This window comes from Pleurodeles waltl, chromosome 5, assembly GCF_031143425.1.
Source record: "Pleurodeles waltl isolate 20211129_DDA chromosome 5, aPleWal1.hap1.20221129, whole genome shotgun sequence".
Taxonomy (NCBI): Eukaryota; Metazoa; Chordata; class Amphibia; order Caudata; family Salamandridae; genus Pleurodeles; species Pleurodeles waltl.
In genome coordinates, this window is record NC_090444.1 from 465,829,178 (window position 1) to 466,117,535 (window position 288,358).

The window sequence follows — 288,358 nt, forward strand, 5'->3', positions numbered from 1 at the left end:
GATAGAAGGTTTTCGCTGTCATGATTCTTGTTACACACTTCTGAGAAGGTTTGTGTAAAATTTTGCCAACTGTAATTCTGTAAGTTTTTTGATTTTGTAACTGCATGATGGTTGTCAGTTTTACACACTTCAGTAGGCTTATGTTAGTTAGAACGTCATGCCAAAGGACTTATCTGCTCAGTGGAAAACATTTTGTCAGAGTCAGTAGAAGCTATCTGTTTATAATGATGCTATGACATAGCAGGTAGGCTTACCTTAATGTGAAAAAAAAAATGTCAGGGCAATAGGCTTTTCGGGATGAATTGTTATTAGGCTGTGCTAAAGCCTTTAGGTAGGCATTTTGTTATGCTGAATGTCACAGGTTACAGTAGTGGGCAAGGTTTTTTTGGTGAGACATCCAAACAACCCATAGGGTTGGAAGATTTGTACTTTGGTAATCCTTAAAAGACTCTATTAGCATGGCCTGTTTTGACAGCTGTATTTTGTACACATTTCTAATGTTATTTCCACATACTTGATGGTTGCCTTGTAGGAAAGCTTATGCCTAATGCTGTAGTTCTGAATTGGTTGTGGTGATAAGCCAATGATAAAGGTTATAGACATGATTGTTTATTATGAAAAGTTACAACAAAGTTAGTAGGCCTGACATTGACTGTGAAAAGCATATGTTAAAGTCAGTATGCATTTAAGAGTGAATTGTTATTACTCTGTGTTAAAACCTACCAATAGGCATTTTGATATGTAGATACTCACAGATTATCATACCAGGCAAAGGTTTTGGTGTTGGTTACCCCCTCTAACAAACTGTAGGCATTTAAGATTTGCACTGTGAGAATCTTTAAACACTTTAAGGAGAGATAGGCCCTCATCGAGACATTGACGGTAAGTGATAAAGTGGCGGAAATACCACCAACAGGCCGGCAGCAATTACCGCCAAATTATGACCATTGCGGTGAAAACTCCCATAGACAGCCAATGTACCACACCATCCGCCAGGGCGTTAATACCATGCACGTCGGCAGTCAATATCAACAGCCAGGCAGAAGACAAAGTACCGCCCACCATATTATGACACAGCAAACCACCAGGATTTCTGGGGTGGTACCAACACCATCAAAAGCCTGGCGGAAACAGAAGACAGAAAACGAAAGACTCACCAACAAGTACACAGAGGACTCCACCGCTGCCATGGAACCGGAACTTCAAATCTTACCGATGCTCTTCTACGCCATGCTCCACCTGGAACACCAACGCCGACGAAGACGATGACGGTGAGTACAGCTGCCTAGCACACAAGGGAAGGAGGGAGGAAAACGAGAGTGACACACACACGCACAACACACACCATTCACACACACACCATACACACAACCAGCTGCAGACATAAATCAATGGCACATGGCACAATAAAACAAGGACCAGATTTTGGAAGTAGTGAACATGTATTAGCAAGGGAAAAGCCACCACATGAACCAGATATGTACAATTGTCCACAAAGGGCCAATGCCCAGTACAAAGTACAAAGGGCCCACATGGCCACAGGGCACAGTCCAAGGCCCAACTTGCCTCCTGACATCAACTGCACAGAACTCTGCAGGGGCATCATTTAGCAAGTGAGCAGGCACCTCAGTGGGCTGGGGGGGGCACCTCAGCCGAATTCAGGAAGTTTCCCACTGGTTCTGGAGGGGGCTCCATGCCCATTTCTCTGTGCTGGGGAGTGTAAGGCCACAGTCTCTCAGGTGGGTGGCTTGCTCACTGGTTCTGGAGGGGGCTCCTTGTACAGCAGGCCCAGGAGGGTAGCCTACATGCCCTCTGCTGGAGGTGGGGGCTGCACTGTCTCATCTGGAGGTGAGGGCTGCACTATGTCAGCAGGTGAAGGTGCCTCCTGGGTAGCCCCTGCTGGAGGTGAGGGCTGCACTGTCTTAGCATGTGATGGTGCAGCCTCTGCAGGAGGAGTGGGCTTCACTGCCTCAGCTGACGGTGAGGGCTCCAGGACCACTGGTGGTGGTGATGGTGTCACCCTGCCAACCTCTGCTGGAGGTGAGGGCTGCACTGTCTCAGCAGGTGAAGGTGCAGCCTCTGCAGGAGGAGTGGGCTGCACTGCCTCAGCTGGAGGTGAGGGCTCTGTGACCACTGGTGGTGGTGTCATCCTGCCAGCCTCTGCTGGAGTTGAGGGCTTCTTCCCCTCCATGGCAGGAGTCAAGGGCTTCTTCCCTTTCATTGCAGGAGGTGCGGCCTTCTTCCCCTTCATGGCAGGAGGTGCTGGTGTACGGGCACTGTACTGATGTGAGGTGGATGGCTGTTGGGTGTCTGAGTGCTTGCGTTTGTGACCTTTAGGGTGGGGACAGGCAGGGTTGGAGAGGACACAGGGGATGCATGCATGGATGTTGTGGATGTGTCTGCTAATGAGGAGTGTGTGCTGCTTGGTGTGGTGATGCTGGTGGTGGATGTTGAATCAGTACATGCAGGTGTGAGTGTGGATGTGACTGTCTGGGAGGTAGAGGAAGTTGAGGACGGAGAGACAAAGGATGTGGTTGTGTCTGCAACTGTCATACGTTTGTGTGAGTGCTTGTGTGTTGAAGTGTGGTGCCTGTGTTTGACTGTGCCACTCTTGTGTGTTGTCTTGTGTGCATGCTTGTCTGTATGTGTGCATGGGATGGGTTGGGGTTGAGGAGACTGGGATTGGGAAGTGGTAGTTGGAGGGGGGGACGGGAGGGACAGGGACAATGGCTGCCATCAGAGAGGAGGCCAGAGCCTGAATCAATCTCTGTTGGGCCGCCAATCCACTGTGGATGCCCTCCAGGAATGCATTGCATAGCGGCATCTGGGATGACAGCCCCTGGATGGCATTCACAATGGTTGACTGCCCTACAGAGATGGATCGCAAGAGGTTAATAGCCTCCTCACTCACAGCAACAGGGCTCACTGGGGCAGGGCCTGAGGTGCCTGGGGGAAAGGAGATGCCCACCCCCCTGGGTGAGCAGGTACGGGCAACTCGCTGAGGAGCTACTGGGAGGGCAGTGCTGGTACAGGGGCGGAGGCTGTACCTGCAGCTGGGGTGGTCACAGATGTGTCCACCACCACCAGGGAGCTTCCATCGGAGGAGGTATCTGAGTCTGTGTTGTCACCTCCTGTCTCCGGCGTGGTGCTCCCCTCGTCCTCCGTCCCACTGCTTCCCTCGGCATCGGGTCCTCTGGGATGCAGCTCCCTCTTTCGCCTGTGCCCCTGCTCCTCCGCCAGATGATGCTAATGCACACATGGACAGGATGACAGAAGATAAAAGAAAGAGAGAGAGGGAAAGGGAACACTTGGTCAATTACTGCACCAACACCATAGTTGGCCTATACAGCACCGTCACACACAGGGATCAGGATTGAGCACTATGCATTGCACTGCCATTGATTTGGGTAGTTGCCACAGCAAGATGAAGGCCAAACACCACCAACTGCACACCTCCTGGAACCCTCACAGGCCTGTCTGACATGGAATGCAACATCACTAGGTTACCTTGTTTTCCCTTTCAACCATTACCCTGGAGCTGGATCACGCTGCATTATCTGGCCTGGCATTAAGGGGCACCCAGTAACTGACACACACCACCCGGATCTCATGCCACCTACAAATTATTGTTGTAATGGCCACTGTACTCACCCCCTTGTGGCTGCTGTATGCCCTCAAGCGCCCATCCAGCTATGGGTAGGCTACCACCAGTATGCGGGCCATCGGGGGGGTCAGGTTCCGACGGACACCCCTTCCTCGTTGGGGGACCATCCGCAGCTGGGCCTCTGCGGTCTTCCATGCCCAGCGTCTCAGGTCCTCTCACCGTTTCTGACAGTGGGTGCTTCACCTGCCATAGACCCCTAGGGTCCGCAGGTCCTTGGCAATGGCACGCCATAATCCCTTCTTTTGATGGGCGCTGACCTGCAGAGGCGATACAGACGGGACGATACCATTACAAATACAATCCATCCTGTCACACATATGCCCACCATTCCTGTTTCCTTCACCATTGGCACGCACATTGCCCGGCGCACACCATGTACACCACCACATGACATCACCCTCGCCGATGATATGATGTTTGCACAACAACTCCATGCATCGTTCCCACATGCATCGTGCCCAAGGTATACACACCTGATGGTCTGGAGGCCCATACAACAATCCGTACTGGCGTAGGACCCCATCCATCAATTGCTCCAACTCCACCGAAGTGAAGGCAGGGGCCCTTTCACTGGTCACACGGGCCATGGTAGGTTTCAGACACAGATCACAGCAGCACACAAAGTGTAGGTGTTCTCCTGGTGAAGGTCAGGAAACAAGTGAGGAATCAGATAGAAAATGGCGGCCACATCCGCGGCGGTGTACACCATCACCACCGGCGCAGATCCCCATTGGCCACTGCACTCCATAGAGCCCCATATTATCCAATGAGGAATTGCACGGCGGTCAAGACTGCCTTCCGCCACGACGCCCAACGTCAGCGGAGTTACTTCACTTCCACCTGTCCCTACATACAGGACAGGTGGTCGCCATGTCATGGTGATGGACAACCATCAGATTAACCTTTCCTGCGTCACTGCCTAGATTTACACATACATTGCCATTCCCACTGTCTCATCACATAAATGCAACATGTACACTTAGGTTGTGGTTCCATTGTTCAAATTGTTACAGCCTACTCACTCTTGTGTCTCTTAGATACCTGCCGCTGCGGATGAATGGGAGGAGAAGATGAACCCCCGTGTACAGACCTCTTGTAGACTTGGCTACACTGGAGGACATGCACATTATACTGACTTATAGACTGGACAGTGCCTCAATCACAGAGCTGTATGCCCAATTTGAGCCTGACCTGATACCAGCTATCCATCATCCCACTGGAATCCCCCTCTTGTGCAAGTACTATCAGTGCTCCCTTTCCTGGCAATTGTTTCTTTCCAAGTGACAGTGGGCTTGGCAGCTGTAATGTCACAGACAATGTTTTCTATCGTGCTGGCAAGGGCCTTGCTGCCCTGGTGAAACACATGTGCAGCTACATTGTTTTGCCCGAGGTGGAAGATTTGGCCACTGTGAAGGCAAGATTCTATGCAATGGGCCATACCCCCAATATAATTGGAGCGACTGACTGTACACATATTGCGTAAGTCCCCCCGCCAGAATGAACAGGTGTTCAGGAATTGTAAGAGTTTCCACTCACTGAATGTGCAAATAGTGTGTCTGGCAGACCAGTACATCTTCCATGTCACTGCCAAGTATCCTGGGTCGGTGCATGACACCTTCATCCTGAGGAATGGCAGCAACCCAAATGTTATGGCCCAACTACAGAGGCACAGGGTGAGGCTAATAGGTGGGCCTGATACCCCACCCACTGTATGTCAGTGTATGCCTTCAGGTGTTCTCCCCATAGGATTGTGTATGGCTAAATGTTGTCCCTCAATACTTGCAGGTGTCTCTGGCTACCCAAACCTATAGTGGTTGCTCACCCCCTTTGAAGAATGCCAGGACAGGGGCTGAGGACTGCTATAATGAGGCAAATGAGTGAACCAGAAGAATAATAGAGTGGACCTTCAGCCTCCTGAAGGCCAGCTTCAGGTGCCTCCATCTGACAGGTGTATCCCTGTGCTACTCACCTGGAAAGGTCTGCCAGATAGTAGTGGCATGTTGCATGTTGCACAACCTGGCCCTCAGATGACATGTGCCTTTTCTGCAGGAGGAGGGGACTGGAGATGCCCCTGTGGCAGCAGTGTACCCTGAGGACAGTGAGGATGAGGAGGCAGAGGATGAGGATGAGGACAACAGAACATCAGTTATACGACAATACTTCCAATGACACACAGGTGAGACAGTGGAACTGACCATTACTCTGACTATTGATTTCTCTGTGTGCCTGTAGCATGATGGCATTCACTTCCTTTGCATCTCAACTTACTGTCAGCTATGGCTTCTCATTTTCCAGATGTTTTTGATATGACAATATTCTCCTGATGTGATCACTACAGACAGTGACAGCTCCTTATTTGTTAGCTATCACAGTGTTCAGATCATTTGCACTCGATGTGACAGTTTTCACAAATGCACATTTAAGACACATAAAACAGTGTTACTCAAATTGTGTACAAGGGTGTTTACTGTAGTGCTATAAAATTGAGGGTAAAGTGCAATGGAATGGGGTGATGGTGGAGGAAAGTCCAGGGTATTGTTCCAGACTGTTTGTAGCACACGTCCAGTGTCCAAGGGGCAATAGGGAGGGGAGCAAAGGCAGTTTAAAGTGGACAGGGTGGGAAACAAGGGGGACAATCAGGAGAGTCTCATTTCCTGACGGTGGTCTTGGTCTTGGCAAGTGTCTCTGGCTTCTGTCTGGTTTGCAGGGAAGGTCTGCAGGGTAATTCACCTTCTGCAGGGGCAGGGGTGCAGGTGGCCTGTGGGTCCTGTGGCTGGGCCTCCTGTCCACTAGCTGCAGCAGATGTGGTGGGCTGGTCAATAGACTGGCTAGTGGTAGGGGCCCGCTTTTGTGCAGTCCATTTCCTCATGATGTTGGCCATGTCTGCCATCACCCCTGCTATGGAGATCATGGTGGTGTTGAGGGCTTGCAAGTCGATCCCCTGATGGTGTTCTTCCTGCAACTGCTTGTTCTCCTGCATGTTGTTCAGGATCTGGCCATCGTGTCCTCTGATTATTGGTAGGCACCCAGGATATTGGTGAGTGCCTCTTGGAGAGTCAGTTCCTTGGGCCTGTCCTCCCCCTGGTGTATAGTGGTCCTCCCAGTGTCCCTGTTGCCCTGTGCCCCTGTCCCCTGAACGGTGTGCCCACTGCCACTGACTCCAGGTCCCTGATTGTCTTAGGTATGAGGTGTGGACTCGGGTCCCTGTACAGGTGGACACACTGCTGATTGATGTGTCCTAGAAACAGAGGTGTGGGGACGCTGGGTGGGTGCTGTGGTGTTGGTAACTGATGGAGGAGGCTCTGTGGTGGACTGGGAGTGGGCTGGTTTGACCGACTGACCAGAGGTCCCTTATGGGCCAGGTTGTTGATCCAGATCCTGGAGTCCAGAGTTACTGTCATCACTGGGGGCATCTTCTGTTGGGGGACTGGATAGTCATGGCACCTCCTCTCCACTGAGATTGGCTGGGGCACCTGTGGGGATGTAAGTGATGAATTATGCTTCATGCCTGTGACATGTTGAACATCCCTACCTTCCCCTCTATCATTGCTGTTGCCCTGCCACCTTTGTTTGTGCATGGTAGTGTATGTGTGCTTGTTAGTTCTCCATACTGTGTATTCTTTGGTAACAGGTGTCCATGCAGGGCTGAGAGGGCTGACCATGCATTGGTATGGGTTGCAGGGCTTGGCATTGGGGTTAGTCATATGTGTAGGTGCAGTGTGTGAGATGGAGTGGAGTGATGGGGTGAGGGTGAGGGTGTGAGATGGCATGCAGGTATCAGGGGTGATAAGTGGTAAATGTTGACTTACCAGTGTCCAGTCCTCCGGCTACTCCAGCGAGTCCCTCAGGATGCAGTAATGCCAAAACTTGCTCCTCCCATTCTGTGAGTTGTAGGGGAGGAGGTGGGGGTCCACTGCCAGTCCACTGTATGGCGAGCTGGTGCCTTGCTGCCACGGAACATACCTTCCCCTGTAAGTGGTTCCACCTCTTCCTGATGTCGTTCCTTTTTCTTGGATGCTGTCCCATGGCGTTCACCCTGTCCACGATTCTCCATCGTAGCTCCATCTTTCATGCAATGGATATCTGCTGTACCTGTGCTCCAAACAGCTGTGGCTCTACCCTGACTATTTCCTCCACCATGACACGCATCTCCTCATCTGTGAAACTGGGTGCCTTTGTGGGGCCAGGGGTGTTGACTGGGAATAGAGTGAGGCACTACTTATCTCCCGTGTAACCAGTGGCTATAGTGGACCTCCCCGTCCGCTGGACATATTCCCACCTCAAGTATCTGGGTATCTACATTAACAAAGGCCTGGATCACATACGTGCGGACAACCTTGATCCCTTGATCACGTGCACGCAACAGGACTTTGACAAATGGTCACAATTAGGCCTCTCTCTTTGGGGGAGAGTGCAAGCAGTATGCATGGTGACGCTACAACGCTTTACATATGTCCTCAGCATGTTACCCTTGCCGACCCCCTCCCTATCCTATGCTCCACTGATAAAAGTATCCTCTCCTTCGTAGGGGGGTCCTCCCGCCCACCTGGCCAGTGCCAAACTGATGACTCACCACTCCTGTGGTGGCCTAGGCCTCCCTTCAGTAGAGAACTATGTACTGTCCCTACACCTTTAACAGCTCACTTACATTCTCCCTGGGATGAGCGACCCCCGCAAGGTGTCCAAGCAGAATGAACTCTGCTGCACTGCTCTTAGGGATTGAGCCCAGTCTACGGTAATGGAGATTCCAAGACATGACCTACCAACCCAATGGTGCAAACCATGGTGAAACCCTGGCGACGAGCCCACCGCCTGCTCTGAGTAGACACCCACCTTCACAAACATGCTCCACTGTGGGGCATTACTAGACAACAGATAGGAGGAAAAATGCTAGAATGGAGAGAATGGTGCGCCGATGGCATCACCCACTTGGGCCAGGTAATTGCAGACGGAACCCTCAAACCTTTCGCAGTACTTCGCAATGAGTATGATCTCCCCCCACAACAGGCCTGGAGGCACACACAACTCTAACATTGCCTGGCCCACAGTATGGGACCATGTCCATGGTCCTACAATCCTCTACAGTGGGTTCCTACCTCAGAACCTGGGGTCACTTCTGTGGTGTAATGTCTGGCCTTCACACCCTCATGGTCTGCCAACTATTCTCCCTACTCCTCCTGAAAAACCACCACACATCTCCTGGCAATTAAAACTACAAGTAGAATTCAAAATGGAAGACTGGGCAGATCTCCTAGAAGCCCGTGACTGTGGAGCAAGGGAGGCCTGGATGAAAATTTGCCTTTTTAAAGCACTCCGTGACTGGTACCGGTACTGGACAGCTGCTAAACTGAGGGCGGCGGGCCTCTTACCCCACACAAATTGCTGGCATTATCCTCATTACAACATCTTGCATATCCTATGTGACTGCCCATTCATTACGTCCTATTGGGGTGCAGTGGGAAGAGCACTACGAGAGACCCTGCTTGTCCAAAATCCATTTCCTTGTCTGTTGTTCTTCTCACATGATACAGCAGGATCTCCTGACTTGACATGCACACAAACATGCCTCCTCCACACAGCGCTTGCCACAGCCAAACTCTGCATACTTCGACATTGCCATTTCTCCACACCCCCTCCCACAATTAATGGCTCACAGCCATGTACCAGACAGCGTCATATGAGCACATCATTTACAACTTGCAAGACAAAGCTGAAATTTTTCTTCAAACTAGAGCACCCTTCCTTCGGGCAGAAGCTTACCAACCCTAAAACCCCAATCTCTATAACACTCCCTAACCCCCAGTCCCTGCACCTTTTTATTTTTTCCCCTCGGTCACCTACCACTATCTGCCTCCCCCCACTTCTCTTTTCACTTCATTCCACTGCACACTTCTCGCAACACATTTTACCCATTCCAACTCATGCACTATATTTCCCAACCTACACCTCACAATCCACATTCCCCACACACTCCACATCCTTGCACTTCTCCACCCCACAAACCCCCTTAACTCTCACTCAACCTAACCCCACAACCATTCATCCTACTAAACATATCCTATTGCTTCTACACTGTGATACTTGAACACATTGTAGCTGTAAAATTTTACTATTTGTTCACCTCATTGTCTCACTACCCTACTACCCTTCTGGCTCCACACCTGACCGCCTTACTGCCGTTTCACCCCAGAGTGTAGTTCCATTCCTCACTTCCTCAGCCTTGCCTCCCTTTAAAACCCCCACATCACACCCCCCCTAGCTGTGAAGAATGAATGAACATCCAAAGAGGTCCAGTGTTTTCCCGACCTCTCACCGTTCAACGGCTCCTGCACATTAGCAGGACACCCAATGCACGCAACCAATACCACCTATAGATCGGTCCAGGATCCCCTCCCCTATCTCCCTCCCAAATGGCCTTTTCCCTCCTGGTCATGATATAATTAACACCTCACTTAGGACTCTGATCCCACCCCCCATCAAAGCACAAACCCTGTGACATTTACAGTGTATGTCTAAGCCATGAACATGTAACCTTCGGTTTCTCCCATGTAACCACGACTCCCCCCACCCCCATGCTGTATCTTGTGGTTTGAATTTAAACCTAATAAAAAATTGCAAAACAAAAACAAAAGAGTAATATGTTTAGAATGACAACTAAGGAAGTGAGCCTCAATGACTTGTTGTGAAGAGCAATTATCAATGGCAGTAGGCCTTCAAAGGTGCATTGATGTTAGGCTGTTCTGAAGCCTGTGGATAGGTATTTTGTTTGGGTGTGAGAAATTTGTGTAATTTGCTTTTGAGTAATTATGAGAAATTTCAGAAAAATTATGCACAATTGCATGTATTTTGTTACAGAGAATCTTGCAGATTATCGGAGTCGGCAAGGGTTTTGCTGACCCACCAGAGCAAAACCATGGGTAGGAAGATTTGTACTATGGTAATCCCTATGAGGTTGTATTACTAGGGATTTTATAAGGTTTTGACAATCGTAATTTTGTACATATTTGTAATTTTGTTACAGTGTACCTCATGGATGCCTTGTGGGAAAATATATTATTAGCACAGTAGGTATGAGGTGTTTATGGTTACAAGCCATTGATAAAGGCCCTAGGCTTGATTGTTTTAAATGAAAAGTTGTGATAAAGATAGAAGGCCTGACATATTGATTATGAAAAGCATACGTTTGAAGAGACACTATCCACCCTCTTTCTTACCTGCCCAACACGAAGGCAGCTTCCCCTTTCCATCCACTGAGCACCTTCAGTGCCGATACCTGAAAGAAAAGAGGACAAACAGTTAGAGGAAAAACGACAGACAGGGAACACCCAGCACAAAACACTGAAGATGGACTTCTCCTTGCAAGAGGAGGGGATTGGTGAGGGGTTGCAGTGTAGAAAAAGGAGGCGGATTGGCTTTGCAGGGTGCCACAGACTTTCGGGTTCCCTTCTGAGAACAGCATGCCAATGGACAGACAGAGCCGGACAGCCAAAGGAACGAGGTGGAGGAGAAGGAGGACGCAGAGAAAAGTCCCGACCAGGAGGCAGAGTGGTTTGGAGGAGACAGCGTGACTAAAGGGTCCCCAGACACCTTGTACGAAGAGTGGTGGACGGCAGTAGATGGGACACAGCAGCCTTCCGCAACTCAGGAGAGTTGTGGCCAGTGCGGTAAGTGAGCGGGGACAGAGACGCATTGCAGAGGAAAGGAAGGGGCCCAAGTGCTTACTGTACAGAATCCTTTGGCATCCCGCAAGGTCCATAACATTTTGTTTTTGTTGTTGATTTTTTTTGTTGGTTGTTTGTTTCCCTTTTTTTTCCTCCTTCCCACTCAGTATGTAGTTGCCAAGCTCATACTCCCCTACATTGCGAGACACTTCCTGGGGAGGAGGTGACCAATAGCCATAATTATACTATGGAAAAAGTATTTAAAATACTCTGATATATAAATATAGGCCTTGCGATAAAATCTCCGTTTATATAAATTACTGACTCCTTCCCTCACAGTGCAATTTTGATAATTTTTTGCTTATCATGTTAGGTGTAGGTGTTCTCTTTCTCTTGATATTTCCAATTAAGTTAGCAAAACCTCGGGCTGGAGGATGGGAAAAGAGAAACCACTTGTTTGGTGACACATGGGTGCTTAGGTGACAGAAAGGTGGCGTTAGTAAGAAGCACACGACTTACTGCATTGTGCATATTCCAACGGAGGATGCTAAAATCGGCTGCCATCTTCTGAGCCCTGAAAGAAAAGAAGCAGAAGTACATCACTGCACCCATCAAGTTGTTAAAGATGATCACCCAGTTGTACCCCTGAACTCTCATATTTTTTCCAATTCATCGCATAATACCCAGTCTAACATCAAGAGACTCAATAAAAAGCAACAACTCACAAAATTACCAAGCCTCTGAAGTCATATTTCCACCATTCTCGCACAAAATGTAAATTCATTATGCATTTAAGAGCTTAAGGGACCCTCTATTAAAGCCTCAAGATAGGAATTTTGTTACATGAAATCTCACAGTTTACCTTTGCAGGGCAGGATTCCGGTGTCGGTTACCCCCTCTGGCAAACCATAGGGTTCAAAGATTTCCACTGTTGTAATTCATGCTAGAACCTCTTCAGAAGGCCTGGATTGCATAGATGTCTGCCAAGATCGTGTAGTAAAAATTCAAATAATACATACATCAATTTATATAAAAATATATCAATATAGATAATTAGAGGGCTTTGCATTAGCCTTCCCCAATGGTCTGTCTTAGTTCCATTTATACTCTATTTCCATCCATGACAACCACAGCATAAGGTAATGATTAAGTCCACATCTGTCATTGCTTCTCTTTCCCTGTCAATAATGGCAAGTTCTGATCACATGCACATCTACCTGAAAATTAGTGTGATTCAGTGTCGTTGCTGGTTGGCAAGTCCTTTAGTTTCAATTATCTGTGTCCATAGTTCTTCTTTCATTTCTTTGATTCTCATCTTTTTATTTTAATTGTGCGAACGTGTCCCTTTCTAGTTAATTTATTCACTCTGGGACTCGTTTTAGGCTGATGAATCTTTTGACCCTGATTGAAGACACCTTAGGACGAGATAACTGATCAACATGTCAATCAATATGTCAATAACGTCATCAATATTCACCATAACAAGACAATTCAGATTAATCAATGACATTAATAAGACTCAGAAACCACCATGACCTTTCAGTCATGAATAACCACACCAGTTTGGTAAGATTTGCGATATTTATTCCCTATTGGTTACAATTCTAATAGCAAGTTTATTAGTCTCAATAACAAAAAGCTCATCAACATTGTCATAATTTGGCAACTCGAATAAGGTTTCATCAAAGCAAGAATTATAAACACTAAAACATAGCACGACGTCAGCATGGATTAACCCCAGCAGAGTATCATTAGCGCGTTATTCAACAAAGCATAAATTCAGTCATTTGTCTATTTGCGTCTGTGTAGTGAACTCCTTAACTAACTTCGAATTAGCATTGGCATGTTGGGCTTCATGCAAAACGATTTGGCAACATCAATTTGGAAAAACTTCTCACTAAGGTCTCTGTCAAAAGAAGCAGTTGGTACCTAAAAAGGGAAAGCAAACAGACAATTTCATTTTGTCATTATGGGGGTTATTCTAACTTTGGAGGAGGTGTTAATCCGTCCCAAAAGTGACGGAAAAGTGACGGATTTACCACCAGACGTATTACGAGTCCATTATATCCTATGGAACTCGTAATACGGCTGGTGGTATATCCGTCACTTTACCGTCACTTTTGGGACGGATTAACACTCCTCCAAAGTTAGAATAACCCCCTATGTAGTTACCCTCCGTAATGGGTCAGCATACAGAGTCAATGTTCGTCCTCAGGACATCAGTTGATTCGCCATCAGCCAAGAAACACAGCAAAGTTCTGGCAAGAAGGGACACTTCCCTCTTAAAGAGGAAAAGTGTAGAATCTGGCAAGGTAAGGGCGAGGATGGTTTGAAGAACCAAACAACAAAGGTGGTCATTCTGACCTCGGCGGTAAAAGGCGCCTACCGCCGGTCAGAAATCCTCCATAATTCCGCCGCGGTCGCGGTAACCCGCCACGGTCATTCTGACCCGCAGCAGCCAAACCTCCGAAAATCCGACAGCCACAACAGACCGCCAGACCAGCGGTCGGCGGAAAAGTGGAGGTGACCAAACCTCCACCGTCACGCCAACAGAAATACGCCCATGCCATTACGACCCACGAATCCACGCGGCGGTCTTTCAAACGCGGTTTTCCATTGGCGGTACACACCGCCGCGGTCAGAATACACACAAACGAACAAAACTCAGCCACATTGGCCGATTTGAATTCCACACACCTGATACACATACACACACCACTCCCACACACACAATACAATATAAAACACACACCCACATCACCCACAAACCCCTACGACCAAAAATTCAGAAAGAAGCACTGAGAGACACATCAGCGATCACAGAATACCATCACACAGAGGCACACTACACCATCACCCACACAATATCCACACACAAAACAACACACACCACCACACTCAACACACTTAACTACACATACTCCACCCCACACATCATACACACCACTCCATGGCACCCCAAAGACACCCCCGCTTCTCAGACGAAGAACTCAGGGTCATGGTGGAGGAAATCGTTCGGGTAGAGCCCCAGCTCTTCGGCACACAGGTCCAATACACCAGCATTGCCCGGAGGACGGAGCTATGGCAGAGGATTGTCGACAGGGTCAACGCTGTGGGACAGCACCCCAGCAATCGGGAAGACATCAGGAAGCGATGGAACGACCTACGGGGGAAGGTGCGTTCCATGGTATCCAGGCACAACATCGCCGTGCAGAAGACTGGCGGAGGACCCCCACCTCAACCCCCACAATTTACAACATGGGAGGAGGAAGTCTTGAACATCCTGCATCCTGACGGCCTCGCAGGAGTCGGCGGAGGAATGGATACTGGTAAGTTGAAGCTTCACTACTGCTTCCCCCCCACCTGCATGCCAAATCATACCCCAACCCTCACCCCCATCCTCAAACCCCACCCTCACCCCCACCCCCATCCTCACCCCCACCCTCACCCCCACCACCATCCTCACCCCCACCACCATCCTCACCCCCACCCCCAGCACACCTATTCCCTGCCAATGTCTCACCATCACAACCCACACATCCCAAAACCTAGGCCTGCATGCGTCCACTAAGCATGGACACCCATCACCAAAGCATGCCCAATGCATATACACATCCCCCCCACAAGCCACCCTCACCAAAGCCCCCACACACGAATGCCAGCACTTGGGGACACGGGAACCCACAGATACACCCATATGCCACACATTGAAACTATAACCATACCTCTATACCCCTGCAGGACCCGACCGTCAACACACCGCCACGGAGGGCCCAGAATTCTCCACACCCCCCACCCAAGAGGCCGTCAGCGATGACAGCAGCTCTGTTGACCTGGACACTGATGACCAGCCCGGACCATCGGGGACCTCTGGACAGTCGGTTCCCCTCACACAGGCACAGGCCACTACAGACCCAAACCCCTCTGGGAACACCAGCACAGCTCCCACCCAGCGGGCCCATACCTCCGTACCCAGGACACGTCAATCAGCTGTGTGTCTACCACTACAGGGCACCCAGGATAACCCACCACCCCAACAACAACAGGGACCTGGGGGCAGTGGTAGTGGGCACACCGGCCAGGGGACGGAAGCACAGGAACACAGGGCAACTCGGAGGGCTGCTGTGCGACAGGGGGGGACGGGCCCAGGGAACCCACTCTCCATGAGGCCCTCACCACCATCATGGGAGCATACAACCGCTCCCAGGAGACGATGGCGACGGTCCTGGCCAAGTTTCAGGAGACCCAGCGCATGCAGGACGAACTGTATTTGGGGTTCAGGGAGGAGCTCAGAACCATCAGCTCTGCCCTCGGCACCATCGTAGGGGTGCTGAAGGACATACAGAAGACCATGAGGGACACCGTGGCACTCCAAGGGGCCCCTGACACTAGCCTGGATGATGAACTTCCCACCACCTCCGCCGGTGCTAGTGGACAGGACGCCCCGCCTCAGGACCACCACACCAGCACCCCACCCCCTGCAGACGGAGAACCACCCCGCAAGCGGTCCCTGAGATCCAGGAACAGGACAGAGCAAGATGGCAAGACCCCGCCAGGAAATGAGACCACCCTGATTGTCATCCCACTGTCCCACTTTGTTACCCTGTCCAGATTGGAACTGTTCCAGCTCCACTTCCTATGCCCATATGGGCAATCCACCTGTGAGACTAATTGACTGGACGCTGCTGTGGACATTCCTCCACCATCACCCATCACCATATTGCCACCCCCTCCAATAATTAGCACTTCAATAAACACCCTTGAACCACAAAACAATCTGGAGTCAGTCTGTGATTATGAAAATGTGTATTAACTATGACAATGGCCAAATCCGTTCGAAAATGTAATGTCAACATACCTATGTCACACATCACAAGTCCATGAAGGATGCAAGCAGATGACACACTTTGGTAACCACACCTGTGAAACCGTAATGGAAATGTACCACTCAGTTAGCAAATAGTGCTTCAAATTCACAGACAGGATAGAGGTAGAAGTGTGAAAGTAACTGTAATAGTAAAACAATTGTTCTCACCTGTGTGTCACTGGAAATATTGCTGTATGACAGAGTCCCTGTTATCAATGTCTTCTTCCTTTGCTTCCTCCTCATCACTGTCCACAGGCTCCACAGCTGGCACAACACTGTCATCTGGACCATCCTCCTGCAGAAAAGGCACCTGGCGTCGCAAAGCAAGATTGTGAAGCATAGAGCAGGCGATGATTATCTGGCACACCTTCCTTGGTGAGTAGAATAGGGAACCACCTGTCATACGGAGGCACCTGAACCTGGCCTTCAGGAGGCCGAAGGTGCGTTCGATCACCCTCCTAGTCCGCCCATGGGTCTCATTGTAGCATTCCTCTGCCCTGGTCCTGGGATTCCTCACTGGGGTCAGTAGCCATGACAGGTTGGGGTAACCAGAGTCCCCTAATAGCCACACACGGTGCCTCTGTAGTTGACCCATCACATTAGGAATGCTGCTATTCCACAGGATGTAGGCGTCATGCACTGAGCCAGGGAACATAGCATTTACCTGCGAGATGTACTGGTCTGCCAAACATACCATCTGTACATTCATGGAATGATAACTCTTCCGGTTCCCGTACACCTGTTCACTCCTGTGGGGGGGGACCAAAGCCACATGGGTCCCATCAATGGCACCTATGATGTTGGGGATGTGTCCAAGGGCATAGAAGTCGCCTTTCACTGTGGCCAAATTCTCCACCTGAGGGAAAACGATGTAGCTTCTCACGTGTTTCAGCATGGCAGACAACACTCTGGACAATATGTTAGAAAACATAGGCTGGGACATCCCTGATGCCATGGCCACTGTTGTCTGAAATGACTCACTTGCAAGGAAATGGAGTACTGACAGCACCTGCACTTGAGGGGGGATACCTGTGTGATGGCGGATTGGTGACATCAGATCTGGCTCCAGCTGGGTACACAGTTCCTGGATTGTGGCACGGTCAAACCTGTAGGTGATGATTAAATGTCGCTCCTCCATTGTCAACAGGTCCGCCAGCGGTCGGTACACCGGAGGATTCCGCCATCTCCTCAGATGTCCCAGCTGACGGTGCCTAGGAAGGACAACAGCGACCACAGAGTCAACCAATTCAGAGGTATGTACCCACAGCTACACAGAACACGGCACAAAATACAAAAATCTTCCTGTATGTGTGTTGAGTCCAGGCCTAGGTATGTGTGACGCAGTTGTAAATTAAGCCATGTGGGTCCCTGAAATGGTGGATGCCTGACCTCTAAAGTGGGACAATGGGATGTGAGGTAACTGGGCTGGCGTTGTACACTGTCGCGGTAGGCAGTCTAAGACCGCGGTGCAATGCTGCATTGGTTAACATTGGACCCTATGGGTCCCAGGAGCCAATGACGAAGTGCACCGGCGGTGATGATACGCACCGCCGCGGACGTCACCGCCGCGGACGTCACCGCCATTTTCTATCTGTTCAATCACTCGATACCTGATCTTCGACAGGAGAGGACCTACACTGCAAGTGCTGCTGCGACCTCGGTCTGGAAGAGACAATGGCACGTGCGTCTGGGGAAAGGGCCCCTGCCTTCACTGCACAGGAGTTGGAGAAGCTCGTGGACGGGGTCCTCCCCCAGAACACGCTACTCTACGGTCCTCCAGACCAACAGGTGAGTACATTGTGTGCAAGTTGTATGGGCTATGCCTGGTTGGAGAGGGCTGGATGTAAGTAGGAAGGGGGCAGAGTAATGCAAGCATGAAGGACTGTGAATGCATGTGCCACATGGCAAGGGTAGGGATGTGGGCCACTCACTTTGACGGTGCAGCTGTTAATGACTTCTCTTCTTCCCCTGTACATTTCATGTAGGTCAGCGCACACCAGAAGAAGGATATTTTGCGTGCCATCGCCAAGGAAGTCCAGACCCTGGGGGTCCACCAGAGACAGAGCACCCACTGCCGTAAAAGATGGGAGGACGTTCGCCGCTGGAGTAAGAAGACAGCGGAGGCTCAGCTGGGGATGGCCTCCCAACGTGGGAGGGGTGCCCGTCGCACCATGACCCCCTGATGTTCCGGATCCTGGCGGTGGCCTACCCTGAGTTGGATGGGCGCATGAGGACATCACAGCAGACAGAAGGGGGTGAGTACACTCACAATTTCATGACTTTGCGTGCAGTGGAGGGGTCTAGGTGGGGGAGGAGGGCTGTGGGTTTCACCAGGCCAGGGCGAGTTCCGTAGGCTAGGCCTCTCCTTAATGCAGGCAATGTGCCACTCCACCCCACCTCTGTAGAGTGCCAAAAACAGGTATACATGCCCCTGTGTCATCTATGTGTGCAGATGTCACTCATAGGCAAGTAGGCCATATCCCAGGAACTGCATCTGTAGAGGCCAAGAGCGCGGCGTAGTGCAATGGGGCTGCTGTGTCTGTATTGTCCGCCAACGGTAGCGGTAAGCCATGCACTCAACCTGTCCTTCTTCTGTTTCCCCACCCCTTTTTGTGGTCTCCCTGTTCTTTTGTGCATCAGCATCATCAGGCGGAGGTACAGGGGCACCGGAGTACGAGGGGGCTGCGTCCCACATGGCCATGGAGGGCCACACCACGGACTCCGAATACACCAGTGGGACGGAGGGCGAGGGGAGCTTCACGGCGGTCAGCGGATCAGCAAACAGCGACACAAACTCGTCCTCTGATGGGAGCTCCCTTGTGGTGACGGCACCATCTGTGCCCCCCACTTCTACAGGTACAGCCGCCACCCCCTCTACCAGCACCGCCCTCCCAGCAGCCCCTCAGCCTTCGCCCCGTGCCTGCTCATCCAGGAGGGTGGGCATCACCTTCGCCCCAGGCACCTCAGCCCCTGTCCCAGTCACCCCTGCTGCCCTCAGTGAGGAGGCCATTGACCTCCTCAGGTCACTCACTGTTGGGCAGTCTACCATTGTGAATGCCATCCAGGGTGTAGAAAGGGAGTTGCAACACCCCAATGCATTCTTGGAGGGCATTCATTCTGGTCAGGCTGCCCATCATTGAACCCTGCAATCTCTGGCCTCAGCACTGATGGCAGCCATTTTCCCTGTGTCTAGCCTCCCCCCTCCAACTTCCTCCACCCAGACCCAATCCCCTGTACCCCAGCCTATCCTAGGCACACCATCAGACCAGCCTGCACACACCTCAACACACAAGGGCAGCACCGGCAAACATAGGCACCACACATCCCACAGGCACTCACACAAGCATCACCCACATACAGACACAGGAACATCCACTGCCTCCACTGTGTCCCCCTCCTCGTCATCTCCCTCCTCCCTCCCAGTCTCATCTACACTTTCACTTGCATGCACTACCACAACAGCCACTAGGACTTGCACCAGAACACCCAGCACCACACCCCGCTCACCTGCACTCACCACCCCCACTACCATTTACACGTCCCCTGTGTCCTCTCCCAGTGTGTCTGTGACGCCCCCTCCCAAAGTACACAAACGCGGGCACACACACACCCAACATCCATCCACCTCACCACAGCCTCCAGCACATGCACCCAAATCACCAAAAGTTACACCTCCTACAACCACCTCCTCTTCCTCCACTCCCAGACCCCCTCCAGCTGCCTATCCCAGTGTTCGTCAGAAAAGTTTCCTGAGCAACCTTGACCTCTGTTCCATCACCCCCCCTCCAATTCATAGGTCCCGTAGTAGCACCTCAGCCAAAAAGATTCTGGTACCAGTGGTGCCTGTTTGAGGTATGTGGAGTGCACCGGGCACCAGGGCAGCCAGTGTGACACAGAGCCAAAGCACTGCCAGTCCACCCCCTGTGAAGCACCAGAAGTTGGACAGTGCCCGACGGGAGAGGGGGAAGACACTTGCCGGCAAAGCCGCCCACAAGGGTCCCAGGGGGAGTGTTGAGTCAGCTGTGACTCCTCCCAAGGTGGTGAAGGGGCAGAAGAAGTCTCCAAAGTCTAGGAAGAGCAGCACGGCGGAGAAGGCCGCCATCCTCCCCGCTGCCCAAGATGACACCGCCAGCCCCATCGTCACTGGTCAGGAGACCACCGCCGGAGTCAGTGCCCAGGAGGGCAGCACCATCGTCACTGGTCAGGAGACCACCGCCAGAGTCAGTGCCCAGGAGGGCAGCACTATCGTCACTGCTCAGGAGACCACCGCCAGAGTCAGTGCCCAGGAGGGCAGCACTATCAGTGCCCAGGAGGGCAGCACTATCGTCACTGGTCAGGAGACCACCGCCAGAGTCAGTGCCCAGGAGGGCAGCACTATTGTCACTGGTCAGGAGACCACCGCCAGAGTCAGTGCCCAGGAGGGCAGCACTATCGTCACTGGTCAGGAGACCACCGCCAGAGTCAGTGCCCAGGAGGGCAGCACTATCAGTGCCCAGGAGGGCAGCACTATCGTCACTGGTCAGGAGACCACCGCCAGAGTCAGTGCCCAGGAGGGCAGCACTATCGTCACTGGTCAGGAGACCACCGCCGGAGTCAGTGCCCAGGAGGGCCCCGGCAGCTACAGCCCCGCTGGGCAATGAGGTACCGCCATGGCACACACCGCAGCACAGGTCAGAGACAGCAAAGTCAAGCACCGCTGAACAGGGCAAAGACCGCCATGGCAAGCACTGCTAAACAGGTCAGAGACAGCAAAGGCAAGCACTGCTGAAAAGGGCAAAGACCGCCATGGCAAGCACCGCTGAACAGGGCAAGCACCGCCAACTCAAGCACCGCTAGCCCATGAGCGGCAGGGGCAGTGACGCAACAGGGACCGTCACGGGGTGAGTGATGCACTCTGGGCACCAGTCCCCCTCCAGAACCAGTGGAGACATGCATTCACTCCATCTATCCTTCACAGGATGAAGCACTCTGGGCACCAGTCCCCCTCCAGAACCAGTGGAGACATGCATCCACTCCATCTATCCTTGGCAGAATGAAGCACTCTTGGCACCAGTCCCCCTCCAGAACCAGTGGAGACATGCATCCACTCCATCTATCCTTCACAGGATGAAGCACTCTGGGCACCAGTCCCCCTCCAGAACCAGTGGAGACATGCATCCACTCCATCTATCCTTCACAGGATGAAGCACTCTGGGCACCAGTCCCCCTCCAGAACCAGTGGAGACATGCATCCACTCCATCTATCCTTGGCAGGATGAAGCACTTTGGGCACCAGTCCCCCTCCAGAACCAGTGGAGACTGTTATCCACTTGAGAGACTTTGGCTTTGCACTCCCCAGGATGGTACAGTGGGCAACCCACCCACTGTAGAGACTTGTGAGACTGTGGCTTTGCACTCTCCAGGATGGTACAGTGGGCAACCCATCCACTGTAGAGACTTGTGAGACTGTGGCTTTGCACTCCCCAGGATGGTACAGTGGGCAACCCACCCACTGTAGAGACTTGTGAGACTGTGGCTTTGCACTCCCCAGGATGGTACAGTGGGCAAACCACCCACTGTAGAGACTTGTGAGACTGTGGCTTTGCACTCCCCAGGATAGTACAGTGGGCAACCCACCCACTGTAGAGACTTGTGAGACTGTGGCATTGCACTCCCCAGGATACATCAATGGGCATGGAGCCCCGTCGTGGATCTGGCGTGGTGCAGTCATCCGGCTGAGGTGCCCCCCCTTCCCTTCCCCCTGAGGTGCCTGTTGTATTTCTATCTGATGCCCCTGCAGTGTTCTCTCCGTTCCAGGACAGGTATCGTGTGTGGGCCTCGCCCATGAATTTGGGGCCCAGTGGTCCACGGACATTGAAATGTGCATACCTGTACTACTAATCGTGATGTATATATTTGGAATGTGTATATATTGATGTATATATGAGCTAACTGTTTTTTGATGCATTACAATGGTTGAACTCATTTTCTTTTGTCTTAGCATTCTTCCGGGGGGGTTGGAGGTTGTTACTGTGATGTTTGAAAATGCATTGGTGTGTGTGTTGTAGTGGGTGAGGGTCGGGTTGGGGGTGGGGGTGTTGCATGTGTGTGTCCGTGACTTTTGCCTCCCCCCTCCCCTATGTCGTAGGTGCAGTACTCACTGTTGTCTTCGGCGACACTGTTGCTGATGTTCGTAGAGGAGCAGGAAGACAAGCGCAGGGAGTATTTGGAGTTCTGGCTCCATGGTGCCCTCCTTCCTCATGGAGTTTGTTCAGGTGAGCGTTTTCCCTTTGAAATGGCTGTTTCCGCCGTGTTTTGATCCACGGTGAATCCGCCCCGGAAAAGTTGGCGGATTGTCCTGTTGTAATACTGTGGCCGGTACTTTGTCTTCCGCCTGTCTGTTGGCGCTGACCGCCGCGCTGCTTGTCTGTGCCGCCGTGGCGGTCGGAGTGTTAAAGTGGCTGTCTATGTTGGCGGTTTCCGCCACGGTCATAATTCCCTTTTTTTTCCGCCGGCCTATTTGCGGTATTACCGCCGCTTTAACACCGTCTGCCAGGGTTGTAATAACCCCCTTAATCTGAAACCGGGCAGCTAGGCCTCGATTAATGCTAACTAAGGCCTAATGATTTATTAGCAGATCTTTAACGTATATCCCTTAATATTAGTGCAAAACCATACATTAACACATTAATTCCACGTCATTAATTAATTATTAATTAATTTCATTAATCATCGTATACATTGGCGTCCACTCCCCGTGGGAACATTTCAAGTGCACGTTTAGCAAAAATACATTAATACATTTTCTATGCGGCATTATTATGCATTAGTTCATAAACATTTCATGTTAATTTTGAGTATGAGAGCTACACTCCCTCAATTGTTTATAAGAGGATTCTACAGCAGTGCCTAGGGCAGCTTACTTTTCACCCACTTCATCTGTAGTGTGCTGCATTCCATGTGGCCACTTCCTCTAAACCAACATTATAGAATGCTGTTGTCAGCAGTGTCTCATTGTTCTTCCATTACAAAATGGCCAGCACACTGGTTCTAAACGTGACGGGCTTGCCGGAACTTTAAAACAATGATAGACTATGTACAATTCTTATACAAGGTGGACACCCACTGTTATGTTTGTTTTGTTATTGCAAGCATATGCCTGACCTGTTCAGATGGTAGCATGTTTTCTTTTTTCTAACTGTATTATTTTAATTTATCTTGCCTATGTTGAGTATGTGTTGTTTTTAATAGGGTGAATGCAAGAATGAGTTAGTGAATGGATGAGTTGTTTCATGAGTGCAAAGATGCGTGATAGGTTATGGTGACTTACTGAGCGACTAAACCCATCAATGATATAAAAGGTACTTTCATTCACAAGCCAGACCTATTGGAATGGCAATTGTTTGTTTCAGTTCAAAATTGATAATGTTTTTAATCATTCTATATTATGGAAGCCACAAAGCCAGTCACTGGTATGGATTCCTCCTGTTTCCAACTCCTCGCATCTTTGGCATCCTTACAATGAGCTTTTTCCTAAATAAACTCAAGATCAACAAATCTCTCTCCACTTGACCCTCACCTGCTAGTGTTCGCAGGTACTAGTGTCCTCCACAGAGTGCAGTGTGCAGTTATTCTCTTGCAAAGGCTCTCGTTCCACCAGCAGGCTGTATGAGTCTTTCTCCTGAAAAAGTCTAATGCAGACACAATAGTTTGCCCAAGTACAGCCCTACATCTTTCTTGATGGACCCTGCTACAAACATCAACAGTGTGCCCCATTTCAGCTTTCATTCTTTCTTTGAACTGAATTATGTCTGTACCTGGAGACGCAAACCAGGCTAGTGTCAGAAAAAAACACAAAACTCAATCCGTTGTGGTGGCAATGATGCATGATCTGCACATGATTTTTTCAGAAGATCTGAATATATACTCTTAGTAGAGTTCTCTGTCGCTTTCCACACAATTCCCATCTCCATTCTCCTCGATCAGCGCTTGAAAAGTGGAATAAAGATATGGCCTTTTCCATACAGTATACACTTCACCCTTCAGTTCTTCATTCAATAATTTGACTTGTGGAGTCCTGTAAGGTTCATTACTTAGCCCTACTCTTTTGATGTATTTATTTATTTAGTAAGTGATTAGTTTAAGTGAGCAGAAGTGCTAAAGCATAGTGGCAACGGAAATAAAACCAAGAATACAATGTGATTTATTCATATTATCCAGAAATGTCCCCAAAGCTAGAGCTAGTTCTGTACATTCCATAGGCCAATGAAGTAGGGGGAAGATAAAAACAACATCAATTTAAAAATATTGGACAGTCAATAATAAGATACAGTAAGGACATTTTGCAATACAGAAAGCATTAACAAACTTGTTTGCTTCATCAGATTGTTTCCCCAAACCATTGAGTCACAAACCCTGGTTGAATTCCAACCACTACCATCCTGGACTCAAGTAATCCCTGATCGAGACTACAAAAGGTTTAGCCAATGAATAACATAATCACCATTACATCTTTCAACTCACACTCTTTTAGATAACAAATGTTTTGTGTAAATTACAGATACACTTGAGGGCAATATGACCCTGTCCGATGTGCTCTTCATGAACCAAACCCAGGCCCATATAATGAAAAGTTTGCCCCGCCTTTGCGTCATTTTGTAGGACACAAAAGAAGTGCTCCATATTTATATTATAACGCTAGATCCGTCTAGGGTAAAAATATTGTAGTTAGCGCCATTTTTAGGAAGCGCCAACCTACCTTGCATCTCACTACGACAATGAAATGCAAGGTAGGCGTTCCCTTTCTAAAAATGACACTAGGGCCCTCATTACAACCCTGGCGGTCAGTGTTAAAGCAGCGGTAATACCGCCAACGGGCCAGCGGAAAAAAAAATGGAATCATGACCATGGCGGAAACCGCCAACATAGATAGCCACTTTAACACTCCGACCGCCACTGCGTTAGAAACAAACACCGCGGCGGTAACCGCAAACAGACAGGCGGAACACAAGGTTCTGCCCACTGTATTACAACACGGCTATCTGCCACCTTTTCCGGGGCGGTATCAACGCCATCAAAAGCACGACGGAAAAAGGACTTGGAACGGAAACCACTCACCTTTCGACACTTTACGAACAGCCAGGATGCCATGGAGCCCGAACTACAGGTCCTGCCCATGCTGGTCTACCTCCTGTTGTATCAGGAGCAGCAAAGACACCGGCGACGACTACGATGAGTACTGCACCTAGCACACAGGGGAGGGGGAAGGGAAAAGAGAGTGACACGCACGCAACACGCAACTCCCCCACCCCCCACCCACAACCCCATACACACAAATACATGCAGCAACATTACATATACACCCCATCACCCCCTGGAAGAACGCAAGGACAAAAGGAAATGATTGTAACAAGTGTAATCAATAAAAATCAGATAGGCCAAATAAAAAAATCTGTATATACAAATATATACACCAACTACACAAGTCCGTATATTAATTAAATTATTGTCCGTGGATCAGTGTCCCAAAATGCATGGGCGAAGCCCACACAAGATACCTAACTCGAAACGGAGAGAACACTGCAGGGGCATCAGATGGAAAATAAACATGCACCTCAGTGGGGAGGGGGAGGAGGAGGGGGGCACCTCAGCCAGATGAACGGACGACACCACTGCTCCATGAGGGGGCTCCATGCCCACTGATTGGTCCTGGGTAGTGCAAAGCCACAGTCTCTCAAGTCTTTCCAGTGGGTGGTTTGCCCACTGCTTTATCCTAGGGAGTGCAAAGCCACAGCCTCTCAAGTCTCTCCAGTTTGTGGTTTGCCCACTGCTTTATCCTGGGGAGTGCAAAGCCACAGTCTCTCAAGTCTCTCCAGTGGGTGGTTTGCCCACTGCTTGGTCCTGGGGAGTGCAAAGCCAGTCTCTCAAGTCTCTGCAGTGGGTGGTTTGCCCACTGCTTGGTCCTGGGGAGTGCAAAGCCAGTCTCTCAAGCCTCTCCAGTGGGTGGTTTGCCCACTGCTTTATCCTGGGGAGTGCAAAGCCACAGTCTCTCAAGTGGATAACAGTCTCCACTGGTTCTGGAGGGGGCATTGTGCCCAGAGTGCTTCATCCTGCCAAGGACTGAGATGGTGGATGTGAATCTCCACTGTTTTCTGGAGGGGGCATTGTGCCCAGAGTGCTTAATCCTGCCAAGGACTGAGGTAGTGCATGTGAATCTCCACTGGTTCTGGAGGGGGCTTTGTGCCCAGAGTGGCAGGTCCCATTCTCTCACCTAGGTGTGTGTGCCACAAGATTGCCTGGGAACAGGTAGCATGATACTCCATGGAGGCAGAGACACACTCCACCCTGCTGTGACTTCGCCTGGCACCTGCTGGTACAAACAGTGCTGTGAGTGTTGCCTCCTGTACGCTGGGCAGGGTCCAGGACGTCTCCTGCAGCCTCGGATGGCTGGCCACTGGGGATGATAGCCATGTCAGCTGTGGTGGCACTGTCTGAGCTCGTTGCGGGGCTGGTGTCGGTGGTTGCAGCGTGTCTGTGGCAGAGGTGCTGGCGGTGGTGCATGTGTTTGCGCCTGTTGAGGGACACAGCAGGACGTCTCCCGCAGCCTCGGACAGCTGTCCACTGGGGATGATGCTGGGGACTGTTGGTGAGGCAGCAGACTTACTGGTGGCGGTGCAGGTGGTGGTGCAGGTGGCGGTGTCCACCGCCATACAGGTTGATGTTGTGGTTGACAGAAGGGGTGACTCTGCTCCCCCAGCCGGAGCCTCCGTGCCCTGTCCTGACCTGCTTTTCGGCTTGTGTCCCTTCCCCACCTTTGATGTCGCTGCTGGTGCCTTGCCACTGTCCCCTTTTGGCTTGGAGGAGCCCTTGCTTGCTGGTAGGTGCGGCTTTTCCCTCCGGCATGTGGGCACTTTTTTCACCTTGGCAGGTGGCGGAATGGCCTGCTCCTTGGCCTTGCTAGGTGGCACACTGGCAGCCCTGATGGGTGGCGCCTGCGATGTGACCGGACTTGCTCAGACCATTGTGCTGGAGGATTTGGTGGCTGAGGTGCTGGGCTGGGACCTGGACAGCCTGGCCCTAGGGGAAGAATGGGGGGAGGTGTAGGGAAGAGGTCAATGTTAGCCAGGAAAAGTTTCTTAGACACACTAGGACGGGAAGATGGAGGGGGTTTGGGAGTGGAGGAAGAGGTATTGGTTGTAGGAGGTGTACGTTTGCTGAATTTGGGTGAAGGTGCATGGGCCAGAGGCTGTTGTGAGGTGGATGGCTGTTGGGTGGGTGTGTGCCTGCGTTTGTGTATTTTTGGAGGAGGGCTCACAGACACACCGGGAGAGGACACAGGGAAAGTGTGCATGGAAGTGGGGGTAGTGAGTGCACGTGAGCGGTGTGTGCTGATGGGTGTGCTGGTGATGGAGGTAGTGGATGAAGATGTAGTGCATGCAGGTGTGAGTGGAGACGAGACAGGGAGGGAGGGAGGAGGAGGACGTGGAGGAGGGGGACACAGAGGAGGCAGTGGATGTTGGTGTGTCTGCATGGGGATGGTGCTTGTGTGAGTGATGGTGGGATGTGTGGTGCTTATGTTTGCCATGTCCACTCTTGTGTGTTGATGAGTGTGCATGATGGTCTGATGGTGTTCTTGGGATAGGCTGAGGTACAAGCGATTCGTTCTGGGTGGAGGAAGTTGGAGGGGGAGGCTGGACACAAGGACAATGGCTGCCATCAGTGCTGAGCCCAGAGCCTGAAATGCTCTCTGTTGGGCCGCCTGGCCAGAATGAATGCCCTCCAGGTATGCATTTGTTTGCTGCAAATGCCTCTCAACACCCTGGATGGCATTCAAAATGGTAGATTACCCAACAGTGAGGGATCACAGGAGGTCAATAGCCTCCTCACTGAGGGCAGCAGGGCAGACTGGGGCAGGGGCTGAGGTGCCTGGGGCGAAGGAGATGCCCACCCTCCTGGGTGAACGGGCATGGGAAACTCAATGTGGGGCTGCTGGGAGGGAGGTGCTGGTAGGGGGGGTGGTGGCTGTACCTGTTGATGCGGTGGGCACATAGGTGGACAGGGTGACAAAGTGGGACAGAAGGGTGACATTCAGGAGGGTCTTATTTCCTGGCGAGGGTCTTGGCAATGTTCTCAGTCTTGTTCCTGGATCTCAGGGATGGTTCTCCTTCTGCAGGGGGTGGGGTGCTGGTGGCCTGTTGGTCCTGTGGCGGTGCCTCCTGTCCACTAGCGCCGGCGGAGGTAGAGGGCTGTTCATTGTCCAGGCTAGTGTCAGGGGCCCGTTTGTGTCCCATTGTGTCCCTCCTGGTGTTGACAAGGTCTGCCAGCACCCCTGCAATGGTGACCAGGGTGGTGTTAATGGACTTCAAGCCCTCCCTGATCCCCAGGTAGTGTTCCTCCTGCAGACGCTGGGTCTCCTGAAACTTGGCCAGTAACGTGCCCATGGTCTCCTGGGAATGGTGATATGCTCCCATGATGTTGGAGAGTGCCTCATGGAGTGTCGGTTCCCTGGGCCTGTCCTCCCCCTGTCGCACAGCAGTCCTCCCAGCTTCCCTTTTATCCTGTGCCTCTGTCCCCTGAACCGTGTGCCCACTGCCACTGACCCCAGGTCCCTGATTTTCTTGGGTTGGTGGGTTTGCCTGGGTTCCCTGTAGTGGTGGACACACTGCTGATTGACGTGTCCTGGGGACAGAGGGATGGGCCCATTGGGTGGGTGCTGTGGAGGTGATTCCTGAGGGGGGAGGGTCTGTGGTGGCTTGTGACAGTGGCAGGGGAACCGACTGTCCAGAGGTCCCTGATGGGCCGGGCTGGTCATCTTGATCCAGGCGTGCAGAGCTGCTGTCATCACTGTGGGCCTCTTCTGTGGGGGGACTGGATATGTCTGGCACCTCCTGTCCGGTGATGTTGGGTATGAGTCCTGTTGAGATGTAAATGCATAGTTTTAGTATCTGTGTGTGCCATTTTGTGCATTGGGTGAGGTGCCCTCTACTTCTGTGCTTGCATAATTGTGTTTGCCCTTTTGTGATAGTTGGTTTGGGGTCTGTGTGTGTATCTGTACTGGACATGCTTTGGTGACAGTGGTCCATGCATAGGTGTTGCATGCAGGGCCTTGGTATTGAGATGTATGGGTTGTGATAGTGGGACATATGTGAGATGATGGAGTGATGGGAGTGAGGGTAAGGGGGGTATGTGATGGCATGCAGGTGGGGTGGGGGGATATGGTAATAAAGATATGACTTACCAGAGTCCAGTCCTCCTGCTACTCCTGCGAGGCCCTCAGGATGCAGTATTGACAAGACTTGCTCCTCCCATGTTGTTAGTTGTGGGGGAGGAGGTGGGGGTCCATCGCCAGTCCTCTGTACAGCAATCTAGTGTCTTGATACCACAGAACGCACCTTCCCCCGTAGGTCGTTCCACCTCTTCCTGATGTCATCCTGTGTTCTTGGATGCTGTCCCACTGCGTTGACCCTGTTGACAATTCTGCGCCATAGCTCCATCTTCCTAGCAATGGAGGTGTGCTGCACCTGTGATCCGAAAAGCTGCGGCTCTACCTGGATGATTTCCTCCACCATGACCCTCAGCTCCTCCTCTGAAAACCTGGGGTGTCTTTGAGGTGCCATGATGTGGTGTGGGTGATGTTTGAGGTGCTGTCTGTTGTGATGTGTGGGAGAATGTGTTGGTGTGTGTTGTTTGAGGTGCGTGGATATTGTATGGGTGATGGTGTTGTGTGTCTCTGGATGCTGGTGTTGTGTTTGCTAATCTCACTCTCTGGGCGTCTTTCAAAAAAGTCGTTGTAAGGGTTTGTGGGTGTGTGTTTTATAGTGGTGTGTGTGTGTGTATCAGGTGTGTGTATTTTGAATTGTACAATGTAGTTGTGTTTTGTAAGTGTGTGTGTATTTTGAGCACGGCGGTGTGTACCGCCAATGGATTACCGCAGTTGAAAGACCACCGCGTTGATTCGTGGGTTGTGATAGTGTGGGCGTATTCTTGTTGCCGTGACGGTGTAGGTTTTGGTATCGCTAGTTTATCACTGACCTTTGGTGGGGCGGACTTGTGTGGGTGTCTGTATTGTAGCGGATTCCGAGATGTGGGTCATGCTACCTGTAGCGGAATTCTGCCGCCGCAACGGTATGTTGGCGGTTTTCAGCACGGTAGAAAGTGGGATTTACCACCAGGGTTGTAATGAGGGCCTAGGTCTCCAGCACCATATTTACCTCCTGACGCAAAAACAATGCATACCAAGGAAGCAGGATCGCAAAATGGCACTAAGTTCGATTAGCATACATTTTTTATTCATGGTGAGACCAGATATTAAAAAGAGGCCCGCACACCACCACTCAAGGAAAACAGACAGAAGGATCATTTGCAACCTCCAGGACAACATGAAAGTGGTACTGCTCCAGCTTGGCACACGCCGCAGACGTCAGCAAAGGAAGCAAGTCCCTCCACCACCACCGCAGCAACCCCAAACACCACCAGAGCAGCCACAAAGGCAGCGCAGAAGGCGGGGCGGATTTTCAGACAGTGGACAACAATCCTTGACCTCAGGGAACAAGATGTGATCAGGATGTACTGCCTGAACTGGGTGTCCATTGTACTCCTGCTGCACCACATTGTGCCACACATCACAGCAAGGGTGCAAACTCCCACTATGATTACACCAATGACAAAACTCCTTGCTGTCCTTCATATGTTGGTGTCTCGATTTTTTCAGATAACATGGGTAACATGATGCCTACCCAGTCCTAGTCCACTGCACACTCTGAGTACAAATTGTCATGGTTATCACATGCCTTACAATTTGTTGGACATAGGCCATCATATATTTTGGGTTGTTGGTATGTGCACATTTGTATATCAGATATAACAATGTAGTACTCCCACAAATCAGTATTCAAACACATATGTACACTCATATTACACAAGTGCCAACATGTATGTGGATACAGTGTAGCTACACATGCGCAAATGCACAAGGTATGAGTAATTGCATGCAGCAGACTCATAAACAAACCCATAGATTCAACATACCAATGTCACCGTTATGACATGACTGGATAGTTACATACATGTAGCCATACCATATGTACAACATTGTTGCATAGCCCATGTGACATGGTATGTGAATCTGGGTGCACTCAAGGCCAACATTACAAAATTTCACATATTCCCATCATGCGTGAAAAAAATGACACAAACGCCTAAAATTGGGAAACACCCAGAACCACTACTCCGGAACAACGAAGTTGTGAATAATGCAAGCGGAACAACACTTGCGTTAACAAAGACTTTGTTTTTGTGTGCCTTAACCACGCATGTGCAGAACAACGCACATGCGTGGTTAAGGCAGAGAGAAAGGGAGTCAGCACCGGGAGAGGACGTGGTCAGGTAAGTGGGGCTGGGGCAGGGCTGGGGGCTAGTTTTTAGGGGTGGGGGTAGTTTCGTTTTTAGGGGTGGGGTGGGGGTTGGGGTAGTTCTGGTTTTTAAGGGTCAGGTGGGGGATAGGGTAGTTCTAGTTTTTAGGGGGCGGGGTGGGAGGATGGGGTAGGTTTGTTTTTAGGAGTGGGGTTCAGGTTAGTTTTAGTTTTAGGGGTGGGAGTCGGGGTAGTTTTAGGGGTGGGGTGCGGGTAGTGTTAGTATTAGGGGCAGGGTGGCGGGTCAGGGTAGTTTTGTTTTAAGCGGCGAGGTGGGGGGGTCAGGGTAGTTTTGTTTTTAGGGGTGGGGTTTGTTTAAGTACTGGGGTGGGGGGTCGGGGTTGTTTTAGTTTTTAGGGGCAGGGGTGGGGGCTCGGGTAGTTTTCGTTTTTAGGGATGGGGGCCAGAGTAGATTTAGTTTTTAAGAGGGAGGTGGGGGGGTTGGGTCTGTAGTTTTAGGTTTATGGGTGGGGGGTCGGGTAGTTTTAGTTTTTAGGGGCGGGAGTGGGGGGTTGGGTAGTTTTAATATTAGGGGTGGAGTAGGGGGGTGGGGTAGTTTTGTTTTTAGGGGTGGGGTAGTTTTGTTTTTAGGAGCAGGGGTGGGGGGTAGTGGCAGTTTTGTTTTTAGGGATGGGGGTCAGGGTTGTTTTAGTATTAGGGGTGGGGGTAGTTTTGGTTTTAGGGGTGGGGGGTCAGGGTAGTTTTCGGTGCGGGGTGGGGTTTGTGGTAATTTTAGTATTAAGGGAAGGGGTGGGGGGTCGGGATAGTTTTAGTATTAGGGGCGAGGGGGCTGGGTCAGGGTAGTTTTAGTATTAGCTGTGGGATACTTCTGGACGTTAGGGCAGGTGGGGGGTCACATCCTGGAAACATGCATGCCATCCCACACATGCCTTTAGTAGACATGCCTTTACAATGAAAAATCATTATTACGGCATGCGTGGTAAAGGCATTTGTGGTAACAACGCGGTCGTTGTTCCGACCACGTTGTTCAGGCATGCGTGGTTCCAGGATTCATTGTTCCATCATACATCCCCTCAAATCTACACTCTGCAGTGTCAGTAAAATAACACCTGGCCCCTAAGCGTCTATCACATGTTCAAAGGCCTTTTCATTACTCATGGTGCAAAATCGACAGATGACCGTGATGCGTCAAAAATATAGATGCAAACACCTAAACCTCATACTTTTCTCCACAGGTAAAAAGACGCCTGGACCCTGAGCGTCTATTGCACGTTCACAGGCCTTTTCATGCACAATGTGGAAAAATACGACACATGACCATCATGCATCAAAAAAACGACGCATGACTGGAAACGTGATGCACAGGCCCAGGAAACGATAAAACAGGACATCTTGCCTGCAAAAATGGTACAGTGAGTCCACTTTGACTTTCATTTCACAGTCTTATTGTCTCTGTCATTTAATGTGCCTTTAGTATTGTGAGTGTTCTGTTTCTGTATTGTGGGGTGTTTGTCTGGTGTAGTATTGTTGTTTGGATATTTGGGGTAGTCATAGGGAAATCTTTTTTTTGGGGGGTGTCAACTGCATTTGCAGTCGATTATTTCAGAGAAAGGGAGGAGGTCCAGGATGTCGGCCTATGAACTGGGGGGTTTGATATGGCTGGTACAGCACTACCTCCACATGATGCTGGTACTGGTTGGCCATGTCATACAAGACTACCCCACAGTGGCCAGGAAGCTGCGGTGGGGCAAGGTGCTACACCACCTGACAAGAGTGTTTGCCACAGGAAGAAATAACCACCAATTGAAGCACCTTTGGGCTGACCTCATAACAAGGGAACAAGATCTGCTGGATCACCTAGATATCGAGACTGATGGAGCAGTTGGTAAGTATCCCATTTCCTTACAAAGTCCATTATTTGCATGTGCATGACAATTGCAGATATGGTTGAGTGCTGCATGTCAGGGGTATGGATATGGACATGTTGTGTGCTGCCTGTATGAAGAGCCCTAGTGCCACCGTAGGCCTGCCATTCCAATGTACAATAATGAAGCCGAGGCAGGGCAGAAGTACCATTTTCCCTGCACAACCATTACAAAGTGATGTGATGCATGCATAGGGCAACTTGGTTTTGAGCAGCACAACATGAGGCCAGCACCATGCATCATTTATGGGTGGGGGGGCAAAACCTGTTTGGGGGAGTAAATAGATAAGCCCCATGTACTCAGGAGAAGTTGTGATGATCTGTTGTGCTGCAGCTCCTGCTGAGTACATCATTTTCCTACACATAAGTAGATGCAGTTATACCCTACCTGCATCATGCTGTGTCTTAATTCTCATTAGGCGCACAGATGGTGGGGGTAAGGGGTGCCCTGAGGGCCACAAGGACTGTAGTGATGAACTTGGTGCTGCACCACTGTCGTTCAGTCTGCCCCTTTGTGTCATTGGCCAAGGCCATGTAAGGGAGCTTGACTATGCACTGGGTCCAGACTACTAGCACTTTCCTCTTCCTGTACATTGTGTGTCACATACACCCGAAACTATGTCTATTACCACACACACATGAGCTGATTTAGTTCCACGGGCCTGCCGCATCTTACTGACAGTATGGGGCTGCCCTGCTTCTGCTCCATCACTGGCACATTACTCAGTAACCTGCACCAACAAATGCATCCTTGGACCACAGAGCAAGTGTGTCTGTGATGAGGTATATGTCTATGCCCATGTTCTTATCCCTTCCTGGACAAATAATGGTATACCATGCCAACAATGGCTGGCCACACATTATTGGCAATACATCCATAATTTCAATCAGTCAATGTGCAGGTAGGTACAACTACTTCCACATGAGTAAACTCCCACTGCATTATTGCTCGTGTGTGTGCCTTGTGATGGCACACACATATTACTTACTTCATACAAGGATGTATCACGGCATTCCACAACACTTTGGAATACCAACACAACCCATGGGCAGTTGTTTGTCAGTTTGCTGTGACAATGACGTAGATGTCTACAACATCTGGGGCATGCTCAAATGTAATGGGTGTCACAATGGGATAGCCACTGCAACAACCATCGCATCTCCCTGGAAGGAATTCCTTGGCACTGATATGGCCTACCGTCATGGTTTTCGTGGCGTTACGAACGCCACAGAAACCATGGCGGTAGGCGAGGTCATAATCCCGCAGGCGGAACAATGACGGTGTTGGGCTCAGCCAACCCGCCAATGTCATAATATGGCGTTAAGTATCACCAGCCTGTTGGTGGTACTTACTGCAATATTAACGCCGACCGCCGGGATAGTAATGACCCCCATAGTGTCATGCAGTCCCATATGGTCATGGAGGTGTAGAGCTAGCAAACACCTGCATGACAATGCCATGTTTAATTGGTGCAGTGAAAAGCACCACAGGAGTGTTTGGGACAGAGATGGTTTGTAGGTGCATGGGTCTAAATTATCTAAGACTCTGCGTGATTGACTGATCATAGATGTTTGTCAGTTGCTCTGATCTACCACTAGGATGACTTGCTCAGTCAGCATTACAAGTTGATAGTGAATAATGTCTTCCATTAACTGATATTTACACATTTCACTAATCAATGTTTTCCATTCATGTCTTGCAGGTGGACCACCATCCTACACCATTGGTAAAGTGGCCCAATTTGAAGACCCCGATGCAGCCAGTAAGTGTCATCTTGTGTGTCATGTGTGCCAATCCAGGGTTCGTTGTGAGTCAGTCTGAAGTGTGGAATGCTGTGAATAAAGGTTTTGTCTGACCAATTATTGATATAATTGGAGTGTGGATGGAAACATCATGGGGGTCATTGTAACTCTGGCGGGCGGCGGAGGCCGCCCGCCAGAGTTCCCCCCTCCGAAATACCGCACCGCGGTCAGTAGACCGCGGAGGGTATTCTAAGTTTTTCCCTGGGCTGGCGGGCGGTCGCCAAAAGACCGCCCGCCAGCCCAGGGAAAAACTCCCTTCCCACGAGGATGCCGGCTCGTAATCGAGCCGGCGGAGTGGGAAGGTGCGACGGGTGCTGTTGCACCCGTCGCGTATTTCACTGTCTGCCAAGCAGACAGTGAAATACTTGTAGGGGCCCTCTTACGGGGGCCCCTGCAGTGCCCATGCCAGTGGCATGGGCACTGCAGGGGCCCCCAGGGGCCCCGTGACCCCCCCTACCGCCATCCGGTTCCCGGCGGGCGGACCGCCGGGAACTGGATGGCGGTAGGGGGGGTCGGAATCCCCTCGGCGGCGCAGCTAGCTGCGCCGCCTTGGAGGATTCCAAAGGGCGGCGGTACACTGGCGGGAGACCGCCAGTGTTGCCGGTCCGACCGCGGCTTTACCGCCGCGGTCGGAATGCCCTTGGGAGCACCGCCGGCCTGTCGGCGGTGCTCCCGCCGACCCTGGCCCCGGCGGTCTTAGACCGGGGTCAGAATGACCCCCCATGTCTGTTGGAATGTTGTGCAATGAGAATGGCTTGCTTGTAGCACAAGGAGCAATGTGTGCTGACATGGAATTGTGTGTATTATGAATTGGAATAGCTGGCAACATATTTATTGATGTCTACCATGATAGGTGTCAGGTCAGCTGTCTATGTACATAGCATGCCTGTTGACAACTACTTTGTCACAGCACTATTGACAGCACTGTGTGCCACACATAGCTTACACTTATACACAAGACGGTACAGATGTGGGTTATATCTTTAGAGGTCTCTAGAGGCCTTATGTAGGAGACAGATGCACCACAGGTGCTTCACTATCTTTCAGATATATATTGAGGCTGTAGTACTGCAAGGACCCATATTGTGCTGGACAGCAGTCAGTAGTGTACACAATTAGTAGACAACTCAACTCCAGATGGTTGTGGGAAAAGTCTATGATTCTTCCCAAGCCAGATCTCAGCAGTTTTCACAACATGGTCCTGCCAACATGATATTTGTGAGTGATGTAGGCCACATCACATATGCATATGATGTGAATGCTGTTTGCGTACCTGGTACTTTGATGATGTCTAACATGCATGTGCAAATGATGTTCAATATATCAGGATACTGTTGCAGCACCCAGTGTAGTGCCAAACTCAGTGTGGTCACCCATACAGCCACCTATATTGTTTTACACATGTAGCACAACATAGCACAGGGTAGGGGGCTTTAGTTATGTAATGTGTAGACAACTTTGATGTGCAGGTCAGGCTTTGGCCAAAATTTCTGGGAACATTGCATCAGTTGTACATGTGGGCACCTCATGGGCAATGGTGTGCCCCCTTGTAACATATGGTCAGCATAGATGTTACACCAGGATACATGAATGATGATTTATCAAACCTTAGAATAGCCGGTGGGAAGTTTCCAGACCCCCATCAAATGGCCTCCACTTTGCATCCATGATGGCTGGGCAAGCCTTGATGTTTCACCAAGGGTGTCGAGGTGGTGGATTGCATGCACACCATGGTTTATGCAAAGGGACACAGGAAATCCAGACTTGTAGGGGCATGTGATCCTCACAAGTTTGATGACACAAATGTTGATCTTGGACAATTTAGTCCACTCACCTCTGGGCCCTGATGGTCAACAATGGATAGCTGTCATCCTGGTGACATGTACATGATATCGTAGATGGCTGGTAGGAAATAGTCATAGATGAGGAATAAGTCATTTTTGAGGAATGTGTGGAGGACTGTATGTGTTATTTGCAGTTTCAGTGTACATAATGGGGGTCATTCTGACCCTGGCGGCCGGTGGCCGCCAGGGCCACCGACCACGGGAGCACCGCCAACAGGCTGGCGGTGCTCCCACGAGCATTCTGACTGCGGCGGTTCAGCCGCGGTCAGAAGCGGAAAGTCGGCGACTTTCCGCTGCTCGGGGGAATCCTCCATGGCGGCGGAGCGCGCTCCGCCGCCATGGGGATTCTGACACCCCCTACCGCCATCCTGTTCATGGCGGGAAACCCGCCATGAACAGGATGGCGGTAGGGGGTGCCGCGGGGCCCCTGGGGGCCCATGCGGTGCCCATGTCAATGGCATGGGCACTGCAGGGGCCCCCGTAAGAGGGCCCCGCAAAGTATTTCAGTGTCTGCTTTGCAGACACTGAAATACGCGACGGGTGCAACTGCACCCGTCGCACCCCTGCAACTACGCCGGCTCAATTCTGAGCCGGCGTCCTCGTTGCAGGGGCATTTCCTCTGGGCCGGCGGGCGCTCTTTTGGAGAGCGCCCGCCGGCCCAGAGGAAATGTCTGAATGGCCGCCGCGGTCTTCTGACCGCGGTGCGGTCATTTGGCGGCGGTACCTTGGCGGACGGCGGAGGTCATAATCAGGGCCAATATGTCTGTTCAACCTCCACCCAATGCTGAATCTGATGCTTGATTTTCTTCATTTTTCAGCTGCCAATATGACACCAGACCTAAGGCACGCATTCCACAAGAGGGCAGAACGGTACTGGCACATTATGGAGGTGGATGCAGGATCTTGCCCAACAGGAAGGAGATTCCGCAGGGAAAAGGCATCTGGGGAATGGTGTGCGTTTGCACATGGGGGACCTCCACAGCAGCCACAGCCAAACAAGGACATTTTTGGGAAGACATCAGGGGAGCAGGGGGCCTCTGCAGGTCCAAGCCCCTCCACGTCAGCTGCACCTGTCAGGAGTCAGGCACCTGTTCAGCCATCGGCTGCAGTAGTAAGAAACCAATTTGAACAAGACATGAAACGGGACATGGCCATGATTTTAGCCAGACTGAAAAAATTGGAGGAGAGTGCAGACAACAGGAGGGTGTTGCGGAACATTAAGAAAAAACTCAAGAAAATGAAAAAATTTACTTATCTTGTCCAACAGCCTCTCAGTTCCTTCCCCTCCCTTTTACTGTAGTACATAGTTTTAGGTTGGATTTTAGATGGGTAGAATTAGGTTAGTGTAGGGTAGGCATAGGTTAGTTTAAGTATAGTGCAGGGGTGGGTTTTTTGTACATTTTTTTATTGGTGGGGGGTTGGGTGGGAGGTCATGCTCGGGTATTTGTGGAAAAAAATATAAAACAATACCAAATATATATATATATTTGTTTAGGCCATCGGTTAGTACATGTGTAGTCATAGTTTATGTTGTCCTACTTGTATCTTGTCTCTTAAGAGGTTTGGGGGGGACAATGTTTAGAGTGTAGTGTTACATGTGTAAGACAAGTTTAGAAGAGGTTAGATAGGTGTAGTTGTTAGTTAAGTTAGTATAGGTTAGTTTAGCACGGGGTAGTTTTTAAGTTAGTTATAGGTATATGGTTTTACAATAAATCCTGTTTTCCTTTGACTAATTTTTTGTAAGTTGATTGAGTGTCTGGGGGTTCTCATAAGTGCACTGGCCAAGTTGGGGGAATGGCCTAGGGTATGCTTACTGTCTTGATTTACAAGGATTACCATGTGCGTTCCCTTATGACCAAGGAGCTGTCAGATTGGCTGCTATATAATATCAACTAGTCCATACATTTGCCATGCACTGTTCCAGCCATTCATAATGTGTATGTATACTTTATCTTGGACAGATAAGTATGGTACTTCACCTGTGATTGGTGGGGTCCTGCAATTTCATTGCTGGCAAGTGTGGCACATCTGACAACAGGCAAAATTGGAACTGTATCCTGCAACACTGATAGGTGCCCATAACTGTTAAAGTTAGCTTCTCCTGTACCACACAAATAAGTTGTACTGGTACTCCCATCTGGGTAAATAACCATTGACTTGGTTCATAGCCCTACATGTATACGTCAACTTCAAAAAATATCTGTTCAATATTTATATAGAATACTCAGTAAGTTGGTTGTAGCCGACAAAACCATCATTCACCTTTCTCATGTTAGGATCCCAGTGTGTGGCTTTGTGTCTGACAGTCATGCACTCATGCACTGATATTCTGTACACATGGACATGGATTCACACAATGCAATCATTTAGCTGAGTAGATGGATCACAGTAAACACAGAAATGGTACATGTGTACAAGGTGCTTCATTTACAGGTGCAAGTGTATTTGTGAACTCTCTACAATATCCATTTCACAGAACATTAGCCATATGTAGCACAATCAGAGTCCAGTGTTGAGGGACATGTCATGAGACATGGTTAGGATTAGTGTGTTTTGGCAAGGAGTTAAAAAATTGCCAATTGGTATGAAAGAGGCTATAAAGGTACATAGCAGACAAATCAACAGGGGTTGAGTGAAGAGGGCACATTTCCTACTGTCACAACACTGGCATGATCGTAAGCCCAGAACTACGGAGAAACTGTCCATGTGGCACAGATTGGTGCTATCAGGTGCTTTTTCTTGTGAATGTTATTCCTTCCACATCTTCATCCTCTGATGTGTGTGGTGCCTCCTGTGTGTGCCATGGCTGGTGCTATTGTAGAGAAAGAGGGGCCACACACACTTTAGGGGATAGAGATGTGGAGTCTAAGGTCCCTGCAGCTGCTATTTGTGGGAACACAAAAGGCATCACTGCAGAAAGGAGGAACTGCTGATTTTTCAATACCGCAGCAACATCGCGGTGGTAAGCAGCCATGTTTTCCCTGAGGGAGGCCACTTTCCACTGTCTGGACTCTAGGGTGATCTGCATAGCCCCCAGCCTGTGGTCTGTTATGCTGCTGCCAGTTTGGGAGGGCAATGGTTGTAGCCTCTGCTTCATGACATCAGCTATGTCGGCTATGTCGGCTATGATAGAGACTGCTGGAGTCCACGTAGTGGGAGTGGGTGCCTCTGATGGCAGCTTAGTTGCCCTTATTTGAACTGAGGCACGTCCGCACTCCCTCTAGGCTGCCTGCCATCCATGGTCCCCATCCCCACCCGTACTTGCTTGTCCAGCTCCCACTGGACTCCTACCAATGTCCTCTGAAAGCTGATCTCTGGGTCCTCTGAGTCCAGGGCGGAGTGAGTACTGGCTGGTGGCGGGTGTTGGTAGCTGGGTGGGTCATGTGGAGACCCACAACGCTGTGTGTCTTCCCTGCGACTGGAGGTGGTGTCTGGAGAGTCTGTTCATTGATGGTTGGCAACTGGTCATCCGTGTCATCTGCAAAATCCAGGACAGGCAGCTCAGCAGGAGGTAAACGATCATCCTCTGCAATGAGATAGTGTTAAATCAATATTAGATTGTTTTAGCTGTTGACATGGGACATCATTTATTTGCCACTGGAGGCTCCGTGACATGTCACTGACCGAAGGTTGTAGTTGTACTTACGTGTAGCATTGTGCATCACACATGGGTCAAGCTCACTAGGTATTTTGGGGCATATGTAGTATGCCCCGAGCGCCACCTGAGTGTCACTTTTGGTGCGGCTCAGGTGGCGCGATGCTCTGCACCATATTTAGAAGGTGGCATGAAGCTACTTTTTGTGCCTTAACGCTACCTTGTATATATGGCCCCTTCACATGCAGCACTTTGCATGGAAGGTGTGTGCAACGGGTGCTGCTGCGGGCATGCCGCAGCAACACCCATTGCGTTTTGATACTGCCTCAGATTCACAACTTTTTGTAAACCGGAAGCTGCGCCAAAATCTAACGCCAGCCCAGGGGTGGCGTTAGCATGGCAAAACTAGGAGTAATGCTTACATTTCTACTAGATTTTTTTGCTTTTTCTATGTTTATATTAAGAGCAAATTGCCCTTTAAGTTTGTTGATGTGCAGGAAGGTGTCCCTTCCTGCATGTAAAAATCTCCCCCGCAACGCAGCTATCCTTGGGGTGTCTGCGTTGACACACAACAGCTAATATACCACTTGCGCAAGGGGGTACACATTGGTGTGCAGTATTCTTATGAATATGGCGCATCCCTGCATTTTGAAAATGAGGGTACATAATGCTGCCTAATTTGGCACAGCAGCATGCACCATAATTTTTTTTTGATCTGGCACTCTATCTTGTCAGATGGTGACATTGCAGCTACGTACAACTGCACACATTATGTTCACAGACATGCTCCATGTGTTCTATGTGTTTTATTTTGTGGCCATTCCCATATGACGCATATGGTGTTGTGGGTTCACCCTGTATGGGTTGTGTTCCACATGTTGCAAGCCTTAGGGCAGATGTTTCTCAAGTGGCACGGCTCAGGCCAGCTACAATATGTATTGCACTACACCGCACCAGTTTAGATATGAAAGGGTGTGCCATGTTTACTTGTATACGGTACAGCCTTGCAATTTCCCCTGCACCTGCACAGATTTGTTTTCCCTGCACCAACACAGGCGTTGTTGCTGCATGATGAAGGGGTGCCTGCCTTGAAGGGATGATTTGTTCATGTGCAGGGATGTGCCTCTTCCTGCACATGTACAAGCTATTTTTGCTAAGGTGGCATTTCAATGTGTGCTGCAAGATGCAGCACACATGAGTAAAGGCAATTCGACAAGGAGGAAGGGAAGCATTTTGGCCAGAGACACCACACTGACAGCACCCCTGGTGTGGTATTGACTTCCATCCTAATCTCTGCTGTCTACCTTGTGTTGGTACAGGGGCTTTGACTATATGCATGGGTGTTGTAATGGCACAGACACACTATTTGCATGTGCCTTCCAGGCAATGTGCTGCATATTTACATGGTGGAGTAAAGCAATAGTAAGTGGCCTATCTTGACGCTGTGTATGTGTTGGAGTGCATAGCACAACCAAAGCGTCAGTACATGTGTGGCTTGGGTGGGTATGGCGCATCTTGATTCAGGGCCTATGTGCCCTGATGCAACCCTTTATCATGCAATGAGTGTGTCCTATTTGCCTCCCCCTTCTGCCATTTGTGGAATTCCAGATATTCCCCTCCTGCAACTTACCTTGCATTTGTGGTGGTTCTTGGTAGTCTGCTCTGTCCTGCGATTCCAATGACCAGCTCCTCTGGATGACTGCTAAAACCATCTCCTCCAGCTCATCCAGGTCCTCCTGTGGTGCTGGACTTCCACCTCCAGTCTGCAGTGCTGCCTTTCGGTTCCTGACGAGTTTCTCCTGCACTTGCAATCATGCCAGCACTTCTTGCACTCGGTGACAGTCCTCTTCACCTCTGCGACGCTGTTGACTTTGTCTACTATTTGGTGCCATTTTGTGTCTCTCCTACCAACTGGCAATTTGGAGGTGATGAAGATCTGGTGTTGGTTCTCCGTCACCACTCTGACCAGGATGACATGCTCTTCCTCGCTAAAGCGACACTTGTCCTTTCTTTTTTCCTGGGACTTTTCTGGACCCTCCTGGCTGGTACTTGGGTGATTGGGGTCTCCCTGGGGTCTCTCCTGGCCTGAAAAATCCATCTTCTCTTGAAGTTGCACATTTTCGTGCTTGTTTTGATGCTACTGCGGTTAAAAAAAATGGAGCTAACCGTTTTGCGACTTCTTTACTTGCCGCAAGACAGCCTAGGACCACTTTTGCAGCATTAGTGTAATTTTTCCTTACGGCATGTCACAATGGTTAACGTCATTTTTTTTGGCATTAACCATTCCTTAGCGCCATCGCACGTAATTTCTTAAATATGGCGCATGAATGGCGCTAAGGAATGATGCTAGTTTGCGTTAAAAAAATGAAGCACAACTGCGCTGGCGCAGTTGTGCGGCATTTTTCTTAATTATGGACCCAATTTCTGGAGAAATATTAAGGAAAAAACAAATGTCCTTTAAGCTAAATAGGGACATCCTTTCTTTGGTAGATCCTTTAATAACTAAAATAAAATATACCCAAGCTTTAACCTAATCAGGCATTAGGAAGAGCTAGGACCTTCTTCAACATTCAGTTTCCCAGTTGTGAGAATATCTGCTGCCAATTAAGATACCGAAATACACAGCCACAAAGGTGGTAATTACAACCCTGGCGGACGGTGTTAAAGCGGCGGTAAGACCGCGAACAGGCCGGTGGTAAAACAATTGGAATTACGACCGTGGCGGAAACCGCCAACAAAGACAGCCACTTTAACACTCCGACCGCCACGGCGGTACAGACAAACAGCTTGGCGGTCACCGCCAACAGACAGGCGGAAGTCAATGTACTGCCCACAGTATCACAACCTACCAATCTGCCACCTTTTCCGGGGCAGATTCACCGCGGACAAAAACACGGCGGAAACAGGACTTCGAAGGGAAAACGCTCACCTCTACACACCTCACGAGGAATCCGGACGCCATGGAACCAGAGCTGCACATATTTCCAGCCCTCATCTTTTTGCTCCTCTACCAGGAGCACGAACGCCGGCGGCGAAGACAACGGTGAGTACTGCACCTACGACACGGGGGAGGGTGGAGGGAAAAAACAGGGACACACACACGCATCACGCAACACCCCCACCCTCACCCACGACAACACACACACTAATACATATTTATACATTATAGTTACACCCGCCAACCCCCCCGGAAGAATGCAAAGACAAAAGGAAATGAGTGTAATCATTGTAATCTATTAAAATCAGGTACGCAGAAATATATATATATATCCCATAAACAAAAAATACACCAATCTTAGTAGTCCAGGTAGTGCTCCAATGAAGTCCGTGAAACACTGGGCCCACACCGTATGGGCGAGGCCCACACAAGATCCCCGACCATGACGGAGAGAACACTGCAGGGGGGTCAGAGAGCAAGAAAACAGGCACCTCAAGAGGAGGGAGAGGGGGGGCACCTCAGCAGGTTGAGTGAACGACACCAAATCCACGAGGGGGCCACATGCCCACTGTTCCATCCTGGGAAGTGCAAAGCCACAGTCTCTCAAGTCTCTGCAGTGGGTGGCTTGCCCACTGTTCCATCCTGGGGAGTGCAAAGCCACAGTCTCTCAAGTCTCTACAGTGGGTGGTTTGCCCACTGTTCCATCCTGGGGAGTGCAAAGCCACAGTCTCTCAAGTCTCTACAGTGGGTGGGTTGCCCACTGTTCCACTGTTCCATCCTGGGGAGTGCAAAGCCACAGTCTCTCAAGTCTCTACAGTGGGTGGGTTGCCCACTGCTGCATCCTGGGGAGTGCAATGCCACAGTCTCTCAAGTCTCTACAGTGGGTGGGTTGCCCACTGCTGCATCCTGGGGAGTGCAAAGCCACAGTCTCTCAAATGGATAACAGTCTCCACTGGTTCTGGAGGGGGCCTGGTGCCCAGAGTACTTCATCCTGCTAAGGACAGAGGTAGTGGATGTGATACTCCACTGGTTCTGGAGGGGGCCTGGTGCCCAGAGTGCTTCATCCTGCTAAGGACAGAGGTAGTGGATGACAGTCTCTACTGGTTCTGGAGGGGGCCTGGTGCCCAGAGTGCTTCATCCTGCTAAGGACAGAGGTAGTGGATGTGATGCTCCACTGGTTCCTGAGGGGGGCCTGGTGCCCAGAGTGTTTCATACTGCTAAGGACAGAGGTAGTGGATGACAGTCTCCACTGGTTCTGGAGGGGGCCTGGTGCCCAGAGTGCTTCATCCTGCTAAGGACAGAGGTATTGGATGTGATACTCCACTGGTTCTGGAGGGGGTATTGTGCCCAGAGTGCTTCATCCTGCTAAAGACAGAGGTAGTGGAGGTGATACTCCACTTGTTCTGGAGGGGGCCTGGTGCCCAGAGTGCTTCATCTTGATCGTGACTGACTCAGTAGCGTCAGTGCCCTTGGCGCTCATGGGCCAGCGGTGCTTGGAGCAGCAGTGCCCTGTTCAGCGGTGCTTGGAGCGGCGGTGCCCTGTTCAGCGGTGCTTGGAGCGGCGGTGCCCTGTTCAGTGGTGCTTGAGGTGGCGGTCCCCTGTTCAGCGGTGCTTGAGTAGGCGGGCTCCTTTGCAGCGACTCAGCTGCTGGTGTCCTCTCTGTCCCAGCGGGGCTTGTGCTGGCGGTCCTCTCTAGCCCAGCGGGCTTGTGCTGGCGGTCCTCTCTGTCCCAGCGGGGCTTGTGCTGGCGGTCCTCTCTGTCCCAGCGGGGCTTGTGCTGGCCGTCCTCACTGTCCCAGCGGGGCTTGTGCTGGCGGTCCTCTCTAGCCCAGCGGGGCTTGTGCTGGCGGTCCTCTCTGTCCCAGCGGGGATGATGGCAGTGGCCTCCTGGGCAGCGGGGATGATGGCGGTCTCCTCTGCCGTGCTGCTCTTCCCAGACTTGCCGGGTTTCTTGTGGCCCTTCCCCACCTTTGAAGGTGTTGTAGCTGACTCCACACTCCCACCGGGACCCCTGGGAGCGGCTTTGGTGGCTGGAGTCTTCCCCATCTCCCACCGGGCACTGGCCAACTTCTGATGCTTGACAGGTGGGGGACTGTCCGTGCTGTGGCTCCGTGCCACAATGGCTGCCCTGGTGGCCGGTGCACTCCAGATTCCGGTGACTACAGGCACCACTGGTCACGGAGATGTTGTGGCTGAGGTGCTAGGTTGGGACCTGGAGAGTCGTGACCTAGGAGACGGACGGGGTGGGGGAGGTGTGGGAAAGAGGTCAAGGTTGGACAGGAAACGTTTTTTGGAGACACTGGGACGGGTAGCTGGAGGGGATTTGGGAGTGGAGGAAGAGGTTGTGGTTGTAGGAGGTGTTCGTTTGCTGACTTTGGGGGAAGGTGCATGCGCTGGAGGCTGTCGTGAGGTGGATGGCTGTTGGGTGGGTGTGTGCCTGCGTTTGTGTATCTTGGGAGGTGGCGTCACAGACACACTGGGAGAGGACACAGGGGACGTGTGGATGGTAGTGGGGGTGGTGACTGCCCGTGAGCGGGGTGTGGTGGTGTGTGTGCTGGTGATGGCAGTAGTGGCAGTAGATGTAGTGCATGCAGGTGTGAGTGGAGACGAGAATGGGAGGGAGACGAGGAGGAAGGGGACACAGTGGAGGCAGTGGATGTTGGTGTGTCTGCATGTGTGTGATGCTTGCGTGAGTGCCTGTGGGATGTGTGGTGCTTATGTTTGCCAGAGCTTCCCTTGTGTGTTGACGTGTGTGCATGCTGGTCTGAAGGTGTGCTTGGGATAGGCTGGGGTACAGGGGATTGGGTCTCGGTGGAGGAAGATGGAGGGGGGAGGCTAGAGACGGGGACAATGGCTGCCATCAGTGCTGAGGCCAGAGTCTGAAAAGCTCGCTGAAGGGCCGCCTGACCAGAATGAATGCCCTCCAGGAATGCATTTGTTTGTTGTAACTGACTTTCTACACCCTGGATGGCATTCAAATGGTAGACTGCCCAACAGTGAGGGACCTGAGGAGGTAAATGGCCTCCTCACTGAGGGCAGCAGGGGTGACTGGGGAAGGGCCTGAAGTGCCTGGGGCGAAGGTGATGCCCACCCTCCTGGGTGAGCGGGCATAGGGCAAAGGCTGAGGGGCTGCTGGGAGGGCGGTGCTGGTACGGGGGGTGGCGGCTGTACCTGTAGATGCGGGGGCACTGATGTTGCCGCCACCACAAGGGAGCTCCCATCAGAGGACGAGTCTGTGTCGCTGGTGTCAGCTCCTGTCCCCGCCGTGGAGCTCCCCTCACCCTCTGTCCCACTGGTGAACTCCGAGTCTGTAGTTTCACCTTCCATGGACATGTGGGATGCAGCTCCGTCGTGCTCCGGTGCCACTGCTCCTCCGCCTGATGATGCTAATGCACACAAGAACAGGGAGACCACAAAAAGGGGGGGGACGACAGAAGAAAGACATGTTGAGTGCATGCAATTACGCTACCGTTGGCGGACATGACAGACACAGAAGCCCCCTGCACCACGCCGCACTCTTGGGCTCCACTGTTCAATCCCTGGGACATGGCCTACTAGGCTATGGACGACATCTGCACACATGGATGACACAGGGGCATGACTAGGTGTACTTGGCACTCTACAGAGGTGGGGTGGGGTGCCACATGGCCTGCCTTACGGAGGGACCTTGCCTACTAAACTCGCCCTGGCCTAGGGAAACCCAAAGCCCACCTCCCCCACCCAGACACCTCCACTGCGCACTATAACAGCAGGATGAGAGTGTACTTACCCCCTTGTGGCTGCTGTGATGCCCTCAAGCGCTCATCCAACTCTGGGTACGCCACCGCCAGGATCCTAAACATCAGTGGGGTCATGGTGCGACGGGCACCCCTCCCACATTGGGAGGCCATCCCCAGCTGAGCCTCCGCCGTCTTCTTGCTCCAGCGGCGAATGCCCTCCCATCTTTTACGGCAGTGGGAGCTCTGTCTGTGGTAGACCCCCAGGGTCCGGACGTCCTTGGCGATGGCACGCCAAATATATTTTTTCTGGTGGGCGCTGACCTACATGATTTGTACAGGGGGAAGAGAAACTTATTACCAACTGCACCGTCACAGTCATTGGCCCCCATCCCTACCCTTGGCATGTGGCACATGCACTCACTGTCGTTTCATGCACGCCGCACTCTCCCCCCTTCCTTCTTACATCCACCCCTCTCCACACAGGCATAGCCCATACAGCATGCTCCCAGTGTACTTACCTGTTTGTCTGGAGGACCGTAGAGTAGCGTGTACTGGGGGAGGACCCCATCCACGAGTTTCTCCAACTCCTCCCCAGACACTCGAGCCATTGTCTCTTCCAGACCGAGGTCACAGCAGCACTTGCAGTGTAGGTCCTCTCATGTCAAACATCAGGTATCGAGTGATTGAACAGATAGAAAATGGCAGTCACGTCCGCGGCGGTGCGTACCGTCACCACCGGCGTACATCGTCATTGGCTCCTGGGACCCATAGGGTCCAATGTTAATCAATGCAGCATTGCGCCTCGGTCTTCGACCGCCTACCGCAACGGTGTACAACGCCAGCGCAGTTACCTCACATCCCATTGTCCCACTTTAAAGGTCAGGCAGCTGCCATTTCAGGAGCCCACATGGCTTTCTTTGTAACTGCGTCACACATACCTAGGCCTAGACTCAACATACATACAGGCCACTTTTTGGATTATGATTCGTGTTCTGTGTAAGCTGTGGGTACGTACCTCTGAGTTGGTTGACTGTACTCGCTGTTGTCCTTCATAGGCACCGTCCGCTGGGACATGTGAGGAGATGGTGGCATCCTTCGGTGTACAGACCGCTGGTGGACCTATCAACAATGGAGGAAAGACATGTGATCATCACATACAGGCTTGACCGTGCCACAATCCATGAACTGTGTACCCAGCTGGAGCCAGACCTGATGTCAGCTATCCGCCATCCCACAGGAATCCCCCCTCAAGTGCAGGTGCTGTCAGTGCTCCATTTCCTTGCAAGTGGGTCATTTCAAACAACAGTGGCCATAGCATTAGGGATGTCCCAGCCTATGTTTTCCAACGTGTTGTCCAGAGTGTTGTCTGCCCTATTAAACACATGCGGAGCTACATCGTTTTCCCTCAGGTGGAGGATTTGCCTACAGTGAAAGGTGATTTCTATGCCCTGGGATATATCCCCAACATCATAGGTGCCATTGATGGGACACATGTGGCTTTGGTCCCCCCGCAGGGGTGAACAGGTGTACAGAAACCGGAAGAGTTATCATTCCATGAATGTGCAGATGGTATGTTTGGCAGACCGGTACATCTCCCATGTTAATGCCAAGTTCCCTGGCTCAGTGCATGACGCCTACATCCTGCGGCATAGCAGCATCCCTTATGTGATGGGGCAACTCCAGAGGCACCGTGTGTGGCTATTAGGTGAGCACCTGGAAGCAAGTCAGTGGGAATGGTAGTCTAGGTCTGGGGATATCCCTACAGGTTAGTGTGTGTCTAACAGTTGTCCCTCGCCATTTGCAGGTGACTCTGGCTACCCCAACCTGTCATGGCTACTGACCCCAGTGAGGAATCCCAGGACAAGGGCAGAGGAACGCTACAATGAGGCGCATGGGCGAACACGGTGGATAATCGAGCGGACCTTCGGCCTCCTGAAGGCCAGGTTCCGGTGCCTCCATATGACAGGTGGATCCCTATTCTACTCACCAAAGAAGGTGTGCCAGATCATCGTGGCCTGCTGTATGCTTCACAACTTAGCTTTGCGACGATAGGTGCCTTTTCTACAGGAGGATGGTCCAGATGGCGGTGTTGTTGCAGCTGTGGAGCCTGTGGACAGTGAAGACGAGGAAGCAGAAGAAGAGGACATCAACAACAGGGACTCAGTGATCCTGCAATATTTCCAGTGAGACACAGGTAAGAATACAAACCTGCCTACTACATGTACCTTAACATTACTAACTCTCTACTGTCTGTCGTTTTCACCCAGTGTGTGGTCACTAAGTTGCCACTTTCCCTTACGATTTCACAGATGTGGGTCCCACTGTGTGACATCTGATTTGATTCCTCATGGACTAGAGCTGTGTGACATAGGTATGTTGACATTACAATTGTAAGAGCATATTGCCACATTAATTGTTAATACACTAATTGGATATTACAGTCTGACTCCATATTATTTTGTGCTTCAAGGGTGTTTATTTAAGTGCTCAATATTGGAGGGGGTTGCAAAATGGGGAGGGGTGATGGTGGAGGTATGTCCATGGCAGAGTCCAGTCTATTAGTCTCACAGGTGCATTGTCCAAATGGGCATAGGAAGTGGAGCTGGAGCAGTTTGAGGATGGACAGGGTGACAAAGTGGGAAAGAAAGATGACATTCAGGGTGGTCTCATTTCTTGGCACAGGTCTTGGCATCGTTCTCTGTCTTTGTCCTGGATCTCAGGGACCGTTTGCGGGGTGGTTCTCCCTCTTCAGGGGGTGGAGTGCTGGTGTGGTGGTCCTGTGGCGGTGCCTCCTGTCCACTAGCGCCGGCGGAGGTGGTGGGCAGTTCATCGTCCAGGCTAGTGTCAGGGGCCCCTTGTTGTTCCACAGTGTCCCTCCAGGTGTTGAGTACTTCCTTCAGCACCCCTACGATGGTGCCCAGGGTGGAATTGATGGCTCTGAGTTCCTCCCTGAAGCCCAAATACTGTTCCTCCTGCAGGCGCTGGGTCTCCTGAAACTTGGCCAGTACCGTTGCCATAGTCTCCTGGGAGTGGTGGTAGGCTCCCATGATGTTGGAGAGGGCCTCGTGGAGAGTGGGTTCCCTTGGCCTGTCCTCCCCCTGTTGCACAGCAGCCCTCCCAGTTCCCCTGTGTTCCTGTGCCTCTGTCCCCTGAACGGTGTGCCCACTGCCACTGCCCCCAGGTCCCTGTTGTTGTTGGGGTGGTGGGTTAGCCTGGGTTCCCTGTAGTGGTGGACACACTGCTGCTTGACGTGTCCTGAGGACAGAGGTATGGGCCCCCTGGGTGGGTGCTGTGCTGGTGTTTCCAGTGGGGTGAAGCTCTGTAGTGGCCAGTGACTGTGTGATGGGAACCGACTGTCCCGAGGTCCCCGATGGGCCGGGCTGGTCATCTAGATCCAGTTGGACAGAGCTGCTGTCATCACTGTGGGCCTCTTCTGTTGGTGGTGTGGACATGTCTGGACCCTCCTGTGCGGTGACGTTGGGTAGGGGTCCTGCAGGGGTGTAAAAGCATGATTATTGCATCTGTGTGTGCCATGGTGTGCAATGGGTGGTTGACCGTGTACCCCAGTGCTTGCATTCCTGTGTGGGACCTTGTGTGAGGATGGTTTAGGGGGTTGTATGGGTATGTGCAGTGGCCATGCTTTAGTGATGGGTGTCCATGCTTTGTTGTTGCACGCAGGGCTTGGTGTTGGGATATGTGGTTTGTAATATTGGGACATTTGTGAGGAGTTGGAGTGATGGGGGTGAGGGTGAGGGTGGGGGTATGTGATGGCATGCAGGTTGGGTGGGGGATGGTATAGTTAAGATTTGACTTACCAGAGTCCATTCCTCCTGCTACTCCTGCGAGGCCCTCAGGAAGCAGAATCGCCAAGACCTGCTCCTCCCATGTTGTTAGTTGTGGGGGAGGGGGCGGGGGTCCGCCACCAGTCCACTGAACCGCAAGGTGGTGTCTTGAGACCACAGAGCACACCTTCCCCGTAGGTTGTTCCACCTCTTCCTGATGTCATCCCTATTTCTTGGGTGCTGTCCCACTGCGTTGACCCTGTCCACTATTCTTCGCCATAGCTCCATCTTCCTAGCAATGGAGGTGTGCTGCACCTGTGATCGGAATAGCTGTGGCTCTACCCGGACGATTTCCTCCACCATGACCCTGAGCTCGTCCTCCGAGAACCTGGGGTGTCTTTGCCGTGCCATGGGGTGGTGTGGGTGATGTGTGGGGTGGTGTGTGTGGTGATAAGTGTACTGATATGTAGTGGTGTGTTGTGTGAGGTGCGTGGAAGTTATGTGGGTGATGGTGTTGTGTGCCTGTGGATGCCAGTTTGTTGATGGTGGTGTCTCTCTCTGGCCTGCTCTCTGTGATTTTGGTCGTAGGGGTTTGTGGGTGATGTGAGTGTGTGTTTTATATAGTATTGGGTGTGTGGGAGTGGTGAGTGTATGTGTATCAGGTGTGTGTATTTCGATTTGTCCAATGTGGCTGTGTTTTGTAGATGTGTGTGTATTTTGAGCGCGGGGTGTGTACCGCCAATGGAATACCGCGGTTGAAAGACCGCCGCGTGGATTCGTGGGTCGTGATAATGTGGGCGTATTGCTGTTGGCGTGACAGTGGAGGTTTTGTTTTCGCCAGTTCATCACTGACCTTTGGTGTGGTGGACTTGTGTGGATGTCTGAATTTTGGCGGATTCCGTGCTGTGGGTCATCATAGATGTGGCGGATTTCTGCAGGCGCGGCAGTGTGTTGGCGGTGTTCTGCACAGGCAGTAAGCGGCTTTTACCGCAAATGTTGTAATGATCGCCAAAGTAACATAGTCATTATTTTATCAAAGATGGCCTTAGGCTGTGGTACAACAGAAAAACTGGAAAAGTTGCAACAGAGCTGTTCACTTTGGATTTTATTTTACACCAGTGGTCTTCTCAAGCTTCTTGACACAGTCATAGCTATATATTAGTAATGATCAAAACTTCTGAGATAATGCAGCTTAGCCATTACCAAACAGCTTACTACCATAGACGCTACCAATGACACTTCCACTACCATTTTAGTGAAGGAGTTCAATTACGCAGAGCAACCCAAGATGAATGTTCCACCACTTGAGCTGCTTCTTTTTGCTGTGATTTTGCGACTTAAGGCCCTTAGTGCTAACACTGGCTTAGATGCAGGCACTAACTTAAAGGTCCCAAATGTTTGAATGTTATTTTGAAAGACGTGGCACAGAATGCCACTCCCTTACACCATGGGCCCAGACTTAAAGGGTCATTACGAGTTTGGCGGTCGGAATCATCCGACTGCCAAACTCCCGATGAGGAGACGGCCATGGTGTCGGCGGTCTCCCCACTGGTCCCATTATCACTTTCCCACTGAACTGATGGGCAGCAACCAAGGTTCCCGCCCGCCAGCCCAGTGGCAAAGGTGCAGCAGCATTGTTCCTGGCTCATAATTGAGGTGGTGGCAATGCTGCCTCACACAGGGTGCACCAGCACTAATGAAATGTGCAATGTCTGCGTAGCAGACACTGCGCATTTTAAGGATGCTGGGCAGGGGGATCCCTGCACTTGTTCTCTGCCAGCCTTTTCATGGCAGTCAGACTGCCATGAAAAGGCTGGCGGAGAACAAAGTTGTAATCAGAAGGGCGACGCTGAATTTTTTGCCGCCCTGGCTGATCACAACCAAGATCGTCGTGATCCCATTGGGATCAGAGTTCCTGGCGGTGATGGCGGTCGAACCTCCAGGGAAGTAATGTGGCAGTCCTACCACCACAGCTGTGGCCGTCTGACCGCCACCACGCATCTGTCAGTTGTGAGACCACCAGACTCGTAATCAGACCTATAGTGACTTGGGAGGCCCTTTATGAAGCTGTCTCATGCTCCACAAATGCTCCAACTCTTTTACAGTTTCCCTCCAGAGGTGACCAATGACAAAGATGAGTAGAACCTTTGCAAGGCCAGTTAAAGCTGTCTCCTTCTCGATAGCCGTGCACTCGCTCTTACTCACAAAGCCATGGAAATGTTCAACGGCCAGATACAGAATTACCAGAAGGCTCCATGTTATCAAAGCAATTTTTTTCTGCAGTAAATTGATGCATTCTGGAATAGTAATTACTATTTCTGTTCAGTTCAGTTACACAAATCAGAATAAAAATACCTGGAAACAATGATTTGTAAAAAGCAAGAATCAGAACTAGAAATGTATCCTAGTGGCATACAGCCATCTCATATTTAGAGCGATTTTAGTAAAATAGAAACAATTGCTTACGGCCACTTATGAAGTGACGAACACAGTATAATTGAGAAGCTTAATTCCAGTCTCATGACAAAAAAAACTATGGGCCTGATTAGAGTTTTGAGGATGGAGGTAACTGTCAGGATAGCGGAAGATAATATCTCTGCTATTTTGAGGGACCTTCACCTGCCAAATATTGAGTGGTCCGCGGGCCCTATGACTAACTTTCTACATTGGCAGGAACTGCGGTCATGGTGGTTCCTGTCTATGTATGAAACATTGGAAGGACAGTACCGTCAGATATGATGGCCACCCCTAAACATTTAAAAAACCTTTTGTTTTTCAAAAACAAACTCTGAAATGGGGAGTATTTTTTGGAAAAACAAAAAAGCTAATGGTCCCACACGCTGGGTGTTTTCTCCCAGGGTGAATGGGTCATTATTATATCATGTCCCTTACAGCCAGGTTTTATTCTTCATAGGGTAGACAATATAAAGTCCTTCCTGCAATTGCCGCTACTCTGTCAGGCTATCAGAGAAAGTATTTTGTGGAGGAGTCACAAGCAAAGGAACGCGACTATAATTAATTGAACTGAATATAATTGGAATATGAATGCATTTCCCAGTAAATTAGGGAAAGACATATAGGCATCAAAGACACAGAAGAAAAGAAACCCACTGAGAATTGTATTCATTGACTTCATTAAAAATACTGTAAGAAAAAAGGGCCAGGTGTATCATTATTAGAAATAGCGATTACTTAATTGCAATTCTCTGCAAATCACAATTCCTAATGATAATCCTAACTCGCTATTCCTAATGTATGAAACCTCATAGGGTTTCATTTAGCAATTCCTAGTGGGTTGCAAACTGACCTACCTCATTAATATTAATGAGGAAGGTCGCAATTTGCAATTCGAAAGGAAATGTTAAAAATCACAGAGATGGTGGCTTGCTGGGTTTAGCAGACCATCATGTCTGTGATTGCTTTTATATAAAGCACTCTTTTTTTAAATTAAGCTTGTTTTCCTTAAAGGAAAATGGGATTCATTTAAAAATAAACAATGAAAAGGTTTCTTTTAATCTTTTAGGAGTAGGCTTAGCTACGTGGGACCACTGCCTGCACTTACAAAATATTTCACAACCATTCACAAAGGTGAAGGGGGCCATTGGGGACCTCTTCGAAGGGACCTCTTCCTACCTAATTTCTTCCACCCTCTTGGTCCTTCTTAACATGATCTCTGTGGTTTTGGCCCTTCTATGTCTGATCCTTCTTTCCATTTGTCTTTTGGTACTGGTCCTCTGTGATCTATCTACCTGGGTTTGCTCCTCCTTGCCCTGGTCATTCTCATCCCTCTGGTCCTGGTTGGTACTCTCAGGCCCTTCTGGACCTCCTTTCTGTTATGGTCCAGGAACAGGAGGACCAGGAGGTCCTTCTTGTCTTCCTACTCCTGGTTCTTCTTTTCTTTCAGGCCCTTGTACACAGGGTCCAGAAAACCCCTGTTCCACACCCTCTTGGTCCTCCTGATCCTATTCTTCTCATCCTGGTTCCTGTAACCCTAGTCCTGTTTTTCCTTGCCCTTTCCCTCCTCATCTATTTGTTCCTGGTCCCCTCTGGCATTGGTAATCCTGGTCTTCGTGGCTTAGGGCTCCCTGAGCTTGGTTCTTTTTGTTCTGCTCCTTGTGGCTCTGATTGTCCTAGCCCTCCTGATAGTCCATCTTCTGGCACTTATTCTGCTACTGGTCATCCTTCCTCAGATTCCTCCACAAAGTCTTTAGTCAGGTAGCGTCTTCAAACTTGCCACTAAGATTTTTTTTTTTGGACCCCAGATTTCTTTAACTGAAACAGCACTGTCAAGGTCAGAAATTATGGCTTAGTGGAGACATAACCCTGCACACTTAAAAAACAGCTTAGCATGTTAAAAATTTAAATTACCATTCCCAAAACATATTGTGCCAGTACTAAAATGCCAGTGTGGCTGAATGGCCACTCATGACATAGGATCAATAAGCATTTAGGTTTGAAACCCATGAAAAAGTGTGGGTATTCAGCAGGCAGCTGAGGAACTACTCAGATGCATTGTTTACCTGTCTTATGCTATTTCTTCCCCATTCCACAGAATTCCCATTACTGTGCCTTACAAAATTTCCCCCCTGCATGTGTACCAAAACACTGTGCCCCGAGCACTAAAATATCAAATGTCCCCCTGTGTCCCAGATACAATCTATATTATTGTATTCCCTTTTCACTCTTGCTTGTCGACTGCTGCTGTGTTGCCAGGTCTGAAATACCAAGCAAGCACAATTCCCCTTAAAAAAAAGCCGAAAGCTAGCAAGTCCTTCCAATAGGAGCCCAAAACAGACAAGCCCTCAAAAATCCTCAAGAGGAGGATCACGTACCTTAAAAACCGAAGTACTTGCAAGAGTGAATACAAAGGTTATGTAACATGCTTTAAAAGCATACTCATTATTTGTTACAGTCAGCCAAATACACCTAGAATGCAGAGGAAACTATCTGTATCCTGAAGCTCTTAAAACAGAAGTTTGATTCCTGCATTTCTTATTTGAATATTAAAATAGCATAAATGTTTATATTCAAAATTGATTTTACTGTTTTTGATCTATAAATATCTTAGTTTAATCAATTAACTTACTTTGTACAAAATACTGTACATTTGTATATGAACTTACTTTCAATGCTTCATACAAATTGCATCTAGATCACAAGATGGTCTCCACCCTGTCATTGTCTGCAGTCCCTTTTTTCTTCATGGCCGCCTAAACGAAGACCTGCTTCACATTATTTATCTGGCCACCAGCTAAACTATACATCATCTCTCCTATTTGGCCTGTGGCCAACTAAATAGCAGAGATAGCAGAGATTATATACTATTTTGCTGGCCACTCGGTAAATAGTAGAGATTATGTAGTATATGGCCGGCTGCCATTGTAAATAGCCACTTCCTAATTAAATACGCTCTTGAGGTTACACTCCGGACACAGGAGTTGCAGAATTTTGGAACATAGAAGCAGAGGGTGCTTGAGGAAGGGAATATTATTAGAAAGTTATTTGCCTGGCAACCTAAGGTCCAACAAGCAGATAATTAACTACATCAATTCAAATATCCAGTTGCTTTGCAGATTAAGGTCCTAACTACATTAGGGTGACCAGATTTTGAGAACCAAAGACTGGGACTTACCATAAACATAGAAGTAAGACTAGAATTGTGTATTGGCGGGATAGGAGGAGATGGGGGATATAAAGGATATGACGGAGGCACAGAATGACTTATTTGACAGAAATATACAATAAGGCACTAAGAGGAATTAAATGCAATTTTTATACATCATATGATTTGTGTTGTCTTAAATTGCTTTCTGTTTGTGGCTGCTAATTCTTCAGTAGATTACATGAAAACGCTCCTCCGCGTTCATTTGACCACCTCTGAAAACTAGGACATGAGCTAAATTTACTGAAATTTGCTGAGACAAATGGTGAAAAACCAAAAGTGTCCCAGCAATTCCAGAATGCCTGGCCACTCTACATGAGGATCACATTTAGATTATATAACAAGCATTTACACTGAACATTTGAATTTAGAAAAGGGGGCAGACAAGCTTTCCTGGCAAGACTACCAAACTTGGGTAAGCATTGCCGCAATTTGCAGTCATTAGTCACATAGGCCCTCATTACAACATTGGCGGTAAATCCCGCTTACCGCTGTGCAGAAGACCGCCAACACACCGCTGCGGTGGCAGAATTCCGCTACAGCTATTACGACCCACAGCTCTGAATCCACCAAAATCTAGACACCCACACAAGTCCGCCACACCAAAGGTCAGTGATAAACTGGTGATAACAAAACCTCCACCGTCACGCCAACAGGAATACGCCCACACTATCACAACCCACGAATCCACTCAGCGGTCTTTCAACCGCGGTATTCCATTGGCGGTACTCACCACCGCGCTCAAAATACACACACATTTACAAAATACAACCACATTGGACAAATCGAAATACACACATCTGATACACATACACACACCACACCCACACACCCAATACAATATAAAACACACACCCACATCACCCACAAACCCCAACAACAAAAATTTAGAACGAAGCACAGAGAGAGACACCACCATCAACAAACTAGCATCCACAGGCAAACAACACCATCACTCACACAACATCCACGCACCTCACACAACACACTCAAACACATCCTCTCACACATCACAACACACACCACCTCACACATCACCCACACCACCCCATGGCACCACAAAGACACCCCAGGTTCTCTGGGGAGGAGCTCAGGGTCATGGTGGAGGAAATCATCCGGGTAGAGCCACAGCTATTCGGATCACAGGTGCAGCACACCTCAATTGCTAGGAAGATGGAGCTATGGCGCAGAATCGTGGACAGGGTCAATGCAGTGGGACAGCATCCAAGAACTAGTGATGACATCAGGAAGAGGTGGAACAACCTATGGGGGAAGGTGCGTTCTGTGTTCTCCAGACACCAGATTGCAGTTCAGAGGACTGGATGTGGACCTCCCACCTCCTCCCCCACAACTAATAACATGGGAGGAGCAGGTCTTGGCTATACTGCATCCTGAGGGCCTCGCAGGAGTAGCTGGAGGAATGGACTCTGGTAAGTCAAATCTTAACTATTACAACCCCCACCCTACCTGCATGCTATCACATACCCCCATCCTCGCCCTCACCCCCATCATGCCAACACCTCACATATGTCCCACTATCACAAACCACCCATCCCAACACCAAGCCCTGCATGCAACACCAAAGCATGGACATCCATCACCAAAGCATGTCCACTACAGATACCCACACAAATCCCCAAACCGAATGTAAGCACTGGGGTACAGGGTCACCCCCCCATTGCACACAATGGCACACACAGATGCAATAATCATACCTTTACACCCCTGCAGGACCCCTACCCAACGTCACCGGACAGGAGGTTCCAGACATGTCCACCCCCCCCACAGAAGAGGCCCACAGTAATGACAGCAGCTCTGTCCAACTGGATCTAGATGACCAGCCCGGCCCATCTACGACCTCGGGACAGTCGGTTCCCCACACACTGGCACATGCCATCACAGAGCCTCCCCCTCAGGAAACTCTAGCACAGCACCCACCCAGCGGGCCCATCCTCTGTCCCCAGGACACGTCAAGCAGCAGTGTGTCCACCACTACAGGGAACCCAGGCAAACCAACTAACCCAAGAACATGAGGGACCTGGGGGCAGTGGCAGTGGGCACACGGTTCAGGGGACAGAGGCACAGGAAAACAGGGGAACTGGGAGGACTGCTGTGCGACAGGGGGAGGACAGGCCCAGGGAACCCACTCTCTACGAGGCCCTCTCCAGCATCATGGGAGCGTACCATCATTGCCAGGAGACAATGGCAAGGGTACTGGCCAAGTTTCAGGAGACCCAGCAGCTGCAGGAGGAACAGTATTTGGTGATCAGGGAGGAACTCAAGTCCATCAACACCACCCTGGTCACCATTGTAGGGGTGCTGAAGGACCTTATGAACACCAGGAGGGACACTGTGGCACAACAAGGGGCCCCTGACACTAGCCTCGATGATGAACTGCCCACCACCTCCGCCGGCGCTTGTGGACAGGAGGCACCGCCACAGGACCACGACACCAGCAACCCACCCCCTGCCGATGGAGAATCACCCCGCAAACGGTCCATGAGATCCAGGACAAAGACAGAGAACAATGCCAAGACCACTGCCAAGAAATGAGACCACCCTGAATGTCATCCTTCTGTCCCACTTCGTCACCCTGTCCCTCCTTAAACTGCCCTAGCTCCACTTCCTATGCCCCTTTGGACAATGCACCTGTGAAACAAATAACTTGGCTCTGCCATGGACATTCCTCCACCATCACCCCTGACCATTTTACAACCCCCTCCACTAATTTGCACTTAAATAAATACCCTTGAATCACAAAACAATCTGGAGTCAGTCTGTGCTTTCACAAATGTGTATTTGCAATAACTGAGGAAAATAGCAATGTCCATTGTATTGTCAACATACCTATGTCACACAGCTCTAGTCCATGAGGTAACATAGCAGAGGTCACACAGTGGGACCCAAATGGAAAGGCAAAGTGACAGGTCAGGGTCCATACACTGGTTGAAAGTGACAGACATATGATAGGTCTAACAATTGTATGAGATGTAGGAGGCAGTGATGTCTTCTTACCTGTGTCACACTGGAAGTATTGCTGGATCAAGTTGTTTCTGTTATCGATATCCTCTTCTTCTGCCTCCTCTTCTTCACTGTCAACCGGCTCCACAGCTGCCACAAGACCTCCTTCTGGACCATCCTCCTGCAGAAAAGGCACCTGTTGTCGCAAAGCCAAGTTGTGCAGCATACAGCAGGCCACGATGATCTGGCACACCTTCTTTGGTGAGTGCTACAGAGAACCACCTGTCATATGGAGGCACCGGAACCTGGCCTTCAGGAGGCCAAAGGTTCTTTCTATAATCCTCCTAGTTCACCCATGTGCCTCATTGTAGCATTCCTCTGCCCTTGTCCTGGGATTTCTCACTGGGGTCAGTAGCCATGACAGGTTGGGGTACCCTGAGACACCTACAAATGTCGACGGACAACTGTTAGACACACACTAACCCGTAGGGACAAGCCCAGACCCAGACAACTATTCAAAGGGTATAGGGTCCTTGTCCTCACCTATTAGCCACACACGGTGCCTGTGGAGTTGCCCCATCACATAAGGGATGCTGCTATTCCTCAGAATGTAAGCGTCATGCACTGAGCCAGGAAACTTGGGGGGTGATTCTGACCCCGGCGTTCACTACCGCCGGGGCCAGGGTCGGCGGGAGCACCGCCAACAGGCTGGCGGTGCCCCGCAGGGCATTCTGACCGCAGCGGTTTGGCCGCGGTCAGAAAGGGAAAACCGGCGGTCTCCCGCCGGTTTTCCGCTGCCCTGGGAATCCCCCATGGGGGATTCTGACAGCCCATACCACCATCCTGTTCCTGGCGGTTCTCCCGCCAGGAACAGGATGGCGGTATGGGTTGTCGTGGGGCCCCTGGGGGCCCCTGCAGTGCCCATTGGCACTGCAGGGGCCCCCGTAAGAGGGCCCCACATTGTATTTCAGTGTCTGCATTGCAGACACTGAAATACTCGACGGGTGCCACTGCACCCGTCGCACCTTCCCACTCCGCCGGCTCAATTCTGAGCCGGCGTCCTCGTGGGAAGGCTCTTTTGCACTGGGCTGGCGGGCGGCCTTTTGGCGGCCGCCCGCCAGCCCAGTGCAAAAGCCAGAATCACCGCAGCGGTCTTATGACCGCGGAGCGGTGTTCTGGAGGGGGGAACTCTGGCGGGCGGCCTCCGCCGCCCGTCAGGGTCAGAATGACCCCCTTGGTGTTCACATGGGAGATCTACTGGTCAGCCAAACACACCTTCTGCACATTCATTGAATGATAGCTCTTCCGGTTTCTGTACACCTGTTCACTCCTGCGGGGGGGTACCAAGGCCACATGTGTCCCATCAATGGCACCTATGATGTTGGGGATATGTCCCAGGGCATAGAAGTCACCTTTCACTGTGGGCAAATCCTCCACCTGAGGGAAAACGATGTAGCTCCGCATGTGTTTCAGCAGGGCAGACAGCACTCTGGACAACACTTTTGAGAACACAGGCTGGGACATCCCTGATGCAATGGCCACTGTTGTTTGAAAAGACCCACTTGCCAGGAAATGGAGTACTAACAGGACATGCACTAGAGGGGGGATTCCTGTGGGATGGCGGATAGCTGACATCAAGTCTGGCTCCAACTGGGCACACAGTTCCTGGATTGTGGCACGATAAAGTCTGTAGGTGACTATTACATGTCTCTCTTCCATTGTCGACAGGTCCACCAGCGGTCTGTACACCAGAGGATGCCGCCATCTCCACATCTGCCCCAGCGGACGTGCCCTGTGGACGAGAACAACGAGCACAGAGTCAGCCCACACTGAGGTAGTTAAAAAATAATTTATTGCACACATTTGTCAATCTGCTATGTGCCTGTCACTGTGTGCATGCAAGGCCTAGATATGTGTGACGCATTTAAAAATAATGCCATGTGGCCCCCTGAAATAGTGGCTGCCTGACCTGCAATGTGGGACAAGGGGATATGCGGTAACTGCGCTGGCGTTGTACACCGTCGCGGTAGGCGGTCAAAGACCGCCGCGCAATCCTGCATTGGTTAACATTGGGCCCTATGGGTCCCAGGAGCCAATGACGATGTACGCCGGTGGTGACGGTACACACCGCCGCGGACATGACTGCCATTTTCTATCTGTTTACTTACTTGATACCTGACCTTCGACAGGAGTGGACCTACACTGCAAGGGCTGCTGTGACCTGTGTCTGGAAGCGACGATGGCTCATGTGTCTGGGGAAAGGGCCCCTGCCTTCACTTCGGAGGAGCTGGAGAAGTTAGTGGATGGGGTCCTCCCCCAGTACACGCTACTCTACGGTCCTCCAGACAAACAGGTGAGCATGCTGTATGGGCAATGCCTGTTTGGAGTGGTGTGGATGGAAGATACGGGGGGACTGAGGCCTGCATGAGCGGACGGTGAGTGTATGGGCATCAGGGCAAGGGTGGGAACGTGGGACAATGACTGTGACGGTCCGACGGTTAAAGTTTTTCCTTTTCCCCTGTACTATTCCTCTAGGTCAGCACCCACCAGAAGAAGGATATTTGGCGTGCCATCGCAAAGGAGGTCTGGACCCTGGGGGTCCACCACAGACGGAGCACCCACTGCCGTAAAAGATGGGAGTACATTCGCCGCTGGAGCAAGAAGACGGCGGAGGCCCAGCTGGAGATGGCCTCCCAACGTGGGAGAGGTGCCTGTCGCGCCATGACCCCCCTGATGTTCCAGATCCTGGCGGTGGCGTATCCGGAGTTGGATGGGCGCTTGAGGGCATCACAGCAGCCACAAGGTACAGTCACATCCATCTGACTCTGCATGCATTACGAGGTGTCTGGGTGGGGGAGGTGGGCAGTGGGTTACCCTAGGCCAGGGCGAGCTTTGTAGGCAAGGACCCTTTGTGAGGCAGGCTATGTGGCACCCCAACCCCACCAGTGGCAAGAGCCACCTACACCTAATCAGGCTCCTGTGACTTCCATGTGTGCAGCAATCGGGCATAGGCCTTGTACTCCATGTCCCTGTGATTAATTAGGGAACTCTAAGTACATGGCGTAGTGCAGAGGGCTGCTGTGTCTGTAGTGTCCACCAACGGTAGCGGTATTGCATGCACTGAACATGTCTTTCTTCTTTCTCCCCCCCCCTTTTTGTGGTCTCCCTGTTCTTGTGTGCATTAGCATCCTCAGGTGGAGGAGCAGTGCCACCGGAGCAGGAGGGAGCTGCATCCCACATGGCCCTGGAGGGCGAGACAACGGAGTCTGAAGTCACCAGTGGGACGGAGGGCGAGGGGAGCTCCACAGCGGCGACAGGAGCAGAGACCAGCGACACCGACTCCTCCTCTGATGGGAGCTCCCTTGCGGTGGCGGCCCCTCTGTGCCCACCACACCTACAGGTACAGCCTCCACCCACCCTACCAGCACTGCCCTCCTAGTAGCCCCTCAGCATGTGTCCCGTGGCCGGTCACCCAGGAGGGTGGGCATCTCCTTTGCCCCAGGCACTTCAGGCCCTGCCCCAGTCAGCCCTGCAAGGAGGCCATTGACCTCCTGAGATCCCTCACTGTTGGGTAACCTACCATTTTGAATGCCATCCAGGGTGTAGAGAGGCAGTTTCAACAAACAAATGCATACCTGGAGGGCATTCATTCTGTCCAGGCAGCCCAACAGCGAGCATTTCAGGCTCTGGCCTCTGCGCTGAAGGCAGCCATTGTCCCTGTAACCAGCCTCCCCCCTCCAGCTTCCTCCACCCAGACCCAATCCCCGTACCTCAGCCTATCCCAAGCACACATCAGACCAGCATACACACACATCAACACACAAGGGTGGCTCAGGCAAACATAAGCACCACACATCCCACAGGCACTCACACAAGCATCATACCCATGCACACATACCAACATCCACTGCCTCCACTGTGTCCCCCTCCTCCACGTCTCCCTCCTCCCTCCCTGTCATGTCTCCACTCACACCTGCATGCACAAAATCTTCAGCCACTACCTCCATCACCAGCACGCCCATCACCACACACCGCTCACGTGCACTCACCACCCCACTACCATTCACACATCCCCTGTGTCTTCTACCAGTGTGTCTGTGAGCCCTCCTCCCAAAGTACACAAATGCAGTCATACACCCACCCAACAGCCATCCACTTCACAACAGCCTACAGCCCATGCACCTTCACCCAAAATCACCCCAAAAAAAACTCCTACAACCACTACCTCTTCCTCCACTCCCATACCCCCTCCATCTACCCGTCCCAGTGTGTCTAAAAAGCTTTTCCTATCTAATGTTGACCTCTTCCCTACACCTCCCCCCCTGTCTGTCCCCTAGGGCCCACCTTTCCAGGTCCCAACTCAGCACCTCAGCCACCACATCACTGGGCACAATGGTGCCAGCAATGGTGGGATTTTGGAGTGCGCCAAGCAACAGGGCTGCCAGTGTCCCAAGGAGCGAGGGCAAAGACATTCTGCCACCTCCAAATCTGAAAAAGTTGCCTACACCCCAGAGGGAGAAGGCGAAAACACCTGCCACCAAGGGGTCAGGCAAGACAAAAGTTGAAAGTGGCAAGACAGCTGTGCTACCATCCAAGATGGGGAAGGGCCTGAAAATCCAAAGGCAGGTCCACGTCGACGCCAACCTGCACGGCGGACAAGATCACCACCTGCACCGCTGCCACAGACACCGCCGCCAGCATCCCAGACACTGGGCCCTTCACCAGCACCGCAGACACTGTGCCCTTCACCAGCACCACAGTCAGTGAGCCCAGCACCGCCGCTACTGACACCGCCGCCAGCACCATAGTCAGTGAGCCCGCAACCAGCACCGCCGCAACTGACACCGCCACCAGCACCGCTGTCAGTGAGCCCGCCACCAGCCCCGCCGCTACTGACACCGCTGCCAGCAACGCAGTCAGTGAGCCCGCCTAAGGCACCGCCGCTACTGACACCGTTGCCAGCACTGCAGCTAGTGAGCCCGCCACCAGCACCGCCGCTACTGATACCGCCGCCACCAACGCAGTCAGTGAGCCCGCCGCAAGCACCGCCGCTGCTGACACCGCCGCCAGCACCACAGTCAGTGAGCCCGCCACCAGCACGCAGTCAGTGAGGCCGCCACCAGTATCGCTGCCACAAAGACCGCCACCAGCACCGATGCCACAGAGCCAGTGGCCCGCAACATCCTGAGCCAGAGGCACCACTGTAGACATGGCTGCCATCCCCAGTGGTCAGTCATACAAGGGTGGTGGTCAGTTCCAGGAGCCTCGGCAGCTTGCATGTTGCACCACCGTCAGTGGAGTGTCACATCCACTACCTCAGTCCTTGGCAGGATGAAGCACTCTGGGCACAAAGCCCCCTCCAGAACCAGTGTAGTATCACATCCACTACCTCAGTCCTTGGCAGGATGAAGCACTCTGGGCACAAAGCCCCCTCCAGAACCAGTGGAGAGATACATCCACTACCTCAGTCCTTGGCAGGATGAAGCACTCGGGGCACAAAGTCCCCTCCAGCACCAGTTGAGAAAGGCATCCCCTACCCCAGTCCTTGGCAGGATGTAGCACTGTGGGCACAAAGCCCCCTCCAGAACCAGTGGAGTATCACATCTACTACCTCAGTCCTTGGCAGGATGAAGCACTCTGGGCACAAAGCCCCCTCCAGAACCAGTGGAGAGATACATCCACTACCTCAGTTCTTGGCAGGATGAAGCACTCCGGGCACAAAGCCCCCTCCAGAACCAGTGGAGAGATACATCCACTACCTCAGTCCTTGGCAGGATGAAGCACTCTGGGCCCAAAGCCCCCTCCAGAACCAGTGGAGTATCACATCCACTACCTCAGTCCTTGGCAGGATGAAGCACTCTGGGCACAAAGCCCCCTCCAGAACCAGTGGAGAGATACATCCACTGCCTCAGTCCTTGGCAGTATGAATCACTCTGGGCACAAAGCCCCCTCCAGAACCAGTGGAGACTGTTATCCACTTGAGAGACTGTGGCTTTGGACTCCCCAGGATAAAGCAGTGGGCAACCCACCCACTGAAAAGACTTGAGAGACTGTGGCTTTGCACTCCCCAGGATAAAGCAGTGGGCAATCCACCCACTGAAAAGACTTGAAAGACTGTGGCTTTGCACTCCCCAGGATAAAGCAGTGGGCAACCCACCCACTGAAAAGACTTGAGAGACTGTGGCTTTGCATTCCCCAGGATAAATCAATGGGCATGGAGCCCCATTGTGGAGCTGGCATTGTGCACTTATCCGGCTGAGGTGCCCCATTTCCCTTCCCCCTGAGGTGCCTGTTTCATTTTGATCTGATGCCCCAGCAGTGTTCTCTCTGTTTGGAGTCTGGTATCGAGTGTGGGCCTCGCCCATGCATTTTGGGCCCAGTGGTCCACGGACTATAAATGGTGCACTACCAGGACTTGAATAGTTGGTGTACATAATTGTTTATACTGTATTTAAAGTTTTGACTAATGGATTTTTATTGATTACAATCGTTACAATCATTTCCTTTTGTCATTGCGTTCTTCAAGGGGGGGTTGGAGGGTGTAAATGTGCGTGTCACTCTCTTTTCCCTCCCCCCTCCCCCCTCCCCTGTGTTGTAGGTGCAGTACTCACCGTGGTCGTTGCCGCCGTCTTTCGTGCTCCTGGTAGAGGAGCAGGAATACTATCGCAGGGAGTATTTGGAGTTCTGGCTCAATGGCGTCGTGGTTCCTCGTGGGTTGTGTAGAGGTGAGTGTTTCCCCTTACAAGTCCTGTTTCCGCCATGTTTTTGTTTGCGTTGAATCTGCCCCGGAAAAGGTGGGGGATTGGCCTCTCATAATAGTGTGGGCGGTACATTGTCTTCCGCCTGTCTGTTGGGGGTGACCGGCATGCTGTTTGTTTGTACCGCCGTGGCGGTCGAGTGTTAAAGTGGCTGTCTATGTTGGCGGTTTCCACCATGGTCGTGATTCCATTTTTTTTACCCCTGGCCTGTTGGCGGTCTTACCGCCACTTTAGCACCGACCGCCAGGGTTGTAATGAGGGCCATAGTATTTTATCCATATCGTAGTCACTGCTCACTTCACTTGTGTGTCACCTGCTCGTTTTGATATGTGCTTGTCATGCTCCTCTGCACTTACACGGATATGCATGTTTTTCACTGTGGCATAAATTATTTTTCTAGTTGTATTCATTATAGGTGTGACTATTGAACACCTGCATTGTACTTTTAACACATACCTACTGTACTGGTGTAATTTTCTTTGTTTTTTTCCTATGCTTTTTCTAGGTCAGGTTTTAGACATCCCCGGGTATACGTTACTGTGAGGATTTGGATTTGTGTGATTGGAGTACTTCTTGCTAAGGCTACAACTATTTTCTACAATCACAAGTAGATTAGGTTTTAGTTTTTCTGTCCTGAAGGATTGTCCAGATATATAACAAAACTGGAGGCCAGAAATATGTTGAATTTTACACATGCTGATTTATGAGCTGGATGGGACCATTACTTTCACATTCAGCCACCCACTTCTTTTTCATTATAACAAGAGAACCTGCTCATTAAATGAAATTGAGTATCTCTTAGCTATTTTTAATCCACAATTCACATTACACTAATCTACATCTAGAGCACCTCCACCCTTCACCTCACTTCGGCATCTCGTGCTCAAATGACCTCTGGTAAAGAGCCCCCTTGAGGGGCCCACTGGGCAGAGCAGGGCTGACCCAATGAGGAGCTGCCCAATTATTAAGCATAAACAACCACCTGGGAGTGTGAGGGCTCTTGCTACTGAGCAATCAGATGCCCCAGTTTGTTACCTCAGTTCCCCTGGCCTATATTTTCTTTCCCTTTTCTTTTACTTCCTCTTCCACTGCTCCCTTCCTAGGAACTGCATACCTATTGTATTAGTTAACCCTAGTTGTACCCGCATTTGATTCCAGAAAAACAATTGTTACTTTTAGCAGAAGTAACTCCTGCCGAATTATCTATAGCTATTCTTTTCTTGGCAGTCATGTAGTTGCTGAGCTATAATGGTATTTGCGTAGAATGGTATACAACTTGCAGTAACATCATTATCTCCAATCGTACTGGCCTCTTTATTGTCATCCTATTAGAGAGACAGTCCCCAACACCTTAAGAAAGACAAATGGATAATATTTAAAAGCCAGGAACACATCCACTACAGTAAATGTTCAGATCAGATACCTTGGAGTAAGATTTTCCACTAAAATGTCCAAGCTATATGACTTGAATTATAATATCTCCAACACATAAAACTAAGCACAGTTTCAGACATGGGAAAAGTCCTACTCAATCTTATCGGGCGATATACATCTATGCTTTTTATTTTTGCTTGAACCTGCTCCATGTTTTCTCAACAGGAGTTTTTTGGAGCTACAAGTTGTTATGGATACAGATTTTATTTAGGCTGGTAGAGGACGTTGATATCAGTAGAAAGGCTTTACATATCAGAGGAAGCCACAAGAAGTTGAAGGATGGTTGTTACTAATTTTATGTTGATGTTATCTCACAGTAGAAGTAGAAGTTGAAGGATGGTTGTTACTGATTTTATGTTGATGTTATCTCACAGTAGCCTCCAACTTCAAAAAAGTCTTCCAGTCGAATGTAGTATCAAGATGCAATACTACAGTACTCATAGACAGGTCTGAACTGTATCATTTTGGAGGCTTTCTCTTTTAATCTCAACACCTGAGAGTTCTTGTACCTGGTAGGTTGGTAGATAATGCAAGTTACCTGGTAGGGTGGTAGATAATGCAAGAGCGCAGGGAATTCTTTACTCACATCTATCAATCAGTGCTTCGCGTACAGGTTGATGGATCTTTGATCTCCACAGAGAAGTAGGGAGCTGAAGTCATTAGACAATATAATCAAATAACATCTCTTTTACTTAGTCAATAAAGAGATTTGATGTGAGTTATAGGGTTTTATTTTAGTCTCTCAGTTAATTATTATATCAAATCTTTTATTATTCAAAGTTCACCATCGATTGATAATATAATCAATCAATCGATATCTGATAGTTAGGTAAGTCAGTAAAGTTATCAATGCGACAAACAATACGATAACAATGCAACAAGTGTGTTCCATTAAGAAACTTCATATTCTAAATAAACAAGGATTATGGTCCTCATTAAAACCCTGGTGGACGACGGTAAAATGGAAAAAAGCACTGCCAACAGGCTGGCGGTATGTTTCCCCATAATATGACATTGGCGGTTTGGCTCAAGTCAAACCGCAATGTACCTCACCGTCTGCCACGGCAGTAACGACCGCCGGGCTGGAGACTGCAGTCTCCAAACAGGCGGCCGTCACAAGCCCGTCTGCGGGATTATGACCCTGTCTGCCACCATGGTTTTCATGGCTTCCTTACTCCCACGAAAACCACGGCAGTCCCTTCCCCGTCACTGATAGGGGTCTTACCAGCCCTCTCCCCCTCCCCTGGTTTCCCGCCCACCTCCCCTCCCACTCCAGACCCCCCCACGACATACACACACCATTTAACGCACGCATATACACACTAATACCCACAGTCATCCACACATGCATTCATCAATTCACACACACATCCACACACATACATACATGCACATAAGCATGCACACAACACAACATACACGCAATCACACATCCATACACGCACACACAGACAACACGCATCTCACACCTGCATACACACACACACACACCCACACACACACAACACCCCCCTCCCCTGTCAGAGCACCCGACTTACCTGATTGCAGTGGGTCCTCCGGCAGAAGACGGGATGGGGTGCTGCTGCCAGCAGCAGCGTCTGCCAGCAGAACACTGCCAGGCCGTATCATTTGTCATGATACGGTCTGCGGTGTTCTACTGCCGTGATGCTGCTGCTGGCAGCAGCACCACCTTACCGCCATCCGCCACCATGGCCGCAGCCGGAATTCTGTCATCCTTCTGGGGGAATTCCAGCTACGGTCATAGGCCCTCATTACAACGCTGGTGGTTGGTGAGAAAGTGGCAGTTATACCGCCAACAGGCTGGCGGTAACTTCCCCCAAATTATGACCATGGCGGTGAGAACTCAGATAGATAGCCACTTTACCACACCAACCGCCAGGGTGGAAACAACAGCCACCACAACGGTGGCCGCCTACAGCCAGGCAGAAGTCAATGTTCCGCCCACTATATTATGAGACAGGAAACCGTCACCTTTTCCGGGGCGGTACCGACATCAAAAGCCTGGCGGAAACAGAGCACAGAATTCAAAGGACTCACCTTTGGAGACACAGGGAAGAACCACACCGCCATGGAGCCCAAGCCGCAAATATTTCCAATGATTTTCTACGTCCTGCTCCACCACGAACACCAACGACGGCGAAGACAAGCACAGTGAGTACATCCGCCTAGCACACAGGGGGGGAGGAAAAAGAGAGTGACACACGCAACACCCCCCCCCCAGCCCCACCCCCAACACCATACACTCAATCAGCTGCAGTACTAAAACATATTTACCCCGTACCCCTGATAAATAATGCAAGGACAAAAGGAATGTGCTAAAGTGAGTGTAATAATATCAACAAAGTAGAAATACGAAAATGCAATGTAACTGGTATATACATGCGTACAGTTCAAGGGACATTGCCCAGTCCTCATTGTGCGTGGGCCATAGGGGCACAGGCCAAAGTCCAAGGTCACCTGCACCAACACGGAGAGAACACTGCAGGGGCATCAGTTGGAAAATAGGCAGGCACTTAAGGGGGACGGGGAACGGGAGGCACCTGAGCCGGCAGATGGAACAGGACTGCTGGTTCTGGAGGGGGCAACATGCCCTGTGCTTGGTCCTGGGGAGTGCAAGGCCACAGTCTCTCAAGTGGGTGACTTGCCCACATGCTCTGGAGGGGGCAACATGGCGTGTGCTCGGTCCTGGGGAGTGCAAGGCCACAGTCTTTCAAGTGGGCGACTTGCCCACATACTCTGGATGGGGCAAAATGTTCTGTGCTCTGTCCTGGGGAGTGCAAGGCCACAGTCTCTCAAGTGGGTGACTTGCCCACATACTCTGGAGGGGGCACTATGCCCTGTGCTCTGTCCTGGGGTGTGCAAGGCCACAGTCTCTCAAGTGGGTGACTTGCCCACATGCTCTGGAGGGGGCATCGTGCCCTGTGCTCTTGATCCTGGGAAGACTCGAGTTGGTGGGTGTCTTACTCACTGGTTCTGGAAAGGAATCGTGCCCTGTGCTCTTGATCCTGGGAGGCTGGGGTTGGTGGGTATCTTACCCACTGGTTCTGGAGGGGGCATCGTGCCCCGTGCTCTTGATCCTGGGGAGTGCAAGGTCACAGTCTCACAGGTGGGTGTCATACCCACTGGAATTGCAGGGGCCAGGCCGCACAGCAGCTCATGCAGGCAGGACTACATACCGTCTGCCGGCGGTGACGGCTGCTCAGTGGTGGTAGTGGTGTTGCTGCTGCTGGTAGTGGGGGGAAACTCCAGCCCATCCCCTGCAGCCTCGGATGGCTGCCCACTGGTGGTGGTGCTGCTGCTGCTGGTGGTGGTGGGGGGAAACTCGGGCCCATCCCCTGCAGCCTCGGACGGCTGCACAACCATGGTTGGTGGTGGGGGCTCAGTTTGAGTCCCTGCACCAGGCCCCTTGTCCTTCCTGCCTGCTGGTGCTGGCTCCTTGCCCTTCCTGGCAGCAGCTGGGGCAGGCTCCCTGCCCTTCCCAGCAGCAGCTGGGGCAGGCTCCTTGGTCTTCCGGCCCACAGCTGGGGCAGGCCCCCTTTCCTCGAGGCTGCCTGGGGCAGGCTCCTTCAACCTCTGGACATATGCCCTGAATCCTTTCCCACCATGAGTGAGTGTGGAGACTACTGGGCCCTTGGACTGGGTGGATGAGGTGCTTGCCTGGGTTTTTGCCACCCTGGCCAGATGTGAAGGACGGGGGGAGGGGTACAGAAGAGGTCAATGGTGGAGAGGAAAAACTTCTTAGGAACATTGGGGCGGGGAGAGGGAGAAGGTTTGGGAGTGGAGGAAGAGGGAGTGGTTGTAGGAGGTGTCTGTCACCCACGCTCACAAAGCACTGCACAACACCGGACCAGAATACCTCAACAGACGACTCTCCTTCTACACTCTGACCTGGCATCTCCGCTCCGCCGACCTCACCCTCGCAACTGTCCCACGCGTCCACAGAACTACAACAGGTGGTAGATCATTCTTGCACCTCGCCGCCAAAACGTGGAACACTCGTCCCACCCACCTGTGCCAGACCAAAGACCTCCTTACCTTCAGGAAAATTCTCAAGACCTGGCTGTTCGGCAGTGCCAGCACTCCCCTCCCACTGTCTCCCCCTCCCTTCCTCGGCACCTTTAGACCGTCACGGGTGAATAGTGTGCTTTACAAATCCCTTATTGATTGTCTACTGTGTTTGGGTGCAGGTGCATGGGCTGGATGCTGTTGTGAGGTGGATGACTGTTGGGTGTCTGAGTGCTTGCATTTGTGTACCTTGGGGAGGGGGTGACAGACACAGTGGGAGAGGCGACAGGCGCATGGCTATTGTGGAGGTGTCTGCCAGTGAGGTGTGTGTTCTGCTAGGTGTGTTGGTGATGCTGGTAGTGGATGAGGATGTAGTGCATGCAGGAGTGAGTGTAGACGGAACTGGAAGGGAGGTGGAGAAGGAGGAGGAGGAGGGGGAGGCAGTGGAAACTGTGGATGTTGTTATGTCTGCATCTGGATGAGTTTGTGTGAGTGCCTGTGGGATGATGTGTGGTGCTTGTGTTTGCCTGTGCCACTCTTGTGTGTTGTCTTGTGTGCATGCTCGTCTGCCTGTGTACTTGGGATAGGTTGGGGTTGAGGGGAATGGGATTGGGAAAAGGAAGTTGCAGGGGGTAGGGTGGAAACAGGGACAATGGCTGCCATCAGAGAGGAGACCAGAGCCTGGATCGATCTCTGTTGGGCCACCAAGCCAGTGCAAATGCCCTCCAGGAATGCATTATTCTGTTGCATCTGGGCTGCCAGCCCCTGGATGGCATTCACAATGATTGACTGCCCTACAGAGATGGATCTAAGGAGGTCAGTAGCCTCCTCACTCAGGGCAGCAGGGCTAACTGGGGCAGGGCCTGAGGTGCCTGGGGCGAAGGAGATGCCCACCCTCTTGGGTGAGCGGGCACGGGCAACTCACTGAGGGGCTGCTGGGAGGGCAGTGCTGGTACGGGGTGGCGGCTGTACCTGTAGCTGGGGTGGTCACAGAGGTGTCCACCACCACCAGGGAGCTTCCATCGGAGGAGGTATCTGTGTCCGAACTGCCCCTCCAGTCTCCGGCGTGGTCCTCCGCTCACCCTCTGTCCCACTGGTGCCCTCAGCGTCGGTGGACTATGCCTCCTGGGTCCTGTGGGATGCAGCTCCCTCCGTCGCCGGTGCCTCTGTCCCTCCGCCAGATGATGCTAATGCACATAAGGACAGGGTGACAAAACAAAAAGGGGGGGAAGAGACAAAGGATACAGTGGGTCAATGGCTGCACCAACACCACTATTGGCGTACACACTACCCTCACACAAAGGGAACAGCCCTACCCACTAAGCATTGCACTATCAGTTATAATGCTAGCCACCAAGTCATGGGGAGGGGCACACACCGCCAATTACAGCACACCTGGGACCACACAGCCCTGACCAGTTGAGGAGGCCTACGAGCTAGGTAGCAGGATTATCACTTGAGAACCCTGGCCAACATGGGACCTACTCCGCAATGTCAGGCCTGGCCTAAGGGCACCCTCTGACACACATCCCCCACCTGGGTACCCCCCTACCATGCGTAAGTTGTAATAATGGGCTCTGTACTCACCCCCTTGTGGCTGCCACTATGCGGGCTAACGGGGGGTCAGAGTTCGACGGGCACCCCTTCCTTGTTGGGAGGCCATCCCCAGGTGGCCTCCGCCGTCTTCCGTGCCCAGCATCTCAGGTCCTCCCACCGTTTCTGACAGTGGGTGCTCCGCCTGCCGTAGTCCCCCAGGGTCCACACGTCCTTGGTGATTGCACGCCATATACCCTTCTTTTGATGGGCGCTGACCTGCAGAGGAAATACACACAGAAAATCAGTCAGACCGTCCTTCCTGTTATACTTATGGCCCAGCATACCCCTTCCCATCACCATTTAAACACACGTGGCCCAGCACACAAGCTGTACGCTGCCCAGGGGACATCTACCCACCCCCCCTACACGAGGCCTTCACACACACCACTCCATGCATTCATGCCACATGCATCGTGCCTACGGTGTACTCACCTGTTGATCTGGAGGCCCATACAGCAGTCTGTACTGGGCTAGGACCCCATCCACCAGTCACTCCAACTCCGCCGAGGTGAAGGCAGGAGCCCTTTCCCCAGTCACACGGGCCATGGTAGGTTCCAGACACAGGTCACAGCAGCACATGCAGTGTAGGTCCTCTCCTGCTGAAGGTCAGGTAGCAAGTGAGTGATCAGATAGGAAATGGCGGTCATGTCCGCGGCGGTGCATACTGTCACCGCCGGCGTACATCACCATTGGCCATTGTACCCCATAGGGCCCAGTGTTAACCAATGAGGAGTTGCACGGCGGTTCCCGACCGCCTACTGCAACAGTGCACAACATCAGCGGAATTACCTCACTTCCACCTGTCCCTCCACACAGGACAGGCGGATGCCATTTCAAGGGTGGGGCAGGCCCTGGATAGTAACTGCGTCACAGTTAAAAATAGGACATACAAGACAAATCCCACTTAACCATACAAATGAACACCATGCATTGTACTGTTGTGGCTCCAATGTTCAGTTTGTGACCGGCACCTCACTCTTTTGTCCCTTAGACTGCAACTGCTGTGGATGAATAGGAGATGGTGACATACCCCCGTGTACAGACCCCTGGTGGACTTGGCAACAATGGAGGACAGGCACATTATCCTCACCTACAGACTTGATGGGGCCACAATCACAGAGCTGTGTGCCCAACTGGAGCCTGACCTGATATCTGCTATCCGTCACCCCACTGGGATCCCCCCTCTTGTGCAAGTCCTATCTGCGCTCCATGTCTTGGCAACTGGTTCTTTCCGAATGATAGAGGGGTTGGCAGCAGGAATGTCACAGTCAATGTTCTCAATAGTGCTGATAAGAGTGTTGTCTGCCCTGATTAAACACATGTGCAGCTACATTGTTTTCTCCCAGGTGGAAGATTTGGCCACAAAGGAGGCTGAATTCTATGCAATGGGACATATCCCCAACATAATTGGAGCGATTGATGGAACTCTTATTGCATTTGTCCCCCCCCAGGCAAAATGAACAGGTGTTCTGAAATTCTATGCAATGGGACATATCCCCAACATAATTGGAGCGATTGATGGAACTCTTATTGCATTTGTCCCCCCCCAGGCAAAATGAACAGGTGCTCTGAAATTGTAAGAGTTTCCACTCCATGAATGTACAGATGGTGTGCTTGGCGGATCAGTACATCTCCCATGTCAATGCTAAGTATCTAGGGTCGGTGCATGATGCCTTTGTCCTGAGGAATAGCAGCATCCCAAATGTGATGGCCCAAACAGAGGCACTGGGTGTGGCTAATAGGTGAGCCCTGGTTCCCACCGAGTATATGTTGGTGTATGGGTATGGTGTGGGCCATATAGGATAGTGTGTGCCTAAATGTTGTCCCTCAATATTTGCAGGTGGCTCAGGTTACCCCAACATATCATGGCTACTGACCCCTGTGAGGAATGCCAGGACAAGGGCAGAAGAACGTTACAATGAGGCAAATGGGTGAACAAGAAGGATAATCGAACGGACCTTTGGCCTCCTGAAGGCCTGGTTCAGGTGCCTCCATCTAACTAGGGGATCCCTGTGCTACTCACCCAAGAAGGTCTGACAGATAATCGTGGCATGCTGCATGTTGCACAAGCATGCCTTGAGATGCCATGTGCCTTTTCTGCAGGAGGAAGAGGCTGGAGATGGCCGTGTGACAGCAGTGGAACCTGTGGACAGTGAGGATGAGGAGGCAGAGGATGAGGATGAGGACAACAGAACAGCAGTGATGCGACAATGCTTCCAATGACACACAGGTAAAACAGTGTTACTTCACATTTCATTGTCATTATTTAGATTATCTTTGGCACTGGTATGCTGTTATTTCCCACTCCTATGCCCACTCACTGTACCCTTTGGCAATTCATTTTGCAGATGTTGGTGCCCCACTATCGCTCCTGGTGTGATCACTGCACCCAACTACAGGTATGTGAACTTTACTGTACAGTTGAATTGCAATGTTTGAACCTGGTTAAACGAATACATACTTTAAAAAATTGACATACTCCATAATTGTATGTTTTCAAAGGGCTTTTATTGAAGTGCTAGGAAGAAGAGGGGCAAGTGCATTGGGATGGGGTGATGATGGAGGAAAGTCTATGGTATTGTTCCAGTCTATTTGGTGCACAGATGCATTGTCCAAGGGGACATAGGAAGGGGAGCAATGGCAGTTCAAGGTGGACAGGGTGACAGAGTGGGACACAAGGGGGACAATCAGGAGAGTCTCATTTCCTGGTGGGGGTCTTGGCAATAGTCTCTGGCTTCTGCCTGGATAGCAGGGAACGTTTGTGGGGTGGTTCCCCTTCTGCAGGGGGAAGGGTGCTATTAGCCTGTTGGTTCTGTGGCGGGGCCTCCTGTCCACTAACAGCAGCGGAGGTGGAAGGCAGTTGAGATGTCTAGCTAGTGGCAGGGGCCCGCTGTTGTAAAACTGCCTCCCTCATAATGTTGGCCATGTCTGCCAGCACCCCTGCTATGGAGACCACGGTGGTGTTGATGGCCTGCAAGTCCTCCCTGATCCCGTGGTACTGTCCCTCCTGCAGCCGCCTGTTCTCCTGCACGTTGTCCAGGATCTGGCCCAGCGTATCCTGGGAATGTTGGTAGGCTCCCAGGATCTCTGCAAGTGCCTCCTGGAGAGTCGGTTCCCTGGGCCTGTCCTCCCCTTGGTGCACAGCAGTCCTCCCAGTTTCCCTATTGTCCTGTGCCTCTGTCCCCTGAACCATGTGCCCACTGCCAATGACCCCAGGTTCCTGATTGTCTTGGGTATGAGATGTGCCCTGGGGTCCCTGTAGTGGTGGACACACTGCTGATTGACTTGTCCTGGGAACAGAGGGGTACACTGGGTTGGTGCTGTGGTGGTGTTTCCAGGTGGGGGCGGCTTTGTGGTGGTGTGTGACTGGGCCTGGGTAACCGACTGTCCACAGGTCCCTGATGGGCCAGGTTGGTCACCCAGATCCAGGTGACCAGAGCTGCTTACATCACTGTGGGCTTCTTCAGTTGGGGGACTGGATAGTGCTGGCACCTTTTCTCCGCTGACATTGGCTAGGATACCTGTGGGAATGTAAATCCTGTGTTATTGTTTCTGTGTGTGACATATTGTATATCGTTTTTTTGCCCTCTTTGTTTGTATTTGCCCTGGCATCTTTCACTTGTGTACGTTGGTGTATGGTGGGATGATTAGTTCTCTATAGTGTGCATGCTGTAGTGATGAGTGTCCATGAAGGGCTGTGAGTGGTGTCCATGCATTGGTATGGCATGCATGGCTTGGCATTGGGATGAGTGAGATGTGATGGTAGGGGGGTGGGAGGTGGTGGAGTGATGGGAGTGAGGTTGAGGGTGGGGGTATGTGATGGCATGCATGTAGGGAGATAGTAGTAGTATAGAGTTGACTTACCAGAGTCCAGTCCTCCTCCTACTCCAGCCAGGCTCTAAGGATGAATGATTGCAAAGACTTGCTCCTCCAATGTTGCTAGTTGTAGGGGAGGAGGTGGGGGTCCACCGCCAGTCCTCTGTACAGCGAGTTGGTGTCTTGCTGCAATGGAACACACCTTCCCCTGCAGGTCGTTCCACCTCTTCCTGATGTCTTCCCTTGTTGTGGGGTGCTGTCCCACGGCGTTGTCCCTGTCCACAATTCTCTGCCATAGCTCCATCTTCCTAGCAATGGATATCTGCTACACCTGTGCTCCAAATAGCTGAGGCTCTACACTGATGATTTCCTCCACCATGACCCTTAGCTCCTCCTCTGAGAATCTGGGGTGTCTTTGTGGTGCCATGGGTGTTGTGTGAGTTGTGTAGGTGAGGGTGGGTAGGGTGATCTGTTGGGGCGTGTGATGTGGGGTGCGTGGGTGATGTATAGGTGTAGGTGGTGTGTGGCTCTGGTTTTGTCTTTAGTCGTGGTGTCTGTCTCGTGCCAATGATTTGTATTCGTTAAGGGTTGTAGGTAATGTGGGTGCGTGTTTTATAGTGGTGTGGGTGTGTAGGTGTGGTGTGTGTATGGGTGCCAGGTGAGTGTTGTTTGAATTGTCCAATGTGGTGTTGTTTTGTCTGTGGGTGTCCATTTTGAGCACAGCGGTATGTACTGCCAATGGTTTGCCACCGTGGTGATTCGTGGGTCATAATGTGGTGGGCATTGTTCTGTTGGCATAACGTTGTGGGTTTTGATACCGCCAATTTATCATTGACCTTTGGTGTGGCGGACTTGTGCCTGTGGCTGAATAGTGACGGATTGGTGTGTGTGTGTGTCATATCATGGTGAACGGATATCCGCGGCGGCAGTGGTATGTTGGCGGCAGTCAGCATAGCGGTAAGTGGGATTTACCACCAATGTCATAATGAGGGCCATAACTTGGTGGACGGCTGGTCCCGGTGGCGACGGTCTTTTGGCGGACGTCGCCGCACAGGTAGGCGGTATATACTGCCAATGTTGTAATGAGGGCCCATGTGTGAGAAGCAATAAAAGGTGTCAGTTCAGATACCCTTAAAGAGTTCTGATGAGAGAAAATAGGGCATAAACATGAAGCTTTAGCAAACTAGCTGGTCAGTAGTCTTAGCTAAATAAAAGCAGACAAAATAAGCTAACACTTCCCGTAAAGAGATGTCTGGAAACTCAATACTCAATAAAGAGTCTCCTCTCAGTGAGTCAAGGAATCGGGGTCAAAGAAAGGGTCTCTCTCAGTGAAAGCATAAGGATCTGGCATCCTGGGTCTGGCTAGGTCTCGGGCTCTCAGAGTGCTAGTTTAGGAACACGCACTGATATAAATACACAAATTCTATCTTGCAACGTTAATGCTCTTTGTTCTTACTATTCACTAACTAATTAAACATAAGCTTCTGGAAAAGGCAACATATGCAGTAAAGAGAAATAATATTTTGCATATCGAATACAAAATCAAAAACATGCCTTATTTTATTATTTGCTTTCTTTATTCTATGACACACAATCAGTGAAATCAGTTTAAAAATATATTATTCATTTCTGTGTCAGAGGTCTTTTAAATATTCACAATTTATTAATTAAGATGACTGCATCAGTTAGGCTAAAGTTAAAGAAAACATTTCTCCTTCATTATAAACCGAAAATTCTTAAGTATTATTGCCTACTGCAATTTCCACATTTAAAACAATTTATTTTAAAAGTAAGCGTCACGTCATTTTATAACAGGGTTTTGTCAAAAGCTACATTTGTGTTGTCAATAAGAAGGAAAATAAGAAGAAAGTATTGGTAAACTTAGTATCATCTGTAAGGTACTAAACAGTGGAGAGGCTGTCAGAGGTCACAAGGCAGCAAGGAAAATAGGAATTGTAAGCTAAAACTACTCCCCCCGTCTTCTCCCTGTCAAGATGTAAGATGCAGAATTGAGGTGGTCAGTTGAGATCCCTTACAATTTTCTGGAACCGTTGTGAGATCCAGGTTGATGTCAGCAATGGAGTTAACAGTCTCTAAACCCTTTACGAAATGACCTCCAAAATGCCCACACAGTGATCCATTCACAATTGAGACCATCCAGTACAAAAGGTTGATGCGTTTCAGCCTCTATTAGTGTTGGACCTCCTCAGGACCCGTAAGCGAGAGAAGTACCTAATAAGCAAATAAGAAGTGAATATCCATAAGGTTTGTTTTAAATTTATAACGTATTCGCAAGTTACTCAATCTCGTAGAAACCCCTTGTGTTTCAAAACAAAAGACCAGAAAGATGACCCCAAATAGACAAACATACTTGTCAGCATAATAGTCTCTAAGCCATAGATCTCCCCTGGAACAGCCCTAAAGATCGATGGTGTTTTGTGAAGGAAGTAGGAACACACTGAGAACAAGTTCAACCCCCCCCCCTCCACCCAGAGTGCGCCAACACACAGAGAAGGCCGGTGGAACCCGAAAGGAAGCAAAAAAGGAGAAAGAGAACGATTAAAAACCCACTACGGGAAAACTGATACTTCGCTAACGACGTAGGCACCGGGAGAAAACGCTTAGCAAACAATACAAACAGCATGTGGCTGCAACTGCTTGTTTCCACTTTAGAGTGGGTCTAATCCAAAAAGATAACCTGAAAAAATGCACATGGATCAAACAATAACTCAAGAAAACTAGATAAAGAGAGAGGGGGAGTGTGCGGTCTCCTGAGGCCTGTATAAGGTGAAAACAAACTGAAACATGACTTACCCTACTCACGGCACCGGAGAAAGTGCTCGGAGCCAATCATCACAGCCAAAGTCGCCTAGACGAAAGGGGAAAAGTCCTCTTTCTAGGCTGCTAGTGCGAAGGGAATAAGTCCTCTGTCAGTGCGAGCAGTGCTGGTGTTGGAGTGTGACCTTTATAATCAATAGTAACATGAAAAGCTTGCAAAATAATGTATAAATGATGCTGCATAGAAAACGTGGTAGAATAAATATTAATGCACGCGTTTGAAATGTGCCCACGGGGAGTGGCCACCAATGTATACGATGACTAATGAAACTGACTAATAATGAATTAATAACGTACTCATGTATGATTCTGTATTAGCACTATGAACTATGTATTAAGGTTTTGCTAAATTAATCACTAGGCCTTAGTAGCGAGGGTCTGGGCCTAGCCGCCTGGTCTCATATTAAATGTGTTTTTCCAACGTGCAATGTGCTGTCTTCCTGAAGGACATGAAGCTGTACTTTTCCAGAAGCTAGAGATGTGTGTGTAACCGTAGTAAATTCTTTCTCATGAGACCCGACTTGCTCAAGGAGACATTCTTGCCGAATGCAACAGTGTAAATTCGCAGCATGTACAAGGTCGCCTAAACCAAGGGAAGACAGTGGAACTACTGACTGGAATGACTAGTGTAACTTTTCCTATCTGACATTCTACCCGTTGAAGACGTCAATCACGGGAGCCAATAAACTGCATGAGAACTGTCTTAGATGAAAATTCTAGTAAGGTGAGCAACAGATTATTGGACAGAGATAACGATGCACCGTATATTGCCAAATTGGGAATTAGAGACTTGTCCGGCAACTTTAATATAATGACGTGACACAAGGAGAAATCAGCCATTTTTGAGCCATTACTCGCCTTTACCTTGCCACTCTTGAAGCCGTTATTCTTCTTAGCTATCCAGAGAGACTTTGGTGGTCATTACAACCCTGGCGGTCGGTGTTAAAGTGGTGGTAAGACCGCCAACAGGCCGGTGGTAAAAAAATTGCAATTACGACCGTGGCGGAAACCACCAACAAAGACAGCCACTTTAACACTCCGACTGCCACGGCGGTACAAACAAATAGCGCGGCGGTCACCGCCAACAGACAGGCGGGAGACAATGTACCGCCCACACTATTATGACAGGCCAATCCGCCACATTTTCCGGGGCGGATTCACCGCGGATAAAAACATGGCGGAAACAGGAATCCCGAAGGAAAAACGCTCACCTCTACACACCCCACGAGGAACGAGGATGCCATGGACCCGGAACTCAAAATTCTCCCTGCAATAGTCTTCCTGCTCCTCTACCAGGAGCACGAACGCCGGCGGCGAAGACCACGGTGAGTGCTGCACCTACGACACAGGGGAGGAGGGAGGCAAAAAACAGGGACACACACACGCAACACCCCCACCCCCACCCTCACCCACTACACCACACACACTAATGCCTATCAATACATCACAGTTACACCCCCCAAACCCCCCGGAAGAATGCAAAGACAACAGAAAATAAGTGTAACCCTTGTATTATATTAAAAGCAAGTAGGCACAAATATATATATACACCATGTACAAAATATATACCAAGCATAGTAGTCCAGGTAGTGCCCTAAGAAAGTCCGTGGAACACTGGGACCACACAGTATGGACGAGCCCCACACAAGATCCCCGACCATGACGGAGAGAACACTGCAGGGGCATCAGCGAGCAACTAAACAGGCACCTCAGGGTGAGGGAAAGGGGGGGCAGTTCAGCCGCTTGAGTTCACGACGCCAAATCCACGAGGGGGCCACATGCCCACTGTTCAATCCTGGGGAGTGCAAAGCCACAGTCTCTCAAGTCTCTACAATGGGTGGGTTGCCCACTGTCCAATCCTGGGGAGTGCAAAGCCACAGTCTCTCAAGTGTCTACAGTGGTGGGTTGTCCACTGTTCAATCCTGGGGAGTGCAAAGCCACAGTCTCTCAAGTCTCTACAGTGGGTGGGTTGCCCACTGTCCAATCCTGGAGAGTGCAAAGCCACAGTCTCTCAAGTCCCTACAGTGGGTGGGTTGTCCACTGTTCAATCTTGGGGAGTGCAAAGCCACAGTCTCTCAAGTCTCTACAGTGGGTGGGTTGCCCACTGTTACATCCTGGGGAGTGCAAAGCCACAGTCTCACAAGTCTCTACAGTGGGTGGGTTGCTCACTGTTCAATCCTGGGGAGTGCAAAGCTACAGTCTCACAAGTCTCTACAGTGGGTGGGTTGCCCACTGTTCAATCCTGGGGAGTGCAAAGCCACAGTCTCACAAGTCTCTACAGTTGGTGGGTCGCCCACTGTTCAATCCTGGGGAGTTGAAAGCCACAGATCTCCACTGGTTCTGGAGGGGGCATGGTGCCCAGAGTGCTTCATCCTGCTAAGGACAGAGGTAGTGGATGGATCTCTTCACTGGTTCTGGAGGGGGCATGGTGCCCAGAGTGCTTCATCCTGCTAAGGACAGAGGTAGTGGATGGATCTCTCTAATGGTTCTGGAGGGCGCATGGTGCCCAGAGTGCTTCATCCTGCTAAGGACAGGGGTAGTGGATGGATCTCTCCACTGGTTCTGGAGAGGGCATGGTGCCCACAGTGCTTCATCCTGCTAAGGACAGAGGTAGTGGATGGATCTCTCCACTGGTTCTGGAGGGAGCATGGTGCCCAGCGTGCTTCATCCTGCTAAGGACAGAGGTAGTGGATGACAGTTTCCACTGGTTCTGGAGGGGGCATGGTGCCCAGAGTGCATCATTCACCCCGTGACGGACTCAGTTGTGTCAGTGCCCCTGCCGCTCATGGGCTAGCGGTGCTTGAGATGGCGGTGCCCTGTTCAGCGGTGCTTGAGACGGCAGTGCCCTGTGCAGCGGTGCTTGAGACGGCGGTGCCCTGTGCAGCGGTGCTTGAGACGGCGGTGCCCTGTGCAGCGGTGCTTGAGACGGCGGTGCCATGTGCAGCAGTGCTTGAGACGGCATTGCCCTGTTCAGCGGTGCTTGAGACGGCGGTGCCCTGTGCAGCGGTGCTTGAGACGGCGGTGCCCTGTTCAGCGGTGCTTGAGTTGGCGGTGCCCTGTTCAGCGGTGCTTGAGATGGCAGTGCCCTGTGCAGCGGTGCTTGAGACGGCGGTGCCCTGTTCAGCGGTGCTTGAGTTGGCAGTGCCCTGTTCATCGGTGCTTGAGACGGCGGTGCCCTGTTCAGCTGTGCTTGAGTTGGCGGTGCCCTGTTCAGTGGTGCCCTGTTCAGCGGTGCTTGAGATGGTGGTGCCCTGTTCAGCGGTGCTTGAGACGGCGGTGCCCTGTTCAGCGGTGCTGGGAGGGCGGTGCTGGTAGCGGGGGTGGCGGCTGTACCTGTAGATGCAGGGGGCACAGATGTGTTAGGGTTTGTGCACAGCAAAGAGCATGTCCCCTCTCACTGCACTAGTGGGTTCTGTAATAGCTCCCTTTTAAACTTACTATTGAAAGCCTTTCTTGTTATCTCACCTTCCCCCCCCCCCCTTAGGCTTCTGTGTATGTTGTTTAATGTGCTGTTTTGTTTACACATTGGGTTTTGCTTTTACCAAGGCTTCTTTAAAACACTCCTCTCTAGGCCATGTGTTAATTTAACTCATTTGCATAATAACTGAAACTCTGCACACCTTTCAAGAACATGTGCAGCATGTGAGGACCACACCCAGCTCTTCAAACCACACCCAGCTCTGCACACCTTTCAAGAACATGTGCAGCATGTGAGGACCACACCCAGCCCTGTCTATAAAAGGCAGCCCCCGAGCCTCACCCAGTGCTTGTGCTCGTCTACCTCCCGCTTACCTGAGGACAGATCCCTCGGCGCTGGCACTCCTGCTCTCTACAGACTTTCATTGGCTTCAATGGGCGCAGCTGCTGGCTCTTCCTTCTTCCGGTTTCCGGTTCCTCCTTGCCTCAGCCTCTCTCCTACAAGCAACCTGCAAAAGAGAAAGAAGACAAGGTTAGACTGATCAGTATCTCTTGCCAGCAACAAGTAAGTGCAAAACTTTTATTACCTGAAAGAACTTCGACAACAATTTCTGGATTCGTGTATAGACAATTTGAAACAAGATACCTTCCACGAACATTGTGATTCAAACTCTTTGTTACAAGAATACTTTGCGGAACTTTGTGAGGCAAACAGTAAATCAAGGACTTGCACAAATTACATGCTGTATTTTGACGTAAAAGTACAGTATTTGTTTTATAAAAGATTCTGGAAATATGGGAAAAGTGAGTCTGCTATTGGGAATTTAGGCTTTAGTTATATTAAGATGAATGTTTGATATTGGTAATTCTGATAACGGTATTTGTTTAATGTTTTAGAAGCTTTAGAGTAATAGAAAGCACATCCCAGAGCAGTAACACATTCCAAACCTGGAAACTAGAGACCAGGATCCAAGAGGTACTTTTAGAAGAAATCTTTTAATAAATAAAGGGATAGTCAGGAACCCAGTTAGGAATAGGTTGTACTTATCTGTTCTTTGTTTATGTTTCATTAGGCACTAGTTTCTACAGAAGTCAGAGAGGGCTGCAGATTTGTGCAGCACTTCAACAGTGGAAACGCAAGAACGGTGTTGTCTCTTTATTTTATTTTATCCACTTCCCCCCTTCCCTTGAGCTTCTGTTCTTAGTGCACTGTTTTAAAAACTAGTGTGCTGGAACAAGCAGTTTCAGGGTGGGGTCGGATTGTCTTCAACCTCCATCAGAACTGAACAAGGACTCAGGTGAGCTGGGCTTTGACATAGACTTAGACAATACTAAGCATCTGAAGAGGAGCTACAGGTTAGACTTTGAGCTGAAGGATTTTGATCACATGAGGCCTAGTGGGATGAAGGCACACCTCATAGAGATACTGCAGAGCGTCCAAGTTTGGGGAGGATTAGAAAAGTGGGAAGGCAGATGGGCAAAGAAAAGAGATAAAAAAAGAGTGATTGCTTGGAGCAGCAGAAGACGAAATCAGTGCTTGACACTGGTACAATGAAGGCGTACCCCATGAGAGAGACAGCTGGAGGGGTTCTTGTCCAAGTACTGTGGTCCAGGGGTGACATTTTGTCATTTACAAATTACTTTCCCAGGTTGAGAGAGAAACCAATAGAGTGGTATCAGCAGACAGATAGGTTTGTAAAGCTTGCGAAGTGTCTTTGGGAAGACCTGAATACCCTGTTTGAGATTATTGTTCCAGCTGATTTGTGGATTGAATGCAAGAGAAGTGCTGATTGGCCGACAGCGGAACTGGCAAGGGACAAAGCCACAGGAGCACCGTCTTCTGATGTAATGAGTTACTACTATAAGGTGATTGAGTTTTCAAAGCAGAAGGTGTCGCTGCAGAATATTGATTGGCAAAAGATTGAGCGAACGGCACAGGAAGCTAAAGAGTCGATACATGCCTACTATGAGAGGTTGTTGAAAGCGTACAAGCATTACAGCAGTACAGAGGTTATAGAGGCAAAGGACATGAATCACCTTGTGTTCAGGTTCGATGAGGGGCTGAGGCCAGAGATTAGCCAGATTATTAAGAATCATTTGATCTGTTGGCAAGTGAAGCCGATTGATGAGGTGTTGCAGTATGCGAAATACTGTAGTGATGAGATTGAGTTGAAGCAGAGAAAGTTGAAGGAGAAAGTGATGGTGATGCAAATTAAGGCAGCACAAGCAGGGATGCAGGGAAATGGAGTACAGCAGATGGTGCAACAGCCACAAGGAAACGGAATGTTTCAGACACAAGTAAGAGGCAAAGGTTGAGGAGGGTTTGCAAACCGTGGTCTAGATTTGAATACCGTTGCAGTTCAAAATGATGTGCAAGGGATGAAGAAGGTGTTACCATGTCATGCCTCCGGGGGCGTCGGATACTGGAAGTGGGAATGCCCGATGATGGTGCAGGAGAGTGTTGCTCAACAAAGCAATGATGTCAATACATTCCAAAATGTTAAAGGACCACGAATGAAGGGTCCAAATCAGAACTTTCAGAATAACATGGTTCAGATGCAGGGTCTTCAACCCATGCAACAGGTACAGATGCCACGTGTACAACCAGTACTGATGCAGCAAATGCAACAGCAGATTCCTGTGGTGCCTAGACAGCAAATGCAGTTGCCCTTAGCACCAATGGGACAGCAACAGATGATGCTTCCTCAACAGGTCACAGGTCAAGGAATGAGTCAAAACAATGCAGTACAACAGTTCCCTTTGTGTGGTGAGAATGGAATAAACGATGAATGGTCGGATGACAGTTCAGATAGTGAAGAGTGTAGACTGGCAGCGTCCCTAGAAGTAGATCAGAGAGGGCCCTATGTGCAAGGGAAAGTGATGGGTCACAAGGTCTCATTTTTGGTTGACACAGGAGCTACACGCTCTACGGTCAGAAGTACAGAGGTTCTGAAATTGCCCCTTTCGGGACGTACAATAAAGGTAGTAGGAGTAGCAAACCAGCTCCTGACTAAACCGATCAAAGATCTGGTTCAGGTTGAGATTGGTACCTTCCAGGGATTGCACAGATTTGTGGTTTGCGATTCAAGTCCGGTGTCCCTACTGGGAAGAGACTTAGGCGGTCATTACAACATTGGCGGTAAAAGCCGCCTACCGCCGTGCAGAAGACCGCCAACACACTGCCGCGGAATTCCGCCACAGCTATTATGACCCACAGCACGGAATCTGCCAATATTCAGACACCCACACAAGTCCGCCACGCCAAAGGTCAATGATAAACTGGCGAAAACAAAACCTCCACTGTCATGCCAACAGAAATACGCCCACACTATCACGACACACGAATCCACGCGGCGGTCTTTCAACTGCGGTATTCCATTGGCGGTATACACCACCGCGCTCAAAATACACACACACTTACAAAACACAGCCACATTGGACAATTTGAAATACACACACCTGATACACATACACACACCACTTCCACACACCCAATACAATATAAAACACACACCCACATCACCCACAAACCCCTACGACCACAATTGAGAAAGAAGCACAGAGAGAGACACCACCATCAACAATACTAGCATCCACAGGCACACAACACCATCACCCAAATAACTTCCACGCACCTCACACAACACCCCACTACATATCAGCACACTTACCACCACACACACCACCCCACACATCATCCACACCACACCATGGCACGGCAAAGACACCCCAGGTTCTCGGAGGACGAGCTCAGGGTCATGGTGAAGGAAATCGTCCGGGTAGAGCCACAGCTATTCGGAGCACAGGTGCAGCACACCTCCATTGCAAGGAAGATGGAGCTATGGCGAAGAATAGTGGACAGGGTCAATGCAGTGGGACAGCACCCAAGAAATCGGGATGACATCAGGAAGAGGTGGAACGACCTACGGGGGAAGGTGCGTTCTGTGGTCTCAAGACACCTCCTTGCGGTTCAGCGGACTGGCGGCGGACCCCCACCTCCTCCCCCACAACTAACAACATGGGAGGAGCAGGTCTTGGCGATTCTGCATCCTAAGGGCCTCGCAGGAGGAGCTGGAGGAATGGACTCTGGTAAGTCAAATCTTAACTATTACATCCCCCACCCTACCTGCATGCCATCACATACCCTCACCCCCATCACTCTAACTCCTCACAAATGTCCCAACATCACAAACCACACATCCCAACACCAAGCCCTGCATGCAACAACAAAGCATGGACACCCATCACTAAAGCATGTCCACTGCACATACCCATACACCCCCCTAAACCATCATCACACAAGGTCCTACACAGGAATGCAAGCACTGGGGTACACGGTCACCCACCCATTGCACACCATGCCACACACAGATGTAATAAACATCCTTTTATACCCCTGCAGGATCCCTACCCAACGTCACCAGACAGGTGGATCAAGACATGTCCACACCACCAACAGAAGAGGCCCACAGTGATGACAGCACCTCTGTCCAATTGGATCTAGATGACCAGCCCAGCCCATCGGGGACCTCGGGACAGTCGGTTCCCATCACACAGTCACAGGCCACTACAGAGCTTCCCCCCTCTGGAAACACCAGCACAGCCCCCACCCAGCGGGCCCATACCTCTGTCCCCAGGACACATCAATCAGCAGTGTGTCCACCACTATAGGGAACCCAGGCTAACCCACCACCCCAACAACAACAGGGGCCTGGGGGCAGTGGCAGTGGGCACACGGTTCAGGGGACAGAGGCCCAGGAACACAGGGGAACTGGGAGGGCTGCTGTACGACAGGGGGAGGACAGGCCAAAGGAACCCACTCTCCAGGAGGCCTTCTCCAACATCATGGGAGCCTACCACCACTCCCAGGAGACGATGGCAACAGTACTGGCCAAGTTTCAGGAGACCCAGCGCCTGCAGGAGGAACAGTATTTGGGCTTCAGGGAGGAACTCAGAGCCATCAGGTCCACCCTGGGCACCATCGTAGGGGTGCTGAAGGAAGTACTCAACACCAGGAGGGACACTGTGGCACTACAAGAGGCCCCTGACACTAGCCTGGGCGATGAACTGCCCACCACCTCTGCTGGCGCTAGTGGACAGGAGGCACCGCCACAGGACCACCACACCAGCACCCCACCCCCTGCAGAGGGAGAACAACCTCGCAAACGGTCCCTGAGATCCAGGACAAAGACAGAGAACGATGTCAAGACCCCCGCCAAGAAATGAGACCACCCTGAATGTCATCCTTCTGTCCCACTTTGTCACCCTGTCCATCCTTAAACTGCCCCAGCTCCACTTCCTATGCCCATTTGGGCAATGCACCTGTGAGACTAATAGACTGGACTCTGCCATGGACATTCCTCCGCCATCACCATCGCCATTACCATTTTGCTACCCCCTCCAATATTGAGCACTTAAATAAACACCCTTAAAGCACAAAACAATCTGGAGTCAGTCTGTGATTTCGGAATAGTGTATTAGCAATTACAGTGTCAAAAAGCTCTTTCATTTCTAATGTCAACATACCTATGTCACACAGCTGTAGTCCATGAGGAATCAAAACAGATGTCACACTGTGGGACCCACATCTGTGAAATCATAAGGGAAAGTGACAACTCAGTGACCATACACTGGGTGAAAACGACAGACAGTAGAGAGGTAGTAGTGTTAAAGTACATGTAGTAGGCAGGTTTGTATTCTTAACTGTGTTTCACTGGAAATATTGCTCGATCACTAAGTCCCTGTTGTCCATGTCTTCTTCTTCTGCTTCCTCGTCTTAACTGTCCACAGCTGCAACAACACCGCCATCTGGAACATTCTCCTGCAGAAAAGGCACCTGTCGTCGCAAAGCTAAGGTGTGAAGCATACAGCAGGTCACGATGATCTGGCACACCTTCTTTGGTGAGTAGAATAGGGATCCACCTGTTATATGGAGGCACCTAAACCTGGCCTTCAGGAGGATGAAGGTCCGCTAGATTATCCGCCGTGTACACCCATGGGCCTCATTGTAGCATTCCTCTGCCCTTGTCCTGGGATTCCTCACTGGGTTCAGTAGCCATGACATGTTGGGGTAACCAGAGTCGCCTGCAAATGGCGAGGGACAACTGTTAGACACACACTAACCTGTAGGGATATTCCCAGACAACCATTCCCACTGTCTTGCTTCCACGTGCTCACCTAATAGCCACACACGGTGCCTCTGGAGTTGACCCATCACATGAGGGATGCTGCTATTCCGCAGGATGTAGGCGTCATGCACTGAGCCCGGGAACTTGGCATTCACATGGGAGATGTACTGGTCGGCCAAACACACCATCTGTACATTCATGGAATGGTAACTCTTCCGGTTTCTGTACACCTGTTCACTCCTGCGGGGGGGACCAAAGCCACATGGGTCCCACCTATTCTGTTGGGGATGTGTCTCAGGGCATAGAAATCACCTTTCACTGTAGGCAAATCCTCCACCTCAGGGAAAACGATGTAGCTCCGCATGTGTTTCAGCAGGGCAGACAACACTCTGGACAACACGTTGGAAAACATAGGCTGGGACATCCCTGATGCCAGGAAATGGAGTACTGACAGGACATGCACTAGAGGGGGGATTCCTGTGGGAGGGCGGATAGCTGACATCAGGTCTGGCTCCAACTGGGCACACAGTTCCTGGATTGTGGCTCGATCAAGTCTGTAGGTGACTATTACATGTCTCTCTTCCATTGTCGACAGGTCCACCAGCGGTCTGTACACCGGAGGATGCCGCCATCTCCTCACATGCGGGGCAGGTGAGAGGTGCCCTATGGATGACAACAGCGAGCACAGAGTCAGCCAACACTGAGGTAGTCAAAAAATAATTTATTGCACACATTTGTCAATCTGCTATGTGCCTGTCACTGTGTGCATGCAAGGCCTAGATATGTGTGACACATTTAAAAATAATGCCATGTGGCCCCCGGAAATGGCGGCTGCCTGACCTGTAATGTGGGACAAGGGGATATGAGGTAACTGCGCTGGCGTTGTACACCGTCGCGGTAGGCGGTCGAAGACCGTGGCGCAACCCTGCATTGGTTAACATTGGGCCCTATCGGTCCCAGGAGCCAATGGTGATGTACGCCGGCGGTGACGGAACGCACCGCCGCGGACGTGACCGCCATTTTCTATCTGTTCAATCACTAGATACCTGATCTTCGACCTACACTGCAAGTGCTGCTGTGACCTCGGTCTGGAAGAGACAATGGCTCAAGTGTCTGGCTCCTCCCCCAGTACACACTACTCTACGGTCCTCCAGACAAACAGGTAAGTATACTGGGAGCATGCTGTATGGGCTATGCCTGTGTGGAGTGGGGTGGATGTAAGAAGGGGGGGAGATTGCGGCGTGCATGAAACAACGGTGAGTGCATGTGCCACATGGCAAGGGTAGGGATGGGGGCCAATGACTGTGACGGTGCAGTTGGTAATAACTGTTCCTTTCCCCTTGTACAATTCAGCGCCCACCAGAAAAAAGATATTTGGCATGCCATCGTCAAGGACGTCTGACCCTTGGGGTCTACCACAGACAGAGCACCCACTGCCAGAAAAGATGGGAGGACGTTCGCCGCTGGAGTAAGAAGACTGCGGAGGCTCAGCTGGGGATGGCCTCCCAACGTGGGAGGGGTGCCCGTCGCACCCTGATGTCCAGGATCCTGGCGGTGGCATACCCAGAGTTGGATGGGCGCTTGAGGGCATCACAGCAGCCACAAGAGGGTGAGTACACTCTCATCCTGCTGATTTAGCACGCAGTGTAGGTGTCTGGGTGGGGGAGGTGGGCTGTGGGTTTCCCTAGGCCAGGGCGAGTTTCGTAGGCAAGGTCCCTCCGTAGGCAGGCCATGTGGCACCCCACCCAACCTCTGTAGAGTGCCAAGTACACCTAGTCATGCCCCTGTGTCATCCATGTGTGCAGATGTCATCCATAGACTAGTAGGCTATTTCCCAGGGATTGAACAGTGGAGCCCAAGAGTGCGGCGTAGTGCAGGGGGCTTCTGTGTCAGTCATGTCCGGCAACGGTAGCGGTAATGCATGCACTCAACATGTCTTTCTTCTATCGTCCCCCCCTTTTTGTGGTCTCCCTGTTCTTGTGTGCATTGGCATCATCAGGCGGAGGAGCAGTGGCACCGGAGAACAAGGGGGCTGCATCCCACATGGCCATAGAGGGCCACACTACGGACTCGGACTTCACCAGTGGGACGGAGGGCGAGGGGAGCTCCACTGCGGGGACAGGAGCTGAGACCAGCGACATGGACTCGTCCTCTGATGGGAGCTCCCTTGTGGTGGCGGCAACATCTGTGCCCCCCCATCTACAGGTACAGCTGCCACCCCCCCTACCAGCACCGCCCTCCCAGCAGCCCCTCAGCCTTTGCCCCGTGCCCCCTCACCCGGGAGGGTGGACATCACCTTCGCCCCAGGCACCTCAGGCCCTGCCCCTGTCACCCCTGCTGCCCTCAGTGAGGAGGCCATTGACCTCCTCAGGTCCCTCACTGTTGGGCAGTCTACCATTTTGAATGCCATCCAGGGTGTAGAAAGGCTGTTGCAACAAACAAATGCATTCCTGGAGGGCATTCATTCTGGTCAGGCGGCCCTTCAGCGAGCTTTCCAGACTCTGGTCTCAGCACTGATGGCAGCCATTGTCCCCGTCTCTAGCCTCCCCCTCCAACTTCCTCCACCTAGACCCAATCCCCTGTACCCCAGCTTATCACAAGCACACCTACAGACCAGCATGCACACACGTCAACACACAAGGGAAGCTCTGGCAAACATAAGCACCACACATCCCACAGGCACTCAAGCAAACATCACACACATGCAGACATTCCAACATCCACTGCCTCCACGGTGTCCCCCTGCTCCTCATCTCCCTCCTCCCTCCCAGTCTCGTCTACACTCACACCTGCATGCACTACATCTACAGCCACTACTGGCATCACCAGCACACCCACCACCACACCCCGCTCACGTGCAGTCACCACCCCCACTACCATTCACACGGCCCCTGTGTCCTCTCCCAGTGTGTCTGTGACGCCACCTCCCAAGATACACAAACGCAGGCACACAAACACCCAACAGCCATCCACCTCACGACAGCCTCTAGCCCATGCACCTTCACCCAAAGTCAGCAAACGAACACCTCCTGCAAACACAACCTCTTCCTCCACTCCCAAACCCCGCCAGCTACCCGTCCAAGTGTCTCCCAAAAACTTTTCCTGTCCAATCTTGACCTCTTTCTGACACCTCCCCACCACGTCCGTCTCCTAGGTCCAGAACTAGCACCTCAGCCACAACATCTCTGGGACCAGTGGTGCCTGTAGTCATCGGAATTTGGAGTGCACCGGCCACCAGGGCAGCCAGTGTGGCACGGAGCCACAGCACGGACAGTCCCCCACCTGTGAAGCATCAAAAGTTGGCCAGTGCCCGGCGGGAGAGGGGGAAGACTCCAGCCACCAAAGCCGCTCCCAGGGGTCCCGGTGGGAGTGTGGAGTCAGCTGCGACACCTTCCAAGATGGGGAAGGGCCACAAGAAACCAGGAAAGTCTGGGAAGAGCAGCACAGCGGAAGAGACTGCCATCATCCCCGCTGCCCAGGAGGCCACCGCCATCATCCCCGCTGCCCAGGAGGCCACCACCAACATCCCCGCTGGCCAGGAGGCCACCACCAACATCCCCGCTGGGACAGAGAGGACCACCAGCACAAGCCCCGCTGGGACAGAGAGGACCGCCAGCACAAGCCCCGCTGGAACAGAGAGGACTGCCAGCACAAGCCTCGCTGGGCTAGAGAGGACCGCCAGCACAAGCCCCGCTGGGACAGAGAGGACCGCCAGCACAAGCCCCGCTGGGCTAGAGAGGACCGCCAGCACAAGCCCCGCTGGGACAGAGAGGACCGCCAGCACAAGCCCCGCTGGGACAGAGAGGACCGCCAGCACAAGCCCCGCTGGGACAGAGAGGACCACCAGGACATGCCCCGCTGGGACAGAGAGGACCGCCAGCAGCTGAGTCACTGCAAAGGAGCCCGCCGCTAATGGGGGAAGTATGCATTGTAAATATTTGGGTGTTGCTTTGGGTGTTGTATGTGTAATATTCATTATAGCTTTGTTTGTGGAAATGCGATTGGTGGATGAGAATGAATCTAACAATGCTACAAACCCTCAGACTGCTACACTAACACCTTGGGAGAGGTTTGAGCAAGATACAAAGTATTTGCATGAAGGCATTAACACGAAAGGAGAACTGTCTACTAATGTTTTCTATCGCTTGCTGAGTGAGTATGTTGATACCATGGATGCGAAAGCTTGTTATGTGTGTACACAAATTCCTGTTTCAGTGCAAGAGGGAGTTACCTATCATAGTCTACCTTTAACTTATGGGATAAGCTGTAGTTTGTTACTAACCCGGTTCTATAACCAGGAAGAGATACAATATTTCTATTCTAACCACGACCTTGTGTTCTCTTTTGTGCCTATCATAGAAGAATTGAATAGCGTGGCGAAGTATTATGCCATAAAGTTAGTCAAGGGGTTCTTTGAAACATTGTTAACAATTAGTACATCTTATGCACACTGCAATAATTTGATTTGCTTGCTTACACCTGTAGAGAAAAACTTTCTAGATCACACTGAAGATAGAAGGAGAGTTTTGAAGGGGAAACTAGAGAAAGGCTTGCAGCAACGATCCTCTATTAATAGTGGGAGTTATAGTGTGGCTGGGAACAAGGGAAATTAGCTTTAGATGCACTACATGTAGGTAAGCTTTGCATAACATGACCTAAATCATATTATGACAATGTGTTTGTGGGAACGAGTAAGTGTAAGCATGTGTTTTTGTTTCAGAATAAGTGGACGTTCATGTTAAAAGGACAGGATCCAGCGATCCCTGAGGTCTATTATATTTGTGGACTTAATGCTTATTACCGTCTCCCAAAGGGATGGTATGGGACATGTTATTTGGGGATAGTTTTCCCAAAGATATCTCAGCTAGAGGACTTGAAGAAGCTTCCGAGGTTGTCTGAATTACATCATACTAGACAAAAGAGAGAGACTGCTGCTGGTGTAGTAGGAGACATATTTGGAGCAATAATTCCTTCAGTGGGAGTTATCTTGAACTCCATAAAGATTCAAAAGTTGTCTACTATTGTGGATAACATGCTGACAAATTTTACAGGAGCTATACTCCTGATGGATACTGCACTTGCTGCAGAGAGGACTATGACTCTTCAAAACAGGCTTGCTTTAGACATTCTTTTAGCGAAAAATGGCGGTGTCTGTAAGATGCTTAATGAGCGTCACTGCTGTGCCTACATACCTGACAATAGTAATGAGATTAGAAGTATGCTTACTAACCTAACAAGAGATAGTACTGATTTGAAGGAATTGAAAGAACCAGGTGTTTGGGAAAAGGTTGGAAAGGGACTTGCTCATGTGGGAAGCTGGTTTAGTAATATTTGGCATGGGATATTGGCAAAAATAATACAGGGAATATTGATTGTTTTGGCTTGTTTATTTGGATTATGGTTATCATGCAAAATTAGTAAAAGAATTAGGGCAAAATTGGCAAAACATAATGAGAGGAGGGAAAAAAAAGGGAACAAATGTTCAGAGCAAAATATGAAAAGGCGAAATCAAGGGAAGAAATTGAGATGAAGGAACTCAGAAGATGAATAAATTGTGAAAAAAGGATTTTTGTGATGACAAGAGTCATCAGAGGAGGGATTGCTGAAGTGTGACCTTTATAATCAATATTAACATGAAAAGCTTGCAAAATAATGTATAAATGATGCTGCATAGAAAACGTGGTAAAATAAATCTTAATGCATGCGTTTAAAATGTGCCCACGGGAAGTGGCCACCAATGTATGCGATGACTAATGAAACTAACTAATAATGGATTAATAACGTACTCATGTATGGTTCTGTATTAGCACTATGAATTATGTATTAAGGTTTTGCTAAATTAATCACTAGGCCTTAGTAGCGAGGGTCTGGGCCTAGCTGCCTGGTCTCATATTAAATGTGTTTTCCTAACGTGCAATGTGCTGTCTTCCTGAAGGACATGAAGCTGTACTTTTCCAGAAGCTAGAGATGTGTGTGTAACCGTAGAAAATTCTTTCTCATGAGAACCGACTTGCTCAAGGAGACATTCTTGCCGAATGCAACAGTGTAAATCACAACAGGTACAAGGTCGCCCAAACCAAAGGAAGGCAATGGAACTACTGACTGGAATGACTAGTGTAACTTTTCCTACCTGACATTCTACCCGTTGAAGACGTCAATCACGGGAGCCAATAAACTGCATGAGAACTGTCTTAGATGAAAATTCTAGTAAGGTGAGCAATGGATTATTGGACAGAGATAACGATGCACCAAATATTGCCCAATTGGAAATCAGAGATTTGTCCGGCAACTTTAATATAATGATGTGACACAAGGAGAAATCAGCCATTTTTTAGCCATTACTCGCCTTTACCCTGCCACTCTTGAAGCCGTTATTCTTCTTAGCTATCCTGAGAGACTTGGGTGGTCATTACAACCCTGGCGGTCGGTGTTAAAGCGGCGGTAAAACCGCCAACAGGCCGGCAGAAAAAAAATGGAATCACGACCGTGGCGGAAACCTCCAACATAGACAGCCACTTTAATACTCCGACCGCCACGGCGGTACAAACAAACACCGCGGCGGTAACCGCCAACAGACAGGCGGAGGACAATGTACCGCCCACACTATTACAACTCACCAATCCGCCACCTTTTCCGGGGCGGATTCACCACGAACAAAAACACGGCGGAAACAGGACTTCGAAGGAAAATGCTCACCTCTACACACCCCACGAGGAATCAGGACGCCATGGAACCTGAGCTCGAGATTCTGCCAGCCTTTATCTTCCTGCTCCTCTACCAGGAGCATGAACGCGGGTGGCGAAGACCACAGTGAGTACTGCACCTACGACACAGGGGGGAGGGAAAAACAGTGACACACACACGCAACACCCCCACCCACACCCCCACCCTCACCCACTACAACAAACACGCTAATACATATTGATACATAACAGTTACACCCCCAAACGCCCCCTGAAAGAATGCAAGGACAAAAGGAAATGAGTCGAATAATTGTGATATATTCAATTACATACATCAAAAATATTTACAAATATATACCTTTATACTATATACAATTATATACACCAAGAACATAAGTCCAAGAGATTCCACCATCATAGTCCGTGGATCACTGGGCCCAAAAGGCATGGGCGAGGCCCACACTCAATACCCGAACAAGACAGAGAGAACACTGCAGGGGCATCAGATAGAAATAAAACAGGCACCTCAGGGGGAAGGGAAGGGGGGCACCTCAGCCGGTTGAGTGCACGACGCCAGATCCACGAGGGGGCACCATGCCCACAGTTCAATCTTGGGGAGTGCAAAGCCAAGGTCACACAAGTCTCTATAGTGGGTGGTTTGCCCACTGTTCAATCCTGGGGGGTGCAAAGCCACAGTCTCTCAAGTCTCTCCAGTGGGTGGTTTGCCCACTGCTTTATCCTGGGGAGTGCAAAGCCACAGTCTCTCAAGTCTCTCCAGTGGGTGGTTTGCCCACTGCATTATCCTGGGGAGTGCAAAGCCACAGTCTCTCAAGTCTCTCCAGTGGGTGGTTTGCCCACTGCTTTATCCTGAGGAGTGCAAAGCCACAGTCTCTCAAGTCTCTCCAGTGCGTGGTTTGCCCACTGCTTTATCCTGGGGAGCGCAAAGCCACAGTCTCTCAAGTCTCTACACTGGGTGGGTTGTCCACTGCTTTATCCTTGGGAGTGCAAAGCCACAGTCTCTCAGGTCTCTACAGTGGGTGGGTTGCCCACTGTTCAATCCTGGGGAGTGCAAAGCCACAGTCTCTCAAGTGGATAACATTCTCCACTGGTTTCTGGAGGGGGCTTTGTGCCCAGAGTGCTTCATCCTGGCAAGGACTGAGGTAGTGGATGTCGTTCTCCACTGGTTCTGGAGGGGGCTTTGTGCCCAGAGTGCTTCATCCTGCCAAGGTCTGAGGTAGTGGATGCCTTTCTCCACTGGTTCTGGAGAGGGCTTTGTGCCCAGAGTGCTTCATCCTGCCAAGGACTGAGGTAGTGGATGTCTTTCTCCACTGGTTCTGGAGGGGGCTTTGTGCCCAGAGTGCTTCATCATGCCAAGGACTGAGGTAGTGGATGTCTTTCTCCACTGGTTCTGGAGGGGGCTTTGTGCCCAGAGTGCTTCATCCTGCCAAGGACTGAGGTAGTGGATGCCTTTCTCCACTGGTTCTGGAGGGGTCTTTGTGCCCAGAGTGCTTCATCCTGCCAAGGACTGAGGTAGTGGATGTATCTTGCCACTAGTTCTGGAGGGGGCTTTGTGCCCAGAGTGCTTCATCCTGCCCATGGCAGACTCAGTAGCGTCGGAATCATTGGCGCTCACTGGCCTGCGGTGCTGCTGGCGGCGGTGTCCTGGGCAGCGGTTCAGCTGGTGGCGGTCTTGTCCTGGCCTGCGGTGCTGCTGGCGGCGGTGTCCTGGGCAGCGGTCAGCCGGTGGCGGTCTTCTCCTGGCTTGCGGTTCAGCTGGTGGCGGTGTCCTGGGCAGCGGTTTAGCTGCTGGCGGTTCTGTCTTTGGCAGCGGGGCTGCTGGCGGGCGTCTCCTGGGCAGCAGGGCTGCTGCTGGCGGTCTTCTCTTTGGCAGCGGGGCTGCTGGCGGTCGTCTCCTGGGCAGCGGGGCTGCTGCTGGCGGGCTTGTCTTTGGCAGTGGGGCTGCTTGCGGTCTTGTCCGCCTTGCTGATCTTCCTAGACTTGCCGGTTTTACTGTGCCCCTTCCCCACCTTGGATGGTGTCGCAGCTGTCTCCACGCTCCCAACTGTACCTCTGGGAGCGGCTTTGGTGGCTGATTTCTTTCCCCTCTCCCGCCTGGCACTAGCCAACTTTTTATGCTTGACAGGTGGGGGACTGTCTGTGCTGTGGCTCCTTGCCACACTGGCTGCCCTGCTGCCTGGTGCACTCCATAATCCGGTGACTACTGGCACCACTGGTCCCACCGATGTTGTGGCTGAGGTGCTAGGTTGGGACCGGGAGAGTCGGCCCTAGGAGACTGAAGGGTTGGGGGAGGTGAGGGAAAGAGGTCAAGGCTGGCCAGGAAAAGTTTCTTACGAACACTGGGATGTGTAGCTGGAGGGGATTTGGGAGTGGAGGAAGAGGTTGTGGTTGTAGGAGGTGTACGTTTGCTGACTTTGGGTGAAGGTGCATGGGCTGGAGGCTGTCGTGAGATGGATGGCTGTTGGGTGGGTGTGTGGCTGTGTTTGTGTACCTTGGGAGGTGGCCTCACAGACACACTGGGAGAAGACACAGGGGATGTGTGAATGGTAGTGGGGGTGGTGACTGCATGTGAGCGGGGTGTGGTGGTGTGTGTGCTGGTGGTGGACGTAGTGGCTGAGGATGTAGTGCATGCAGGTGTGAGTGGAGATGAGACAGGGAGGGAGGAGGGAGACGAGGAGGAAGGGGACACAGTGGAGGCAGTGGATGTTGTTGTGTCTGCATGTGTGTGATGCTTGCGTGAGTGCCTGTGGGATGTGTGGTGCTTATGTTTGCCAGAGCTTCCCTGTGTGTTGAGGTGTGTGCATGCTGGTCTGATGGTGTGCTTGGGATAGGCTGAGGTACAGGGGTGTGGGTTTGGGTGAGGAAGTTGGAGGGGGGAGGCTAGAGACAGGGACAATGGCTGCTATCAGTGCTGAGACCAGAGTCTGAAAAGCTTGCTGAAGGGCTGCCTGAACAGAGTGAATGCCCTACAGCTATGCATTGGTTTGTTGCAACTGCCTCTCAACACCCTGGATGGCATTCAAAATGGTAGACTGCCCAACAGTGAGGGACCTGAGGAGGTCAATGGCCTCCTCACTGAGGGCAGCAGGGGTGACTGGGGCAGGGGCTGAGGTGCCTGGGGTGAAGGTGATGCCCACCCTCCTGGGTGAACGGGTACGGGGCAAAGGCTGAGGGGCTGCTGGGAGGGCGGTGCAGGTGGGGGGGTGGTGGCTGTACCTGTAGATGCGGGGGGCACAGATGGGGCCACCACCGCAAGGGAGCTCCCATCAGAAGAGGAGTCTGTATCGCTGGTGTGAGCTCCTGTCCCCGATGTGGAGCTCCCCTCGCCCTCCGTCCCACTGGTGAATTCGGAGTCCGTAGTCTCGCCCTCCAGGGCCATGTGGGATGGAGCTCCCTCCTGCTCCGGTGCCACTGCTCCTCCGCCTGATGATGCTAATGCACACAAGAACAGGGAGACCACAAAAAGGTGGGGGGAAGACAGAAGAAAGACATGTTCAGTGCATGCAATACCGCTACCGTTGGCAGACACGACAGACACAGAAGCCCCCTGCACTACGGGGCGCACTTGGGGTCCACTATTCAATCCCTGGGACATGGCTTACAAGGCTATGGCCGATTTCTGCACACATGGATGTCACAGGAGCCTGACTAGGTATAGTTGGCACTGTACACAGGTGGGGTGGGGTGCCACAGGGCCTGCCTGAAGAAGGGAACTTAACTTTCAAACTCGCCCTGGCCTAGGGGAACCCACAGCTCACCTCCCCCATCCAGACACCTACAATGCACGCTGAATCAGCAGAATGAGAGTGTACTCACCCCTTGGTGCTGCTGTGATGCCCTCAAGCGCCCATCCAACTCCGGGTACACCACTGTCAGGATCCTGAACATCAGGGGATCATGGTGCGACGGGCACCCCTCCCACATTGGGAGGCCATCCCCAGCTGGGCCTCCGCCGTCTTCTTGCTCTAGTGGCGAATGTCCTCCCATCTTTTTCGGCAGCGGGTGCTCCGTCTGTGGTAGACCCCCAGGGTCCGGACTTCCTTGGCGATGGCACGCCAGATGTCCTTCTTCTGGTGGGTGCTGACCTACAGGAATTGTACAGGGGAAAAAGAGAAGTAATTACCAACTGCACCGGCACAGTCATTGGCCCGCATCCCTACCCTTGCCATGACGCACATGCACTCACCGTTGTTTCATGCACGCCTCATTCTCACCGCCCCTATCTTTCATCCACCCCACTCCACACAGGCATTGCCCATGCAGCATGCTCACAGTGTACTTACCTGTTTGTCTGGAGGACCGTAGAGTAGCGTGTACTGGGGGGGACCCCATCCACGAGTTTCTCCAACTCCTCCATGCTGAAGGCAGGGGCCCTTTCCCCAGACACATGAGCCATTGTCTCTTCTAGACTGAGGTCACAGCAGCACTTGCAGTGTAGGTCCTCTCCTGTTGAAGTTCACGTATCGAGTGATTGAACAGAGAGAAAATAACGGTCACATCTGCGGCGTTGCGTACCGTCACCACCAGCGTACATCGTCATTGGCTCCTGGGACCCATAGGGCCCAATGTTAACCAATGCAGAATTGCGCCGCGGACTTCGACGGCCTACCGCGACGGCATACAACGCCAGCGCAGTTACCTCATATCCCCTTGTCCCACCTTATAGGTCAGGCAGCCGCCATTTCAGGGGCCCACATGGCTTTATTTTTGACTGCGTCATACATACCTAGGCCTTGCCTAAACACTCATACAGGCAAATTTCAATTTATGAATATTTTCAGAGTAAGCTGTGTTTACGTACCTCAGAGTTGGTTGACTCTGTGCTCGCTGTTCTCCTCCATAGGCACCGTCCGCTGGGGCATGTGAGGAGATGGCGGCATCCTCCGGTGTACTGACCGCTGGTGGACCTGTTGACAATGGAGGAAAGACATGTGATCATCACCTACAGGCTTGATCGTGCCACAATCCAGGAACTGTATGCCCAGTTGGAGCCAGACCTGATGTCAGCTATCCGCCATCCCACAGGAATCCCCCCTCAAGTGCTGGTGCTGTCAGTACTCCATTTCCTAGCAAGTGGTGTCTTTTCAAACAACAGTGGCCATAGCATCAGGGATGTCCCAGCCTATGTTTTCCAACGTGTTGTCCAGAGTGTTGTCTGCCCTGCTGAAACACATGCAGAGCTACATCATTTTCCCTCAGGTGGAGGATTTGCCTACAGTGAAAGGTGATTTCTATGCCTTGGGACATATCCCCAACATCATAGGTGCCATTGATGGGACACATGTGGCCTTGGTCCCCCCACGCAGGAGTGAACAGGTGTACAGAAACCGGAGGAGTTACCATTCCATGGATGTGCAGATGGTGTGTTTGGCAGACCAGTACATCTCCCGTGTTAATGCAAAATTCCCTGGCTCAGTGCATGACGCTTACATCCTGCAGAATAGCAGCATCACTTATGTGATGGGGCAACTAGAGAGGCACCGGGTGTGACTATTAGGTGAGCACATGGACCCAATGCAGTGGGAATAGTTGTCTGGGTCTGTGGATGTCCCTATGAGTTAGTGTGTGTCTAACAGTTGTCCCTCGCCATTTGCAGGTGACTCTGGTTACCCCAACCTGTCATGGCTACTGACCCCAGTGAGGAATCCCAGGACAAGGGCAGAGGAACGCTACAATGAGGCCGGAGGGTGAACTAGGAGGATTATAGAGCGGACCTTCGGCCTCCTGAAAGCCAGGTTCCGGTGCCTCCATATGACAGGTGGTTCCCTATTCTACTCACCAAAGAAATATGCCAGATCACCGTGGCCTGCTGTATGCTTCACAACTTGGCTTTGCGATGACATGTGTCTTTTCTGCAGGAGGATGGTCCAGATGGAGGTGGTGTGGCAGCTGTGGAGCCTGTGGACAGTGAAGACGAGGAAGCAGAAGAAGAGGACATCGGCAACAGGAACACGGAGATCCTGCAATACTTCCAGTGAGACACAGGAAAGAAGACAACACTGCCTGCTACATCTAATTTAAATCTACTACCTCTCTACTGTCTGTCATTTTCACCAAGTGTATGGTCACTGAGTTGTCACTTTCCCTTACGATTTCACAGATGTGGGTCCCACTGTGAGACATCTGCTTTGGTTCCTCATGGACTAGAGCTGTGTGACATAGGAATGTTGACATTACATTTGAAAGAGCATTTTGGCACTGTAATTGCTAATACACTATTTCCATATCACAGACAGACTCCAGATTGTTTTGTGCTTTCAGGAAGTTTATTTAAGTGCTCAATATTGGAGGGGGTTGTAAAATGGTGAGGGGTGATGGTGGAGGAATGTCCATGGCAGAGTCCAGTCTATTAGTCTCACAGGTGCATTGTCCAAAGGGGCATAGAAAGTGGAGCTGGGGCAGTTTAAGGATGGACAGGGTGACAAGGTGGGACAAATGGATGACAATCAGGGCGGTCTCATTTCTTGGCAGGGGTCTTGGCATCGTTCTCTGTGTTTGTCCTGGATCGCAGGGACCGCTTGCGGGGTGGTTCTCCCTCTGCAGGGTGTGGGGTGCTGGTGTGGTGGTCCTGTGGGGTGTCTCCTATCCAGTAGCGCCGGCGGAGGTGGTGGGCAGTTTATCATCCAGGCTAGTGTCAGGGGCCCCTTGTTGTGCCACAGTGTCCCTCCTGGTGTTGCCAAGTTCCTTCAGCACCCCTACAATGGTGCCCAGGGTGGAATTGATGGATTTGAGTTCCTCCCTGAAGCCCAAATACTGTTCCTCCTGCAGCCGCTGGGTCTTCTGAAACTTGGCCAGTAACGTTGCCATCGTCTCCTGGGAATGGTGGTATGCTCCCATGATGTTGGAGAGGGCCTCGTGGAGAGTGGGTTACCTGGGCCTGTCCTCCCCCTGTCGCACAGCAGCCCTCCCAGTTCCCCTGTGTTCCTGGGCCTCTGTCCCCTGAACTGTGTGCCCACTGCCACTACCCCCAGGTCCCTATTGTTGTTGGGGTGGTGGGTTAGCCTGGGTTCCCTGTAGTGGTGGACACACTGATGCTTGACGTGTCCTGGGGACAGAGATATGGGCCCGCTGGGTGGGTGCTTTGCTGGTGTTTCCAGAGGGGGGAAGCCCTCTAGTGGCTTGTGCCAGTGTAAGGGGAACAGACTGTCCCGAGGTCCCAGATGGGCCGGGCTGGTCATCTAGATCCAGTTGGACAGAGCTGCTGTCATCACTGTGGGCCTCTTCTGTGGGTGGAGTGGGCATGTCTGGACCCTCCTGTCCAGTGACGTTGGGTAGGGGTCTTGCAGGGGTGTAAAAGCATGATTATTGCATCTTTGTGTGCCATGGTGTGCAATGGGTGGGTGACCGTGTACCCCAGTGCTTACATTCCTGTGTAGGACCTTGTGTGATGATGGTTTAGGGGGGTGTATAGGTATGTGCAGTGGCCGTGCTTTGGTGATGGGTGTCCATGCTTTGGTGTTGCATGCAGGGCTTGGCTTTGGGATGTTTGGTTTGTGATATTGGGACATGTGTGAGGAGTAGGAGTGATGGGGGTGAGGGCGAGGGTGGGGGTATGTGATGACATGCAGGTAGGGTGGGGGATATAATAGTAAAGATTTGACTTACCAGAGTCCATTCCTCCAGCTACTCCTGCGAGGCCCTCAGGATGCAGAATAGCCAAGACCCATGTTGTTAGTTGTGGGGGAGGAGGTGGGGGTCCGCCGCCAGTCCTCTGTACCGCAATGTGGTGTCTGGAGACCATGGAACGCACCTTTCCCCGTAGGTCGTTCCACCTCTTCCTGATGTCATCCCTATTTCTTGGGTGCTGTCCCACTGCGTTGACCCTGTCCACGATTCTTCGCCATAGCTCCATCTTCCTAGCTATGGAGGTGTGCTGCACCTGTGATCCGAATAGCTGTGGCTCTACCCGGATGATTTCTTCCACTATGACCCTGAGCTCCTCCTCAGAGAACCTGGGGTGTCTTTGCCGTGCCATTGGGTGGTGTGGGTGATGTGTGGGGTGGTGTGTGTTGTGATGTGTGGGGTGATATTTAGTGGTGTGTTGTGTGAGGTGCGTGGATGTTATGTGAGTGATGGTGTTGAGTGCCTGTGGATGCTCGTTTGTAGATGGTGGTGTGTCTCTCTGGCCTTCAGTCGCAATTGTTGTTGTAGGGGTTTGTGGGTGTGTGTTTTAGATTGTATTGGGTGTGTGGGAGTGGTGTGTGTATGTGTATCAGGTGTGTGTATTTGGAATTGTCCAATATGGTAGTGTTTTGTATACGTGTGTGTATTTTGAGCGCGGCGGTGTGTACCGCCAATGGAATACCGCAGTTGAAAGACCGCCGCATGGATTCTTGGGTCGTGATAGTGTGGGCGTATTCCTGTTGGCGTGACGGTGGAGGATTTATCATCGCCAGTTTATCACTGACCTTCGGTGTGGCGGACTTGTGTGGGTGTTTTGGATTTTGGCGGATTCCGGCCTTTGGGTCATAATGACCGTGGTGGAATTCCACAGCCGCTGCGGTGTGTTGGCGGTCTTCTGCACGGCGGTAAGCGGCTTTTACCGCCAATGTTGTTATGACCCCCTTTGTCTTTAGCTGTTAGATGCCCTAAACCATCCTCGCCTTACCCCTTGCCTGATTTTCCTTCTCCACCTTATGAAGGAAGAGCCGTTTGCTATGCCCTGCTGAGCCTTACTTGCTTATCCTGTCTGATGGCGAATCGATTGCTGTCCCGAGGACAAAGACTGTCACTGTATGCCACCCCATCTGGATGCGTAACTATCTGATGATCAATTTAAATTGTCTGTTTGCCTTTTCTTTCTAGGTACCAAGTGCTCTTTTGACAGAGGCCATAGTTAGGTGTTTTCTAAATTCATGTTACTAAATTGTTTTGCATGAAGCCCAACATGCTGATGCTAATTCGAGGTTAGTTAAGGAATTCACTAAATCGGGTGCAAATAGACAAATGACTGAATCTTTGCTTCGTTGAATACTGTACTAATGATACTCTGCTAAAGTTGATTCATGTTGACGTCGTGCTTTGTTCTGATGTTCCTGATTTTTGCTTTGATAAAGTCTTATTCAAGTTGCCATATTAAAATGCTTTTAATGTGCTTATTGATATTGAGACTAATAAACATGACCTTAGAATTGTAACTAATAGGGAATAAATATCTTAACCTTTACTAGATTTGTGTGATCATTTATTGGTTGGAAGGTCATGGTGTTTCATCCTTATTGGAGGGTATTGATAAGTAGAATTGATTAGTTACTGTGAATATTGATTAAGTGATTGAGCTATTGATTGAAATGCCAAATAGCTATCTCGTCCTAAGGAGTCCCCAATCAAGGTCAAAAGGTTCATTGACCTAAAACGAGTCCCCGTATAAGTAAAATTAGCTAGGTCGGACGCGTTATCACTGGTAGGATCAGGCATCTGCTATCATTGAAGATCGGGCAATGGGTCCCAGTCACCAGTGGACACACACATACGTTCAACCCATCACGTGACTTCAAAAGAGGCAAAAAGGATCCGCAAAAATCGAGGTCATCTTAAAAGGGACCTAGCCCATTCTCATAAAAAATAGAACTTGTTCACAACAAAATCCAAAGCCTTCTCAGGCCCAAAAAGTCCTTGGGGACGGGGGCGTAAACAAGTGCATACCCCCTGGCAACAAGCAGTATAAAGCGTGAGCAGAAAGGACAGAGGAGAGACGGTCCTCTTAGTAAAACGGACTCCTAAGGGCCGCAGAACATGACCGCTCGAAACATTTATAAGAAGGGATGCAGCAGGCAGGCTAACTAGAAAGGAGAAAAGGCTCAGGGCAATCACACATGACAAAAAATAGGCAAATAAATGTGCATTTGTACATCACCATTATGTAATTTCAAGTGGTAATGTCTGACTAAATGGCCTCCAAAGGGGGAAGAGTATACAAACATTGGACCATCCAACTAAGAAAAAGAAGAGGCACAACATCGGAACAAACAATTGAATGCACATTTATATAATCTCATGATATAGTAACATTGGTATAACATCAGTATATCATTTAATGTCTAACTATTTGGCCCCCATAGGGGAAATGCGATACAGGCATAGAGACATATATATCATCACGTCAACAAAGGTTTTTGCCTTACACAGTCCGTAACTGCTTATAAATAGTATAGTTTAGCAAAATAATAAACAGACCCATATGGGGAAATAAAATAGATTACCAATCTAGAGAGTCTCATATGTGACATAAAATGCCATGTAGGGCAAAAAATGATAGGTAATCATATACCACAGCATAGCTATTGTGGGAAGTGTCATTTCATATGAAACAAAACAAGGGCAAAAAACAGTGTATATCACAAAGTGTGCATCCGGAAAGAGTTAGATCAGGGCCCACATTTCACCAAAGTCATTGAGCCTGTGACACACTGTACCATATCTCTCAATCAGTCTTGCCTAAATCTTATCTAAGGTGACAGACACAGGTTGCCCTCTTTGTTTCATCTGTGCTAAATGAAGAACTGACCACCATATATCATCTGGCATATGATTGAATTCAGTCAAGTGCTCCGCTAGGGGTGCGCCACGTACTGCTCTTCTGATCCTTGATCTATGTTGGAATATGCGGTATTTAACAGGCTGTGATGTTTACCCTGTGTATATCAATCTGCAAGGACACCTCACACAGTATATCACATTTGAAAATGCTAATTGGTGGTGCGTGTTACCTTTCAGAATGACTTCTTTGGTTTCACTAGTGCGCTGACTATTGCATTTGTAGTGGCCATTCAAGCATGGTAACTCAATCATTTCCCTGAGGCCCATCTTCTTTTCTGTACGGAATGCTGCTTTAACCAAATGTTCTTGCAAATTCCATGCCTTCTTAAATGCAAACAATGGTTTCTGGATGCCAAGTGGAGTAAGGATTTTCTAATTCCTTTCAATAATTGAACTAACTTTGTTGGCTTTGGGGTTATATGTTGTCAAACATGTCAAAGGGGTCTCCTTGGGTTGGTTTCTGGGAACTATTAGCATGTCTCAAGGTGCAAACCATGCTCTCTTGGAGGCTGCTTTAACAAGTTTCTTTCTGTTTCCTCTGCTAACCAATCTCTGAATTAATTCAGTGGCATTTTCAAAACAATCATCCCTGTTACTACAATTCTTTCTAATGCGAAGGAATTGTCCATAGGGCACCCTTAGTCGTAGGGTGACCACTAGAAAAATGCAACAAAGTACTGCGATCTATAGCTTTCTTGTATAAGCTCACTTCTAGAGTTCCCTCATTGGCCAGTATCCAAAGATCTAAGAAGTTGATTTTCTTACTATCACAATGCATGGTAAATTTTAGATCAGATGTGCGTTGGTTTAACCACTCGCGAAAAGCTGACAGCCTAGCTTTCACGCCTTCCCAAATCATAAAAATGTCATTGATGTAGCAAAACCACTGCACAATATTTGTTTTAAAGGGATTCGAGTTGCAATAAATCCATCTCTTTTCAACGTAATCCATGACCAAATTGGCCACCTCCGGTGCAAAGCTGCATCCCATAGCCACCCCTTCCTGTGATCTGCAAATACATATTATCTTTAAACATAAAGAAGTTATTTTTCAAACAAAGGGTGGCCAAACTTACTAAGAAATCTGTGGGGATGTTATGTGGAGGAAGTCTAGCCGCTAGAGTTGCCCAAAGCACCTCTATGGCCTCATCTTGCGGGATATTAGTATACAGGACTTCTATGTTGAATGTCACCAGATGTTGGTTTTGTTAATTAAATAGTAGGCCTTCAACTATATTATTATTATGCAGAGATAATGGGCCTCCCTGGAGGGTACTTCAAGTCTTTATGAACTTTGGGAAGTATATATATGAGTGGCATCCTGCCTTCACTACTGTTTAAGAATTCTGATTCTTTTTTACAAATCCATCCTTTCTCAATGGCCTCCGTACTGCTCTCATAGATTCTGCTGCGCAGGTCCCGAAGGGGGTTCTCACTAATCAACCGGTAATGGACATAATTGTCAAGCTGTCTCATCATTTCTTGATCATATTTGATCTTATCCCAAATAACTATTCCACCTCCTTTGTGTGCAGGCTTTATGATGATGGGTTTATTATTGGCCAAACCCTGGATGGGTGCAACTTCAGTTCTCGTACAATTCTGTCTGTACCAACCTGTTTTCCATTGCACCAGGTGACCACATTAACTGCGGGTGGACAGTCGAAGCTCTGGTCTTATCTATCCACGCGAGAGGGCTCATGAGACCTGTGAAGTGCAGCGTTTACACTGGATTCTGGCCACGCTGGATGGACGCCCTGACCTCTAGGTGCTCGCGGTGTGACAGGGACACAATGATGAAGAACAAGGGCCAGAAGCTGATGCAAACTAATAAAATTCTTAACTACACACCGGCAATACTGTCCCCAATAGTGGACATGCGGCCTTCAGGGGACAGCCCCCCCAGTGGCATCGGGGGTGAAGGGCCTCCCATCCCCTCCATGGCTGACCTTATGGCGGTGATACAGGGCTCCAAGGCTGAGGTGGTACATAAAATTGATGTGGTGGCCATTGAGGTCAATCTACTTAATGCGGATCTGCGCAAGGTGACGGAGGGTCTGGTGCAGACAGAAAAAAATATGAAGACTCTGCAGCAAGAGGTGGGGGTCCTGCCCTCTACGGTGCTGGACATGCAAAAGCTGCCAGCATGCCTGGGTGACAGGGTGGAGGATGCTGAGGGTCGTTCCCCTGGAACAACCTTTGCTTTGTGGGGTTCCCTGAGAAAGCAGAGGGCCTCTCCATGGAATTTTTTCTGGAAGAATGAATAACAACATCGCTCAAGCCCAAGAAACTGTTGAGTTTCTTCACCATTGAGAGGGCTCATAGGGCGTGGACCCCACCGCCCAGGCCGGGGGGCCCCTCCTAGAGCGATCATTGCTCATCTTTTCAATTTTCGTGACAGAGACGCGATCCTCCAATGGGTGAGGGCCTGCGGTCCTCAGCTGTTTCAGGGGAGGCAGATATCTATCTTCCTAGACTACAACCAGCTGGTTCAGGACCACCATAAATCCTTTTTTGCTGTTAAACAACAGATGAGTGCTATGAACCTGAAATATAGTCTGTTGTTTCCTGCCAAGCTACGTGTCCAGCATGAAGGGATGGTACATTTCTTCTATAGCTCCTTGGAGGTGTGCGAGTGGCTAGACTCACTGCCACATCTGTCAGACCAAGACCAGCTACGGCAGGGCAGGGATTCCGCCTCGGCCTTACAGAGGCGGCCCTGCCTGGGCCATCAACAGCCTCGGGGGAGGGGGGCGGTGGGTGTCCACTCCTCTAATATGATTAAGGTGTGCCCAGATGGTACTTTGCGGCAGTCGAGGGATCGGGGGAGCCTGGGTGACTCATCCCAGCAATGCTCTAATGCTCCTGGATCATCCTATGGCAGTTGTGGTGGAGATTGATTATGATTACTGATTTTATTTGACATATATTCCCATTGCAGGCTCTGGCTTTGCAGATAGACTGATGCCCAGTGCAGATCCTGAACGCTTGCTTATTTCTATTAGACTGACAAGTGGGGAGCTCACCTCCAAATAATGATTCATGCTATCTCTTCATTCTGAATTTGCTTTGAGTGGGATCGGGGGTTACATTTGATGGGACTGTTGTAAATGATGCTATTGCCTATGTTTGCCTCTCCTTTTCTCTATCATATGTCCCTTTAGAGACGGGAGTTTCAATCTATGAGCGGGAAGATACGGAGAATGAGCTTGAGCGCGACTGCGCTGCATCCCCCCGGGATCCTCCCCTCTAGCTTTGCAAGCAAGGTTGACATTACTCTTTATGTACAGTTGTATTTTCGGTTTTTAGTTGATTCTACATAATCAGGGTAATGGGGCGGCTCCTCCTGGTTCACTATTGGCCTCAGGGTAGGTGGGTGTACTTAGTAGGGCTACCCAGTGGGTGGGGGGATTTGGGTATTACAGGTTTGGATGGGGAATTGGTTCTGGGATACATGTTCATATTCTCTACATTGGTAGCGGTCACGTTCCTCGACATCCGGTTCATTTTTCTGTCACTCGTGGTGAAATGAGGGGAATGGAAGCAGAGAATGAGAGACATACACATACCATTTCACCACAACATGTATCCCCATACTAAATTTATAACATGGAATGTCTGGGGTATCGCTCAATTGGAGAAGCATAGTCAGATTTCTGCCTATTTAAAACGTTATAGATCTTCCATTGCCTTTTTGCAGGAGACACATATTTGCTGAGAATGCATCTGGTCCCTTAATAAAAGATGGAGGGAACAACTGTACACAACGTCCTATTGGGGCTTTGCCAGGGGGTTATTGATTTGGGTGCCCTGAGTGTTCTCTATGTACATCGGAATCATATTGTAGATCCCGAGGGCCACTTCGTGATTGTGTACGGTTTGCTTAATGGTCATGAAATCTGTTTAATTAATGTGTACGCCCCCAATCTGGATTGTCCCACCTTTTTAATGTCTGTAGCACAGGCAGCCGCTCCCTTTCTCCATGCTGAAGTGGTATTGGGGGGGTTTGCAGTAGTGTCCTTAACAGAGATCTGGACCTCTCACCATCCAGACCTCTTACTAAACTACATATGACTGTTGACCTCTGTTCCTTGTTGAGGGAAATGAGACTCTGTGATGTGTGGAGAGTTCACAACCTTGCCACATTACAGTTCTCCTGTTATACTCCCGCAGCGGGCACTCACAGTCGTCTGGGTTACTTTTTCACTTTGGAGAGTTTAACCCCTGCAGTGGATAACATAGTGTATCTTCTGAGGTTCCTATTGGACCATTCTCCGGTCCTTTTGACATTGGGGCACCCCCACAGGCATCCACCTATACCTCTGTGACGCATGCGCGCAGAAGCCCTTGCTGACCGTCCCTTTGAACAGACGATTGCGCAGTCATTAGCCCTTTACTTACAGGAAAACTGGGATACCTTGGGACTAGAGCCACAGACTGGGATGCGATGAAATCTGTCCTTCGTGAGGTGTGTCTTAAGACATCTTATGGAGTTTAGCAACAATTTTAGAAGGATATACAAACCCAAGAGAAAAACGTGGGTAGAATCGAACATGAGCTCCTTACCAGACCTGATCGTCTGGGGGAATGGAATAAAACCCACAAGCTGCTACTAGATGCATGGGCCGTTTGGAAAAACATCTTTACATTGCACATCACCAGCGTCTTCATGCTGAAGGCGTTAAGACCGGGCGAAGTTGGCTAGGTTGGTAAGGCAAGAAAATTCTCACAATCCTATCCTTTCCATAACTGACACCAGTGGTCAAATGATCTACTCCCAAGGGGCTATCAATGATGGGATTCGCTCACACCCTTAGTGCCTGTTATGCCCCTCTACCCTCTATACATATAAGGGACATTGATGAATACTTGACACGGGTGACTCTCCCAGTGCTGATGCGGAGGCCCATGAGAACCTTGCTCTCCCTATTAATAAGGAGGAGTTAGTTACAGTAATCCGTTCGCTTAAAACCTCGAAGACTCCTGGTAATGACGGCTTCCCAGCGTAGTTTTATCATAAATACACCAATATTTTTGTGGCTAAACTTCTTGAAGTCTTTGGGGAATCCTTGAATCATGGCCGACTTCCTCCCACAATGCGCGAGGCGCTTATAATTATGGTTCATAAACAGAACAAGGACCCCTCTTTCCCGTCGGCATATCAACCAATATCCCTACTGAACATTGACGCTAAAGTGCTGAGTGGCGCATTAGCCCTCCGCCTCCTACCCTATGTCTCCTCCCTGGTGCACTTGGACCAATCCGGTTTATTTCTAAACGCAGCACTCGACATAATGTACGTCGGCTAGCCCATGTCTACCATTTCACACAATCTCACCCGGAGGAATTGGCCTTAGCCTTTCTAGATTTAGCACAGGCCTTCGATTCTTTGCATTGGCAAGATTTATGACAGGTGTTGTATAAACCTGGGTTTGGACCAGCCTATATACGATGGGTCCAACTCCTCTACACGAACCCATGCGCTCGGGGGAAAACTGGGACGACTGTCTTGTCAATTTTTACTCTTGGCAGGGGGACGAGGCAGGGATGCACTCTTTCACCATTACTCTTTGCGTTGGCTACGGAGCTATTAGTGGCACATCTTCGACAAGTATTATACCCATGGGGCATCCCAACTGGTGTGACTATACATGAAGTCTCCCTATATGCTAATGACGCCTTGGTATATTTGCGCGACCCATCAGTATCAGTGCCCACATCATGCTGCTGCTGCAGGAATTTGACAGAGTTTCAGCTCTGAGATTCACCCCTCCAAATCTAAATTATTCCTTTACGCACATTGGGAGGCCGGACCCTCGAGACCATTCCACAGTTGGAGATGCCATGGGTGACCACAGATGTGCAATATTTGGGAATCTGGCTGATGCACACAGCACAATCTTTTCATGAACTTAATATAGGGAGAGTGCCTCTGTAAAATTCTGGCGGGGACTGCCTATGTCGCTCATGGGAAGAATCGCTATAACGAAAATGATCATACTTCCTTATTGCTTTTTACCTTACAAGGGTCAATCTATATGATCCCCAGAGAGTACTTCCGGAAAATAGACAGTATTATTGTTGATTTGCTGTGGGCAGACAAGCGTAAAAGGGTCCGACTTTCTACCTTTCAGCGCACTTGGGAGAAAGGGGGTTGGAGGTCACGAATATTGAATTGTACTACATGGCGGCTCACCTGCAACACACAATATATTGTCTCTCACTGGATGCTTCCTGGGAGAAACAAATGCTGGAAGGCTCCTGCGAGACAGAAGAGCTGAAATCCCTCCTAATGAGGGGAACCAGATTACCCCTGAACACCCCATATGTGGTTCGACAAGTAGCTAGTATTTGGGAGAATGCAGTCACCAGGGTAGTTAGTCGCACGCCCTATGCTCCTGATATGCCTCTGTGGTCCCTACAACCATTCCGCAAAATTGTAGAGTCATTGTCGGTTCACTGCTGGAGGGAGGGAGGTTGCACCACCCTAGAAGATCTTTACCCAGAGGGACGTTTTATTTCCATGGCAGAAGCATTTGGCACCTTTTGTTTAGGGCCAGGTCAATTCTTACAGTAGTTTAAAATCTCAGCGACGGCCAGGGAAATATGGCCCACATTTACGGATACCTCCCACCCCGTTGTCTGCTACACTCTCCACGCTCCTATGAATGGCAGGGGAGCAGTGCCTGGTATCTCAGATATATCGAGCACTACAGTATGATCTGCCTAACGCCCCCTGTGGGTTCAGACCCGATGGGAGGAGGTGGTGCTGGAACCTCTGTCCGAGGGGGACTGGCTAAAGATTTTCACTGGAGTGAGACTGGCCAGTTCCAATGCCTGATTCAAGTTAACCAATATAATTTTTTACATCAAACATGCCTTACTCCACTGAAATTACATGCAATCTATAATACCCGACCCGATGCCTGCCCTCAGTGTGGAACCCCTTGGGGCCACTTTCCTACATATGGTATGGGATTGTGAGAAATTGTTCCCTTATTGGGAGTGGATTTTGGAAGACATTAATAGAGCCTCTGGGTGGCACATCCAGTTAACTATAAGACAAGTTATATTGGGGCTCATACCTAACCCGGCCAAGAGACAACTTAGTAGAAAATGTATCCTCCTCTCTCTTATATTAGCGAAACATTGCTTAGCTATTTGTTGGCTCTCTCCGGAGCCCCCTAACCATACAGCTTGGATTAGAGATGTGAATGAGTTGGGGCTAGCAGAGGAAATCCCTATGAAACGTGTGCGTACAGACAAAGAATTAGACGAGGATCTTTGAGCATGGGATACCACGCTATAAGTCAACAAATGGAAGGTCCCCCTACTAGCCCGACTTCCGTTGATTAATGATTACACTGTAGTATTCCATGAGGGCCTTGCTGGCTGTCCTCCTCAATGCTTAGCCTCCTACAACACACAAGTTGATATAGGATTACATGTACACATAATCAGTACCACGGATGCACAGATGGGATGGAGAAGTGAGTGGGATAGGGTGTTTTGTGTTATGAGTATTTCTCCATATCATGATGCGAGCTGTGCATAACAACCTACATACATTGAGATGTATTATATATGAGAGTCTCTGCTGTTAAACCAGGAATATATGACATATGGAGTTGGTCCTCTGAAAATTCAATACAAATGTTTTTTTTTAAAAAGATAAAAATCACTGGTACATTTTTAACTTGCAAACCAAGTGGAATTGTGTTATTCTTAAGATGCTCCAATAATAACTGTGCATGAGGTTGGGTTCCTATGTTTTTCTTTTAAAGCTGTTTCAACCTCTCTATCTTGTCTAAATTGGATGGCACCGAGACAACTTGGTTGCCGCTTAGCAAGGGCGGATGCTCTAGCAATTTTGTGATCTGGGCATCTGTATAGCTAACCATACGGAGTTCTGACATATCTGGTCTGTATGATATTGTTTATGGTCACGACTAATATGCACCAATAATACTTTATATTTTATATCTCAGTAATGAATACTCCATGTGCAAAATATGCCCCACGCACCTACCAAGGTGCAGACAAAGTATATAAAGAGAAAAGGGGGGTTACCCTAGTGTAGGAAAGTGGCCTGTTTCTAGCATGGTTACCCCCATTTGAGGCCTGTTTGTCAGAGTGTTTGACATATTCGAATCATACCCCCAATGCTTTTGCAAGCATTGGTTGTATGATTCCATGCACTCTGGGGGCTCCTTAGAGGACCCCCAGTATTGCCCTGACAGCCTTCTGAGGTTTTCCAGACAACCCCAGCTGCTGCTACCTCTCAGACAGGTTTCTGCCCTCCTGTTGCTTGAGCAGCTCCAGCCCAGGAAGGCAGAACAAAGGATTTCCTTTGGGAGATGAGTGTTACACCCTCTTGCTTTAGAAATATGTGTTACAGGCTTGGGAGGGGTAGCCTCCCCAAGCCTCTGAACATACTTTGAAGGGTACAGATGGTGCCCTCCTTGCATAATCCAATCTACACCAGTTCAGGGACCCCCAGTCCCTGCTATGGCGCGAAACTGGACAAAGGAAAGGGGAGTGAACACTCCCCTGTCCATCACCACCCCAGGGTTGGTGCTCAGAGCTCCTCCAGAGGGTCCCTGGGTTTTGCCATCTTGGATTCAAGTTGGCAAGGCACTCTGGAAGCATGTGAGTGGCCAGTGCCAGCAGGTGATGTCAGAGACCTCCTCTTAGAGGTGCCTACCTGTTTAGCTGACCAATCCCCCTTTCAGGGCTATTTAGGGTCTCTCTCTTGGGTGATTCTTCAGATTTGGATTACAAGACTCCAGCAGGAATCCTCTGCATCCTTTACTTCACCTTCTTACCAAAGAAACTGCATCTGGACCCTCCAGGAACTCTATAAACTGCAAAAACGACTTGTGCAACATTGCATCTTCAGCTCCTACCAGCAACTACAACTGTTTCCCGGTCGTGCATCCTCAGAGGACAGCCTGTCTTCAGCCTGCACCAGACAAACAAAGGAATCTCCCTTGGAGTGAAGGAGTCACTCCCCTGCTTCAGCAGGCACCTCTCTGCAACGACGACTGGTTGTGTGGGACCACTCTCCTGACAACCTGCCTGAATCCTGCATCATGGGTGGTGGACCGAAGTGGTCCTGACGGTCCTGCTGTCCAACTGTCTAACTTTGGTGGAGGTAAGAATTGCCTTCCCACGCAAGTCAGTACCCCCATGAACTGTGTGTTTTGCAGCTGCCAAGGCTTGTTGGCATCCTTCCACGAAGTTCTTCATGCACCCTGCAGCTCCGGCCCCCAGCACTCCTTCCTGCGACACACAGCTTCCTGTGTGGTTCTCGGTGGCGTGGGAACCTTTGTTGTAGTGCTGCTTGGGCCTCCTTTTGCACCTTCTTTGCCCCCATGCTGTGGGAGTCCTGTGCGCACTGCCTGATCTTCTGAAGGCTCTCTGAGTTGCTGAGAGTTGCCCTCTGACTCCCCCTCCTGGGTAGAGTCCACCAGGTCCCTCCTAGTCCCGAGCAGCGCCATTTTCTGCTAACCGCAAGCTTTGCGTGTGCCAAGGCTTGTTGGCGGAGTCCAGTGACACAAACCAGACTGCAATCATCTATCCGGCGTGGGACTACATTTGCACCAACCAGGAACCTGCTTCCGTCTTCTTGGGTGCAGTACTGGCTGTTGTTCTTCACCAGTGGTTCTTCTTTTGCACCTTCATCTGGGTTAGCAGAGGCTCCTGTTCTCCCTGGACTCTTCTGTACTTCTTGGACTTGGTCCTTTTCTTCCACAGGTCTTCAGGTCCAGGAATCCACTGTTGGTGTCTTGCAGTCTCTTCTGGTTCTTGCATTATCTTCTTTCTCGTGTTCTTGTGTGTTCTAGGAAAGTTACTGTGATTTACTCCTGCTTTCCTGGGCTCTAGGGTGGGTTCTATTATTTACCTTTGGTGTTGTCTAATACTCCCAGATCCCCTCAACACACTACACATGCCTAGGGGGGAAACCGACATTCGGGATTTCTAACTATTGCGATTTCCACTATTTGCACTGTTTTCTAATTGTTTTACAGCTATTTCTGCATGCCAGTGTATATAACTTGTGTATTACGTACCTCCTAAGGGAGTATAATCTCAATGGTATTTTTGGCATTTGTGTCACTAAAATTAAGTACCTTTATTTTTGTAACACTGAGTATTTTCTTCCATGTGTGGGAGTACTCTGTGACTACAGTGGTATTGCACGAGCTTTTCATGTCTCCTAGATAAGCCTTGGCTGCTCAGCTACAGCTACCCCTAGAGAGCCTGGCTTCTAGACACTGCCTACATTTCACTAATAAGGGATACCTGGACCTGGTATAAGCTGTAAGTACCTTAGATACCCACTACAAACCAGGCCAGCCTCCTACATTGGTGGTGCAGTGGTGGGATAAGTACTTGCAATTGCCTCATCACTCCGTCACTGGTGCGGAAAGAATACTCTATACCTAGAGCTATACACATATACCTAGTACAGGGTTCTAGTCTCTTACTTTCCTTTCCAAAAGACTAGAGGTTAGGTTCTCCTACACTATACTATCACACACATCATGTCTACTGCTGGGCCTATCTCTGAGGTCATGGGCACTCCCTATGAGGGCATGATCTTCAAGGAATTGAAAGGGCTTTGCTCAGACAGAAAACTAGATGTGGGGAAGAATCCCAACAAGAATTTTCTTTTGAGCCTCCTCCTTCAGGATGATCAGGAACATGCTGATAGCCAGAAGGAGGTAGAGGGAGATTCTAACCCCTTAGAATGAGAGAATCATCCTTCATGCTCAGGGTAGGGCTCCTCCAAGGATCTTCCACCTAGAAGACCCAATAGTGTAGCTGGTAGTGGTAGTCACATAGGTCGGGCTCCCTTCACACCCAGAGGTCAGGTCAATAGGGTCACAAATGCTAGGGAAAGATCTACCTCTGCCCAATCCCAGATCACCTTAGTGTCTAAGGGATCCCATGGTTCAACTCCAGGTGATGACTCCATAGATAGGGAGCTCAAGAAACCAAGACTGGAAGAGGCCAGGCTGAGGCTGCAGTAGCAACAGGTAACCCTAGATAGGGAGGCCTTGGCTGTGGAAAGGGAAAGGCATAGGTTTTGGTCAGTTCCCCATGGTGGCAGCAGCAGGGAAGACACCATTGACTCTAGAAACTTGCTCAAAATTGTTCCCCCCTACAAGGTGAGGGGTGATCTTTATAAGTGGTTTGCTGCACTTGAAAGGGCCTGAAAAGTTCAGAGGGTCCCTCAAAGACAGTGGGCTGCTATTCTGTCGTTGTCATTTTCTGACAAGGGGAGGGATAGACTTCTTACTGTCAGAGAAGACTCAGACAATTACAGTATTCTCAAGACTGCACTCTTAGATGGTTTTGGCTTAACCACTGAACAGGACAGGATTACGTTCAGAGAAACCAGAAAAGGAGTCCTCACAAAATTGGGTAGACTTTGTGGACTGTTCTGTTAAGGCTTTAGAAAGCTGGTTACATGGCAGCAAAGTGTCTGATTATGAAGGCTCATACAATCTTCTTCTGAGAGAGCATATTTTGAATATTTGTGTGTCTGACTTGTTGCACCAGTACTTGGTAGACTCAGATCTGACCTCTCCCCAAGAATTGGGAAAGAAGGCAGACAAATGTGTCAGAACGAGGGTGCGCTGAAAAGCTCATACAGGGGGTTACAAGGAAAAGAAGAAAGAAGGTGATAAGTCTCAGGACAATGGTGGGGACAAACACAAAAATAAAGACTCCTCATCAGGCCCACAAAACTCCTCTGGGGGTGGGAATAAAACATTTTCCTCTTCTTCATCTTCTGCACACACTAAAAAGCCTTGGTGCTATTTGATTTGTGCAGAGATAAAGGCTATAGGCCAGGGTACAAATCCAGTCCAGGTAAAGCCCCTGAGCCTACCACCACTACTACATCCACTTCCACTTATAGTGCACCTAGTAGTATTAGTGATAGTGGTCGAACTACTGGCAACAGTCAAAGTAAAGGTGTGGTTGGGTTCACGTTTGGGTCCATCATAAAAACTGGGGTAGGTGTAGAAACCCCCAAGACAGTTTCTGTCTCACCTGGTGGCATTGGCCTTGCCACCTTGGCTGCTGTCCCCTTAACATGGGTAAGTACAAGCAGTCAATTCAAATAAATGGTGTTGAGGCCCCGGCCTACAGAGACACAGGTGCCAGTATCACTTTAGGGACTGATACTTGGTGTCACCTGCACAACACCTCCTTGGACAGAAGTACCAAGTTACTGATGTCAACAACTCCACTCAGTCTCTCCCCTTAGCTGTAGTGCAACTTAGTTAAGGTGGATTTACTGGCCCTAAGCAGGTGGTGGTGTCACCTAGCTTACATGTAGACTGTCTCATAGGAAATGACCTAGAGGCCTCAGGCTGGGCTGAAGTAGAGTTTATGACCCATGCATCCATGCAGGGTATACCCAAGGAATTGCTTCCTTTAATCTCAGGTGAGATTAAAAAGCAAAGAAGCCTCAGGATTCTCTTTGCACCACAGTTAAAAAGGGTATCAAAGTATCCCCTCCACACCCTACCACAAAGGATATTGTTCATCTGGTGGGAGACACGCCTCCTAGGGTGGAGCCTGTTTCAAACGAGTCAACAGCTACCACGGCTGGACTCCCACAGGTGGAAGTACCTCTCTGTGGGAAAGCTAACACAGAAAAGCATCACTGCCCTGTCTTAGTAAATTTGGAGCAACCCTCCAGCCCACCCAGAGAAACTTTAGTGCAGCACCCCTGCACTATCTCTAAAACTATAGGACAGCAGCCCTGTCCTTATGCAGATCCCTTGGGACAGCAACCCTGTCCTGCTGTACCCCCAGAGGGACAGCAACACTGTCCTCTCTTAGAGCCATGGAGACAAACATTTTGCCCTGCTCTAGCCTTGCTAAGACAGCAACCCTGTCTGGCATTACAATCCTTAGGCCAGCAACCCTGTCCTGACATAGGGTCCCAGGGACAGTCATGCTGCCCCTGACCCCAATAGTCCTGGGTAAATAGAGTTTTATGAGAGACAAGCAGTTAATAGTAGGGAAAGATAATGTTACCATTCATGCAACAGTAAATTAGTAATTAGACACTGGCAAAGCAATCATTTTCCTAAATTCATTTAATTATGCCTCATACATATAGTGCAGTAGTCTAGATTTAAATATCCAACATATAGATACATTGGTCTGCTTAAAACAATATTGAAAACATAACACACAACCCAGACAAACAAATTTCTTTAGGAATTTCAGTTCATTACAATTGTTCTCCAATCATCCTTATAATCCACAAAGATGTGGTTCTGTTCTTCAGTCTATAAGGACATATGCATAGGAGATAGTTGCAATGTGAAACACATCAGGTAGATGCTTCTGTCCATTTCTATAGCTGATGTGTTCTAAAATTCTTATAGATATTGCTAACAATTCAAGCAACTCCTCCAATACAAAACCTTTCAGCCCCTATTAATTGGGGGCCTCTTCAGGACTGTAGGAGAGAGAAGTACCTAATAAGCAAATAAGAAATGAATATCCATAAGGTTTGTTTTAAAAGGTATTCACAGGTTACTCAAACTTGTAGAAACCCCTTGTGTTTCAAAACAAAAGACCAAAAAGGTGACTCCAAATAGACAAACCGGAAGAAGAAGTGATCACTGCTCTCACTCTTTCCTCTAAATAGGCATTTATACTGATCCTCAATTCAGGACCTAATAGGTGATAAGAATCTTCTCCTAGTTCCTTCCAGTATGGTGTGCATGTTTTTCCTTTCCTTTCCTTGTTGGCAGTATCCACACTCAACATTTCCAGTTCCAGTTTTGCACACCCTTTCCTGCTCCCAGTCTTCACACATGTTCCAGCTCCCAGTGTGCACATACTTGCCAGTGTACTGTTTGCAAAATGTAACAGGTTGCTAGACTCTAAACATTTTGGTTTGCACATTCTTGCCTGTATAGTTGGAGGAATGGTTATGCTAAGAGTTATGTTATGTTGTGTTAAGGAGAATTGTAGAGGACACCATCACCTGAGTCTCCTGGTGCTGAGGAGGTGTGAGTCTAGCTATCAAATGTCTAAGAGAGACTACTCAAAAAACTAGGCTCAGATGTGTAGCAGCAGGTTTTTGCATGCATTAGGAACAATGCCGGATTTGGTTCTCTATATATTTGAGATGTGTACCAGTAGGAGTCTGACTGAGTGGAGATGCCTAGTTGGGTTGTGAAAGAAGATGCGATTGCTGAGGTATGCCGGGCCAAGGTTGTTGGGGTGGGTGGTGTGGAGTGGATGTTGGTCCTATCTCAGTTGGCCATCAGGTAGAGTCCCACGGAGATGCGATGTTGCCGAACATTACGGCGTTGGTCTTGTCTGTGTACAGCTCTAGGCAGTTTATCTTCATCCAGTTGGAAATTTCAGTCATGCATTGTCAGATCTAACCTTGGTTTTCTGTAGGGGCAATAGGATGATCATGAGGTGTGTGCCCAACTTCCCTCATCACCGACAGCCCAACCATGTCAAAGCCAATTCTAGGTAAAGGGGGGAAGAGGAAAGAGAAGAGAAAGAAACACAAGTCCCGCGGAGCCAGTGCAGGTATGTATGTCTTCCTGGGTGAGAAAGAAAAAAGAAGAAATTAGAATCTGCAAATATAGAAAAAAAGAGAAAAATGTGTGCAGAGAAACCTTTTAGCTGCAATTAGAATACCTGAGTAAGTCACCCTTTCTGTTTTGCAGGTATGTGGTTAATGGGTAAGAGATGGAAGGAATCTATAGAAATTAATCAAAACATAGGGTATCAGGGAAGACACTATGGGCCTCATTACAACATTGGCGGGTGGCAACTGCCACCCGCCTAGTTGTAACCGCTGTGCGGTGCCCATTATGACATCCCCGCTGGGCCGCAACATGGGAGCCAGCTCCAAATGGAGCCGGCTGTGTTGCGGCCATGCGTCGGGTGCAGTTGCACCTGTCGTGCTTTTCACTGTCTGCTGTGCAGTCAGTGAAAAGCTGTGTGGGGCTGTGCCAGGGGGCCCCTCCACTGCCCAGGCTTGGGCAGTGCAGGGGCCCCCAGGGGCCCCGCGACTCCCCTTTCCGCCAGCCTTTCCATGGCGGTTCCTACCGCCATGGAAAGGCTGGTGGGAAGGGGACTTGTAATCCCCTGGGCAGCGCAGGTGCTTGATGTGAACCTTTGCTTTTTGCACATGTGACATTTTTGAATGTATTGTCTTATATCTGAAGAAAGTGTGGGCCAGCATAAATGTCTTCTTAGGAGAACAATAGTTTTATTTTCCCCTCGGTGACCTGAGAACAGATGAGAATGGCACCACTCCATAGCCTCTTGTTACAAGGGTATAGTGGAAACAATTAAACCTCCTTGAATGTAAAACAAATCTCGTAACTTGTGTGCATTGTGTTTTTGTGCCATGCACTGTGCCTCTTGGACTTGTTGAGCTTGCAACAACTCTTTAGTGAATTGTTCTTCAGAATATAAAACTCCCAAAATACGTTCCTTAGAATTTATGGGTAGATGTTCAATAGGTGTTTCATATGTGTCATACCCCAGATGTGAGAGAGCATCGGCCTTCCCGTGCTGCTTACCCGCTTGTAACTGGATGACAAAACTAAAGTCATTAAAAAATTGGGTGCAGCGCAACTTTCTCACGGAGAGTGGATGGGCTGACTTCAAAAACTGCAAATTTCTGTGACGTGTGAGGACTGTAACAGTGTGGAAGGTTCCTAATAAATAGTGCTGCCACTCCTCAAAAGCATTTCTTATAGACAGCAGCTCCTTATCCTCAACTGAATAATTCTGTTCTGTAGGGCTCAATTTGTGAGCAGAGAATGCAACAGAATGTAACAAACCAGACTTCCTGTTTCTTTGCGACAACACTCTCCCCACTGCTACCCGAGATGTATCTTCCTCTACAGTGAAAGGCTGGGAGGGGTCTTGGTGTTTGAGTATTGAGGCACTGGTAACAGCAGTCTTAAGTTGTTGAAAAGCTTGTACTGCTTCTGGGGTCCAAGAAAATTTCACTCCCTTATGCAGAAGTTTAGTAACAGGAGAGGACACAGTAGAGAAGTTGTCAATAAATCACCTATAAAAATTAGCAAAACCTAGGAAGCTTTGCACCTCTTTGACTGATTGCGGAGCCCTCCACTGGATGATAATAGATACTTCCTGTGGGTCCTTGCTTACCCCCTCTGTGGTCAACACAAATCCTAAGAAGGAGATGGAAGATACATGAAATTTGCATTTCTCCAACTTCACATAGAGTTTGTTATCCTTTAGTTTCTCTAAGAGGGCCCTGATGTGTCATGTATGTTCGGCTACAGAAGAGGAGTAGATAAGTATATCATTGATATACACAATGGCACAGACATCCACGTATTCCCTTAGAACATCAGCAATGAAGTACTGGAAGGTGGCTGACACATTGCAACGACCAAAGGGCACAACCAAGCACTAATACAATCCAAACTTGGTACAAAAAGCAGTCTTCCATTCACCCCGTTCTTGTACTTGTACCAAACGGTATACCCCTTGTAAATCAAGTTTGGTAAAGATATTGAAATTTTTCACTTGATCGAGTAGGGCATGTATTAAGTGCAAAGGTTAGAGTTTTTTAATTGTACCCTCATTGAAGGCCCTATAATCTATACAAGTATGAAGGTCTGCTTCTTTCTTGGACATAAAAAACAGAGGCGAAGATACAAGTAAGCGAGAGGGCCTAATAAACCTAATACTCAGCATCTCTGCAAGATATTCCCTTAGATATATGTTTTCCTTTTCCGTCAAAGCACATATCCTGCAACACTGAATGTGGGCTTGTGGTACTCAATCAGTTCGATAATCGTAGTGTTGATGAGGGGGGAGGATGGAAGCCTTATTCTTATCGAATACCTCTGCTAAGTCATAATAACATGATGGCAGCATGGGCATAGGATCTTTGATAGCAACCATTATCTCTTTTTGGTTAAGCTTCATCTGCCTACAACGTGTATTAAAAAAGGCAGAGTGAAAGGTAACAGTATGTTTCGTCCAATCAACATATGGATTATGTTTCATAAGCCAAGAGATACCTATTGTTGCTTGGAAATGAGGAGCCTGAATAAGATCAAACTTAACAAATTCCATATGAAACTCCTGCATATTAAGACATAGGTTGGTGGTAGAATGGGTGACAGGACCTGACTTGATGGTACTACCATCAATGGCTTTAATTCGTCTATGCAATCTTTTGGACAGAGAGGAATACCCAAATGCTTAGCTAGCTGCTGATCCACAAAATTTCCGGTATCATCTAACTCTATCATGATATATATGTCTGTACACTCATCCTCCCATTGGATATGGGTATACACAAAGAGGTGATAGGGAGTGGGCTTAGAAGAAATTGAAGCTAAGTTTTGTGAGACTGTGAGACCTGAACTACCTGAAGTGCTCGTCTCAGCAGGCTTTGGGAGCATTAGTTTCCCAAATCATCTCTTTTCTTTGGTTTCACAGGACAAACTTTCAAGAAATGTTTTGCTTTTCCACAATATAATCAGAGTTTTTTTTATCTTTGCGCCTTTGTCTCTCCTCATTACTAAAAGGTCCTTGAACATTTTGAATTTGCATGGGCTCTAGTTCCTCTGTTTCTCAGGTTCAGGGTTTTATTCTTAATACAAGAATACTCAAGTGTCTGAACGTCCTTTCTCTTGGTGTCTTTCACTAAATCTGTAGTCTAGTTTCACCACTAGGGGCCAGATGTAGGTAGGCTTTTGCACCTCGCAAACGGCGAAAAACGCCGTTTGCGAGGTGCAAAAGCCCTCAAGCGATGCAGAAACACATTTTGCGAGTCGGAACCGACTCGCAAAATGTGTTTCCGACTCGCAAATAGGAAGGGGTGTTCCCTTCCTATTTGCGACTCGCACTGCGATTTAAGTTGATTTGTGACCGCGATAGCGGTCGCAAATCAATTCGCAGTTACCATCCACTTGAAGTGGATTGTAACTCATTCGCAAAGGGGAAGGGGTCCCTACGGGACCCCTTCCCCTTTGTGAATCACAAAATTATTTTTTCAGAGCAGGCAGTGGTCCTGTGGACCACTGCCTACTCTGAAAAAAACCGAAACAAAAGGTTTCGGTATTTTTTTCTATTTGCAGCTCGTTTTCCTTTAAGGAAAACGGGCTGCAAAGAGAAAAAAAAAACTGCTTTATTTAAAAGCAGTCACGGAGATGGTGGTCTGCTGTCTCCAGCAGGCCACCATCCCCGTGAGTGCCTAGACTCGCTATGGGGTCGCAAACTGCGACCCACCTCATAAATATTTATGAGGTGGGTCTTTGCGACCCCATAGCGAGTTGCAGAAGGTGTCTGAGACACCTTTCTCCATTCCAAATTGCGACTTGCAATTTGCGAGTCGCAGGGACTCGCAAATTGCAAATCGCAATTTGGAATCTTTCTACATCTGGCCCTAGATCAATAAGATCACTACAAGATTCAGGAGGATCCACAACTTGGGCCAGTAAGTCTTTTATCTGTACTTTCCTTCTTCTATAAAACAAGGCGCTACGTTTAGCTTCTGGCCAACTAGCTTCTGCAATTAGTCTGTTAAAATTAGAAGTATACGTCATGAGATCTTTAGTACTCTGTTTTAAATGTAACAAATTGGTATCCACTAACTGCATGGAAAAAAGTTTATCAAAAGGTCTCCTTAATTCAGTTTTAAAGGCATTATAATCATCTAACAAAGGATCATTGAGTTCCACCAATGGGATAGACTATGTGGCCACCCTACCTCCTAGGTACGACAACACAAAAGCTACTTTTGCTTTTTCAGTAGGTAAACAAAGCTTTGCATAAGAAGTGCAGATGGCACTGGTTAATGAATGTAACAAATTTTGTGGGATCCCCTGTGAACCGTTCAGGGGGGCGCCAAAGGAATGGATGGAGGAATAGTGACATGAACTACTGGAGTTTCAGACCTGGACAGAGTGACTGGAGAAAAAGTATTCCCAGAATCCCCCAGACTAGTTTCAGGAAAATGGTTAGGGGGTTCTTCCTTGTTGTAATGTGTCTACCCTAAGAATAAGTGCTTGTGTCCCTTTTTGCAAATTGCCAGTCATGTTTGCCAGATCAGCTAAAGTAACTGGGAATTATTTACAAGCCCCTAGTACCACCAGAACGTTGCTTTGGTGGCACTGTGCCTCTTTCCATATTTACTAAGTGGTGTTAAGCCACTTTGCATGGCTTAACCCTGCCATGTAAATAGGCCCCCCAATGCACTTTTCTGCAGCAGAGGAGCATGCAATGGGTGTTGCTGTGGGCATTCCACTGCAGCGCCCATTGCATTTTGAAGCTGCTCCAGATTTACAAAGATTCGTAAAACTGAGGCAGTGCCGAAAACTACGTCACCCCAGGGGTAGTGTTAGCATGGCGCAACAAGGAGAAATACTTTTATTTCTCCTCATTTTTGCCTTTCCTATGTGTGCTGCATTCTGTAGCACAAATAGGAAGAGCAAAACACTATTAATGATTGTTTATGTGCAGGAACGTGTCCCTCCCTGCACATAAACAATCATTAAATAATGACGACTTGCTACTCCTGTGTGTGCTGCAAGAGTGCCAGGGGGCTGGGGCACAACAACAGAACAAGGCAGAACAGAACAAGTCTCAGAAACAGAAACAATACAGGCACAGAGACAGAAAAAGATAGGCACAGAAGCAGCACAAGACGGGCACAGAAACAGAAGAAGACAAGTACAGCCAACTGGAATGAACAAGGAGCAGCAGAGGAAGGACAAGACGGGCACAGAAAAACTGGACAAACGAAGATCAGACTAAGGAAGAACAAGACGGGCCCCAGGCGAGGGCTCTGCCGTGGGTGGGTGGGTGCAGGGAGAGCTATGTGCAGGGATTTTCTCAGTGTGGTTGCACAGCGACCCCTGTTTAGTAGGTCCTGGGGGGGTGTGGGGCATTGGCAGGAGGGCAGGTGAGGGAGCAGGGAGGCAAAAAAATGAATAGAAAGTGTAGAGAGCCACCCGGGCTCTCCTATACTTTGTTGCCCTTGCGCGAGGGCGGGCCTCTGGCCGAAGTTATAAAATAAAGCTGGGGCTGCAGAGAGGAGACTCCACGTGCCAACCAACCACTGTGTGCGTGTTGTTTGTACGGCTGGCCGGTGCTGGGGGCCTATTTACACTGGCGATGAGTGGGATTCTAAAAAAAAAATAAGAACAAAGGAAAAGAACACACACGCTGATCGACGCACCAAGAGAGTACGACCGCACATCCTCAGGTGCCCGCTGTGTTTTTTTTCCCCACTGCAAGGCGCGGCGTCCGGTGCGCCCCGTGGCCTCACAATACAAAGACACCACACTGGCAGCAACGGCGGAAGGCGGTGACCTACCATAGAGGAGATGTCTGTGTCCCGGGTGCAGACCTGCTGGACTGCTCGCCAGGTCGGCCGAGGTGCGCAGAGTCTGTTTGGCCGACGCCGACTGTCCTTCCTCGTGTCAGAGAGGAATTCGGCATTGCGGCACGAGGCTGTCATAAAGGAAGGCGAGGGCGCCTGTCACGGTGCCTGCGTTGATCAAACGGCCACGCGCGACCCGGCATATTCCTCCTGGCACCACAAGGAAAAGATTTAGCCGGAGTGACCAATGGCTGGGCCCCATGCTCGTGGAGTAAAAAAAAAAAAGTAAGGTGATCAAGGAAGGGAGGAAGCTGGTCTCTGCAAAAGACACAGTGCCCACTCATACTGCAGACCAGCACACAGACCCTGCATCTGGGACCCCTGCCATACAACCACATTATAAAGAGGGCATCATAAAAAAAAAGAAAAACAAATAAGGAAAGAACGAGGCAGGGTAGCAGCATAGTGCACCTCACTTCACGACAGTGAACAGCAAAATGAGCGCACCAAAGCAGGAGAATGAACAGCATCCAGCGCCTACCACCCCCAGCGCCCACTCATCGGTTGCTGCATTACCCCCATTCAGTCAGCTAATAGACCCCTCCACAGCATCACCACGATGGCGCCTATGGTTAGGTTGTTTGGACAATTACTTTTGCGCCACGAGAGAGACGGATGGGGTGGTGCGCAGGTCCCTGATACTACTGATAGGAGGCGACGAACTCCATGAACTTTTTGACTCCCTCCCTGACATGGGTGACAGAACGGATTATGAAGCTGCTGTGCCCGCACTGAACAAGCATTTTGACCCTAAACTGAACCCGGATTACGAGCGCTTCAGACTGCGCCAGGCCCAGAAAACAGATGTTGAGTCAGTCGACATGTTCTATGCCCGGCTCAGGAAGCTGGCCAGTACGTGTGTAGGCCTGAACCAACACGAGGAGATCAGAGCCCAGATCATACAGTGGTGCCGGTCTAACATGCTCGGGAAGCTGATCATGCGCCAACCAGGTATTTCCCTAGACGAGATACTGATATTGGCACGCTCCCACGAACTATCTGCCGTCCGTGCGGATGCCATAGCTGCAGTGAGGGGGCAGTCCATATCAGCCGCGTCTGCAGCACGCCCAGCCCAGGTGAAGGAGGAACAGTGTGGATGCCATCCAACCTCGCCAACCCTCAGGGCGTCGACCGCCTACCTCAAAGCCAGGGTACAAACATATGTCGGCGAGTGGGTTCCCCGTGAGAGCAAAGTCCGGTGTGGCAAGAACAATCATTTTGCCAAGAAGTGCAGGACAGGCAAAGGCAGACAAGGGGAGTCAAAAGGGAAAGAGGCCAAGGTCAGGATTGTCAGCACAGAAGATAACACATCTAGAGGGCAGGTGACTGCCAGAATGCCAGTCTTTGAAGAGGACGAAGAAGAGGACATTTTTGTCATCTTGTTTACCGGATGGAGGTAGCACAAGAGGCGACCACCCCCCATGAGTACGGTGAGGATCAACGACACCCTTGCAACGGTGCTCATAGACACGGGGGCATCAGTCAACGTGATAGACGATGCCATGTATCGGCAGCTGTCCCCCAAACCACGCCTAACTCCGAGTACCACCAAGATATACACCTATGGTGGACCCGACCCTCTTCCCCTGCAGGGTGCGATTGAGGTATCTGTGACCAACGGGCAGCTCTCTACCAGGGCGAAATTCTACATGGTGGCAGGCGATCGAGGCACTCTGCTGGGATGCCACACGGCGGAAGACCTAGAACTGGTATTCTTTGCGCGTCAGGTGCACGATTCGCATATGGAGTCCCTTTTCACCAAATTCCCACAGCTGTTTGCAGGGTTGGGGGGGCTCAAGGGCTAGAGTGTCAAGCTACACAACGATCTAGAGGTAACGCCGGTGGTGCTGAGACACCGTTGGGTGCCTTTCCATCTACGACCGGCTGTAGAAAAAGAACTGCAGCAGTTGGAAGACCAAGGCATGATAGAAAAGGTGGACAGGCCCACCTCATGGGTTTCGCCCTTGGTGATTGCGCCTAAGCCCAAGCAACCGGGAGCCATACGTCTCTGTGTGGACATGCGTCTACCAAATACAGCCATCCGAAGAGAGCGACACATCACGCCCACCATGGACAACATCATTTCAGACCTCAATGGCGCACAGTGGTTTTCTAAGTTAAATTTTTATTCTGGCTATCACCAGTTAGAGCTCCACCCGGTCAGCAGGAACATCACTACCTTCTCGAGACATGTAGGGCTAAGGCGCTACAAAAGTCTAAACTTTGGGTTGTCCTCAGCAGCGGAGGTGTTCCAGAACACCATCAGAGAAACACTGTCGGGACTGTTGGGGGTAATCAACCTCAGCGATGACATTTTAATCTATTCTAAGACACGTGAGGAGCACCATTAACACCTGAGAATTACCCTGCAGAGGCTTGCAGACGCAGGCCTCACACTTCACAAACGGAAATGTGCGTTCTATCAGACAACCATTGAGTTCTTTGGGTACATATTCTCAAAGGAAGGTATGCTGGTGGACCCGTGCATGGCGGACGCCATTCGCCAAGCCCAGATTCCTCAGAACGCCACAGAAGTCAGAAGCTTCTTGGGGATGGCTACATACTGTGGCAGGTTCATACCCCAACTGGCCACGATGGCAGAGCCCCTCCGACAGCTCACCAAGGTATCTCACCGGTGGAAATGGAGCCCGGCTGCGGATCAGGCATTCCACAATGTGAAGGCAGCGCTACTGGACAAGTCCACCATCGTGTATTTCAACCCCCAAAAATGAACTGAGGTAGTAGTGGATGCCAGCCCGGTAGGTCTGGGAGCAGTTCTTCTGCAGGAGCAGCGTCATCAGGAGTGGGTCCCCGTCGCCTATGCCAGCCGAGTCATATCGGCTGTAGAGACATATTATGCCCAGATCGAAAGGGAGGCGTTGGCGATCCGATGGGTGTGTAAACATTTCCACCTGAACATCTATGGACACAAATTCCAGGTGGTGACACATCACAAACCACTGGTGTCACTGTTAGAAGGGACCGCATGTTTGGCCCCACGAGAATCGAACGCTGGGCTGTTTTGCTCCAACCTTATAGATTTAAAGTCATCTACTGGCCTGGCGTGAATAACCCGGCCTATTATCTGTCCAGACACCCGTTGACAAGTACACAGGAGGAATCCCAAGAAGGGGACGAGGAGAACACAGAGGTATTTGTGAGCATGGTCGTCCAGTATGCCTGCCCGACCGCTTTAACAGTGGGAGACATCGTACAAGCTACAGAAAAGGATACAGTGCTCAATCGAGTCAAGGAAGCGCTCAGCAGCAGGCAGTGGAAACAATTCCTAGGAAGAGCCAAGATGAACGCTCTGGAAGACAAGACAGCCATGCAAGGAATGTGGAGTGTGCGGGGCAAACTATCTGTGGGCAGTGAAGGCTTGGTTCTTAGGGGGAGAAGAATAGTGCTACTTCAGCATCTATGGACTCGAGTGGTGGAACTCGCTCATCAAGGTCATCAAGGAGCTGCCAAGACGAAGGCGCGGCTCAGAGCCAAGGTGTGGTTCCCAGGTATGGATGCTAAAGTTGACGCCATGGTCGGGAGCTGCCACTCATGCATAATCACCTCAGAGGAACCACCTGTTTGTCCAGTAATCACCAGACCTCCTAGCCAGAAGCCATGATCTTAGCTGAGTATGGACTTGGGAAGTTTTCCTGACGGGAGACTGACCGCAGTCATGATGGAGTCCTACTGGAAATTTCCAGTTGTAGAGGTGGTAGTGTCCACCTCTTTTGAAAACGTAAGACCAGTGCTGGACAAGACTTTTGCAATCTTTGGGCTTTCGGACAAAATCAGAACTGACAATGGCCCCCCCTTTCATGGACAAGAGTTCAGATCGTACCTTGACAAGCTTGCGATAGGCCACTGAAAGATCATGCCGTATTGACCTCAGGCAAATGGTGATGTGGAAAGATTTATGAGGACCCTCAACCGCGCATTAAGGATTGGTATCGAACGAAAGGAAGATGGAGAACAATGCCTCCACCAATTCTTAAGAGCTTATCGGCAGACACCCCACAGCACGACTGGCTGCGCCCCAGCGGCCCTGTTGTTCAGGACAGCCCCGCAAGACTGTATTCCGACAGATCCCCACTGGGAATCTCCTGAGCTGGACGTGGAAGCCACCCAACAGTGCCGGCAGCTGATGAACCAAAAGGCCAATGAAAGAAGGTGGACCAGCGGGCGTGGTTTTCGAGTGGGTGATCGTGTGGTGGTGAAGAATCGCCGTTTAGGAGGACATTTTCAGACATCATTTGGGCCTGAAGCATGAGAGGTAGTAGCAGTCCGAGGCTCTATGGTGACCACCTGTCGGGGTAAACGACGAATGACAAGAAATGCGTCGCATTTCAAATGAGCTGGTGTCATAACAACAGCTGAATGCGAGGAAGAAGAAGTGGAGGGCGCGGGTGCACCCGAATGCAGAATAGATGGACCGGCTGGTACCCAGGAGGCACTGCCCCCTAACGAGGCCAACTGATCCGGTGAAATGGACAACGGGGGAGTGGCCAGTAGGAGTGAGAAGTATCATCTCCGACCCAATCGGGCACCGAGTAATCAGTTGAGAGACTTCGTCTGTTGAGAAACGGCTGTTGTACAGCATACCCATCCTGCCCGCATAAAGACATAGAACCACACCACAAGCTGAGTCATGTGGAGGGCGATCACTCCATGGGAGGATGGTCGTAAGGAAAATAATTGTGTTGGAACAATTTTCTTTATCTGTTTAGTTTTTTTTTTTGTTTGTGGTTTTACTGTTTTGTTCTTTCTCATGGAAACATGGGAGGGATATAGAGAGCCACCCGGGCTCTCCTATACTTTGTTGCCCTTGCAGGGCGCAAGGGCGGGCCTCTGGCCGAAGTTATAAAATAAAGCTGGGGCTGCGGAGAGCAGACTCCACGTGCCACCCAACCACTGTGTGCGTCTCGTTTGTCCGGCTGGCCGGTGCTGGGGGCCTATTTACAGATAGTACAGTGCAGAACAGCACAAGGCACATAAAAACAAACAAAACGGGCAAAGAGACAGATCAAGACAGGCACAGAAGCAGTACAAGGCGGTCACAGAAACAGAACAAGATGAGCACAAACAACTGAAACTAAATGAGGAGCAATACAAGGAAGGACAAGACGGGCACAGAAAAAAAGACAAACAAAGAGCAGAATAAGGCAAAAAAAGACGGCCACCAGAGGGCAGCAAAGGGCAGCAGGCAAGGGCGCTGCCATGGGCGGGTGGGAACAGGGAGAGCTAGGTGCAGGACTTGTTTGTTGAAAAGAGCTCTAGTAGTCTAAACAAGTAACCAACTTATAAAGTCCTTTGTACTTCTATCTTTGCAGTTTCAGAGTAAGTAGTAATATATATACTGTTATATATTTGAAGGATTTCTTCTGTTATGCACAAACACATAATAGATCCCAGAGACAGAATGCTGACTTCAGGTAAGTAATTGTGTACAGTAATCATAAATGCACAAAGTGCTTATCCCAGCCAAAATATTGATAGTATAGGAACTTAAATTGTTCTCTATGTTCCTTTCCTTTCTTTGCAGGAATTAAAGTTGAGTGGTAAAACAGGCAGATCCATCTTGAAAGTCCCAGGAGCGAAACACAGCTTAGATAAGTATATGCACCAATATAAATCATGCTAACAGCGCACGTTACCGCTACGTAGATTAGCCGATAGCGATATTTTAAAGTTCTCACTTGTCCATTGCTTTCCTCAGGTTCAGAATCGAAAGAATAGCAGGAGTGACTTCCAAGTAACCAGGATGAAGAAATGAAGACGCCGAAGAGAGTCGACAAAGATGCTCAGAGCTGTGTGTGACTCGGGATCAGGAAAGGTGAGTAAAGCCATCAGCATGAAACTGCAAGCATGGAACCCAAGAATGTCAAGCAGTTTCCTGCCAGATAGAAGTGTGTTTTTTGCCAGCTGTGCTACGCCCCCGATGCAGCCGGCAACCAGTTCACGACAGGCTCAAGATGTATGCAGTATTATTGTTCTGGGTGTAGAATGTCTTGTCTGCGAGGGAGAGAAGAAGTTGTGGATCGTCAGCATGGGAGAGGACGTTGATGTCGTACAAGCTAAAGATGCTGGTCCAATGGATCATGTGAGTGTTGAATAGTGCTGGACTCAGGGAGGATCCCTGTGGGACTCCACAGACGATTTCTCAAGGGTCTGAGGTGAAAGGTGCTAGACTGACTGACTGGATCCTGCCACACATGCTGTGGTTGGGTCTGAATCCAGACTGAGTGGTGTTGAAGAGATGAGGTATTTGGTGAGGCATCTCATGATGACTTTTCCCAGTACCCCAGCTGGGTACAGAAGCAAGAAGATTAGTCTGTAGTTGAGGGTCCGTGGAGTGTTTCTTCAGTGGGGGAGGACCATTGTATCTTTTTTAGTGTCTGGGTAGTTGCTGATGAGATGGAGCAGTCCAGGATGGGTGTAAGCATGGTGCTGATGGGTAGAAGTCCTCTGGAGAAGGAGTGGTGGGGACAAGGGTCCAACAGGGCCCCTGAAAGGGTGGACTTCAGGGAAGCCCCGAAAGGATGGACTTCATGGTAGTGTAATGGTGGTGGTGGCATTTGCAGGGTGATGGCATGCCATGTGGTTAGCATGGATTCTTTGGATGAGATCAGTAGTTGATTTGCAAGATCTATCAAGTTGGGTATAGGGTTGAAGATGGTATATGTGTGGTGGTTTTCTTGCTCAGGAAGAGGGAGAGATAGTGAAGATTCCCTTGCTTCTGTTTGTGCTGGTGTTGTTGAGTTTTACCAATGTGGTATGTTTGATGGTCTGGATCAATTGGTGATAATGATTCTAGGCTGACTCGAATGTGGTCATATCTGCATCCTCCTAGCTCATTTTCAATCTGCTCTTCAGCTGTTTTTAGTGGTGCTTCATCATCCTGTGTTCTTCTCTGTGTTTGATGGGGGCCAGGGTGTTGGAACAAAAGGTGATCAAGTTGTTGACATTTCTGATGTCTTTATGGCGGCTATTGCTGTGTTCTGGTTGGCAGGTGATAAGAGCAGGGTTCGAGTCCTTGTCCTGGATGTTGTTCCAGTTACGGCAGGCGGATTGGGGAGGGGTTCATGTATCTTGGAAAGAGATATGTATGCTAAACTTGACTACTGCAAGGTCTGTCCAGGTGATTATAGTGGATTCTTTAACTCAGACATTGTCAAAAGAGGTGAAAATAGGGTCCAGTAGGTGTCTAGTGGCATGGGTAGGTTCCTTAACCTGTTGAGTAAGGCCTAGGTTTCTAAGACTTTTGAGAAGTGTTTTCGAGTTGGGATCAGCTAGATCTTCCAGGTGGAAGTTGAGGTCTCCAAGGTGAATGTTGATGCAAGTGGCAACAATGAGTGGCGTGACAAAATCTGTGATGGTGTTGGAGAAGTTGGCACATTGGGGGTCATTCCGACTCCCGCCGGCGGCGGTAACCGCACGCCCGGCGGGAGCCGCCGAATGACCGCACCGGCATTCTGGCTTTCCCGCTGGGCCGGCGGGCGACCGCCAGAAGGCCACCCGCTGGCCCAGCGGGAAAGCGCCTTCAACGAGGAAGCCGGCTCCGAATGGAGCCGGCAGAGTTGAAGGTGTGCGACGGGTGCAGTGGCACCCGTCGCGATTTTCAGTGTCTGCTTGGCAGACACTGAAAATCTCAATGGGGCCCTGTTAGGGGGCCCCTGCAGTGCCCATGCTAGTGGCATGGGCACTGCAGGGGCCCCCAGGGGCCCCACGACACCCGCTCCCGCCAGCCTGGTTCTGGGGTCGGAATCCCCATGGCGGCGCTGCTTGCAGCGCCGCCATGGAGGATTCATTTGGCCAGGGGAAAACCGGCGGGAAACCGCTGGTTTCCCTTTTCTGACTGCGGCTTTACCGCCGCGGTCAGAATTGGCCTGGAAGCACCGCCAGCCTGATGGCGGTGCTTCCGTGGTCGTTGGCCCTGGCGGTCAATGACCGCCAGGGTCAGAATGACCCCCATAGTCCAGGTGGCCTGTAGATAGCAGTGCCACTCAGGCTGTAATTGGTGGTGATGTGAAGCTACACTAACAGGTATTCCATGTTAGCGGATGGTGTGCCTATATAGATTGTGCATCTGATGGCTTTCTTGCAGATTATGGCAATTCCCCATCAGGGCTTGTGCAGTCGATCTTGCCTGGAGATCTTTGATCAGGACAGAATGGCTGTGGCAATGTCTTCAGCCGCTCTGGAGTTCAGCCAGGTTTCCATGAGGAATCGTGGATCTTTGGCATGGTTATGCCGCAGGTCCCAGATCACAATGTCATGTTTGGTGAGTGCAGGGTGCAGTGTGGGTGGCGGCTGGTCTGTTAGAGTGTGTGAAAGTGGGGGTATTGGGTGGGGTCAGTGCTGGAGTGGGGAGAGATGGGTGAGTGAATGAGTACTGGCCAGGAGTACAGGAGAAAGGTCCCTTATGGTGGTTTGGTGCACTGTGGCAGAATGGTGGCAAATGTTGGCCTGGGTTTAGGAAGTGGAGGTGTGGAAGTAGGACCTGGATACCTGGTGCTCAGCATGGTTCAGACACAAACAGATGCAGATGGGCTTGCCTTTGACACAGCAGCACCCCATCTGTTTCACATCTGAGCTGCAGCCATCATTAGGTAAGAGGGGTGTAGGAGATGGGAAGCAGAAGAAGCAGGTGAGCGTGGAAAAAAGTAAGGAGTGGTGGTGGAGAAGAAAAGCAGAGGAAAACAAAGGACAGTGGCAATGAGAAATTGCACAAGAGGCAGGGGCAAAGAGATATGGGACAGAGAAAAGGCACAAGAAAGAGGCACAAAACAAAGCAAGGAAGCTCAAAACAAAGGGCACAAAACAGAGCAAAGAGCCACAAAAGAAGAACAAAGAATCACAATACTAGAGGTACAAAACAGTGTGAAGGTGCACAAAAAAGCAATGAAACAAGAGGCACAAAAGAGAACAAAGAGCCACAAAACAAAACTCACAAAATACAAAGAGGCAAAAAGTTAAAAGGCACAAGACAGAGCACTGAGGTTCAAGACAAGAGGGTGCCACAACAGAAAAAAGAGGCTCAAAACAAAGGGCAGAAAACAGAGGAAAGAAGCAAAAAATACAGAACAAAGAAGCACAAAGCAAGGGGTACATGCTAGAAAGATGGTACAAAGCAGAGCAAGCTGAGAGTGAGCGAGTGAAGATGTAGTGGATGCTATTTAGTTTTAATGGGAATCAGAAGTTTAGCTTAGCCTTCTGGCTTGCAAGCCTGTGCCCCTGTCACCTAGTGACTTTTAACCTACTTAGCTTCCTCTGTTATAGCACATTTATTTAATTATTTCTTCTAAGATGGCTGCTATGTTTATAGCTAGGAAGATGTTTTAGTTTCACGTTAACAGTGTCATTCTGTATAGGTGTCACTATCAGCGTCAAAGATAAATGAGATACGTAGGTATTCACATCATGTAATTTCCCACTTTCATGTGACAGTAACATAATGTACCTTTTCAGGGAATTGTTTATATAATTGCCACCCCAGCGTGCCTTCTTATCTATTGTTTGGAAACATACCTGGGGCAGGGGTCCTACAAGATCTGTATAAATACATCTCACACAGACAAGATTATCAGAGGGATTCCTACCAGATGCCATCAACGCTATCTATGCTACAAGTCGCCTCAATGCAGACCCACCTTCAGTGTCACCACGGAGTCTTCTCATGAAAATGGTACTGGCAGATTAGGTTTATCACACCTAGCTCTATTTAGGTTAGAGATTAGGTTCATCATGCTAGGGTATTAGGACATATTTCACGTATATTTCATATTACATGTTATTGCAAGATAGTGGGGGGTCTTTGTATTCATGACACATTTTTTCAATTCTGTTTTTTGCATTGTTCATTATCCTAATTATTGCAGCCCCTGAAATTTACAGTAGATTGCAGTCTTATTAATGAAACCTATTGAAAACTTTACTGCATCTCTTTCATTGCCTGTGTATGACTGACTTATTGCTCATGTGAGAAAAGGGTAATCTCTGTTTAACCACGACTCCCTGAGATGTTGCACTCTTGAGTCCATGCTTAAAGGCTGCCAAAATATACCTTTTACTGTTTGGGTTTTTGATGAGGTACTGCTTTTGAACCGGGAGCATTGGGCGGACAGTTGTGACTTCTTGTACGATTGTGCTGTCATCCTTAAGCCAGCAGTCTTGCCTAGAGCAAGAGTCCAACTACGACAAAGAGAGAAAAGTAACATACCAAGAACACCAAAGCAGGAACAACATGAGGAGGAGCGAGAGAGACAGAGAGATCCAGAGATAGAGCGACCAGAAAAGGAGTGAGACAGAAGTCTTGGGGTGCTGGAGATGGGTCAGAAAGGGCTTGCTTGGATGGAAGTCTGGGCACAGGTGAGTCCTAGGGGGCTAGGAGTTGTAGACGCTAGACCATACTCCCTCTCACCAGCTATAAACTTGTACAACAGAAGATATGTGTACCTAAGAGGTTCTGGGGGCAGAAATTACTCTTCGCAAGCCCAGATGTGACCACATCCACCCTCTGATCCGGCATGTAGAATCACCCACCCTGCCACAGGATATGCAGCAGGTGTCACCATTAATGAAGATGCATAGGAGTTAGCCTGGATGTTAGCACCAAAACCCCTGCAGAGAAGGCAAAGTGTATTGCACGTTTTTTTCCAAGTAAACCTAGTGTGTACCAGTGGCGGCTGACAGTTTTGGGAGGGAGGGGGCCGGTCAGGAAGCACACACACTCAATCTTTCACACACAGACACGCACACGCACATCCATTAACAACACTCATAACATTCAAACATGCACGCATTCACCAAACATTCATTTTAAAAGTTCACACACACTCATTCTTTCACACACACATGCACGCACATCCATTAACAACATTCATAATATTCAAACATGCACGCACGCAGCAAACATTCATTTTAAAACATTACACACACACACACACTCACACACTCATTCTTTCACACACACGCAAGCACGCACATCCATTAACACTCATAACATTCAGACATGCACGCATGCACCAGACATTCATTTTAAAAGATCACACACACACACTCATTCACAGACACATGCACGCACATTCATTAACAACACTCACAACATTCAAACATGCATGCACGCACCAATCATTCATTTTAAGACATCACACACACACGCACACACTTGCCTTCAGCCTCGAGGTCCCAGAAGGGTTGGGACTGCTCGCTTCCCTCATTGGCTGATCTTGGGTCGCCAATGAGGGAAGGCAGCAGTCCCAGCCTCGTCACAGAGTGGGATGGGGTCAGTGAGACTGCTGACCCCACCCCACTCGGTGACGAAGTGTCAATGATTGACAGTCACCATGGACGCTTCAGGGCTTAAACCTGAAGTGCCCAGGTCGAAGTCAATGGGTGATGCTTTCCTCATCATCCAGGGGAGGGCCTTGAGGCACCTTTGCTGAGCCGAGGAGGTCACGCCCATAGGAGCTGTGACCTCCTCAGTCCAGCAAAGTTCAGCTCAGGCAGCCAGGAGTCTGTGCAAATCACACATGTCTCACTCCTGGCTGTATGAGCTAAAAATGAAGAGTGTCTGTCAGGCTGACCTTTGTTCAGCCTGACAGACACTCTTCATGAGGGGCAAAAGGTGGGGGGGGCGTGGGCCCTCCGCCCTAAAGGATGGGACGCGCCTGGTGGGTACCCTGACACTTCTATTGGCCTGACCGCAAAATGATCGCCTCATCTTGCAAGATCCCGGCTCTTACTCAGCTACTCCTTGGTATTACTATAGCTGTGATTCTATTGCTGGCAGGCCACTGCGTACACTTTCAGTGCTCCAAGCAGCTCCCTTGATGCTGATGTATTACGCACCTGGTGGGTGCTTGTTTACAAATCCCAGCTCTCGGCTGGAGCATAATGCGGCAAGCATCATGGGAGCTGCAGTGCTTATTGAAAGTGTATGCAGTGTACTGTCCTCCCACGTGACTCTAAACAGAGTTTCTGACATGACAGCTGTTCACTCATTGGCACTTGGCAGCTCCATTGATGCTGCCATATTGTTGTCCCGCCAGGTGCTTGTGTACAAATCACAGCCCTCGGCTCAGCAGCTCTACTCATGTTTGTTCATTGGTTCTGGCCACTCACGCGGGTCCTTAGTAAGCACAGCTCTCTACTCCCCCATTCACTGTGCCGCCCCTCATTCACCACCATCCATCACCGCCTCCCACACCACCATTACAGTTAATACCCCCACCATCACTACCATCACGATTACTATCCCAACTATTGTTACCATCAATACCATCATTTCCAGCACTATTACTACCACCTTCACCATTACTACAATCAATATGATCACCATTATCACCACCAACATAAAAAAAATCCATTACCACCCCCGTTGCCATTAGCATTGTTACCACTGCATTATCACCACCACCATTATCGCCTGCATCACTAACACCACCACCATTAACACCACTACAGCAGTTGTGAATACTTGTGTTTGCATGCTTTACTACATGAAAGCCAGGCCTACTGTTTTTGCCATTGCTTGTTTTAGATTCCTATTCTGCTGGTTATTTTTTTTTAGGTAGGCCTTGCCACAGATCAAAGCATTGTGGATTGTTCTTGCCAAAGGCACTTATAGTGGTGGTTGCTAGCTATGAGCAAAAAGAGCACTCAGTAGTTGGAATGAGCCTGGAATAATGCATTAGGCTTTACTGATGGCAAAAGCAGTAATCTTTGCCAACACGCTGCACTGTATGTGCGCACGCCTTCTCAGGAATGCAAACATTTGTGGAACCTTTATTATAGCCTTCTGAAAGAAGATACTTGTATCGCAAATTATGTATAGGATAAAGTACCCCCTGCAGTACGTTGTAAGGATATTGCAAGTCACTGAAGAGTTCTGTGACCATATCGAGTGAGAATGCAAGCAGACTTATTCATTTCTTTGTCATAATGCCAGTACTTTATGACCATGACAATGTTCCTGTATGCCCTAGCACGTACTGATAGGTTCCTTGACTAAATTGCCAATTTCTTTTTACTATTAGGCGGAAATACACAGAAACCTTACCATGTCTGTAAAGTTTTACGTATTTCTGAGGCCTAGGGACATTTTGTTCAGTGCTGCACAGTCCACATTTTCTGCACTGCATAGTATGCACGGCCTTGATTTGATAACTGGAATCATGAAGTGTGAATTATAGACAGTAATTAAGACAGTGCTGTCTATATATTATAGATTCTCGTCTTCAAGGAGTTCTCACATTCTTTCTCTTGAGAAGATCCTACTTTCTGCTCATTAGTTAGTTTTGTTCAAAGGAACAGTTTCAATCACATGTTAATACTTCCATTGACTTGTATTGAAAAAACTGCATAAAAGAGAATATAAAATGTTTGGATGGTAGCATTATGCGTTCCAACTGGATTTTGGGTAGTAACTCTGGTCTTTTGAAATGACAAACGCTGTGCATTAATTTGCTAACTTACTGGCTATTTTTGCACTAAGCATTTATTAGACTTTTAGGCTTCCCAAATGTTGTATGCAGGAAACCGTCTACGCTCCATGAACAGGAGAGCGCTGAACTCTACTCCACATGACAATCCCAAGTGACAGAGGTAGGGGAGAAATTTCTCCATGGAGACTAGGGTGGAGCACGGCCCAGAACTGGACCTCGTAAGGCACCCAACCAAAGGTCAGCTTAATACAGGGAGATGTTTGGGTGTGAGTGTATGGTGCCTTTCCTTTTTCCCCTCCATAAGATTAGTTAGAGAAATGACTGAGAGGCCATCCTCTTCCTCTCTGTTTACTTTCAGGTCTTCCTGTATGGGACGAGCGGCAGGCGCCAGGCTGGAAGACCATTTTCATATTTACCCATGTGTGCATGAATCACAACGAAAATTGATGGGGACCAGGAAATCTAAATATAAAGATCCCCCACTGAAATTGACCCTTACACACTCTACGTATCACCAGTGCAGTAATGCATGTGAAAGTATTTAAAAGAGCGGGTGGGATTCACTAACATGGATAGGAAAAAGTCCTCTCCTGAACATGGTACTTTCGATATAGAAAGAGTAGGAAATTTGCAAAAGAATCTAAAGGATTAAAAAAACAAAATAGACACAGAGCAATGGGTATTATTCTTGCAATGGACTGAGGAGGCGCAATAATGAAAGCATGAATCCCAAGTCTGTAGGATGAAAATTATCCAAGAGAAGCAGAAACTGGAGTATCAAATCAATCACTTTAGGGACAGTTACGGCTTGTGATCAGCTACTTCACCTCCTCCCTATCTATTCCCTCAGAACAATGACCCACAAAAAATAGAGTGAGGAACCCAGGGAAGAGGATCTGTAGGACACGTGCCCAATACCGAAAGAACTGGGGTCGCAACTGGACATGCACCTGGATACACAGCAGCGATTTGGGACCCCTAGCACCAAAAGCACAAGAAGGTAATGCAAAAGCGAGTGCTACAATGCGACTAACTGACAGCAAAGCACATGGTAGAAGAGTGCGAGTGACTAGACAAGATGCTGAATCCGCTACTGTGGATCAATTTAGAGCATGAGAGCAATCTTTGCTGCAGGACACTGAGACCCCTGAGTGTGCAGCCCCACTATTACCTAAGAAAGCTCGGGACGGATCAAGACACTTTTCCCCACCCTGCTCTGGTGATGCAGGTGATGAGGCCCCTTCCCCTTGTTTCCTTGACTGACTACCTCATGGCCAAAGGTAGAATTGTGGTCACCTTCCCTGGACCCCATGTGACCTATTGAGTATTAACAAGAAATTTTCCAACAATAGAGAAAACTGTAGTCAGTTCCAAAAGGAGCTGCACAGTATATTTCAGTATATAGACTGAACTGAACAGATGTGAATCAGCTACTTTGATTGGTGGTGCTGAATGAAGTGAGAGACCGATTAGTGAAAAAGTCAGTGTAGCTGAGGAGTGAGCCTGGCAATGGCGCAGCGTTGTACACTGAAAGGCTGCATTGTTGAATGAAGTTGAGGATGTGTGCCCAGTGAAAAATGATTGGAGTAAAGATCTCAAAGTTTGAGCAGATTAAGTGTGAAGTTCCTGCAGATTACTAAAACAGACTTAAGTATGTTTTTGAAAGACATTTGGGCTTAGCTCATCAACTGGAAAGGCTTAGGAAGCTGTAGGTGCAGCTTGTTACTGAATGTGAGAAGCCAGCTAATGGCCATATGTACAAGATGGCAAACGAAGATGTTAGCAGAATTAGTAAACGCTGCCAAACACTTCATAAGAACGAAAAAAAGAAAGTGAGTAATGAATCAAAAGTGATGTTGTTAATGTTGAAGAACATGCAGCAAACAATGAAAGGAAGAGGAAGCGAAGACCCTCAAAGGGGAAAGCAAAGAGCAGAAGGGAAAGGAGTACAGGGAGTAGGAGATGCAGGACGTAGAAAGAGAGGGGCAGAGGGGAAACCCTTGGGGCTGGAGGATCTTGTTTTGCCTGAGGCCAGCTTTGAAATTGGAAGCAAGATTGTCCTAACACATGGGCTAATATGCCAGGTTTCACCAACCAATCCGAGTTTCATGAGGTTAACCACAATTCCTACCATAAATTTTAGATCAGCATAAGAGATTACAACTGTGTCATGAATACCCTAAACCCAATAATCTACAATAGAATAGAAAGTCTAGCCTTATTGATGATAAATACACCACAAGTCTGATTGACACTGGTGCTCTACCCTAAAAACCTCCTAGTTTCCCTAACTCTCTCAGGGTTGTCCATAGACGAGTACCTCATCACATTTCCAAATGTATCTCTGTCTTCCTGGGACCTGTCAATGTCAAATAACTCCTTTTTACTCAGCTCAATGTCTTCTGCTAAATTGTTGGGGGGGGTTATCAAGTGTAAGCTAAATTATACCGGATTCTGTACCCCTGATGAAGTGTATTTGAATATATCACAACAAAGTGAAATTAGGTCCTTGACCTCCCCTCTCAGAACACTAATTGTCAGCCAGGTGAGAATAAAACTGCTATGTCTCCAGATTAAACCGATTTGCTTTCCCAGGTGCCACCCCCATTGTGGTTCACAGGGGAAAATTATGTGGGTTTCACATCATCAATGGATCAAATGGAAACCAAAGTCGGATCCCAGAGACAGCTTCCTAGGATAACTCAGTATCTTTGCAAACACAAAGGAGAGACAGGAATCTGTCCTAAAGTAGCTGATCTGATTAAGGAAGGGCTTTTGTTGCCAATTGTAGGCAAGTGTAGCACCTCGATTTTACTGCTATGCAAAGTGGGTAAAGTGAAGATGGACAGATTTGTGGAAGTTCCGAGGGTGATTAGTAATGCTGAGTTTTGCTGTTGCCCCCAACCCTAATACTATTCTTTGTTTAATTTCCACAAATGCCCAGTGGTTCACTATACTAGGCCTTTTTTCTTGTCTTCTTTTCTATCTCTGTACATAAACAGAATCAGTACCTTTTTCAAATTCTTTGTCTGAGGGTCTCAACTTTCATGACTAAGATCCCCTCAAGGACTTACAGAGTGTCTGTCAATCTTTTTCCAAGCCTTAAATACAAATGTGGACACATTGGTCATCCCTCAAGGTTCTACCTTGGTTCAATATGTGTATAATCTGTTATTGGCATATGTTACTCTAAATCATTTCAAGGTGGGGGTCTACATACCTCATCACCAAATTGGCCAAAAAGGTACACAAGCCTTCAAAACAGAAACTGTAATTTGTCGTTCTCTGCTTGTGGTGCCTCGGTCATGAAATTCCAACTGGAGTGTATCAGTTATGGTCTGACTGATTTGAAGTTGCCCCATCACGACCTGTTTCCAGGCATGTACTTTTTTTAAGTCTGGTTGTTTACTGTAAACAGCGACTCTTGATTATGCCGCAATGGCAAAGCTCTTGTAAGACTATGTCAAAAAAGACACCTCTGAATCCTGGCAATGGTCTAGGAAAGTCAAAAATACATCTGTTCAAATTAAACAAGCAACTGCCTCAGGATTTCCTGGTTATGCTGAATCTTTGACTTTGTACTGCCATGAATGCATGGGTTTTGCCCTTGGGGTTTTGGTCCAGAACCAACGGATTCAGAAACAGCATGTAGCCTATTATTCTGCAGACTTGGATCCAGCCGCACCTGATCTCCCTCCATGTCTATGTTGTTTGGCTGCCATTGCAAATCTGGCTGAGGACTCAAAAAACATTTATTGACTTCCCCTTTAACTGTTGTGGTGCCTCATGCTATGATTGCCCTCCTCCTCACCACAAAGACTCAACACCTCTCTACGGCTCACCTTCCCTGATACAAGATCTTACTATTGTCTGCCTCCAGCATTACCCTTGCCCCACAGTGAACCACACTACTCTAATGATCACCCCCCCCCCCAAGAGGGAATGTACCATGATTGTTTAATTGTTACTGCTCATGTCACCAAGTCATGATGATCTTATTGATGTTCCCATCCCCAACTGTGTATTAATGTATTTTTTTGATGGATTCTGTCTGAGAAACAATGAAGGTCTGGTTGCTGGTTATGGCATTTCTACTGTATACCATATTGTAGAAAGCTGTAATTTACCAAGTTTGAGGCAGAACCAGAGGCTCAGCTTATTGTCCTTACCCCTACTTTCTTCCTATTGAAAGAAAAAAGTTGACTGTGTATACTGACTTGAAGTATGTACTAGCTGACACATGACTTTGGGCTACTTTGGATGCAAAAGTTTTTTTTTTAAGTTGTCTGGACCCCCATTAAAAATGAGCAATATGGCAGTGGAGAACTGCCTGACTCAACAATATCCGCATGATGAGGTGTCCAAGGTTTCAGTTTCATTTTATTATTCCACAATTAATTAAAATCATTGCAAATCATATCACAACAAAACCTACTACAACTACACAAGCCAGCTGCACAAGCCAATAATGTCTAGGGTGGAAAAGGAAGGAGCATAAGCAGAAGACATGGGAGAGAGACTCCATCGCAGATCAACACCTCTGCATAAAACATCCCGCCCACCTGTTAGTTGGTCATATTTATATGCTTTCAGTAGGATCAAGCTAAGCTGGAGTAGTTGTGTCTTGACATGAACTTCTAATGGACACAGTAAATATGACGACAGAGTTAACGGATGGTATAAATCCGGGGTGAGATGAGCATGCATTTTTAAGTGAATGGTTTGTAGATTATCTTGAGCTGACAATAGCCTGGCTTTTTCGACAAAATGTTTTTAATAGCTTTTTTGGTGGTAAAGGAGCTTGAATAAACTCCTTGGCTGCAAGCCGATCGATTGCAGCCTGGTAGAGTTTGTGCATTTCTGAGATTTCATATTGAATGATGCCTCAAAGAAGCTGCTTGATGGAACCCGCCTTCACTACTGCTGAGTGGGCACAAAGAGAAAGAAAACATGAATAGAGCACATAATCTTGATGAGCCAAATTTAACTACAGGCAAATCTGGGCCTGCACTGTGCACGCAGGTAACTGGAATAAACATCTATAACACTGAAAATGTACCAGATCAAACCAGTTTGATAAGCGATTTTTGTAGACAAAAGAGCCTTATGAGACAATAGGCATCACCTTGCTGTTGATAACTTTGAAAATTGCGAAGAGGCCCAGGCCCAAGAGATTTTCAAGGAGGCGCTAGAAGGCAAAAATGAGTGCGCTTGCCATAGATGCCAGTGCCTCAATTTGCACAGATGGACCTCCTCGGTCATTTAGCCATACGCCCAGATATTTGATTTTAGAAAATCTTTTGACTTTCTGGCCATTAAAAAGCCAAGTTCCATATTTGATATTCCTTTTTCCAAAAGCTAGAATCTAAGGCCCAGATTTACAAGAATCTGGTGCATCAGTACCAATGTGCCAGATTTCTTGCACCTCCCTCCACCGCCACCTACAGACACCATGGGTGCACCATATTTACAATACGGCACACCGTGGGGCACGTTAGGTCAGTAGTGTCAATGTGTTTGACGCTATTGTGGCGCTTTCCTGCACTAGAGTCAAAAATGTTGACGCTAGTGAAGCGAAGTGCAAGGAGGCCCATTGACTTCAATGGATGCATCCTTTTGTCAACATGATGCAAAAAATGGGGCAATGAAATCTTGTAGATGTCACTGCACCATTTTTGCAGGCCTCCTGACGCCAGAACACCCCCCCTTGCATACATTATGCCTGACTCAGGCATAATGTGGCGCATGGGGTCGCAAAGTGGAGCAATGAATGCATTGCTCCACTTTCTAAGTATGGCACGGCAATTTTTGCCTCATTGAGCCACATTAGCATAAAAATTATTATGCTAATTTGGCGCAAGGAGGTGCTAGGTCCTTATAAATCTGGCCTTTAGTTTTCGATGCATTGATATTAAACTTATTAACTTTGAATTAGTCTGCCAGGCTAATCAGGGATATTTGTAACCCAATTGCTGTTAAATCCAATAAGATAGTGTTGTCAGCCTATTGCAATAAATACAGACTTCTGCCTGCGATTTTGGAGGAGAATGCTTTAGCTGAGCCTAGGTGGTCATTCAAGTCTGCTAGATACAAGTAAAAAAGAAAGGGGGCCAAAATACAGCCCTGCTTGAGACCTCTATTTGTGTAGATCTTCGCTGATGTAGACCGTTTGATGAATACTCTCCCTTTGGCCAATATGTTTGAATAGAGGCTCATGATGGCAGTCAAGAGGCACGAGGGAATGCCCTAGGTTGATAATTTGGGCCAAAGTAGAACTCTGTCTACTTTATTGAAAGTGGTGGCAAAGTCAATGAATGCTATGAAAAGAGGGCCTGCACCCTTTTGTAACAAACGGTTGATCAGTGCAGTTATTCATAACAAATTGACCTACGATCGATTGCCCTTTTAAAAACCTGTTGGTGTGGCTGGGATAACTTTCTTATCATTTGCCCATTCCTCCAGTTTTTTATTCTGGACTTTGGCAAAACACTTCCGTTCCACATCCAGTAGGGAGATGAGGCGGAGGTTTTTTGGCTTACCAAGGGAGCCCATTTTGTGATGTGGAACTAGGAGGGAACCCCATCAGCTTTCCGGCACCTGATGCTTAGTTAAACAGTCACTAAACAAGGGGGTTAGCCAATTTGACCATTCTAATTTTGCAATCTTAAGGATGCTAGCTGGGAAACTATTTAGGTGAGAACCGCCTCATGAGCACATCGTGGCTCTCGTATTAACAACCATGTCCTCAGTGACTAGACCCAAGGCTCTACAAGGGGAGGAAGCTCTAGTCATGTCTTGGTTGGTCATTAGCACAGGCAGTGTATTAAGAGGGTCAATACATAACGAGGAAATATATGCCGACCATCCAGCTGCTGAGATGTTTGATAATTCTTTTTTAGGCTGACTCACCGACAGATTGTGAACCAACAGCCAAAATCTTTTGGTGTCCTTAATTTTATTGCTTGGAAAACAGCCTTCCCTTTACTGTCATGTACCTGCCTTTTTCCTTCATGCATGCGACGCCCGTAATTTGTTTTTGTGCCGTTTTCAGTTCCTCTTTCAAGGCTGTGTTGGTTGTATCCTTCTGCGCAGCTCTTATACTTCTGTTCGAATGTCTTTTTAGAAGTAAGAGATTGTGTTTTTTTGGAGAGCGTAAGCGATAGGAGGAGTGGGCCTGCGAGTCTGGCAGCATAGGGGGAGTTGTAGTCTTTCATAAACCATTAGTGAATTTTGACCAACCTTCTATTAAATGTTTAAATTATCTTTCTGAGGACAGGAAGTAGGTTTGCATTTGCTCAAACTTATTGACATTTGGGCCACCAGCCTACCGGATCCTTCTAACAATTTCTAGGTCTGATTGGTGTCCTAGCATTGTTTCTTCATGCAAAGGGATAGCATTCACGGGGAAAGAACAAGAAAATATGGCATGAGCACTTATAAGAGTGTGGTTCATTTTCAAATTTAACATACAGTGGAAGTGCTGAGTCATTATCCACAGACAGTAAAGTGTTGCAAATCCATGAGGCGACGTGTGCGTATATGCCATGTCTTGATAAGTGCTACTTCTGCCATTCAATGATCTCAAACCTAAGGCATTCAGGGCAGTTGTTAGAATAGTGCAGGGCTTTGAACTTCTAGTTGGCAAAGTTACATTTAATAGCAGAATTTCCCATAGCTTATCTTCAATATCAAGCTCTTCCTGATCATTTGATATCGTTAGCAGGTTAGAATTGAAGTCATCTGCTAATAACCTTATAGAATTTAAGTTACCAGGTCTTAAGTGGTTCAGGGTGTCAATTAACTACTCTATTGTCTCCCTTTTCTTATCCAGAAAAGGGTTTAGGTGATTTCAGGATCTAATAATGTTTGCTGCCTCGTAGGGCTGAGACGAGGCCTTAGGCAGGGTAAGCAAGAAAAGCAGGGTGGCAATGTGGCGACAAAGTGGCGATGTGAGCAGCAGTATGGAGTATGGAGAGATATGGACCAAATGAGGGGGAGTAAGGCAGGGTGTGGATGCTATCGGCACCGTCTACCTAGCTGGTCGCTTCTACATCCCTGCAGTACTCTACCTCTAGCGTCGGGCCCGCTGATTCCCTTTGTGCCCTTCTTGCTGTGTTTTCTGTACGGTACCACAGCCAGGGCCATGCACTGGGCCCTCTGTGGCCCTCTGTGGCAGCCACTGCAAACTTCTGCCCACCAGCTTCTAACTCCTCGCTTGGCTTGCCAGCCATCACAGCTGCAGCTCTGACTAGAGCTCTGCCTGTGCCCCTGCCACCAGCTTCTGCTCTGTCATAGCAGGAGATGCAACATGCAAAACCTGAAGAGGAAGCACCCTGGCTGATTCAGCCATTAGATAAGCTGTTTTTTCTGAAAATGCCGATGTTGTCATTTATGTAGTAAGAACTGATTTATTCCCTGTCCCTTCTCCAAAATATTTGTTGAGACAAAGTTCGTTGTGTGGTCACACAAAAAATTCTACTCCCTAACCTTACACAGTTGTTTCATGGACCAGCCAGTTTGAATGGGGATGGCATGCTATGTGCAACAGAAACCAACTAGTATGTGCCTTTCTTTCCTTCCTTTTTTAATTTTTTTTTACATTTTAATTGTATTGGACACACAGCGGTATAAGATTTAATCGCAAGTAGAGGCATAATGATCAATACATACTCAAAAATCCATTATTGACATCTATACACCAAGTAAAAAGGTGTTCAAATGAAACAAGCAGGAAAATTCATTAGTAGCCTAGTTTATTTTTTATTTTTATCGATCCACTCTCAGGGCCCTGAAGCCAAGAGCACAATGGTGCCCAAAATTTGAAACCTTTTTTCCTAGCTGCAACACCCTTTATACTATATAAACCGTATTCCAGGTGAAATACAGATAAGAGCCGCATAATCCATTGATGCCACACATCCACGTAATACAGACATTGCCAAGAACAAAAAATATCTTGATTGGTTCTTACAGACAGATTCATCAACCTCTAACAGCACTAGTTGAGGTGTTAAGTTAATATTCTGTTTCAAAACTTTCTTCAAAAATTCAGATATTTCATTAATAAGCCATGACAATTTCCCACAATTAATAAACATATGGCAGAGGTCTGCCTCCAAGCTTCCACAACGCGGACAGGTGTTGCCCACTCTTTTTCCCCAGTTAGCAATCTTGGCCGGTGTATAATATGAGCTATACAAAACCATGTAATGCTGGGCCTGTGGGCCGGCCGACAACATGACATTTTGAGCCATGTCCATAGATTCAAAAACTGCAGACTCATTAGCACCTACCCGCAATTCCCATTTCTTAACAAGCAATGCCAGATCATCCTGTACTAAATCTAAAAGGAGCAGATACAAGTACCTGATAGTACGGCCTCTGGGTTTACCTACAGCCTCCATAAGCTTAATCCTGCCCCCGCATGGGTTGTATTTAAAGATGGTTATCAAAAAGTTCCTAATTTGTAAAAACTTGAAAAAGCCTCTACTATCTAAGGCAAACCCTGCCTTTAAATCCTCAAATGTCTTTATATGACCTCCCTCAAAAAAAAGGTCCCCCACTTTCTGAATCCTGCGACTAGCCCATCCTATACAATACCTATCTTTGAAGATCTCTGGAAACATAGGTGTGTTCCAGAGTGGCGTATAGTGGCAAACCCGCCCCATCCCTATTTTGCGCTTGATCTGCACCCGTACCTTAAACGCAGATCTGATCGTTTTGAATTTAACCTTCTTGTAGTAGCTAGGGTCTAAGATTCGTAGGAAGACAGCCTCTGCCTCCTTACCCAGAATTAGTGTATAGATTGAGGGGAGAAAATCTTGCATAGTTCTATCCATAAAATATAGTGTCTGTGCGTATTGTAATACAGCCGCCAAATAATATAATTTTAAATCAGGGAGCGCCCAACCCCCTCTCTCCCTTGGCAGCGTTAAAAAACGAAAAGCCTGGCGTGCTTTAGAGTAAGACCATATAAAATTACTAGTCAGCCCTTCCATTTGTTTAAACCATTCCTGTCCAATTTCTAATGGTATAGTTCTAAAAAAAATATAGCACTTTAGGTAGAAAGATCATTTTGATCACATTACAGCGTCCCATCAACGAGAGATGTAAATTATTGATAAGGTACAAGTCCTTCTTAGCCTTTGCTAAAACCGGGGCCAGGTTTATTTCTACTATCTCATCAAGGTTAGCCGTCAATTTGACTCCTAGATATTGAACCTCAGTCTTTTTGCGCTCATCCTCAAAAGCTGTCCAGCCATTTACTAATATTTGACATTTAGTTTTATTCAGTAAGTAACCGGACACCATTCCAAACCGTGCAGCCTCATATTCTATTTCCTGCAAAGCGGTCGCGGGATCAGTTGTAACGACCGCGATATCATCTGCATAGGCGAGTACTTTTGTGCTGCCCCCTATCAATTCAACTGGGCTAATCTGCTTATTATTAAGTAGTTTCCTTATCCAGGGATCTATATATATAGGGCAAACAGCAAGGGTGAACACGGGCCACCCTGCTGCGTGCCCCTCTGATTGATAATGGGAGCTGATTTTAACCCTGCTATTTGCATAGTGTCAGTAGGATTATGATAAAGCTGCTGAATCGCCTTAATAAACCCGGGGCCAATATTGTTTTTACGCAGAATTGTCCGTAGGAAAGACCAATGGACCTGGTCAAATGCTTTTTCCGCGTCGAGCGGTATAACTGCCATTGGGAGCTTAGCTACAGCCCTGGCATCCAACAGTGTGATGACACGTCTAATAGGATTGGCTGTGCCTTTTCCAGGGATGAACCCATGCTGCCACTGAGATCCCAGAATAGAAATCACTACGCTTAATCGACTAACCAATATCTTGGCATAAATTTTGGCATCACTGTTAATTAAAGAAATCGGGCGATATGAGCCTGGTAGATGCTGCTCCTTGTCTTTTTTCAAAAACACTATTATCTTGGCTTCTTCCCATGAAGTCGGTTAAGGGGACCCTGACTGTATTTCAAGAAATAGCCTGACTAGTTCCTTCTGTAATTCTAAAAAAACAGTTTTATAGAACTCAAGTGGAATCTGATATACCCCGGTTGCTTTGCCGCTTGCCAGAGCACTGATTGCCATTCCAATTTCCTTGGCTGTCAGAGGGGCTTCTAGCTCGCTCTTATCTCCCTCCTGCAGCTGTCCCAACGGGATATTCCCCATATTTGAGAGCGTCTCCTCCTCCTGAAGTTGCCCTTCTTGTGAATATAGTTTTTGATAAAACCGTCTAAATACTTCTAAAATTTCAGGGCCACTGCTAACTAATTGGCCTTCTTCATTCTCAAGTGTGGTAATGCTGCCATGAGTTAGCTTCTGCCTTATTTTTAAAGCCAGCTGCTTACCAACTTTCTCACTAAATTCATAGCATTCCCGCCGATGTGCCAAAAATTTAGCAGCTGCCATTCCCATATAAATCTTTACGGCCTCTGCTTTTGTAGCGGTTAATTCGTGTAAAATATCTGAGGTCTCTCCCTTACTCCGCATCACCTCCCCCAGTTGTTGTTCAGCTGCAGTCAGCTTTATCTGTATTAGCTTTAATTGTTCAGTGCGCAGTCACTCTTTTCTCACTGTGTACCTCAGTGTTTCTTCTCTAACAGCAGCTTTAAATGTAGCCCATACAATATGGCAAGGGGCAGAACCCCGACTTATCTCGAAAAACTCTGGGATCCAGACTTTTATTTCTTGTACATACACTGGGTCTGCTAGTAGTGCTCTATCGAAAGACCAAGACTTAACTTGTGGCCCTTCCTTCCCTAGATCCACCACCAAAACCAGCGGATTATGATCCGATATAATTCTGGGGTATCTCTCGATCCTTAGTCCCTTTTGCAGAGATGCTGACACAAAAAAATAGTCCAGCCTGACTGCCTTATTATGTGGTAAAGAGAAAAAAGTATGGCCTAGTTCTAATGGCCTGCACCTCTGCCAAACATCAATCAACCATAATTTAATACTAGTGTCTGGAGTGCCAAAAAAACGTTGTTTTTTCTACACTGGTATGTCATTTGCCCTTGAATGGGGACTTCATTATCCAAGTGTATATTGAGGGCCCTGCACATTACAACCGGGGTTGCCCAAGATACAAGTACCGTATTAACTAAGTCCAAAATTTCTGGATCGTCCACATTTGATCCATAAATTGAACAAATTGTAAACTTGGACCCTCTATCAAAACATTCCAGCAAGACCACCCACCTGATTTATCCTTAAACTGTTTTATAACCACTAGGGACATAATTTGTGTAAGTATAGCCACCCCTCTGGTAGTAGTGTTCTGGTTTGTATGTGCCACTAATTTCCATCCAGGAAATTCCATCAAATGCTTCTGCGCGCATATAATATGTGTCTCCTGCATACAAATGATATCAGCCTTAAAGGACTTGAAGGCCCCCCTTACCAGCTGGCGTTTTTTACCATCGTTGGTCCCACAGACATTCACTGTGGCTATACGCATTTTATTTTCCTGACCCATATTTTACCCATCTTCTCTCATACCCTACCTGGGCTGACCGCTTAATCTTTTCAAATTCTACATTAAAGAAACCCCTCACATTATTACCCTCCTTCCCACTGTGTGTCCCTTTACACCCTCTCCCCCTTCCCTGATCGATCCCACCCCCATCCCCTCAAACCCAACCCTCCCCTCCCTATCCCACCCTCCCACCCATAACCCTACAAATAGGATCGCCAGGCCGCTAGGCCTGTAAGATGGAAGTCGTCCACCCCACCAGCCCAGCCCGCTAATAAAACTAACATAATCAAAATTCTTCTCCACCACCACGACAGTTCCCTGCTATCCTTAACATCAATCACAGTGGCAAAAAAGAAAAAGAAAAGCAGCAAACTTGAGAGGAGGGGGGCCTCCCTTTAGACACAAGAAACATAATTCCATAGTACACTTCCAACCCCCCCTTCCTCTAATCACCCTCATCGCCCAGACCCATAGATCAATTTAATTTCCACCGCAGTTGCAGCTTCTTAATTGCTTCTTAATTGCTGCAAGTATAACCCTGCTTTTATTTCAGATACAAAAGTCTGCATTGTTGATTTGTAGATGATTTTTAACCGAGCGGGCTAAGAAGATATGATTCCGCCCCAGCCTCCTGAAAAGGAGCAATCAGCTGCCTCAACCGCCACCGTCTCTCTACCGTGGCATGTGCAAAGTCTGGCCTTGAAAAAAAAGGCACTCCCTCTACATTTGTCTTTAAATTAGGTCAGGTTTTTTCAAACACTATCTGGCGCAGCAACAAATTGCCAAAGTATATAATAAAATGCCCTCGGATAGTTCTGTCCTCCATTAGTATCCGATATTTTTTTTTTTTTTGAACAGTGGAAATCAGTGTGCTCTCTGAATCTCTGTCTACCAATTCCATTCAAGGAGATCTGAGTAAGTTTTTTTAAACAACAACACTATATAGGCCCTGGTGTCCTGCCCCTCCAGGCCCTCTGCTATACCCAAAATCCGAAGATTGTTCTGCCGCTGGCGATTCTCTGCATCCTCTAGTTTCCACTGCAGATCCAAGATCTGCTGTCCCTACGTGGCCATTTGTGTAGCTGTAGCCTTGACCTCCATCTCCAATGCCTCAGTACGAGTCTCCATCGAAATAATACGGGTACTTATATCCTGACAGGACTTTACCACTCTTTTAATTGAAGACTGCAGTTGTCTATTTGCAATTTTGGCCTTTCTGCTCTCCTTCTGAGCTTGTTCATGGTTATGTACCATAGTACGATAAATAAATTCCAGTGAAGGGGCCCTGGCCTGTTCTGAGGGCCCCATTATAGATCCTGTTGGGATATCATTAGAACTGTCAGTCTTTAAAAAAGCCTGCTGGGTGGCCGTGTAGTCCTACCGAAGTTCACCTACGCCTTTTTGATCATTTGGTGGCACTCCCCTAGGCATTACCCCGGGTTGCCCCCAGTGCTAAGCCGTTCAATTGATTTCCTTCTGCAAGTCAATTTGTTCGACCCCAGATACTGGCCGGGGAACTACATTCTGAATCTATATCTGTTAGTGGGATCTCGTCATCCAAGTCCTTTGACTGGTCAGATAGGGAAAGAAAACTCTCTGCGGTGTCCGCTTGTCCACAATCACTTTTAGCCCCCATTCGCTTATCCTCTTTCCCACTCAGTGCTTTAAGTTCAAATATTGGGGGAGTTTTTTGCGCATCCTCGATCTCTTGTAGAGGTGTTTCATTTTTAGTTAAGCCGCAGGTCACTGCAGTGCTACTGGTCCCTCTCAGTTCAGTAACCCCCTCCCTCAGCAACCGAGTGTCTGTCGTATCACCATCCCACGAGGGGCCCCCCTCCCTGCCATTATTTTTTAGGGTCGTACCTGTCTCATCCAGACTGTCCATCCCTCTGGCCACCTTTCCTGTAGCAAGTGTCTGGTTGCCGTTGTCCTCCAAGGGGCCAGCTTGATCGTTGCATAGTTCTTTTTGGGGGGGTGTCCGTTTTGCTTTTCCTATTTGTTTAAACATTGCAGGGACCAGTGCAGCATTCCCCAATGCTTTTTCCATCACCAGCGCACATTGCTGCGCTCCTTTTCCTTGAGCGCTTGTTCGATCCTTCAAAGGGGGTGCAGGCTTTTTATTCTCTCTCCGCCCCACTTTAGTCTCCAGGCTGGATTTCCCCCGTAGAGTCCGGGGAGTCTTAACATTTTTTGGCGCCATTAAGAGCCAGCAGCACAGAGCCGTGCCTCCAGAGTGGGCACAGCAAACCAACAGCAAAAAGCAGGGCGGCGACCGCCCCAGCGTGTCTCGGGCAGCTGCGAGCTGGGCCAAGTGGTACACGCCGCCCCCTGCGACACACCTTGCCGCGCACCGCCCTTACGACAATCGCGCCGTGCACTGCCTGGAAAGCACGGCCGCCGCTCCGAAACTGCTGATAATCATGCCGCGGGTCGTGCACGGCCGAACAGCGAGAGCCGCTGTGGCAGCCGTAAGCAAGCGGGCAGGCTGGAAAGCTGGTCTGAATCAGCTGGTTCTACCGGCCGCCATCTTGGATACCATCAAGTCCTTTCCTTCCATGAACCAAAACAATTGTTACTCCTGTGCCACCTCCCAGTCCCATAATGAAGAGAATGGGTCTGGGAGGTGGCTGGGTACTCACTCTCTCCCTTGATGCTCCTTTGTGCACCTCCATATGAATTGTATCCAGTTGCCGAGGTACACGTCTTAGTCATATGTGCTAGTGACTGTATGCTTGGACTGGGTGAAAACTTACACCATGCAAGAGAAGATGCCTTCACAGTAGCAAAGTATCTACTTATGGATTTTCTTCCCTGATTTGAGATACCAAATCGAATTCTGTATGACCAAGGAACACACTGCATTTCCAATGTATTGACAGTCAGCGTATTTTATGTATTTCCTTTGAATATATTAATGTGCTGTTTTAATTAATTTGCATTAGGCTAAGTGAGGCCTGTTAAGCCCTGAATTCGTGACTGTGCACAAAATGTCTAATCACCATCAGATTTCATTCTCATGAGAACTCTAGCTTGGTAATAGATGTCTATAGTTTTACACATAGCTAGCCTGGGAAATCGTCCTAGAGGAAAAAACATCTCGGACTGTGGACTAACAAATTATATAAATGTTAAAATCTGACATTGAATGGTACAGATGGACAGCGTTCTCATGAGAAACAATGCCAATGTTTTAAGTATATGTTGCATGATCGATTTCTATTGGCTGTTACCCCTTCATCATCATGTGGACTGGTGGACTGACAAATGATCTTACCCCTTGAACTTTAATATACTGTTCCCCAGCTGGACTTGGTTCAGAAGAATCTGGTGCAGAAGATGATTTGCCTCTCTCCAGGCCTCATTGCAGCTGTCTGCCCCACCTCATCCTGTGCCGTTTGCTGAGTCCCTTTTGAAATGTCTTGTTGAGGCGTAGAGATTTTCCCCTTAACCCAAAGAAGAAGATTCCTATTTCTTATCTTTTGCCCACTCTAGTTAGTGACCTGTTGTCCGAGATTATCTTTTTTCAAATTCTTTTTACCCTTTTTGACCTCTTTGTCTTTTACCAGCATATGTTCCACCCAGCACATGCTAGTCCCTAATTAGTTAATTTGTATGGATTTCCCTTACCCAAACTAGCTGAACCTTGATGATTTGACTTGCCTTAATGCTTATCAAAACTGAGCAACTCTTGTTTTCTGTTCATCAGATAATTTTGCTGATGTTCTCTATTGAATTTGTAGAGTGCCTAGTTCTCCTAATGTTAGTTTGCTTGAATTTATTTTATGGCTTTGGTCAACCCTTTGTGATACTGTATCTTTATAACTTTGTTTTCAGAATTGTCTACATGACTTCAAATTTGAGTTTCTAATAAAACCCCTTAACTTTATTCTCGACTGGAGTTTTCCTTGTATGGCCACATTGGTCATACTGTGTAATTGAACTTGTTTATATTGAAATTTGATGACTTGTCTTCCACACCTTGTGATGGGCCCAAAGATTAATTGACCTCGTCGGTTGGTGATTCCTGCAAATGAAGAAAGCGCTTGCAGGCTCCTTATGGCGCTACACTTAAACCCTTCAATCTCAGCTGCAAAGTTAGATTTATAACCAATTAATGATTCAGTTTTACAGTATTGCAGAGAAATTGTACACTTTCAGTTCTCAGGTCCAGGCTGCCTCACCTGATTGTCCAACCTGGGCCTGCCACTCCCTCCAACCCAGAGATTGGCTGTACACTTGAGTACACCAGAGGAAGACTCCTTTGCACCTTCGCTCGCATAGACCATACTGAGTTTTGCTCATCATCAACACAGCTGGTAAAAGCTGTGGTCTATCAATGTGAATCCACTCCTCCAGATGCAAGTGAGCTGCACCACTTAGAGATGACAATACACACTCATCTGCTTCTGATCCTGTTGCAGCTGTACCTCCTGCTATGGGCCAAGTCCCCAGTGCCCACCTTCATCTTCTGCCCCACCACAGCAGCGCAATGCTACATCAATCACCCCTCATTTTTACCCCCTTTGTGTGAGGTAACCAGCCTCCTCTCAGATACTGGATTCCATTATGGGTCTTGCCTGATTTTTTGCCACTGCCCTAAGTGTCTTGTTGGCGGTGGGGTACATCATCACTGTGGAATTAGGATTTATCAAAAGGCCTAACTGTACTGAAACTGTCCTTAAATCGAGCCACTGCTCTGTCTGTGAGAACATCTCCTACATGCCATTGCTTCAGAAGTACAGGCAAACCACTAATCTCTCCTCATGCTGTATCTGCACTCAGATGCCTGGTGACGTAGAAGAAAGTGTGCCTTTGATCGGAATGCCTTTTGAAAAAATTGAAACTTTTCTCGATCTGTTCTACCATGGACACAGATTGCCAGAACATGCTGGCATTTTTCCCTAGTCTTGCCAATGATTGAAAAAGTTCAACCCCCTCTGTCATTACTGATCTGATGTCACTCATCCTGCATAATCAGCACAGGGGATGGTTTGTGATCATCTCAAACCAATCACTCAAAGTGTCTTGTGGGTCAGAGTGAATGCAACACAAGTAGCAGAGACCATGAGCCATGGAACACTGATGTGACTTGCAGTATTATTGTAATGCACCTCAAGGGATACATTGTTCCTTATAATACATGGAAACACCATCATCATTCCTACAAACTGCTTGATTCGTTGGTCTGTTGCTCTTTTATATGAAAGAGATAGGATGTTTGCAGAAATGAAGGATAAAAGTAGAATCTGTAGGGCAAAATGAAACACACCAAAAAACAGATATTTGTTTCAAAATGATACTGTAATAAATGTAATTCAAGTTAGCAGTTTTAAAAAAATGCTGAAGCTCAGAATGTGTACAAATAGGCAGAGAGATTAAATTTCCTATAATTAAAGTGTGCAAAAAACAAAAATGTAATAAAGATCTATTTTGTGCTACACACTGTTCATCTACAAAAGAAAGGAAAAGACGAAAACCCCAGGTCTTGTTTTCACAATTTAAACTACATTTTATTATGCTTCATGTCCTGCCTTCCCTCGTGTCTTCAGCCTCTGGCACCAGGCTTTATGATGTCAGAACTGAACTGTAATAAGTTATTCATTTTGACCAGCTGTGTAATTTCTTGATTAGATATGTCACAATTCGTCTGTAATAAGGAAATGAGTCTCAAACATTTATACACGTCTGAGCTCGAGAGCGCGCGCACACATATATGAAAGTTTCAAGGAAACAAGCAGTCATGGGGCTGGTAGGACAGACAAGAGCGCTAATGATCCACATTGTGTACAGGGACATTGCCTCTTTTCTATGCGTCCTGTCAAATCTCATTTACAAGCTGGCATTTAGGGTTATTGTATATACTATGTTATGACTCAAGAAGCACACAGAAAACAATTAAAGCCTCCTCGGCCTGTCATGTTATTCAGTGCCCTCTCTAAAGTTCATCAAAGAAGCACGTGCCCACATCATTTTCCTTGCGCACGCTTCTCACATTACAGGGGCCTTCAGTTGTTGCGGCCCAGTGTCACTCCATTGTCGAATTCCCGAGCTTGTATTGCAACAAGTGCCTACACAGGCCTCGCCCTCTTATGTCTTTGGTCCCGTCCGCCACATATTCTAGTTTCCCATCCTATTTTTAAATTACGTCTCTCTTGAGAACTGTAGTACGCCTATAATTCGATCAGTAACACAATATGTTCAAGAATGTAAGCAGTCATATTAGGTACTAACACCACTTTCCACAGATATAGCTCCCGGCACACACTGAGTTGTCTGTTGGCACCTGAGTGGTAGCTATTGTAAATCAGCTTAATGGTACGCGATTTATAAATCCGAGAAGGAAAAACAACACCTTAAATAAACCGTGCACGGACTCGACCCGTTTTCCAGATTACAAGCAAATCTGTGCAACAGGCATTCAACCTACCAATATTTCTCTCCAAAGAGTGCTAAAATGCATTCTTAAAAGTAATTGAAATGAAAATGCACTTTGTAAAGAAATGGCTCCCTGTTGCAGTTACCCCCCACTTTTTGCCTGATACTGATGCTGACTTGACTGAGAAGTGTGCTGGGACCCTGCTAACCAGGCCCCAGCACCAGTGTTCCTTCACCTAAAAGGTACCATTGTATCCACAATTGGCACACCCTGGCATTCAGATAAGTCCCTTGTATCTGGTACTTCTAGTACCAAGGGCCCTGATGCCAAGAAAGGTCTCTAAGGGCTGCAGCATGTCTTATGCCACCCTAGAGACCCCTCACTCAGCACAGACACACTGCTTACAAGCCTGTGTGTGCTAGTGAGAACAAAATGAGTAAGACGACATGGCACTCCCCTCAGGGTGCCATGCCAGCCTCTCACTGCCTATGCAGTATAGGTAAGACACCCCTCTAGCAGGCCTTACAGCCCTAAGGCAGGGTGCACTATACCATAGGTGAGGGTACCAGTGCATGAGCACTGTGCCCCTACAGTGTCTAAACAAAACCTTAGACATTGTAAGTGCAGGGTAGCCATAAGAGTATATGGTCTGGGAGTCTGTTTTACACGAACTCCACAGCACCATAATGGCTACACTGAAAACTGGGAAGTTTGGTATCAAACTTCTCAGCACAATAAATGCACACTGATGCCAGTGTACATTTTATTGTAAAATACACCACAGAGGGCACCTTAGAGGTGCCCCCTGAAACTTAACCAACTATCTGTGTAGGCTGACTGGTTCCAGCAGCCTGCCACACTAGAGACATGTTGCTGGCCCCATGGGGAGAGTGCCTTTGTCACTCTGAGGCCAGTAACAAAGCCTGCACTGGGTGGAGATGCTAACACCTCCCCCAGGCAGGAGCTGTGACACCTGGCGGTGAGCCTCAAAGGCTCACCCCTTTGTCACAGCCCAGCAGGGCACTCCAGCTTAGTGGAGTTGCCCGCCCCCTCCGGCCACGGCCCCCACTTTTGGCGGCAAGGCTGGAGGGAACAAAGAAAGCAACAAGGAGGAGTCACTGGCCAGTCAGGACAGCCCCTAAGGTGTCCTGAGCTGAAGTGACTCTAACTTTTAGAAATCCTCCATCTTGCAGATGGAGTATTCCCCCAATAGGGTTAGGATTGTGACCCCCTCCCCTTGGGAGGAGGCACAAAGAGGGTGTACCCACCCTCAGGGCTAGTAGCCATTGGCTACTAACCCCCCAGACCTAAACACGCCCTTAAATTTAGTATTTAAGGGCTACCCTGAACCCTAGAAAATTAGATTCCTGCAACTACAAGAAGAAGGACTGCCCAGCTGAAAACCCCTGCAGCGGAAGACCAGAAGACGACAACTGCCTTGGCTCCAGAAACTCACCGGCCTGTCTCCTGCCTTCCAAAGATCCTGCTCCAGCGACGCCTTCCAAAGGGACCAGCGACCTCGACATCCTCTGAGGACTGCCCCTGCTTCGAAAAGACAAGAAACTCCCGAGGACAGCGGACCTGCTCCAAGAAAGGCTGCAACTTTGTTTCCAGCAGCTTTAAAGAACCCTGCAAGCTCCCCGCAAGAAGTGTGAGACTTGCAACACTGCATCCGGCGACCCCGACTCGGCTGGTGGCGATCCAACACCTCAGGAGGGACCCCAGGACTACTCTGATACTGTGAGTACCAAAACCTGTCCCCCCTGAGCCCCCACAGCGCCGCCTGCAGAGGGAATCCCGAGGCTTCCCCTGACCGCGACTCTTTGAATCCAAAGTCCCGACGCCTGGGAGAGACCCTGCACCCGCAGCCCCCAGGACCTGAAGGACCGGACTTTCACTGGAGAAGTGACCCCCAGGAGTCCCTCTCCCTTGCCCAAGTGGAGGTTTCCCCGAGGAACCCCCCCCCTTGCCTGCCTGCAGCGCTGAAGAGATCCCGAGATCTCTCATAGACTAACATTGAAAACCCGACGCTTGTTTCTACACTGCACCCGGCCGCCCCCGCGCTGCTGAGGGTGAAATTTCTGTGTGGGCTTGTGTCCCCCCCGGTGCCCTACAAAACCCCCCTGGTCTGCCCTCCGAAGACGCGGGTACTTACCTGCAAGCAGACCGAAACCGGGGCACCCCCTTCTCTCCATTCTAGCCTATGTGTTTTGGGCACCACTTTGAACTCTGCACCTGACCGGCCCTGAGCTGCTGGTGTGGTGACTTTGGGGTTGCTCTGAACCCCCAACGGTGGGCTACCTTGGACCAAGAACTAAGCCCTGTAAGTGTCTTACTTACCTGGTTAACCTAACAAATACTTACCTCCCCTAGGAACTGTGAAAATTGCACTGTGTCCACTTTTAAAACAGCTATTTGTGAATAACTTGAAAAGTATACATGCAATTTTGATGATTTGAAGTTCCTAAAGTACTTACCTGCAATACCTTTCGAATGAGATATTACATGTAGAATTTGAACCTGTGGTTCTTAAAATAAACTAAGAAAATATATTTTTCTATACAAAAACCTATTGGCTGGATTTGTCTCTGAGTGTGTGTACCTCATTTATTGTCTATGTGTATGTACAACAAATGCTTAACACTACTCCTTGGATAAGCCTACTGCTCGACCACACTACCACAAAATAGAGCATTAGTATTATCTCTTTTTGCCACTATCTTACCTCTAAGGGGAACCCTTGGACTCTGTGCATGCTATTCCTTACTTTGAAATAGCACATACAGAGCCAACTTCCTACATTGGTGGATCAGCGGTGGGGTACAAGACTTTGCATTTGCTGGACTACTCAGCCAATACCTGATCACACGACAAATTCCAAAATTGTCATTAGAAATTCATTTTTGCAATTTGAAATTTTTCTAAATTCTTAAAAGTCCTGCTAGGGCCTTGTGTGTTAAGTCCCTGTTTAGCATTGTCTTTTAGAGTTTAAAAGTTTGTTAAAGGTTTGAAATTAGATTCTAGAAACAGTTTTAGATTCTTTAAAAAGTCTTCCAACTTTTAGCAAAATAATGTCTGATACAGAGATGAATGTGGTGGAACTCGACACCACACCTTACCTCCATCTTAAGATGAGGGAGCTAAGGTCTCTCTGTAATATCAAAAAAATAACCATTGGCTCCAGACCTACCAAAATTCAGCTCCAGGAGCTGTTGGCAGAGTTTGAAAAAGCCAACCCTTCTGAGGATGACTTCACAGAGGAAGAAATTAGTGACTTGGAGGGCAATTCCCCCCTTCCAGTCCTAAATAGGGAGACCAGGGCCTCTCAAGCCCTGTCTCCAAAAATGATAGTCAGAAATGTTGCTTCCCTCACAGGAGGGTCCAGCATTTCTGAAATCACTGAGGATGCTCTCAGTGAAGATGACCCCCTGTTAGCCAGGATGGTCAAAAGATTGGCTTTGGAAAAGCAGCTCCTAGCCATAGAAAGGGAAAGAAAAGAGATGGGCCTAGGTCCCATCGATGGTGGCAGCAACTTAAATAGGGTCAGAGATTCTCCTGACATCCTAAAAATCCCCAAAGGGATTGTAACAAAATATGAAGCTGGTGATGACATCACCAAATGGTTCACAGCTTTTGAGAGGGCTTGTGTAACCAGAAAAGTGAACAGATCTCACTGGGGTGCTCTCCTTTGGGAAATGTTCACTGGAAAGTGTAGGGATAGACTCCTCACACTCTCTGGAAAAGATGCAGAATCTTATGACCTCATGAAGGGTACCCTGATTGAGGGCTTTGGATTCTCCACTGAGGAGTATAGAATTAGATTCAGGGGGGCTCAAAAATCCTCGAGCCAGACCTGGGTTGATTTTGTAGACTACTCAGTAAAAACACTGGATGGTTGGTTAACTGGAAATGAAGTGTGTGACTATGTTGGGCTTTATAATTTGTTTATGAAAGAACACATTTTAAGTAACTGCTTCAATGAAAAGTTGCATCAGTATCTGGTAGACCTAGGTCCAATTTCTCCCCAAGAATTGGGAAAGAAGGCAGACCACTGGGTCAAGACTAGGGTAACCAAAACTTCCACTGGGGGTGACCAAAAGAAAGGGGTTACAAAAACTCCCCAGGAGAAAGTGGGTGACACTAGAAACAAAGAAAAAGAGTCCTCTGTAGGCCCCCAAAAACCAGAACAGGTGGGTGGGCCCCAAGACACAACCCAAAACAAAGGTGGGTACCAGGGTAAGAACTGGGATGCCACTAAGGCATGGTGCCACAACTGTAAACAGTCTGGGCACCACACCAAGGACACTTCTTGTCCCAAAAACAAACCCCAGAACAAAATTCCAGGGGTAACCAGTGTAGCCATGGGAGATGACTCCTCAGATGAGGAGGTCTTCCTAGCCTTCAACTGGAAACAGGGCCCAACAGGTGAGTTGGAGATTCCAGAGGGAAGTAGACACTTCCACCACCTACTGGTGAATGGAATCCCAACCACTGCCCTGAGAGACACTTGTGCCAGTCACACTATTGTGCATGACAGGCTGGTGCTCTCAAACCAGTACATCCCAGGTGAGACTGCCAGGGTAAGAGTTAGCCTAGACAGGGTCACTAAGAGGCCTGTGGCTTTAGTGCCCATAGAAGTGGGTGGCACTCTTAGCTGGAGAAGGGTAGTAGTCAGTACAGACCTCCCCCTTGATTGTCTCCTTGGAAATGACTACCCAGAGGTTAGTCAGAGCCCAAGAGAGAAACTGGTCCAGTGCCAGTCCTCTCCCAAGGATTCTGGAAGTCCTGCCTCTGCAGTAAATGCAAGCAGGCCCCAGAAGAAGAAGAAAAGAAAACAGAGTAGGAAGGGTGGACAACCTTTAGCCAAGGTTACAGCAAGCCAAGGAGATTCTGCTCCAGTAGGGGAGAACTCCAAAAATGGCCCTGATAAAGTCCAACCTGACCCACAAGAAGTCCTGGCTAGTCAGGCAACTGTTAAACCTGAGTGGGTGGCTCCTCAGCTAACAGAAGAAAGAGTGGAAGAAGGGTGTTTACTACAAGATGTGGTAACCCCCCACTCCAATACAGCAGACAGGCAACCTGAACCCAAAGAAGCCTGTAACTTAGCCCCTTCCCTTTTAGGTGAAGAGCTAAAGGTGTGGTTCTGGGCACTGACAGCTGTCAGTGGCCTCTGCTGGGTGTTAGCCTTTATGGCTGCACTATCCTTAGCATGGTGGTCTGACCCCATGCCAAATAGCAAGTTAGGCCCCCTGACCCTATTGGTCATGGTGGGGTTACTTCAGCTCTGGGTAACCTCTCTGGGTAAGCTAGGGGTGACCCTGGCCAAGATAAGGTTAGCAGAGGTGGACACCTCTAAGACCAAAATAGAAAGAATGGGTGGAGACATTGAAGAGGCAGACAAGAGGCAATTCAGACTAGGTCCTATTACTGTGGAAGTGGGTCAGTTCCCCAAAGGGAATGACCTGAACAGAAGGATGTAAGGCAGAGTAGGCCCTGCAACTAACCAGCCTATTTCTCCTACTCTTCCTCGCCTGGCAGACTAGGAAGACTCTCCCAGCTTGGGCTGAGTCTCCTGGCCTGTAGGCTGGGGGGGGCTTGTGTAAAGAAATGGCTCCCTGTTGCAGTTACCCCCCACTTTTTGCTTGATACTGATGCTGACTTGACTGAGAAGTGTGCTGGGACCCTGCTAACCAGGCCCCAGCACCAGTGTTCCTTCACCTAAAAGGTACCATTGTATCCACAATTGGCACACCCTGGCATTCAGATAAGTCCCTTGTATCTGGTACTTCTAGTACCAAGGGCCCTGATGCCAAGAAAGGTCTCTAAGGGCTGCAGCATGTCTTATGCCACCCTAGAGACCCCTCACTCAGCACAGACACACTGCTTACAAGCCTGTGTGTGCTAGTGAGAACAAAATGAGTAAGACGACATGGCACTCCCCTCAGGGTGCCATGCCAGCCTCTCACTGCCTATGCAGTATAGGTAAGACACCCCTCTAGCAGGCCTTACAGCCCTAAGGCAGGGTGCACTATACCATAGGTGAGGGTACCAGTGCATGAGCACTGTGCCCCTACAGTGTCTAAACAAAACCTTAGACATTGTAAGTGCAGGGTAGCCATAAGAGTATATGGTCTGGGAGTCTGTTTTACACGAACTCCACAGCACCATAATGGCTACACTGAAAACTGGGAAGTTTGGTATCAAACTTCTCAGCACAATAAATGCACACTGATGCCAGTGTACATTTTATTGTAAAATACACCACAGAGGGCACCTTAGAGGTGCCCCCTGAAACTTAACCAACTATCTGTGTAGGCTGACTGGTTCCAGCAGCCTGCCACACTAGAGACATGTTGCTGGCCCCATGGGGAGAGTGCCTTTGTCACTCTGAGGCCAGTAACAAAGCCTGCACTGGGTGGAGATGCTAACACCTCCCCCAGGCAGGAGCTGTGACACCTGGCGGTGAGCCTCAAAGGCTCACCCCTTTGTCACAGCCCAGCAGGGCACTCCAGCTTAGTGGAGTTGCCCGCCCCCTCCGGCCACGGCCCCCACTTTTGGCGGCAAGGCTGGAGGGAACAAAGAAAGCAACAAGGAGGAGTCACTGGCCAGTCAGGACAGCCCCTAAGGTGTCCTGAGCTGAAGTGACTCTAACTTTTAGAAATCCTCCATCTTGCAGATGGAGTATTCCCCCAATAGGGTTAGGATTGTGACCCCCTCCCCTTGGGAGGAGGCACAAAGAGGGTGTACCCACCCTCAGGGCTAGTAGCCATTGGCTACTAACCCCCCAGACCTAAACACGCCCTTAAATTTAGTATTTAAGGGCTACCCTGAACCCTAGAAAATTAGATTCCTGCAACTACAAGAAGAAGGACTGCCCAGCTGAAAACCCCTGCAGCGGAAGACCAGAAGACGACAACTGCCTTGGCTCCAGAAACTCACCGGCCTGTCTCCTGCCTTCCAAAGATCCTGCTCCAGCGACGCCTTCCAAAGGGACCAGCGACCTCGACATCCTCTGAGGACTGCCCCTGCTTCGAAAAGACAAGAAACTCCCGAGGACAGCGGACCTGCTCCAAGAAAGGCTGCAACTTTGTTTCCAGCAGCTTTAAAGAACCCTGCAAGCTCCCCGCAAGAAGCGTGAGACTTGCAACACTGCACCCGGCGACCCCGACTCGGCTGGTGGCGATCCAACACCTCAGGAGGGACCCCAGGACTACTCTGATACTGTGAGTACCAAAACCTGTCCCCCCTGAGCCCCCACAGCGCCGCCTGCAGAGGGAATCCCGAGGCTTCCCCAGACCGCGACTCTTTGAATCCAAAGTCCCGACGCCTGGGAGAGACCCTGCACCCGCAGCCCCCAGGACCTGAAGGACCGGACTTTCACTGGAGAAGTGACCCCCAGGAGTCCCTCTCCCTTGCCCAAGTGGAGGTTTCCCCGAGGAACCCCCCCTTGCCTGCCTGCAGCGCTGAAGAGATCCCGAGATCTCTCATAGACTAACATTGAAAACCCGACGCTTGTTTCTACACTGCACCCGGCCGCCCCCGCGCTGCTGAGGGTGAAATTTCTGTGTGGGCTTGTGTCCCCCCCGGTGCCCTACAAAACCCCCCTGGTCTGCCCTCCGAAGACGCGGGTACTTACCTGCAAGCAGACCGAAACCGGGGCACCCCCTTCTCTCCATTCTAGCCTATGTGTTTTGGGCACCACTTTGAACTCTGCACCTGACCGGCCCTGAGCTGCTGGTGTGGTGACTTTGGGGTTGCTCTGAACCCCCAACGGTGGGCTACCTTGGACCAAGAACTAAGCCCTGTAAGTGTCTTACTTACCTGGTTAACCTAACAAATACTTACCTCCCCTAGGAACTGTGAAAATTGCAGTGTCCACTTTTAAAACAGCTATTTGTGAATAACTTGAAAAGTATACATGCAATTTTGATGATTTGAAGTTCCTAAAGTACTTACCTGCAATACCTTTCGAATGAGATATTACATGTAGAATTTGAACCTGTGGTTCTTAAAATAAACTAAGAAAAGATATTTTTCTATACAAAAACCTATTGGCTGGATTTGTCTCTGAGTGTGTGTACCTCATTTATTGTCTATGTGTATGTACAACAAATGCTTAACACTACTCCTTGGATAAGCCTACTGCTCGACCACACTACCACAAAATAGAGCATTAGTATTATCTCTTTTTGCCACTATCTTACCTCTAAGGGGAACCCTTGGACTCTGTGCATGCTATTCCTTACTTTGAAATAGCACATACAGAGCCAACTTCCTACACACTTGCTTTGAGAAAAAAGTGTTTTACAATTATCAATGACAGCTTGTTGCGTAACAGGTTAAGACTCTTTAACGTGACATATTTATCTCTGCCTTTTTCCCATAAACCTGGGCAAGATGCAAAAAAAAAAGGCGCCTTGCAGCTTTTGCGATATGTAGTGACTTTCACATTTCCAATATAAATGAAATATACTGTAAACTCCGTCTGTTGCTGCAGCTCGGACGTTTGGTGCAGGCACATAGCACTGCATGTCGGCCTGCGAATACAGTAGTCGAGTATGACCAAGTAAGAATGTGGCCATGGAGCTCATATTACAGAGCATATGTCTTCAACAGCGTTTAACACTTCCCCGCAGGCATGTCACTGGTTGTCTGACTGGTTAAGTCTTCACCTCAACCTTTCCATCACACACCAAGCATACATTCTTCCAGACACTTACCGTCGTCCTCCTACAGTGGCTTCTGCACACGTCCCTTCTCTTTTGGCTATGTTAATGCCGGGTTTCCTTTGTGGGCCATTCACTGGAACGAGTATTATTCTATTAATTAGGGTGTATCACATTTCTTCACAATAACAGGGCCCACATAGATTTTTGCTTGACCACTCATGCTAAATGCGTTGGTTCGAGTGCAGAGCGGCACTGTTGCAAACATATTGCATGATTGTGAAAATTAAGAAAGAAGCAGTGACAAGCATTTGCAAAGGCATTAGGTCTCACGTATGCAGGACCTATATTGGCTTTGCCAATATGTTTAAACCATGTTGTACACCAACTTGACAGCTGTTCAGCCTGGCTAAAGGCTAGTGGTGAAAAGGAGAGTGGTGTAGAGTGTTGTGGAGTAGAGTGGGGTGCTTTGGAGTGGCATAAAGAATTGTTGAGTGATGTGGAGTTGAGTAGCATGGAGTGGAGTAAAGTGAAGTCATGGAGTGGCGTGGAGTGGCATAGAGTGTTGTGGAGTGTCGTGGAGGCAGTAGAGTATCATAGAGTGAAAGGGTGTAGATTGGAGTTGAATGTAGTAGAGTGGAATAAAGTGTTGTGGAGTGGTGTAGAGCAGAGTGGAGGGGAGTAGAGTGTGGTGCATGGAGTGGAGTTGAGTGTTGTAGAGTAGAATGACGTAGAGCGGAGTAGATTCTCATATGGTGGAGTAGCATAGAATGGGGTAGCATAGTAGAATAGAATGGCATGGATTGGCGTAGAGTTTTGTAAAGGGGGTGGCATAGAGTGTCAGAGTGGAGTGGCATAGAATGATGTGGAATGGCGTAGAGTGGAGTACTGGAGTGGTGTAGAGTGGGGTAGTCGAGTGGAATAGGGTGGACTAGTGTGTTGTAGAACAGAGTGGGGTAAAGTGCCATGGAGTGGTGTACAGGGAGTTGCATAGTGGAGTAGTGTCATAGAGTGGAGTAGACTGTTGCATATTGCTGTGGCATAGAGAAGAGTAAAGTTTAATGGAGTAGAGCATCATAGAGTGGAGTGTTGTGGAGTGGAGTAGAGTGGTCTAGAGTGAAGTGGCATAAAATACAGCAGTGCAAAGCAGATTGGCATACAGTGCAGTGGCTTAGGGTACATTGGCTTAGAGTAAAGTAGTGTACAGGGCATTGGCGTAGAGTGCAGTGACACAGAGTAGAGTGGCATAATGTAAAGGGGTCCAGAGTAGAGTGGTGGAGAGTAGAGTGGAGAGGCACAGCGTAGATTGCAGTGTCTTAAAGTGCAATGACGTAGAGTGGAGTGGTGCAGTGTTCAGTGCGTAGAGTGCAGTGGCATAAAGTAGTTTATTTCAGAATAGAGTTATGTGGTGCAAGGTAATGTGGAGTGGTGCAGGATAGAGTGCAGAGGTGTAGAGTAGGGTGGCATTGAGTGCAGTGGCACAGAGATCATGGAGTGTAGTGGTGCAGAGTAGATTAGAGGGGCATTGAGTGTACTGGCGTAGAGTGCTTTGGCATGGAGATGAGTGGTGCAGTGGCATAGAGTGCAGTTGTGCAGAGTTGGTAGAGTTCAGTAGTTGAGAGTGCAGTCTTGCAGAGGAGTGTCAGAGCGAAGTCTTAGAGAGTGTATTGGTGTAGAGTACAGTGCTGTAGAAAGCAGAGGCATACAGTACAGTGGTGCAGAGTAAAGTGGAGTAGAGTGCAGTAACATTGAGCGTAGTGGTGTAGAGTGGCATAGTGTGCATTGGTGTAGAGTGTGGCAGAGTAGACTACAGTGGCGTAGAGTGCAGTGGTGCAGAGTAGTTGGCATAGAGTGCAGTGGCATAGAGTGCATTGCTCTGAGCAAATTGGTGTAGAGTAGAGCACAGTGGCATAGAATAGAGTGGTGCAGAGTAGAGTGGTGTAGAGTAGTGCAGCATAGAGTAGAGTGGCATAGAGTGCAGTAGTATACAGTAGATTGTTTCAGAGTAGAGTGAAATGGCATAGAGTGGAGCGGTGCAGGGTAGAGTGAATGGCATAGAGAAGTGACGTCAAGTGCACTGGCATAGAGTTGAGTGGTGCAGAGTAGAGTGGGGTGGCCTAGACTGGAGTGGTGTGGAGTGCAGTGGTGCATAGTAAAGTAGAGTGCATTGGTATAGAGTAGAGTGGTGCAGTGTAGAGTACAGAGGTGTAGAGTGAAGTGGCGTAGAGTGCTGTGGTGCACAGTAGATCAGAGTGGCGTAGAATGCAGTGGCATAGAGTAGAGTGGCAGAGAGGTCAGTGGTGGAGAGTACAGTGAGGCAGAGTAAAGTGCTGTAGAGTGCAGTGGTGTTGAGTAGAGTGGTACAGAGTAAAGTGGCATAAAGAGCAGCAGAATAGAGTACAGTGGTGCAGGGTAGAATGGAGTGGCTTAGAGTTCAGTGACGTGGAGTGCAGTGGCATAGAGTGCAGTACCGTAGAGTGCAGTGGCGTACCATGCAGCGGCATAGAGTAGAGTGTTGCAGAGTAGAATATAGTGGCATATAGTACAGTCGTGTAGAGTGTATTGTTTTGAGTAAAGTGGTGTACAGTGCAGTGGTGTAAAATGTAGAGGCATAGAGTGGAGTGGTGTGGATGGATTACTTCAGAGTGGAATAACGTATCATAGAGTGCAGTGGCAAAGAGTACATTGTTTCAGAGTGGAGTGAAACGATAAAGAGCGCAGTTGCAAGGAGCAGAGTGCCATAGAGTATAGTGTCATAGAGTGCAGTGTGCAGAGTAGATTAGAGTGGCTTAGAGTTGATTGGAGTGCAGTGGCATAGAGTGGAGTGGTGCAGAGTGGAGTGGTGCAAGGTAGAGTGTAGTGGAGTGTTGCAGAGTAGAGTGGCGTAGAGTGCTGTGGCGTAAAATGCATTGATATAGAGTGCCATAGAGTAGAGTGGTGCAGAGTAGACTGCAGTGGAACACAGTGCAGTGGAATAGAGTAGAGTGGCATATATTTCAGTGGCAGAGGGTACGGTGTTGCAGAGTAGACTGTCCTCAAATGAGGTGGAGTATCATAGAATGGTGTAGAGTGAACTGGCATAGAGTGCAGTAGAGTAGAGTGGTGCTGAGTAGATTGGCGTAGAATGCAGTGGTGTAGAGAGCCTGGCTTTTTAATATAGTGGTGTAGAGTCAGTTGGAGCTCATATTACAGAGCATATGTCTTCAACAGCGTTTAACACTTCCCCGCAGGCATGTCACTTGTTGTCTGACTGGATAAGTCTTCACCTCAGCCTTTCCATCACATACCAAGCATACATTCTTCCAGACACTTACTGTCGTCCTCCTACAGTGGCTTCTGCACACGCCCCTTCTCTTTTGGCTATGTTAATGCCAGGTTTCCTTTGTGGGCCATTCACTGGAACGAGTATTATTCTATTAATTATGGTGTATCACATTTCTTCACACTAAAAGGGCCCACATAGATTTTTGCTGGACTACTCTCACGCTAAATGCGTTGGTTCGAGTGCAGAGCGGCAGTGTCGTAAACCTATTGCATGATTGTGAAAATAAATAAAGAAGCAGTGACAAGCATTTGCAAAGCCATTAGGTCTCACGTATGCAGGAGCTACATTGGCTTTGCCAATATGTTTAAACCATGTTGTACACCAACTTGACAGCTGTTCAGCATGGCGTAGAGTGTTGTGGCGTAGAATGCATTGATATAGAGTGCCATAGAGTAGAGTGGTGCAGAGTAGACTGCAGTGGAACACAGTACAGTGGAATAGAGTAGAGAGGCATATATTTTAGTGGCAGAGGGTGCAGTGTTGCAGAGTAGATGGCCTGAAATGCAGTGGAGTATCATAGAATGGTGTAGAGTGAACTGGCATAGAGTGCAGTGGAGTAGAGTGGTGCTGAGTAGATTGGCATAGAATGCAGTGGTGTAGAGAGCCTGGTTTTTTAATACAGTGGTGTAGAGTCAATTGGCATAGAGTGCAGTGGCATAAAGTAAAGTGGTGTTAAGTAGAGTGGCACAGAGTGGACTGGTGCAACGTAGATTGCAGTGGAGTAGAGTAGAGTGGAGTGGCATAGAGTAGATTGTTTCAGGTTAGAGTGAAGTATCATAGAGTGGAATGGTGCACAGCAGAGTGGAGTCATGCAGAGAAGAGTGTGGTGGAATAAAGTGCAGTGGCAAACCGTGCAGTGATTCAGAGTAGATTAGAGTGGATGGCAAAGAGTGCACTGATGTAGAATGGAGTGGTACATAGTGGAGTGCACAGGCATACATTGCTGTGGCACAGAGTGCAGGGCTGCAGAGTAGAGTGGCATCGAATCAGTGGTTGAAGTGGGCGGGATTGGAGGGGCACAACGTGCCCATGCTTTTATGATTTATGAAACACTGCGGCTCTACTTTTTGTAAAAAGACAACTGTCCCAGGATGGTTAATTCCGGCAGTTTAAATGCCCCATTTGAGGGGTCATTCAGTGAGTCTCCGGTCCGGTGAAACCGAATAGAGCTAAACAAGGCATATGCTTGCATGAAAGGAATGCAAATGTGGGCTGAAAGTTAATTTTTAAATGTAAGGGATGCTTTGGAGCCGGTACTGGCTTTAATTGACCTAATCACTCGAAGATTTGTGATGACAAAGATTTATTCTTTTTGAATGGTAATGCAATTAGTTAACAACTGGGCTGTGAAGTGTGTGCCTGTAATTGTATTTATACCATGCTTACTACACCTGAAGGTGTTGAAAGGGACAGTAATGTAAAAAAATTGCATTACGTACACTCCGTATACCTCTAAAATTCATATTTTGGAAGCAGCATTTTATCTTAAACATTTTGCGCTTTTGGTGCAATCTATCTCATACTGTGCGTAATGCAAGTTTAAAATAATGAATAACATATACACAATACTTTCTGTTACAGGCCATGACCTCTGAGTTCTAAAAATACATGTCACTTCTCCACTGCACCAACCGAGACTTAATTCTGTGGCTCTCTCGAAAAAAACAGACCTCTGCAGTGAATTAACTAATAGAGTTTTCATAATGTACTATAGTTCATTACCCAGTGAGTAACAACTTTTTTAATTTATTTTTCATTTAAGCTGCATGCTATTTTATATGTAGCTACCTGACTGTGAAAGACCAAAAAAAGTGAAAGAATATTTTATTTTTTGAGCCACATCTTTCAGTTCCCATACTTTTTTAAATGCACTTCGACCTCTGCATAGAATGGCGTAAGGTAGAGTGGAGTAGAGTGGAGTGACCTAGAGTACAGTGGTGCATAATAGAGTAGTGTATGGTAGAGTACCTTGGTGTAGAGTGAGGCAGAGTAGAGAGGCGTACAGTTAAGTGGCGTCGAGAGGAGTACAGTTATGCAGTGTGGAATGCGTAGAGTGGAGTAGCGTAATGTGGAGTGCTGCAGAGTAGAGTGCACTGATGTGGAGTGGTGCATGTGGAGAGTGGAGTGGGGTGGGGTAAAGTGGAGTGTGCATGGTGTGATTCACTGCCATTACAGACAACACATCTTCAATTGAACTTATCATTATATTTGCATATACATACAGTTCTACTGATAAAAGTATACAGTGCATAAACTATATTGTGTGGAAATGTCATCACGTAGCGTATTGATTTGTTTTGTTGGTATCAAGAGATTTGTTCCCACCACACTTCAGCATTACCCCTAGTAGCCAGCATAATTGGCACATCAATCCTCTCACTTTGAAGTCAAAGAAAGAACAGTAAAAACTAAGCTCCCTCTGGAAGACAGACTTTGGCATTTGACCTCTATCTTGGAATTGCCAACAAATGTACAGGATGAGAACAAGTTTTAAAGGCCTGTATACAGAAAGAGAGCACTCGGAAGGATAATGTAAATAAGATTCACGCAAGGGAAGGGACAAACTTAAGCTGGGCACCCTAAAACAAATAAAGTAAGCAAACAAAAAACAATGAAAATAAATGTGAGTCACTAACCAAAAGCCAATGGTGAGCAATGGGAGGAAGAGGTAAGCAATGAGCAGAATACATTCCCCGGGAAGCTTTCGGAATGTCCACAAGATGTTGGTAGTAAACAGACAGCTGCACTGTCTTGTAGGCTTCAACCTAAAAAGAAGCCCACAAAAAAAGAAGAATGCACAACATCATTGTTTCTATTTTATTTGAGTTAGACAGAATGACAAACCTAAATTAATGAACACCATCATAACGAAAATTAATTCTAAGCTACTAAAGAGAATTCAGTGTTTTAACTATCAATTTTACTTCCACTGTAGCAAAGTTTAGACCGCGCCCCAAATTACAAAAGTGCACTCTCAGATAGAAAATGCACTCTGTTATCAATTTAAATAAAAACGTGACTGTAACAACCTCTTCGACACCTAGAAATCTCCCCTAATCTCCTAACATTAAATATAATTTGTCCTCTCTTTCACTCACATTTGTTCTAACCTTTAGAATTACTGTATCTGGGTCAGAAAACACTCTAAAACTTCCTTTCAACACCCACCCCCATCTCACCTCCCACAACCTCTCTTTTATATCTTAAACTCTTCCTTCAATGGGCAAATTCTTGTTAGTCAGAGTATTCATTTGTTGACCCACTGCATGAAAGAGGACAAAAACATTGGCATTAAACAGAGAAAACAAACAAAAATGTATTTCCAGTGGGAGGCTATGAAAGACATATCTTAATTCAGGTTCAAAGCCAATAACTTTTCTACAGCAGAAAACACCTTTGGGTAACATGAAAGATAAACTAATATAATCCACATTTATGCGAACCTCTTTGTTTTGGTTTTTACAAACATGAGCAATGTTTTTAAAAGGCACTTTGTGCTTTAATTTCACAAAATTCAAATAACTAACCCTTACAGCTCTTTTATGTATCATTGGGAATCTTTAGATCACTTTGGGTGCTGGCCCATATTGAATCATTTTGCGGTATTCACTGTCATTCTCATTAGAACATAAATTGTACATGAAAAAATATTCTAAAGATTAACCCATATTAACAGGTTTCATCCAAAATGTCAATGTTTTACGTGCCCTAAAATGCTGTACACTCAAAACAAATATTTCTCAATACTAAACTTAACACTAAATGACATTTTTCTTCCAACACATCCCTCTCTATTACTTACATTTAAGTATTGCAGGAACTGGCAGAACCCCGTCAACATAAAAGGTGCTGTCTTTTAGCACGGTCATTAGCTTCACTGAGAATTCTGCTGCCTGTGATATTCAGTGTTCTCATAAAGTTAAGATGGGGTGAAGGGGTGGGGTATGGAAACATACAATCATTGTGAAATCCTCTTTGTTGCAATGCAATACTGCTCAGTTAGTACTAGAAATGTGAATTCATTTCATGCTTATATCCAATCATCAGGGAAGGGTAGTCACACATTTTTGAGGATGAATGTGACTGTGAATTGTTGCTTTAGTCAATTGTGGATTAAGAATAGTACCAACCAGAAAACATGATGCACAACCAATCACTCCATTTAACTCATAAACACACTAATTATTGAAACCATTATACCTGTCAGCTGGAGTCTTAGCCTTAATCTCCTTCCCTTTTAACCATTCCTTCCCTGAGAAAATTTACATTAGTGATTATCCACGTATTTATAAGAAGAAAAGCTCCAAAAAAAGATAAATACTCTTCTCCTTCTAACCATTGTTGAGGGTCACAACTTCCCTTTTCCTGCAAAACCCTTGAATTCACTCACTATTTCTTTTCCATCTACTTAAACCTCTGCAATTTGGTGTTTCTGACTACACGCCACAGAAATTCCCCTCATGCTTATCATCAAATATCTCCATTTGTGAATATTTCAAGCTAGGCATCTATTGATAACCGCCGTACCCTCATACTCATGTTGGAGCATTGTCATCCTTTACAGGAATCAATGCCCTTCGAGGTGGATGGATCTTTGGACCCTGTGACAGGGTATGATAGCATGATTAACACAATTTCAACACAGACTCAATCAACTTACACACATAACCAATGTGGCCATAGAAGGAAAACTCCAGTCACAAATAGAGGTAAGGGATTTATTACAAACTCAAGCTCAAAGTCATGTAGACAATTTGCAAGACCAGGTTATAAAGATACATAATCACCAAGGATTGCCCAAGGCGATGAAATAAGTTCAAGTGGACTAACAGTAACAAAACTAAGCATTCAAGAAGGATAATACATATCATCGACAAGATTATCTGAGTTACAGAAATAACGTTGCTCAGGATTAGCAATCATCAGTCAGTTCAATTTAGTAGAGTCATATTTTAGCTGGGCACACGGAAACCCCTATAGTTGGCCAAATCAAGGAAATACATGTGTGGGGTGGAACACATGCGGGCAAAAGACAAAAAGTACAAAAGGACAAAAATAATTTGGAAAAAGATCATCTCGGGCTGCATGTTACCAGCTAAGATAGGCAAAAGGTAAGTAAAAATGGAAATTGACAGCATCCCAGAAGCTCTATCAAGAGTCTTCCGAAGGGGATTGGAAGAAAAGGGTATTAAGTCTCAAAGGAACATCTCAAAGGGACGAAGCAAGAGAGGAAAATACCTTTTCAAGGGGCACAGCATTCAGGAATCAGGAAAGGGGCTCAGCAACTCATCTTTGGGCGTCTGGATCTGTCTGGGATCTGACAGTATCTGACCAAAGGCCAAATAGCTATCGATACATCAAAGTTCATAAAGAATTCTGATTCGCCACAGGTAGCAGTCCATACTACTTTGAAGAGACATCATCCAATAGAAATCGATCACAAGACTCCAAACTGGAACATCCACATCTTTTCCCATGTCTGTCATAGGAACAACTTCCAGCTGTGTGACTCCCTGCAAGTTGAAACAATTATATACAAAGGCAGTCCATGTTCCACAATGTACCATACTCAAGGACACCTCTACACTTTACCTCTGTATCATAACAATAGGGGCCTATTACCAAAAGCTAGTGTCCTCATGGGAACGAAGTCTGAAAGAAAGCTCACGTTAAAAAAATTAAACCAGCATTTCCTGCGCAGTCATGAAATACAAGCTTAGCAGGCCTCACTTAGGCCAAAGCAAGAGAATTACAGCAATACATTTAGTTAATATGTTTTAAGAAAACACATTTAGTATGCAAACTTATGAACTCAGCAATAATAATACTTCATTAACATGTGTTACATTCAATTTAAATGGTCAAAATAATTTTTACTAATACATTTTAAAATATATAATGGGGAACTACAGTTCTTTCATTTGTGCATGCATATTTAAATCATTAACCATTAGAAATCCAATATCATTTCTATACATTCCATTAGACTATTAGTCTAGAATCTAAATATCAGTTTAACCCTTCTAATATTTGATTTAATTCAAATACCACCTATGTTGAACTCTACAGTGTAAACGAATGTACACTAATAAAGACGTGTTAGTGCAGCTTCTTCGTTCAATCCACTGCTACTTTGATTAACATAAGGCATAATCTGTCACATATTGATGACTTTTGTGACATGAAGGACACTACTAAAATTTAGACTACATCACTCATCACATTCAATATTGACCTCTGCACGTGCTGACCAGTTGATTTGCCTCAGGGTTTGAATAGAGAACCACGCCTCTTTTCCTCCTACACAGCCTCACTTTCCAAAATCATCATTGCTCCCTCATATGACTTGCATGCCAGAGGCACTAAAATATATTTTTCACTTCCCTAACTTTTACTTCCTTTTCCGCACAAGAATCCTTGATTGCACTATTGCTAAATTACTCTGGATGGCCCGCTACTTCTTGAGGGTAAACTCACTGCAACAAGCATAACATACTCTCTAACTTCAGCTGCCTCTTCTTTCCTAGCACCTAGTATAGCCTTTTTAGGGCCATATGTACCAACACATTTTCCCATAGACATAGATTGGGTAAAACCCTTTGATGCATCTGGCCCTTAGTCACTCTGTTCTACAGGCAGGATCTTAGGAGTCTTATTTCACTGGTGCATGTGACTGGAGTCATCAATATTAGTATATTTCACTTTAAAACAACCACAAAAACACATATGGATACAAAAACATTCCATTTAAGATAAAATAGTCCCCTGGTTACAGGATATAAGAAAGGTTTGCTCAACGATGAATTACTCAAAATTGTATGATGTCCCTCCGAACGTTCTTAAATCTGTGAAGTTCTCGCGTAAAAAGAAAGAGTCTGTGAGAGACAATGTACAAGGGAATCTCCTGAGCTGGAGAAAACTGCAGTCAGACCATTCACTGCTGTCAACCCTACATTAGGTAAAGGGTAATTTTTAAAACTGGTGCATGATGTTTACAAGTGGAATTTGCTTACTAGCGACAGGGCAGTTTGCGCTGTGCAAATTCTGCGGCAATTTCTGATTCAACAAGTGCGCTTTGATACATCTTTTGTTTCAACGGAGGCTGATGTAAAATTTCAATATGTATCAATAATGTGGAGTACATTAGGCTTCCAGCATAAAGACAGAGGTAATAAGTTTCAAACCTTGAAGCTGTTTATAAAAATTAGCAAAGTTACAAACTCAGCTCATCAGAATTAATTGTAATTCAACAGTCAATGGATGAATGCATTAATTCTTATTCAATGCAATTCAAATCATAAAAGCAAAGACAAACTGTTATAAGGTTATCTTAAACAGAATAGAGCAACATCAGTTCTCCCATAAATAGATGATCCTATAGTGCTAAGGTAGGTGAAAATCAGGGACGTTTTGAAAGAGGTCAAGATAAAAGGATTCTTCCAGAAAGCCACTGAAAGGCCATTGTAAGCAGCAGGTCATAAACAATGTGAAAGGGAGATGTAATTAAGGAGTTGGGCAAAAGCTTCTGCAAACCAGTGGGATAGTGCATCTGCATCTACATTGTATTAAACTAAATCACTCATTGTCTAGCATTTCCCTACACCTACACATAATTCACATGGAGAGAATCAATCAGTTTAAAGTAGAAACAGATAAAGCAAATTAATTACATTCTTAAGCCAGGGCACAATGAAGTATTTCCAAAAGTCCAAAAGTCCATCAGACTTTAAGTTCACTTTAAAACAATAAAAAACATTTTCAAGTCTGTGCTTTGCAACATCTTGCTAATACATTCCACAGAGATTGCATAAAGGAAACATTTTCACATGCGAACAGAACAATGGATACAGCATTCGAAGTTGCTAATTCAGCTTCTCCTGAAATAAAGTGAGTCATGACAAAAAGCAACATGGCACCTATCAGTGACCTCTTAAAATGTGACCTACATTAGCTATGGTTAACTTACACGTGCTTAACACACCATAAATACATTTGGATGTGCAAATGTTAATGTTGATATTAAAGAAAAGCATTTACTTATAAAGAAATCTCCAACTCTAGATACAGGACTGACTTTGCTCATCAGTTATTATCTTTGACTCAAGGGCGGGCTTCTACTGCTGAATTAAATTTGTGTCCAGTGTGAGAACCCCTCTGTGAAAACTGTGTTGTATTTTATGATTTTCTGAATGTTTTATGACTTCAAAGATAGATTTTAAGATGAACGTATTTTTTGATACTGTAATTGTTTTCACTTTCATCTTAATAGGATGTTTTGTATGTATTTATACATATTTCATAGTGAAATAAACTAAAATTGATGTGACTGGAGTCCTTCATTACTGCTACCTTCGTAGGTTTTGCTTTTTAGCTTCTAGTCTTAGAAAAATCTATCAAAATCTTTCTAATAATCAACTGAATCTTTTAAAAAATGCACTGGTCATTAGTAATCTATACTACCACAATAGCTTGTCAAAAACCAATGTACCTTAAAGAAAACAGGAAACAAATCTACATGTGTAACCTAATATCAATGAAAAGGAATAAGGGGGTGATTACAACATTGGCGGTAAAAGGCGCTTACCGCCGTGCAGAAGACCGCCAATACGCCGCCGCTGCAGCGGAATTCCGCCACAGCTATTATGACACACATCTCGGAATCTGCCGAAATTCAGACACCCACACAAGTCCGCCACACCAAAGGTCAGTGTTAAACTGGCGAAATCAAAACCTCCACCTCCACGCCAACAGAAACATGCCCATGCTATTATGACCCACGAATACATGCGGCGGTCTTTCAACCGCGGTATTCCATTGGCGGTACACACCGCCGCGCTCAAAATACATACACATCTCCAAAACATCGCCACATTGGACAATTCAAAATACACACACCTGATACACATACAAACACCACTCCCACACACCCAATGCAATATAAAACACACACCCACATCACTCACAAACCTCTACGACCACAATTCACGACCGAATCCCAGAGAGACAGAGAGCACAGCAACTGAGAACCCCACCACACAGAGGCACACAACACCATCACCCATACAACATTACACTCACAATACACCACACACCACTACACATCACCACACACATCAACACTGACACCACCCCACACATCACCCACACCACCCCATGTCACGCCAAAGACACCCCCGGTTTTCCGAGGAGGAGGTCTGGGTCATGGTGGAGGAAATCCTACGGGTAGAGCCACAGCTATTTGGCTCACAGGTGCAGCACACATCCATAGCCAGGAAGATGGAGCTATGGCACAGAATAGTGGACAGGGTCAACGCTGTGGGACAGCATCCAAGAAATCGGGAGGACATCAGGAAGAGGTGGAATGACCTACGGGGGAAGGTGCGTTCAGCGGTCTCCAGGCACAACATCGCGGTTCAGCGGACTGGCGGCGGACCCCCACCTCCTCCCCCACAACTAACAACATGGGAGGAGCAAGTCTTGACCATCATGCATCCAGAGGGCCTCGGAGGAGTCGGTGGAGGAATGGACACTGGTAAGTCAAATCTTAACTATCATATCCCCCACCCTACCTGCATGCTATCACACACCACCACCCTCACCCCCTCCCCTATCACTCCAACTCCTCACTAATGTACTAATAACACAAACCACCCATCACGACACCAAGCTCTGCATGACACAACTAAGCATGGTCACCCCTCACCAAAGCATGCTCACTGCACATACCCATAACAACCCCCTAACCATCATCACACAAACCCACAGACAGGAATGCTTGCACTGGGGTACACAAACACCCACCCATTGCACACCATGACACACACACATGCAATAATCATCCTCTCATGCCCCTGCAGGATCACGAAGGACCGTCACCACACCGGAGGGTCCAGACAACTCCACTCCACCCACAGAAGAGGCCCACAGTGACGATAGCAGCTCTGCCCTAATGGATCCTGATGACCAGCCCGGACCATCGTGGGCCTCGGGACAGTCGGTTCCCCTTGCACAGGCACAGCCCAACACTGACCTTCCCTCCTCTGGTAACACCAGCACAGCACCCACCCAGCGGGCCCATACCTCCGTACCCAGGACACGTCAATCAGCGGTGTGTCCACCACTACAGGGAACCCAGGATAACCCACCACCCCACGAAAATCAGGGACCTGGGGGCAGTGGTAGCGGGCACACGGTCCAGGGGACGGAGGCACAGGAACTCAGGGGGACTGGGAGGGCTGCTGTGCGACAGGGGGCGGACAGGCCAAGGGAACCCACTCTCCACAAGGCCCTATCCTCCATCATGGGAGCATACCACCACTCCCAGGAGACGATGGCGACGGTCCTGGACAAGTTTCAGGAGACCCAGCGCCTGCAGGAGGAGCAGTATTTGGGGTTCAGGGAGGAGCTCAGGACCATCAGCTCCGCCCTGGGCACCATCGTAGGGGTGTTACCTGTGAAACCGTAATGGAAAGGTACAACTCAGTGACCAAATACTGCTATGAAATTACACACAGGATAGAGGAAGACGTGTGAAAGTGAATGTAATGGTAAAAATGAAAATGTTCTCACCTGTGTGTCACTGGAAATATTGCTGTATGACTGACTCCCTGTTGTCGATGTCTTCTTCCTCAGCTTCCTCCTCATCACTGTCCACAGGCTCCACAGGCTCCACAGCTGCCACAACACTGTCATCTGGACCATCCTCCTGCAGAAAAGGCACCTGGCGTTGCAAAGCAAGATTGTGAAGCATTGAGCAGGCGATGATGATCTGGCACACCTTCTTCGGTGAGTAGAATAGTGAACCACCTGTCATATGGAGGCACCTGAACCTGGCCTTCAGGAGGCCGAAGGTGCGTTCGATCACCCTCCTAGTCCGCCCATGGGCCTCATTGTAGCGTTCCTCTGCCCTGGTCCCGGGATTCCTCACTGGGGTCAATAGCCAGGACAGGTTGGGGTAACCAGAGTCCCCTAATAGCCACACACGGTGCCTCTGGAGTTGACCCATCATATAAGGGATGCTGCTATTCCGCAGGATGTAGGCATCATGCACCGAGCCAGGGAACATAGCATTTACCTGAGAGATGTACTGGTCTGCCAAACATATCATCTGTACATTCATAGAATGATAACTCTTCCGGTTCCTGTACACCTGTTCACTCCTGTGGGGGGGGACCAGAGCTATATGGGTCCCATCAATAGCACCTATGATGTTGGGGATATGTCCAAGGGCATAGAAGTCACCTTTAACTGTAGCCAAATCTTCCACCTCAGGGAAAATGATGTATCTCCTTACGTGTTTCAGCAGGGCAGCCAACACTCTGGACAACACGCTGGAAAACATAGGCTGGGACATCCCTGATGCCATGGCCACTGTTGTCTGAAAAGACCCACTTGCAAGGAAATGGAGCACTGACAGCACCTGCACGTCAGGGGGGTTTCCAGTGGGATGGCGGATTGGTGACATCAGGTCTGGCTCCAACTGGGTACATAGTTCCTGGATAGTGGCACTGTCAAACCTGTAGGTGACGATTAAATGTCGCTCCTCCATTGTCAACAGGTCCACCAGCGGTCGGTACACCGGAGGATTCCGCCATCTTCTCAATTGTCCCAGCTGACGGTGCCTAGGAAGGACAACAGCGACCACAGAGTCAACTATTTTCCAGGTATGTACCCACAGATACACAGAACACAACACCAAACACAAAACCCTTCCTGTAGGTGTGTTGAGTGTAGGCCTAGCTATGTGTGACGCAGAAGTAAATGAAGCCATGTGGGCCCCTGAAATGGCGGCTGTCTGACCTCTAAACTGGGACAATGGGAATGTGAGGTAACTGCGCTGGCGTTGCACACCGTCGCGGTGGGCGGTCGTAGACTGCGGCGCAATGCTGCCTTGGTTAACATTGGACCCTATGGGTCCCAGGAGCCAATGAACAAGTGCGCCGGCGTTGATGATACGCACCGCCGCAGACGTCACCGACATTTTCTATCTGTTCAATCACTCGATACCTGATCTTCGACAGGAGAGGACCTACACTGCAAGTGCTGCTGTGACCTCGGTCTGGAAGCGACGATGGCTGCTGCGTCTGGGGAAAGGGCCCCTGCCTTCACTGCTCAGGAGTTGGAGAAACTAGTAGACGGAGTCCTCCCCCAGGACACGCTACTCTACGGTCCTCCAGACCAACAGGTAAGTACACAGGGGCCACGTTGTATGGGCTAGGCCTGGGTGGAGAGGGCTGGTTGTAAGAGGGAAGGGGGCAGAGTTCAGGGAACATGAATGAATGTGAATGCATGTGCCACATGGCAAGGGTAGGGATGGGGGACACTCACATCGACGGTGCAGTTCATAATGACTTCTCTTCTTCCCTTGTGCATGTCATGTAGGTCAGCGCCCACCAGAAGAAGGACATTTGGCGTGCCATCGCCAAGGAAGTCCGGACCCTGGGGGTCCACCAGAGACGGGGCACCCACTGCCGGAAAAGATGGGAGGACATTCGCCGCTGGAGCAAGAAGACGGCTGGGGATGGCCTCCCAACATGGGAGGGGTGCCCGTCGCACCATGACCCCCCTGATGTTCCGGATCCTGGCGATGGCCTACCCGGAGTTGGATGGGCGCTTGAGGGCATCACAGCAGACACAAGGGGGTGAGTACAACCTCATTCTGGGGACTTGGCGTGCAGTTGAGGGGCTGGCTGGGGGAGGAGGGCTGTGGGTGTACCTAGGCCAGGCAGAAATACATAGGCTAGGCCCCTCCGTAATGCAGGGCATGTGGCACTCCACCCCACCTCAGTAGTGGGCCAAGTACAGGTATAGATGCCCCTGTTGCATCCATGTGTGCAGATGTCCACCATAGGCATGTAGGCCATATCCCAGGATTTGCTTCTGTAGAGGCCAATAGCACGGTGTGGTGCAGGGGGCTGCTGTGTCTGTATTGTCCGCCAACAGTAGCGGAAAGCCATGCATTCAACCTGTCTTTCTTCTGTCGTCCCCTCCCCCTTTTTCTGCTCTCCCTGTTCTTTTGTGCATCAGCATCATCAGGCGGAGGTACAGTGGCACCGGGGCACGAGGGAGCTGCCTCCCACATGGCCATGGAGGGCCACACCACGGACTCAGAATGCACCAGTGGGACGGAGGGCGAGGGGAGCTACACGTCGGTCACCGGATCAGCAACCAGCGACGCGGACTCGTCCTCCGATGGGAGCTCCCTTGTGGTGGTGGCACCATCTGTGCCCACCACTTCTACAGGTACAGCTGCCACCCCCCCACCAGAACCGCCCTCCCAGCAGCCCCTCAGCCTTCGCCCCGTGCCCGCTCACCCAGGAGGGTGGGTATCACCTTCGCCCCAGGCACCTCAGGCCCTGCCCCAGTCACCCCTGCTGCCCTCAGTGAGGAGGCCATTGACCTCCTCAGGTCACTCACTGTTTAGCAGTCTATCATTGTGAATGTCATCCAGGGTGTAGAAAGGGAGTTGCAACACACTAATGCATTCCTGGAGGGCATTCATTCTGGTCAGGCTGCCCATCATCGAACCCTGCAATCTCTGGCCTCAGCACGGATGGCAGCCATTGTCCCTGTCTCCAGCCTCCCCCTTCCAACTTCCTCCACCCAGACCCAATCCCCTGTACCCCAGCCTGTCCCAAGCACACCATCACACAAGCATGCATACACCTCAACACCCAAAAGTAGCTCAGGCAAACATAGGCACCACACAACCCACAGGCACTCACACAAGCAACACCCACATACAGACACAGCAACATCCACTGCCTCCACTGTGTCCCCCTCGTCGTCGTCTCCCTCCTCCCTCCCAGTCTCGTCTACACTCTCACCTGCATGCACAACATCTACAGGCACCAGGACTCGCACCAGAACACCCAGCACCACACCCTGCTTACCTGCACTCACCACCCCCACTCCCATTTACACGTCCCCTGTGTCCTCTCCCAGTGTGTCTGTGATGCCCCCTCCCAAAGTACACAAACGCGGGCACCCACACACCCAACATCCATCCACCTCACGACAGCCTCCAGTACCTGCACCTGCACCCAAAACACCTAAAGTGACACCTCCTACAACCACCTCCTATTCCTCCACTCCCAGACCCCCTCCAGCTACCCATCCCAGTGTTCGTCAGAAACTGTCCCTCTGCAAAGTTGACCTCTTTGCCCCCACCCCCACTCCTCCAATTCATCAGTCCCGTCGTAGCACCTCAGCCAAAAAGACTCCAGTACCAGTGGTGCGTTTTACAGGTGTGTGGAGTGCACCGGCCACCAGGGTAGGCAGTTTGACACGGAGCCAAGGCACTGCCAGTCCACCCCCTGTAAAGCATCTGAAGTTGGAAAGTGGGCGACGGGACTGGGTGAAGACTCCTGGAGGCAAAACAACTCACAGGGGTCCCAGGGGGATTGCAGAGTCAGCTGTGACTCCTCCAAAGGTGGTGAAAGGCCAGAAGAAGTCTGCACACCCTGGTGTGAGCATCACGGCGGAGAAGGGCGGCATCCTTCCCGGCTGCCGGGACGCCACCGCCAGCACCGTCGTCACTGGTCAGGAGACCACCGCCAGAGTCTTTGGCCAGGAGGGCACAAGTATCGTCACTGGTCAGGAGACCACCGCCGGAGTCATTGCCCAGGAGGGCACAAGTATCGTCACTGGTCAGGAGACCACCGCCAGAGTCATTGCCCAGGAGGGCACAAGTATCGTCACTGGTCAGGAGACCACCGCCAGAGTCTTTGCCCAGGAGGGCACAAGTATCGTCACTGGTCAGGAGACCACCGCCACCGCCGGAGTCATTGCCCAGGAGGGCACAAGTATCGGCACTGGTCAGGAGACCACCGCCACCACCGGAGTCATTGCCCAGGAGGGCACAAGTATCGTCACTGGTCAGGAGACCACCGCCAGAGTCTTTGTCCGGGAGGGCACAAGTATCGTCACTGGTCAGGAGGCCACCGCCACCGCCGGAGACATTGCCCAGGAGGGCACAAGTATCGTCACTGGTCAGGAGACCACCGCCACCGCCGGAGTCATTGCCCAGGAGGGCACAAGTATCGTCACTGGTCAGGAGACCACCGCCACCGCCGGAGTCATTGCCCAGGAGGGCACAAGTATCGTCACTGGTCAGGAGACCACCGCCAGAGTCAGTGCCCAGGAGGCCCCCAGCAGCCACAGCCCCGCTGGGCAATGAGGGACCGTCATGCCACACACCAGTGCACAGGTCAGAGACCGCCATGGCAAAGCACCGCTGAACAGGGCAAGCACCGCTGAACAGGCCAGAGACCGCCATGGCAAAGCACCGCTGAACAGGGCAAGCACCGCTGAACAGTCCAGAGACCGCAATGGCAAAGCACCACTGAACAGGGCATGCATCGCTGAACAGGCCAGAGACCGCCATGGCAAAGCACCGCTGAACAGGGCAAGCACCGCTGAACAGGGCAAGCACAGCTGAACAGTCCAGAGACCGCCATGGCAAAGCACCGCTGAACAGGGCAAGCACCGCTGAACAGTCCAGAAACCGCCATGGCAAAGCACCGCTGAACTGGGCAAGCACCGCTGAACAGTCCAGAGACCACCATGGCAAAGCACCGCTGAACAGGGCATGCACCGCTGAACAGGGCAAGCACCGCTGAACAGTCCAGAGACCGCCATGGCAAAGCACCGCTGAACAGGGCAAGCACCGCTGAACAGGCCAGAGACCGCCATGGCAAAGCACCGCTGAACAGGGCAAGCACCGCTGAACAGTCCAGAGACCGCCATGGCAAAGCACCGCTGAACAGGACATGCACCGCTGAACAGGCCAGAGACCGCCAGGGCAAAGCACCGCTGAACAGGGCAAGCACCGCTGCAGAAGGAAAAGACCGCCACATCAAGCATCGTTATCCCATGTGCAGCTGGGACAGTGACGGGACAGGAACTGTCACGGGGAGACTAATCCAGTCTAGGCACCATTCCCCCTCCAGAACCAGTGGAGAGATCCATCCACTACCTCTGTCCTTCACAGGATGAAGCACTCTGGGCACCAGGCCCCCTCCAGAATCAGTGGAGGCTGTTATCTACTTGAGAGACTGTGGCTTTGCACTCCCCAGGATTGAACAGTGGGCAAGCCACCCACTGTATAGACTTGTGAGACTGTGGCTTTGCACTCCCCAGGATTGAACAGTGGGCAAGCCACCCACTGTATAGACTTGTGAGACTGTGGCTTTGCACTCCCCAGGAGATGGCAGTGGGCAACCCACCCACTGTATAGACTTGTGAGACTGTGGCTTTGCACTCCCCAAGATACATCAATGGGCATGGAGCCCCATCGTGGATAACGCGAGGTGCTGTAATCTGGCTGAGGTGCCCCCCACCTGCCCTTCCCCCTGAGGTGCCTGTTGTATTTCTCTCTGATGCCCCGGCAGTGTTCTCTCCGTTTGTGGACAGGTATCTTGTGTGGGCCTCGCTCATGCATTTTTGGCCCAGTGGTGCACAGACATTGATATGTGCATATCTGCACTACCTCTCGTAATGTATATACTTTTGAATGAGTTTATATATATCTGTATATATTTGACACATGTATTTTGATACATTACAATGTTTGAACTGATTTCGTTTTGTCTTTGCATTCTTCCGGGGGGGTTGTGGGTTGTGACTGTGATGTTTGGAAATGCATTGGTGTGTGTGTTGTAATGTGCGAGGGTGGGCATGTGGGTGGGGGTGTTGCGTGTGTGTGTCCCCTGACTTTTGCCTCCCCCCTCACCTATGTCGTAGGTGCAGTACTCACCGTTGTCTTCGACGCCACCGGCGCTGATCTTCGTAGATGAGTAGGAAGACAAGGGCAGGTAGGATTTGTAATTCCGGCTCCATGGTGTCCTCCTTCCTCTTGGAGTGTGTTAAGGTGAGCGTTTTCCCATTGTAAAAACTGTTTCCGCTGTGTTTTTATCCACGGTGAATCCACCCCGGAAAAGGTGGCGGATTGGCGGGTTGTGATACTATGGGCGGTACATTGTCTTCCGCCTGTCTGTTGGCTGTGACCGCCTCGCTGCTTGTCTGTACCGCCGTGGCGGGTGGAGTGTTAAAGTGGCTGTCTTTGTTGGCGGTTTCCGCCGCGGTCATAATTCCCTTTTTTGGTCCGCCGGCCTTTTTGCGGTATTACCGCACCTTTAACACCGTCCGCCAGGGTTGTAATGAACCCCAAGTGCCAGATGTATCATGCATTTTTGCAATCACAGACGGCCCAATCGGGACGTTTGTGATCACAAAAATGCATTTTGGTATATATTCATTCCAATTTGCTATTCGGTAGCTTGTTACTGAATCACAAATTGGAATTGCGACTACATACTGATTCGGTATTAGGAAGCGGCGTGTCAAGGGCGTCTCTTCCTAATACCGAATCGCAGCGGTATGTAGGAATGTTTTGTGACCGAAATGCGGTCGTAAAACATTTTCATTTTACCACCTACTTCAAGTAGGTTGTAACCCATATGCAAACAGGAAGGGATCACCGACGGACCCCTTCCCCTTTCTGAATGCATGCAAAAACATTTTTTAAGAGCAGGCAGTGGCCCCATGGACCACTGCTCACTCTTAAAAAATGAAAAGAAATCTTTTCATTTTTCTTTTTTAAACACATCCTGTTTTCCTTTAGGTAAAACGGGCTGCATTTAAAAAAAGATTGCTTCATTTAAAAGCAATTGCAGACATGGTGGTCTGCTGAGCACAGCAGGCCTCCATCCCTGTGATTATAGGCATTCACAATGGGTCGCAAATTGCAACCCACCTCATGAATATTAATGAGGTAGGTTGATTTTCGAGCCATTGGGAATCGCTAAATGAAACTCCTGGAGTTTCACACATACAAATAGCGATTACGTAATTACGATTCGCAGATAATCACAATTAGGTAATTGCTATTTGGTAAAATGAGACATCTGGCCCTTAGTATCTACAGTCATAGAGGGCAAAGGCTAAAAATATTGTTAACTGGCTGAGCCCTCACACACCACACAGCGGAATATTTCATCATAGGGCTACACCTCACTTGTGCCATTCATTGCGGCATTGCAACATTTTAAATAGGGCAATGCTTGAGTAACACACTTATGGGGAAGAAAACAATCTCAATGTGTCTTGCCCTTCTAGGAAATTAGGACGTTTTTATTCCACAGGGGAGAAATTGGGTTGTTGGCTGACTAGAGTGTGAGCCCTGATCAAGCAGCAACCACAATCCGTGTCAGGGTGAGGCACAAGTCAACCCTACATTAACTTGTGCTCACTTCTTTGGTAGCTTGGCACGGACAAGGCAGGCTTAACTTTTAGACAATATGTAAAGTATTTGTGCAACACTTCAAACAGTAATAAAGTTAAACCAACACACAGAAAGGATCCCACACCAGAGTAGAAAAATAGAGTCATTTTTATTATATAACACAAGACCAAAGTGACAAGAATACAACCAGAACCAGATATACAGATTTAAAAATTTCAGCAAAGCATAATGCGCCAACTGTGGCTACCTGGTCACGCTGGACCGGGACAAAGTCCCAGGTTCAGGCTGAGCGCAAGCCTGCTACAGGGACCCAGTTAGGCCTGCTGAACAAAGTACCTTAGGTCCTGTGTGTGGGGCATTGCAAGGTTCTGCGCTGAGGATGTGTCACACAGCCAAAGCGATGTGTCGTTCCCAAAATGCTGCGATGTGTGATCCTGCATTGTTGTTGAGTATCCTGTTGATGTAGATATGTGGTACAAAATCTGGCATTGAGGATTTGTCGCACAGTTGGGGCAATGTGTTGGTTCCGAGGTGCAGCAAGGCTATGATGTGGAGGCCAGCATCTCTGTCAAGTCTGCAGTTCAACCAGGGGATGTAAGGGCCTGTGCCAAGGATGTGTCACGCAGCGGTGGTTCCACTAAGGTGCCGGTCTGTGATGTGATTCGGGTCTTTGAGATCGAGGAAACTCATGCAGTGGCTGAGATGCTTTGGTTTTGCCCAGGTTTGCGCCGCACAACAGAGGAGATGCGTTGGTTCCTCTGGATCAACCAAGGCTGGCAGAGCAGCTTAGCCCACTTCCAAGGGGCCAGGACTGGGGTGGCACCACTTGGAAGGGTTGGACTCACAGAGGGCAGAGTACAGGTGCTGAGTTCAAGGTTGTTGGAGCCTTCTATCCCTGAGTTTCTAGTCAAGAGGAAAGCCATCTAGCCCTTGGAGTCACTCTGGGGGTTTGGGTTCAAATGATGCAGGTTTAGTCTTTTTCATCCAGGCAAAAGGGCAGCAGGTCAGCACAATAAGGCAGCAGTCCAAAAGAGTGTCAGTCCTTTCAACAGTAGAGTGGTCCTTCTTCCTGGCAGAGTATCCACAGTTCCAGAAGTGTACTTAAAAGGTGGTGTCTCAGATCCAATACTAATACATGGTACTCTTCATCTGGAAGCTGGGAGGAGCTTGTTGAGGTTTCCTTTGAATTCCGCAGGCATCCTGGCTTCCCTGTCCTGGCTCCAGACTAACTACAGGGGATATGCAGCCTTTCGTGTGGAGACAGAACACATCCTATTCAAGTGTAAGTAGGGTTGTGCACCGCTCTGCCCTCCCATCCTGCCCGTGAGGGCACACCCAAGCTTTAATTGTGTGTGGCTGTCTACAACGAATACACAAAGCTCAACTGTCTGCTACACCTAGTCTTGTGACCCAGAGGCAGGCTACTGGCACTAGCTCGCTAAAGCAGGAAAATGCAAACTTTCTAAAAATGGCATTCAAAATTGTAATTAAAATCCGACTTTACCATAAGAAAGGATTTGTCATTACAATTCCAAAAAACACCAAAACAAAATGGTACCTGCTCCCATTTGGAAATTACAGTGTATTAAATGTAATAAGGTAACTTTAATGTTATCCTACGGGAGAAGTAGGCCTTGCAGTAGTGAAAAACAACTTGAAGAGTTTGAATCCTAGGACATGTAAAACTTAGAATCACATGTCCTACTTTGTAAATACATTGCACTCTGCCCTGGTGACTGTTTAGGGTCTACCCAAGCGGTGACTTATATATATAAAAAAATAATCTTTGGGCCTGGAAAAAAGGTTTATTTTGCTAGGTCAAAGGGGTGCAATGGCAGGCCTGACATATGTTTGAAAGGACTATTTAGGCAGTGTTAACAACCAGTGCTGCAGGCCCACTAGTAGCAGATAATTTACAGGCCCTGTGCACAGGTAGTGCCACTTTACTACGGACTTACAAGTACATTAAATATGCCAATTGGGTGTAAACCAAGTGTGCCATGTTCAGAAGAGAGAACACAAGCACTTTAGCACTGGTTAGCAGTGGTAAAGTGCACAGAGCCCAACGACCAGCAAACACGAATTCAGCAAAATGTTGAGGGTAAAAGGCAAAAGGTTTGGGGATGACCCTGCATGAAGGGCCAATTCTATGTTAGGACCGGAGGCTTCAGATTATGCTTCTCCTTTGTTGCTATTTATTAATACCAATTCGACAGCAGCTAATCAAAACAAACTTTTTTAATAAACTATATTTCCCATAAACCCTAGCATGATATCACGCTCCTGCACCAATCCAAATGTCTCTGCACATATAAATTGCATTGTTGCCATATTTTTCTTTTCTACTTTATCAAAGATAAGTAGAATTTGTTTTTAATCACTGTCTTTATGTGTGGGTTATTTTGATGTGCTTGCTAATTGCTTCAAGCTGTATTTCAGTGACACAAAAGGATGATGGACGGGGTGCTGTAACTTTTTAAACACTCACTTACAGTCACAGATCTGGGATAAATCCATCATTCTTTTGCTCACCATGCCACCCCAGTTTGGACCCAGCCATATGCAAATCAGCCTTGACCCTGTTCCCCATGGGAACAGTCCAGCCCAAACTGCCAGACCAGGTCCTCCCTGGACCAGAAATATGCATCCTGGGACCGGTTTCAGGGTATCACCCTTCATCAGCCAGGTTAGCATGAATCCAGTGGCACAGTGAGCAAGAGACCCATGTCTGAGCGTACCCTTACCTCCTAGGGCAACTTTACCAACCCAAAAGGTTGTTGGACGGAGTGCTGAAACGTTTAACCCCCTCGGTGCCCGAGAAGAGCTGGTCTTGTCCAGCCACATGGTGCTCGTGTGCCCTGGACGAGACCAGCTCGTCCTGCACCCGGCCCACGGGGAGCGCTAGCCCTCCCCCCATGGGCCTCCCACCCACACCCCCAAGTCGATAATGGAAGGGGAATCCCTTCCCCTTCCACCCCGACCCCCCCTCGGCAATCTGATGATGTCAGCGCGCTCACAGCGCACCAACGTCATCAGAAGCTGCCTTATTTGGTAAGTCTCTCTCTTTTGTTTTTTTTTTTGGGAGAGAACAGACACAGGGGGAAAGGAAAGTGTCTTTCCTTTTCCCCTGTGCCTGTTTTCAGTGGATTCCTGGCCCGCGATCGTGGACCAGGAATCCCTGCTAGGCACCAGGGATTTTGTACTTGTTTTATTTTGGGAGCGACACCTTGGGCAAGGGTCGCTCCCCTCGGGGGCCATACATATTCCTATTTTGGCCCCCCTGGAGGCAGATTGGCCATTTTTTCGGCTGATCTGCCTCCAGGGGGGTCGAAAACCACTAGAACACCAGGGATTTTGTTTCTAATGAGTTTGTGGGCAGCGACCCCTTAGGCAAGGGTCGCTGCTCCAGGGGCACTAATTTTTTATATGTTTCAGCCCCCCCGGGCTAGATTGGCCATGTTTTGGGCCGATCTTGCCCCGGGGGGGGGTCGAAACCCACTAGGCGCCAGGGATTATGAGGTATGTGTGTGTGTTTTGTGTGTTTGGGGGCACCCCTTGGGCAAGGGTCGCCCCCCCAAAGGGGGGAAAATTTGTATTGGCCATTTCTGCCCCCCTTGGGGGCAGATGGGCCTATTTTTTTAGGCCCATCTGCCCCCAAGAGGGGCAGAAACCACCAATACGCCAGTAATTTTTATTTTGTTCCCCTTTTTTTGTTTTATGCTGGGGTTGACCCCTTTTGCCCCCTTTGGCAAGGGTCGCCCCCTAAAGGGGGCACAGAGCTATTGGCCATTTCTGCCCCCCTTGGAGGCAGATCAGCCTATTTTTTAGGCCTATCTGCCCCCATGATGGGCAGAATCCACCTAGGCACCAGGGATCTTGTGTGTGTGTTTTGTGTGTGTGGGGGGCGGCCCCTTTGGCAAGCGTCACTCCTCAAAGGGGGGCACATTACTGATGACCATTTCTGCTCCCCTTGGGGGCAGATCGGGCTGTTTGTTTTAGGCCTATCTGCCCCCAAGGGAGCAGAAGCCACCGAGACATGAGGGATTTTTTTTTCTTTTGCTCCCCTTAGTTTTTTTGTGCTGGGGGTGCCCCCTTTTGCCCCTTTTGGCAAGGGTCGCCCCCCCAAACAGGGTACAGAGGTGTTGGCCATTTCTGCCCCCCTGGGGGGCAGATCAGCCTAATTCTTTTAGGCCCATCTGCCCCCAATGGGGCTGAAGCCACTTAGGCACCAGGGACAATTTCTAAGTTCTTGGTGGCGGGGTGTTTGTCAACTGGCGAAGTATTTGTATTTGTGATTCTAACAGTTTATTTCTTCTTTTTGTTCTAGTTAAAAGCTTTTGCTTCCTGTGCTGTGAATCCTTGCGGTTTTGGCAGTACTTGTCCTGCGGTTTGCATAGTTGCATGTTTTAGGTAAGTGAAAGCAATTTACTCCAAAGGAGTATTATTGACATGCATGAATTACATGTTTGTAGGTGGTGTACTCAATGCAGTATTGTGTGTGAAATTGTCCTTAGATTTGAGCACAATGATATTTGTGTTGTCATATGTGTAATTTGCTTTTATATTTTTTATTTTTAGTGGGATATCATTGGTGATTGCTGTGTCTGTGCAGAGTAGTTGCTGCTGAGTAGCTGTTTCAGGCAAGTGAGTGGTATCGTTTTTTAGTACATAACTCTTTATGATAAAGCTACACTTTGTTTATTGCTTATTTTAGTGCTGGTTGTTGTTGGCAGTCCATTTGTTGTTAGAAAGGATCATGGCTAGCCGCAGAGTGACCGCTCAGCAGGTTGTTGGCATGCTTTTTGAGTCGTCTTCAGACCATGATTACGAGACTGACTCTGCATCTGAGGCAGAGGAGGAAGTGAGAGATTCTGGCAGTGAGTTTTCTGTCTGAGAGGATTCTTTTGATGAGGAAGCCACTCTCAGTGCAGATGAAGGGCCTGTTTTAGAGGAGGACATTGATGTGCCAAGAGTGCAGCAGCCTGGGGCCGAAGGGTTTCCCATTAGAAGACCTGACACCTGGATTGCCCCAGACATGGAGCAGCCACAGTTACCTGCATTTACTGGTCTCCCAGGGTGTAGAGTCAATACGGAAAACTTTTTGCCTGTCAATTTCTTTCACTTGTTTATGGACGACGTATTTTTGGAAGAGATTGCGGCGCAGACTAATTTGTATGCAGAGCAATATTTAAGGGACAACGCTGCCAGACTTAGGCCTCAGTCTAGAGCTACTCAGTGGGTTCCCACATATCTGGAAGAGATGAAAAAGTTTTTAGATTTGACTTTTTTGATGGGGTTGATAAGGAAGCCGTCACTGACTTCTTATTGGTCTACTAGTCCCTTGAAGGCAAAGGCTATATTTCCTGCAACTATGACACATAATCACTATCTTCTTCTTCTTCGTATGCTGCATTTTGTAGACAATGCTTAAAGCCTAGCCACGAGATCACCCTGATTGTGACCGTCTTTTTAAGATTAGGCCTGTCCTTGATCATTTTGTAGATCGGTTTTCAGAGGTCTATGTTCCAAGCAAAGAGATAAGTGTGGATGAGTCTTTGGTCCTTTTCAAGGGGTGTTTAGTTTTTAAGCAGTACATTCCTAGTAAGAGGGCACGGTATGGGATTAAATTGTATATGCTGTCAGAAAGCAGTACAGGATACGTGTATAATTTCCAGGTCTACACTGGTAGGGATTCCAGTATTGACCCTCCTGGTTGTCTGGCCACTTTTGGAGTTAGCGAAAGAATTGTGTGGGAACTTGGTAGACGACTGTTTAACAAAGGTCACCACTTGTTCGTAGATAATTTCCATAATGGAGTGCAGTTGTTCAAGGAGTTGTTTAGATTGTACACTGTTGCTTGTGGCACAATCCGTTCTAACCAGAAAAGCTATCCAAGGGAGCTTGTCTGTAAAAGCCTTGAGAGGGGACAGTGCAGTGCCTTGCGGAATAATGAGCTGCTAGCTCTCAAATTTTCCGACAGGAGGGATGTGTCCGTGCTATCTACCATCCATGATGAGAGTACTTCCCCTGTGACTGTTTGGGGTCAGGTTGCCGAAGTGCGCAAACCTGCATGCATTTTGGACTACAATAGGCACATGGGTGGTGTTGATAGAGTAGATCAGAGGTTGGAACCTTATACTGCTCTTCGTAAGTCTTACGTGTGGTATAAAAAGTTGGCCCTACATTTATTTCATTTGGCAACTTTTAATGCTTTTATTGTGTTCAGGGATTGTTCACCTGAGTCAATGATGACATTTGTTAAATTTCAGGAGTTAATGATAGAGAGCCTTATTGTGGTGGAACAGGCAAGAGTTCCTAGAGAAGGATGTGGCTAGATTGAAAGATCGCCACTTTCCAGTGTGACTGCTGTATCAGGTATGTGGGCGTATGTAAGTGATGGGCCCTTCTGTGGCGCTGTCTGTCGATGCAAGTGTTGTAATGTGCTGAGTCCATGGCTGGCGGCGTGAATGGTCTTGTGCATGTCATGTATGAAAGGTGTGTGAATGGACTGTAAAACAGTTGGTGCCTTGACGCGGCTTTACAGCTCACGAGCTGTGAGTCAGTGATTCCGTTTTTTGGCCTTTCAGTTATTAACAGTGCATTTCACTTTTGTGAAATCTCTTGTTAATAAAATTTGATCTACTGAACCATCACTCACCCTCGTGCCAAATCCAACCAGTATGTGTGGTACAAATGACAAAACCTACTCAGCTGTAATCAGGCGTTGCAGCACACTTGTGACCCACTAGGTGTCTCAGGTGGGACCCCGATGATGAAGCATGCCACCAACTTGGATGGTGGGTGAGGGGTCTTTTTCATATAACCTAAGTACATTTCTTTTCACAATTTTAGTGTTTGGCACATCACGGACGTACGTGGACACATCAAAATGATATATTGCAAAACTACCTGTGTTTGGGGGCAGGGAGCACCTATGTTTTTGGTCGTGCGTGCGGCCTTCATCTAGGAAAACCTACCAAACCCAGGCACTTTTTAAAACTAGACACCGCAAGCAGTTCAGGGAGCTGTGGCTTGCGTGGATCCCCCAAAATTTTCTTACCCAGACTCCTCTGCAAACCTCAAAATTTGCTTACAAAAGCATATTTCCCTGACTTTTCTTAGTAGGATCACCGCTCCAGCACAAAATTCCTACTCTTCAGCATTCCCCTCAGTCTCCCAAGTAAAATGACACCTCACTTGTGTGGGTCCCCAAAGAAGAGTCAGCCTAAAGATGTATAAAAGAAGAATATGTCCTTATCAGCTCGCTGTGCTATCCCCTCTATCACTACAAGTTTTTGGCCTTTTTCTGTTGCAGGCACCTGGCCCACCCACACAAGTGAGGTATCATTTTTATCGGGATACTTGGGGAAACGCTGGGTGGAAGGAAATTTGTGGCTCCTCTCAGATTCGAGAACTCACTGTCACCGAAATGTGAGGAAAAAGTGTTTTTTAGCCAAATTTTGAGGTTTGCAAAGGATTCTGGGTAACAGAACCTGGTGAGAGCCCCACAAGTCACCCCTTCTTCGATTCCCCTAGGTGTCTAGTTTTCAAAAATGCACAGGTTTGGTAAGTTTCCCTAGGTGCCGGCTGAGCAAGGGGCCAAAATCGACAGGTAGGCACTTTGCAAAAAACACCTCTGTTTTCTTTGAGAAAATGTGATGTGTCCACTTTGTGTTTTGGGACATTTCCTATTGCAGGCCCTAGGCCTACCCACACAAGTGAAGTACAATTTTTATCGGGAGACTTGGGGGAACGCTGGGTGGAAGGAAATTTGTGGCTCCACTCAGATTCCAGATCTCTCTGTCACTGAAATGTGAGGAAATAGTGTTTTTTTAGCCACATTTTGAGGTTTGCAAAGGATTCTGGGTAACAGACCCTGGTGAGAGCCCCACATGTCACCCTTTCTTGGATTCTACTAGGTCTCTAGTTTTCAATAATGCACAGGTTTGGTAGGTCTCCCTAGGTGCCGGCTGAGCTAGAGGCCAAAATCCACAGGTAGGCACTTTGAAAAAAACACCTCTGTTTTCTTTGGGAAATTGTGATGTGTCCACTTTGTGTTTTGGGGCAATTCCTGTCGCGGGCACTAGGCCTACCCACACAAGTGAGTACCAGTTTTATTGGGAGACTTGGGGAAACTCTGGGTGGAAGGAAATTTGTGGCTGCTCTCAGATTCCAGATCTCTCTGTCACTGAAATGTGAGGAAAAAGTGTTTTTTTAGCCACATTGTGAGGTTCGCAAAGGATTCTGGGTAACAGACCCTGGTGAGAGCCCCACAGGTCTCCCCTTCTTGGATTCCCCTAGGTCTCTAGTTTTCAATAATGCACAGGTTTGGTAGGTTTTCCTAGGTGCCGGCTGAGCTAGAGGCCAAAATCCACAGGTAGGCACTTTGCAAAAAACACCTCTGTTTTCTTTGAGAAAATGTGATGTGTCCACTTTGTGTTTTTGGGGCATTTCCTTTCACGGGCACTAGGCCTACCCACACAAGTGAGGTATCATTTTTATCTGGAGACTTGGGGGAACGCTGGGTGGAAAGTAATTTGTGGCTCCTCTCAGATTCCAGAACTCTCTGTCACCGAAATGTGAGGAAAAAGTGTTTTTTTAGCCAAATATTGAGGTTTGCAAAGGATTCTGGGTAACAAAACCTGGTGAGAGCCCCACAAGTCATCCCTTCTTGGATTCCCCTAGGTCCCTATTTTTAAAAAATGCACAGGTTTGGTAGGTTTCCGTAGGTGCCGGTTGAGCTTGGGGCCAAAATCCACAGGTAGGCACTTTGCAAAAAACACCTCTGTTTTTTTTGAGAAAATTTGATGTGTCCACTTTGTGTTTTGGGGCATTTCCTATTGCGGGCACTAGGCCTACCCACACAAGTGTAGTACCATTTTTATCGGGAGACTTGAGGGAACGCTGGGTGGAAAGAAATTTGTGGCTCCACTCAGATTCCAGATCACTCGGCACAGTGAGCACGGAACCCACGTCTGGGCATACCCTTCCCACTTAGGGCAACTTTAGCAACACAATAGGGGTTAAGAGGCTGGGGTATGCCCAAATGTGGGTCTCTTGCTAGCTGTGCCACTGGATTCAAGATAGCCCGGCTGATGAAAGGTGATACCCTGAAACCGGTCCCAAGATGCTTGTTTCCTGTCCAGGGAGGACCTGGCTTGGCAGTTCGGGCTGGACTGTTCCTATGGGAACAGGGTATAGGCTGTTAAAGGAGGCAATTTTCTTGCCTCACATGATTTCTGCCCCATAGAACACTGTTGGCATTAGCTGAGCCGGCATTACAGAAAGAAGATGGCTAAGTGATGAAGAGAACAGTTTCTGTTTTAGTAGTTTAAACCCACAGGTAATTGACTGAGCTTTAGCCTGAGTAACAACAAGTTGAAGTTTAAAGGTCATTTGCCGGTCCACTATAAATCCCACATACTTATATGAGGGGACTACCTCTACCAGTTGACCTTTAACAAACCAGATGTATGACTTATATTTCGAACCAACCAGCCAAACCACCTTGGTTTTATTCAGGTTTAGCTCAAGACCTTGCTCGTCCATATAATTGGTTAATGCGTTGATACTGCGCTTCAGAACGATTGGAGTTTGACTCAAAAAGACAATGTCATCCACATATTGTAAACAAGCTATCGCTTCCGAGGCCAGAGAGGGCGGGTGGCTATTTTCCAGCGGAAGGATGCCAACTAAGTCTGCAAGATGTAAATTAAACAACATTGGAGCCAAGACACATCCTTGTTTAAGGCTGTTCTCTGTTTTAATTTTATTCATGACTTGGCCACCCTCACCAATTTTGACTTGCGCCCAGGTTCCTGAATGTAATTCAATGATTGCCCTGAATAGGGCACTTAGAAGGCGCCAATGTTCCAGCTTTTGCCACAATCGTGCTCGGGGAATACAATCGAAGGCTGACTTCAGATCTATGTAACAAGCAAATAGCTGAGATTTTCTGGATTTGGCATTTTCAGCTAACAGAGTTAATGCTGTTGAGTTTATTAGTGTCCCCATGCCTGCTATAAATCCTTTAAAATTTTGTGGTATAAGCTGTTTTTCAATTGTCCAAGCTGTTAAATATTGGAGTAGACACACTGTGTAAAACTTTGCTTTAGCGTCAATTAGAGCTATAAGCCTGCAGTTTAGTGGAGAGGCAGGATTTCCACTTTTGTAAATCAAATGAAAGATGTTATCTTTCCATGAATCTGGCAGTCTCTTGGTACAATGAAGATCATTAAAAAGTGGTGCAAAGTAATGAGCCCAGTATGTTACATCTCCTCTGAATAGAGCATTTAGAATTCCATTTGGACTGGCAGCCCCTTCAAATTTTAATTTCTTTAAATTCCCTTCAGCTGTTCGAAATCTATGACAATGAGAAAATGCTCATGATTATTAGATGGCAAGCGGCTATCAGACTTCACCTCAAATCCAAAGTTGGCTGAAGTCAGGCTTGTGTTGCTTTTCAACGAGGGCCAGCGGGTATTCTCCCTTAACCTCAAGTGCTGGCAGTGAGTACATCGTAAGCATGTGTGCTTCCCAGCCAGCTACATCGATCCTTGCTTTGAACTGTCCAGTTTTTCCCAGTGACAGCCTGTTCACCAGTTGGCAGAACTTTTTAGAATTCTGTTCTTTGCTTGACTCAAGGAGCTTATTCCACAGATCCTCTTGGTGCCGATGTTTTTTCTGACCAGCAGGTTTTGTTATATTGCAATTTCAATTTGCGAAACCAGGTTTTATCAGACTTCTTGCCAAGGTTTAGGGCCATATGTATGAACACATTTTCCCATAGACACAGAATGGACAAAACCCTTTGATAAATGTGGCCTTTAGTTCCTTTACCACTTTTCTTGATTCTCATGTAATTTCAGCTTTTAGGTTGCGCAGCTCTCTATCATACCATAGTTGTCGATTGTAACCTCCCCTTTTGTTTGCCCTATTTATTTGAGTTAAGAGTTGTTTATTTGCAGGTAATTGTGTCGATAGAGAGTCATACAGAAGAACCATGCCATTTCCTGCTCTCCTGGTCCATTTAAAATGTTTCCTGCCTTTCTAAATCACTCTTGACAACTTTGATTAATCCAGCACATCCATAGACCTCTTTCATCACTTTCTCTAACCCCAGGCCATGCCATTTTACATTTTTGTGTTGTAGTTTACTGGGGAAGTGATTCTGATGCTTGTTGGACACAACTGCTGAAGTCTGCACTGAATCCGGATGGATTATGAAAATTGGTCGCTCTCAGAGCAGACGAGTATTTAGTAGGAGATGATCTGAAGCAAAGCTGCTTCACTAATCAACGTAAAGTCAATTATTGAATTGTATTTGCCACTTGAGGGGGATGAATCCTCCTTTGCGTGTACTATCCTCCTCTGCTACTGCACTGAAGAGATTTTCATTAGGACCATCAGCAAAGAAGGAGAAGCATAATCGCCTCCGTGTCCTTATTAGAACTGAAAATTCTTGATGTGTTAGCTAGAAACTTTATTTAATCGAACACCATCTTCTGCTTCACACTGCCTTTCAATAGAGGGGCAAACACTGTGACAGTGTTTTCATCCCCATGAGCATATTGCTGTGTCACAGCATCCCTCATTTATAATGGTTGTGGCATGTGTCATGAGTGCCCTTTTGCGTGCAACACAAGTGTAGGTCATTCCTGCTTCCACACTCCAAATCCTACATTGTTGAATGAACAGTCTAGTTCTCAGTTGATGACAGGCCTTCCTTTTGACACAATTCGCATACTTTTTTCAAGAATTGGTAGTCTGAATGAACAGTATTTGATTCCTGTTTCAGGTAGGAGCCGCTCTTGTCTTCTAGCATCCCACACCATAGCTTAATGTTGAGAAAGCCTTTTGAGCAAGCTCTAGTTTTATCTTTCTTGGCATCTTGCCAGCAGCGATGTTGTATTTGCTGAGAGCTGTTCCCACCCCAAGACTTTCAGTTTGGTTCCTTTTGTTTTTGTGAGTCAATACTTGAGATTTAGAATTAACTTTGAACGGCTTTTGTGATCACTTTTGATTACCTATCTTTTGTGTAGCTGTTTTTAGGAGTTTAACAAAGTGAATTTCCTTCTGTTGGGTATGTGTTTGATATTATAGCAAAGTAAGATTTTCTTCTCTCGATTTTAGCTCAAGAGAGATCAATTTTGAGAACAACAGTTGTTTGGAGCCTATTATCCTCACATTCTGAATCGAGGTATTTCAACAGTAAGAAAGCTCAGAAGACGTATGTGCTTGTTCTCGTTTCAACTTCTGTTGTGAGATATTCTGTTAGTATTTTAGAACAGAAGGTGCAAGCACTGAGACACATTTTTAATGTACTTCTCTCACCTAATTTGGGTCCTTATTGGTCCTCATTACGACTTTGGCTGTCTTTTCCGAAGACCGTCGTGCCGGTGGCCATCACAAGACCGCAGTGGTGGCGGTAATCCGCCCTCCGTATTATGACTCACAAAAACCAAATTGCTGGAACACACCCACAAATCTGACACCACCAGGCTGAAGGATGGCGGAGAGAGGCAATCCCACCACTCACACGCCACGCCAAACTAGACTGCCCACCACATTACGATCCGCAAATCAGCACAGCGGTTTTAGTGCAGCGGTAATCCAACAGCGGTGTGAACCGCAGCGGTCAAAATGGAACCTCCACAACAACACCACACCACATTGGCCAATTCAAATACCCCAAACCTGATACACATACACACACCACACTACATTCCCATACACCACCATAAAACACACACTCACACAACCCTTTGCTATAACAAACTATTAAAACACATTTCGCGATCACTCAGAAGAAAGCACTGCAGACATACAACACAGCCACCTGTACACCCCTCACACATTGCACTTCACATAACATTTTTGGACACAAACACACACATCACCATCACCATGTCCCCACAAAAGCACCCTTTTGTCCATACAGAAGACGATTTGCGGACAATGGTGGACAAAATCATCAGGGTAGAGCCACAGCTATTCGGTGCACAGATCCAGCAGATATCCGTTGCAAAGAAGATGGAGTTGTGGCAGAGGATCATCAACAAGGTGAACTCAGTGGGAAGACATCCACACACACAGGACGACATAAGGAAGAGGTAGAACGACCTGAGGGGGAAGGTCTGCTTCATGGCGTCCAGGCACCACATTGCTCTCATGAAAACTGGCAGTGGGCCCCCACCTCCTCCCCTGGAGCTGACATCATGGGAGGAGAAGGTCTTGGCAATCCTGCATCCTGAGGGTCTCAGTGGAATCCCCGGATGACTGGAGGCTGGTTAGTCACCTATATTCTCTTGTATTAAGTATACCTGTACCGCATGAGTCCCCATCTCCTGCATGCCCACCCAACTCCACTAACATCAATCCAAATGTCTGCACTCAGAAATGCACCTAATGCATGTTCAGCAGCGAGCACTATGAATCCCACAATGCATCACTCCTTATCACCCTAACAATGCACACACACCCTCACATAGGTAGCCTTGCATACTGAAGCATGCTAAATAGCACTCACGTAGCAGGCTATGTCAAACACATTAGGTAGATGTGAATAACAATCACTGTTATCCACTGGTACTACTGATACTGTCACCTGTCAGCAGGTGCCACAAAGAGCCAGTCCTCCACCAGAAGAAGACCCCAGTGATGACAGCTCCTCAGTATGTCTGAAACTGGATGAACTCCCTTGCTCATCCGGCACCCCTGGCCAGTCCACCTCCACAACTGTAGCAGCCACAACATCAGTCGCCCAACGCCCCCAAACCAGTGTCTCCAGGCCACAACAATCTATAGTGTGCCCACCTATACAGGGGCCTGAGTCAGCACTCACCACTCAAACCGATGAAGGTCCTGGTGTAAGTGGAAGTGGGCACACTGTACCGGGGACACAGGCACAGGGGGCTATGGCCAGTGGGAGGGCATCTGTGAGCCAAAGGATGGGGCAACCCAGGGAGCCACTTGCCAAGGAGGCCATAGCACAAGTTCTGGGAGCACATCACCAATCCCAGGACATGATGGGCCAGATAATCACTGTGTTGGAGGAGCACCAAGGTCTGCAGAGGGAGTACCACCAGGAGGCCATGCAGCAGTGGCAGGAACACAATGCCACCATGGCCTCCTTGAAAGGGTTAATGCAGGAGTTGATATCCGTCCTACGGGAGTCCTCCACCTACCACCAGCTCCCTTCCACTAGACACAGTCATGACCAGCCCTCTACATCTGCTTCAGCTAGTAGGATGGTGGCCCTAGCTGAAGACTCACAAGCCACTAGTGACCATCCCCCTGTAGCTGAGGAACCCCACGCAAACGTGGATGCAGACCCAGACATCCTGCAGGGACTGAAGCCAAGGCCAACCCCACTGCCAGGAAATGAGCTTCCCCTGACCTGTCTCCCTTGGGTGCCACTAAGACACCTTGCAGACTTACTACTGTCATAGCACCATGTTCCTATCATTCCTGGATACTGGACCTGTAGTACCCACTGCTTGGCCTAACAAAGTGATGATTCCCAACACCAGGATCCCACTCTTTTGCACCAACCCATCCTTTTGTAGTCACAATAAACAGATTTGAACACAACAATTGTTTTTGTGTGTTTAATAGGTGACAATGAACAAACAATAATGTGGTGTAGTAATCAAAGTGTTGTGAGAAAAGTACAAAATGGTAAGCCTTTGTCCATACAGGATGGTGTCAGATGATCACTGTCAATGTCGACACATCTCTGGGTCCACAGGTAGCAGAGAGGGAAGGGAACTAAGCATCCGGCGACTGTGCAAAGTGTAAACAAAAACTCTGTAATGATAGATCACCATAGCAATGTAATACTTCATTCACCTGCAATAGAAAGTGTCAATAAACATATCTAATTGTAACTACACATAGAGGATATTTTGAACAAATCTTAAGTTATCACACGATTTCTGTCTTGGACACATGACACATAACAGAAATAATGTCTCTCCCAATTATCAGTATGCTACCTGCAACTGATAGATCTACAAAACAGAGAAAACAAATTTGGGGAAACTGTACAATGTGGTGATGTATAAGGACAGCTGTGAAGAAGGTACATCACATTGTCACTTCCCAAAAAATCATATATAATTGAGCATATAAGGGATTTGGATAAAAAAAATTGATACAAATTTAAATCAATTCATACAGAATGACAATAGCAGTGGCAGCAGTACTTCAGCCAAATCCTACCTACCTATCAGGTACACTCTACTGATGTACCTAACTGAGACATAACACTGCTCACATCACAGATAGATTACAAACAACACCCATACTGTAGTTCTGCATGATAACTGACATATTGAGAGATAAACCTACCAGAATGTCACTGGAAGTAGTGCTGCATGAGCTGAATCCTTGTGACAACGTCATCCTTGTCCCCATCTTCGTCACTGACCATTGCTCCCTCTTCTGCTACCGGTACGTCCCCTACTCCCTCCTCTTCCAGCAATGGCTCATGCCTCCTTAGTGCCAAATTGTACAGCATGCAGCAGGCCACGACAATCTGGCGCACCTTCTGAGGTAAGTAGAGCAGGGAACCTCTAGAGAGGTGCAGACACCGGAACCTTGCTTTCAGAAGACCAAATGTCCACTCAATGACCCTTCTCATCCTCCCATGAGCCTCATTGTACTGAATCTTCGCCCCGGTCCTTGGATTCTTCACTGGTGTCAGTAACCAGGACAGATTTGTATACCCTGAATCACCTGTGGATAGTGGAAACATCCATTACAGTCCTGCTGTGGTCAGAGTCGAAAGAGTAGGATTGCTGAAGTCACACTAATTATGCACACACTCATCAAACTCTCCAATGAGGTAGCCAATCTCCCTCTGTAGATGTGCCATCATATGTGGGGCACTGCTGTTCCTGAGGATATAGGAATCATGTACAGAACCAGGAAACTTTGCAGTCACCTGGGAGATGTATTGATCTGCTAAACAGACCATCTGCACATTAACTGAATGAAAGTTCTTTCTATTTCTGTACCCTTGCTCATTGTCCCTGGGTGGTACCAATGCAATATGGGTACCACCTATGGCCCCTATTACATGACGAATATGTCCCATTGCATAGAATTCATCCTTCACATTGGCAAAATCTACAGTATGGGGAAATTTGATGTAGTTTTCAACGGTTTCAACAAGGCAGACAAGACATTCCACAACACAATACTGAACATAGGTTGAGACATACCTGCTGCCAATCCCATTGTCCCCGGGAATGATCCAGTGGCCAAAAAGTGCAGGACTGAAAGCACCTGCAGAGTTTGAGGAATGGCTGTAGGTTGGTGTATGGCTGGCAGCAGATCTGACTCCAACTGGGCACACAGTTCCCTGATTGTTGCACGGTTGAGCTGATAGGCGTCTATGATGTGTCTTTCTTCCATGGTGCCAAGTTCAACCAGGGGCCGGTACACGGGTGCATTTCTCAGCCTCAACAGTGGTCCGTATCTAGATATAGCAAACAACACAAGTGTAACTACAATTACACTTCATTTATCCCCTATTGTGACAATATTTCTGCAATATACATCGCACCTGCAACCAAATTCCATACTCAGACCTGATTTTTGCTGAGAGACAGTTCCTACAATATAACAACTCACTGAAATGATCTGAAGTGAATACACCATATTTTTATGGCGTCTCGTGACAGGCATTATAAATGTACAGTCACCCTTTTACCTACTACAAAATCATAGGCTGTTTATGTGTCTGCACAATATTCCTCATAACTTAGACAATACAACTGACAAGACATGATTTACATTGTGCACAACTGTTTCTGCTTGGCATGTACATTGCCTGTACGAGCTGTGATGCACATGAAATATTGTACAATGTACATTGGATGTGTAAAACGGCTGCTGCCTGTCCTGCATGCAGAGGAATGATTACAGTGAGCTCATTCTGCCGGCATATGTCGTCATGGCAGTAGGCGGTCAAAACCACCGTGCAACTCCTCATTAGTTAACATTGATGTCTATGGCAAATGAGGGCCGATGATGATGACCGCCAGCAGTGACGGTGCAGACCGCTGCGACCTCCACTGCGTGTGCTGCTGTGTCCTGTACCTGGATGCCACAGGGGATAGGGCCCCCGCCTTCATAATAGGAGAACTGCAGAAACTTCTGGATGGGGTCCTACCCCTGTGTACAAAGCTGTATGGGGCTCTAGAACAGTAGGTAGGTTGCATATTGGTGTATTACTAGCGACATGGTGATGTGTGGATGATAGTATGTCTATGCTGGATACACTGTGGAGGTTGATGTATCGGACACGCATGCTGGAAAAAAAGTATAAGTATAATGTAATGGATGGATGTGTGATGTATACTGTTTGTAGTCCTATATTATTTATGCTTGATAAGTCTATTGACTGTGCCCGTCTTTCTGTGTCTCCCATCCAGGTCAGCACCCATCAGAATAAAGCATTGTGGAAAGCCATAGGCAAGCAAGTGCGGACCCTTGGGGCCCAGAGCCGGGGAGCACCCACTGCAGGAAACGGTGGGAGGACCTGAGACGCTGGGCCCAGCAGATCGCAGAGGCCCATTTGGGGACGGACTCCCAATGAGCCCTGACCCCCCCATGGCCTGCATGCTGGCGGTGGCTGACCCAGATTTGGATGGGCGCTTGGGGGCAACACAGCAGCCACAAGGGGGTGAGTCACTGAGTGTATTTCTTGTGTTATTATACTCTGAATGGATAGGATGAGTGAGGTATACAATGGTAGATGCCTAGAGTATATATGATAGGGTATGTAGCTAGGATATCCGTGTACAAGATGTGTAGGTATGTAAGATAGGTAAGTGTCTGTAGCTAAGGATGCCAGGCATGTGTTAAGTTGTACAATCTAGGATTGGACCTGACGTAAGTGACTCTCATGTACAGTTTTCTTCAGAAATTGTTGGTTCTGTAAAGGCAGACACAGGTTGGCATGACATTGCAATGTTGTTACTTAGGGATTCCCTTATAATGGCTGTCATCAGTATTTATAGAGGCATGCCAGTGTCGTGGAGATCCAGAGTTGTGCTGTAGAAGGATGATGGTTGTGCTTACTTACTTATGGGTAGCAATTTGGGAGTGTTGAAGAATGTGGTTATGTAGTAGGCGTTGCATACCTGTGATTGCTATGCTAATGGCGAAAACTGTGTTAGTATGTGCTAGATGTGTAGATATTGATCCTATGCTCCCTTTCTTTCTCTCCCACCCTTGCCTCTTCTTTCCTTGTGTGCATTAGCATCAGCAGGCAAAGGAGAAGGGGCACCGGCGAGTGGGGAGGCTGCAGCCCACTTGACCCAGGAGGCAGTGCCCACCGACGCCGAGTGGACCAGTGGGTTGGAGGGTGAGGGAGCACCACGGGGGAGACAGGAACTGCAACATCAGATTCTGATTCTTCCTCAGATGGAAGCTCCCTGGCGGTGGCAGACACTTCTGGGACCAGCCCAGCAACATCCTTGTCTGCCTCTCCTCCTACCAGCACCGCCCTCCCAGTAGCTCCCCGCCCAGTTGTCCATGCCCACTTCGCCGCAGGTGCCTCTGCCCCAGTCAGCCCTGCTTCCCTCAATGCGTAGGTTATTAACCTCCTGAGATCCATCTCTGTGGGGCAGTCAACCATCGTGAATGCCAGCCAGGGTCTAGCGCCCCAGAAGCAGCAGACCAATGCCTACCTGGAAGGCATTCACCATGGCTTGGCTGAACTAGAGAGATTGTTTCGGGCTCTAGCCTCTTCACTGACAGCAGCTAGTGTCCCTACTTCTTCCGCCCTCCCTCCAACTACCTGGGCCCAATCCCAGAGCCCTCTCCCCTCACCCATCCAACCCACACATTCAGACAAGGAGTCACCTAAAGCAACAGAAAAGGCACACAAAGACAAACACAGGCACCACAAGTCACACCACAACCATTCACACACTCAACACTCACAAGCAGACACAACAGCCACTGCCTCCTGCCTTTCAGTCACATCACCACTCACACCTGCCAGCACAGCATCCTCAATCTCAGATCCTATCACCTCTTCTGCTTTGCCCACAGTCACCACACTCAGACATGCACCCCATATACCACATCCGCACTCACCACAACCACCATCACGACCACATGCAGCACACCCACTTTACGTGCAGACACCACCCCAACATACATTCACATGACCTGTTTGTCTTCTCCCAGCCTCTCTTCCCCCTTCCCAAGACACATAAACGCTCCCATTCAGGCACTCAACATTCCTCCACCTCACACGTGCACACTATGCATACACCTGTATCCATGTCCAGCACACCTACACGTCCTACAAGCACTCACTCTACCTCCAAACCTGTATCCAAGTGCATCACACCTGTTACTAAGAAGCTTTTCCTTGCCCACCTTGATCTGTTCCTTGATCCTGTCCCACCTTGTGTTGCCCCTCGCCATCATGGTTCCCTCCCCACACCCAGTCCCTCCATCTCCAAGTCCTCCCAAGACCCCCCTTCTGTTTCCCATGCCCCTCCCCGCCAAAAAGCCTCCCCCGTACTGAAAAAAACACCTGTGCCTAAAACCAAATCAAAACCCCCTCCGCTTTCGAACAAATATAAAGTTGAACTCCACCCCCTCCCAAACCAAAGCCCAAGGCCCCCCTTTCCAAGCCAAAGCCCAAAGACCCCCTCCCAAACCTTGACGCCCGCCACCACCCCGACTCACTGACCCCTGACGTGCCTATCTGCCCCATTGATTTCCCTGCTCTTTGGAGGCCATGAGGCTGTTAGGAGTCAAGCTGGGCCAATCGCCTGGGACAATGTACTTTAGCAGTGTTGGTGACACTTTCAAACATTTGTCAAGCCTTTCTCAGTTCATGGTTTATATAAAAATGTTTTTGGCTGCTGTTTACTTTGCATGTCTATGTATTGTAGCTGCATTGGCTTGATCCATAACTTGGGCAGTGTAAGTATTGTAATGATTGTGGATTGCTATGTTTGTGTATGCTTGGTTGTTGTATTTGTGTGGTTGAGTATCTTCATGTATGGGTGGCGGTGTGAGTGTGTTGTGTGTCCATGATGTGCGTATGTTCCCTTTGCATGGATATCTGACCGTTCCAAATTGGTTGTGTTGTATGTTTCCTATTTCATACAGGTTGTGTGGACATTTTGTTATGCTTGCTGGCCCTGTCTGATACAGCATTAGGGTGCCAGGGTTACTTTTGTGGCCTTTTCAGCATGGATTGCTGTGGGTGGGTGTATGTGAGGTTCCATTGTGATGTTTTGCACCTAGGTGTGTGTGAGATGTGTGTGTTGGGCAGGGTGTGTGTGTTTTGGTTGTGCGTGTGTGCGGTCTGTGTGTGTGTGTCTGTTTTGGTACAGGTGTTGTATTGCTTGTGTGGGCGTTGCAGTCCGTGTCGGGTATGTGTGTTGCGTGTGTGTGTGTGACTCTCCCCTTTCCTCTATTGTGGGCTAAGCAGGTGTTCTTACCGATGGCGTCTTCGCCGGCGTTGCTGGTTCTGTCCGAGGAAGGCGAAGAAGGGCTCTGGGAAGACTTCCAGTGCATGTTCCATGGCATCCGCAAACTTGTCTGTATCCCTGGAGGTGAGTGTCTCTCTTTATACTGGTCATTTCCGCCAGGTTTTTGTGGCGGTTGGACAGCCCCGGAAATTGTGGTGGTCTGCTGACTCGTAATAGGGTCGGCGGTTCACTGCTTGCTGCCGGCCTGGAGTTGGCAACCACCTTTTGTGGCGATCAGACAGCACTGGTGGTACTGCCGGGGCACTGGCTGTGTAACAGTGGGATCACCGCCAGGGACGTAATTTGGCGGTCTGCACCACCAGCCTGGCGGCGGTCCGACTGCCACCACCGGCATGGTGGTACCATGACCACCAAAGTCGTAATAAGGGATTATCTGTTTTTCTCTTTATAGCATGATCACTCAGTTCTACTTTCTATCTTTCGGGAAGAAAGGGAGTTGTATTGCAAAATACAGTGGAATTTCTGTTTGAGTCCACTTAATAAACTGAAGAGGTCAGTGTAATTCTAATTGAAATCATAAATGACTTACTCATTAAAACCTACACACGCAGAGGGTTACCTGCCGGGACTGCTACTTCCCCATCTCTGTGTCTGCCTCGCAGGGAGTTATGTTAATAGTTCAGAGACATCCACACATACTGTGAGGTGTGGTTACCACCTTCCCACAAGTCCATACTTCTGAATTTTCAGATCAGTGTTTTGTTGGTGAATGACAGCTTGAATGAGGCGCAGGCCCTATGGTGAAGCTTGCCACTCTAGCATTGGTGATGGTGAAGCATTTTTTTGTTTTCGTTTCAAATCTTTTTATTGAATTTTGTGAAGAACTTAGATTACAAACTGCAGTAGTTACATCAATAATACCACTGGAACAGTGTTGGACAATCTCAAGCGTACATACAGCTGAGACAAGTAAGCATCTTCCACTGTCTACTAGGTTGGGCAGTGATATAAATTTGACACTTTGTGGAGGGAAACAGACTGAGGGGAAGAGAGTAAGGGGGGCTGTAGGGGGAAGCCTGTAAGCAAAACACCAAAGAACAAATAAGGTAAAGAGAACAGAAGTCAGGACGAGGTCAAGTACGTGACATCTTGGTTGGGGGTCCTTCATATGACAGAGATCGGCTGTGCAAGCCTTATGGGAGAGGTAGTGTGCCAGTAGCGGAGAGGTGTGGGCCCGTGGGAGGTTAAAGAAAAAGTTCTGGGGCTCTCAATTTTGGGGGGTTAAAGTGAACTCTATGCACGAGAGGTAGCTACGCAGGGGCTTCCATGTTTTTTGTAATTTAGTATCTGTACGTTAGGAAAGCTGTTCCATTGCCAAGGTATGTCATAGGCGGGTGAACAATTCTGCCAAGGAGGGCGGTGTTGTATGTTTTCGAGCAAGTGCAATCAGTTGCCTGGCCGTCTTCATCATTTAGCAGTAGGAGTGCGTCATGACTGCATGTGCGCAGGGACGAAGTCCCAAGACTACTGTTAGGCAGTTTGCGGGGAGGGGGTATCCCACTACAGCTTTTATATGGCTTAAGACCTCCTTCCAATCGGTGGTGATAAGGGTACAGGCCCACCAAATGTGTTTAAAATTGCCTCTTTCCTGCCCGATTGGATATCTGCCAGCTATGCAAGTGGGAGTATGGTACCATTGGGACATGAGCTTGTTAGCGGTCTCCTGCAGAGAAAGCTGCAATACATTTTGGGGATTTCGCACCATAGGGTGTCCCACTGTTTGGCTGCAATTTCCTCAGAGGCGTCCCTCTCCCAGATCGTTTGGTAGGGGTGTGTAATGAGCAGGTTGGAATGCTGGAGCGTGTGGTACATATTAGATATGAGCCCTTTTGAGCCATTCTGACCAAGCTTTCAAATGGAGTATATGGGTCTGTCACTTCAGGGTATTACATTTAAATGAGGTAATCAACATTATAGTCAAACTGTTCCCTTTAGGGGTGTGAATGCTGCGAAATCATTAATTATGCCTTATGCTTATTATGCAATTTACCAAGATATCCGTAGATTGGTCCCAAGCCAGATAGTTATCTGCTATACATATGGTTCAACAGAAAATTCCCATCTAGTATCAAGGCCTCCACACTACCTATTTTTGATTTTGGACTCACATACACCAACCACAATTTTATGTACAGTCCACCTCCATATTTTAACAATACCACAACTTCCCAGTGGGCCATCTCTATTTAGATCCTTCACGATCCTTAACTGTTTCCTCTGTAATTCCCTCACAAGCCAAATTTGATTCATTCTTTCTTTTCTGGGTGTACCATAGACCTAAAAACCGATCTTATTGAACTTGACATCCAGGCCTCGTAGTATAAGAGACATCAATCCTGTGTCACAATGATATTTCACCACTTCGCCACAACCCATTTCTGAAATCCTCATGCATCATCCTCTACTTCTATTTAACAACCCAAATTGCAAATGTCCCATTGGTGTGCATGATGCTTTATACAATACATCTGTTTGAGTAGCTACAGATGTGAAATACATAAATAGATAAAATAAATAAAAAGAATATCATAGGTTACAATGACAGTCTTATGTGTTCCACTGGATTGAATATTACTACTCTAAGCACAATTTTGCAAAATAATTCTTCCAAGATAGAAGGAGCAAATCAAGTTTTCTCATGATTGCAAGAATGCAGTCAGATGCAGTAACGGATCATTTTAAAGTAAATAATCCATCATTTTGCATATTTAGTTTAAGATTTATTTTTACAGTATCTGAGAAAAGCACCATTGAGCACAAGGATGCCGTCAACAATTTTCTCGCTTTCTGCTAGCCCATTGCCTCTTTGCCCCTTTGTCATGATCTGCAGCCCATGCACACATGTGTACAATGGGCAGGTACACAGATTCTTCTGAACTTTTGAGGTGCTCGAGTCTTTAGAAGCAGAGGTGGTCAGCTTTGCACACAGAATGTGTGGGTGTTGCTTAGTATGAGACTCACGTATGTGACACTTGCACTATGCAAAACCTACAACGGGAATCAAGACTAACTATATGTCCCAGAGACTCACAAGGTGTACAATAATAACAGCCATCTTGAAATAATTAAGTATAAGTCACTCATGTTTCAAAGTTATATCATCTCAGAATACACTATAAGAAATCCAGAGGTGGCACTGCTTTGTCAGTACAAGGTGCCATGCTCTGGAACTCATCACCAGACAATATTTGAAGCATTCAGGAGCACTTAAACTTACACCTATGAATAGAAGTGAAAACATGTCTATTTTCAACATAACTACATCATCCCATAAGCCTAGGATAAAACCCAGAATAATAATAAATCCCTCAAGTACAGCTGGGCATTATACATGAATGTCAATTTATATATAACACTCCTGGCCCTCACTAATACTAATGCCATAACATTCAGTGGTAAGGCAGGAGATTGTAGTTCAAACAGACTGCATTATAAATCTCTTATACTGCTTGACCCTCTTGCACTCACATTGGGCAAAATCCCTGTACTGTACCAGTCCACAATAATAAACCACCCATTGCCAACTAAAATGGGCTTAATTAACTGAAGAGATCTTCCACATACTGCTAGCCAATGTAGGACTTTAACTTAGTCCACTACTGTAGGTCCCAAGTTGGTATAAACTATAATTCTTGACTTCTCAAAATGGGAATCATATATGGTATGATAGTTGTAAAGTCCATCCTAATGGATCTCGTCACCATCTCTCCCTGTGCAGGGCCATAAAGCTTAAACTAAAAATCTCAGAATGGACAACTCAGTGTGTGCTAACCAGCTGAGTGGACTATGACCTTAACAAAAGACCTGCAGAGGTGGTCAAAGCAGCCAGCCTAATGAAAACCATAAACTCAGTGCCTATCTCTCACGCTTTTTAATCCATCACACTGCTAAGCGCTGCATTTCATAATATGATAATCGACTTTGGTGGTCACCACACACAACAAGAAAACACTACCCATATAGGATCAAAACAAAGACAATACTCTTCCCACCACAAATGCTACCTGGTGTATCATGATACCCATGCAGTCAAGCTCTCCAGTACTCTACACAGAGGTAGTAGGGGACCAATACATTACAGTCTGCATCTGTCATTATTGATAAACCGAAAAACGAATCAGATGTCATACATGTACAACATAGATGTTGAAAAGGATTAGGATAAGTGATGAACCATGTGGGATCCATGTGGAACATTCACAAAGACTGAGCAAAAGGAATTATTGTGAATGGCATGTGTATGGTTATCTAAATAGGAGGCAATTCAGGCCAGAACCTGGCCTAAAACACCTGCTTGATAAATTCACAGAAAGAGAATATTTTGTGCCAATGTATGAAAGACTTCCAAAAGATCTGGTCTAAAATCAGCTAGGAATCTAGGATTGAAATCAGGACAGAATATGTGATAAGTAACAGAAGAAGCCAGATAGAGTAAAATGAGTAGAGCTCGGTCACGTGAAGATGAAGACCAGTAGCTGAGCAAGAATAAACAAATTATGGGACTCACTGGGTTGCTCTTGGTCAATCCATATATTAAAACAACCGGTAATAAGTCGGCGAGAACACCCTCATAAAATAGGAGAAAGACAGTCAGCAAAAGTGTTTGTAAAGCTGGAGGCTGGGTCATGTGGCTCTTACACCAAATTCTCAGAAGAGAACAGGAAGAGGTGATTGAAATTTTAAGGCCTAAGATTTTGGCAAGAGAAAATGGAACTGATATTCAGATATTATGCTGAGGATCTGAAAACGGGAGAATCCGGATGACTGCAACAAGAGTGTTAGTGCATTCATTAATGTTTATTTCTTGGGAATACATCTGGAGGGTTATCTTTTATTTCAGTATTTGTAGTTATTTATAAAGACCTTAAACTCTTGGGCAATGATGTACTTGTGGCAGTCACTAGCATTGCTGCCAATATCTTCCTTCTTCCAATATCTCCCTTCCTCCTCACTTAACAGCCTAACTGTGGTAAATGAACTGAAATGTCTTGGAGTGCAGCACAGCAACTAAAGTTGCATGACAGAAAGCAGGGGAGTGCCATAGCTACAGGGATAAAGTGCTCTCCTGCTCTCTCCTCAGCGCTGGTGCACAGGTTTGGCCCAGAATATTGAAACCACAACATTGAAGGGCACACTATAAAGAACAGAATATTGAAAATGAAGTATCAGCAGGCGAATAAATGTAGATCTTTTATACCTAACTCCACATAATTGGACAACACAATTCGGTAATATTCTGTGGTATACTTTTAGTCATTTGTAGTTTAAGGAATTACTATTGTCATAATAACATTTAACACTAATTGCTATAACTTGGTAGGTATATTTTATATGAGGAAAATGTGTATGATTTATTTTATTTGTAAGTGTCAATAAACAATTATTTATTACATGTTTTCAAAAAGTAATTCATCTGAGCACTGCTCCTTCATAAGAAGGAGGCGGGAACAAATATTGTTATCTTCAATTGACAAGCATACTGGACACTTTTCTCAGTTGTGGCTTAAAATTAACACCATTCCCTTCACTGGGTGAGTTCTCCACTTCTCCTGGTAGATCTTGCGGTAAGTGTTTTTTTGGTGTCCTTCTATATGTTCTTCTGTTTTCTCTCCGCTAAGAGAGTGCTGTTCTTGCATCACAATCAGCACTACGGGAAATCCTCGAGGCCACAACACATGGACATCAATTACGGGTAGAAAAATTTAGGAAATACTAACCCTTGTTTGTTCTTCGGACCTCCCTAGCACTGTCCTTGCCAATCCTCGTCTCAAGAAGGATGTAGACAGTTAAGGAATAGAAAGTAAACCGAGCTTGCTGGTGAATCGATTTCTACTCCACAACAGCTTGTGAAGGGATTTACAGAGGCATAAATAATAGCCAGGACTATGCTTATGGTCCAAGCTAACAACACCTCTACCACCAACCAAAACAAGCCGTCCTCGAGGCGTGAAACAGCACTTGACCGTCATTGTGTTCATAATTCTTTGAGTTCAGCAAAGCTGAGGAAGAAAGTTTTACATTCCAGAAGCTTCTGACAGACTGAACAGTGACAGGAGGCACAAACTGGTCTCGGCATCAGGCAGGCAGAACCAGACATGCCTGTTTGAAATGAATTGGCAGGGTAGCTTGATATTCTGGTTTGAGGGGAACGTATTAAGGCACGGTAAAACAGCTGCGTACAGCTGTATGGTCAGCAAGGGGCTTACATGAGGCGGGGAAGTCCACGTCTAGATTTTTACTCAACCGTGCAGTAGCACATTTCAATATGGATTTGGGAACCTCTGACGGATCAGGAATAGGGTAGGGCTTGCATACATACAAATAAAAAATTGAAATAGCTATTTCAAACTGTTGCATGAGAAGTCTCTCATGAGAACGTATATTTCCTTGAACACAGTCCCTAGAATTGACCCTGACAGCGTGCTGAAGTGCCCAAGATTGGATATGGCATTGGCCTACTTTTTCCAAATATGGTGAGGTTGTTCTTGAATGAGGACCTGTAGTGTCAGCAAAGACATGCCAAAGATGATGATTATCCAATGTCTTTAGTGTAGCAGAGCTCTGAAAGAGCAGCTTGTATAAGGAGCGCAGGAGGTGAAAATCACAACCCTACTATTCAAATACATACAAGCCTGGTTCCATAACAGAACACTCAAAACCCATATCCTCATAGTAAACCATTACATCACATATAGACTGGAGCTAAGGAAATCATATCCACACTAACCACACATCTCTTCCCTTTATGTTTTTTTTATGCCGTTAGGTGTAGAATGCCTAAACATAACAGCAGATAAGCAATACATACAAAATGAATCAAAGCAAAACAATAATAAAAAAATGATTATACAAGTACCTAGGCCCATATTTATACTTTTTTAGCGCCGCATTTGCGCCGCTTTTTAACGCAAAAGCAGCGCAAACTTACAAAATACAATCGCATTTTGTAAGTTTGCGCCGCTTTTGCGTCAAAAAAGTGGCGCAAACGCAGCGCTAAAAAAGTATAAATATGGGCCTTAATGTGTATTTACATATTTTAAAACATTGTAGAAAGTGTAATGATATTAGACCAGATAAATAATTAATTGGTATATCTCTTTGGCTTTATCAATTTGAGAACTCAAACACTTTCTTAATTCATAACTTCCTGAAAAGCTTGAGTAAATGTCTGCTTTGCTCTACATGTCACTCCTTTTTAGCCCATAATTTTCTGGATTTCCCACAACACTCTCATATTTTTCTTTAATGTCATATCTTCCTACCTTGACAACTCTTGATAAGTTCCACCATTGTCCAATGAATACACATACAGCATTACCTCTTACTTCCATCACTCTGACAGGGTCTCTGAATTTGGAAGAACCTTTTCTTAACAGGACAGGACCTTTAATTCATACCACATCACCTACCTCAATTCTCGTTTTCCTGACAGTTATATTTTTATATCTCAGAACTGTTATAGCAATTTCACCCTTCGCAGGAACCAGTGCTCATGAAGATGGATGAATCTTGGGACCCAATAAGTAGTGTGGCAGAACCACTAACGCAGTTTCAATGAAAACCCAATTAATTTAAACATCATGACCAATGTGGCTACAAAAGAAAAACTCGAATAGGAAATAAAGTTAAGAAATTTATTACAAACACTAGCTCAATGTCATGTAGACTATTTGCAATACCAAATTATAAGGATACACAATCACCAAGGGTTGCCCAAGGCGTAGAGGTTGAAGAGATCTAGCATTAGCAAAACTAAGCATTCAAGAACAATGCATAATATTAAGAGATATCTGAGTTACAGAAATCAAGTGTCGTTCAGGGTTAGCAATTTAGGCTGGGCAGTGTGAATCCTACAATCAGGGAAATACATGTGTGGGGAGAAACACATGCAGGCAAAATACAAAAAGGGCAAAAAGAATTTTGAAAAGATTATCTCTGACTATAAGCTAACAACTAATGTAGGCAAAAGATAGATAAAAAGGGAAAGCTTCAGCATATAAGAAGCTCGATCAAAAGTCTTCTGAAGGGAATTAGGTCAAGATTTCTAAGTCTCAAAGAAGCATCTCAAGAGGCACAAGCAGAAAGGAAGATGCCTCTCCAAGGGTCTCAGCATTCAGGGTCTCTTAATCAGCAAAGCATCTGGGATCAGCAAGGTGTCTGCAAGCATAAGGGAACTCTCGGGGATCTCTGAGAACTGATTAAAGTCCAACTGGGCACTGCCATATCAAAAATCATTAAGCATTCTGGTTCCCCAAAAGTATCAGTCTAAGTCAAATTGAAGGGATACCATCCAATAAAAATGGATCATGCAACTCCAAGTTGAAGCATGCTCTTCATTTCCCAATCTTTCCATGAGAACATCTTCCATCTGTGAGACTCCACAGAGTTTGAAACAATTGTATACGATGTCAGTCCATGTTCCACAGTGTACTTTTTTTCAAGGGCACTACACTATATTCTCTCTATGCCTAAACAATAGGGTCTATTCCAAACTTCTAGTCTTCTCATGGAAAAACAGTCTGAAGGAAAACTCACGTTATGAAACTAAATCAGCACTTTCTGCACAGTCATGAAGTACATGCTTCAGTAGACTTCACACATGCTAACACAAGAGGATTACAACAATACATTTAATTCATACGTTTTAATAAGACACATGTAATATGCAACTTATGAATTCAGCATAAATAATATTTCATTAATATGAATAACACATTTCATTTTATTCTAGAAAGCTATATTAATGCCTTTCATTACATATAACAGAGAAATGCATTCCTCTCACTTTTGCACGTATTTTTAATTCATTAATCATTAAAAAGTCAATATTGTTTCTATATACACTGTTAGTCTAGAGTCTAAATTATATTATTATCTCAGTTTTATCCCTGTTGGTCGTTAAATTGATTTTTTTATTAAAGATTTTGTATCCCTCACTAAGTGCTATGTGAGAGTTTCTATGGGCCTATTAAATCAAATTGAAAGTATGCCATTTGACCCAAATGAATGCCTTCTGTGTACACCTGATATAGAATCACTGTACATGAATATCCCCCAAACAGAGAGTATTGAGGTGATTAGACAGACTTTAGAGACCAGGATACTCCCACACCCTACTGATTTCCCTACGTCCCTACTGATTTCATTCTAGAGTTATCACACCTGAATCTTACCAGGAACTTTTTCTTGTTTGAAAAATATTTTTTTCAACAGATTAAGGGAACATTCATGGGAGCAGTCTATACCCTAAATTTTACCATTCTTTGTATGGATAATGTGGAAACAAAGACCATTTTGTCTGAGAAAAATCCTTTTCATGATAACATTATAGTGTGGAAGAGATACACTGATAATATTTTTCTGATTTGGAGAGGTAACCGAATACTTTTTCTGCATTTGTCACAAGGTTACATGCCAACTGTAATGGACTCAGATTCACTTCACAATATAGCAGGGAAGAGATTCCATTTTTGGACCTCATGATTAAGATTTAAGAGGGTGAAGTCTATACTCCTATATACTGCAAATCAACAGAAAGAAATACCTTGTTGCATATTCTAGTCATCGCCCCCAAGCACTACGAGACTCTCTACCCTACACACAATTTCTGCTTCCAGGAATAAAACTTTTTTAGGGAAGCAGAGATATTAAATACCAAGTTGCTTGCAAGAGGGTACCCCCCTAAGCTGGTGACGAGATCTATCAAAAGGGCTTGGTACTGTCCAAGAGAGGCACTTTTGACTTCAAAAAGAAGGGCTGACACAGTAAGAATTGTATGTGTCGCCACGTTTTCCTCAGTTTCTGATCAGGTCAAAAATACTATCTCACACCATTGGCAGGTATTAAATGTGGGGGAATTGTTGCTAGATGGGCCAGTTTTTGTGTTTTGCAAAAGAAAAATATTAAAAATCATCTAGTAAGAGCTTGTCTCCCAGCCCCCAGGAGTAATCATACACTAAATGATATTTGACCCCTGGGGTGGGCCATAAGAAATGTGGAATGTGCAGTGTCTGTACCCACGCAACTGAAACAAAAGGAATGTGAAGATTAAATTGACTCATTTTACAACTGCAACACAGCAAATGTAATTTATGCCATAACCTGCCCTTGTGGCCTTGTGTGTTTTGGCCAGACTACACAGAAGATAAGAATACAAATATGCCAGCACAGAAGCCACTTGAGGTGCAAGGTGACTAATGCACCTCTGGTGAAACACTCCGAGGCATTAGATCACATAGAAAATGGCTTTCGCTGGCAGTTTATTGATGTGGTAAAGTTGCCTGAACGTGGTGGTGACATCTCAGCTCTCCTGCACAAAGAAGAACTAAAGTGCATCCTTAGGACTGACAGCCTCCACAGTGGACTGAATAAGATGGAGGACTGGACATTCCTGGTTTAACCACAACTGATTGGTGGTCACTTGATTGACTTTATGTAAATATGTAATATAGTTTGCAATAACACTGGACCAGTGTTCAATATATGGCCTGGTGCTCAAAATGTATTTATTTCCAATATACAGTTGACTTTCTATTTTTCTGTCTTTATTGATATTTGTTCCACCCCTTTTTTTTACAACTTCGTCTGTGCAATAATATTTGAAAGAATTCTTGAATTTTAGCATGGCTCATTGTAGACTCCTGCATGTACACAGGAAGCCTTATGGACAGTGTATTTATTTAGTAATGTATTTAGCGACACTATCTTTGTGGAGCCTATTATATGAGACACATTGTCATTATAACATGGATATAATACATACGGCACGTTGCTTTAGTATATTGATTGCATTAAGAATTCAGTTGCAATGAAAGTTCCATGATGTTTTACGCCATTTGTTATGTTTATTATTTTATTTTTTTAAATCTTCTTTTCCTATTATGGTTCTTTTCCCTCTATGTTTCCTCATTATGGCCCTCATTATGACATTGCCAGTATTTTCGGAAAACTGCAGTGCTAAATGCCGTCAACATACCACCGCGGAGGCGAGCATCCATCTACCATATTAAGGGTACTGAGGGCTATCCGCCACACTGTGGTCGGAAATCTGTCAGTAGCCATGCTGGTAGGCAGTGGTGCTCTGGGGTTGCTACCACCTACACCGCCCGACAGTAGGACACCGCCCGTCATATTATGGCCCATAATATGGCCTAGCGTTGTCCTGCTGGCGGGGCGATGTCGGCGGTGGAAGCGCCCCTGCCCGTTCTCCACCGGGAGGACTTCTCCCAGGAACAGGTAAGGTGATCGTCCGACAGGGGAGAGGGGTGGGAGGGTGGGGGTGTTGTGTGTATGAGTGTATGGTGACTGAGTGTGTGCATGAATGTGTGAATGCGTGTATGAATGTTGAAGTGAATGCATGTCTGCATGTAAGTGATTATGTGTGTGAGTATGCGTGTTTGGATGCGTGTTTGGATGAGTGTGAATATGCGTGCATGAATACATACATAAAGGAATTCCCTGTGACCGATAGACCTACCGCCATGGTTTTTGTGGCGGTGCTAATTATTGGGGTAGGACACCGTCATGGCCTTTTTATATTGTTGACATTGAAGCAGCTTTTCCCGACAGACTGCAGTTACAGAGGTTAGGCCATGTACTCATGCTGAACCTTTAAGACTCTAGCTGCACTCTGTATTTATTGCCAACAGCCCCGAAGGTATGATTGTATGCATGGGCAATTCTGCTTCACCAGTGTTTGGGCGGAGTCAAAGGGCTGGTTATTGATTCTTTTGTATGTGGACTTTTACCATAACGTCTGCGGCCCAGTATGTGTGGAAGATACACTGCAGCTGAATAAAAGCCTTATGAGTGGCCCGGACGCTGCATTCTACTGTCTTCCCGTTAGTGGGTATTTATTTGGTGTGCTCCTCACTGGTTTCAGATTGATCTCATTATATGTTGCAAATGGCTCAATTTGCCAGGAAATTATTTAGGACCTTTTTCACTTCCTTCGCCTCCTCCAAGCCTAGTCCACCAATGCCACTTTTTCACAGCGATTGTGGTTTGAGTCACCTCATTACTTCACCATGACACCAGCATGGCAGTCTTGTTGCATGGCTCCTCACTGATGCAGACAATATATTCCTTGTGATCCTTAATTTACTATTTTCTTTTTCTCTCCCCCTTCTACTTTCTTCTTTTCTGTTTTTTCGCCATTTAGGTAGTCATATGGTTAATTTACTTTATCATAGTTATGTGGTGTCAGTCATACATTGTTTAGTCCTGATGATGATCCACACATTTTATATGGATCGAAATGTTGTCGACTCTAGCACTCTGACCCCTTTTTTAGGATGTATGTAATGTAATGATGGGTGCACCAGCGCCGTTTACTTAAAAGGAAATTGTGACAATGATTATTATGGTTTTGTCACTTTTCTCATGCCTGTATTTGTTTTGTAACTGTAGAAATGCTCGCTTGTAAGGGCATTACCCTTACGACTAAAAAATTGTTTATATAAATAAATTGCTGCTTTCATATAGTTGACCTAATGTTTCCTGGGTTAGATTTGTTTTCCCAGTACATTTGATACTACTTGTCTTTTGCTTAGGGACCCTTTTTCCTTACAGCAGCTCCAAACAGGTTGAAACATTTGTATACGATCTCAGTCCATGTTCTTGTACTACAAAAATCTTAAGGCCAAATGGGTATAACTTTTCTACAGTAAAACAATGGACTTTTTACAAATGGGAACAAAATCTGAAAGAAGACTTCACTTTAGGCAAAAAAAATAATTCAACACTTTCACATGACTGCAAAATGCAAGCTCTGTAGGCCCCAGTTATGCTAGCACAAGAAAAGTATAAAATGCAATTGATTTAATACTTGTTAAAAAAACACACATAATATGCAAACTTATAAATTCATCTTTAATATTGTATCACCAGCATAAGTAAAAAAAATTGTTTCAATTGGAAAAGCTTTTTATTGCATTGCATTAAGTATAGCTGAGAATTGTATTTTTCTCACATATTTTCAAAGTCATTAGTTTTTCATTAAACACAAGAAATCTAAATTTGTTTCTACATGGGCTACTCATTTAGAGTCTAAATTACATTTTAACATCTACTTTAACCTTCTAGCTTGTAATTAAGTCAAAAAGGCACCTTTGTCGAACTTTGAAATACAAGCAAATTGCACATTTAAAATGCATCAGTCCAGCTTTCTGTGTTAGTTTTTCTCTCATTTATATCTATAAACTAAACTTGTCACAGTCTAACGACTTCAGTGACATGAGGAACAGATCCAAAATTTACACCTTTTCACTTCTTTTATCACTCTCAACCCCGTGTCATGGAGTCCAGTAGGTTGAGACCCCTTTTGAGTATTTTTCTCAGTGAGTGACATCTTTTCAGGGGACTCTGGGTCTCCGTCATTTAAACCTGCTTTCTCAAGCAGATTGGTCAATCTGTTATGCGTTGCTTTTTTTTTCTTCTGAAAGTTGTATTAGCTATTAAAGATGTTGTTTACTGCTGGTTAAACTCCTGAGATGGATGGCCTTCCCCCAGACTTTTACAAATTGACAGCAAGAATCCTGGCCCCCAGGCTGGTAGCAGTATATGCGGAAGCCTATGAGTGGGGCCTTCTCCCTATGACATTGAGGAAGGCGCTGGTGGTACCCCTCCCTAAGACTACGGATCGGCATGCGGGGTTAAAAAACTTCCGGCCCCTCTCCATGCTCAATACTGATTTTAAAATTCTGAGTATATGCAGAACTTGATACACGATAACCAATGCAGGTTTATACCTACCAGAAACACCTCACAAAATCTCCGTAGACTGTACACAGTATTATACAATCCCCCAAACCCAACGGACTCAGGCGCAGTGGTAGTGTCAGTAGATCTGGAAAAAGCTTTTGATACAGTGAAATGGGTCTACTTGGGAGTTACGATGCAGCGGTTGGGACTGGGAGAAGCATGGTTTAGATAGTTCCGGCTGTTGTATGGTTCCATAGCTGCAAAAGTTAGAACCGGGTGGCTGCTCTCTAATGAATATGCCACCCATAGAGGTACCAAAAAGGGGTGTCCCCTGTCCGCGTTGCTTTTCGCATTGGCTATGGATCCCCTGGTGGAGTCGTTCAGACTGGAGGGGCGTGGTAGAGGGATATGGCTGGGAGGAATGGAACATATCATATCCTGTACACCAATGACTTGTTGATTTACCTCAGTGACGGGAAGAGGGATTTGCCCTGGGCACTTGAGACACTGTAGAAATTTGGGACCTACTCAAGGTTACGTCTTAACAGAGGTAAGACATGTATGTTTCCGATAGTCGCTGGCAGTTCCCCGCCTGACACTTACCCAACGGATGTCAAGTGGGCTTCTAACACATTCAAATGTCTTGGGATCCAAATCTACCACGACCTAGTTGATCTGCGGGAGGGCAATCTGGGCAAAGCAATACGGTCCCATGGAACTGGGGTTGGTTCCTGGCATACCCTTAACTTGCCCTTCATGGCATGCATTTCATTATCCAGGATGATTATGCTACCCCGGCTTTTTTATTTCTTTGTTAACCTGCCGGTTACTGTTCTGGTACACTAGCTTAAGGCATTAGACACCCTCCTCAGAGACCTAATATGGAATGCAGGATGCCAAAGGGTTGCATTGACCACCCTCTGCCGCGCCCGAAGGTAGGGGGGCTAGGGCCCCAAACTTTGAGCTTTACTATGTGGCGGCACAGCTGCAGTGGCTGGCCCGGTGGCTAACTGCCCATGGGTTGTCCGAGGTGTATTGAGATGGGGCTGGACAGCGTGCTGACAAACTAATGGCTGGACTATTCCGGTCGAGACTCCTGTCCCTTCGGGATGAGGTTCTCCTGACTGTGGCCTATAGGGCCTGGCGTAGAGCACTTAAGCGCACTGGGGTCCAGACGCTTTACAAGCCTGGAATTCCATTGGTGGGTCTTCCACTTGGTGAACACCCCTTGCTGTTTTACTGAGAGACAGATGTCCCCCTGGACAGAGGCGGGTCTGACCACTGTGGGGGACTGTTATACACATGGTATGTGCCAATCTTTTGCGGAGCTACTGGACTGGACTGAACTCCTGAGGGGTCAGTTCTTGAGATAAGAGGCAGTGTCTCAAGCGGTCCGAGACTCCTGGAAGGAGGGTTTAGAGGAACCACCAACACATGCAGTGCTCCGGACTTTGTTCCAGATGGGCGGAGGACCCCACTTTGTGAACTGGCTGCATAGGGCGCTAACTGAAATGGCAGGCAAGCCACTGCATGCTCTGAAGGCTCTATGGGAGGCAGATGCAGGCAGGGAACTGAGCTGGGTGAGTAGTTGCGTCCGCATATCATGTCTCATGGAACACTCGCCGTAAGCTAATTCAGTTCAAACTCATACACAGGACATATCTTACCCCAAATAGGCTCCAGTCCATTTACGGCGGGGAACCTCGGGCCTGCCCTAGGTTCCGGGCTCGGGAGGCAGACTTCAGGCATATGGTGTGGGGGTGCCCTACCCTGGGAAGCTATTGGGCTGGGGTGGTGGTGCGCCTTAATCTCGCACTAGATAGGTCCCTGCCTGTGGCCCTGCAGGTCTACCTGTTGGGTCTCCTGGTAAGAATACCTCCTAAAAAAGTGGGGAACAGGTTCATAGACCAGGCCCTAATGCTAGTGCGGCATAGGATAGCGTTAACTTGGTGAATGCCCAAGGGACCTCGGCTTACCACATGGGTACACAAAGTCACACTTTGGGCCGGGGAGGAGAAGAGGACTTTAAGGAGAGAGAAATCACAGGGGCTCTGACTCCAGCCTATAGCACATGTCTGGGTGGAGATCATGGAAGAGTGGGAAACAATTGACCTCCCTGATGACACCCATACAGAGTCCGGTGCTGAAGAGGGCCCGGGATAAGGCCCTATCTTTTATGCCACAATGGTGCACTGGAGGTCGCTGGGGCCTCCCGAATAAAAACCTGGGGCTTCCACTCCAGCTTTGACAGACGAGCTGCCATTACCCAAATATTGTTGTAGAATCGTTGGAGGTCACAAGGTACGAGGACACAGTTAATTAGTTGGTAGAGTTATACCTTAATATTCTAATGTGTATATTCTCAATTGGTGTGGTTTGAATGGACATTGGTCTGCTCTGGATAACAAAAAGGGCATCCCCCGGGACATGAGATCTGCCAATAGAGAAACCTAGTGAAAGTTCCATACGCTGCCACAGAACACAAGGACCAGAACCTGGGTAAACTAGACTCATCCGGCAATAACGTTTTTTGCTAAATGTAGCAGAGCAATTATGAATATGATCTACTATATATGCACAAAATGATGCAATTCTGACACTGATGTATAGTATCGTGGCTGCTGTCAAACTTCAAAACACCAATAAAAATATTTTTTGAAAAAGATGTTGTTTACTAAGGCCAGATAGAATGTTGGTTAGGTACTGGTCCACGAGTCTCTAGGAGTCACACCTGCCAATCTTGAAACATGGCCACATCGCCAATGTCAAGGACTGGTCTCAATTAACAAGTTAATCTGGTTATTGTCTTGTCGTGGAAATATGGTCCGCTGTTCCACTTTACCACCTTCTACTTAATTAGGCAAAAACGTGAACCAAAGAGTAAAAAGAGAAAACAAAATCAATACACACTGGTCATGAGAGGAAAAACCACAATGGGGAAATAACCTCCCAGAACAGTCAAACAGCAGTACATATAACAAGTTGGTTAATGCAGCGCATGGCAACACACTCCAACTAACAGAGCGAGCAAAACTCTGTAAACAATCATAAGAAAGTGGCCGCTCTCGGGTCTATTACCTGGAAAAAAGGAAAGAAAAATATTGGAGTGGCGTACTTACAAGAATACTGATGTGAATATTGAAATATTTCTCTTACAATACTTTCAGATAATTACATTATTATTTCTACTTCGTAGTTGCACAAAAGTAATTCATACTATAACCGCAGACCCCAGAAGGACAAAACACTTATGGTGTCCCTCTTTTAGTCATAAACCCCCGAAGTTGCATCATGACTACGTCAAAAAAGCTCAGCACTTGAGTTGAGTGTTACTCATCCCTCCAGATGCAGTGATACTGCTGGAAGGCTCGTATTTGTTTCCACAAGAGATGCACCCCAGGAGAACCAGGCATGCGTTCTAGAGCCCTAAAGCTTGGAGTTTTGCAGCCTACCAGCATGCAAGAGGAACGGCCTTGGCAGCTGAAACCCCGGCAGCTGTCCTCCGTCTTCTGCCAGCTCAATGATATATGCTGCACAGTGAATCCAGAAGGTGGCAATAGAAATCAGGGCAGTGACGAAAACCAGTGAACTTGACTCTCCAGCCCAATGTTTTTTAAAGTTTCAATTTGTATAGGCAATGTAAAAATATATTTTCTTGCTATTCGTTCGGTATTATACATTTGTTGAAAACAGTCACTCTTCAGATTGGATTTAGCTGGAATTAAATTAACAAAACCTTTCAGAACTTGGAAAAGAGGCTCTGGAACAGCTCCAAACACCCCCTACTGAAAGATTGTTTTCCGTTTAAACAGATCAGTCATTTACAAGTATTACAACGTTATCAGGGTTGTAAGAATGATCAGCTATTGTGAACTTTTTTAATTTTTTTATTACCCCTACTCACGTGGTACTATTGACATTCAGTGGTGTAACTTAACATTATCTAGAGGAGTCGCATTCTTTGATGTAACAACCACTTTTACATTGCATTGAATATAACTGATATTTTTGTTTTTAGACTATGCTTGTTTTGCCTGTTTTGCCACTTTTGAAAAAAAGAACGTTAGGTTGAGAAGTGGAGGACATTTGTTCATACTTACGAAGAGGCTGTATGAAGAATTTTTATGAGGCTCTGTTTGCTGGCTATCAAAGATTTGCTTTTACATTGGTATTGGTCAAATTGTCTTTTAAGTTGCCTAGATTTTTTTCATCTTCTACTGTACCTAGGTTGGATACTAGACATCCTTCCTGATTAGCCAATGTTTGTGCAAGTTAAAGCTTCTCATCAGAGATTTGTAGGTCTGGAACCCTTGCCTGTAGCTCCTTAACCATGGCATTATATTTCTGATGATTCCACTGCGGAAGTGTTGGTGTGTGAACAATGTACTGTAGTCATGGTAGCTGTCACTACTGATAGAGCGAACCGTAGTAATAATTTACCTGTGTTCGGACGCTCTTTAGGCCGATGAATCTTTTGACTAAGTGGGAACTCTCCGTACTCTTATATCGATCAGTCGCATCAAATCAATAATCAATAACGAACATAAGCAATACCTTGATCAACATAACACTTAACAATTAATCCAGAATACATTTCGGCGAACCCTGACCTTTCAGTCAGGAATAACCACACCAGTTTATTGCAAAGTTAGTGAATTTATTTCCCTATATTAACAAAGCTAGCACAATATATATGTGTCTCAACACCAAATGATAAACATAAATGAACATTAATAGCTGTCCATAACGGCGAAACAAGTGTAATCTATGTAGCATTTGAATCACAAGGCATTCGATAATGGCAATGCAAATCACTAATACGATAATCTGTAATGAGCTAATTGCGTACATTTAGTCAGCATAACAAGATCTCAAATTGCATCGTGCGACATATGGAATCCTCGTCTAACCTCAAATTAGCATCGGCATGTGGGACGTCATGCAAAAACAATTTAGCAACATAAATTTAGAAAACTCCTAGCTAGGGCTCTTATCAAAATCAGCAGTTGGTTACCTAAAAGAAACACAATGCAATTTTACAATTTTCCTCTCATATTTACCAATTACGATCAGCATACAAGGAAGTCTTCGTCTCACAGGTACCGTTTCTCGATCAGCATGGGTACCGTTTCGATCGACATGGGACGGGGCAAAGGGGCAGGGGTGGACGGGGCAATTGCCTCACGGCGGCAAGGTAAAACTACTATTTCATGCAAAGGGATCAAAGTTAAAGTCTCTAGGGCAAGAATCATTTAAAGTCTCTTTCTCTCGATTAGAGAAAGCATCAAAGTATCTCTCAAAATGGCGTCGCAGCAAGATGGGCCATAATAGCTACGAAATGACGCAATGTCGGGCAATAGCTGGTAATGGCTGATAATAGCTACTTTCCTCTCGTGCACCTGGGTTTTATAGACAACAGTTCGAATCCAGTAGGGTCTTCCATTGGAGGGTTCATAGGTTAGCTTCAAATTGTCCAATCAAAAACGACAGTTCTCAAGCTTTTACTTAAGCATACATTATCCTTGGAGATGGGTACGCACGTTGCAACATTGTATACCAATTAGTTCACTTTCAGAGCCTCCATTGTCCGCACCTGCAAATCGACCTTGGAGTAAAGAGAAAATATGCCAGGCTGGCACGAAACTTTAAGATAAGCATGTGAACGGTCTCAGTGGAAAAGTACAGCTTCAAGCAAAAATACACGTTTAATAGCACATTGGAAAAATACGAGCATCTAAACCGTGAGACCAGGCAACTAGGCCAAAGCCTCCACTAAAGTAATGCTAAGCTAAAGCATTTCAAACAAGCAAATCGTAGCACACGTTTATGATTATGTCGGATTAGTGCAATTCTAATACACCACGTTATATAAAGCGCGCTTATACTGTAAATGTTGGCAAACTACTCTAAGGGCACATTTTGTCCCCGTACAATCTTTATTAGTTCGGTTAAAGTCACACATGATTATTTCACACTACGTTTATGCGTTAATAAATCAAAACCTTCATTTTCTGCTTCATCAATCCCTCCTCTGATGACTACTGGTCATCACACAAATTAAGCCCACAAATTTTATTCCATTAAAATTCTGTCAGTTCTCTTTTCCTTTTAGTTCCCCTAGTTTGCGCTTTGTATTCTTCTGCCATTCTTTTCATAATTTTCTCCTCCTTTCTTCTTTTAATTCTTTCCATAATCATTATTATTCCCCTTTTTATTCCCCAAATTCCAAATACACAATTTATCACTATTAAAATTCCCTCGATTATTTTTAACAATATTCCATTCCAAATTCCCCCAATCCAATGTCCCACTGAAGCAAGTCCTTTTCCAACCTTCTCCCACACTCCTGGTTCTTTCAGTTCCTTCAAATCTGCACTCTCTTTTGTTAGATTAGCAAGCATAGTTTTAATTTTCACACTATTGTCAGGGATATATGTACAACAGTGTCGTGCACCAAGCATTTTGCAAACGCCACCATCCTTTGCTAAAAGAATGTCTAAAGCAAGCCTATTTTGAAGAGTCATAGCTCTTTCCGCTGCAAGTTCAGCATCTATCAGGATTATAGCACCTGAAAACTTTGTCAACATGTTATCCACTATAGTAGACAACTTTCTTATCTTGATGGAATTCAGCACAACTCCCAATGAAGGAATCATGGCTCCAAATATATCTCCTACCACAGCAGCTGCGGTCTCTCTTTTCTGGATACGATGGGATCCAGATGTCTTTTGAATCATCGATAGGTCATCCAGTTGATAAACCTTTGGGAACACTATACCCAAATAACATCTCCCCCACCATCCCTTTGGAAGACGATAATAGGCATTATACCCACAAATGTAATATACACCTGGAATGACAGGGTCAAGTCCATCCATCATGAATGTCCATTTGGCCTTAAAGATAAACGTGTGTTTACACTCACTCGCTCCTACAAAAATGTTGTCATAATAAGATTCACCTCGATATATACAAAACTTCCCTACATGCCAAGCATCTAAAGCAATTTTCCCTTGTGTCTTTATTGCAGCAAAATCATAATTATCTACTGAAGTCCTCTTATGTAACTCCTTTTCTAATTTCGCCTTCATTTGTGCCCTTCTATCATCTGTGCGATCTAAAAAGCTTATCTCTACTGCAGAGAGCGAGCAGGTAAGATTTTCCCTATGAGCGTGAGCCGTTTCAAAAGGTAGCATTGGCTCGAAAAATTCCCTCATTATCTTAGCATCCCAATCTTTAGCAATCTGGCTTAGCTGCGCTATTATAGGAACATAAGCAAAGGTAACATCATAATTTGAGTAAAAATACTGTATGTTAGTTTGACCATAAAACCTAGACATTACTATACTACATGTAATCCCGTATGTAAGAGGCATGTGGTGATATGTCACCCTTTCCTTCACTGATGTTGGTATCTGTGTACACACATAACAATCTTTCGCATCCATTGTCTCAACATATTCTGTTAGCAAGCGATAGAAAACATTATACGAAAGCTCTTTCTTATCGTGCAAGAGTCTCTCATCCAATGCTAGCCTCTTCAATGCGGTTAGTTCAGTGACAGTAACAGGAGCAAAAGTAGAAGCAGCAATTTTCTCATTCTCACCCTTTCCATGCATTCCAAGCACAAATGCCATTATTATTAGTACACATGCAATTACCAAGCCTATACACACATATTTACAATATTTCTTTCTATTGTTTTGCGTCATGATCTGTATAGAATCAGAGAGCTAGAAGCACCTATAAATGAAACTATTTAGCAATTCAGTTACAAAGCTGAACGAGCGCAATGTTCACACAGTTTTCTTCAGGAGGCCAGTCACTTATCGGTTAGCAGCATTTGTCTCAATTCGGCAATAACTCAGTCTTTATCGGTTTAGCAAAGTCTCAGCTGGTTGTTTGTTTCACTTTAGATTGTAGCAAGCAGTATCATTTATCACCCTTTCAATCAACACTGTCCATAAAACTTTTCTTTTCTATTGGTATCTCTTCCTCTTCTTCGTTCTCGATGCTTAGAGATACAAACTCGTCAGTCCAATCGTCATTGACTGCATATGCCCATTCAGGACCGGAATACCTTCTGTTCGGTATCCTTTTCCTTTTCAATTTTGCTTCTCTTTTCGATTCTGCCTCGCTGGTACTTTCCTCTTTTGTCAAGTCTTTTTCTTCACTCGAGGTTGGTACCACGACAGACACTTCCTTTCTTTTCTCTTTCACTTTTGGCCTTTCTCCGTCGTTCAAACCTTCTCCAGTCCTTTGTTTTACTGGTGATATACTTAGTCTCCTCTTTGCACCGTGTCCATTCGATGGACCTGCGACCTTTTCTGTAGAAGTTTGAACTTTTTCGCTCTGTTCTGCCTTGTCCCCTCCCTCTGGGGAATCGATCACGTTCTCTTTTTCTTTTTCTGTATCGTCTGTTTCTGGGAAAGCCCTCCTCTGATCAGGCTCTCCTGCTTTTTCACCTTTTTCAAGCCCTTCTTCACCGTTACTTTCGTCAGGCTCTGTATCACTTTCAGCTGCTTCAGGTTCTTTGTCACCTTCAGCTGCTTCAGGCTTTTTGCTACCCTCAGCTGCTTCAGGCTCTTTGTGACCTTCAGCTTCTTCGTCGCTGTCTGAACTTTCTCCTTGGTCTTCCCCAAGTGAGTCGGACTCTTCGTTCTCCAATAATATCTCTCTCTCTCCTGCTTCTGCCTGTCCGCTTTCAGTTCGGTTTTGTTCTGTCTCAGCACTCGGCACTGTTTTATCAGGCACTGGTAGTTTCAGCACTTCAACTTCCTCATCTGTGGGACACAACACCTTCTTTGTGTGACTGGCGTGAATCCAGTTGGGAACCCCCGCACACTTCACAGCGGTAGTTGTCGTCAGGATCACTTGGAAAGGGCCTTTCCAACGGGGTTCCAGACACGACTTTCTCACGTGCTTCTTTACCACGACCCAGTCACCTGCTTTCAGTGCGTGTCCTGGACCTTGGATCGGTGGCAAGGTGGTCGCTTCCACCTGGTGAGAGAAAGAGCGAACCACGTCAGCCAGTCCTTTGCAGTAGTCTAACACCATATCATCTGTAATATTCAAAAGCGCGTTTGCGGGAACTGCAGGAAGTCTCATAGCCCTGCCCATGAGAATTTTGTGCGGAGACAATACAGTCTTTCTATCAGGGGTATTTCTCATTGACATTAGCACTAAGGGCAATGCGTCAGGCCATTTCAAATTTGTCGATGCACATATTTTCGCCATTCTTGATTTCAGTGTACCATTCATCTGCTCCACCAGTCCTGATGCTTCAGGGCGATAGCTACAATGCAGTTTCTGCTCAATGTTCAGCGCTTCGCAGAGTAACTTTATCACCTCGTTATTGAAGTGACTTCCCCTATCTGATTCTAAAGAGATCGGGAATCCGAAACGTGGTATTAATTCTCTCAACAGTAGCTTTGCAACTGTAAGGCTGTCATTTCTACGTGTGGGGTATGCCTCGATCCAGTGACTAAAAATGCACACAATCACCAACACATACTTTAGACCTCCATGCACAGGCATCTCAATGAAGTCCATCTGCATACGACTAAAAGGCCCGCTTGCCCTACCAATGTGGCTCGCGTTCACAACTGTTCCCTTTCCTGGGTTCATCTGCTGGCAAGTGACACATCGATGGCAAACTGCTTCTGCAGCTTGACGAAATCTGGGGTTAAACCAATCAGTTTTGAACAATCTTATCATGGCATCTCTCCCTAGGTGAGCTTGCCCATGATAGAACCGCGCAAGCTGTGATAAGAGACTGTTTGGCAAAACAAATTTTCCCTCATTTGAAACCCATAACTCGTCTGGTCTCTTTATACACTGTGATTTAATCCAGGAATCTCTTTCATCCTCCCTGACGTTATTCTGCAATGCTTTTAATTCATCTATCGTATCTACGACCTTCAAGGCAAATGCTTCAGCTGGTTCTAGTTCTGGCTCACTTATTGAATTCCATTCATCTCTGAGTAATATACAGTTCAAGGCACAAAATCTTGCGACTTGATCCGCATATGCATTTCCCAGAGAAACATAGTCCTGTCCTTTCGTGTGAGCACTGCACTTTACCACTGCAACTTCAGCTGGCACTTGAATGGCGTGTAACAATTCCCTTATCCTTTCCCCATTCTTCACTGGGGATCCTGAAGAAGTCAGGAAACCTCTCTGTGACCATAGTTGTCCAAAGTCATGCACAATCCCAAACCCGTATTGACTTTCAGTGTAAATGGTGACTTTCATCAATGCAGACAGTTGAGATGCTCTGGTAAGGGCTACAAGTTCTGCTACTTGTGCAGAATAGACTCCTTGAAGCCATCCCGCTTCCAAGACACCTGTTACAGTACATACAGCATATCCTGCTTTCAAAATCCCCATCCCGTCTCTTAGACATGAACCATCAACAAAAAGAATTTGGTCATTTTCATCAAGCTTAGTATCCTTAATGTCCGGTCGGGGTTTTGTGCAAAATTCAGTCACCTGAAGGCAGTCATGCTCGACGTCTTCAGCGTTCTCAATTTCAGCATTTTCTCCAGGAAGCAAGGTTGCTGGATTCAACGTAGTGCACCTTTTCAGCTGCACATTCGGTGAGCCCAGAATAATCGTTTCATACCTTGTGAGTCTTGCTCCAGTCATGTGTTGCGTTCGGGAGCGGGTCAAAAGTATCTCAACTGAGTGAGGGACCATGACTGTTACTGGGTGTCCCATCACTATTCCTTCACTCTGAGTGAGGCTGATACCAACTGCTGCTACGGCGCGCAAACACCCTGGGAGTGCTGCTGCGACCGGATCCCAAGTAGCTGAAAAATACGCTACTGGTCTGTTTACGCCACCATGGGCTTGAGTCAAGACAGACAAAGAACATGCATCACGTTCATGGCAAAACAATGTGAAAGGCTTTGTGTAATCAGGCATACCTAAAGCTGGAGCCCTGCACATGCATTCTTTCAGTTCAACAAAAGCATCCATCTCATCTCCTTTCAGCTCAATTTGATCCAAGGCATCCTTCTGGGTCAGCTTCAGTAAAGGCTTTGCTAGAGTCGAGAAGTTGGGAATCCACTGGCGACAATAGCCCACCATTCCCAAAAACTTCCTCACCTCCTTTCTCGTCTTGGGCGGACTCATTTGAAGTACACTTGTTATTCTTTCCTTCATTATTCTCCGTGACCCCTTCTCTATCTGGTGACCCAAGTATTTCACTTTCTCCTGACAGAACTGCAATTTGGCAGGAGACACCTTGTGTCCATTCCTTCCCAAATGGTTCAACAGAGCAATGGTATCGGCTGTGCAGCCACTTTCTGTCTTTGATGCAACCAGTAAGTCATCAATGTACTGTACTAGGGTTGACTCAAACGGCAATTCCAATGTTTCCAAGTCTTTCTTTAGAATCTGATTGAAGATTGACGGCGACTCAGAAAACCCTTGAGGAATTCGACACCAACTGTACACTCTGTCTAAGAATTTGAAACAAAAGAGGAATTGGCTGTCCTCATGAAGAGGCACAGAAAAGAATGCTTGTGACAAATCGATGACTGAGAACCATTCAGCATCGCAAGGGACTTGAAACATTATCACAGCTGGATTCGGTACTACTGGGCAACACTTTACTATGATGTCATTTATTTTCCTCAAGTCCTGCACAAGTCGGACCTTTCCACTCGGCTTTATTAGTCCCATTATTGGTGAATTACATGGACTGCTTAACACTTCTTTCAGTACTCCCTGCTTTACAAATTCATCAATAAGTTGGGCAACTTTCATGAGGGTATCTTGTGCCATGTGGTATTGTGGGGTCTGGGGAAAGATTGCATTGGGCTTTACAGTCACTTTCACTGGTTCCACTCCTTTCATCAATCCCACCTCTTTCCCTGTCATGTCCCACACTTCCTTTCCGACTGTCTCCCGTAATTCAGCTGGAATATCTTCTTCAGTTATCATCGGGAAAAGGCAAATCAGAGGATACTCTTCATCTACCGTTTCCATCTCATCCCCCTCTACACTGTCCTCTTCTTCCCCCTCACTGCTCGTCTGGATTGTTATTCCTTCGTTCGAACACATGATCGAACATCCCAATTTGCACAATAGGTCTCTCCCTAACAGTGCTATTGGGCTTGAGTCACATATCACAAACTGATGCACCCCTTGATAGTTACCGATGCTGACTGGTACCGGATCTGTTATTGGGTTCGTCAGGTGCCTGTTTGCTACTCCCACCACTTGAACTGTCCTCCCTGAGAGTGGCAAATTCGGTACTTCACTACTCTTAACAGTTGAACGTGTGGCTCCTGTGTCAACCAAGAACGAGACACGATGACCCATTACTCTTCCCTCTACGTACGGACCCTTTTGATCAACTTCCAAGGATGCTGCAAGCACACAATCTCCTTCTTCTTCTGAGCTTTCACTCTCCCATACATTGTTTATTCCACTCTCACTGTGTAATGGGAACTGTTGTACGGTGCCATTTGTACTCATTACCTGACCCGAGACCTGTGGAGGAACCATCACTTGCTGCTGACTCATTGGTGCCAAAGGTATTTGCATTTGCTGATTAGGTACCATGGGTAACTGCTGTTGCATCGGCTGCATTTGCGTCATCTGCATACGGGGCATCTGCATCTGCTGCGGCTGCATAGGTTGTAATCCCTGCAACTGATTTATGGTCTGAAAATTTGGGTTTGGACCTCTCATTTTCGGTCCCCTCATTGTCTGAAATGCATTGACATCATTGTTTTGCTGACCAACACCTACACCTGCACCTGCACCTTCCTGCACCACCATCAGGCACTCGCGTTTCCAATGACCGACAATTCCGCACACGTGACACGGCATCACCTTCTTCATTGCCTGCACACCAGTCACAACAGTGTTCAAATCCGGACCATTATTCACAAAACCTCCTCTGCCTCTGCCTCTGGCCTGTGGCTGAAACGCCATATTTCCCTGCAACTGCGGCTGCGGTTGCGGTACCTGCTGTTGGAACCCTTGCATCCCTTGCAAACCTTGCAGACCTGTCTGAGCTGCCTTAAGTTGCATCATCATCACCTTCTCTTTCAACTTTTTCTGTTTCACTTCAATTTCGTCGCTACAGTATTTCGCGTAATTCAACACCTCATCAATCGGTTTCGACTGCCAGCAAATCAAATGCGACTTTATCATCTGACTTATCTCTGGCCTCAGCCCTTCCACAAATCTGAACACAAAATGAAGCATGTCCTTCGCCTCTATTGTTTCCGTGCCACTGTAGTTCTTGAACGCCTTCAACAACCTCTCATAGTAACTATGAATCGACTCTTTAGCCTCTTGGGCAGTTCGATCAATCTTCTGCCAATCCACATTTTTTGCGGCAACCTTCGTCTTCAAATGCTTAACCACCTTGTAGTACAAGCTCATCACCATAGGTGATGGTGCACCCGTCTCCCTGTCTCTTTCTGGTTCACTTGTCGGCCAACCTACAGCTCTTTTGCAATCCTCCCACAAATCTGCTGGAACCACAATCTCAAAGAGAGTGTTCAGGTCTTTCCAGAGACATTTTGCAAGCTTCACAAACCTATCAGTCTGTTGATACCATTCAATCGGCTTCTCTCTCAGTTTAGGAAAATCATCCGTAAAAGACTGAATATCGCTTCTGTGCCATGGTACATGTATTAATTTTCCCCCTGCTGTCTCCCTCATTGGTAACATGGTTACTGTCTCGCTGCTTTGTGGTCTTTTCTCATTATGCTCTGTAGGACTGTCCCTCCTCTTTTCCTTCCTCTTTACCCTTCTGCTTTCCAACTTGTCTAAGCACCTCCACACTTGTGCACTCTGCAGCAATTCTCTAAGGTGCGCCGTCATGCCTGCTGACCTCATATGTTCAAAATCTGTGGCCCCAAAATCCAACCTATAGCTTCTGCTCAAGTGTTTCATCTTGTCTATGTCAATCCCATTTCTGTCCGCTACTTCCTGCAAGCTTTTATGTACCTTGTTCACTTCTTTCGTAATCTTTGGACATAGGTATCTCAACTCTTCTTCCGTGTAGGACTCTAACCTATTCACACCCATAGTCCCTTCCACCAATTCTTGTGCTTCCATGTTCAGCCTCATCCTATTCAGGTAATCTTCTCCTTTCCCACTGTCTGAACTTTGTGTGGAATTCAAACTGTTGAACCACTGTGTCAGCTGTTGCGCATTTACCCCCATCAGTGTAGCGTTCACATCGACTGCCATTGATGGTTGCGGCAACTTTTCAGTATTCGATGTTAAAGGTATTATCAGTGGGGGGCTCGACCTCACCAGTGTTGACTGAGCACATATGGGACTAAACTCCATCAAGGTCCCAGATCCATTTGGCTGAGCCGCTATCGGAGTTATCCCTGGAGTGTTTTCTATGCACCTCCTTTCTGTCCCATTCTGCAGCATTGATCCCTGACCGCTCATACCTAAATTAGGCTGACTGTACAGGGGTACCGGTGGACCTACAGTAATGGGCAGTGATATCGCATCTGGGTTTTGTCCGTTTCCCATGTTCTGTGGCATGTTCATTCCCACACCATGGGTCATCATTGCCGGCATGCCCATCTGACTCCCCGTCATCTGAGCATGTGCATTTCCCCCCTGCATCTGCTTTTGAGGCATCAAAAACTGGGTTGATTCAGCTTGTGTCATTGTTGGATTGTGACCATTCTGTACTCCCCTTACGGTTGGATCTAGAATCATTCCTGCACCGTTGTCACTGCTGTAGTACCCTGGCATTTGCGGCTGATAATTTTCTGCTGGTTTCAGCATGGGCACATCTGGGTATATTCTCCTAACCTGCGGTATCTGCGGGGTGAACAGTAAACTCGGGTCTTTAGATCCCGATGATGCTCCTGAACTCTGGGTTTCACTGTTCCGTACCGATGCCGGAGGGGCAGAACTGATACTTGGACCTTGTCCATTCTCCGCATAAGGTGGTGGACGGTCGTTCAGCAATTGCATGATTAACTCCTCATCCTCTAACTCCTCTTCTCTTCTCAACTTTTCCTCGTCCTCTCTATCCTTGGAACACTTCCTGTCTGTCTTACAGGTAGCTTTCTTGCCTGTCTCTTCTTCTTCCTTAGTAATTGCGGGAAACAATTTTATTCCCTGCAGTACATCTGACCTCCACACCTTCTGTGCATTATCCCACCTAGCATCCGCTAGTGTCTTTTCTACCTTTCTCATCCTGTTCTCGAACTTATTTTGCTGTTGCTGTCTGGCCATTAGTTCCCAAATCGCTAGAGCCTCAAACTGTGCTGGCCTTGGAGGTACCTTCATGTCGTACATCGTGAATCTCAAATTCTCTAGGATCCTTATATTGAATGTCCCATGTATCGGGAACGCTACGCTCCCATGTTTCTCTGTCAGTTTGTGCCATTGCTTTAGCCAAAGACACGGAGCTACCCCCTTCTCTTCCATTACAATGTAAGCTGGTGTACCCTCGGGCGGCGTCTCCTCTCCTACACTCGCTTTAATGTAAGACTCCCCCTTCATCGCACTCCTGAATGCTTTAAAGAATTTCATTTTCTCGTCTTTTATTTCACAAAGTTTGTAATCAATAGGTGACTTTAATTCCCGGAATACTCTTCGCTTGCCTTTCCCCTTCCAATCGAGCCCCACGGACTGCATCCAATCCGTGCGCGACCCTTCTCTCCAACCAACCTATCCCAGCGCGGCTCCTAGTGACGTCACACTCACACACACTGCGGCTAACAAAGCCTCGCGGCTAGTCTTCCTTCACTCACCTCTTTTCGTAACAACTTCTTGCATATATTGCGAGCTACCAAAAAATAAAACAGATCTGTCGGTTTACTACAGGAAGGGTAACACAGTCGCTTCAGGACCTTAGGGACCTTTCACTAGCCTCGGCCACTATTCCGTCTTTCTCGGTCCCCACGTTCGCAAGCAAATCTGACCCGCAGACCTACTCTCAACTTGTCAATGATCTATTCTAGTGCACTTAGAATCTTGTCAAAGCCCGAAGTCGAAGTTCCTTTCACTCCCTAACACCCGTACCGACTTGTTGACCACGCCCGATCAACCTACGAAACCGCCCAGACCACAACATGTATCAACATACTCCGGAGTCTCTTGACCTCGCAGGGCCCGTCTCAACAACAACAACCACGTGGACCTTTTTATGCACAAAGCGCCACACGCACATGAAGTTCGACGACTTCACTACTCTCACACTCGGAGCCGCACCTCCGCTATTTCTATGAAGTTCGACGACTTCTCTACTTCTACACTCGGAGTCGCACCTCCGCTATCCTCTATAAAGAAAAAAAAAATCCTCGCAACCTTTTCACACACCCTGCGGCAATAAGCTTGTGCAAGCGCAAAACCCTAACTTCACTCATACCATCACTAGTACCGCCAACGCTGTTTCCACACCTCCGTTCTCTCCATTCGCAGGCTCCGAGATCCCGGGAAAGTCGCGGTGGACCTAGCCCATCATCATTCTGTCAATCAGTTTTATTCAAGAAAAATCTAATTCAACTTCTCGAATGGGGTCTCAAAATGCGTAACCGTTAATTCAACACCATGTACTTTAAGAGTACAGGGTCCCAAAAGACGTAACCGTCCTCTGCTACCATCTACTGATAGAGCGAACCGTAGTAATAATTTACCTGTGTTCGGACGCTCTTTAGGCCGATGAATCTTTTGACTAAGTGGGAACTCTCCGTACTCTTATATCGATCAGTCGCATCAAATCAATAATCAATAACGAACATAAGCAATACCTTGATCAACATAACACTTAACAATTAATCCAGAATACATTTCGGCGAACCCTGACCTTTCAGTCAGGAATAACCACACCAGTTTATTGCAAAGTTAGTGAATTTATTTCCCTATATTAACAAAGCTAGCACAATATATATGTGTCTCAACACCAAATGATAAACATAAATGAACATTAATAGCTGTCCATAACGGCAAAACAAGTGTAATCTATGTAGCATTTGAATCACAAGGCATTCGATAATGGCAATGCAAATCACTAATACGATAATCTGTAATGAGCTAATTGCGTACATTTAGTCAGCATAACAAGATCTCAAATTGCATCGTGCGACATATGGAATCCTCGTCTAACCTCAAATTAGCATCGGCATGTGGGACTTCATGCAAAAACAATTTAGCAACATAAATTTAGAAAACTCCTAGCTAGGGCTCTTATCAAAATCAGCAGTTGGTTACCTAAAAGAAACACAATGCAATTTTACAATTTTCCTCTCATATTTACCAATTACGATCAGCATACAAGGAAGTCTTCGTCTCACAGGTACCGTTTCTCGATCAGCATGGGTACCGTTTCGATCGACATGGGACGGGGCAAAGGGGCAGGGGTGGACGGGGCAATTGCCTCACGGCGGCAAGGTAAAACTACTATTTCATGCAAAGGGATCAAAGTTAAAGTCTCTAGGGCAAGAATCATTTAAAGTCTCTTTCTCTCGATTAGAGAAAGCATCAAAGTATCTCTCAAAATGGCGTCGCAGCAAGATGGGCCATAATAGCTACGAAATGACGCAATGTCTGGCAATAGCTGGTAATGGCTGATAATAGCTACTTTCCTCTCGTGCACCTGGGTTTTATAGACAACAGTTCGAATCCAGTAGGGTCTTCCATTGGAGGGTTCATAGGTTAGCTTCAAATTGTCCAATCAAAAACGACAGTTCTCAAGCTTTTACTTAAGCATACATTATCCTTGGAGATGGGTACGCACGTTGCAACATTGTATACCAATTAGTTCACTTTCAGAGCCTCCATTGTCCGCACCTGCAAATCGACCTTGGAGTAAAGAGAAAATATGCCAGGCTGGCACGAAACTTTAAGATAAGCATGTGAACGGTCTCAGTGGAAAAGTACAGCTTCAAGCAAAAATACACGTTTAATAGCACATTGGAAAAATACGAGCATCTAAACCGTGAGACCAGGCAACTAGGCCAAAGCCTCCACTAAAGTAATGCTAAGCTAAAGCATTTCAAACAAGCAAATCGTAGCACACGTTTATGATTATGTCGGATTAGTGCAATTCTAATACACCACGTTATATAAAGCGCGCTTATAAATGTTGGCAAACTACTCTAAGGGCACATTTTGTCCCCGTACAATCTTTATTAGTTCGGTTAAAGTCACACATGATTATTTCACACTACGTTTATGCGTTAATAAATCAAAACCTTCATTTTCTGCTTCATCACTACTTTTTTAAGATGGCTTGTTTGTTGTCTACACAGACACAAGACAGTCTTTTGCCTTCCTGGGGAGAGATGTAAACAACTCCCAGGAACTGACACAATAGTGGCCTGCCATTAGAAAAGGAATTACTTCTTCCTGGCAGGAAGCCAAAACAAGGTATGAGCCAGAAAAGTTGAGCTTCAAAGAGGAAGACGTCTTTGAAGGGCAACTGTTGGACACACATGAGTGGGGCTGATCCTTTGTTCTGGTAGACAGGTTTGTGTCAGGGACAGAGTAGAGGAAACAATTGCCAAGCCAGTTTTCCTGTGATTGCCTCTCAAAGAATTGTTTTTAAAATACAAACCGCTTCCCTAAAGGAAATTGGTTGCATTTAAAAATAATTTTTCTTTTACTAAAACATTTGTTTAAGAATTGGTAGTGGTCCCCTAGACCGCCTCATTTTCATAAACACAAAACACAAAACGAAAGGGTTGCTGGAGATCCCTCCCCTTTTGTGAAAGCACTACCACCCCAACTCGGGAGTTAACCATTTTTCAGTGTTTTGTAGCCGGATTTCAGAAGATACAAAACACTGATGAATGACATATCGATTTGCAGTATTGGAAGGGATACCTACTATATTCCCCATTCCAAATTGCAAATTGGTATCCATTCGCAAAGCTATTATATGAGTCAATAACATTTCATCAGCTCCTAAAATGGCTTTAGTGCATTCAAAGAAGCATTTAAACTTTACAATTGGAGTGTTTGCAACTGTTAAAATGCTTAGCACATCTTTTCACAGTTCCTATTGCTATATTTATTTTTCTTCTAATGTGTGTCGTTCATGCTGTAGATGGCAAAAATTAGTAAAATTCCAAGGACGCTATGAATTATCCTTCTCATCATCACCGAAGTGCCTCTCCTGTTTGGTTTTTTCATGTTGCATACCTTCATGATCCTTGCAGAACAACCTGGCACCTTTTATATATAGCCATTTTTATTGTAGAATGTTTGAAGGATCCAATAACATTTAGTTACATATTCATCCTTTTGCTAAAACATTCCTCAAGTTAGGTCACATTTCTCAAAGCGAGCCTGTATCGCCACTGTAGGAAGCTATGTTCTGCTTGCAGTAAACCCCCCCCCACACACAATTTCTGTCTGATTTTGGATGCAACTTTGACTGAAGTACACTGGGTTCCTGCTAACTTGGTCCCTAGTGCCAGTGTTCCTTACCCAAAACAAGACACTTGGTCACTTGATCTCCAAGTGGCCAGACCCTTTAGCACCTCTGTAAGTACCTAGTAAATGGTTCCCCTGGAACCTAGGGCATGGATACTGAAGAAGGGCCCTAAGAGCTGTAGCGCAACTTGTGCCACTGTAAGGGACCCAGTACCAACCTCATGCAGAGTGCTACTGCAGGCTGCCGGACAAGGTGCTCCCTAAAAGTTAAAACATGACATGACACATAGCATGTTTTACATGTCCCCTAAACACTGCATGTAATATTTGTAAGTCACCACTATAGCAGGCCTTACAGTCCTAAAGCAGAGTGCATTATGTTACGTGTGGAAATCTGCAAGAGCAGATGTGCCCCTACTATGTCTTTGTCGATTCTTAGGCATAGCAAGTGAACAGGGGAACCATTCTAAGTACATGTGCTGGACACTGGTCAATGAAAGTTCCCAGCAACATGATGGCTTCACTGAAAATAGGGTTGTTTGGTATCACACATCTTGTATTATTAACCCTCACTGATTCCAGTGATGGATTTATTAATGTATGCACCCAGAGGGCACCCTGAAAACCTACCAACTACTGGTGACCTCACTGACTAGTTCTAACCAGTCTGTCACCAACAGATGAGAATCTGACCACCAAAGGTGAAAGCCTTTGCTTTCTGGAGGTCAGGAACAAAGACTGCTCTGGTAGAGGTGTTTACACACCCCTTCCAACAGGATGACCTGCAAATCTGCATTCCAATGCAGGAAGCTTCAAAGGAGCCCACCACCTTTTGTATGCAGAACTGGCCTTCTTCAGAGGAAGATGCTGACCTCCCTGCCCCAGGGCCTATCTGGCACCTGTACATGTGGGAAAATTAGCTATGCAGGAAGCGTGTTGCATTTCCAGGCTGGACACACCCCGATGGCGACCAGCCTGAAATGAACACAGCCTCAGGAATTCTACCATCTTGTGTATGGTGGAATTAGGAATTCTGGGACAGAGTGATGCCCACTCCCCTTAACACACCTAAATTGAGTATTTAGGGGATCCCCTGGTACCAGGATCTCAGATCTTCACTGGACACAAAATAATGAGTGGTCAAGAAGCATGCTGAACTGAAGAACCGAGCAGCACAACTGACTTGGCACCAACCCTGCCAGCCTGCCTGCTGCACCCAACCCTCGAGGAGCAACTGACCTGTCCTGCCGCTGCAGTCTCTAAGAACCCAGGAGAGCTGCAGTGCTTTGCAAATCATCAAAAAGAACTCCCTTGGAGCAGAGGAGCTGCTTCCCTGCATCTGCTGGCAACCCCAGAAAGAACTGTGAGAACCCGGACTGCCAAAAATCCAACGCCAGACAGCACAACTGCACTAGAGTCACCTACCCGAGCTGAAGAGGGACAACTTTGCCAGTGTGGTTCCCAGGCCCTTCAGGAAGGAAGCCCACATTGTGCCGGCGACTGTGGACTTCATAACAGTTTCTGCAGCCTGTTTCTGCAGACCCCCCACCAAACGCCAGTAACTCCAGCACCAGATGCAATGCCAAAAGACAACTCTGCATCCGAGCCCCAATGCCCAAGGAGGAGTGGACCAACAGTATGCCCGAGGACCTCAAAGGTTGAGCCCCCCAGTGGTTCCCCCACACTGATTTTCCAGGGCCACCTTGCTGCAACTGTGACTGGACCATTTCCCTTTGAAGTGAATGGGACACCCCAGGCCGTAACACACAGCTCTGCACCCGAACGCCCCTGAGTCCCCCAAGGTGAACTGTTGGTATGGCCCTGGACCTTCCCCACACTCACCTCAAATCCAGAAGAACAGTCCTGTAAATCATTGCTAAGTGCCTGTATGCAGTGTCTGTTTCTTTCCCATAGGATAACATTGGGTACCTGACTCTGAAAAGTACCACAGCACCCGAAAGCCCCAGTGCTTCCCGGAGAGACCTGTTGGTGCTGCCTTGGAGCTTGCCCCATACTTACTTTAAGTCCAGGAGATTTGTCCAGTAAGTAGTTGTGAAGTGCCCAAATGCAATAAATGTTTTTCCTCCTTAGGATAACATTGGGCACCGATGCTGAAAAGCACCTCTGCACCCGGACACCCCAGGGCCTCCCGAAGTGCCCTGTTGGTGCTGTCTTGGACCTTTCCCCATACTTACCTTAAGTCCAGAAGATTGGTCCTGTATGTTGCTGCTAAGTACCAGTATGCATTATATGTTTTCCCCATAGGATAACATTACCCTCCACAAATTGCACTGTCAACTTTTGAAAACTGTAAAAATTCATAACTAAAAAAAGTACCCATCCGATTCTGATGATCTTGATATCAATATTCATATAAAAGTGCGTATTATTTGTAAAAATTGGTGTTGGATTTCTTCCTTGAATGTGTCTCACTTACTGCCTATGTGTGTGCAATATATACTTAGCACTACCCGCAGTGCCTAACTGCTCGCCCACACTACCACAAAAGAGAGCGTTTGGGGTGTCATTTGTGCCTCCGTAATTCCTTTGAGGTTTGCTTAGACTCTTTACACAGTGTGCCTCTTTTTGATCCGCTATATAAAAAGCCAGCTTCCTACAGCCACCTCCAATTGTTGTGCACGTAAAGACAAAGATTGATTTAAAAGAGATTTGTGAGTCTCAGTTTTTTTCAAGGTCATTTTTGGCTTTTGTTGTCCTGTAAAGTACATGCTATGCAGATTTATAAAGTGCATAGCTACCCAAAGGCTCCCCAGGGCTTAGTGAGTTGTGGCATCCACTAGCCAGCTGATGCAGAAAAAGAAGGAAGTGGTGTTATAGTCAGGTTTCAAGCATTTTTTTCTAAAATGTAACTTGTTGATTTCGTATCTCAGGTCAGTGGGCACTGAGTTCCACAGAGTCAGGGTCAGATACGAGAAAGACCTGCCTTCCCACTCTGCCTTTTTAAATTCTGGAGCACCTTTAGTAGTTGCGCATTGAAGGCTCTCAAAGTCCTAAAGGGAATATAAGGTACAAGAAGGTACATGATCAGCTAGGGTTCTTTCCATTTTATTCATCTATGAGCCAAACAAAGAGCAAACCTTTAATGCGCCGGCTCATTCATCCATTTTTTTCATGTTTTGCCATGACGTCCATATATAATGGTGACAGTGGTGGCCCGAAGACTGCAATGACACAAATGGGGTTCTGGCCAGGAGTGGCTTAGAGGCTGTGACCAGGGTCACTCCCTTGGCAGCAGAGAAGCTTTGCACAATCACACACCGGGTTTAACTCCCTTCTTAAGCTCTTGCTGTACTAAGAATGCATGGGCACCAGCACATGCAACATGAAAAATGTCAATAGTTTATTGCCTTTAGATGTTTTTATATTGCTAGGTTTTTAAAATTGTAACAATAAGTACTTCAAAGCATAAAGTTTTTTTCTATTGGGCAAGATTGTAACCTTTTTATTAAGCAATACTCATTAAAAACTCAATAAAGTGACTCAACACTTCACTTTAGAACATTTTAACAATAGGGAGCAGTGCAAAATATGTTTGATGCTGCATTTGGAAGAAGCTAAAAAGAAGTGGATTCAGTCTACTCCCTATGAAGACAGTCAATTGATTGCCAAACCAAATGCATATTGAACGCTGAATAAAACAGCTTGTGAATTGGGACCAGTTGGCCTTCCATATAAGACTACTGTGCATGCATGAATACCTCATCTTCAAGCCACAGGATTCTGGGTAGTTTCACTGGCAAACTTGAAAAATTTAAAATATTATACCAAAGTACAGTAAAGGACGAAACAAATTCCCATTGCACAAGAACAAAAAGGAATCTACCTTAGAACAATATAAGCTGAGAGACGACTTGTGAATGTAATGTGCACAGGAGGCTCTTGTTCGGTAAGGGACCAGGAAAATGCATAGTCCTGGAAAATATTTGCATTTTGAAAATGAATAAGGAAGTATTGACAAAAGTACTATTGGTAAAACCAAACCTATGCAGCGGGATTTTGGATGCTGGTGGGTGTTATGTTGTGGGAGTGTTCTATTCGGGCAGGAGTGATCACACGTCAATAAAGTGCAGGACCCCTAGTGCGTTTGGTCTCTTTGGTTTGCTCCTGACATAAGGAGCCGTGGTAATAAAAGCACTTACGGTTTGGCGCCAAGGGATAATCACAGATTACCCGTGTGTGTGTTTGTTGTTACTGCTTCTGTATAAATACATAACAAACTGACGACGAGGGTCACGGAAAAAGCTCTCGCACCCTGCTGATTCAAGCAGTCTTCCACTGACCTGGGCGTTGCCTGCATCTGGTGTGGCTCTGGTGCACCAGACGGACGGCTTCAGAGGCCATGGGAGCACTCTGAGAAGGGCTGGTTGACGTGCTGGCTGTGCCGCTGTATTCTTTATCAGGTGCTGGCAGGGGTTCTGCTGTGCCCCTTCACGTGGCTGACCGGACTGACTGCTGCACACTGCCACCTGGTGTCAGAGGAGTGACCTTGCTCATTGGTGGAGAGCGCGTCGGGTTGTGCTGGCCTACCTGGAGGTAGCCCCACCCCCTGCCACTCTGAATTGGAAAGAGAAGAAAGGAGAGCTGCCGGTGGAACCATGATCCCCCTGACACAGTGAGTTTGCTCCAGCACCATAGGAAGATTGAAATACAAAAAAGCATTTAAGACAGATAAATAAGAACAAACAAAAGGGACTAATAATACAAAATAAGAAACACTTACCTGAGGGAACACAGCATCACGGTCAGCCCAAACCCTGTGGAATCATCATACACATGCAGTGACTCACGGCAGCACCAGGCACTTATCAGTTGAGCACCATCTGTTTTGCATATTGACGCCAGCATAGGCCCCTCACTGCTGTTACATGCCCTCCATTCCTGCGCTGGAGCCGGTTGTGGTGTTTGGGCCCCCGTCAGCCCAAGCAGCTAGGTGAAAGGTGTGGGTGGAACGTCTTGAAAATTATTTCGCAGCAACGGTGCTAGACCCCGACAGACGACGACCAATGCTTCTACACCTTGGTGGTGCAGCGATCCATAAAATCAGTAAGTCAGTGGTGGGCCCACCTTCTCATACCAAACTCTAAACCATGCCCTCACAGCATACTTTGAACCCCTGGCAAATCTGGACTATGAGCGGTTCGTCCTCAGGCAAGCCAGGCAACTCCCTGAGGAGTCCGTGGATAGTTTCTATGCTAGACTAAGGGATCTAGCCAGCACATGAACCCTGCTAGATCCAGGGGATGAAATACGTGCACAATTCATTCAGGGATGTCACTCCATGAAACTACAGTAAGACATTCTGCAAATTCCGGGCATGTCTATGGCAGACATGCTAACCATGGGTCGATCCAAGGAGCTGTCCCATGTGCGTGCAGCACACATGGAACTGGAGCTGCAGAAACCGGTGAAGACCGAACCTATCAATGCAATCACAGCAGGGGCGGCAGCAAAAAAGAGAGACAAATCAAAATCATCAAGCACGAATCGTACCTGTTACATGTGCGGAGGGGCTTACCCGCACAAAGGCAAGTGCCCAGCAATAGGGAAACAATGCACAAACTGCAAAAAACTCAACCACTTTGCTAAAGTTTGCTGTTCCACACCAATGCCAAAGTCTGATAAAACTAAGACAATGCATGCTGCGCAGGCAATTCCCATCAGGAGGATGACCAAGACATGGATGATGATGACGAACCAGAGGGAACCATGTATGTCATCCATACCACACAGACTGGCAGTTTGTCCCGGAAAAGGATTCTAAAGTGCCATGTTCAAGTCGCAGGTCAAAAGGTGCCAGCTCTCATTGACACAGGTCATAGATCAATATCCTAGCTCATTCAGTGTTCAAACGGATGCTGACTTGCACCTCCCTCTGACCAACCACAGTTCAAGTGTTTGCATTCAGGTCCTCAACACCACTCCTGCTAGCTGGGGTGTTCACAACAGACATCACGCATTATGACATAACCCCCCTGGGCTAAGATATATGTCACGAAATAGGGAACAGGAATGCTACTAAGCTGTTGCACTGCAGAAAAACTCAAACTTGTGGCGTTCGCTTTCAGTGTACATATCGGGGCTCTCGAGGACCTGGAAGAGGAATATTCAGCTCTATTCAAGGGCATTGGATACCTGAAGGAACGACTGGTGAAGTTACACATTGACAACTCCATCCAGCCGGTGGCATTGAAACATCGACGCATAGCGTTCCACCTGCACCCTAAAGTAGAAATTGAACTAAAGAAATTGGAAGAGGCGGATATCATTGAGAGGGTGGTGGGACCAACCCCCTGGGTATCGCCCATTGTTGTGACTCGCAAGCCGAAGCATCCCCGTGAGGTGTGCATCTGTGTTGACATGCGCCTACCCAATGTGGCCACTCGGCGGGAGCGTCATCCAACCCCTACTGTCGATAACATTACGGCTGAAGTCAGCAGATCGCGCTGGTTCTCCAGGATGGATCTCTGAGCAGGGTACCACCAATTGATGCTAGCACCAGGGTCAAGAGCTATAACAACATTCTCCACACACGTGGGTCTCAGACCATATAAGCGCCTCAGCTTTGGAATCACCAGTGCGGCCGAGGTATTCCAGGACACCATAAAAGGGGTGCTGGCTGGACTCGAGGGAGTCATCAACGTGAGTGATGACACACTGGTGCATGCCCCTACTGTTGAGGTGCACCTCCAGAGACTACGTGCCACGCTCCATCGGTTACATCAAAGTGGTCTGATGTTACACCGGGAGAAATGTGAGTTTCTCAAACAGGACATTGCGTTTTTTGACTATAATTTTTCTGAAAAAAGGGTTAGGCCTGATCCTAAGAAGGTAACAGATATACAATTGGCACCCACTTCCACCTCATTCACAGGTGTCCGCAGTTTCTTGGGTACGGTCACCTACAGCAGAAGATTTATTCAAAACTTTACATCCCGCTTACTGCACCTTTAAGAGAACTAACGTAGGCCAAAATCCCTTGGGAGTGGGGTACATCCCAAGAAGCCACATTCCAAGCGACCAAGCAAGCACTGTATGCAGACACCACACTGGTATATTTTGACCCATCCAAAGAGCCAGAGATGTCAGTGGACGCCAGCCCACTGGGACTTAGGGCCGTTCTATCCCTAAGAGGAGACGATGGAGAGTGGGTGCCAGTGGCATTTGCCAGCAGAGCCCTAACAAAAACGGAGCAGCCATACTCCCAAATAGAAAAGGAGGTGACAGCAGTACACTGGGGCTGTCGCCATTTCCACCTTTACATATATGGCCAACTGTTTGTTATACACACAGATCATAAGCCACTTATACCCCTTTTCAACTGATCAGCCTCTCAACCACCACCCCAAATTGAGAAATGGATTCTCCAGTTGCAGGAATACCAGTCATCGGTGGTGTATAGACCTGGAGCACAGACCATCTCTTGAGGCATGCCAGACCAGTCACCACCCAGGAGGAAGCGGATGCGACAGATGTAGAAGAGTACGGGAGGCTGGTGGTGGAGAGGTCGAGACCACTTCTCATATCTCTGGATGAAATTCAAAAAGCTACCTAAGCCGATGAGATCCTGCTGCTTGCCATATCGTGTGTTCGCAAAGGGAAGTGGCACTTATTGAAACAACACTTCTCGCGCAGAACTGTGGAGACGCATGCAACATTATCCTCATTATATCACATTCGACAAGAGTTGGCAGTATCTTCAGAAGGATGCTTGTTGCGAGGCACTCGGCTGGTGGGCCCGGAGTCACTGCGACAAAGGGTAATTGATTTGACTCCCGCCGCTCACCTGGGTGTAGTGAAAACCAAAGCATGACTGCGATGCAAGGTGTGGTTCCCTGGTCTGGATCTCCATGTAGAGCAGACAGTAGAACACTGTCACACCTGTCAAACACTTGGTCCGGCAGATCCTCCTGCGCCTAGCCTCACTGAGCCCATTCCCTCGACTCCGTGGTATTGGGCCAGTGCTGACCTAGGAAGTCTGCCCGATGGTCGACACATGTTTGTTGTCATTGATGACTTTTCAAAATACCCCACGGTGGAGATTCTAGACTCCACCACGACTGAACAGTTTGTTCCCTGCATGGAGAAGATAATGGCCACCCATGGAATCATCCAGGAATTGAGAACGGACAATGGTCCTCCATTTTCGAGTCATGAATTTGCCTCATATCTGGCCTCCCATGGCATCTGTCACAGGAGGATCACCCCGCGTTGGCCTCAAGCCAACGGGGAAGCTGAATGTTTTATGAGGACTATCAATAAAGTTCTCTGAATTGCGGTGGATCAAGGTGAGAATTTGGACTGTGCTCTGTTTGGATTTCTGAAGGAGTATAAGCTAACTCCTCATGTCACCACGGGTGTTAACCCTAGTTCAGTGTGTATGTTAAATGGTGTGAGGGACACCATTCCACATGTGGAAGGATCCACCTGGCTCCATGACCAAGTAGCAACCAGGCTACACCAACATTGTGTCCAAAATTACCTGGTGTCTCAGAGACGGCGAGCCCGCATCACAGAGCCACATGTGTGGGATCTGGTGAAAAACAGGTATCCAGAAAGAAATTTCAAACTTCCTTTTGAGCCACCCAGTGGACTTTAATAAAAGTAGGAGGAACCTTGGTCACTGCCAAAACAGGCAATGAGGCATTGACTCAAAATGTGTTGTTTTTTAAGCGATATCACACACCCCTATTTGAGTCTGTCCCTGCAGTTGTGGATGCCCCTGAGTCAACTGTGGTGGAGGCAGAGTTCACAAGGGCGCCATCTGTGGATGTGGATAAGCCCTCTGTGCAGGTCTGGTCCCGAAGTGACTCTTCGGTGCATTGTGGTGCAACATTGATAGCAGAGGTGAAGGAAATGAAGAACTTTTGACTGACTCCGTACCCTCGGGTGGCGTCGCAAATGCCAACCTGTCTAGGAAGGGTCTGGATAGATATGGCCTGCGTCCTTGCCCCACGGCCACTCTGAAGCTGAGAGACTATGGCCCTCATTCGGACCTTGGCGGGCGGCGGAGGCCGCCCGCCAAAGTCCCGCCGTCAAAATACCGTACCGCGGTCGCAAGACCGCGGCGGGTATTTTGACTTTTCCCCTGGGCTGACGGGCGGCTGCCGAAAGGCCGCCCGCCAGCACAGGGGAAAACGACCTTCCCACCATGAAGCCGGCTCGTAATCGAGCCGGCGGAGTGGGAAGGTGCGACGGGTGCTACTGCACCCGTCGCGTATTTCACTGTCTGCTATGCAGACAGTGAAATACTAGCAGGGCCCTCTTACGGGGGCCCCTCGACACCCCCTACCGCCATCCTGTTCCTGGCGGGCGAACCGCCAGGAACAGGATGGCGGTAGGGGGTGTCAGAATCCCCCATGCTGTGCCGCCATGGGGGATTCAAATGGGCAACGGAAAACCGGCGGGAGACCGCCGGTTTTCCATTTCTGACTGCGGCCAAAGCGCCGTGGTCAGAATGCCCAAGGGAGCACCGCCGGCCTGTCGGCGGTGCTCCCGCCCCCGTTGGCCCTGGCGGTGCAACACCGCCAGGGTCATAATGAGGGCCTATGTGCTGAAGTAGGAGACTAGTTGGAAGCAGATCTGAAGGTGTTTTTTTTCTACGGAACTGAATTCTGTGATAGACGCTTTGCACAAAGTTTATTTTTGTTTTTGTGTTATTTTCTTTAGTTTTGAGGGTTGAGGAGGAATGTTATGTTGTGTGAGTGTTCCATTCAGGAAGGGATGATCACCCGTCAATAAAGTGCTGGACCCCTTGTGGTTTTGGTCTATTTGGTTTGCTCCTGACATAAGGACCCATGGAAATAAAAGCACCCGCGGTTTGGCACCAAGGGATAATCACTGACTTACCCGTGTATGTGTTTGATGTTACTGCGTCCCTATAAATACATAACAGTGGGAAACTCTTATGAGCAACAGGAGCATCTACTCACAGGTACTGACCCGGCAAGGTATCGGCGGGACCTGTGTTGGGGAGCAAAAAGCAGTAGGTATCTCCAGGGGGATTTGTACATTGCGTATAGTTTTGTGAGAAGTGATCTTCCTCCTCCTTGGGACCTCAGTGTAACAGTAGGTTGGGATATGGACGTAGAGGTGTGGCCTAGATGAAAGAGGAGCTGCTCTAAGTAAACAGAACCTTAGCTATACTTGTCATTGGAATCACTCTGCACAACAGTTGCTGGTCATAGGAAGGATCTTGGGTCCCGGCTATCAGAGATTGCAGCTAGGTTGATTCGGGGTCAGAGAGAGAGATATAGGTAAACTGACTAATTTGGATTGACATGTCAACTGATGAAAGTCATGCGATGGGCAGGAATCTAGACCAAATATAATGCAGCCCTGTCTGAAAAGGTAAACATTTAAATTGTTTAGCTTATTTCGTGGCCGTAATTCCGCCCATAAAAATCCTCGAAGTGCAGTCCGCAAATTATTATTAGCAATATTATTGCTGCAAATATTCGTTCTACCACTACTGTCTTGATTACTATTAAATGCAGTAGATAATGTGCTGCTACTGCTCGTAATGTGGCTAGTAGTAGGGATGTTACTGTATTTATTGCTACTTCCTTACTGCTGCTTCTGTCATGAATGTTAAGAGTACTACTACAATTACCACCAATAGTATCACTATTTCTACGGCTGTTCCAGGTACTGCAGCTTCCGGTACACATTAATACTGCTAGTGCTGTGTGTAGTGCTGCATCTATTGGTAACCCTACAACTGCTTATGGTCTTATTACTATACATAATACAATTGTCAATAGTAGTATAGCTGCTGTTTCAACAAGTATTTTCACCGTCTGTAACACTTCTGGTACCACTAACACTGTTATTACCTATAATGATTCTACTGACCTCATCACTATCCTGATAATTGTGCTTTCTCCACTACTACCAGCATTCGTTTTAACTCTTGCCTTCAATAGTGCTACTAGTGGTGGCATTAGTAGTAGTTGTTGGACCTGGCCCTTTTCGCAGGGTCACCCCCAATTTTTTTGCCTCCTTCCTCCTATTTTTTCTGACCAGTTTTTGTTGGCTGTGGGGTGGATGACCCTGCAGTAAGGGCCAGGTCCAACAGTAGTAATTTTTTAAAAACCTTATTCTTATTGGCATTTTCAAAAGTACACATTATCATTTGATATACAATTATAAGCCTTCCTTTCATTTGTATTTTACATCTTTATCAAGTTCTGTCTGACCCCTTGGGGCGTATTACAGCATTCAGCATTGAGTCCCTCAGGTATATAACATTACAGTGCTCCTTCATCTGTACTTTGTGGGTTGTGCTGTCATAAACTGAAGAGTGCGGAAACTTAAACCAAACTATGGGGGTCATTCCTACCCTGGCGGGGTGACGGAGGAAGCACCGCCAACAGGCTGGCGGTGCTTCCGGGGGCATTCTGACCGCGGCGGTAAAGCCGTGGTCAGAAAAGGGAAGCCGGCGGTTTCCCGCCGGCTTCCCGCTGCCCCAGGGAATCCTCCACGGCGGCGCTGCAAGCACCGCCGCCATGGGGATTCCGACCCCCTTCCCGCCAGAACCTGGCTGGTGGGAACGGGTGTCGTGGGGCCACCGGGGGGCCCCTGCAGTGCCCATGCCACTGGCATGGGCACTGCAGGGGCCCCCTAACAGGGCCCCACATAGATTTTCAGTGTCTGCGTGGCAGACACTGAAAATCGCGACGGGTGCAACTGCACCCGTCGCACCCCTTCGACTCCGCCGGCTCCATTCGGAGCCGGCATCCTCGTGGAAGGGGGTTTCCCGCTGGGCGGGCGGGTGGCCTTCTGGCGGTCGCCCGCCAGCCCAGTAAACTCAGAATGACCGCTGCGGTCTTTTGACCGCGGTACGGTCTTCTGGAGGTTCCCGCTTGGTCTAGGAATGACCCCCTATGTGTCGTCCCAGGGGTCTCCTCATTATATCAGGCTATTAGACTCCAAGGCATTACTAATCAGAATCTATAGTCTTCTGCAGTGACTGTTCCCTGATGGGTTGGACCCCAGGGGCACCCTTCCCTGTCATCTCCCACAGATCAGCATAACATAATTGTTGTGTTCTGTGGCTACTGTGATACTAAGTTACTTATGGTGCATTAGCCCTCTCACTGAGCGGTTTGTTCTCAGCACTTATATTGGCCTCTGTGATAGCTTCCCAGTTCTCCCATGCCATCAGCACCTCTGACCACAGTCCCACTGGTGGTCGTCATCATATGCCCTGTGCATCTTCCCTAATCAACGCTCTCTCCTCTGCCTTGGCCCACGTCACCTTGTGCATCCAGACTGGTGCTTTTGGCCCTACTGCTACTTTTCACTGTCTTGTTATGCAGCTACTTGACCAATGCTAATGCTAGATCAATAAATCTATTCCCCACCTTCCTGAGTTTTGGTTTAATGAACAGACCCAGCAAGCATGCCTCCACTGTAAAAGGTAGAAAACGATTCAATGCATTTGAAAGGATGTCTGTCATGGTTGTCGGACTTCAGGACAACTACATACTGTAGGAGGCTGGCCCGCCATGTAGTGTACAAAACTAGGTACTCTGTGTAGGAGTCCAGACAACCACATGTTGGTTTCCAGAGGCAAAAACTAGATCACCTAATGCTCTATTTTTGAGGTAGCTTGTTCCAGCAGTTAGGCTAATCTTGGAGGAGTGCTAAGCATTTGTTGTACTCACAGTATCAATCATGCACCACAAACACTCAAGGAATAACTTGAGACCAATTTTTAAAAAAATACTTCGGATTTTTATATAATTTGTAAGACCTAGATGGTCAAGATACGTTAATTACTTTTTGAGTTATGATTTTTCAAAGTTTTAATATAGTTAGTCTTTCTGTGCATAATTACGCACCATAGGAATCAATGGGCAGTCACTTTTAAAAATGCATTAAAAATCGCACAGTTGGGTTACCACTTTCTTCTTTAGTAGGAGGGTCGAAGCAGTCGGTGGGCACCTTGTGTCAGCTGGAGAGCCTCAGGTGGCTCCCTGTTCTGGCGGGAGCAGCGCAGGAAAGTCTCTTGGCATAGGCACAGGGTCACTTGGAGGGGCCACCTGAAAAAGGAGATGGTTTGCGAACTTAAAGGTGGTACATTGGGGTCCCTTTGGGCTGTCGAGGTCGCAATGGGTTAGGGACCCCTGGAGCACAGCTGGTTCCTTGTTGCAGGGCACAGGGCGGCCGGATGCAGACCGCGTTGGTGATCCAGTAGCTGTGCGCAATGGAACCATTTGGAGCTGGAGGTGAGTGTCTTTGAAGGTAGCTTGCAGGACAACGGTGGCACTCTGTCATGAGGTCCAGAGTGTTCCTGAAATCCCTCGACTGGGGCTTCCTCCTGATCCAGTAGCAGCTCTGGGGGAGCAGTTTTTCCTGGAATCTGACGTGCACTGGCCAGTACTTGGGGTATTGGCACGACTCGACCACTGGAGGGTACAGTGCCACCAAAGGTGGCACACTTGTAGGTTTCATCTGTTCTATTGTCGATGTGTCATTGGGTCTGGCTGCAACTTCCGCAGGCAGAGTCTTGGCTCCTCTTCTGATGCAGCAGGTCCTCAGTTCTATTGCTGTGGTCTTCTTTGGGGCTGTCTTCTTCTTTCAAATCTGATTTCTTGGTCTAGGGATGCCCACTAAATACTGAATTTAGTGGGTGTTTTAGGGGGAACCTGATAGTGTCCAATAGGACACTTACCTTTGGGTGGCTACACCCACTATAGTGACCACTTCCTGTGGGAAGGGTCACTTCCCTAAACCTTATTATCTACTTTCCTCCATTCCAAAATGGACGAAACTGAAAAAGAGGGTCCACCTCGCAGGCAACACCTTAGGGGTGGTGCATGCCAGGTGAGGCTACTCCTCCTATCCTTTGTGTGCTTTCCCGCCTTTGCTCTCTCCAACATGGGGTTTTTCAAAGGGGGAGGCAATATTTTGCTAGGAGCAACCCAACGGGTTGAGTTTCAAGGGTGGTAGCCCTTTAAAGCTCACTGTCAGGGCAGTGCACATTCCTGAGGGAGGGGGTGTTAGCTCCTCCACCCAGGAAGGGCATTGTTTTACAAACCAGAGAGACGGGGCTCTCCCCCAGGGTTTGTGTTTTGGCTGTCTGGATGTGGCAGGCTGGCTGGAACCAGTCAGCAATCATGCCAGGATAGTTAGGTTTTTAATGGGGCACCTCTAAGGTGACCCCTGCGTACAATTTATAATAAATCCAGTAGTAGTACCAGTTTGGATTTATCATTTGGAGTTGTTTGATGCCAAACAACCCAGGGTTCAGAGTAGCCATTATGTAGCTGGGAAACTCGTGTTGACCAGGGCCCAGCACATATTTTAAAATGGCAGCTCTGTTCACTCACTATGTCCCAGGTTTGGCAGGGACACAGCGGGGGCATATTGCTCATGCAGCTATGCCTTCACATGTAATATGGAGCTCCCTGCCTTAGGGCTATAAGGCCTGCTAGTGGAGTGTCTTACCCATAGTAAATGCAGTGTATGGTGGACAGGGCACACAGGTAGTGTGCCAAGTCGAGTTTGTGTGTTAGGTTTGTACCAGGACAGTCAGCCTGCTATGGCAGTGCTGGGTGCATCTAGATGCATGGCCCTAGAGGGTAGCGTAGGGACCTACCCTTAGTACCCCATGCCCTGAGTACCTAAGTACCTTTTACTAGGGACTTACAGTGGTAGTTAAAGGTGTATCTAATTACCTTTACAATGTTTTGGGGAAAGAACACTGGCACTGGGAACCTGGTTAGCAGGATCCAAGTGCACTCCAGTCCAAGATGCATTCAGAAACCAGGCAAAAAGTGTGTGTGTGGGGGGGGAGGAGGTGCTGCAACTGTGCCAGTTTCCCACACATTCCTTATGTCCAAAATCTGCATCTGGGGTCGCACACTTCGGGCAGGTCTGGGATCTCCCCCATAGATGACCTGTCAAGATGGAGCGCCAAGTATGCCATGTGTGTGTAATTAAATTCAATGTATTTCAAACTGGTATTACAGGAAACTCTGTGTAGGTAAGTCAGCATATTCTTCCATTCAGAGAAGTCACACCCCAACAACATCTCCCAATCCTCTCTGATCCTTGTCAGTGGATTTCTGACCACCTCCCACAAGGCCCGGTAGAGACATTTCACTAAGCGTCGGGTGGCCCCTATGGTCATTAAGCTATGAAGTACCTGATGGGTCTCCGGTTCCTGGTCACTAGTGTGTCCCAGTTCACCAAATGTGTTTACCAGCACTTGATAGGTCAAGAATTACCCCAGTGGTAGTTTGTTTGGTCCATCAGTTCTTCCAAGGATAGTAACGCTCCCTGTTGGTAGCAGTCTCTCACTGTCTCCATCCCCATATCAGACCAGGTCGGGAGTTGTCGTCTTGTGAAGTGCATAAGTGGGACCCCATGCAGCAGCCCAACCAGAGCCCATGTGTAAAGTGTCTTCCCAGCTGACCGACAAAGGCATCTCCTCCAGCACCACAGAGCCACCTCCAGCAGCACTCCCTGTCTGAGGAGCACCACTGGTCTGTTAAGTAATTTTGCCAACAGAGCTCCCTGGCTACCCTCCGACCCAATGTGTTACAAGTTCCTCTGTAGTAGTAGTAATAATAGTATTAATGGTAGTAGTAGGACTTGCAGCAGAAGCTGTAGCACTCGTAGTAACAGTAGCATTAGAAACTGCTTAGATACTATTTGCCATAATAGTGTCAGTAAAGGCCTACTACTACTAGTAAGATGACTATTTATAGTGCAACCAATAGGATTAACTGTAGTCAAGTGAACTAGTATCCATAGTACTGTTGGTAGCAATGGCCGTATTGGTAGTAGTAATGGAAGCTAGATAGTACTAGTTGCGTTAATGGAAGTACTACCACTAGTGTCAGTGGGAGCGGTAATAATAAGAGTATGGCAGTTGCAATATCTAAAAAGTAGTTAATATTGGGGTAATAGCACTAAATGTAACAGTAGAACAAGTAGTAACATTGTTAACTTGTATTACTAGCACTACAATTTATGCTAGTAGTTTGAGGAACAGAAGTAGTTACAAGTAATGATAAGGATATTCACAACAGTAATAGAAATGGAGTTGTAGTGCCAGTGTGGGGCCAGGTTTGCAAGATGTACGTGTCGAAAGAGATAGGGAGGATTAGCATGCATTTGTCTCTTGAAGGGGATTCAGTGAGATTTGCAGGTATGTACTTGTTGGAGGTAAGTCAAACAAAATGCAAAATGGTTTGCGGAACTCGTTATATTTGTGGTTCTTCTCTGATGCTATTTCGTGGTTTATATGGAATCCAGGTCACAAAACAAAGATACCTAGGCGTACACAATATTTAAAAACAACATTGATAGCAAGAAAATACATTTTGTGTTGACCTATGAACGCAATAGACTTTTTTGGAAAGATATACTGAGGTGTGCCCTTCGAGTTTGACAATTCTTAATAGATTAGCACCCTGTGTTCAATTTTTTTTTTATGTAGAGTGTGTAATTGCACAGTACACAGTACAATAGACTTTCAAGAAGTACCTTAAGAGTTTACCAGCATACGGGTGTTCAGGTATTTCTTGGCCACTCTGCTGACTACTCCTTCCTGTTTAGTTGGAATTGGAACGAAAATTGACTTTAGTCATCAATTTGCATAATCTATATTTTTTCTGGAAATAAATGCTTTTTGACAACAATTAATTTAGTGTCTTATTTGCTTTGAAATGAACGGCTACCCACAGAGGAAAGAAACATCCGCCTTCAATTCATTAGTAAAATATTGTTTTAAAATGTGCGCTTTCTGTTCTCCTAAGCATGCAGACTACCTACTGTCACGAGTTGTGTTCTGTATTCCGTCTGGTAATGGGGGATCGAGACGATTATCTTTACATGGGAGAATGTGCTTCTTCTGCGTGCTCTATGGGGTGCACTAGCTGTGTTATCACCTGCATCTTCTTTTGTTTTACCAAGCGCTATGTCAGCGTCGTCAATGCTTTTCATATGTATCACAGGGTCCTATTAAAATGTGTTCAGACACACTTATTTACAATACATGCATTTACATAGATCACTTATGCAATGTATCGATTTTAAAAATGATTTATAACCTAGGCATGGTGCCTAAAGGGCATGAAAGCTCATTTAGAATGCAAAGTGAGACATTTATAAGAAAACACGAACGCTTATAACTCACTGTTAGTTGAGCAGTGGCTGTTTTAAACATGTAGGCTTACTTTAATTGAAATAATTCCCTTTTAAATCAGAATCATTGTTGAAATGCAAAAACCACTGGTCATACAATGTTTGCATCAATGATTAACAGATCCATAGTCCCATATTCTTTCATGTCTCCGTGGTATCTGTATTTATAATTTCAAATTCTTCCATATTAATACTCCTAGCGGCCCCCGCTGTGCGCAGCCTGTGGTGTATGCCTACAATTCGTTTATTAAAGCCTTGGCAGAATTATACTAACATTCCTCTCTTCCAGTCATTGACATTGTGAAAATATAACAGGGCCAACTGGGCCTAAACTACACAGACATTACCTAAAAATCATAAAGGTACTGAAGAAGCAGTAATAAAATACCCCAATACCTTGGTGTCATGGCAGCTTTACCTCTCCTTACCTCTCCCACACCAGAGGCATTAGGTCTCAACACACCCCACCAAGAAAACGTTTAAAAACACTGTTAAGACAGTGTATTGTGGAGCATAATTTGCCAGAAGTGGCTACAGAGAGCAGTTAAAATAGATCTTAGTATGCAATTTCATTTATCATTTAATCACAAGACAATAAAGTGATAATATATTCAATATCTCTTCAAACTGATCCTGGCAGCAGCGGTAGGAGATGACAAATATAGGTAATATGATGTCACTGGCAGTATAAACAGTAGGTCAAGCAGCAAATGCGCTCTTTTAATGCCAAACAGTGCTGAAGCAGAAAGGAACCAGGAGACCGTACTCAGGAGCTCGGAGGTTGTACTCGGAGAAGCAGAACGGCTTGCTTCAAATACAAACCCAAACAAAGGGAGAATTTCAGTGGACATTGGAAACAAAATGAGAAGCACAATGGCACTTGTGGCATAGTAGAAATTCTGAGGAACGTGCAGAATGAAGGGGCATGAGACTAAGCAGGTGATAGAGACCACACATCAGTATATAGCATTAAGAATAATGAACAATATTACATAAACTCTAGCTTTCTTCAAAACACTAGGGACGGAAATGTTAACCAAAGACAGAAGATACACCTCTGGGAATGGGGAAAGGGGGTTGGATTTTTTATATGCTGCATTGTCTTTAATTAAATGTTTTATTTCCTCTTCTCTGGAGCTAGGAAGATTCAATTTTATCACAAGACAATGAGGCTGTACAATATGCAAGTTCAAAGCCTGGAGCGGGCTTGCTTGGACATATGTTCAGCTGTCTTAAGGTAGAAGGTTTTAAAGGTCACTAGCCGAGACCAATCATCAGCTCTTACAATGTCCTTCAGTCTTGAGCCAGCAGAGGCAGCCTTTGATGCCATAGCCCCACAACGAGTGAAATGGACTCTGATGGTAGAAGTATTGATGTCCATGACAAACATAGCCAGCTTGATTTAATGGGCCAAGATAGTAAAATAGATTGGTCTGTAAGGACTTCTTAAAGAGAGAAGACAATGGTGAGAGAAACAAAGGGGAAGTGTATTCCTGAAGATAGGAGATAATACAGAGCGCAGGAAAGACGGGGAAGTAAGGACAGGGGATGGAACAAAAGGAAGTCTTGGTTTAAAGTGAGATATAAAACATTGCCACATGAGGTGAATGGTAAAAGGCCTTAGGCCTTAAAGTCTGACACTCTTCCACAAGGCATAAGGCATAACCACCAACATCTTTTTAAAAGTGTCCTTGCTTATTTCCAAAAACGTGCTAGAAAAGCAAGTATTTATCATAGAGAAGATATGATTACTTTCTTTATAGCAGAAACTGAGCTAAAAGATTGGTCTTAAGCTGATTTAAAGCAAGCTGTACCCCCTCATTATTTAGTTTTTCATGCTACTCTATTGGGAAACAATCAAGGGCTATGGTGTTATCAGTGTAATAAAAAATAATCTCTTTACCTCAGTAATCTCTCCTTTATCCATCAAGGGCTCAGAGGCCGTAGCACTTAGAATCTCACATCATTGACACATCACTTTCTACTACATGCTAGTCTACTGTCCTCCAGGTAACGCCACAGGTTTCCTATAAGATTTTACGGCATTAATGGACAGAGTCTGCTTAAAGAAAGTATGTTAGGATGGTGGTCAGCAGATTCCTACATGCCCCTACCCATGCATTTGAACCAGTCACTGTGGGTTGCAGGTTTGTGACCTGCCTTATTATTATTTATTCGGCAGGTGACTTTGCAAAGGCCTACTAGGGGCCAGTTTGTAATGTGACCTCGCAATAAATAGATTGCATCGCAAAGTAAATCACCATGTGCAAACCATGTGGATACTACTTTCTGTGAAGGGCACAAATAATCATGTTCCATTCTGCTTTAGATCTGTGCAACAGTCCACGTCCGAAGTAGTATAAGCATCAGATTTTAGGATCTTTATTTTAAGGCTATCGGCCCTGGTCACCTGGCTGGTGGAATCTGGAATATAATATACATGTTGCATGTCAACGGACATCTGGGCCTCTGTGTGGGTTGTACATACCCACCAGTAGACTTTGTCCGTACATACTATTTTCAGAATGATGATTAATATATCACTGTGTGATTCTCTGGGATCCTCGCTACTACATTTGTTAAGCTGCAGTTTGAAGGATGTTGTAAATAAAACAACACCACCTTCAACTGCTGTGTAGATAATCCTTTAATCAACCAGCCAGACGGTGACTTTATCAATTGCCAGTCTAATGCCAACTGACACCAGGGATATAATTACAAACATTCTACCCTGCCTTTGGAACTATGCATTCTCCTTTCTCATACTTATCTCCTGGTACACCTACATCCACCACACTGTTCGTAACCTCACTAACGGGATCAGTTTCTAACCAGCTATCTACCGGTTCACCCGTTTCATTTCCAGCCAACATGAATCCACTATAACCTTCCTCCTCCCTCACCTCTATTTCCGAATCCTCACAACTTCCTCCTTTCTGATATAATGCTACCCTGCGCTTGTTCCATTTGGTCCCATCCATCAACACTACATACAAGTCACTCACTTGCTTGGCTTTGAAAGGACCACGACATTTGAACCATCCTTTTCCTGCTCGCGCATCTTTAACTTTCACCCAGTCCCCAACACAAATGCCTGAATCTCTGCACTATTGTGAAGCCTTATCTATACTGTGACCATCTGTCAACCAACTAGGTACTAGTTTTGTCCTGGCTTTGCGCCCCCTCATTAATTCAAAAGGTGATTTGCCAATAACTCTAAATGCTGTGGTACGGTGGGCCCAGACAGCTCCTTGAACTGCTTCCTTTATACTGATGCCACATTTGATCACCAATTGAATAGTTCCTTTAACCATGCGGTTCATCCTTTCCACAATGCCATTGCCCTGTGTGTTATAAAGAGCTGCACGATGATATTTAATCCCATGCACTGTCAAAAATTCCCTCATTTCGATGGAAGTCCATTGTGTGCCATTGTCTGTAATTGTGGTATGAGGAAAACCTTCCCTTCCATAAAGTCCTCTTAAAGTAGTTATTGTACTCCTTGTGGACACCTCTTTCATAAACATGACTTCAAACCATTTAGAATGCACACCGACCAACACCATGGCAAACCTATTATCTACGCCCACTCCTGACAAAGGCCCAATAAAGTCCACACCAAGTGTATGCCACATCTTCTTGGGTCTGGAATGCTTCCCATCTCTGATTTTGTCCTGCTTTCAACCTTGTCTTGCTCTCTTTACATTCTGAACACTTCTCCACCCATTGAGCAGTTTGTATGTCAACACCAGGCCACCAAAAGTTTTCTTTCACTCTCCTTTGATTTTGTGTTTGGCCTAGGTGTCCTTCATGCACCAATTGTGTAATTTTCCTTCTTCAATTCTCTGGCGGTGCAAATCTGTCCTCTCTCGTCAATATACGCCCATCACTGATTGACAGCTCCTCCAATATTTTTATGGATGGCATCACAGATAAGGCAACCGCACTTTCTCTCCTTCCACCTTCAGCAATCATTTTACTTACGCTCTGTAAAGCAATATCTTCCGCCATCTCTTGTAAGCAGCCAGAGCAATTCACAGCCAATAAAGAAAAGCGTTGCACACAGTACCTTGATAAGGGGTGGAATATGCCATTGAATCAATTACCTGAACATTAGTAGAGGTTCAAAAAATAGACTCTGGGTACGGCTGGGAGAAAATATCTGTTACTCTCTGTCACCTGGCAGGTTGATGGTTAGACTGGCCCCTGTGTCGTGCTAACGCGTCCCAATCTAGATAATTTATTCACTCTGGGACTCGTTTTAGGCCGATGAATCTTTTGACCCTGATTGAAGACACCTTAAGACGAGATAACTAATCAACATGTCAATCAATAAGTCAATAACGTCATCAATATTCACCATGACAAGTCAATTCAATGTTATTAATGAGAACCTTTCAGTCATGAATAACCACACCGAATTTGTAAGGATTTGATTTTATTCCCTATTCATTGCAATCTACTAGCAAGTTTATTAGTCTCAAAACCATAAAATACATCAACACCGTTATAATATGGCAGCTTGAATAGGATTTCATCAAAGCAAAGATCATAAACATTAGAACATAACACGACGTCAACATGAGTTAATCTCAGCATAGTATCATTTGCGCATTATTCAACAAAGCATAGAGTCAGTCATTTGTCTATTTGCGTCCGTCTAGTGAATTCCTCACCTAACCTCAAATTAGCATTAGCATGTTGGGCGTCATGCAAAACGTTTTAGCAACACATATTTAGAAAACATCTAACTAAGGTCTCTGTCAAAAGAAACAGTTGGTACCTAGAAAGGAAAGGCAAACAGACAATTACAATTTTATCATCATCATATAGTTACCCTCCGTAATGGGTCAGCATACAGAGTCAATCTTCGTCCTCAGGACCTCAGTTGATTCGCCATCAGCCGGGAAACACAGCAAAGTTCAGCAAGATGGGGTAAGAAGGGACACTTCCCTCATAAGGAGGAGAGGTATGTAACGGACAAGGTAAGATGGTTTGAATAGTCAAACAGCAAAGTCTTCAGGCAGAGTGACAAAGTGGCTGGGTAATAGCAAGAATAGTTCGCAATGGCATCTCTAATGGCTCCTGTGTCAAAGGGCTTTATCCCTTTTCTGTTGTACAGTCCCCTAGTTCCTCATTGGTCAGGTTTGGCGCACCATTATCTCCGTCCAATAATTTAGCAGTCGTACTATCAAAATTTGTCACCTCATAACAGTTCTCATGTAGTTTATTGGTTCTTGTGATTGACGTCTCCAAGGGGTAGAATGTCCGGTATGATTTCATGTTCTCATGGTCCTCTCGCATCCCCAGTCAGTAGTCCCATTGTCTATACCGGTTTAGGCGACCTTGTACCTGTTGCAAGTTTACTCTGTTGCATTCAGCGAGAATGTTTCCTTGAGCAAGTTGAATTTCATGAGAACGGATCTACTACGGTTACACTCATTTTCTAGCTTCTGGAAAAATACGAGTACATGTCCTTCAGCAAGTCAGCACACTGTACGTTAGAAAAACACATTTAATATGCAACCAGGCAGCTAGGCTAACTAAGGCCTAATGATTAATTAGCAAAAACCTTAACATATAACTCTTAATATTAATATAAAATCATACATTAATGCATTATTATTTCATTATTAGTCAATTTCATCAATCATCATATACAATGGTGGCCACTCCCCGTGGGCATATTTCGAACCCACGTTTAGTAGAACACAGCAATATATTTTCTAAGCAGCATTATTATGCATTAACTTGCAAACACTTTCATGTTAATTTTGATTATAAGACCTACGCTCCAACAGTCGCCAAAAATGTTGTAAATAACAAGACACCACCTTTAACTGCTGTGTAGATAATTCTTCATTCGACCAGCCAGATGGTGACTTTATCCCTTGCCATTCTAATGTCAGCTGACACCAGGGATATAAATACAAACATTCTACCCTGCCTTTGGAAATCACTGCAACATAGAACCTTTTGACAAAGGCTCTCCTTATGACACATGACATATCTTGTAAATGTGTGCAATGTCAGCAGGTGGTACAAATGTGATGAGCACAATCTGTGCAATGTTTAATAAACTGGCAACAGCATAGTAGCTGGGCTTTATAAATTTTGTTTTTAGCGCAGCTTGGGAAACCTCAGGTGTTGTGGTGTAATGGCTAAGATTGCCTCCAAAACATGTGACAGATGCAGGTAAATGCATTTGTGAGACATAAGTTACTGCTACATATCTGCAGAACACTGAAGACAGAAGATGTAGTGCTGAAAGTAATTCCACGTGTTGACATTGCACAGGACCTACCTGTTGTTTGTTGAAGGAGGTCTAGTATAATTCAGCTGCTCAGTCTATAGCTTTACGTTAGTATGACCTCTGGCAACCCAAAGAGTGTCACCCTCACTCTAAATATTTGTTCCCTACGCAACTGGCTCCTAGATTCAAATCAAGCATATTCCAGCAGTCTGTGTTGGTGTATTAAGACCTCCTTTGTAGTTCATGGGAGACAGGGAGACCTCAGTTCCTTTTCCACGTCAGTTTTTTTACCCCTTCTGGCACATGATTGCTTAGATACGTTTTCGTGCTATTTGTGCATGCACTATGATGCATGAAATTGGTAAATTCCAGATTGTTGTATTGCTAATGATACTTTATGATCTACACGCTCAGTTACACCCTTTACGTGCGTTGAGATTTTGTCATCACAATGTCACTTTGCAATTCGCTAACATTATTTTCATGCTATGTGTTGCTACTTTCGAGAGTAGCCTCAGGGTAACTTGTAATTTTCCTACTTCTGGCACTATCTGTTTGGTTAGGAACTAGTTTGCTACATATACTAATTTGAACTGGCCTGTTGCACTTGTAATATTTGAAAAATATATAGCACAAGATCTTTCTTCAAACTTCAATCTTTTGCCACTTTGTTTCAGCTGCTGCATAACCAAGTTACAAACCCCAAACAACCAATCAAGGCTATGCCTCCGCAAGACTTCACAAACTCAACGCGACCAACCAAGGTTCTGCCTCTGCAAGAGTTCACACAATCAAAGACCAAGGCTCTGCCTCAGCAAGACTTGACAAACTCGAAGCAAGCAAACTCTGCCTCAGCGAGACGTAAAGCAAGCAACCAAGGCTTTGCCTGAGCAAGACATCACAAACTCAAAGCAAGTAACCAAGGCTCTGCCTGAGAAAGATTTCAGTGACCGAGGCAGACAGCTATTTCTTTCTTCAGTGACAAGAGCTCGTTTTCATCGTCTGTGGACCGCGGCCATGTTACGTAATGGAAAGCCCCAGGTCGAAAAACACATCCAAGAAAGGAACGAGAGGGATGATCTCAGGATGAGCCACCTTTCCCTAATGGCTCGGAGCTAAAAGCTAGAAATGTTTGGACACATTTTTACGTTTGGCGCTACCCGGCTAAGAACAAGACTTTTAATTTGTTTAAAGATTAAGATCGGGGAAAGATAGAACAAAAGAGTGCCTCGACGTGAAGTTGATTGGTATGTTAATTACACACATCACATTTAAATGCTTCTTTTATAGCATTCCCTGGTGCTTGAATATCTAAATGCTCGTAGTTTTAAAGCACAAAAGGGACACGGCAGGAAGAGGCCAGCCTACAATAGTTAAAGGTTCCTGCGGAACACCGCGTACTCTGTACACAACCCACGGTACAAACTATTGAAAAGTGCTGGATTTAATCTGGGTTATGAAACAGAGCGACGAAGAAAGCTCTGAAAATTATGTTTGGGTCGAGAAATGTAGAAAGAAAGTATAAACCGTCCAAAAAAAAAGGGTTACCAGCTGATAGATATGTATTGAAGTCCACATTGCCTTTTAGTTGGTTTTGAACACTGCTGAGGACGTATTTAACTCAGCAACAATAAGAACATTGTCAGACAATATTCTGAACTACTACAGCACGTTCAGCAGGGACTGATGCACACTGGCACCCAGACCTGCCATCACTCGTGGTAGACCATTTTAAGGGCTTCAGTATAAAATTCCGGGAGTTTGGTGAAGGAACTCCCCCTCCCACCGTTTTCTTCCCCCCGAGTTACAGAAACCTGGCCTAGAAGAAACTATTGGGGAGGGAGTAGATTTATGAGGGATTGCGAGGTAGACCCTGATGGTTCTCTCAGAAACAACAAATAACAGCAAGATTCAGAAATATTGAACCGGATTGTAACGGTTATTCCTCATTGCTTCACCAGGAGATCACGGCTAGAAGCAGCCATAATCTCCAAGTCAAAACCAACAGGTCTGCAGAGTTACTGCGAACAATATAATTCCAACAGAGCTGTTAACTCTGGTTACCTGCCCCGTTAAAATTAAAGAAGAACTCATAATGGTACCCTAAAAGCGAGCAAATGCCAATTAGTGAACCTAAACACCACAACAATCATATAGCAGTATCACTGCCCAACTCATTGCTTTTAAATTCCAGCTCATTCCATAATCAGTTTACATTATCTGGAAGTGGTTTATTTCTGTTTGATGTCTTTTTCCAAATTCTCTAAAAGTGACATTTTTTGCAGCAGGATTTTAAGAATGATCAATCAATCAGTCAATTTGTAGAGTGCAGGTTGTCACCCATGAGGGTACCCAGGCACTGGCAGGGTCCAGGTGATGTGTCCAAGAGCCAGGTCTTCAACAGCTTACGAAACTCCGGAAGATATATAAACCGGAGATGTAGGGGTAGTTCATTTCATATCTTCGCTCTCGGGTAGAAGGAGAAGTATCCTTCAATCCAGCTTTGTCAGATTGTGGGGGGTGTGGCTTAGCGAAAAGGAAGCAGAGTGGAGGTATCTGGTGCACTAGTAAAAGTTCAGGTGGTGGTTCATGTAGGTGACTTCACAGTTTTGTAGGGCCTTGAAAGCATGGGCCAGGAGTTTGAACTGGCATCTTTTCTGTACAGAGAGCCAGTCGAGTTCCTTGAGGTGGGGGTGATGTGGATTTGCCTTGGGAGGTCAAGTATGAGTCTGGCTGAGGCATTCTATATGGTCTGTAGTCTTCGGAGGAGGTGGGCTGCAATCCCAGCGTAAAGAACATTGCCATAGTCCAATCGGCTGCAGATTAGGGCCTGGGTGATGGTGCATTTTGAGCTCTGAGGCAGCCATTTCAGGATCCTATGAAGCATGCGTAGGATGAAGAAGCAGGAGGAGGAGACAGAATTGACCTGGGATGTCATGGTTAACTTGTTGTCTAGGATGATGCTTAGTTTCTAGCGTGCTCAGTCGGGGTTGGAGAAGGTCCCAGTTCCATGGGCCACCAGGAGGCATCCCATGGGGAGCTTTTGTTGCCAAAGATCAGCACCTCTGTCTTGTCCATGTTGAGTTTCACGCAGTTGTCCTTCATTCATTTGGTAACATTTGTCAAGCAGTTGTGGAAACTGGTCTTAGTGTTGGTGGTGTCCAGCGAGGGAGTGGATGAGTTGTATGTTGTCAGCATAGGATATGATGTGGAGTCCATGGGTTTTGACAATGCTGGCCTGTGGTGTCATGTACTTGTGAAGAGGGTGGGGCTGAGCTTGCAGCATTCTACAGATGATTTCTTTGGGTTCGGAGGTGAATGGTGGAAGGCAGACTTTTTGAGTTCCTCTGCCAAGGAAAAAGGCAATTTATCTGAGAGCGGCAATGCTGTGCAGCCTTGTGGTAACCGTGTAGTGGGAGACTGTATCAAATGCTGCTAAGAGGTCTAGGAGGATCAGCGCAGCTGTCTCTCTCTGGTTGAAAAGGGCTGGTATGTCGTCAGTGGCCGCGGGGAGGGCTGTCTCGGTGCTGTGACTGCTGCAGAATCCAGACTGGGAAATATCAAGTGGATGGTTTTGTTTTAGATGTGAGGAAAGTTGTTGTTGATGGCTTTTTCTAATTCTTTGGTCAGTAGTTGTTGAGTTTGCTGGAGTCACTGATGGTTTCTTTAGTAGGACATTGTTGCAGCTGAGGGGGTTGGCAAATTCCTTGACCATGTTATGACTTGTTGTTGTGGGAGCTTGATTTGATGATTGAAGCTATGACTTTTTTCCTCGATTCTGTCAACTGTCGGTGGTAGAGATTGAGAGCTGTCTTGAAGGAAGTCTTGTCAGTGGGGTTCTTGCTCATGCTTCATCTCCTTTCCAGTTGTTTCCAGTGGTGTTTAGTGGTTCTGAGGTCTTCAGTGTACCAGCTTGCCTGATTGGTGGACCTTCTGCGTGTGTTGTTGTCGATGGAAGTGATGCCTAGGCACAGTTAGTGACCCATGCGTTGAAGTTTCTGATGTTCTGGTCTAGGTTGTTGGAGTAGATGGTGGGGTGTTGTTGAGGGAGTAGATCCATATGTCCTCTGAAACCTTGCTCTAGCTGTGGTGGGGGGTGCTGGGCAGACTGGGGAGAAGGTCCATGGGCCATTGACGTTGAAGTGGATGATGAAGTGGTTGGTCCAGGTGATTTCTGTGGCATGGCTGTACAAGATGCAGTGGCTGGAGGTGAAGATGTGGCCTAGAGTGTGGCCTGCAGTGTGCGTAGGGTAGTGGATGAGTTGGGTGAGGCTGATGTTGTTCATGCTGTTAATGAGGTTGGTGGTGTTGTTGTGGTTGTCGAGATGGAAGTTGAGGTCGCTGAGGAATATGTAATCGTTAAAGCATATTGCGAGAGGGGCGAAGAAGTGGGTGATAAAGTTGCAGAAGCTTGGTTGTGGTCCCAGGGGCGATAAGCGAGGCTCTGCTTGGCGGCAGTTTGCTGTCTATTTGGAGCCAGAAGTTGAGGTGTTCCATGCAGGGGCAATGTGGTTCGTTGTGGTGGAGCATTGGATGGATTCCTTGCGTATAATGGTGATCCCTCGTCCTGCCTGGTTGATGCGGTTGCAGTGGGTAATCTTGTATCCTTTGGGTACTGCGGTGGCGATGTTGGGCAAGGATGGGGAACTGAGCCTGGTCTCTGTGAGGAAGAGGATGTTGGGCGGAAGGGTGGTGATGAAGTCCCAAATCTTGGTGGTGTATTTACATAGTGAGCATGTGTTGAGAAGTGTGCATGCGAGCTGATGTTTTTATTCTGGGCCAGGTGGTGGGCTGAGAGCCAGTAGCTATTACTTTTGGGTGATGCTTTCTCATATTGGCTTGCTGGGCTTCCCACCCCCCTTAGATCAAGCCCTCCACCACAATATTTGCAGCCTCCTACCTCGGGATGTCAGAGGCTGGATCGTGTTTATCGCACAATCCGACTACGTACCATCTCTGCTCGCCTCTTTTTTATTTTATAATCTGTGTGTGCCTCACCCCCGTCTTAACCCCGATGGCCAGTCAAACTGGTATCAATCAACTGAGACACAGTTGTGATTGACCCTTGTTATTCACTCCCTTCCGGGATTCCAATGAAGCGAAGGTTGGATCATCTTGCATGATTTTCCATTTCTTCCACTTTATACTCTAGACATCGGACTTTCTTCTGCTCAGCCAGAATATCCTTATTGAAGGACCCCACCTTATCTTCTAGGTCAGGTATTCTTTGTTCTGCTTCTTTCAGCCTTCTTGGAACCTGGCCAAAGTTCTGCTCTATCTTTGTCAATCTTTGTTGTAGCTCTTCGATTTTCTGTGCCTGTGGTTGCCTTAACTCACAAATTTCCGATAGAATAGTTTCAAACAGAACTCGTACTGCCTCCACTTGTAAAGCGGAGGAGAAAACCATACCTTTTTTATTACTGACCACAATTTCATATGTAGACGGCAACACTTTGTGACTCTCAACCACTGAAGAACTTTGTCCCTCCCAGACACTCTCCGTCTGTGGCATCTCTCCCCGCTTAGGGACTAGAGCCTCAGAATTGTAGTCTATTAACTCCATATTGCCCATATTATCAGTTACTATTGAAACTTTGGGTTCCCCTCGGCTCCTCTTCCAGCTGGTTATTGACTACCTTTTGAAACAGAGGGCATTCCTTGACCTTCGTTGCTGAGCCAATGGAAGAACGAACAACTATGCTGTCTAATTATTGCTGTCCTTGCTCTGCTGCTGAATTTCGGGCAAGGCTTCTTTATGGTCCACAGTACATTTCAAGGGTACAAGCTTCATTATGCCAACACTCTATGTTGAAAGCACTTGTCATGGGCTATTCCACGTCTTCCAGGTGGTCGAAGAAGCTCAAACTTTACTAGTGAAAATGTCAAAGTCCTGAAGCACTCATAAGGATTGTTCCTAAGGGGTTTGAGAACATAGAAACACTCTACATAAGACTTCATAAGGCTAAAATTCTAGTCCAAGGATCAATCCGTGTGGTAAAAGGAGAGGTGGGGTCCACAATGAATGCTAGGTGCAGTAACAAGGCACCATTAGAGGGATGGGAACCTTGTGGGGATGGTGGGTAATCCCCAGATCCAAGGAAAGGGTGGGACATGGGTGCAAGGGTGGTTGTGGGTGGGGGAGCAGTTGAAAAGAGCAGGGTAAAAATTAGATTGAGTTACTTGAGCTTGAAACCTGGCTGAAGGGAAAAATTGAAGGTGTGAATTATGTGATTCAGGGAGGCACATTGGCAGAAAAAAACGACATAATGCATGATGTTAAAGTTGTCACATGTAATGTAACTGGATTAGGGAATAGGCTCAAGAGTGGTGTGCTACTGAATTGGCTCTCCTCACTTTGTTCCGATGTGATTAATTTACAGGAAACACATTTTAAGAGTTGCACCCAAAAAATGCGCTTACCAGAAAGGTTTTCTCAAGCCTAATATGCCTCAGTAGGGGTGGCGATGAGTAGTGTGGCTATCCTATTTGCTAATTTGCTACACTGCCAGATTAAATCATTTAGGCGTGATACTAACGGAAGGTTGAAGGCTAGTTAATGACATGATGGTTAATTTTGTAAACTATTATGGTCCAGTGATGGATGAGATTAAGCCTCTGGAACAAATCTATGATTTAGCCATGTAGGCAGAGGTGCTAATGGTCCTGGGAAACGATTTTAATTTTATTCAGGACTAAAAGAAAGATACCTCATATAAGGCAAAAAAAAAACAATTGAAACCAAAAACAGCGAATTTGTTGAAAATGATGAAACAGGATTTTAGGCTAATAGATCCCTGGCAGGCCAATTACCCGGAAGTTGCACAATACATATAGGTTTTCTTCTTCCTCTCGATTAGATTTTTTTCTGGTATCAGATACAGGACAATGGGGGTGGAGGGGCAGTGGAAATTCTTGCTAACTCTTTCTGTGATCACTCAGTAGTTTAGTTTCAAATGAAATTGAGGCCAACCCCAGGAACAAGGACAAGGCGGCATTTTGATAGGTCAGTGCTTTCAGATAAAAAATGGGTTGAGCAGTCAAGAAATTTTTATACAATAATTATTTGAAATACACTGTAATAAAGCCTCTGATTTCATGGTTTGGGAAGCTTTTAAAGCACACTTAGGGGACAAGTTATAGCCTATACAGTGAGATGTAATAAGCTCAGGCACGAAAGAATCCAGACACTTCAAGTAGCAGTTTGCAACGCTTTAAATGCATTTTGGGCAATCAGGGGTAAATCTATAGCCTCAGCAGAATATCAAGAGAAATGAGAATGGCTAGAGAAAATGGAACAAGACCCGAAGGTTTTTTTTTTAATAGAAGAAATTGAGGGGTACAAAGCTTTCCAGCAAAGGTTATTCGGCGCAGACGGAGTATAAATTTGCCCCTATAGGTCCCCTAAGTGTTCCTATGCAGTCTGGGAAGTTTATTATAGTACTGGTGGATTATTATTCACATTGGGTTATGATAAAGAATGTTAACTGCATTTGCACACAAGACATGATAAATTTCATGTTGGAATCCTTCATGACTGAGGGGATTCCGGGTACAATTATAACTGATAACGGTATTTAGTCTACTTCTAATAAGATGAAGGAGATTTAGCTATTGTTCACTATAAAACAGCTCTGTATGGTCCTAAAGCTAATGATTTGGTGAAGAGAGTAAACCGCATGTTAAAGGAGTGTATCCAATCTGTACATATGTCTACGATTCTAGCCAATATTGCTATCAGAAAAATGTTGTGGTCATATCATACGGCTCACAATACTGTTACTGGAGTCTCCCCATTTCTCATGCTAAAGGGAAGACTCCCTGGGACTAAAATGTTCCCCAGCTCGATGGGTGGTGGCGAAACATGGTGGGTTAATTGAGAGAGAGTGAGTAAGAAAAGGAAAAATCATCAAGACGATTATAAAAGAAGATATGATGCTAAGTATGGTACAAAGAATAAGGTATGCAATATCAACAAAATCAACAAATAGGGAAATTCCCGGTTTGGGCTATATAAATTAAAAAGAACAGTCAGGTAATCGACATGACTTGGGGGGGTCGGGGTTTGGAAGTGGAAGGACAAGCAATTGCAGAGGTTTTTTTTCAAACCATTACAAGCATGTATATGAGGAACTTGAGGAGGTCCCCTGGGAAAAATTAGAGCAATATTTTGAGACATTGCAGTTGCCACAAGTACTGAACTCTCAAAAAAAGGATTTGGTTGAAAAAAACAGAACAGTCTGAGACGGTCAGATATTAAAAATATGGCTAATGCAAAAGCAATAGTGAGTGATGATATACTGGTGGAAGTATACGAAATGTTTTTAAGTGAGTTGCTTCCTTTTCTAATATTATCATTCGATCAGAGAGGGGATGGAGGTACCAAACTCATTTAAAAATATTAACTAGGTTTCTTAAAAAAGATAAAATAGGATAGATGCTAACTCTTATTGCCCAATTAGTCTCCTAAATGCAGACTATAAGTGGCTTATGAAAATCATGGCGGAGCAGGTTGCCCATGTAGCTCAGACAGTGATACACAAAGATCTGAGTGGATTTGTACCCGAAAGACTTATGGCAGCTAATACACATCTTCTAATGCAAGCTATAGATTATTTTTCAATAAATTCAGAGAAAATAGCAATACTAACAATGAATGCTGAGAAAGCTTTTGATTTAGTAAATTGGCAGGCTTTACTTTATATTCCAGAACAGTTTGGAATCGTAACACAATTATTGACCATGTTGAAGAATTTGTATTTGTGGCAGTGGGTAAGGTTGTGGTTAATTCAAAAGAGGTGGGAAGAGTTAAGATTAATTGTGGTACCAGGCAGGGATGCTCTTTGTCTCCAATCCTCTTTACGGGTTTTATAGAGTCTTTTGCTATGAAGATTCAAAATAATGATTTGATTATATCACCTTTGGAAGGGATGTCTAAAATTAAACTATTCTCAGCAGACAACATTTTATATTTAGGAGTGGATAGTCAGAATACCCAAATCATGGCCTATCCCTTGTCTGGGTCTCATGTATGCATGAGTGACAAAGTGTGACAGTCTACCATGGCTGTATGCAGGGATTGGGTATGGTGCCTCCAGCAGAACCAGCAATGTCAGATACTGTGCATGAAAAGTCCACACAAGTTAGGACCCTGACAGTTCACACGCTGATTCACATTGCTCACAACATATTGATGGGCCATGCGTGGTGAAGAGCTGCGAGATTAATCAACACAGAGGCTATGATATTCCCAGATGCAGTGGGAACTTTACAGGCCAACCTGTGTATAAATGTTGTAATGACACCTGCCGGTACAAGACTCCTGAGATATGATCTTACTCAGCACACCAAGGTTGCCCTGTTGACAGTCTCATAACACGTCTGCAGTGACAGGGTAGGACCATCCCCATGTGGGTACTCAAATCCTCATTGGTTTTACTTCCATTGATCTCAGAAGGATACTCAGTAGATACAGGAATAGCCACCACTGACTCATGACTAGACCTGGACGTAACTGTGCCAACATAAACCCCTAAAAATATACAGGATTAACATTGGCCCACACACATGAACCAGACACCTCTGTGCAATTGAACACTGGAAATATGTGGCCACGTGCTGCTTGGTCTGCTGGTCCGCCACTGCCACAGGAGAGTTGTGGCTCTGTCATATGACCTCAACTGTGGCGTGACATTACAAATGTGGTTCATTTTTGGCTCTCCGTGTCAATAACACGGTACCCACTTAGTATATACATGTGCCTGACTCATGGTAGGTTCACCAACAAGTGCCTAGGAAGCAGTATCCAAAATTCCAGGACATGTGATGGCCAAGTTTTGGACCATTGACATGAGCAACCGTCTGCTACCTATCCGGTGCATTCTTTGACATTTGTGGTGTTTATGTTACCCAAAAACCAGAAAGTGCACACAGCAGTTGGTGCTACATGTATGACTAACACACGTCCTCTCTCATTTCCACACTGACTTGCATCTAAGGGTTGGACACATTGACTCCACATGCATACAAGCATATTTGCAATAATGCATCTTGTGATGCTCACACAATGGGTCAACAACAATATTAGTAGCCAATGCACACACATCGAACCATAGCCATTGAGGTATTGTACTTATGTGCGCCACCTTTCTATCCTCTCCTGATGCCAAACATGCCCAATTTGTGCAATACATATATGTAGGCCACACGTTTGGCCAGCTATTGCTTCAGTCAAGAGTGAAAATCTTGTACATGAAGTAGCGGATCATGGTCCGCAGTAGTATGATGTGTCACATGTGCCCATACACCGTCATGCCCAAAGTGGGTGCAATCAGCCTATCTCAGTATTGTCACAACTGTAATATTACATTTAAATGGTAAAATGACCCAAACCCAGTTAATGCCTGAAATGTTGCCGCATACGCCACAAAAAATGACGCACATGCATCTAAGAATGACGCTTGCGGCCGAAAAACGACGCGTAATGCCCTGAAAGAACCATTGACCCTGAGCGGTATCTTCCACACTGTACCTCCGAAAATTGGTTACGTTTAAAACTATTTCGAAACATATGGATGCGCGCTCAAATCTACTCCTGTGCGTCGAAAAAAATGACGCTCAGACTGTATGCGTCAAACTATTTTGACGCATGACGATAAAAATGCCCGCCATTTTAGGCAGGAAGTGATGTAATAGGATATCCTGTTTACAGAATAGGTACAGTTGGTGTACTTTCACTGTGCAGTCTGTGATATTTCCTGACTGTGTGGCTGTGTTTCAATTTGTCTCTGTATATTTAGTGAATTAGTCTCCTGTGTGGTCTTTTTATTGTCTTTTTGTGATTAAAAACTTGTTGTAGTATCTTGTCTGAGTGTTTTTGTGCTCATTTGTGTTGTAAAGTATTGTCTTTGTTTTGTTGGGAGTCTGTTGTGGGTACTGTTAGTTTGGGTATAGTTGGGCTGTTTTAGTAGTTTTAAAAAAAAATTCCTGTCCTACTTTCCCCCTATTCTCCTTTGTTCCCCTTTATCCCCTATTTCTCTATTCGTACAAATATGTTGGGTAGGCCTTGTCTTGGCAGGATGGGAGAGGATGAGCTGGGTGGATTCATTTGGCTGGTGTGCCATTTCCTACCCCTAATGATTGAGGCAGGTGGGCGTGTGATACAGGGGTATCAAACTGAGGCATGGAGGCTCTGGTGGGCAAAGGTCTTGCATCATCTGCAAAGGATTTGTAAGACACCCAGAAACGAGCACCAGCTGAAGCACCGCTGGGCTGATCTTGTCTCCAGGGAGCAAGATCTGCTGGACCACCTGGGGATTGTGATTGGTGGCCCTGTTGGTGAGTACAAATCATGTTAATGTGCACGTTTAATTGCTCTGTAGTGACATCAGCTGATTTTTACAATATCTGCCGGCAATGTTGTTGAGTGTGTGGAATGCTACTAAAACATACAGGGTCATATTTTTACTTTGTTAAGGACCACAATTGCTAGCTGTTAGGAAGCAAGAGCTCCGCAAACTTACTGATTACATTTGCATTATGTAAGTTAGTGCCGCCTTTGTGTCAAACAGCAACACAAATCAGGAGCCAATTATGTATAGATATAGGCCAGAGTTGCCTGTGAGGTATAGAAATTTCCAACTCATTACCATCATTTGTTGACGCACAAGCTAGACTGACTTTCTAAACACAACATGAGTGCAGGCTTCACGTCAATTGATGATAGCAATGTGGCCCGAACATATGTCTCATGTGTGTCTGGTGAGTGTGTAAGGAAACCGATCATGGAAATTCCCAAAATCTTAGGGATTATTGTGCCCCTCCTTCATTTCGGATACATGTCTGATCTGTATTTGGATACATAGGTAACAAGTTCTAGCTGCGCTCAGCTAACATCTTAGACTGGTATTTGGAGTTTGTAGTGCCACATTTCGATTAGGGATGGCTGGCCAAAGGGATGCACATGGGTTCATATCTCTATGGTTGGTGCAACTCATCATAGCTGTGCCACATCAAATGAAGAAACTGTAACAAAATGAGGGCTAACAACTGTCTCTGGCCCTCTGTACATTGTACCTGTGTGTCATAAATTTGTCATGGTCACAATGGCTGGTTGACTGGTAATGCAGTCCTCACGGAAAATGGCTTTGGATGTCTCTCATGGATACACATGATGAGACGAATACACTCCATGATTTTGTCTGCTCACTAATGAAGGAGCATGTTTGCCAACACATGATAGTTAGGGCCACTGCATGTGTGCAGATATGTATGTATCACTCACTGGAGACCCAGGGTATGTACATGTTAGCCGTGCTATGCAGGATGCAGTATCATCATGTCTGAGAGGCTTTACTTTCTGATGTACTTTTACACATAGTATTTGTCTTTGGAATTGTTGTACAGTGCACAGACATTGAGCACATTTCTCCCTTCCATGCCTTACATGTGGACCGGCACCCTACACTGTTGGTGAGGTGACTCGATTCAAGGACCCAGACAACTCCAGTAAGTGTTGATATGTCTGCTATGTGTTGTGTTTGCTGGTGATGTGTGATGGACTCCTGTGTGTTGGACACAGAGCAAGGTGTGATGCGCCGGCCAATCATTTGTTTTGTTCCATGAGTGGAATATCACTTTTATCACCATCTTTGAGTTGGCCAATCCTTATCCTATTGTCATATTTTGGTATTCTAGGTCAGTCCTGTAGGCATGGCAATGTGAATAGGGATGAGTCATGTGGATAAAATGTGATTTAGAAAAAGTTGCAATGGACCATATTAGTGGAATGGGGATGCCAAATGCTTACCCACAGACTATTGCTTCCCTATTCACTAATATACTTATTGAATAGTAGGTTAAACTTCCTAGCAGCATGTAGCTCCACATGTAGTGCTACAAGTATGTGGCACTTGAGTGCAATGGCCTAGGTGTGCATGCAACTCATGGCCAGGGGTGTTCTTGCATCTCTGTGTTTGTTGTAAGTCATGGCTTACTGGTAGTAAATGATGTGGACAAAGGTCTGCATTTCCAAACATGAGTGTCGATGGGATTGGTCAAGGGTTAGCTGTCTCCTATTTGGAGATCCTCCTTACCTGTGGTGTGTGTGCTGGGCCAAACACATGTCCAGCTTTCCTAAGCTTCCTGGGTGTCCTTGTTGTTAGAATTAATTATTTGTTAGTCCACCCCTGCCCCTCAAAACAGGCATAGGTTTGTGAATAGTGTACCTAGGACTGATGATACAGGTTTGGTACACAGACATGTAAATCAGTGAGTCACTTGTCTGAACCTAGTATACACACTCATGTTTAGCACATGCTTACTATACTGGCAAGTCCATTTACAACTCGCAGATCATGTGGCCCTAGATTTCCATCCCGTACAATGACATTTGTAGCCCTGGCAGTGGTGGAGGATGTGCAGCATGATTGTTAGCTGACAACTGGCAGAACTATGATGCCAAAATCATGCCTGTTGTTACCCATCTTGTAGGGTTTGGATGTGCTATGTGTGATAGGACCTTTGTAGGCTGGCTTGCCATGTACTTCCTGAGGGACAATCAATGATCTGTATGATGATATGAGCTGTTACAAGTACAATAGATGTATTGTCTGATTTACTTCTTGTGATATTTCACACAATGCAGTACCTAATGATAGATTTTCTATTTGTCTTAACAGCTGCAAATATGACACCCATCCAGGTCAGGGAGTTTCAACGGCGGGCAATGAGATACCGCCACATCCTTGATGTCGAGTCTGGGTACCAAAAAATTGGCCGCAGATATCGCCAAGAATGAGCCTCCGGAGCCTGTAGGACATTTACACAAGGCAGCCCTTCTTTGCCTACCACAACCACCACCAGCACCACCACCACTATCACCCAGGAGGCACCACCATCAGCTGGGACTGTTGCGGGACCATCCACAGCAACTGCTCCTGGCCCAAGCACAGCACCACCTGCAGGACAGCCCACATCCATGGGCACTACACGCCCCCTTACTTCCTCGGCTGGCACCCAGACCACCCCTGCTGCAGCCATTGACCCTGCTGCTTTTGGACAAATGCAACGGAAATTGGACCGTGTCCTTAGGAAGATGAGCTGACTGCGGCAGGAGATGCGACAGGTCAACGGGCGGGTGCGTTCCATCAAGAGGACCCTCCGGAGGGCCAACCTGTAGACAATGAGACGGACATGATTCCCTCCCCTTCCTCATCTTTCCTGGTTCCTATACTTTGTGGGTTTAGGGGGCTTAGTGTTAGGTTAGTGTAGGCTGTTAGTTTAGTTAGTGTTAGTGGGTGGGGGTTGGGGGGTCCTGAATATTTCTACTGTTTATTTTTAAGTGTGTGGGTGGGTGGGTGTTTTGGCAATGTTGGGGTTCTTGTGTGTTTACAAAAAAAAAAAAAAAAAGAATAAAAAAAAAAAATATATATATATATATATATATATATATATATTTTGTTTAGTATAGGATAGTATGTGTTTAGATTAGTATCTGTTGTCCTCCATGTGTCCCGTCTCATAAGGGGGGTTGATGTTTAGAAGGTTTCGTTAAATGTGATAAGTAAGTTTAGCTTAGGTTAGTTAGGGACAGTTGTGGACAATGAGTAGTTAGAGTAGATTAGGGTAGGTAAGGCTTTTCCCTGAGTTTTCACTTCTGTTTTCACTGTTTAATAAATATGTAGGTAACCCTTTACAGTCTGTGTCACATGCTTGTAGATCAGGGCCTTGGCATCGGTGTACAGTGTCTCTTTTGTATTACATTTTGTGTCCTATGCTGAAAACAAATCCCAACTGAGCGGTAACATTGGCAGCTACCCCAAAGCTACTTAGCTAAGATTCGGCCATTCATTGCAACCACCAATCACAGTTACTATGGATCCCAAAGTGTTTTTTTTTCGTGATGTATGTTTTCAATGTCACATACTGTGCTTCCAGATTTAGGGGGTGATTCTCACCCTGGCGGGCGGCGGAGGCCGCCCGCCAGAGTTCCCCCCTCCAGAATACCGCACCGCGGTCATTAGACCGCAGCGGGTATTCTGTGTTTTACACTGGGCTGGCGGGCGACCGCCAAAAGCCCGCCCGCCAGCCCAGTGTAAAACTACCTTCCCACGAGGACGCCGGCTCAGAATTGAGCCGGCGGAGTGGGAAGGTGCGACGGGTGCAGTTGCACCCGTCGCGAATTTCAGTGTCTGCAAAGCAGACACTGAAATTCTTTTTGGGGCCCCTAGGGGCCCCGCGACACCCCATACCGCCATCCTGTTCCTGGCGGGAGAACCGCCAGGAACAGGATGGCGGTATGGGGTGTCAGAATCCTCCATGGCGGTGCAGCTTGCTGCGCCGCCATGGAGGATTCATTTGGGCAGCGGAAAACCGGCAGGAGACCGCCGGTTTTCCACTTCTGACCGCGCCCGAACCGCCAGCCTGTTAGCGGTGCCCCCGTCATTTTAGCCCTGGCGGTCTTGGACTGCCAGGGTTAGAATGACCCCCTTAGTATTGGGGACACTGTGTTATGTCTGACTGCAGTCTTGTGTCCAAGGAAACCCTTATAAGGTGAGTGGTAGTTTGCTCTCTTGTAGTATAGTGTACATAACTCACATAGATCATTTGTTACACTGTTCAGCATGATAACTTATTTGGATGTAAACTCATACACCTCCATTCATGCAGTTTGGTGTGTGTTAGCTTATATTTGTGGGCAATGTTAAATACATTAGTTTTACGTTGAAGCAACATTTTGAAGGCACTATTTTCTGATTTTGACATCCTTTCAGAAAGCGTTATTCTGTCCAACACAGCATTATGGTGTATAGTTTCTCTTTTCCTCAGAAATTACCCTCAGGAAGGGCAGAGTATGGGAGAATCCAGGCCACTGTGCATAGTTATCAGGCCACATTATTTCAGGACAGTTGTATTGACAATCTATGATAATTGACAGGAAGCAAAATTCACTGATCTACTGCACGGTTGATGTATCACATTACACAGAGACAAAGTGCTGGTGTAAGTGCTATTTATTGAAAAGTGCTGTAGTGTAATATTTACATTGTCCATGATTGTGAGTCCATTATAGTGACATCTTCCATTGTGATCCTACACAAGTGCAAAAGGACATGTCATTGGACATGCTGGGGTGAAGTGTCAGACAGTGCAGAGGGACAGGACTTGCCAATGAGTTAGTGAGAGACAATCACTGGCCAGGCTGACAAGATAAACAATGGTTTGCAGAACAGTGCTTGAGTACAGTTGTTGCAAGACTGGCATGTTACAAAGCGCAGGACCTTGGTAATAGGTGGCCATGTGGCAGGGACTAGTGCTACCGGGTACTTTTACGTGTGAAGGTGATCTGTTCCTGGTCTTCATCTTCTGATGTGTGTGTTGCCTCCTCTGCCCTTGTTGGTGGTGGTTGTGAAGGGGCAACACACACCTCAGTGTGTGTAGATGTGGAGTCAGACATCCCAGTCGCTGCTACCTGTGGGGGTCTTAAGGGCAGTACTGCTGCAAGGAGGATCTGCTGGTTCTTAAGAATAGCAGCCACATCACGATGGTAGGCAGCCAGGTCGGCCCTGAGGGGTTCAATGTTGCATTTGTGCACGCGTTGACAGGATTGATGTTGTAGGTGTTGGGTCAACTATATTACAGCTGTGCCGATTTTCTTCAGCCTTTTTTCTACTTCCTGCAAGATAGTTGTTCACCCTTGCATAGCTGCTGCCTGTTCTTCAGTTGACATCATGCACAAACGCACCTCCTCTTGGTTGTCTGCCATATTTTGCATCCTCACCCGCACCTCCTTGGCCAGCTCCCGCTGTACTCCGACTACAGTTCTCTCAAAGCTGGTGCCAGTGTCGTCAGAGTCCTCAGCAGTATTGGAGCTGGCAGGTCGTACACTTGGGGTGGTGGGTGGATCCTCTGTGATGGCTGCTGTATCTGTGCTCCTCCTTGTGACTGAAGGGGGGTCTGGAGGGTTCCAAGGACCTCTTGGAGGGTCTGGTGGCTGATGTTTGTCAGCTCGTCATCCATGTCATCAGGGTAGTCCTGAACAGGCATATCCGCAGGAGATCCATCGTCCTCTGCAATGAAATACAGTACAATTAGTGTGTCTGTGTTGTGGCATTTGTGATGTGACATGCCTGCCTTGTGATGATTTTCACATTGTGATCATTGCTACAGTCTTTCAGATGGGCATTCTCCCAGGCCTGTGCCCCACCTGCATGTCACATGTATTGTGGTCAGTTTGTGGACTTCTCAGCATCATCTCCTCTAGGTGTTGGTTCTGGCCAACTAGTGAATTGCCACCTTCTTGTCCTACTCAACCCTCCCCCTACTTCCATTCTCATGGTGAGGCCTTTCACTGGCTGTGGGTTCTCTGATGGTACTAGCAGCTCACTTAACAATCTGGACCTGCCCCAGTCTCTGATCTTTCAAATCCACCTATATGTAGTTGAGATGTAGCATATACTATGTATAGCATTTTTATGGCACAATATGGATGTCAGCATTGGGAATGTGTACTGCTGATGTTGGGGAATGTGTGGTACATTGGATTACCCTGATAGTCATAGCAGTGTCCTATTTCCTCCTCTGATTGTGCAGGTGTATTTCAGTGACCAGTTACATGTGTCCTCCCCCCTCAATGCTGTTGTCTGAGCAGTATGACATTTGGGATGTTGCATTGTGACCCAGGCACAGGATGGACCCTGACATATGCAGCATTGGTGTGACATTAGTGCTGTGTACCTCATAATGTGGATGACATTGGCTGATGTTTGCGGCAACTATGGACATTCACATTTGACAGGACTGGAACTGTTATCTTGATTTCAGGGAATTGTTAACGGTGTTATCCTAAACCCTCTAATTTGGGTGTGTATGATCCTTTTGAACGTTACTGCCATTGGCTACTTGACCAGCACACACAGCAGAGGTGGTAGTGGCAACTGTTGTCAATGTTACATTCCAGTTGTCGGTATGGCTATAGGTTGTTAATTGGGCCCTAGCTAATGTAGGGAGTATAGTGGCTGACGTGTGACGGGATGTTAGTTTGACATTGTGCCCTTCCCTCCTGGCGTGGCTTTACCTTTGCAACATCGTTGTCATAGCAGCATACCCCCATGGAAAGGTTGTTGGTGTTGTGTAGTGGTGTGCCACAGGTTTCCTCTGAACAGGCCATGCCCCCCTGCCATGCCCCTTTACCCATGCCACTCCATGTATATGATGACTTACATGCATTGTGTAGTAGGCATTTCCCCCCGCTGGCAATTAACATTAGTGCATTTTAATTCCCCATGCGACTTACCCTGCATGTGCGTTGTCTCCTGGTAGTCTGCGCTGTCCTGTCCTTGGATCCCTGTGACGATCTCCTCAGGGATGTCAGGGATGACGGCTGCAACCATTTCCTCCATGTGGTCCAGGACCTCCTGCGGTGTTGGACTCCCACCTCCAATCTGCAGTGCTGCCTTCCTGTTCCAGCGTTTCTTGCACTCACTGACTGTTCTGAGTACTTCAGCCACACTGTTAATTTTGTCAACAATTTGTTGCCATATTGACTCTCCCCTACTGATTGGCAACTTTGAGGTGACAAACAGTTGGTGCTGGTGTTCCATCACCTCTTTAACCAGAATTTCCTGCTCCTCTGCACTGAAGTGACACTTTCTTTTCTTCTTCTCCCTGTCCTGGGTCTTGTGTGGGTCCTCCTGGCTGGTTCCTGGTCAGTTGTCATCTTCCTGGAGTCTGTACAGGCATCTGGGATCCATTTAGGCTCTCCTCTGCACAAATGGCTGTGTTTTATGGTGAGTTTTGATGCTATTGCGTCAAAAAACACCGCATATCCGGTTTGCGGTGTCGTAAATCGGCTCACAGTCATTTCCGCCGCGTTTTCCTTTACGACGTGACGCTGTGGTGTGTGTCAAAGAAAATGACTCACACCTGTGGTTTGCACCGGCGTGCATCAAAGTATAAATTTGACGCCCGCACGGCACACAGAAATGGCGTTAACCGGCGGTAATATTTTTGACGCAAAACTGTGTCGGCGCAGTTTTGCATCAAAAAGTATAAATGTGGGCCATAATGTCTACACCCAACTTGTCCCAAGGCTTGGAAGGAACACTCACAGGAGACAACTGAGCTTTTCTTATAAACTTACTTTTATCACTTAAATTACAAGTACCACACTCCTTGACTCTGGTCTCCACTATACTATCCATTCTTGGAAACCAATATGTAGCTCGTACATTTGCCTTGGTGAAATTACGGCCCAAGTGACCCTCATGTGGCAGATCTACAATTCTTTCTCTGAGGTTCTCTGGAGGTACTAACCTATCCCCTGTCACTACCCGGTCTTCATGTAAATACAACTCATGTCTGGCATCCCAATAATTACCAACATCCTCTCGTAATCCACTGGGCTTGGTTGACCATCCTTGAATAATCAGACCCTTTAAAATTTGGATAACTCTGTCCTTCCCTGAGTTCTCAATCCATTCTTCTTTAGTAGTTCCAGGAAGAGATACCATTTAAACAAGTTTCTCACTGTTCCCCTCCTCCACCTCACCTCCTCCTTTCCATGGTAGCCAGGAAAGACAGTCAGCCACTAAATTCTTGTTGCCGGATACGTAGTCAACTTTAAAATTATATCCTTCCAAACCTAACTACCACTTAGCTATTTATGGCGTGGTGTGTTCTCTCCCCCAGTGGAGAAGATGTAAATAAGTGGCTTGTGGTCTGTTCTTAGAGTGAATGGCAGACCCCACAGAAAATATTTAAAGTGGGATATAGCCCAATAACAGGCCAGTGCTTCTCTTTCTACCATTGAATAATTCACCTCCGCCTCCCTTAACATCCTTGAACCAAACACAATTTTTTTCCTTTCAATCTACTACTTGCACAGGAGACACTCCAATCCGTTTCGTGCCAGCGTCAGTTGTTAAAATGGTTTTCTTAGTAATGCCAAAATTCACTGAGGAAGGTGCCTCCACAATGGCACGTTTGATCCTTTCAAAAGCTTCCATACAAGCATCATCTCATACAAACTGTGTGCCCTTTTTCAACAGATGCCTCATATGGGCCATATGATCGGCCAAATTCTTCACAAACTTTGATATGTACTCCACTAAAACCATGCATGATTCTAACTCATCCTTAGTTGAAGGGGGCGGTGCTTCCTTTTTTCCGCTATCAACAAATCAAGTTTAGGTTTAACACCTTCCTGTGATATATTGTGGCCCAGAAAATTAACTGATTGAACACAAAATTAGCATTTATCACTTTTGATAGTTAACCCTGCTTGTTTTAGGGTCATGAGCACTTCTCTCAACGTGAGATTATTGGTTCCAATGCAATTACCATGTATCAACATATCATCTTGGTAATAAAGTACATTTTTATGTCCTTAACATTTGGTGCATAATTCTCTGAAATACAGCCACCGCAGATGCCAAACTGAAAAGCATTATGCAGAGCCAAAATGGTGCAAATGGTGTAATGAATGAGGCTAGTGGTTTGGAGTCTGTATGTAGCTTGACCTGGTGATACGCTGAAGATAAATCCAGCACACTGAAATGTTTTTCATCAGTGATCATACTAATCATGTTATTTATATTAGGCAGAGGGAATCTGTCCACCCATATGTCATTATTCAAATCCTTTAGATCAACACGTATCCGGATGTCTCTACCTCCTGACTTCTGTGCAACTACTATAGAAGCAAGCCAAAGTGAAATGTCAATAGGTTAAATTACCTCTTGACTTATCAACTTATCCAGTTCTTCTCTCAAAGGTTTGCACATTAAATTAGGTATGGCCCTCACCTTCTGTACCACCGGTCTAGCGTTCTCTTTTATTATGATCTTGTGCTGAAACTTTCTTAAATACCCAAATTTTTCAGTAAACGCTTAGGAAATTCTTCACAAAGTTTCTGACTCACTCCTACTGGGACTATTGTCAAGACTGGTTCAGCATTATTAGGGTCTAATTTAATGCCTAATTCCTTTTGATGTTTCCAGCCCAGCAAACTTGAACCCTTTTCTACTACATAGACCTTGCCCTGTACCACCCGCCCTTTGTAAGTGATATGTACCTCTAACATTCCCAATACGGGTATGGGATCCTGATTGTAACCCTCTGGCTTGATGTCAGCACCTTTAAGGGTGTGACTCTTATCTTTTAACTTCTCATTAAATGTCTTCAGATCAATAAAGGTGTAAGGAGAACATTGAGTCTGCGTATACCAGTACTTTCTCACCTTCAAGAGAAATTTCACACCTGGGATATTCATTCCCGTATCCAGATTTATTTGTTGTA